Below are 248107 nucleotides of genomic sequence, written 5' to 3' on the forward strand. Positions count from 1 at the left end.
GCTTCTTGACTTCTCCATAGCCCAGATTGCTAAGATAGTAAGAGCTGTGTTGTGTTGTTAATGATATTGTTAGGCTGTCTTGGCCAGAACTTCCTTCCTTCCTTGTTGTTTAGTGGTGTGGGAGCACGCCTGGTGTGTTTTATCTAATGTTGAACTGAAAGGAAGCTCCAGCCATTTGTCAAAGTGGTGGAGAAAACAGCAACAGGAAGCCTCAGGATGGCCTTTTAGCCGCCTACAAATGATGTTAGCCTCATTAGAAAGTGTTCCCCAGAGGAGGGTCACCACCTCAGAATCTGAAGCGATAGCTCTCTCAGTGATACCTTGCCACAAGAGCTGTATCTTGTCAGGCCCGTGATTGTACAATCCCAGACAAAAGAACTACATTACTGTTCATTCATGTCAACATACAATGCAAAATACTGACTCCCAGAAAAGGTACAGTGGTTACCTCGGAGTCCAATAATTAGCAGTATTGGTGCATTACTGTAGATCAGGGGTCTCAAACACGCGACCCGCAGGCCATATGTGGCCCGCAGGACACTAGTTTGAGGCCCCCCGCCTTGATATGAAAGTTTAATGTTAGTGCGGCCCACGCAAGTTTGATATGGATGCTGTATGGTATCATGTACCCAGAAAAATTATTACGGTTGATTAATGTTCATGTTAAAGGTTAAATAACTGTTAATAGTTATCCTCCCTATCCGTGTGGAAGTGGTAAGTTTTTGGCTTTTTAAGTTTAAAGGAAATAACTTGGAGGCTACCGTTTTAGGTTGCTAGCTCTCTCGTTTGCGAGTTAGCATGTGCCTCAAGACCCTGCAGTTGCGCAATACGTTGTAAATAAAAAGAGTATAAATGTGACTATAGTCGTGTTTTGTCATGTCTACAGGGCTCTAATAATGCTTTGTTCATTTTAATCTGAAAAAAATAATTTGTCTACCCACCAACTATATGTGGTTTCTTAATTTTTAATTATTTGCCGTTTTATTATTATTATATTTATTTATTACTGATTGATTGATTTTCTTTATTCTTGATTTTATTTTGTGTAGAAAAATAAAAAGGAAGATATTTGAGAACAGTGGAATGTTTTATCAGAGCTTTTCTTGTAGAAAATCGGAACCAAAGCAAAGTTTATTCATTTTTCTGTTTTTAATAAATGCAGTTTGTTTTTTTGGAAAACCTCATGCGGCCCAGCCTCGCCCAGACCCTATCTCCAGTGGCCCCGAGGTAAATTGAGTTTGAGACCCCTGCTGTAGATTGTGTAGTCAGTTCATGTAGAAAGCGATTGCTCATGTGGGGTTCATTTGGTTTTTCATGTATGACAATATGGTTCACGGTGAACTCTTGTACACAACATGGATTTTGACAATTGAATACGCTTGTATGCTCATTTTGTTGCATTAGTCTTCACAGTACAGATAAATAAATACATAAGATAGATATGATCAGTTTCTCAATAGTATTTCTTATCAAATCGGGAAAACATTTGTCCCCTAGAGGTTGGGAGCATGACAGAAAATAATTGAGAAGCACTGCCTTAGGGGGACAATTAAAGGTGTTTCTTCTTCTTCTGGCTTTGGAATACCTCTGGGTACCCCAGGAAGCAGGAGGGTGTTGCTATGTTGCTATGAAATGTTGTTGAATATAAACAATTTTTATTGCGACCACAAAAGGTTTGGTTAATATACGTAGACTGGATACTGGAAACTGGATGGAATCACCAGCCTTCTTTTCTTTCACTACAAGGTGTTGGAGATGGTGCTGGAGTATATTTTTTCCGTCCTTGGTGGACATGTAAATAGACAAAAAAAAAACAATTTATTCCTGCCGCCTGTTGTGAATCTAGTAAAAGGATGATTTGTGTCAAAGCGCTATAATAATGACATCATTTTTTCAGATGAATCTTCTCCGAGGCACTTTGTGTGTTTTCATCAACTTTTACAACGTTTTGTAATCTTAGTCCAATTTCAGGCTCTGATTACTCTGCAAGTCAAATGCTAATCATTGTCACTGTGTAAATTGTGTCTTAGTTTAACACTCAAGGAAAAACATCACATTTACGGTATCACAATAACAGGTACCATAAAAACTGTATGACATGTATTGTACCTGGAGAATTTGGATTAAATGGGTGTACAAAGCAAGGACAAAGGAAATCAGTGCATTTTTGGGTCCATCTGTGGGAAGAAATGATTGCCTTGCTTATGAGGGTTAGCGTAAGGGCAACAATGAAACTAGAATGTAGACCGGTGATTGTTTGTCTGAAACTTATTTTTGTCTCTTGATACATGCCATGTCTTGGGATCGTTGTGTAACGAGGGATGTAAATGTATGTCTCTTCTTTCGCTCTGACTTTAGTGTCCCTCTGATGTACTCATTCTGATCCTATCTATCCTGGTCACTCCCAATGAGAACGTCAGCATCCTCATTTCTGCTACCTCCAGTTCTGCTTCCTGTCTTTTCCTCAGTTACATGAGGAAACATATATATATGAACAGTAAAAAAAATTATACAAAATACCAGAAAGGAAATAAATATATTTTTTTATAAATAGCTCAACACAAATCATGAGAACCTCGCCTCAGTTGTTCAACAGAAAAAAATAACAGTCCAACAGTCCATTCTACCGTTGTGGCCAAGTGTTGGGAGTGACTTGAACTTCGTGTTTCAATAACTCTGCTTTAACTATAGTTTAAAAAAAAAAGACATTTTTTGCAGGAATCAGAAAAATGAAACAGTAAAGTCATTGAAAGTGAAGTGAAGTTACTCCCAAATATTTTGGCCATGACTGTAATACTGCAATCAGACAACATCAGTCAAAGAAAATTGTTTTAATTCAGCAATTTTATCCCAAATAAATAATATTCACACACACACATCAAAATATTCATTGATAACTACTTTTATCCTTAAAAAAAACTCATAACGTTTGGGTCATAGGTCTGCATGGTTGACATCATGTTGAGTATTTTTAGGTTGCTTTCTAGCAAAACATGACCACCCTTAATTGACTTCAGTTATGATCTTAAAAATACCAGTATTGAGTACTTATATAATATTATTTAATAACAGTGCATTTGCTCTAAGAAAATCAAACAATACAAAAACAGGTACAGACCAATGCAGAAAAACTTGACAAAGTTCTCCTAGTTCTCCTAATGAAATAGCGAATTATATCACACAAGCCTTCCAATATTCAGAGATACGACTGTCCCGGAGTATGGAGTGATATTCCACTTGTCTAGTTGTCTCTAAAGAGGAAATACACACAAACAATTCAAACATCTTGAAAGCACCAACTGGTGTAGTGAGGTTTCCGTTCAATTCATCTAAACTACTAGTTCACAAGTTGGTCAGTAATTTCCAGCAGCTGTTTTCAAAGCATACATCAGTGAGTGGAATTCCATGCAGATCTACAGTATTGAGGAAAAGGGGGAATGCACTACTTGGCTACAACTAGCAGAGGTGCTGTTGATTTAGTGGTCAGAAGGAAACAACATGTCAGCTATGGGAAGTAATCAGCTATTCTGAAGTTCTGGTCCTCCTTTGGGCAGGATTATTCTGTTCATGTTGAAACAGGAGTTGATATTTCTACTCTGTGACCCTGGATGGTTGTTTGTCTAAAAACTACCTTGCTCATTTGATAATTTTTTAACCAGCCACAAACAGAATAACATTTTTTGTGCGATAGACTTTGGGAGTACACACATTTTAATAAACTAATCTGCCTTTAAAAATTGTGAATACGGCATTTTCCAATTGTTTTGACATTAAAAGGGGACCTATTATGCTTTTTCCACTTTCCTGACCTATAATGTAGTTAGAATGTTGTATTTATAGGTTATCACATGGTACTATTTAATCATGAGCTTATTATCACATACTATTTAATCAAAAGACCATTTTGTTTCCAGAAAATTTTCTGTTTATTACATGTATTATATCTACAGAGGGCAGCAAAACAAACGCTGTGTGTTCAAGCTAGTGCGCTGTTCTCTGATTGGTTGTTTGTGGACAGCTACGGGGGCTGATACTAGACATGGTTAAACTCTAAATTTTATCAGTATCACTGCCCTGGGCTTTGACACAGTATCATTTCGGCCTTTTCCCGTATCATTCATGGGCGGTTTCTAGGATACAGGGCCAATTAATACTGTAGTATGTGATAATATCATGTTAAACGATGCCAAAGTTTCAAATAATGAGGTTTGCACATTTGGAAGTGAGGTCTAAAAGAAATTTGGGATGGCTCAAAACGCTTGGTTTCAAAAGGCGTGGTAAAACTGCCCCTTTTGTGATGTCACAGAGGGCAGACTTCCTAATATGGGCGTGGCTGTATGCCAGATAAGCTCTCTGACCTCCCCCAAGCTCTGCTACTCTGTTTACGTTGCTAGCAATGGCTCGTACGGGGACGCCACATTTGTTTACAATTCCTAAAGACACCACCGTCTGGCACAAGTGGTTGGAGTTCCTGATTCCCTACCAGCAAAAGAAATTTATTTTAATCTGTCAACGGCATTTCACACTGGACTGTTTTGTGGAAATGGGCAAGTATGCAGCTGGACTAGCCAACAAACTTACTGAAGCCCGACGCCTTTCTAACGTTACTTGGCCATGTGGAAGAGTCAGAAGAGCAAGCAGTAAGTAACAATTTGTCAGTGTCTTGTATTTTTTTGTGTAAGTCATGGAGTGGGGTTGCTAATAGCCGTTTCCCACCACAATTAGTGGCCACATTAGACGTTACCGATGCTGTAGAAAACCTAGCACTAAAATGCTAAAGCTACATCTTGAAGTAACCACTTTTTCTTGAGACTGTCCAGTCTCTACTTCTGGATCGGATTCGGGATCCAACACATATGGCTGTATGTTAAAAAACATTTTACCGTTTTTGTTACCGTTTATTATCAACTCTTACACCGTTTGCAGCTAGCGGCACACAACCAGAAGTCATTTTAAGCACTTCAGAGTGTGAGCAACCACAGCGGAGTGAAATACATAAAAACAGACCGTTTACGAGGGAACCACAATATCCTAAGAAATACAGCTGAATAGGTGCAGATTCTGGAAGAACCCGAAAACCTTGTGTGGAGTCCACAACTCAATACAAGGGGCCAAAATAACAAGCATAATAGGTCCCTTTTACATAAATAAACTTGTTTGGCTGGAATATGTGTAGTTCTTATTGTAGCTAGTACCTGAAGGTGACATGGGATGTCAATCAAAAATAAAAGCACATAGATCTGAGAAGTCATCACTTGCTTCTCACATTCACGGCATAAGATTTCTGTAGTTAAAAAATAACACCAAAAGTCAAGATACCTAGTTCAATACTTACTTGCCGGCGGTCTGAATGTTAGTATCATCATCTGTATTATGAAAACAAAAGGCCACACAGCAGCTTTTTGTGAGTTGTGGTGAGTTATGACAACTTTAATCCTTTCACAATCGTCAATGTAATTATTACAGCAGATAAACACTTAAAGTTATTACTGTGTTTCATATGTTGTGATCATGCACGTGATCACCTTGAACATGACACCTGTAACCATCCAGCTGGTTCATACGAGGCTTCAGCTGATGAGAGGAAAAAAGACAACTGTCTAAAACACAAAGGACATTCACACAAAAACAAACTAATGTAATCAGAATGTGTTTATAAAATACATTTAGAACACATAAAATACACTGTCATTGGTGAATTGCATGGTCATGGAAGTGTTGTGCTAACGCCAACTTGGAAATGCGTTTAATGTATTTGCACAGACCGAAGAAATAATCAGCTCGGTTTCAAACTTTTCAGTCATATGGCATGGAAAATAAAAGTGTCTGAGAGCAACCAAACACAGCATTGTTGTAAACACTTCAATATTCAAAAGACAAGATCTCCAAAGTGCCTTCATAAGCATCTATAGATGTCGAAGGAAGCAACAGGAAGGCCTCCAAGTAACACTTTACAACAGCAAGAGTGGCGAGCTCACCAACCTCTATTGTCTACAGTAAATAGAAAGTATTAGTCAATGATTTAACTCTCAGATAACGGGTGGACAGGGTGGAGTCTTCACGTTAATTTCGCTGAGTAAACAGTAGATGGCAGCAAAGTACAAACTAAACACAGAGGAATCCACAGTATGAAGAAACGTCACCTAATAATGAAAATAATAAAAAATGAGCAAATTGCACCATGGGTACGATCACACCAAACTTGTCTCCGTTCTTTGGTGCTTCTTTTACTAAATTATTAAGGCAGTTATCTAATAATAAAGTGCATGAAGGCAGTCAGTCACCATGACCTGAGTAAAGCAATTCGAACTGTGCTGTAAGATCCATTATTAAGGATCATTACAAAAAACCTCCAGCAGGTGTCAGTGTTTAGCCGTCTGATCTCGAATGCACCTCATTTACCTACAAAAAGGATTGTTCTAGTACTAATAATTGGTGAGAACTTATTATTAGGGAGACTTTTGGTCAATTCAAACCCAGTCTTTGTTCTTTAAAGTGATTAAAAGAATAAAATATAAAACTTAGTTCCCAGTACAAATGGTTCAGACCTATCTGAGTGTAATTGCTTGACTTGTTCTGCCTATTTGATGCAACCTGAAATTCAACATGTTTCCTGTAAAGGTGTGCAGAGCTGCATTTGAATTAATGAGCACCTTAGTGTTTGCTGTTTGTTAGATTTGGCTGTCCGGATAAGCCTAAACTTCACCAGACATGCTCCTACCGCCACAGCAGCATTGAGCTCTGCCCGCTAGGCAAGGCCTCCATTCGGATCTGCAGCAAAACATCGAGTAAAACGAGCAGCAGAGGCAAGCTCATGCTCAGCAGCTCATACATGAAAGCATAGTCCTGGGCATTGTCCCTTATGTGTCCGGTCAGGGCCTGTGCTGCGCTGCGTACACGGCGGGACACACGCCGCGGGGCACTACACACCGTGTGCGCCACACTCAGCGGCCAGCTCAGCTGCCTCTTCACAAAAGAGCTGAAGGTACCTGCTGCAGGTCGGCTCTGCAGATCTGTCGCCTGGTTGGAGGTGGTGTTGTCTTCATTTGCTGCACATCGGTCCCGAACTCTATTTCCATAATGCTTCTAGAATAGAAGTATTGCATATTTTATAGAACATATTTATTACACAATAACACTGGTATTTGGGCTGGAAGGTACTCACTAAGCGTGTAGACAGATTCCGATGCAAACCATTATTAAGTTGGTCGAAGTGAAGCTTGCAGTATAATTTTCCTGTCAGAGCACATCAATGAATGTTAGTGTTAATACGCACTCATTGGCCACAACCCTAGCATACATAAATACATACGTATGCTCAATCTAATCTGAGGCATTCAGTACAAGAGCTGCATAAGAACTTACATATACAAATATACCATTGCCCACAAACGTACCATGCTGAGAATCAAAGGCATGCGATCCCTGGCGCAGGGTACTGCTGCAGGTGGTGCATCGGAAACACTCTCTGTGGAAGTACAATCCATCCGCACAAATCCTCTCCACCAAGTAAACACGTCGATCACATGAGTGACACTTTTCACTCGACTGAGGGAACGCCCTTTGGACTGAGCTGCCCTGAAGAACACAAAGAAATACCAAGAATTTATGACTGAAGACTTCATTTCAACATTAATCTAACTTTTAACGTGAACTCTGTATCTTATTAATATATATTAACAGTCATAGTAAATGCATGCTCATATGCATACATATTATAGAAGAATCACAAGTTTCAAAACAATTCATTCATTTTCTACCACTTATCCTCTTGAGGGTTGCGGGCGAGAGGCGGGGTACACCCTGGACTGGTCGCCAGCCAATCACAGGGCACATATAGACAAACAACCATTCACACTCACATTCATACCTATGGACAATTTGGAGTCGCCAATTAACCTAGCATGTTTTTGGAATGTGGGAGGAAACCGGAGTACCCCGAGAAAACTCAGGCATGCATGGGAAGAACATGCAAATTCCACACAGAGATGGCCGAGGGTGGAATCGAAGTCGGGTCTCAGCCTGCGTGCTAACCACTCGGCCGCTGTGCAGCCAGTTTCAAAACCAGCCTAGAGTAAATATTTTTTATCATAATAACACATCACAACAATATGCATCATAGCTGCTGTCCATTGCATAGGTACACAAATACTGTTTATGCATTCACAAGAATGCAATTTCTGCATTATTTCTCAATGCAAAAAAAAAAAATACAATGGAACCTCAATGGAACAAGGAAAAATATGCCTTAGATATTGTGATTTGTTAGTAGTATCTAAGTATTAAAAAGTATCTAACGTATTAAAATCAGAATAGCTAACTTTGGTTTACTTTTGTATGACAGTTGAAAGTGTTAATGTTACTTTAATAAAGGTTTTATGATTGACTAATCATTCAGAATATGCTACAGCGTCAATGGGAGTGACCTTTTTTTAATAGTTGTGAAAAGTGACATGTATATCTTTCCAGTTCTGATACAATACAATATAATACAGCCTTGATTATCAGCCGATACCGATATTGCTCCGATATCAGCACAAGTCATACATACTTGTATTACTTGTTAAAATGTCCCATTGTGTTAAGCTCAGCTTCCTTTGACAATCTCTGTTGAAGTTGTTGAGGTTCCACTGTATTCAGTCATTTTGTTCAGTTGGGAAAGAAATTGACATATGACAGTTTCAGCACTTCATTCCAAATTCAAACAGTTTCAATCCTTCCAAATGTTCAACCTTTTCAAACCCTTGTACATTATGCATGCTCTGCACAAGCAGAAGGGGGAGACACATGCAAATAATGATGCACCATAACCATTGGAAGCTTAAAAAAAAATATAGGTGATGTTACATTGGAGCGGCCTGCTTGGAATGGGTGGGGTAGGAGAACCCACAAAGAACCGCCAAGCACATACTCATACATCTCCGCTATGAGGGCTGCTACTGATTGAAAGCACACATGCATACAAAGCAGACAGAGAAAAGTGAAATAAAATGCTGGAACATTTATTAGTCAATGACACATGCCATAAATACGGTATGTATGTGTGAAGTGGACTCTGTGTGACGCCAGTACGATGTAGTCAGCTTGTTTGAGTCCACTATAAGAAATCATACTGTATGTAAATTCCTCATCTTACCAAGACATTCAGGACCACTCTATGCTTCCAACTTTGTGGGATAGGTCTGGAGAAGGCTCCATAAATGCTGTTGTAAAAGAAACCGAGTGCCCTGACCTCAAACATTTTTGGGATGAACTACAACGGAGATGGCAAGTCAAGTCAGGAGGTCCAAAATCAATGACCTCTGACCTCACAAATGAACAAAAACAGCAACATCTTCTAGAAAGCCATCCCAGATACAGTACTCTCAAGTGGTAATATTGAGCAATATTTGATTGACTTTACATATCCTGTGTGTTGAGACACACGGCCATAACAACTGCCACGTGTCCCAAAACTTTTGTCCATGCAGTGTGTAAGTTTCATTGTAACCTTCGTCTAAGCATTAGAGAACTCAAAATCCACTCCGTGTCCAAACGTGCAAGCAAACACAGGCCAGGGAAGGGGGTCAAAGGTAAAGCATACGATATAGTCACCTTGATAACAACATTGCTGTCTGCGGAGATCAAACCGCTGAGGTGAGCTGCTTTTTCCTTTATGCTCTTTGACTGAAACTCTCTAGTTTGCTGTGACTGAGTTTTTTTCTAAAATAACAGAAACAAAACATCAATTTTGCCATTTCCACCCCATGTCATTTTGACAATCACTTTTAATATTTGATACACTATTTGATTCCCGGTTGATTTTGCAAGATTACTCCCTGACATCAACTTAGTTTTGTTAGTAACCAGTAGAGACAAAAAAAAACATAAATAAAGTTATAGTTAGTATTTGATTGTTTATTTATTTGAAAGTTTATTCATTTTTCTGTTTTTAATAAATGCGTTTTGTTTTTTTTGGAAAATCTGATGCGGCCCAGTCTCGCCCAGTCCCTAGCTCCAGTGGCCCCCAAGTAAATTGAGTTTGAGACCCCTGGTTTAGATTATGTTTTATTTCTGTTATTATGCCCATTATATCAGGTAATAGGAAGGAGTGTAAAAGTGACTGTAGGGGTGTTAGTTCATGCCTGGAGGGCTCTAATATTATTAAAATAACATTTAGAAGGTCATAAATAGGATATGCTCAATCTACAAAAAAAAATATTCAGAAATATTTCACCGACTGCAATTGGAGATAAATATATATTGATAAATTACCATTAAAATATAAAATAAATTTACATAAATGTCAGTGTAAATGAATGTAAACTTACCTACTACGTTTACTCTGGCACCAATGAGTTCCCATGCCGCTTTTTTTTGTTATATCTCTTTTTGTTCTTTTTTTTTTTTTTTTAGGAATGCCAAACAGCTCTGGGGAATCTGACACAGCAACTTTAGTGTACTGATTAGCATCCTGTTTACTCACTATTCGAGCAATACTCCTGCCAGGGTGTGCACGATGACACACACAAACAAAAACTTTCACATGCATTAATTTTGCGTGTCGCTTGGCTGGATAGTGACACGTGAAAGTCGCCCTATCGCACGGGTCCCATTGAAAATGAATGGAGTAGATGCACAAATTACTTTCACAATTATTATTCACATAATTCTACCACTGTTTAATACACCTTTGGATAGCAAACTACATCACTACATAATGTTTGGGTTTAAAACAAAATCTAAATGGATATGTTAACTAAATAATTAACAGATGCAGCTTGACTCAAACCAATTCAAAGTTCAAGATATTGTTTTAGCTCGATATTTGAACGATTATACCGGCCAGATTTAAACCTTCGTCAGTGACTTATTCAGGGCCAAGCAAACAAACTCAGAAGAGCCAGTAATCCGCCACAACCTTTGCCAGGTTTGTTGGCCTGCAATGTTCCAGCTGCAGGAATAATCACTGACTTCACTACTAAGTGCACATTACAAAAGGCGCCATATGTAATCAACATTTCTTCATGGGCCATCACAACATGCAACTAGCTGGAAAAGAAGCAGTGAAAGGAGGAGGACCGTTCACCTCACTAATGAGTTCATCCACCTCCCTAAGGCGCTGCAGGACCCTCGACATGACCGCGACTGCTGAGTGGATGGAAGGTGTAGCGCACACAGCGCTCTCTGGTTCATGCGGGGTCTTGGCATGTTCATGCGTCTGAGCCGCATGTCTGAGGTTCACGATAGAGAAGGAGCACTGAGGCTGAGGTGGGAGCTGCTGGTCTTTGCGGCGTACCTCAGCTGGCACACGGACTAAGTTTTGTGCCGCATGTCTGATACGGACTTGAAACTGAAAGTGATGATATACACAGTCAAGGACTCAAGAGGTTAGGGTTGACTTAGGCAAGCATACTGGTGGTTTTACATGCTTCAGCCCGTTTATTGTCCGCCTTGAGCCTGGACTGTTCAACAGTCAATCACAGGGTGAAGGTAAACGAGGCCACAGCAGCTGCATGAATGTCCTTAGTCCTTCTACTTAGCTTGAAACTGAGTCTACAACCGACCATCTTTATTTAAGGATAAAATGATGTCATCAGCTGAACTGTGTGGTTTGTGGGTTCAAGAACTTGATGCCTGATGTGAGATGAGTAAACTCCATGTGTAAACATTTGAAAATTCAAACTTGTGACTCAAAATGCTGCTGATGTTCAACAGATCTTGTTCAAACTTAGCCTCCAGACGCAATGACCCGATAGGAAAAAGGCTTTTGATGCCTCAAATGTCCATCAGGACGAGGACGAAGAGAAAGTTGCAGATCAACAAAATAAGACATCAGAATTTAATGAGTTTGACAACTCTTACAAGGAAGTAAATAATCTGCCAAAAGTCATGTTAAGGAATTTGGAAAAACAAATTGCTGGGCTGGGAGAAAAAGAGAATACATTAAAGATAAGATCATACGGCAACTGATGTGCAGAGTGGTTGAGTTGTAGCAAAGCACACACATGACTGGTGTGATTGTGACTGGGCTCTACATTTGGGTGGAATTAAACTCCGGTTTCCTAGCTCTGAGGCCTGCGCACTAACCACTCATCTACCGTGCAGCCCGATTATTATTATATCAAATAGAATTACAACGTAGTACAAAAACCAAGTTCACCTCACAGATGAGTCCACTTCCACCTCTCTGAAGCAGGGCACAACTCTTGCCATGACCACCCTGTTGAGTGGCAGGGTCTTGCAAGTTCAAAGGTCATGTCCGTTCATTGTCAGTTCAGCCTTTGTCAGTTCTGAGCCAGTTGCCATTTTTTTTTCCTCCTCACTTCTAATCATCTATTACTTTATGGGATCGGTATGCTTCCATCTGTGTAATTACGATTTATAGATGCTAATTACGTAATGAAGATGACACATCTGGATCGGAATGGCGACGTCTCAATGTCACGTGAAGGAATTTGATGTATGCTAATAAGCGAACTGAGTAAGGGCTAAAGAATGTAAAAAATCACCAGTATGAACAGTACACACTAGGAAAATGTGTCTATTATAGCTTAATTCACGATGTACTGGTTGTGTTTCCAGCTTCACCCCAGGTGTCTAACCTGCATTTCAGGTGGAGGTTTGGGCGGAACAGGAGGCGATAGTTTTACGTGCGCACAATCAGCAGGGCCGAGACTATGAAGAGGGAAGGACCTCTCACAGTCTAACTGAGATTTAGCAGAAAGAATGGCAGTTAATGAAAAAAAAACGAAACAAAACTGAGCTGGGTATAAGAGACAAGAAAAGATATTTAACAGCAGCGAAAGGAAGATAGTCCCATGACAGATACGGCAAACTGTACGACATCCTGGAACTACACTGCCAAATCAATTATATTGTTGATTTAGTTCTCACCTGTTTGCGTTGGGTGTAGCTTGTCGTGCTGTCAAACTTGGCTTGTAACTGTGTCGCCATGGAGCGCACTTTGTTCTCTTTGGGGTCCCGTCCGTCTAGCAATGAGGAGCTTTTAGTGGATACATTGGTGGCCTATAAAAGGAAGGAATTACAAATGAATACTACACATACAGTATACACTTTTAATTTGAATCTGTCATCTGTACATGGCCAATGCCGGTTTGCTGGGTGAGAAATATTCACTTATCTATACTATACTAACAGGCGTAATTAAACCCTAATTAAGACACAGGCCACTGTTGTGGCCGTAACCTACGGCAAGCTGAAACTCATAATTTCCTTTCTGCCCCTCAAGCTGCTCCGCTTGGGAAAAAAACATATTTATAGCTCACCCACGAGTGTGAGTCATATTTATGTCTGAAATTGTTTATTTTGTCTATTATATTGTCTAATAAATTGACTATAGGGATGTTATTTCATGTCTAGAGGGCTCTAATAATGTTAAACTTGTATTTAGAAGGTTGTATACAAGTTTTCTATGCTCAAAGTAAAAAAAATATTCCTTTCATAAATAAATAAATGCTAAATTTTACGTAAATTCACAGTGGGAACCAATTAACTGTGATAAAGGGGGGATTATTGTATATTTAAAATGCACTGGCCTCATTGGTGTTCTCCATGGCTGCCACCACCTGCAATAAGGATCTAGTTTCAAATTTACAATGCGGTCACCTGATTAAATTGCTATTACAGTAGTACTGTAGTTGATTTTCAAAAATGTGTAATTTCTACAAACCTCATCCAAGTATGTGCAAAATTTTCTCTTCCTTTTGTAAATTGGATCTGTACCGTCTGACTTTGTCTCATCCTAGAGGTCCAGCAGGGGGGGACAAAACAGAAAGTCAGTAATAAGGATTTACAGTAGCAGTCACACTAACTTTACAACTTAAATGTAAGAATGGTAGTTTCCATCAGTGAATAGTGCAATGTTACCTTCGGAACACGTTTCCTTGGCAGAGCAAGATTACGAACATTATTATTACTTCGACCTTCCTTAGATGGATAATCTTCACTGTTTTCATCCCCTCGTCTGGAGCCTGTGGTACAACATGTGACTGAATTAAAGCTCAGACTTTCCACATCACATAGCCATAGACGTCAAATAATATCAGTGTATAAAACCCATAACAGAGTATAAAACGGGACTTAGTGAATTGATGCTGGGAAAACTTTCCACTTTAAATAATCAGCTATATGTCAGAGGAAGGTAAACGGTTATATAAAAAGTGAAATAATGTTAAGTGGTCTGTTTGTCTGTGGCGTCAGAGAGCGTCGGTCTACAGCGGTTCACAGCGCTGTTACAAATACACATTCCACACATCCCAGCATATTTGACTGGGAGGAATGCACAACACACACAGTTAGGCACAGGAAATCAACTGAAAGGCAATAGCTTCTCTGTCTGGAATAACAGCTCTTTTTCTCTGCAACTTACTGATACAATAAAAAAAGAATGACATGGACAAGAAGAAACACTAAAAGTCAAGTGGGACTATTTGCAACTGGTTCAGGTTTTCAGACAAAAAAAACAGAAGACCACCACCACTGGCTAGTGTATGCTAAAACAACAGTGGTTTATAAGACCAGGTTGAACAAAAATAAGTCTGTATTTTTCACAGTTACAAATTCAATTGCATAAAAAAATCAATATTTGGGCCAAATAAAAATAACTGCCGGTCATGGCTTTCACTCACGGCTGTCACACTAAAGCAGTCTCACAATTTACAATCATTGTATTGTTACAATCGGTTACATGTTCAATAACAGCCAACATTAGTAGCTAAGCTTTGCCGTACCGCTGTTATTATCTGACAACAAACATAACTAACATAACTGCAGCTGATTCAAAAGCTGCAAAAGTTTCAACAGTCCCTCTAAAGAGGAACTATTATGCTCATTTTTGCGTTTTTTGGATCAACTTGTGGACTCCTATAGAACAGCTACACACAATAACCCACACAGAATCTGCCGCTCTTTCTGCAGTGTTTCCATTGACTTCCTGCTTCCGACCCAAACGGTCTGTTTAAATTGCTCCACCCCCAGCCCTCCTCTAGGTACACCCACTACACTGTGATTGGTCACACTCTCAAGAACTTACGGAGGTCTGTGATTATTGACTGCAGGTAATCCAAAGCCCAAATAAGGAAGTCAGAATTGTATTGAAGTCAGTAGAACTGTACAATAACCTCTGCCTCAGCTTGTTTCGTAAAGGAGAGCTTCGGGGAGGGCAGAGAGCCACATCTATATAAGGAAGTCCATCCTCTGTGACATCACAAAGGGGCAGTTTTACCACGCCCTCTGAAACCAAGCGTTTTGAGCCATCCCAAACTTCTTTCAGGGCTCACTTCCAAATGTCTAAACTGATGCTTTGGCATCATTTAACATGAGAATACAACATTATAGCAATATTTATAGGTCAAAAAAGTGGAAAAAGCATAATAGGGCCACCTTAAATAAATACCTTACTTAAATTACATTACAGTGAAAGACAGATGCAGATTCAAAATAACACAGTAGAATTGAATAATATTGAGTGCAGTTGAATTTACTCAATAGGGTTGAGTTGAATGCTGTATAGCACAGCATAGTTCTGTATATTAAAGCATAGCATAACCATGTAGTATTGTATAAGAGGAGTGACTTGAGACAAGCGGTATAGTTTTGCGTTGTGTATAGAAGCGTTATTCAAAGCATGAGCGGAGTACCTGCATCAGGTAAAGGGGTGCCTCTGAAGAGTTCATAGATCTTGGAAAGGTAACTTATCATTTTGGTCTTCTCCAGCTCCAGGGAGCCGCTCAGCTCTTTTACAGATGCGAAGGGTCTGATCCCAAATTCCCGCTCTAAAATATCAAAAGCCAGCTGGAGGTTGGTGGCCTGGTTTTCCTCATTTAGTGACTCAAAGTCTCTGTGGGATAAAGATGATAGGGTCTTGAGTGGAAGGCAGAGTATGTACTGTACAGAGAGAGGAGTTTAACCACACATCTGTCTCCTTGCTACAGTTGATTTGTGAATACTTTCAGCCATTTTGCTTTCGTCCTCCTTATCAGTTGGGAGTTATTGACTATAAAGCCTGCATAGCTAGACAGGAAAGTGACAAATGTATTTACTGCTGATATCAGGGGACTGGAAGAAAGCTGCATGGAAAAAAAGCGCACTGGGATGTAAAAACATTTAACATCACGATAATGCATTTGCTTTGCTTATAAACATTCTTTCCAACTTTTTCTTTTGCTGGGGAAAAAAGTCTGCAAATGACTTGATGAACGGATGACTAGAAACAGCTCTGGCGTCTAAGCCAACACTGACAGTGTGCAGACACCAGCCGAAAATAATGTCAATGAGAGTGCTAGCCTAGCAACAACACAGTACTTAGGCCCCTTTTCCCTTTTTCCCCCCTTTGCTTCTGCAAACCTATTCAATTTGTAGAATTCCACTGTGCCGACAAGCGTACATTAGGAGGAGGGCAGAGGGCGGAATGCCAGTGTCTTCCTGAAAACGTGCACGACCATATGAAATTGCAGTGGCATGTGGGATGGTGGAAAGGCTATAATTTAAGCAGAAGGGGATATCATTTGTTCTGCAAATGGATTAATCTAAAGCCATAATATTCATGCAAAATAGGCACACACATAAAGCACAGAGTATTTGATATCTGAGTTGGTATTATAGGTTATCACATGACCTTCGGTCTCAGGCTGATACTGACACTTGGGGGCATGATACCTGGCCTTTTACCAGACAAACCATGTGATGATCTTATTATCACATGCTATTTAATCATGAGCTTATTATCACGTTCTATTTAATCAAAAGACCATTTTGTTTCCAGAAAATTTTCAGTTTATTACATGTATTATATCTAAACAGTGTAAACTGTGTGTTCACGCTTGTGCGCTGTTCTCTGATTGGTTGTTTCACAGGCACGATATCAGAGCAACGCGCTCTGAGTGGACAGCTACGGGGGCTGATACTGGACATGGTTAAACTCTATATTTTATCAGTATCACTGCCCTGGGCTTTGACACAGTATCATTTCGGCCTTTTCCCGTATCATTCATGGGCGGTTCTAGGGTACAAGGTCCAATTAATACTGCAGTATGTGATAATTTGAGTTATTAGCTTGTTTGTAATGTATAGTTTTGTGAGTGGTTACATACATCAATTGTGGTTTGAACCTATGGATCAGGCCACACAGGGCAAGGCCACTTCTCCAAGAGGATGTGAGGTCAGTGATCTCAACATTTTGGTAGCCCTCAGTCTGTTTTTGGCACCACGTGAGAAGCCTCGCCGGTCTGCTTTCAGAATCTGCGGAGGAGACATCGGCAAGTCGGTTTACATGAAAAAAAAAGTGAATGATGCAGGAGGTTGAAACTGAATAAGCAGAGGTTACGTTCCATCGGGACAGAAGCATTTTAAACTGACTGTTTTCTTAAATTTGAGTTTAAAAGAGGAAGGAAAAAGTATCTCTGAACTTGGCTCTACAAAAAACACGCCTGCTCCCATTTCATAGCTTCCTCTTCTGTGAACCCACATGTAAAAACAAACCACAGTATGACTTCCTCTCGAAGAAAAACTCAAAACCATACTTTCAAAGTAAGAGACAGATGATAGAGCCAACACTGCTGCTCTACCTCGTCTGTAGATATTAACAGGTCGACGGATGGTGGCAGCGCGCTCCAAGGAGCAGGAATTCAGCTCTCCGCTTAAGTACAAGTGACGCACCTGAAGAGGTTAAAAAATGTTTTAAAGAAAAAACATTATTATATAGTTATTTTCGGTGTAAGCAACATAAAAAAACATTTTGTACCTGAAGAGGCCTGACACATGAGGATATGAGGTTGGGGTATCGTGTTGCTGGGTCGATAGTGTACTGTTCCAGGTTTTTGGCAATGTTTTCTGGTGTGGTCTGTGGCAGCAATCTGTAAATGCTTTCCCTAAATATACACAGATGCATAGATCAGTGGTCTCCAATGTTTTTTTCTTGTGAGAGCTACTTGTACTACAAAATATAAATGGTCAAGAAGTACTTATTTTTGCAACAGCTTATATCAACAGCTTATATCAATCCAAACAAGCCGAATATGGTTGTTTTACGAAGACATTAACAGCATGCTGGTATCCACAACTCGGATTTTGTATCTCACATTATTAAAGGAGACCTATTATCCTTATTCCACTTTTCTGATCAATAAATGTAGTTAAAATGTAGTACTCTTATGTTAAACAATGCCAAAGTTTCAGATAATGATGTTTGTGAGCCCTGAAAGAAGTTTGGAATGACTCAAAACGCTCGGTTTCAGAGGGTGTGGTAAAACTGCCCCTTTGTGATGTCACAAAGGATGGAACGCCTTGTATGGGCATGGCTGTATGCCAGATAAGCTCTCTGCCGTCCCGCAAGCTCTGCTACAAAAAATCTCAGGCAGAAATTATTGTATTTGATTTCATCTGTCATTTTACACGGGACTGTTTTTTGGGAACATGAACATGAAATATCCGTCAAACTGTTGCTGGAGCCAGAAGCCGGAAAAGGTGTGTTAATTTCAGAATGCTAAATTTGTTCTCTAAAAATATTTCTTTTTGTTTGTACTTTTCATTTTTTGGAACAAATTAATTATGAAAACGAAGGTTCCATCGTACTGCTATACATAGATTAATCTAAAGCATATCCATGTTTCATTTCTACAGTATTGTCCCTTGAGAAGATATAACAAAACACTTGGAGATATGGTCTATTGTAGTTCTACACCACTGCACACTAAAAGTACTGATAATCAATACTATGGCGCATTTTTCTGTTTATAAAGGCGCTCCTTTTATTCCTTTGGCTCTTATATTGGATCTCATCGGTGCAGGTGTCTCTATTGTTGTTGCTTGTGAGTGTACCGTATCTCATACCTTTCTGCCAGCAGCTCAAGAGCTGTTCGACCTTGAGCCGAGCTCTTTACCATCCAGGCCGTGTCAAAGGCAGCCAGGAAGCCTCTGGCACAACCTGTCCCCATGGGCCAGAAGGGCTGTAACCATACACAGCAAATATATACAATGCATTGTGTGAGCAAACGTATTGTAATGCGATTGGTCAAATAAATCACGACTCATCTTGATCTCTTACTTCCAACAGACTGTCGCCCACGAGAGCAACCAGCAACCGATGTCCAAATCTCTCCCTGACTAAAGCGGCATTCTCAGAGGCGTGCATGCTGGTGAAGTCAAACATGGCCACGTCGGGTTGCCCACAGTGGTTCATGGCGAAGTCCAGCGTGGGAAGCTGGTAGTTGGTGCCGAAGTCAGCAGCCTCTCGGGCGTAGCACAGAAGAGCTTCCTGGTTGACGTTATCACGGCTGAGCAGCCTGTGTGTTTCCATGTAATCCTGTCAAACAACAGCAGGATGACACCAGCGTGAGGTGAGCATTCACACATGTCCGCTGGTATGCTTGCAGGCAAAGCAATATATACATACATAGGTATACATAAAGAGACATTCATTTCTGAACTCACATTGATTACAACTCCTTTATCCAGCAGACTCTGTTTCTTTGCCGTCATGACAAAGTAGTGTGTGTTGTCCTTGTAGTACACAATGTTCTCCAGGTCGATACCTGCAGCATTAGAGGAGCTGTCAAAATTGTCAGATGCTTGTAGGAAACACATCTTGGATCGCGTCCCTGAAGGCATCATTGAAGTTGTAGTTGTGTCTCCCACCTGTTTCATCTTTGAGGTCAAGAAAGAACTTCTGGTTAAAGATGAAGGCCACGCCGCTGATCTCCTCCACCTTGGCCTCCGCCGTGGTGTTCCTGTTGATGAAGTTGGCGGTGATGGCGATTGCAAGCTTCCCCCGAAATTCCTTTCTTTTGAAACCTACAGGAAAAAAAACACATAGAGAAAGAATAAAAAGGTATTAATGGCTATTAAAGTACTCTTAAAAAAACAAGCAGTTATTTCTGGATCATAGGCTGCTTACACAGCTTATATGGACAAGAACAATAACTAAGAACAATGACAACAACAGATACAAATGTTTTTTTGCTATCATTTTGAAAAAAAATTGAAGAAAATACAAAAAAATCATGCAGTTAACAACATTTGTATATGAGTACAATAATTGAGCCCTGCTACAGGTAGTGAATTGGATATCATGTTTAGAAAGTCTAAACAATTGTGTTTACATCTGACAAATGTTTGTCAGATTGTAAAAAGATTGAGTGTAAAATTACTACTGCTTCTGTTTGGATTGCTAGGACCGCTGCAGACGTCTCATCATCTGAGCTAACGAGTGATGCTGGGAACATCGAGTGGAGCTTGGATTGCAAGGTTTATAGTACGTCATAAAATCCACAAGTTTCAAAAGGCTGGACTACTGCGTGATTAAGCGGACGGTTCAAGCTAAAGGGCTGAATTGACTCAAGAAGAAAACGACAACGAAAAGGGGAGACTTCAGCGTGTGCGATATAAGAATTACGATGCTGAAGAAGACGACTTAAGTGGTTTCAGTTCCCAGGAGGAAGATGAAAACAGCCATGAATGACTTTTCTAACTAGCTCTGTTACACACTTTGTTTGGCGCTGTTTGGGGAAAAAAAAGCATTTATTTAATCATAAGTTGAAAAAAAAATCTGTATACTTTCTGTGTACTACATATCCCATCCATACAGTACCATTTTTTCAGATGGAAAAAACACAAACCAAATTAAATGTGTAATAATCATTATATTAATTGCTTAAAAATAATAATGATTCCTAACAATTATTTTAAGATAAGCTGGGATAGGCTCCAGCACCCCCTGTGACCCTTGTGAGGATAAGCGGTAGAAAATGAATGAATGAATTTTAAAATAACATGTTATATTTTAACCTAAACCTGGCTAATTCATTTGAAAAAGAAATATGCCTTGATTTTTTATTATTATTATCATTTTTATTTTATACTGTACCTCCTTCAAGCTGACTTCAGGCGAGAGTCGGGGTACACCATGGACTGGTCAATGACATTATTCACACATTCACACCTATGGACAATTTAAAGTATCCACTTCACCAAACATGCATGGTTTTGTGTTTGGAGTAAACCTGCCCAAGCGTGGATTATTGTATTTTAACAAGGGTGTGTAACCACTGTAACTAACAAAAACAGTAATTAAACATAACTTTTTTGTAACAAGTAACAATATCCCAAGGTCATTACTTTACAATAACCTAATGAGGTACATTTCTAGGTCCTATTTTGCACGTGCCACCTTTTTCGTCATGCATGCATAAGGTTCTCTTTTGATAAACACTGCCGAAGTTGAGATGGCAGAGAAGAAAAATATTCGTCCCCAACTAAAAATAAAGCGGCTTTGCTACATTTAGCCCACAAAAAGCAGACCTGCTGCAGACTGACTCATTACCCCAAGGGTGCTTCATGATGAAAGAATGAGGCAAAAATCTTGTTGTGCACAAAATTGACCTTTTTAGGAATAGACCTCTGGAGTGTATTGGTTGTTGTGTTGACCACAGTAAGCAGAGAGAACTTGGAAACAATGAATGCAAAAACATGGAGAGGCTCCAGCATGCATCAGCTGCTCAACTGTGGTGTATTCTATTTATATATTGTGATCCCTTGGTGCTTTGACGTGACTTCTTCGGGCTCATATGTGTAATATGTTGCTATATTAGGTTGTTATTTTCTTGACCTTATGTGGTAACTTAATAAAAGGCATTGTCCTTATGTTCCTTTCAAGTAAAGTACATCCCCTGGGCGTCAACACTTTTAATCCCTTTTCTTTGGCCACTTCTCACCTTCCAGCGTGTTCCTGCGCCCGTCCGCCCCCACTACAACGTCAAACTCAAAGTCAGCCACGGGGTGATCAGCAGGTCGGATTGCAGCTCTCCACCCTATCCCTGAGAGAAAGACGACCACAGAAAAAACAGGGGCGCGAGGAGGAGGAGGGAGGGAGGGAGGGAAAACACATTATATAAATATTCTCTTTGTGCCTTATTCCTTTAGTGGAGACAGAAAAGGCCACATAGCGTGAGAAACTGATGAAGACTTAAATCATTGGGTACCATTGATATGTTCCGCTCATACTTCTTCCCAGTATGATCCCAATTAAAACTGGAATATACAGCTTCAAATAGCTGACTGTGGCCCACTCTAGGCATTTTGTTGTGTAATACACATACAGTATGTGGAAAAGTCATTCCAACAAATTAAGATCAACAACTAAGCCTCAGCAAAGAGGGGAAAGAAGTATGTCTAAATTTAGTTGGAGGGGTTTGTTATCAGCGTATTGATATTACAGCTGCAAAGTCAAAGAGGGAGGGGCGGGTCAAGTTATTTCTCCTGCTGCCATCACACGTAGGAGCTTATTATTAAGGTGACCGCTTCTCTATCTTCTCCTGTAGCTTTGTTATTGTTCAGATAGAAGGCCTACTTTCATTTTCTTGGTCCTCGGGAGGCTCCAGCAGCTTGACAAACTCCACATTGATGTGAAACTCCACTCCAACCATGAGGGCCACCTTCAACAGGATCAGCTGCAGCTGCCTAATACCTGTTAAGACACAGTACAATACACTTCAGTCTTCAACTAAAATTGATACTGTACGAAGTAATTTGCAAAAACAGGCCTCATGAATACTACAAATTGGGACTGAAAAGCAGCCATTTAGACCACTTTTTTTTCAATGCCATCATGGTGAAAAGGCTCTTTGCGGCACAGAGAGGCATCTATCATTCACAAAAGTACTCACTGATGTGATCTATGGCGCCGGCACAGAATTTGCCGTAAAACTTTTTGGCCCCAAGACCCCTCAAGTCATGAATGGTGAAGGGCCAAAGATGCAGCACATTGTTCCTGGAGAAGGAGTCCCTCTTCTCAATCACCATCACCTTGGCGCCCATCATGGCTAGCTCGATGGCTGTACGCAAACCGCACGGACCTCCTCCGATGATGAGGCACTAGGAGGACAAATTGTTTATGAGTAGGCATCACATATGGGATGGTGTTATGTTTATTTCCTAAAAAGATCACATGTAGAGATGATCATCACATACACCAGACTCACAAGTCTTACGATGACATCATCAGGCCACCTTGATGGAAAAAAAACTGATGAACCAAATTCCTCCATCATCACCGTGGACCGTGATTACAGCCTGTCATTATCAGAGGTGTTCATATGTCAGCCTTGGCGGCAAAGCACATGAAGTCACCTTGATTGAAGTTACAGCATGCCTTGTCTTGCTTTGAAAGAACGCTGCCCAAAGAATGACATCAGCTTTTGGATGATAGATGAAAGAAGTGATGCAAGTGTGCTGCACTCTGGAAATCTTTTTTTTTTTCTTTCCCTCTAAACGTTTAAACATGAGGAAAAACTACATGTGGTTTAACTGTATTGCTGTTTTTTTCTGCTTTTGAAATTCCATACTGAATAAAATGAATGTTGGTCCCACTATGGAGCTAACCATTCTTCTGAAATGTCTGTGGGAATATGTCCATTCACCCAGAAGAACTTTTATCAAGTATAGTTATTTCGATTAAGGCCTATAGACGAAAATATGACAATAGAATCCCTAGCTAAAAACACATGATATTTCATGACTTTTTATACATTAGTGGTGGAATCCAGAGACTAATTTGTGTCACATAGCATTAGCAGGAGCTACAGTAAACATTTACATTGAAATGGAGGCTAATCACATGTAATAAGTCCAATGACTCCAAAGTAGACAGCGAAACAGAGCACAGAAGAGATCCCTATGGTGCAAAATGACTTGTTATAATAATGTTATTGCAGTAATATGTATACCTCGAGCCTGTTTCAGCACAGAACGTGAGAAAAATATATAATTATCTCAATGTGCTTTGTAAATAAAGTACAATTTAAATGTTGGCAGGTACATAAAACACAAATAGCTCATAAAATCATGTTGGTAACAGGTCAAAAAGGCATTACCAAAAAATGGCTTCATCCAACACCCCCGGTACTGGAGGAGTGGCTTTGTGTGATGAACACAATATATGATATGGAACTATTGACACATAGATTGAGGACTGAAGAAGACATTTGTGGAGAAAAATGGGTGAAATGGACACAAATGGACAAAAATCAAGGAAATGACTCAAATTGCACCATGACAGGGAATGAGGGATAGCCAAATTGTGTGATGTGTATGTCCAGTGCCCCTTTTTTGTTTTGAGTGTGTTTGTATTACTGTTGACGTTTTGTTTAAAAAAATATAACAATAAATAAAAATAAAGTATTGAAAAAAAAACAACAACACAAGTAGCTCATCTCTCCTTTCGTTTTGTCAGAGTAGCTTTAATAGTGCTGGAAGTACTGGAAGTTGGGAGGGATACACTCAATTTCTACTGAATTAAGCATATACCATGTATTATTATTACTCTAAAACAGGCATCAAATTAAAGTACTTGAAAAAAAATCCAAAACGGGGTTAGTTGGCCCTGTGAACAAGGTGTCCCTTCTTTATTTTTACAGAAGCTGGCAATCCTACAAGTTAAATTGAAGATTTTATTTTATTATTATTATTGAATATTTTTATGATGCTGACAAACCTGTACCCAAATTGCTGAATTATTCCAGGAGACCTATTATATACTGCAGGCATTCAATGTTAAAGAAATGACTACTTGTGCTTCAATGTTGCAGTTACTGTACCTAATATGAGTTGAGGTTAACCTACATGCAAAGAGAGTCAGCTATGATGATGGAAGTTTGAGGAATCATGAGGTACATTTTCCACAAATCCACATGCTACATCTAATAGGTCCTTTAACTGACATCAAACTTAAGATATAGATAAAATACTGAACCTTCAAACTAAAAACCAGGTGCCAGGGTCTGGAAAATATGCGTGGATGGTAATTATCTCCTTGGCAGCAGTGATGACTGCAGGATGGAGGTGATGAGCAGTGTTTCAGTCAGCATGATGCATTCTTACAAGTCAAAAGACCTGCTGCTGCCAGGACAAAGACTTCTTAGAACCCACAATGACTGATAGTTTATATTAGGGTGACTTTATACCTCTGTGAGCAAATCAAAGCAATATAAACAATCTGTTTCCACTGGCTGAGATATTTTCCTGCACATCAGCTGAGTCAGCGCATCCACACTTCCTGTGCCAGTTGTGACCTCACTGCCATGGAAGAAACCCCACCCACATACTGTAACCTACAGTATGTAGTCCACTGATGAACACTAGCGGTGAACCACTATAATCCTGCTCAAACATGCCGATTTAAATGAACACATTACAGACGTGACATCACAGACACAGCTAATAAAACGTAATGCTGACACTTTATAGGGGGCTGAGATGATAGAAAAGAAGTTTGTGAGGTTTATAGGTTAAGACTACTCTTTTCGATCAAAGGACAGGAAGAAAAATCAATCATATGACCTCACAAAGACACTTCCCTAACCTACTTCCTCCTACCTTGGTGCCAGCACATGCTTGACCTTTGTTGTACTCCTTGTGGGACATCCTCTTGTCCAGCTTGCTCCATAGTGCCTTCGCCTTCCAGGAGGTAACATTGGCCTTCAGACTGCAGTAGAAGGTGCTGTGATCGGCGGGGTCCAAGTCCAGCTGTCCGCACAGGACGTTGAAGGCCTGTAGCGTTCCCTTACAGGTGGATGCCTGGATGAAGTCCTCAAAGAGCTTCCCCGCGTTGTTGTCCCTCTCCTCCTCCGTCTCTCCCATCTCTCCAAGACTGCGGCAGATGCTGGGGTGTGCCGAGGCTCGTGCTTCTTGCAAGCGCTCTGCCAGATGTGGCTACACCCTCTGCTCGGCCCGCAACATCATGCCTGGTCTGAGGAGGCAAGACACAGACTGATGTCATCTTGTGGTGAAGGATACAGAGACGCCTTCATTACATTACTTCACTGAGGGTGACCATATTTGGTTTTTTTTTTATTTTAAAAGGCATGGGTTTTATGTCATAAATGGCTTATTTACTCTGATTATGCGTACTAAATTGGGTAGTACGAGTGTAAAGGTGATTATAGGGGTGTTAGTTCATGTCTACGGGGCTCTAATAATGTTAAAACTCATATTTAAAAACGTCATAAACAGGTTGTCTAGGCTGTGACTCTGAAAATATTAGTATTTTTTATCAAATTTATAAATAAGGACTCCTTTTATATGGAAATTCACATATCACAGTTAGGCCTGAAACCAATTGTCATTGATAAACAAGGGATTACCGTATTTAAATGGCTTGGGTTTCACTTACAGAGAGTACTTAACCCTAGTTGTTGTTTCCCCTGTTCATCCAATGTTTGTTACATGATCAGTCAGCAAGCCTTTGATAACATTACACATTGGGATGGTGCTGGCCGCACGGTGGTGAGTGGTTGGCATGTAGGCCACACAGTCAGGAGATCGGGGAGTTTGCACGTTCTCCCTGTGCGTACTGCCCAAAATCATGCATGTTAGGTTAATTGTCCAAATTGTCAATAGGTGTGTTAATGATTGTTTGTGTATATGTGCCCTGCCATTGACTGGCAACCAATCCAGGGTGTACCCCACCTCTCACCAAAGTCAGCTGGGGTAGGCTCCAGCATACACGCGACCCTAATGAGGATAAGCGCTACAGAAAATGGATGGTGCTGCAATGAAGGATGAAGCAATAATAAAAACAGACACTGTGACAACATGGGGCGCCTCCAAAAACTTCCAACAAGGTTTTATGATTTTCTAGGTACATTCATGATAACATAGAATATTTAAGAGTATTTTGTTATATATTTTGCTCCTTTTAAACATTGCCAGAACTTCCAGCTCCGATATGTATGTAGTGTTACGCTTTAGTAGTCGCCTGAGGCGTTATGACGTGCTGCGGTTGAGTGTGTGTGGTGAAGGTAGTTGCTAGCCAGTGTGGTGTGGCAAGGTGTCAAAATCGGAATCAGACTCAGCTTTTGTCACCATGTTTTTTTTACCACACTAGATGGTGGAGCCTACGAATCTGATGGAGTCCACTGTACATTACAGATAATTAAATAGATATTTAATTTTTCTGGGCGGCACAGCGGTCGAGTGGTTAGCGCGCAGACCTCACAGCTAGGAGACCAGGATTCAATTCCACCCTTGGGCCATCTCTGTGTGGAGTTTGCATGTTCTCCCTTGCATGCTTGGGTTTTCTCCGGGTACTCCGGTTTCCTCCCACATTCCAAAAACATGCTAGGTTAATTGGCGACTCCAAATTGTCCATAGGTATGAATGTTAGTGTGAATGGTTGTTTGTCTATATGTGCCCTGTGATTGGCTGGCGGCCAGTCCAGGGTGTACCCCGCCTCTCGCCCGAAGACAGCTGGGATAGGCTCCGGCACCCCCCGCGAGCCTCATGAGGAAAAGCGGTAGAAAATGAATGAATGAATCAATTTAATTTTTCTCAATAGTATTGGCCCTGTCTTTTTATCTGTTTTTATATCTTTAGAATGCACAGACAAGAGATAATGTGTTCACGTCTCACATAAGGATTGTGTATTATGGGCAAAAGTTTTCCTTTAAACGCCTCCTTTGCTTCTGGAGTCTTATGTAATAGGCATCAGTTACCTAAAGTAAATGGTGTTGACACTTGTTCTGATCCAGTGTGGAGAAACCATGCATATAAAAGTGAATTCCCCCCCACCCCCAACACATTAGCAAGGTTTTAAAATGTTAGAATGTAGTTGTGTGCTCCCAGCAATCAACCATCAAGTGTTTTGAACATTATGCCAGTAAATCGGCGCCAGACCTCCACAACGTTAAAAGTGTCCAATGTGTGCATTCCCAAAAGGTGAAGGAACAGAACCACTTCTGTGATGTTTGAATCCTTTGATATTTCAATCTACTATGGAGGGACATGGGCGGGTCCGCAGGGAGGCCAGGCTGGCTGTGCGGGACACCGACACCCCCCACTTCCTTCCCAAAGTAATCCGCTATTACTGCCACGCCTCGCCCTAGGCTTCAGGTGGCAGTGAAATGAAACTGTTTATAGAGCACTTTCAAGCCACGCCCCGACACGCACGGCACAGCGAAACCTTAGCAGCTACATTCAACGACAAAGCCTACCTCATAGAATTATACTATTGTCCTACTGGACCTCTCCAGCCCCAAACAAGACCTTTCACCTCTCACAGCATACATTCAGACACAGCGAGACCACATTCCTCGACCACGTGCCTCAACCGGCTTTGATCTGCTCCATCAGCAGGAGTGTGACCCCCTACTGTCCCCACAATATCACTCATGTGTAATCTTTTCAACTCTGCTCACTTTTATACTTGTAAATAAACTGTAAATTTAGTTCTCAATTCACAAAAACTCAAAAACTCACAGAAGCAAAAAAAAAAGGACACAAATGAGTGAAACAATGAAAATCTACCATTTTAGTATCGCCACAGCCCAGTCAAAGCACTTGCTCACGCTAGACTGTCTCAAACAGCGTGAACTTCCACCATCTCCACCGTATGCTGACAGCATGGAAAAGTCACTTGCGGGCAGACACAGCGAGGCCGCAGCACGGCTGTAAAAATACGACTTAATGACAGACGAAGGGGAGAGAATACACACGTAGACATACAAACCATACATCACAGATTGAGCGTGAAATGCTTCACAGCAACGGCAAATGTTCTACAAAGTAGATTTTAATGACACCCTTGCGTGTCTGACCTCAGATCAGTTAGAAAGTGAATAGTAAGACTCAAGAATTAACTTTATTGCAATGGGATTGTCACAGTAAACATACTGTGGTATGATTATTATTACGTAATATATTCTAAATAAGGTTATATCATTGTGGTTAGAGAGTGTATAGTTGAGTACACAATGCGCCTGCAGAAATGCAAAAACATGGCACATAACAGAGCCAGCTGCTTCCAATGGAATGTCAAGAATGTACCTGTTACACCTGTACTGCTATAAGGAAGGAATATAGACGAAACATGTGCTCCTCGGTGAATCACCACCTTATCGTGGTGGAGGGAGTTTGACTTCCTGAGTGATCTTAGGATGTTGTCTGGAGCTACTATATGTCCCTGGTGGGGTCTCCCAAGGCAAACAAAATAATAAATTTAATAATAAAATTGATTAATAATGAATTAAACAGACCATTTGGGTCGGAAACAGGAAATCAATGGAAACACTGCACAAAGAGGTGCAGAATCTGGAAGATCTCGAAAGGTTATTGTGTGTAGCTGCTCTATAGGAGTCAGAAAATGAGCAGAATAGGCACTCTTTAAAAGTCAAATTCATTCATTTTCTACCGGGAGCCTATCCCAGCTGTCTTTGGGCGAGAGGCGGGGTACACCCTGGACTGGTCGCCAGCCAATCACAGGGCACATATAAACAAACAACCATTCACACTCACATTCATACCTTTTTTTGGGAATGTGGGAGGAAACTGGAGTACCGGGAGAAAACCCACGCATGCACGGGGAGAACATGCAAACTCCACACAGAGATGCCCGAGGGTGGAATTTAACCCTGGTCTCCTAGCTGTGAGGTCTGTGCGCTAACCACTCGACCGCCGTGCCCCCCCCAAATGAAGAGCTTTTTATTTGAAATAACTTTTGAACTTAAAAAAAAAAAAATAAGTAAGTATCCCCGCACCCCCTACACCCCGTACACACACTTTCAATGTTCAGTAAAGTGTGCTTATCTTAAAAAAATATGTATGCTTACTAAAATCTTACATAATGCCTTAACAACACATGAAAAATATGACTTGCCAAAATTCAATTTCATCAACAATATCTGCTTCCTGGGGTTTCTGCTGCTATCAATACCAATGTCTATAGTACTTTAACAGGTGGCATGCTATTTTTTTGATTTTTTAGAATGAGAAAGTACAAAACCAGGGTAAAAGAGTATACATAATTACCCAACAATCTGACTTAGTGGTTATGGAGTTGAGCAGATTTTGACTAGCAGAGCACCCCTCGCATATGTAAATATAATCAACACAAACTTTGAGTGCTGGAAACCAAAGGAGACGACACAGACCTGATAATCAAGTGAAAAAACAGTGACGCAATGATCCTGGGAGTACAATAGGAAGCTGACAGCACAAAGGAAAACATTGGGAGTGCTGGGAAACACATGCACACAAACACACGCACAGTGCAGCCAGCCAGCCAGCCAGCCACCAAACATAGTTACAGAGGAGGCCAAAGAAAACCAGGAAGGAACCATCCGTTTGCTCTGATAAGCCCGCCTCTTGCGAATTTTAGGCCTGGCGTGCACTGCCCATCACTGTGGAAGTTCTCACCTCATAACTCTCAACAGGATGAACGTGTTACAGAAATGACATGACAAACACTAATGGGCAGAGAAGAACATCTCAAACAAGGTGCAGCTGGTACAGCACTGACAAAAATTACACAAACTCAGTTGACTTTTGAGCCCTCTGATACTCAAGCATCTTGGATATCATATCATCCACAATACTGTCGTGCTGGAACAAAAGTAAATGATAGCTGAAACTCGTCACCTTTTCCGTCAGTACAAACTAGAAATGCAAACGTTCAACAAACCAAAGGCAATAACCAGGTCACCTCAAATTAATCCATAAACTGACAATGACTCACTGGCTTTTTTCTTATTTGGCAGTTGTCAAATGTGCTGTTTTTTACAATAATTATTATGGGTGGATTTGTATAAATAAGATTACTACTATAATAATAATAATAATAATGACTTCAGTGGAGTCGCTTTTCATGATTATTCCGTCACACAAAAACCAAAACTTACAGAAACTGAAGAAAAAGTTCCCATAAAACTAACATAAATGCAAGTAAACTGTACCAGACATCCAAAAATATTAACATAAAATACATTTTATCGAGATGAAAGAAAGGAGACAAATAGAAGTTATTCATTATTCTGTTATCTTCTGTGAACACGGAAATAACCCACATACACACAAACATAGTAAAGATGATGAACGTATTCCATAGCCAGAATCTGTCTATAGTGTCCCAACTGTAAAAAAACACTATAAATTCTTAACCAACATGTGGAAGCTTTGTTTTGGCACTTGATTCCACCAACTAGTTTGTTGGACATATTTTTAGCAATAATTTTCATTGAATTCTATAAAATGTAAAATTATGAAATGTAGATGTACTAAAACCGAGGTTCCGCTGAGTGTTTGCTGAGGATTTTTGCAGTTTAAGAATCCAGTGAAAAACAGAAGGGGCAAAGTTTAGCAACACACAGCATTTGACTCGCTGACAAAAGCTTTGGCCGGTAGAGCACTAACAAGTCTGACCTTTCACCTTAGCAGCATTGGAGGTCCACAAAAGTCATCTTACTCTGAGCAATAATCCCTGAAAGAACATGCAGTCAACATGTACTAACCTAACTTTTGACCTCATCTACTTCAGGCCATTTTGATCTTTCATTTCAGTCTCTGAAAGCTTCAAGAAGCTTGTTTGAACATGTCTGACCTTTGACTTTAGCTTGGTCAGACATTCTAAACAATAATCCCTGGAAGTTTAAAGTGGATTTCGAGCTACAGACTAACGTTAGCACGCGGCCCGTGGGCCAAATGTGGCCCGCAGGACACTAGTTTGAGGCCCCCGCCTTGATATTAAAGTTTAATGTTAGTGCGGCCCGTGCAAGTTTGATATGGATGCTGTATGGTATCATGTACCCAGAAAAAATTATTACGTTTGATTAATGTTCATGTTAAAGGTTAAATAACTGTTAATAGTTATCCTCCCTATCCGTGTGGAAGTGGTAAGTTTTTGGCTATTTAAGTTTAAAGGAAATAACTTGAAGGCTACCGTTTAGGTCGCTAGCTCTCTAGTTTGCGAGTTAGCATGTGTCTCAAGACCCTGCAGTTGCGCAATATGTTGTAAATAAAAAGAGTATAAATGTGACTATAGTCGTGTTTTGTCATGTCTACAGGGCTCTAATAATGCTTTGTTAATTTTAATCTGAAAAAATAATCTGTCTACCCACCAACTATATGTGGTTTCTTAAGTTTTTATTATTTGCCGTTTTATTATTATTATATTTATTTATTACTGATTGATTTTCTTTATTCTTGATTTGTTTATTTATTTTTCATCTTATTTTGTGCAGAAAAATAAAAATTAAAATATTTAATAACAGTGGAATGTTTTATCAGAGCTTTTATTGTAGAAAATCGGAACCAAAGCACTGAAAAAGTTTGTATACTTTTCTGTTTTTAATAAATGCGTTTTTTTTTTGTTTTTTTTTGGAAAAACCTGATGCGGCCCAGCCTTGCCCAGACCCTAGCTCCAGTGGCCCCCAGGTAAATTGAGTTTGAGACCCCTGCTGTAGTATAATGACAATATGGTCATAAGTCAAAGTGCCAGTAATAATCTAAACTACCTTACAGGCAGCCAAATATAGACCGTTTATTGTCACTCAACAATGAGTTGAGGCAGGCTGAGAATAGATTGGTCTTATGTTGCAACTCTTGACCTGTAAAAGATATCAACAAGAGAGCCTGGACACATGACACAAACAGTGGACAAAGTATAACTTGTGGCCACAAAAACACTAATTCCCCTCAATAAAATATTACATTTGGGTGAATGGTGGTTTGTCTATATGTGACATGTGATCGCCTCTCACCCAAAGTCAGATGGGATAGGCCCCAGCATACCCACACACCCTAAAAGGGTTTGTTTATGTTGTTCTGTTATTGTCATTGTAATTGTTGCTGTTCCTGTCTCTCTTTTTGTATTGTTCCTGTACTCCCCCCTGTTTTCTTTTTTCTTCTTTTCTATCGCCTCCTGCTCCTGTAGTTGTATTCCTCAGACACCTCTCATCCTAAGTCTTCCCACTGAAAATGTTTCCTGTCCCGGTCACAACTAAGGAGGGGAGACACCTCTTTAAAATTCCATCTTAGTGACTGTAAAACACGAGAAAAAAAACATCTAGAGGCGATGTGGACTCAGACGACTGTCTAATTCCGTCTGGCCCATTATGTTGTACACAAGTCAATTTCTGTGACCTACAGCGAGGAAGGAAGGAGAAGGTTGCCAACACCTCCCTGGCAGCAACTCCCTCACTGTCACTTTATTGGACTGCATAAAACACGTGCTTAATTTGCAACCGCATGACGTGTGTATTTAATAATCACATTTTATGATTAATTTACTTAATCCTGATTGATGCTAGTAAAAATGACATGACATAACAGGGCAAGTGGTTCCGAGTCGAAAGTTTCACTTGACTTTGTAAATGTAAATGTTGGCATACATGTAAATGTCAAATGATTAGTGTTGTTAGAGCAGTTTCCAGTTCTACAAGTTCTTTGTGGTCTTGTGAATGTCACATACATTAATAGCGCTCCAGGCAAAGTGTGAAAAAGAGGGAGAATGTAAATCAGAGTATCGGCAGTAATCACCGTGGATGTTCAGAACATACGCCCTGAAGCCATTTGGCAGAAATATTCGGTTAAATAATAGCAGAGGTCTGATATAATAACATTTAATGGGCCCTAACTTTAGAGAAACTCTTCTGAATGAACTCAAAGGGAAATTCCATAAATATTGCGGTAGCAGCTGAGCGGTTATGGACACAGAAGTTGATCATCTCCAGGAGTAAATCATAAGGGCCGCCACACAACGTTTGGATTCCAACACTTGTGTTGTGGAATGAATTTAACAGACGATAGAAGCTTGGCAGTGAACAGAAAGTAAGAAGTTTGAGAAAGCAATACGTTGTTCAACACATTGCGTATCGTCCTGCATAACATGTGAGTCATTCCTGACAGTAAATGCGCTCACACTGTGAAGTCATACCATATCTTATCATGGTAAAAAAAGCATCTCAAACATTTAAGCAGGGGTGGGGTAATGGGACATTCTTCTACTTTACTTGGTTAAAAATGCTTTACAATATGCAGATAAGGATTTCCTTTGATTGTACTGTAGGTATTTTTGTAAGTTAACATCTGAGGTTTAATATACTCAACACATCACCCTGTAACTTTAAGATGCTTAGGTAAATCACCACAAAATTTGGTACACACTTTTAAGCGACTGATAAGCACACGTCTGTAAAATCAGAGCAAGATTGGTTAAAAAAAATAGGGCCCAAAACCCTCAATTCTTCAGCATTTTTCCTGACCATGCAAGTTCTGTTGTGATTTATTATGGGTCAAAGGTCAGCTGAATGAATATTGGACAATCTGGTGTCCAACAGTGCTCTGTCCACAAAGCAACTGTTTGTGAAGTAGCAGAGGTAGAAGAGCAGTGACCATGAGGTAGGTCTTTAGCTCCACAGAAAATGAAACATCCTCCAATTGCTGCATTATTCCTGTTCAGATACACAAGATTACACACATAGATTTGTCATAGATTTTCCCTTCCGGACCACGTACCGTAAAACGGCGTTATAAGGGACAGCGGGGTAATAAAGGACAGTGGGAAAATGTTTTTTGACATTTTTGACAATTTGTTCAAGAATGCAGAATTTCATTTAAAACATTTTCCCCAAAAATTGTCCCTTGTTACCCCAAAAATTACCCGCCTCCCTTATAACCCCGTTTTACGGTACGTCGGATTGTATTTCTTGGACTGCGAGCCAACATATCATTGGCACAAGGCGGCTCAATGTGCTTTCCTGCTGAGAGTTGCATCCGGCATCAAATTCTACTTTCCATGCAAACAGTAACTTTATTAGGAGGAAGAAGATAATTTCAATTTCAAAACACGTAAGGATGAAAATGTTTCTAAACATCCACCCTTATTGTGTTGCTTGTGCTATTATTTACACCACATTGTGGCGCTATTATTAAACTCCATCGTTTGGCCCCATAAATTGGATTGACTTTAAGTCAAGTTTCACACTGCTCAATACACAAGATTATTTGTTTATAACTAAATAAGTTTATAACTAAATTTGAAACACTTATGTATATGCTAGGACTACGTTAAAAAGCCATAGCATTTCAGTATGTGGAATCAAACTATGGAATGGATTGAGTAAGGAACTCAAACAATGCACAACGATGAGCCAATTCAAGAAACAATACAAGCAGTTGATGTTTGCTAAATACAAGGATGAAGTCTTGCCATTTTTTTTTAAACGACAAACTACTGAGGAGTGAACATGGATTTCCGAAAGCTGTGATATGAAAAATCCACAAGATCTCATGGAAAATTCTTGTATACTTTACCGTTCACAAGATTTTGGATTGGCATAAAAATGAATCCAGTGGTGAATTAAAATCACGCCAACCTAATGATAGGGCACTTCCATATCATGTTGAACCAAAACATATACATACATAAAGATAGAAAGTCACAACTGTAGGATAAGGCCCATTGAATAAACAACGGATGAAAAATACCATGTTTTTGTACATGTGGCCCTTGGGGAAAAATGCATGCATTAGCTCAAAGTTCAACTCATTTTATATATGACAGCAACAAATATGACAAATATAACTGTTTTGGCAAGATGCCCTTAGATTTTTAACTTCCACATACTTTTGTGGAAGTTACAAAACAGCCCCAACACACTGTAAAAGGCTCAGTTGCTGAAATTTGACCTGTATTTCCTCTCAGAGAAAACATTAACAAGCAGTCACTCAATGTACAGTGAGTGAGCTGACACAGCCGCCTTTCAACACCACACCTTTCTTTGTGCCAACACCACCACCAAAAGACTGGCTGGCCCAGAGCTGCTACTGGGCAGATGTATGGAAAAGGTAGAAATCATGACATTTTGTAGACAGGTGCTGTGGGATTTCAAGCAAAAAACATTCCAAAGTTGAAAAAAAGCTACTTAAAGGTGGCATCAAGAGATAAAAACACAGGTTGTATAAGTGCAGGTAACATTTGCTCTTATCAGGGAGCCAGCAGAGATGCTTTACCTTCAAAAAAAATACCATAAAACTACTTCCTACTTACTTCAAAGCCAAATGCAGTGGAGGTGTTTTCATTCCATGACTTTTCCACAACTTTAACAACACGTTAGATACTATCAAATGAAATAAGTCACTCACATGTCCAGCACTAAAATACACTTCCGTCACAGGTTCTGCCTGGTGGGTGACTGACTGCTGGACGTCAGCCGGTGTGGGAGGGCGGTGCTCGGACGTGGACACATCCCACAGCTGCTGCCTCTGCCCCGGCTGCTGTCAATCCGCAGGAGGAGACACGGATATCTCCAGCTTGTTTTCTTTTTTTTTCTCTCACCACCACCACCACCACGCCTTCATTCGGAGTGCAGATGACTTTCTTTTAAATTACAATTTCATCCTCACCTGAATGTCTTTGAATGCATCATCATGCTAGCATAAATACATAAAGGAAGCCACTGTGATTCAGATTTAAAGTAGTCTTACTTTCATTTCGCACATGGCGCCAGGTGTCTTTTATGAACACCTTTTAAACAATACGTAACATATTCCCAACATTTCAGTAGCAGTAAAAACACACAAAAAAGCAAATAGCTTCTATCTAGTGATCCAATTTTAAAACTGCAGCCTCGGCTAATTTACCCACCGCCTAGTGGTCAGGTTGGAGAACTACAGCCCTGTCTCGTCACTTTCGTTGTACCCTCTTGTGGCCACATGATGATAGTACAACTATGAAACATTTTCGTGACGATAACATCATAAAAGAATGTAAGGTTTCGACTATTATCGTCACATTTACATTACGAATGAATCAATTATGAGTCGTACTGACGTAAATAGCCATTAAATGAGATCAATGAGATCAAAAAGCCTCGAAAAATACGTCTTATTAGAGATCTTGCATTGGATCTGATTGTGCAGGTGTACCTAATGAAGTGTCTGGTGAACATTATATTTGATCCAATATCCGATTATTGTCTGCTGTTATAGGTAGAAAAGTTAACATAATTGAGCAGCAAGTGAAATATGAGAAAAAAACATCACCGTTCACAAAATTGTATTGTTCAGGACGAACTGCATTTAGGGTATCCTACGATGTTTTGTGTTTTTATTAAAATAAAATAATTAAAATTAAAATTAAAAACGACGTTTTTTCTATTAAAAATGTGACTATGTTGGTGAAAAAAAGTTAACAAAATTCACTATATTAAGTTTCCCATTCATTTTAACAGGAAGTGTCACCATGCGCCATGATGGTGTCATTTGACGCAGAGCCCCGCCTACCTCGCCAGTGCAGCAGCAGCGCGATGATGATGATGATGATGATGAAGAAGATGCTGACTGCAACCGTCCCCACGCTGCTACTTTTAACCCTCCTAACCCCTTCCAATGGCATCCTCCCTGATATAGTGGACTCAGGAATTAGCCACATCCTGGATAATTCCATCCCAGAAGATCCCATATTGATGCAGGTGGAGAAACAGGACCAGGATGAGCAGCTCATGCTTGGGCAGCAGGTAGGAACATGACACAGCAGATGTTATGATACTGTATATATAAATAATATAGTTTTTGGATGTCTTATGATGATGCGCTACTTTCATTCAGGAGACAACCATTGCTACGACGGCTGTACAATTCACCGAGCTGGACAATCATATTAACACTGTGAGTACTTCATGTTCACTGCTACAACTTTAGCTACACCTGTACAATATATACTGTAAATAGACCCACTAAAAGAATACATAATACGGTCAGCAAGGTAATCATTTGAGAACATGTTTATTATAGTGTTTGTTTTTTGCAGTGGTGTACAAATATACTACTTCTCATATGCTTTGTTAACCCAAATATAAGACTCCATAGAAAAGACAGGTCGTCTTATACTTAGGATGGAGAGATTCACACATAGTGCCCCCAAGTGGACACAAGGTGAAAAATGATAAAATGGTTAAAAAACAAGGAATGCGTGAACACAAAAGTTTTCGTTGTCTCGCAAAACTTTGTGAAGCTACAGGATGCACTTTCGGTCATTGCTTGCCTTCTCATAGCAAAAATCGAGTGAAAGAATAATGGTAATGGTTTTATTTCATTTGAACATGCATCAGATTACAATTGAATGCATCACATAATCAGTTCACAGTTCCACATATCCAAAAGGAGTAGGAAGAAGCAAAGCTTATTAAATCCTACCCCTCCATCTGGTACTTTTACAATCAGTAACTGTTACATTTGTTCACTTCCTGCTTTCCTAATATAGTTTAAGTTTTTTTTTTTAATTATGTACTAAAGTATGAGGTGATATGACCATACAATGACATAATGGGTACCACAGTAACTGTCAATATAGTGATATGTATAGTACATCATAATGCTATTCGTTTTGTCACAAAAGTTTTGCATTCTCTCGCAAAAATTTTGTATTATCTTGCAAACATTCATCCTTTTTTTTTTGACCCATTTCTTTTTGTCTCCGTGTCCTCATACCTCAACTACTTCTCACCATGCAAGGCATGGTTTTTTTTCTGTCACTCTCACACACTAGTTAAATTAATAATTGAATAAATAATGAGATAATAATCACATTTATAGAAAATATGACTTGAAAATATTTGTTTATATATAAAATATTTTTCGGAAAAGTCTTGAAAAAGGCAGGTCATCTTATTAAAGGGTACCTCTTATGCTTTTTCCACTTTTCTGACCTATAAATGTAGTTAGAATGTTGTATTCTCGTGTTAAACGATGCCAAAGTTTCAGATAATTTAGATAATAGTTTGCGTATTTGGTAGTGAACCCTGGTGAGATTCTGGAAGATCTAGAAAGTTTTCTGTGCGGGTTATTGTGTGTAGCTGCTCTATAGGAGTCCCCAACTCAATACAAACAGTATTGAAATAGTAGGGGACTGGGTACTGAAATAGGCTGTTGATCAGCTGATCAAAAGTTAAAGACTAAGAAGTTAAAGCTAAAGAAAAAAATCAAAAACCAACCTAAAATAGAAATAACATCGAAAAAGGACTCAATAATGAGTAGCTGGTTGTTATAATGTGATCTTTTAAATGTGACGACACAACAAGTCAGATTTTAGAGCCCTAAACTGTAGAGACTGTCCAAATTGAAGGTAAATGTTCCCGTATTATAGGGCTGTGTCACCACTGAGGATTGTGGGAAGGGGAGGTACTGTCTTTTGGAGAAAGACAACTCCAGGTGTCAGGCTTGCAAAGGCATTGATGTGGTGAGTTTCCTTTTCTCACATATATATATATATTATATAATAGTATTTGACACAAAGCAGTGACTTATGCGTCTCCAAATGTATTTATCAATTTAAAAGTTTGTCAGTCTATTTGTGCTTTTACTTCAGGTTGTGTTGAAATGAGCTGGACAGTAAAGGTGCAGACAATATGCCAAACAGTCCTCATACTCTATATATGACACAAGGACAAGACCACTGTATAAGGATACCATAATGATGTGTCAGGAATGTGCACTGTAATAATTAGCTGAAGTATTAATGACTAACACAAGTAAAATGTATTGATTACTGCAGCCTTGCACTAAAGATGAGGAGTGCTGCAACACTGAGTTGTGTGTTTGGGGTCAGTGTAGTCCAAATGCAACCAAAGGACAAGCAGGCAGTACGTGCCAGCATCAGGGCGACTGCAGCCAGGACCTCTGCTGTGCCTTTCACACAGGTGATGTTCAGTCAGTCAAGGTCTTCATCAATCCTAGTGCAGCATAGCAGTGTATTATTACAAGTATAACAGTGCATGTTGTATATTTAGCCCTGCTCTTCCCGGTCTGCTCTGCTATGCCGATTGAACGGGAGCGTTGTGTTCCTGCCTACAAAAAACTGATAGACGATAAAGCACCCAGGAAACACTGCCCCTGTGCAGGGGATCTCCACTGTCAGCATCTGGGGTGAGTACCCATCCATTTGTACTGTTCAAACACCCCCGCATGTTGGGAGTTAAAGCCATCATCATGCAGGGTGCTGATTTTTTCCTGTGATTCCGACACAGAATGCTCTCAGTAATGGGAAGATGGAAAGTGTAAGGATAACTATAGAACCCTAACTCCAAATTATTGTTAGAAAGGGTCTGGCTGCTCAGTACAATATGAGCAATATAGTAATTAAATCTAATTTGCGGTATATACACATATGCATATGGAACATTGCCTTCCTTCCACATGCCCAAGACAAATAGTCCCTCTTTTTCAAAGCTGTCTCAAAAATAAAAATTGTCAAAAAGATTTTTCCATGCTTGTTTGGAATGATTAAAAACTCTGTCCCGACAGGCGAGGGTCCATGTGTCTTAAAGAAGTCGACTCAGTTGAAGAGGACCTGACAGACAGCCTTTACTCATCCATAGACTATATCCTTTAAATGCTAAATTCATATTGCATTATTCTCATTTCCTGTTTGCAAATATATCCCTGAAAAAACATAGCATGACATGTAGACAAGAACACTACTAACAAGTTGTACATGCTTACCTGAGGTTTAGAGGTTTGTGATTGCCCACAGGAAGTTGATGACTGGCCTGGGGAGGTTCATTGTACACTCAGTCAGGTCCATCGGGGGCATGTAACCCCACTACGACTATGCACTCAGCTTTATGCACTGTAGGAGCAATGAATATGTATTGCACAAGTAAAAGTTGTACAATTTCAATGACTGTTGGCTGTTATTTTCTGTCTTTATCTAGTTCTATCCAGTGACCAAATGTCTTGGTTTCATAGGACATTTCCCCATCCGGCATGAGAGAACTCTGCAGTATAGGATGTACAGTGGTATGAAAAAGTATCTGAACCTTTTGGAATTTCTCACATTTCTGCATAAAATCCCCATCAAATGTGATCTGATCTTTGTCATTTATAGGTTTTCATATTTTAATGAGGATAGCATGAAAACAATGACAGAAGGGGGAGGAATAAGTAACTGAACCATCACATTTAATATTTTGTGCCCCCCCTGGCAGCAATAACTTCAACCAGACGCTTCCTGATCAGTCTGGCACATTGATCAGGACAAATCATGGCCCATTCTTCTTTACAAACTGTTCAGTTACTTATTCCTCCCCCTTCTGTCATTGTTTACATGCTATCCTCATTAAAATATGAAAACCTATAAATGTTTGGGTGGTTTTAGTTAAAGCAGACACTGTTTTTTCATCTGTGTGATTTTTACAAAGATCAGATCACATTTGATGGTGATTTTATGCAGAAATGTGAGAAATTCCAAAAGGTTCAGATACTTTTTCATACCACTGTAATCCCTGGGGCTGACATGCAGGTGTTTTGCCAAAAAGACAAAGAAAAATGTGCAAAAAGTTTATCTTCTGACTCTTGCTGAGATGACATCTGGTAAAATTAATAGCATCTGAATTGGAAATTTTAAAGCATATTTTGAGTAAACTTTATGTATCATTCGAGTGAGTGTCCTGGTTTTCGTTAATCAAAATATGGTCACTCTACATACTTACCATGTATAGATCTACACCTGCATAATTGAATGAGATCCAACACAAGAGCCGCATTAAAAACAATTACAAATGAAAAATACTTCAACATACTGAGGTACTGCTATACATATACATTGAAAGTTAATTTAAACCATCTCAGGGGGGTTGTATTGTAATTACATTTTAAAAAAGTCATCCAAATCGGAAAGAAAAAACAAAAACTGAAGTTATGAAATAAAGCATTTTAATTAATTTCTAAAATCATCTTAAACTATTTTCACACAGGATTTGAATCTCAAAAGAAATCAACAACAGAAAACAGAATTTCCTCAGAAATTGGCATTTCTACAGTGAACAGCTGGTGGCAGCATCCATCAGAAGCCCAGCAGACCGAGACACAGGTGGTGTGGCGGCCTTTCTGCACCATCTGGTGTCCATCTTATCAAGCAGCAGTGGGTAGAAGTACCAACTCCACCTCACGCTCCAAGCAAAAACCCCAAAAGAGGAAGCTCCCCTAAGTATGTTGTACACAATGGAGATCATATCACTGATAGATGCAGTAATCCACAAAATATTCATACGGACGACAGGTGATTGTGAGTAGCCTGAAAAGGATGACTGTTTGGAGGTATTATAATTTATCCCCCCCAAAGAAAAAGGCGCAAAATCATCAGACGTCCTTTACTTGGTGTTCTCAAGTGGGAATTAGAAGAGATTGTTCTGACTAAACCTAGTGGAGGTCATGTTGACAAGTTAAGCAGTGATCAAGGAAAGACCACACACCACTGAAGCAATAGCGCAGCTTGCTTGATGCATCATATCCTAAGACTGAAAAATTCCGATTAAATGTGAGAAATGAGGATTTGAGCCAACCAAGAAGAGACAAACTGGTGAGAGAGGATGAATATGTTGGGGTCCAACCGATTAAAACAGTATCATTTTCTTCCAGGAATACCTTCTCAAATTCCCTTTAAACTTTACAGTACTATACAACCAACAGTGCACAATAAGGTTTCAGAGCTCAGAGTGGAGGCCGAGGACATTCCAACCTCACAACGCTGCTTGAGTTCAAGTCTGTTTTTCGGGCAGCTCACCCACACCATGAGTCCCCTTGAGTAGGTCTGCCACTGTGCTACAGCAGCCACAAAATCAGGGAGCCAGAGACGCTGTTGGGACTCAGTCTTGTCCTGTGTCCTTGATGGGGCCCCCGTCCAAGTAGATCTTAAGGGCCTTCTCTTTTCGTGGTGAGTAGCTGACACGGTGTCCGGTCTTCAGCAGGCGGCTACTCTCCTTCTTCATTAGTTCATTGCGCTCATCCTCTGATAGCTCCATATGCTCCTCTGTGCTGTCCCTACACATAACAGTAACAATGTTCTCAGGCCACATACAGCATGAGAAACATCTTGAATAGCATTTAGGTGAAAAGTAGCTTACCTGTAGAAGACAACAGCACCATCATCACAGATGTACAGAGGCCACATATTTAACGTCGACACCTTGGGGTTCCAGTCTAAATCCTGATGGATCTCCAGTACAGAAATATCACAGGGAAATGTTCCTCGACCCTGCGGAGATCAACACGCAAGTTAAAAACAAAACAGAAAGGTCAAGGTAGCAACTTGGGTAAAATAATTATGGGAAGAAATCACATACCTTGGCAAACTCTAGCTTTTCGAGAGGAATTTCGCTGATTTCACTGAGCTGCAATCACAACAAAGTAGAAGCTCACTATCGAGAAGAGCTCAGGGAGAGCGTCAACTGAATACCTTCTCCTTGAGTTCCTCAACATTGCTGCTTTCCAGAATAACTTCCTGGAAGAAACCAAGCTTCATTGTGGCAGGGCTCCACCTCCGCGTCAGAACTGCCAGCTGAGACATTGACTTCATCTTCTCAGGTTCTGCAAGAGCATTCAGAGGACACTTTATAACAGACCTTTAGGTGCAATTTCAGTACAGTACTTTATATCTCTCAGAGGTACCATTAAGGACTTCCAGGAAAACTTCCCAGTTGGAGGAGATGCTGATATCTTCCTCATAAACATGGTAATCCAGGAATACCGTGCCTGGATTCTTCCATGTCTTTTTCCTGAGGCGTACTCTGAAGCCAAAAACCACATCGGTTTAGTTACGAGGTTCGAACTTGTATTTGTCAACTTGTGTTCATGTGTAGGGATACCGGTCAATGCTGAGGTCAAGCTTGCACTGCTCTTTCAAGAGAGGAAGCAGCTCCTCTTTAGACTGTCTGACAGTCATGCCTTTGGCAAACACCGTGTCAACAAGGAACTTGCAGGGCTGTGCAAAACAAGAAAAGACAACATTTCATTCAGCTCTTTCATCACTTGCACCAACAGTTTTTTTTACTTTGCCTCTCACCTCCTGTTCGTTTACTAGCAGTTGATACACTTTCACTCGGTATTCACCCTTTTTTAGTGCTCTTCCAAGGCGAATGGTTATCTGTGGGGTGCGATTAAAATTGTGTAACGTTGCGCCACTGAAATGTAACCAAGTGAAATCAATTTTGATAATAGAGCCAAACCTTGTTATCGTCAGAGAACGATGACAGTGTTTCATTGAGCCTCACACTCTCAAACTCCTGGTTGTTAGCGTACACTCTAAACACTTTGAACTGGGTCGAGGTGACGCCCACGTAGGGTTCCAGGTTCTGTTTGAATGCTGCCAATGTTATCCTCTTGTCCACATGAACCACTAAAACTGAAGATAACAGGAAACAGTTTCAGCACTGGGAACCTTGAGAAGACTAAAACTGAATATTTTCTGCAGGCATTACATTTCTCTTTGCACAATGTATGAATATCCATGTGAAGAAGTTATACTGTATCTGCTCAGAAATATATACAATCAGCATATGGAGTGTTTGATGCACAGCGTTGTGTTGATAGCCTCTCTTTGAAATTTCCACTGTAGTTGTTAATTGTGGAAAGGCCTTCCTGAGATTAGTAGTGCTTAACCTGAGAGTCTGAACCACCATCACCAGTCCATATCAAGCAGTGTGAATAAGAAAGTCAGCAAAGAAACGTAACTTTGCAGCAAAAACCTACAATAAAATAAAGTGTGAGCTACTAAATTCAAACTCCTGACTAACATTTTCTAAAGTTGCAAATATACCATGGCTTGGCTAGATGTATCTCCACAGCATGCATGGACTGATAGAATTGGGCATCAACAAAACAGAAGGCAATCACAAAATGGATTGTTTCCATGGTTAAGCTGAAACAGTTAAGCTTGTCAAAATAGATTACTAGATTTGATATGAATGAATGTTATAAGCTTAAATTAATTTTCATCACGAAGAAGCAAATATAGGTACTCTGAAAACAAAAATGCTGTTACTATTATTGTTAGGTCACTGTCAGTGTTTTTTTTGGTTTGTTTGTTTTTTTTACATATTACATATATTACATATAGCAAACGTCAAAGTAACTAATTTGAACATGAAAAATTATATAATTCTTTAAATTCCATCAAGAATAGAGGGGTCATACATTTTTGTGCGGTGGAGGCAGAGTCATCCTGGGAACAAGGTTCTGCTCTGAAGTAGAAGTACTGGGATTCTGCTTTGTTCTTCCCATTGTCGTCATATTCGCTGTCCGTCCCAGAGTCTTCCTCAGCAGTGTCCCAGGTCTCTTTCTTTCCCTCATGGGCTTTAGAGCGCCTGCTACTGGTGATGCTATGCGAGTCCAAGCCATTGGCCAGCTGAATGGGGCCGCTGTCTGCATTGCACAGTGTGTCACTACTGTGACTGGAGCTCAGGATGTCACTGTCCACTGAGCTGGTGCTGCGGTCATTGTTTACCTCAGAGTCTGAACGTTCCTCGCAGGGAAAATGGTTCTCAGGGTCGGATGAGGCACTAGTGCTCCTGCATGCAGCTGCGCCCCCGATCCGATTCTCTAGTTCTCTGTTGTCTGCGGCCATGCATGTTGAGTTTGAGTCTGCTTCTTGGTTCAGGGATTCGATGTGTTCAAAATCACTGGCGTCAGAACTTTTCTGGCTGTCGCTGGTGCTGGAGCCCTGCTGCTGCAGTGACAGGTTCTTTAACTTTTCTGTGCTCTCCTCAAGGATAGCTTCCACAGATTTCCTGTTGCCCTTTGATGCTTCAAAGGGCACATCAGAGTCACTGCCAACTTTCTGGCAAATAGTTCTGCTGGCCAAAGTACCAGGAGCCTGCTCAGGCAGCAGGACCAGAAGTCGGATAGTATTCCCGTGGCGATCCAACAACTTCCACAGTAGCGAGTCAGTAAAGGCAACTTGATGATCAGTTGACTCTGAGCTCTCCACAAAAATCTAACACAAATATAATAGATGTTCAGACTGCTTAGTATTACAATTCTGATAGATTTGATCTGGTAAGCAACATCTGGTAAATAACATACAAACCTTGTTACTCCTGAAGAACCCTTCTGTTTTCAGTGTTTTGTTTGGAACATACAGAAGCCGCAGGTCATTATAGCAGCGTTCTAGGACCACACGCATGGTTTCTGCAGATAGTCCTGTTGCCTAGGTGAAAGCACATAAGTGTTAACTTGTACTGCTAATTTAAGGTCATTAATCACAGGTTTAATTATGATTATAGCATTTGATTAGGGAAAAGAAAGGGATACAACTGTGCAGTCTAAAACCTGTGCAATAAGCTGTTTGAATTCAGTGATGGTCTGGTTCAAGTAGGCTCGAACACTGATTGGAGGGGCAATGGTTTCAGTTCTCAGGTCCACAACATGAACCTTCACCATGACCTCTGTGGGAAAATACCACACCCACAGAGACATATTTAAGATTGTGGTAATTGTTTTCATTCATTTCAAAACATGCACAAAACACGCACACAGGGTTACAATGGAGTCTCATCTTGACATCTCATGTTTCACATTCACAAGTTAAGTTAAAAGTGGTGGAGATGCGCGAAATATCAGCTCCTCACCTCCAGGTTTGTAAGGCAGGAACGCTTGCTCTGGTCTCCGCGTCTCCAGCAGCAAGTCAAACATGTAAGAGGACTTGACACCTCCCAGCAGAAGACCCATAGGTGTGTCCTCCTCGCCCTCATAGGAGCGCTCCAGGTACTCATGAAACTCATCATACTTCACCAAACGACAGCAGTCCAGGGGGACCGTCCCCTCCAGCTCCATCAGCTGAAATACGGAGCATGGCCTCATCATCATTAATCAATATTTTTTTGCTGCACAGTGGTTAGTAAAGAGCGTAATAAAAATTTTATTGCCAACAAACCTTGTAAGCCATTTCGGTTGCTTCCGTAAGAGTTTTGTCTTTATGCACTTCCAGCTTGCTCTCCATCATCATCTTTGAAGGATGCAAGCAGAACAGCTTGATCTGATGGAGGGGAAAAAAGCAAGCTGTAAAACAACATCAGAAGCTATGTATCACAGGTAGAGGTGCGTGATATCGGCCTTACGGATATCTCTGTAGATCTAACTGTATACAGATATTGGCCAGCACTTCATTACTGATATCAACAGATACCAACTTTGGCAGCAGCTATCTCCTCAAACTAAAGGCATGTAATGAACACATTAAGCTCCTTTGACAGTGATCCCACCAGGTGCAAATAAATACTGTGCAGAATCAAACACATGCTGCAATGTAAACCTTGTAAACTATAACACAAGTTATGGTAAAAGTGCCAGATTTATTTTCAAGACTTTGACAAACTAGCCATTTGAATAAATCAAGACCAATATAGCCAACTATTGTAACATGTCGTCCTGCAACAGAAACAATATAATTGGAAAATTATGCCGATATTGGCTAATATTATCAGACCTATCTAATCACTGCATTTACATACAGAAAAGCAGATAATTAACTGAGATCAAATCACTTTTCACCTTGCAAGTGTTGCGCTCGATCTCTCTCTGTCTCTTCTCCTGTTCTTCAGACTCCTTCTCCTTCTGGACCAAACTCTTTATATGCTCTGGAAAGTCCTCCACCGCTAAATACTCTTTAGACAGGAGACACACATTCACGGTATTAATTAAAATACCATGATGGAAATACACATTATAGCAATAAATACATCGAATGCACTTCTGATAAGAACTACAGGTACTAAGTCCACTCCACTCACTCAGATTGCAAAGGTATTCAACTAGAAATAAAAAGGACAGCTGAAACATTACTTGCCCATCATTTCTAATTTAATGTGATGCTTGACATTTCTTTTTGGTTACAGCCTCATTAACAAATGTTAAACTAACAACACCCTCTTATATCTTCCATGGACTTGGAAAAATCCTCAAACATCAATGATACATTTGCTTTTGCAAGTCGACAATACTAAATCAATAAAACTGTGAGAAGCAGAATTATAAATAACTATAAAGGGAACATCAGAGTGCTGTACTGGTATTTCTAATTATGCATTTTTACAAATGAATAGATTTCTTACTTGCATTCCTTGAGGGATCTTTAAGTCTATAAATCAGCATATAAGCATTTGTAGAGCTGTTGGAGAGAAAATATGCAGGTAAATAAGCAACAATATCCTGTTCATCGGATCCTCAACACTGGAATACCATAAACAAGTTCCTTATATCATGTTCATACGTGTACAGTCAGTTTCCTGTACACATATGAAGTATGTAAAACTAGAAAAAAATCTGAAACAATATCAAAAAGGAGGTAAATAACCTTGCAAAGGCACTGGAATAATATCCCCTGCTCCCTGAGGACCCGCCATAGGTCTTTCTGATGTCCTCCTGGGTTATCTGTCCATAAAAATGCATATGATGTCAACAAATAAGATCTAAGTGCTGGGAATAAGCAGCACAGAAAACTGACACGGTGCATGGTGTTTCAAAATGGTGGTGACTAGTCTTGATGGACATAAACATTAATCAAATATTTTAATGGGTACACTATTATACGATTTTTAAATTGCCGTACCACAGTGTCAAAATACACAATTGTATCTTGGTTTGCAGATATAAATGCTACAGCACTGATTTTATAATGCATTGAAAAGTACATAAAAATGTAATTTAACATTTTATTGCAGGGGATAAGTGTACATTGACAAGAACTGACTCCCACTGTTTGAATGGCTAACCTTGCTAACATGCTGGTCATTGAAACTGTACCACTGGCCATCGGTGAAGGATTTGATACAGGCATAGTAGTGGCCACCTGCTGCACTTCCTGAATGGACCATGACCGAAAACAGCTCAAAGGTCGGCAAACTCTGCCCAAAAAGAGAAAAAATGGCAATGAGCAACAATAACTCAAAGCAAAGATAAGACTTTCTTCCAAAGTTGCTTTTCACATGTAATTATATAGTAACGATTTGTACCCAACTGCATTTGGTTTTCTTACATACTCATTTGCATTTATCAAGTGATTAAATACCTTTGGCTTAAGGACCCTCTCTGCACTGACAGTGCTGTCCAGGCAAATGCCCTCATCAACACAGTCATCAGTGGAGAAATCATTGCTCATCTGGTCGCTGTGGCAACTGCCTTCATTCTCTGCTCCACTGTCAGTGCAGCTTTCTGTCTGAGGGGACTTCTGCGGATGGCATTCAGACAGAGCACAATAAAAACGCTTAATTCATAATAATAGGCAGGGCAAAAGAGCGAGAAGCTGCATGGAAGTGGACTGCTTGATATATTTCAGTTTTCAATATTTCAATGCTTGCCAGGACCTGTAAATCAGCAGTATATGTCATTTCCACGCTTCCTCTCACCTCATCTTCCACATCAATGAATGGACTCATGTCAAGTTCCTCGGGGAAAGTCATGCGATCATTGAGCTTGATGCGATGCATAGTGGTGTAGTCAAAATCAAATCGCTTCAGCTGCAGCGTCAGCAGGTAAGGGAAATGCAAAAACCTCAAACCCTGCAGAGAAATATTTAGAAGGGAAATGAATTTCAGGAATACAGTAGCTATGCATTCTCTTTAGGGCTCTCTTGTATCTTGCACACAGATTGTGCAAACTCATTCAGAGTGAGCTCACCTTCCGGGCATCACATTTCTTTTTGCAGCGTTCGCAGAAGTACTGATTGGGCCCATCTAGAGTTTCTGGTTGTATAAATGCCTGCAAAGCCTCCTCCTGGAAATGGCAAATTAAATGTACTTATAAAATGATATTCAAATCAACATACTTGTGATAACCAAATGTGAAACATCAACAGTAATTCAACGTAAGAGAGAAACACACCACACTTCCATAGGCTTGGCTGGCCCCAAAGGGTCTTATTACAAGAGGGATGTCCAAGTAGGTATCAATTCGCCAACTCTCGTAGCCACACTCCAGACAACGGACATAGTCCTTGAGTTTACCCTGGTACAGCTGGTTGATCAGGTCAGCCTGAGGAGAAGAATGCACAAGAGCCACGGCCTCACAGACGGTTATATTTTGGGCTGAAAGATTATAAGAGTCCAAGAGTACAATCAATGGTAAACTATCATTATTAACTAATCATTGAGACACTGGCCTATAGTGATTATGATTACCTGGCCAATAATGGCAACATTCCGAAGAAAGCAGTGCGCTTCCTTTTCAGTCTATGAGATACCTCTAGTTTCAGTTGCAACACACCATGTTTGCTTTCAAGGTAATGAAACTTGTGACCACAGATTTCGATAAATAAGCCTGATTGTTATCAGAAGGCATTACTAGGTTGCTAGGTCACAGTGAAGTCAAAGTGAGCCTCACTAAAACAGAGCGTTCGGAGCAATCCCAAACTTCATTCAGGGCTCACTTTCGAATGCACAAACCTCAAAATAGGTTCCTTTTAATGTTTTGTTTGAAAACTATTTTTTTCTTTTGAATAGGGATGAAACCATGATCGTTCCCTTCAATATTAGGTCAAATGTACTGCACATTTGCTATATTTAATGTGAGAGATGTAATCACAAGCTCATTTAGTCCCATGTAGACCACATGGCTGCACAGACACAGGCCTAAGTGTTTGCAATCCTGTTGGTCCCGCAAGCTAAAAAAAAGTGGCAAACCTTTCTATGAGTAAAACTGGCACATTTCCCCTTTCTCACAAAAGCCTGTTTTGTTTGTGGTGGAGGGCACATTTTCTTTCCTTGTTTTTTTTTTTACCTGTTCTGTCTGCTTCCACTTTTGCTCCAGTGCATCAAACATGACCCTGCAAAGTTCTTGCACATCATGTTGTTGCCAAGCTGAGATGAAAACAAAGAACATTAAATGCAGAGGTCTGATTCTTCCCCTCAAACATTAACAGAAGTGTGAGACGACTCACCCTCACTGCTGTCCCAGCCAAAGCTCCGCGTCACATCAGTGGTCTCAATGGCACGTTTCTTACTGGTCTGAAGTAGAACAAACAGTCTTTGCAGCTGGTAGGGAATGCTTGTGATCGGGTCCTCTTCCGACTCCTCAAACTCCCAGCTGAAAAAGGTTAGCGTTTGTCAATGTCTTCACGAGTTACCAAAACGCAAACTTCACACTACGGCTTCAAAGAGATACTTACTTGTACAGTGCATTTCTGAACTCTGGGGTCATGAACAGAGTTTGCAACAGACTGTTCAAATAACAGGTCATTGCTTGGTTAACCAAACCCACATAACCTAGAGTTAAGGACAGATGAAGCTAGTAAGCCAGATGTGGTTGTACAAAAAGAACATCATTGTACATTTTAGCGGTAACCAAGCCATACCTGTCTCAGATTTGTTAAGGATGGATGTGTAAGAATAAGAGGGGCCGCTGCAGTCACCACTGCAGCCCACGGTGCCATCTCTGGTCAGGGGTCCGATGAAGCGCTCTTGGGAGCTGTCATCCAGTCCACTGCTATCTACAGTTGCTGCATCCTCCTAAATACATGGACACACACAGTAATAAAAGATGCTGTGGGTAAAAATGCATCCTTTTGAGTTGTGCGTTGTCACTGCAGCAATGTTCACTTGATACTCCCCTTTAGACTTTCCTAAGACGACACAGCTGTTCAATCACCACCCCTCAAGTTTTGTTTCCTAGTCTCCTATTTAATCATATTAAACACAACTGTGGCCTCTGGGGTTGCAATGCATTTAAGATCTAATATAACATTTAAGTCATCATTGGTAACTATTAAGATATTACTAAGATAACAGACCTGCCAGCCTCAAAGAAATTTTACTTCCCCCAGTTTTGTATAACTGGCTTAAAAAAAAAAAAGTATGTTTGATGATTATTTTGTTTGTTAATTGTGTTTAATCTAGAAGGTTTCATTCATATTAGTGTTCAAAACCCGGCACATCACAGTGGTGAAAATCACTGAGAGTGGGGATTCCGCCAAAAAATTATGCTTTATCGTTGGTTGTATGTATTTTTCTACATCAGATACTGCTTTATCATGATTGTTAAAGGGGAACTGCAGTTTTTTTAAATTTTGCCCATCATTCACAAGAAAACAAGTTAATATGAGGTTGCTAACAACGGATGTCATGGGAAGTACCTATTTTGAAAAACAGGAAAAAACCCCACAAAAAACAGTGTACCATTTACATATACATAACTGACTTGTATATCAACCAAGTTTCATTGACATGAAAAACTAGATTTATCTGGTAGACTAACACGACGCCTTGCTAGCCACTCATCCCAATGTCATTCACAGATGGAAGAGTGGGTACCTTGCAGTCAGCATTTTTTAACCTGAGGACTGGAGCACATACATTGTGATGGAACACACAGCCATCCCAATGAGGGCGGACATTGTAAGTGTTGTCACTGTATCTATGCTGGTGTTGTTGACGAACTAGCATATGTATGTGAAATCAATTCAATTAGATTTGCAATAACATTAGTTAGCCAATTAATTACATTTAAAGTTAATTAAGATAAAAAGGTTTGTGTTTTGTGCAGAAGTGGGAGGTACATACTGTAGCTTCAGGCCAAGTCTGAAGGGATACACAACTTTTTTTTTTTTTAATATATAAAATTGTGTATCACTCACCGATGCTACCTGAGGTTGCTCTCCATCTTTGTCTGTAAGCTGGAGAAAATTCCTCTTTCCACCAGGCTCAAAGCCACAATCCAAGAGCGACATTTCCCCGCTGTGGTCCAGAGGTGCCTAAATGTGCAGAAACAGGAGTAAGCCTCAGGCATTAACCTTTTTACTAACTTGCTACTTTCTGCTAAATGGTTAGACCAATTATTTTAGAATATTCACAGTATTCATGTGGACAAGGAAAGTAACTGCACCGGATGCAGCCACACACTTTCTTCCTGCTGCGCATGCTGAGGATGAGCAAGCAGAGAGCTGCAGTGGAAACATACAGTAGCTTAATCCACTGACCTACTCAGTGAGATAACAGGCACAGCACCTAGGCTTTGGCCTGGGTCAGCAGCAGGATTAGCTTGGGCTCGTCTAAGGGGACCAGTATGAACACAAAACAGCATGTACTGTACCTGCACACAGTGGGATTACCTTTCTTCTATATTATTTGAGCACTAGCAAATATGAGCAATCATCTTTGGCAACAACACTCTTTCACACTGTTTACTTTGTACAAGTGAACAATTGTATGTCCAAATCCATTATTGAATAAAAGAAAAGATAGGTGTGAACGAGGAGAGTTCAGATTCAGTACAGCCTCATGGGAACGACTTTAAAAGACTGTAAACGACTTCAAAAACATTTGACTTGTATCACAATTGGGACACTTTTGGTCATATTCAAATTGTGTAGTTCAGTAAATTTCCAAACCATCTCTGGTGTGTTTCCCCAGGCAAGGTCAAAGGAACCGTTCACATATCCTGCTTTGAGGGCAACATCTTCATAAAGTTTGGAGAGAGCCGTGGATGCAGGCAGGTTGAAGGTTAACCTCTCATTGACCGTCTTTGCACTGGTGATGTCCTGGATTATACACAGCACTCTAGGCTCCTCTGCCGCCTTTTGGATCTGAAATACAGGACAGTATGACATGTGTTGATTAAGCACCTGTATTAGTCGGTAAGAAACCTTTTTCTTTAATTTTGCAATGTAACACAACAAGCCAGTACACACCCCTTGCCATGCCGTTTTCACTGATCGGACCTACATAATACAAGTCGAGTGACATTTCTAAAACACATGCAGCAGGTTATCCAACCAGATTCAAATGAGTCTTTGGCACGGCCAGCGACAGATGAAAATGAAATTAAACGCTCAAACTTCCATCCTGTTTACACATGTAGACATTTTACAAAGATTAAATGCTGTCTTTGTTCAGCTCCAAATGACACTATTTTCCACAGGAAATATAACAACACCACCGAACTGAAATAAAATAGTATATTATATTTAAATGAATATAGAAAAAGTTAAATATAATGTTTCAGTGCAATCATGCTGCACTAACAGTAGTCTCTCTGCAGCCGGGTTAGCACTGATAGTGATTCCATCTCACATTCTTCATGACGACAGACTGGGTAAACATGGTTGATACAGTCTTTATACGGCAACCTTTATACTGTCTTTTCTCTGTTCACTCCTGTCCACTAGACAGCCTCTCCTCGGCATTGCTGCAGGGATCTCTGGACGTTCACTGTAGTGGTGTAGGTGTAAACAATGGAGCAAGAGGCAAGCCACAAATGTAACAAGATGAACATCCACAGCTGCACACTTGCTTAAGGTGTCGGTATGGCACAAAAAACAATGAGGAAGTCATAAGTAAGCACTATTAAAGACTAAAAACGCAGCAGAAGACACAGAGCTGCCGTAACTAGCTTGCACTTCGGCAAGCTAGTTTTAGCCACTTCTTCTTCGCTGGTGCTCACCGGCTTCTTCCTCATCATGATGTACAGAGAACGTGAGGAATTTGTCAACATAATGTCGGGTTACTCTCCAGTAAGACAAGGATTGCACACTTTTAGGGAATGTAGTTAGGAAATTATCTAAAACCTTGAAAAAAACTTCATTATATAATTTTCTGTCTGCAAAACCTTCTCAAACAATGTCTTGGAAGATTAGCTCACACTGCAGTAACACGGCTTAACAACAACTTGTTTAATTGTGACTCAGAAGATCAAAAGCCAGAGAAGAGAGTCCTTTTATCACGTCACCCAACAACACAGTTCATTAAACTTCTTAAAGGCCATCCACCAACAGATCATATTTAATTAATAATTTTTTTAAAAAAGCCTAATCTGTACAAAACTGTCCATGAAGAAAATGAAAATGTAAGTAAATTTGGAGTTGGTCCTCTCTTATGAGATATATACAGTATATTTTCATCCAGTCATCTTTCCTCCAAATGAAGAAGGTTCTGATTGTACAGTACTCATGCGACTACATGCAGCTAGCTACCAAGATGCTTGGATGAGAGCTCATTCACACAGCACACACAAACATGAGGCATGGCTACCTGAGAAATCCTCTTCATCTCATCAAAAAGACTCTGTCTGCAACTCCAAAACATACCCTAATAATAACGGATACAGACATGAATCACTATACAAAGCATGCTAAACCCTTGGTTATATATTTAGGATGCTTGTAAAGACGTTGCCTTGTTCAATCAGCTGGGCAGCAACATCATGAGTTTTTTCTTTTTTTATGATTTTGCAACATTTGTGATGTTTGTAATCTTGGCAAAGTAAGAGTGACATGTTCTATAAAGAAGTTGCAGCTGACAACACACAAGTGTATTATGAGATTAAAGGTTATTTTTACCATGGATATAATCACAGCGTGCCGACATGAAGCCACACGTACAGCGACTCTGCACAGGCCTTAATATTTGTATAACTCAACCTGATTCCAAAGGCAGTAAAGATAACATATTACCAAAGGCCAGACGTACCAATAAACACCTTCTGATAACATTCAATTAAAATCCAAAATGAACTAAAAGTGACTAAATTAAAAGCCACCAAAGCATACAATGAAAGCTGGTGTTTTACCGCATACAGTTTATAATTATTTTGCTGGAATATTGGATTAAAGTAAGAGAAGAGCAGCTTTATTTCACACTCAAATTTGTCCAACAAAATGTTTAAATGTGAAAGTGAAAATGTGTGAACTTGGGAGCAAAGTTTCAAGCCAGCTGGTCCGGTTCCTTTGGCGACATAATGCCAAAACCTTTGTGCATGTTCTTGGTAGACATCTGACTTTAGAAGTGGAGTTGTTGTTTCAGTGTCAGCAATGTTGATGTCAAAAGAAACAGAACCCCTCCACAAAACTATTAAATACCTCATACTTTTACAAAGATGTGTAACCCAGCTATTTGTGACAGTCATCTAGACATTTACGTGTAACATGTAGGTAAATGAGTCAAAATGGTGATGCTAATGATAAAAAATGAGATTAAACAGCATGTGAGCTTCAGTAGCTACATTTAAGTTTTTCATTAAATACGAAGAACGAGCTTAGTTTACAAGATGTTGTAATTTCCATTGTAAACACTATCAATAGAAAATATCGAATCAAATGGAGCACAATAAACAAGGATAAATGACAGCTGATTACCAAGTCGATAAAGCGTGCTAGAACGTCGACGGCAAACGCTTTAGAAAAACAAAACGCTTGAAAACGACTGCGTAAAAGCTTCAGTTACATTGTTCTTAAAACTGCTATGACATATTTGCCTAAATGAGGCTTTGACACACCTTCGCTGTCGTGTGTGGTGACGAACTAAAACTTCATTTCAAAACAAACTTGAAAACGACAATAAATATGTTAAAATAAAGGCCCATCAAATATATACAACAACATCCTGGACGGCTGATGTATGCTCTTGTTATAGTAATATAGTAGATGATCAAGCTAGAGTTGTTGCCGACGTTTGAACTTAAAAATCAGACGACGTTAGGTAGCCAAACTGTGCTAGCTGCTGCTACTTGTATGTTGACCAAACAGCATTACAGGATAGCAAAATATCATATACAAATTGTGGTTGTCAAACTGTCGAATTTGCAGTTTGAACAGTTTATTGACAATTACACTGACGCTCCAATTTTGCTACAGGAGCCCACTTTGTATTGACAGTAAGCGCTAACTAATGTTAGCTACAACGCCAATGTTAAGTTAGCTATGTCATGATAGGCCGTCCAAGTCATGTTTAGCTAACTGCTAGCAGCCGAGAGCTAGCTTCTAAACAACACGGAGTCCGTGTGGCAAAGTTCTCAAACCATATACACCATTTCAGCTCCCAATACGCCAAGTGAAGATGACAGCTAACGCCCGAGAGGTCAAGTCCCCAGTTCAGCTCACCTCTTTGGATACGAACTGGTTCTCCTCGCTAGGCACCATTTCCATTTGTGCGACACTTTAGACAAGCCTCTACCCGGACAAGGATGTCAGCGAAAAAACTTTGCAGACGACAACACCAGCATGATTTTGGACCTGTTGTTTAGACTTTGGGTGCGTGGATAATCTGAATGACACTTGTCCAAACTTGTAGGCTTATCAAAGTGATCTCAACACGCTCGTTGACACTCCAAAGAAGCTGTGCTGTAAAGAAAAATGGCCGGTGTGTTCCTGCGTGAGACTTCATTCGGCCACCTCTGACGTCACGCGTGCGTACGTAGTGTGGCGCGGGTACGATGAATAGGTTAGTGCCTGTACATTGAAGTGTACGACAGTGACATTTATTTTGGACATAGTTTTATTTGGGATGTATTTTTATGTTTGAATAATCTCCTCCAAGTGGTTAAAAAAATAATTACTTTTGGAACATAGGCCATTGAGGAAATGTTTCTACCCTCATATGTCTTGTACCATCTTTTCCATTTGGATCCATGCCAGTCTGACCTTTTGCATTCTTGTCCTGTGCTCCTTCTCCAGGTGTTTAGGCCCCTTTCTGAATTGTTTGCCCTGTGGATTCCAGGTTAATGCCTGTTTGCTTATTGCTGTTTTTTTTTTTCTGTGGGTGTGACCAATCTAACTTCACTGGTCCTCCAGCTTTGTGATGCATACAAACATAACATTGGAGTTTAAGATCTTCAGCATGGAACTGAGTAGGATTTTCTCTGAGTTCATCGTTCAGTTCATTTTGCAGTCTCTGTAAGGTAATGTCATTGAGCACTTTGCCTGGTGTTGGGTCGCTGTTAAGCAACTCTTTAAAGTGGTTTGTCCTCCTTTGACTTGCCCCTCTTTAGTGTTAAGGAGTGTTCCCTGTTTATCACACACTGTAAAATTATTTCCTGTAAATTTACTGGCAGCACAATGCCAGTAAATTACTGTAATATTTACTGTATTTATTTTACAGTAATAAAAATTCATTCATTCATTTTCTACCGCTTTTTCCTCACGAGGGTCGCGGGGGTGCTGGAGCCTATCCCAGCTGTCTTTGGGCTAGAGGCGGGGTACACCCTGGACTGGACGCCAGCCAATCACAGGGCACATATAGACAAACAACCATTCACACTCAATCGTACGGACAATTTGGAGTCGCCAATTAACCTAGCATGTTTTTGGAATGTGGGAGGAAACCGGAGTACCCGGAGAAAACCCACACATGCAAACTCCACACAGAGATGGCCGAGGGTGGAACTGAACCTGGGGGCCTTAGTTGTGAGGTCTGCGCGCTAACCACTTCACCCGCCGTGCCGCCAGTAATAAAAATAGTACTGTAAATTACATTTACAGTAATTTACTGGCAGCACAATGCCAGTAAATTACTCTAATATATTTCACAGTATGTTTACTGTGTTTTATTTTACAGTACAAAAACTAGGACTGTAAATTAAATTTACAGTATTTTACTGGCAGCACGATGCCAGTAAAATACTGTAATATATTTCACAGTATTTTTCCTGTGATGTAATTTACAGTAATAAAAAAGTACTGTAAATTAAACCACAGTAAACATACTGTGACAATTCAAACTATACTGTAAACTCAATATATGTATGTTACTGTAATTTTCCTGTTCAATTTTCTTCACTGTAATACAAAACAGTGTATAACTGTAAACATCAATACTGTATTACTGTTATCTGAGTTGTTTTCCAATTACTATGAAGTCAAATTACAGTGAATAAGGGGTTTGCGTACAGGCCACACAGCTAGGAAACCTGTGTTTGATTCCACTATCCGTGGGTGAGTGGGCCACATTCCAAAAACATGCTAGGTTAATTGGCGACTCCAAATTGTCCATAGGTATGAATGTGAGTGTGAATGGTTGTTTGTCTATATGTGCCCTGTGATTGGCTGGCGACCACTCCGGGGTGTTCCTCGCCTCTTTCTCGCCTGCCCGAAGACAGCTGGGATAGGCTCCAGCACGTCCGCGACCCTCGTGAGGATAAGCGGTAGAAAATGAATGAATGAATGTTTTGAATTACTACCAGTACTGTGCTACTACCTCCTGAACAATAGTGCAATGTATAATAGGGAGCCCTCTGCTGGGTACATGATGTAATAACAGTTTATAAACGACGCCACAAATTAAGCTAAAGGCTTAAGTTTAAACAAATTAATTAATTGCACGTGTGAAAGGCCGATAAACTCAAATATATGTGGTATTGGTTTATATTTATTCCCCGTTGAAGTTATTTGTGGGTTTCTTTGGCTGAAGGCAACCAAAAGTAGTTGATCTCAAATGAAACACGACTTCAAACCCGGAAGCTAAAAAAAAGGGACTTCAAACCCGGAAGTTGGATGTTGTAAACTACGGAAGGTAGGTTAGGACATTTTTGTGCAATGGCGATTGATTCACAGATACTACAGGTGAATTTGTATGCATATTTATTGTCCATGCAATACATATTTATTAGACATTTACAGACCAGTTGGTTGATAAAATGTACTGCAAATTGTTGGCGATGAGCGTTAGCATTGCATAATGCAGCATCAGCTGTTGTGAGGTAAAGTCAGTATTCTGCATACATTGATAAAGTTTAGAAACACAACTAGGCTGAATGGAGGACTGTCATAATTAGAAAAATAATGTTAACAATATCAAAAAATGTCACTTATATTCTCATTTTGAGCCCTTTCAAAACGAAGTTTTGTTATCTTGAAGTGAATATATTAAGATAAATGTACTAAACTGTGTGTGTTTGCTGGGCATTACTAACATCACAAGTACTAGAATCTGCCTTTTCCATCACATTTTTGTCACAAGATGCTTTTCCTTTCATCCATGGACCTACACAGGTGCTCAACAAGCCCTTTAGGGAATAATATATTCACAAATGTACTTTTTCAAGCTGCGACACACCTCGTCGTACCACTTGCCCTGTGCAACCACTGAAAGAGCTACACAGCTCTCCCTCTTGGTTCCTGTGGGCTGCTTCTTGGAGCGATCCCAGTTGAGGTAGCCGACGGGCTGGCTGTTGACGTCAACATACTGGCCTTCTTTCACTATGTCGGCCACACCGATCCAGAAGTCCTTGGAGCCTGGAGAACTCCTCTTGGCATAGTCTCGCAGTTCATTATTCTCCATAATATCTCGTGGCGTTGCAAGGGTACCTCCCTGGGCAATGCAGTCTTCATTTGCCTCATGGTAGTGTTTGGGTTCCTCAATTGTAAGATAACACTTCCTGTGAACTTTGATGCCACGGAGGCACACTAAGAACAGATTTAATACGTTTAATACTTACTTTTAATCCAGATCACGTGGAAAGAGAATAGTACCTACCTGTCTGCAAGGCTTGCATCTCTTTCAGTGAATTCACCTCCCGCCACAATTTCTCAAGCTGGCCCTTCACGTCATCATCCTCTGCAAGTCAACACACAAGATAATATTAGGTGAGTCAACATACTGAATGCAATGAAGACCGTCTTATGAATGTGGAAGCTTACCAGTTGCCTTCCTGATGCGAGGTGGCCGTGCAGTGCTGGACTGCAGCAGAGAGAAGAAGCACAGGACGAAGAAGACGGGGAGGCCCAGACGTGCCATGCTGGAGAGCAGTGCACACAGTGGTACACTTTGTACTGTCGTGAAAGGAGTCCAAAAGTCTTGAGGACGGCCCAATATATACTAGCCTTCTGTACGCTGCCACTGCATTGGTCCACAAAATGTTTTTTTTTTTTTCATACGAAGATATTAGGGTGGAGTGACAAATAATGCCTTCCTTGTGTCTGGATTTTTTGAGAAATATTGACTTGGGCTACGGTGCACTGAGCAGTGTGTCCTTTCAAAAACCACAAGTTCATTGACTGTTAGAGTCCCCTCAGCAACATGGATGTGCCTAAAATATTACAGTATACATGTTTGTCAAAAAGTGTTCTCATGCAGGTTAAAATATGTTTGCCTGTTGCTGTATTTATTGCACTTTTGACTGGCAAAGTTTGACTTGAAAGTTTCCATTTAACAATATGTTTATTATTGTGTGTGTAGTTTGCATTGGTTAAAGTGTACTGCTGACTTGTATTCATTCACAATATTTTATAATAAAAATGACAAATCCCTCATTGCTTTGCTGATCGATTTATTCATGTAAGCAAAGTGGACAATGAGAGGCAAAAATAGTGGCCACGGATGTATCCAAAATACAAACAAAACAAATGAATTTTGTTATCCTCTTTTTCAACACAATATGAGTAACACATCAGCACAAAATAGGGATGCTCCAATCCATCAGCCTCCATTCATAAATTACAAATTTTATTCGTAATTACTTATTTTATGTCCAGATTTCCCCACTTTATATGGCTCCCCTGGCCAACAGCACTCATCATAAATAAATAGAAAAATGTATCATCAATCCGTGTGATCGGTATTGATAAGAATCAGCATCATAAAACCCTAATCGGAGCATCCCTAGTACACACACATAAACATGCACTTTTTCCTATTCTGACAAACATACATAAAGTATTTCTATTCAATACTGAGATGCATTTGAAGTGTCTACCTAATATATTGTTCAATCTCGATAATAATCAATATTACTTTCCATGTTAGCTGATTTTAATGACAGAAAATATGTCTTATGATAGTTATGTCAAATTACAACAATGACATACCTGATCTGAATAAGACACCAGGGTGTAATATATAGACAGTCCAGCATTTCTTTTTGACATCTAAGTGCACGGATGTTCATTGTGAAAATAGTCAATCTCTAAGGTCACGCTTGTTTTCAGGCACCATCAAGTAAATAGAGACACTTCAGACAGGTCATAAAAAGTCTTCCCAATTGGCAGTCTGACTGATGAAATCATCCTACTCTTCTCGACACATTCTGATTTGTTCACATTTCTCGTGTTTGTGTTGAAATAGATTACCGTTTCAAATTCTAATTAAGTTGTGCTTGTGCAGGGCTTCCAAACCTTTTTCACTGAACGCCACATATTAAAAAATGAAAAGATGGAAAGGTCACTTTGATATTTTGTAAGCCAGCACATGCAGATATGCTAAGAATGTATATATATTTTAAGAAAAAACTGCATTTCAGCTTTGTGATAACCTATAGGTGAAAACGCATCTGAATTTCCTTCTCTTGCTGTTTCCCCCCCTGCTGTAATCTCGGTCAATTTTTAATTGGGATTAAATCGTGGATTAATATATATATACGTACATATGTATATATATATATATATATATACACACATACATACATACATACATACATACTGTGTGTATATATAGTGAATTTATTCCCAAAATATTCTAACTTTATCCCCAACTTAATATTGCAAAATTAAACCTTTTTCTCTTGTTTGTTTCTTTAATAAGTTTGTTTCTTTAAGAGTTTAATACTTAAACTCAGTGCTACAAAAATGCAGAATATTACAAATTTATTCTTGTAAAATGTTCTTCTTTCCTCTTTAGAATATGACTTTATTCCCATAAAAATACAGCTGTTTTTTTCCATTTTTGCTGTTGTTGGGTTTTTTTTGTTTTCCAACGATTTCAACTTTCTTGTAAATTTTCTGCAAACGACCCCTGTGCTCATGCCATCGTGACAAAGAAACATTGATGTATTTGTATACTGTACATACGTATAACATGTTTATTTTAATTTATTTTCTTCATATTTGATGAATAAATATCTCTTTTTTTTGCTTTGTTCATTGTTCCACCACCCATTAATAAACTGATAATCTATCCATTTTCTATTCTGCTTGACCTCATCAGGGTTGCGGAGGTATGCGGGAGCCTATCCCAGTTGACTTTGGGTGAGAGGCGGGGTACACCCTGGACTGGTTGCCAGCCAATCACAGAAAACTGATTAAAAATCTATTTATTTATCTGTATTGGACAGATTTGACCTTTAATCTGAAAGCAGCAAAGTGTAACAAAATGGAGAGCAGTGAAGCCTACCAGTGTATTCACAAGTCAAATGCCCTCATATGCAGGTCTGCACTCATATTATAAAGTCCCCTTTGCCTCTCATGGCCGCCCTGACAGTTCACCGGGAAAACGTTCAAGTATCAAGCACTTAAAGGCACAAGGTGTCGCGTAATATACCAGGATTGGCAGCTAAGGTTGCTTCCAATTTACAAGCATTATGCATTTACTGAGACAGGGAATGTGTCATATCTCATCAGTCATCATTAAGGACAGGGAGAATTTAACATTTTTGTTATGAAATTGAGCTTTTATGATTAGAGCAGCCTAGTGGGCCTAATTAAATATGAAGTCACTATGAATTGAGGTAATAATTGATGTAGCTCAGTTTCAAATGATTGTGAAACAAAAACTTGATATGTAACAATACAGTTCTCATAGTTGACGCCGCATTTTTATGCATAAAATCCAAAATGTGCAAGTAACAACAAACAACATGAATACATACAAAAGTACATGACATGCACACAGACTGCACTACTCTGTCACCATGATGCTACAAGGTGAACCTCGCAGCTTGCCAGGTTTGGCCTAATGGATAAAAGGCATGCGCTCTTTGCTGTCATTGTCTCCCTCAGGCTCCTCTTCCTCCTCCCCCGCTTCACTGGTCTCAGTACTGTCACTGGCCATCTGATGGAAAAAGGGATTACTGGTCCTTCAGTGACTCTCCATTGAAATGCCGAAGTACTCACTCAACTCAACAATACAGTGAACCACAATGTGATCTGGAACAGATACACAATCTCGACCTAAAATGAACACAATACACACACTGCAAGAAATATCTATTTGTTTATCACGGTTAATTGGTTGCAGACCCAACTGTGATAAAATTTCAATGAAGTAGGACTCCTTATCTATAAATGGGATATTTTGGTAATTAAAACATAGAAAACCTGTTTACGACCTTCTAAATACAGTTTTTAATACTGTTAGAGTCCTCTAAACATTAAATAACACCCCTATAGTCACCTTTCCAATCATATTACCCAACATAGTGGATAACAGAAGATTCATTTTCTATACAGCTTATCCTCACAAGGGTCGCGGGTATGCTGGAGCCTATCCCAGCTGTCTTTGAGCGAGAGGCAGGGTACACCCTGGACTGATCGCCAGCCAATCACAGGGCTCATATAGACAAACAACCATTCACACTCACATTCATACCTATGGACAATTTGGAGTCACCAATTAACCTAGCATGTTTTTGGAATGTGGGAGGAAACCGGAGTACCCGGAGAAAACCCACGCATGCACGGGGAGAACATGCAAACTCCACACAGAGATGGCCGAGCAGAGATTCGAACCCAAGTCAACATGCTAACCACTCGGCTGCGGTGAGGCTGCCTAGAACTATAGTCCATCAAAATACAATTCCTGGCTTCTCCCCAAAAATCACTGCCGGAAACCAAAATGGCCGATTTCATGTTTGTTTTGGAATATGGATTTTTGAGACTTTCACAGGGCACATATAGACAAACAACCATTCACACTCACATTCATACATATGGACAATTTGGAGTCACCAATTAACCTAGCATGTTTTTGGAATGTGGGAGGAAACCGGAGTATCCGGAGAAACTCCTCTCAGAGAGCGGGGAATCAAATCCGGGTCTCCTAGCTGTGTGGCCACCGTGCGCCCAAAGGTAAGACATACTATTAGAAATAAATAAGACATAACGTAGACTCACATGTTAGTATTTGGAATGTTCTTTGTTGTTTTTTTGTGGACAGCGTACTTCATGCGGTGGCTATTGTCTCATCAAAGTAATGTAATGGTTGCTGAATGGCACCACAACCTTTTTATTTGAACTAGACACAGGGGACTATGCCTGACCGGCAGATGCTCAAGACACAGCATGAACACTTCCCATTCTACAGACTTATTTCCTAAAAGCTAGCACAAACACAGCATGTAGAACATCAGCAGCTCGGAACTACACAATACACCCATTGCCACAGTAACATTAAAGACCAGTGTAGAACACTACATACAGTATGATGTCTTTAAATTGACTTTGGGTGACCGGAACTGGTCGCCAGACAATTAGGGGGCATATATTAACAAACAACCATTCACACTTACGGACAACTTAAAGACTACAATTAGCCTTATATGCGTATTTCTGAAATGTGGCGGGGGAAAACACACACACGCCTTAAAACATAAAAAAACATATATTGTTCAAATCAATAGTCCATTAGCTTTGTAATGAGCAGACCTACTCTACAATAAATCAAGTTTAGAACAACACATCAATTTGAAATGATTTCAGGAGGACCTCACAAATGAAGATCACTCATAATATACATATGTAAAATATTACATACATTATATTTATCAGTGTTTATAGTAATATTTAATGTTGCATTGTGCTGTACTTATGTGTACAGGTATTTTTTCAATTATAGCAAATGTTGTTACCAAGGGAGTAGGCGACTTCTCCATATCCAGAATGAGTTTTCCAATATTTCCTCTGTCATGAATTCGCTGCATGGCCTCTTTAACCTGACAATAACAACAACAACAACAACATAAAAAAACAATTAACTCCTTTTTTTAAAGATAAACTGTGTGGCAAAAAATGCTATTGACTTTAGTTATAGGCATGGACTGTGTTGTAGTGTGGAAATTGCATTTGTTCAAAAGCTCGGGAAAACAAACAATCTGTATGGTAAGTGCTGATGGGTAACAAAACGTGTCTGTGTTATACTATGTTATAATAACGTCACTCTTTTGGTCATTACGCATATCCTGTGTGTTCCCCTGATCGAAATCCAAAGTGGATGCTCTGCAGGAAGCCATCTTCACCACCTAGAGCAAATCACCAATTGTGATGCACCACTAAAGTAGGTGATCCTGATTGCCATGGCAACGACAATAACCCAAGACTATGTATGATTACAATAATTTTGAAATTGCGGAGGTAAAATTATGACAACTGTTGCTTATGATGTTAAATAATGTTTGTTGGTGACTTCAAAGAGGAAATAAGGTCATGCAAAATAAGTCTTTTATCTCATTAGAGAAACATTACTGAATGTCCCTCTTTGTCTGGAAGCCATTGTGTCACACACAATCATTGGTTGAACATAACACAGGCCAGAAGTGAAAATAGGTCAGAAACGTTGTCTCATGCTTTGCTGCATAATTGAACATTTACAGAAAAGAAACACTAATTAAAACGGCGAGCAGCGTTGAACGGGCCCTCACACCCTCGCTCGCGCTACTTGGGAGTTCATGCAAGTTGGCAGGCACGCAGAGACAGGAGTCGACGCCAGTATCCTGAGTTGGAAAGAAATTGGGAAATCTCTGGCAGTATTTTGACAGGCATAATATTTATCCAGTAGGGGGCGTCATCTGTGTCGATATTTACACACAATCATAGACTAGAGGGTGACCTCATCCACCATAAAAAGGTCTAAATATGTGCAAAAGAGTTATGACTATTGATTTTTATTTGGTCAGAGTGTCTTTAACTATCCATCCCTCTATCCGTTTTCTATGCCACTTATCCTCACGACGGTTGGGGGTATGCTGGAGCCTATGCCAGCTCTCTTTGGACAAGAGGTCACATGTTGTGACTTAGATAACATTCATTCATTCATTTTCTACCGCTTATTCTCACGAGGGTCGCGGCGGGTGCTGGAGCCTATCCCAGCTGTCTTCGGGCGAGAGGCGGGGTACACCCTGGACTGGTCGCCAGCCAATCACAGGGCACATATAGACAAACAACCATTCACACTCACATTCATACCTATTTGAACATATAATTTGGAGTCGCCAATTAACCTAGCATGTTTTTGGAATGTAGGAGGAAACCAGAGTGCCGGGGAAAACTCACACATACACAGGGAGAACATGCAAACTCCACACAGAGATGGCCGAGCAGAGATTCGAACCCAAGTCAACATGCTAACCACTCGGCTGCGGTGAGGCTGCCTAGAACTATAGTTCATCAAAATACAATTCCTGGTTTCTCCCCAAAAATCACTGCCGGTAACCAAAATGGCCGTTTTCATGTTTGTTTTGGAACATGGATTCTTGAGACTTTTTTGCACGTCTTGTCATGACAAATTTTGGGAGTGTTCGATACCCATGAAATATTATTTTTTTTGCCAGATCAAATGCAAACTTTGGTGAATTTTCATGCACATTAAAGCCGTGGAAAAATAATAAACATAGTGTCAAAAGGGCCTTCACACGGCGATTGCTAGGTGCTTGGGCCTTAATAGATGTTACATTCAAATTTTCAAAATTGTAAACTTCTCAGTGATAAACACATAAGAGAGCACCTAAACTAAAGTATATAAGTTACTTGGCTTCGGGTGCCATGCATTCATGCCCATTATTTCATAAAGACAAGATGCATCAATGCCTGTTCTGAACAAACTGTCTTTTCGGACATGTTGAATCGAAATGAACTTGCTCCTAAAGTGACTTGGAATGAGGAGTAGTCTACGCCGCTGTCAATCAACTTGCAGTGACGTGACTGATGTGTGGTCCATTGGCTTTTGTGTAGGAGTGAGCTAATCGTGCAGCAGAAAGACACACAACCTACCCACCATCTGTGGGAGAATGTCCACAGATGACAGCTTCCAACACAAATAAGGAATTGCATCTGATTATTTGCTATCGAAGACAAGTATATTACTTTTATAAAATATTGTTTTGTGTAGATATTGTTTTTTTGTTTTTTGTGTTTGGATGTACAGTAGCTGACTTTTGTGCAGCTGGTAGGGGATCAATTGCCACTAGTGACCAGTCTCAGAACCCTGAACAGGGTATGTGGTACAGAAGAAAGATGCATACATAGTATGAATGTCACATTTGAATGTCTGATCATCAGCCAACCAATATTATTATTTATTATTATACCAATACCACCCTCCGCCATCTCTGTGTGGAGTTTGCATGTTCTCCCCGTGCATGCGTGGGTTTTCTCCGGGTACTCCGGTTTCCTCCCACATTCCAAAAACATGCTAGGTTAATTGGCGACTCCAAATTGTCCATAGGTATGAATGTGAGTGTGAATGGTTGTTTGTCTATATGTGCCCTGTGATTGGCTGGCGACCAGTCCAGGGTCCAGACAGCTAGGATTGGCTCCAGCAACCCCCCGCGACCCTCGTGAGGAAAAAGCGGTAGAAAATGAATGAATGATACCAATAAATAATTTATCGGTCAATATTGTGTTTTCTGCTGACAATGTTATTGGTTGGCGGGTGATGATGTGATCAAACATATGTCTGCAATGTGGAATTATTATTACTACTGTATGAGTTACAAGAGGTGTCATTCTGTTCACTGTTGTGATATGAAGTGTCTAAGTCAGGGGTGTCAAACACGCGGCCCGCAGGACACTAGTTTGAGGCCCCCGCCTTGATATGAAAGTTTAATGTTAGTGCGGCCCATGCAAGTTTGATATGGATGCTGTATGGTATCATGTACCCAGAAAAAAATATTATGTTTGATTAATGTTCATGTTAAAGGTTAAATAACTGTTAATAGTTATCCTCCCTATCTGTGTGGAAGTGGTAAGTTTTGGGCTTTTTAAGTTTAAAGGAAATAACTTGGAGGCTATCGTTTAGGTCGCTAGCTCTCTAGTTTGCGAGTTAGCATGTGTCTCAAGACCCTGCAGTTGCGCAATATGTTGTAAATAAAAAGAGTATAAATGTGACTATAGTCGTGTTTTGTCATGTCTACAGGGCTCTAATAATGCTTTGTTCATTTTAATCTGAAAAAAATAATTTGTCTACCCACCAACTATATGTGGTTTCTTAAGTTTTTTTTTAATTGTTTGCCGTTTTATTATTATTATATTTATTTATTACTGATTGATTGATTTTCTTTATTCTTGATTTGTTTATTTATTTTTTGCGAAAACCAGATGCGGCCCAGCCTCACCCAGACCCTAGCTCCAGTGGCCCCCAGGTAAATTGAGTTTGAGACCACTGGTCTAAGTGCTGAAGCAATGCACAGAGTGAACTCTCTTCTTGCCTCTTTGGGGGCAAGAGACGTGGAAAACAGACCCACACGTACATGGCAATATGAGGCTGGCAAAAATTATCGAGTTCATTTTCATTCATTGCATGATGTCATTTATTAAACATATTGCCACGCTTTGATCGTGTGAGATCTCATGACACTACTAATTATGATTCTTACCTCCTCCAAAGCCCACAAAGAGTCCACCACTGGCTTTATCTTTTTTTGGTTGTAGAGACACAAAAGTTTGTCCATCACTGATTTCACCAGAGATGGTCTTCCCTGCTTGAAGAGGAGGTTGAGGAGCGAGAATCCTGCCATGACTTTGTTTTCCTCGTACAGTTTAATAGGGTTCACCTTCTCCACCTGCCACCACTTGGAAGAAATGGCAAACATCATGTTTCAGGGAGAGTAATTTTTCATTTGCATAAAATGTCGATGACGTAGAATAACAGGCAAATGAGGATGACACACGGCGCCGCTAACTCACAGATTTTGCAAAGCTGAAGAAACTCTTTGTCTCCCCAGTTACCATGTTTGACGCGCCTGAAAAAACAGGAATAAAAGGATTGCTGTGTGCTACGCAACAAGGCTGGACAGTGGTGAGTGGACAAGAATAAATTGGCACCTTTCGACCTCATCATCCATACAAGCATGCTTCTGCACATATAACTAGCACTAATCATTAATTGGCCTGTAATTGTGTTGCTTGAATCATGAGGGTCGACACGGATGTCAGTGAGGCTAAGCTGTGATGGAGAATATATCTTATGTTATTAAGGATATATTTTTATTACTGTTATCTAAGTAGCTAGGAGACCCGGGTTCAATTCCACCCTCGGCTATCTCTGTGTGGAGTTTGCATGTTCCCCCGTTGCATGCGTGGGTTTCTCCGGTTACTCCGGTTTCCTCCCACATTTCAAAAACATGCTAGGTTAAACGGCGACTCCAAATTGTATGTTCAAATAGGTATGAATGTGAGTGTGAATGGTTGTTTGTCTATATGTGCCCTGTGATTGGCTGGCGACCAGTCCAGGGTGTACCCCGCCTCTCTCTTGCCCGGAGACAGCTGGGATAGGCTCCAGCACCCGCCGCGACCCTCATGAGAATAAGCGGTAGAAAATGAATGAATTAATGTTATCTAAGTCACACCATGTGTAACAGGCTATATGAACTTGTGTAGTTCACAGAATAATGACATGTTCTAAGTATCATCCAACTTATACACAAATATTGTATACTTCCTACCATAGAGGATGTACGTTCCCAAAGGCTTCAGCAGACTGAGACCTTTCCCTGTGTTTTCCCCACACAGACAGTCCAACACTATGTCTACTCCCTCTGGAGATATCCTAAAACAAAGTACAAGTCCATTAAGGGGATAAATGAAATCACATACCCATCATACCCATATGGAATGCCATCCCACAGCAGTGTGTGACCAGGCTGTTGTGACAGTATATGGTTCTTCAATATGCTGCATAAAATTTCAAAACCAATGTAAATTGGCACAACAAAGATACACAATCAACTGTGCTGCAAATTCCACAATTTCATGTTCAAATGGAAAATAAGAGACTGTTTCTCACAGTATATTTCTCATTAAGACTCATTGTTATAACAGGGAAATAATCTAACAAAGAGTTTTTTTAACTATGAATTACTCCAACCTAGCTAGTACACAACCCACACTGCATACTGCATTACAAATATTAATTCCATGACTATCACTGCCACAAGTGATACAGAATCCATAATTAGAATGATTAAGAGCAGACATGCATTTCAGGGACCTCAATTCCCAAGCTTTTTTCTCTGGTGGTCTTGTGATTCCCTTTTGCAAAAAAAAATCTCATTTGATTGTACTTCAGTCTTGATCCCGAGTGGAATGTGTGGTGTAGAGGCATGAAAGGCATATTAATCCACTACCACTCTTGATATGTAAGCAGTAGGTCACTGAAATGTGAAGATTGTAGTAACACTACTCAGCCCCAAAATTGGCTCAATTGCTGACCGTCACTGTGCTGCTGAGATTAGACCTGCGTTGCCATGGAGATCATCACGACAAACGACTCAACAGGTGAACCTGGCTCAGTAAAGTCACCACAGCCTGTCACTTCCTGACAATGGAATCTCATTCCAAAAATACATAAAAAAAGACATAAAAATGCACAACAGCAATGATGAAACTTACTTTTTGACTTCTTGTATGTAATCAGCGTTTCTGTCAAAAAGATGAGTCACCGAGTTCCTGATGGCGGCGTGTTTGAAACTTGAAGCGACCCCAAAGACAGTGACGTTAGGTAGAGTGGAGCACAGCTGAGTCACAGCTTGGCCCTGAAGGTGACAATGACAAATGTAACTGTTAATCAGCAGTTGTCTAAATATTATATAAATATCATTTCTGATGACGTGAAACTTCTATTTGTTAAACAAAACAGGATGTCAACACAAAACTGTTCTCAAACTCGACGGGCTGGTGCATTTAAATTTGCTGAGATTTAATAAAAATGTACACCATAATTTTACCTCGGTTTGCATACGCTTCCCAGTTAGCTTACAATACAGCATGCGTCTTGTCGAAACAGAAACTGGAAGGTCGCTGTGTTGCCCTGATGATGTCATCAATGGTTGATTCTCAAAAATGTTAACACAAAACAAGTTTTTATAGTTTTACATGCATAAAACAATTAGAAATTGAGATGAGAAACACTATTGAATTTTTAGAAATAACATGTCAAAACAGGAAGGTGGTGGTGGTTTATCTCACTGCCACATCGTTTCTATGGCAACAGTCAAGTCAAGAATTACATCTTAACCTTAAACGTTCATCATTTTTATGTTTTTAAATGCATTTTGAATTATTTTCTGCGTGTAAAATGATTATGCAAAACTATAACATTTGTGTTAACATTTTTAGCTTTTCATGATTTGGTTAGCAGCCATTTCAGTTCAGCAATGATGCTAACCAAGGTTCCACTGCATGTGACATATAGCATTATTACAGACAAGTGCAGAGTTGTGTACCAAAAGAGAACAAAACAATGTTATGTCGCGGAGCTTTAAAATAGAAAATAAAAAATAAAAGACTTACAACAGCACCTCCAGCCGAATGCACAAGCACTGACATTCCCTCACGGAGGTTGGCCACCTCAAAGAGCATCATGTAGGCAGCGACAAAGTTCAGAGCGAACGCTGCAGCCTCTGCAAAAGTCATTTCATCTGGCAATTTGTACACAAACTCCTCTGGTGTGCAGACAACTTCTGCCCAGGCATTGTAGTTGACAAATGCCATGACTCTATCACCAATCTGAAATATGGATAACAAACAAGCGGGGCTTAGTTTTTACATATTAAAGCGGGTGGATGCTTTCATTTGACCAACCTCAAATTTCTTTGTCGTTTCACCCACGGACTCCACAATTCCACAGCATTCAAAGCCAGGAATAAGAGGGGGTTTAGGAGGACAGTCAATAGTTCCCTGACGTACCATCAAATCCAGGAAATTTAAACCACTGCAAGACAAAAAATGGGACTATAAAGTGATTTTTTTTCAAATATCACTGTCACTGTTAGAGACATATTTCCATTTAGATGCATTATAGAGGATAAATTCAGTATGATGCACACTAGATCTAGACCATTAGTTACATTAGCTGCATTGGATCTCATTAGATATTGCAGATGGACAATGTTGTGACCAATACCGCCTATATTCATCTTGTGAGGGAAAGTGTAAGTCATCCTGGAGCTATATACAGTATATTTCTTTACCTTGACCATGTTTATGCAATTTTTATGTGCAATGAGTCACAGGCTCTGAATGCAAGGCCACATTCAACAGTCAAGTCTCTCTGCATACAAACATAAAATAAAACAAATGTATTTTCATAAACTTTCAACACCAATCAGTATAAAAAGATGCCAGTTTAAATGAAACAAAAGGGCAGAATGTGCTTAAAACTGCATCAAAAACAGGTTGCTCATTATTTACAATGTAAGGAAGCCCACCTCCTCATTGGAGAGAGAGAAAAAAAAAGACCTGTGGCTTCCAGGCTGTATTTCTCCCTATGTCCATGTGATGTGTGTCAACTGCAGCCGTCTAAACGGTTCTATGAGCAACATAATGAAATGACATGAAATGTTCATATTTACCATGCTTTAACGCGGATCTTGACTTCACCGCGTTGTGGCTCCGGCATTGGCTTCTTTGTCACACGGAGTTTGTTGAGCCCCCCAAAGCCTGACAACACAACCGCCCGCATCTCTTTAACATTCCCGGAAGATTCTACGCCTCCCAGCTTCTTCGCAACGTCTCTGTCTATCATGCACTCGGTTTCCTCCGTCATATCTGCTCCTTCTTGTGCCATGTCGGAACCCGGCTGGTTCTTGGGTGTTGGGTGGTTTTTTGCGTGTCCGCGCCTCTTCGAGGCTCACTGATGTGCGCTGCAGCTTGCAACAGTGGCGCTGTATGCTGAACCGCAGTCTTAGCTCACCGTCTGATGTCGGCATCCACGCAAACCCCAAATAATCACATCATTATTGTCATTTCAGCTCCTTGAACATTTTCCATTTCTATGAACTTGTCGTAATTGCTGCATGTGTTCACAATATCTATATAGGATTGAGTGGGAAGTGCGCCATCTGCTGGTGAAATGCATACATTTGCATTAGACTTTAATGAAACTCATTCATCACCAGTGCAGATTGAGCCATTCAACAAGTGTGGTGCCTTCAGGGACACGTGGAAATGAGGAACGCGACCCTCATCTTTCATCATCACTGACAGCGACACGTACAATCACATTCACACCCCTTAATATATACAGGTGCGTGTCTATAAAAAAAGAATATCTTATAAAAAGTTAATTTATGTTATGTTAAATTCAAAAAGTGAAACTCAGATTATTGTATTCTATATGATTTTCGCTTCAAGCTAATAAAAAATCCCAATTACAGCTGTTCATAAAATTAAAAAAAATGTCAGTTGAATATTGTTATTAATTCACACTCAAATCAGAGGATGATACTGAGTTGCAGTTGCACTTCAAGTCTAAAATGTATATCACCTCACCAGTAATGAATAATAGGATAATAGGACACTGTAATTATATGCTACTGTATATCTACACCACAATAAGCTGTCATACAAATTTTCATCTTGTTTGTGGTTTACATAGTGCATATTATTTGAAAAACTATAACATGTTTTATTAATCAGCGAGTCAGTAAAAGTGGCTTATACGTGATTACATGGTTATCACATAGTGCTGGTATTGCATAAAGCCACTATGTCTATGTGCAGTGTGCTGACTGATTCATGTGCAAATGTTGGGACATTACGGGATACATTTGGCTCATTGCCTCAGGCAATGATACACTGCAGGACCATGTATCATTTTCTGTGTACTTGTATGTGTGCACACATTGTTTGGCAATATTGTATTCATTTCACATTTATTTGCTTAGCTACATAATATCTACTTACACATTGTAGATTTATGGTATATATGATGAACATTAGAATTATTCTTGTCACAGTAGGGGGATTTGTGTATTACTGTTTTGGAACATCTGTGAATATTCTCAGTCCATGCATTCCTTGAATCTCTTCCTTCAGTGCCTGTAGAGAACAAAAATACATATGCATTTCAAAAACCTGTAGAAGTCATCTCTAAAATATAGTAAGTAGTATTAGTGAAAAAGTTCAGTGGAGAACTACTAATGTTCAGTTTTGATTGACACCCCGAAGAGGAATTATATTAACAATATCATTATTATTGCAGTCTGCAGTCGTGTAGAACTACAGTGCATTACACTGAGAACTGTTCATAACATATTGGTTGTCTTATTTCGATACATCAACAACAAAATAAAACAGAAACACAGAATGATGCAGTGCAGTTCAACACCACAACAATAAACTAATGGGAACACTTAGCATAATCAACATAATAGTGTGTTAAAAGCTGATACAGCTGCAGTTTTAGATGTCTGGATGTAAAGTACAGTATTTAATTACAGCTACCTGATTAACAAGCTGGTGTTGTTGAATCGTTCTCTTGCCTTTGAATTCACTGGACTCTATGTAGACCTCATACATGGCCCCACAGCCGCCTGTAGGAGGACATAGGAAAATATATACACAAAATATGATTTAATTGCTGAGCACCTGTAAAAGCACTAATGCAGGACTGAAAAGTAATACTTGCAAAATGCAAAACTAAAACAATCTGAATGTTATTTTTATGTCATTGTTTTTTTTATTGGGCTAGCTTGTTACGCGTCTGGCTGAGATCAGATGCGGCAGCCAAACGCTTCATTACGAGTGATTTCCATGTACCTGATATATCCACAACTTTGAGCGACGACGCTTGGGGGAATTTCTCCTTAAGGACCTTTGTGATGCGAACTTCTCCATCAGTTTGCGTGGAAAAACACCTCCACGACGGCCCAAGGACTAAAGTCTATGAGCACAGAGGAGAAATTAGACAACTGCTATCAGTTAGCATTCGTCAGGTTGTATACTGCGTTTAAAACACCCAAGCTTCTTCCGATTTACCTGATTCCTGAACAGAAACCGAAGTGAAGATATGACATTGCCGGCGCCCTTACCAGCCAACATCATCAACGTGTTATGTATGCATTCATAAGACTAGAACGAAATGTTTATGTATACTGCTAACTTCTTATACAACGTCGTCCCTTGAATATGACGTCAACATCCGGGTACTTATTTTTTTAAACGACTGCGCGCACTGTAAACGTAAACAACTCCTCTGACTTGGTTTGATGAATCAAAAATTACTAAAGAAGTTTTACCTGTTCTTTGTTACTTTTTTTAAATACATAATTTATACATTCGTAAAACTTCAATGGGTCAAACAAATTTGGCTTGTCTGACATATGGGAAGACAACCTAAATAGCTCTTTTTAAAAATTATTCAAACCATTACCTTCCAAATTATAATATTTGTAGTAATTGCAATGTTTGTATTTACGTTTTCACTTTTAATAACATGAGAAGAAAAGGTCAACATGCATTGTATATTTGATGTATTACATTTCTATTATTTGTTTATGTTGTTGAGCACTGCAGTTTGTTGTCCAATTGTTGCTTTACTTACAAAATATTGCCATGAAAAATCTTCTGAGCTTGACGCGATTAAAATACTTGAATCATATTATCCATTAAAGTCAAGTCAAATTTAATTTTACCATTAAACCCTATCAGGCTCAACAACAAAAGACAGATGAATGACCCTGTGTGTCTCGAATGTGTCATAGTAGGTGAAACAGCTCAAGACTGACAAGCGTATCTCTCTCTGCAGGTTGTTGGATCCATTAGTGACTGTTGACAGTTGGCTTTTGTCTCCTTTCAGGGCAGCCCTCGGCTTTTGTTTGTCCACAAGAGTTATATGCACAATACAAAGCTAGGCAGCCATCAAGTAAACTGTCCTTAAGTCAGACATGACCCTAAAGAGCTGGCCTTTTGTGCCAGCCACTGACGTCATTCTCCTTTAAAGTCATGTTGTTACCACATTGAGTGCAGGCAGTGTGGAGGTGTACAGCGACAGTGATGGACCACCTCGTCTTGACTTTAACTGTTCTCCTCCTCAGCTCTTCTTGTTTTGCTGTGGAGGAACCAGATGCTCTGTCCTGCCCAAATCGCCAGGAACATTTTGACGGCTCCTGCTATGAGTTTGTGGGTCTGCAGCGTTCCTTCCTTAGTGCCCAGAAATGGTGCGAAAGGGGAGGAGGACACATAGCTTTCATCCTGAACGACGAGACGCAGCAGTTCCTTCAGAAACACCTAGATTCAGAGAAGGACTGGTGGCTAGGATTGGCACCTGCCGCACCAAACCTCACTCTGGACACCACAGACGGTGAGAGGGCATGTCAAATTAACCTGAACATTAATTGTATACATTTTTATACCATATTTTACTTGTTTAGTGTTGTTAAGAACATAGTAAGGACACTAGAACTGTCAATAAAGTGAAATAATAGAGCAGTAGCCAGCAGTTAATATACAGTAAAGCAAATAGTCAAGTCAGTTACAAAATTACAAAGAGGAACAGGTGTTCTGTGGTGAGACCAGCCATGTTGTTTGGTCTAGAGACAGTGCCACTGAGGAAAAGACAGGAAGCAGAACTGGAGGTAGCAGAAATGAGGAGCATCCTCATTGGGAGTGACCAGGATGGATAGGATCAGGAACGAGTTCATCAGGTATATTGGTAGGAGGTGTAGAGGAAGACCAAAGAGGAGGTTTATGGAAGTAGTGAAGGAGGGCATGAGGATAGTTGGTGTGAGAGAGACAGATGTAGAAGACAGGGTTGGATGGAGGAGATTGATTTGCTGTGGTGACCCCTGAAGGGAAATGCTGAAAGAGAAAGAAGAAGAAAGAGGAATAGGTGACGTTAAAATATATATAGTTGAAATCGATGACACATGGCACTATTTGTATTGTTATGATTTTTTTAATGAGGAATATTTTCTAAGTGTTGTTACTGTACATACACTACAATACTTTTCAAATATTAACAATGACATTAAAAACAAATTTCCACAATGAGCTGAAAAAAGGAATTATCTAACAATGCGACTGTAAAATTCAAAGGATTAACACCTTTTCTTGTTGTTATCACTGGTTCAGCTGGTTAGCTGCCTCAGAATTCTGTGAAGGATTAAGCAAAATGACAGATGTTTCTCATTTACACTGTCTTTTTAATGGGTTTACAATGAGAGATGATCACATTTTAGAGATGAAACACTGATCATTTCAATTAAGATGATGAATGTGTTTTTTTCCCCTTTCATCAATCCTAGTTTCTCTGGCATGGCTGGATGGCTCAGATGTCAGCTACGATAACTGGGCAAAAGCACCCGATGCACAAGCAAGATGTGGACATATCCTGAAACAGTCAAGCTTCCAGTGGGAAGCTTCAGAGAACTGTAGCCAAGAACTTAACTTCATCTGCCAATTTGGTATATAAACACCACTCCAACTAATTGTGTTGTATCCATTTCTCAATCTTGTTTCATTTGTTTTGCAGATACTGGGAGATCTATTGCCTGTGGTGGCCAAAATGCCACATTGCAGTGTGGCTCTGGTCAAGTCATAGAAATTGACGACAGCTTCTACGGTCGAAAAACAATTCACTACTGTCGGCCCAAACCCACTACCCCAGCCTTAACTTCTCAGGAGGAGTGCAGCTGGATTGATGTTGTGGACTCAGTGACAGGTATTTATTTAGACTTAAATGTATTTAAGATACCCATAGTTACCTCTTATTGTCAAAACAACAGCAAGAAATTACTGTTTTGCAACAATACTTTCCCTTTGTGACATAGTGGATAGTACATCAGTTTCCAGGATTTGTTCCAAGCGGTTCCTTAGTATTTTCTTGTATATTGTTGAAAATAATGCAGAAATTAGTAAATCACCATTTCCACAACGTTTGTCTAATTCCAGCCAGTTGCCATGGTCTTCAGGCATGCCAAGCACCAACAGATGTGAAGTCTTACGGTGAACCCTGTCCTCTGTTGGGAAGTTACTTGTCCGTGGAATACCACTGCAAAGATGGTCAGACACACATTTTCCACATAATTTTTTCCCTTGATGGCATATGCAACAGATGCTATATACTTCATGCCTAATTTAACAACGTACCTCTTGTTTCATGTCTCATCTAATGACTACTGGATGTTAGTGATGAAATCCTGTCAATACAAAACACACTAGAACATTGTCTAATGCCAGAGTGTGGTAATTCATTTGGGTATTTATTTATATTCGATAATGTAATTTCATTCCAGGACTCCATCTGCGCATAAGTAAAATGGCGGCAGTGTTTGATAATGTCACAATTACTGTCAAGTGGCTGCTCCATCCTTATGAGGGAAACCTTACATGTGCTCTGAATACTGGAGATGGCCACACTATTGATCCCTATGGCCCGGAAGAGTAAGCAACAATTTGTATTATTAGATATACGTTACATATACCGTAGAGTGGCTCCCTAGGCGAGATTTCACATGGCACGCCCCAACAGTCTTTTCTTCCTCTTTCTCTTTTGGATTTTCCCTTCATGGGTCGCCATAGCAAATCAATCTCCTCCATCCAACCCTGTCTTCTTTATCTGTCTCTCTCACACCAACTACCTTCATGTCCTGCTTCACTACATCCATAAACTTTATCTCCAAGGCCTCTAACATGTAATGTCCTTCTGATGTACTCGTTCCTGATCCTATCCATCCTGGTCACTCCCAATGAGAGCCTCAGCATCCTCATCTCTGCTACCTCCAGTTCTGCTTTCTGTCTTTTCCTCAGTGCCACTGTCTCTAGACCAAACAACATGGCTGCTCTCACATAACATAACATACCTACAGTATATATTATATATATATAATTATCTGCAAAACTATGGACAAAAATCATGATACGTATTTCTTATTATTTAGTAGTAATATTATTATTTTTGTAAAAACAAAATTGTCAATAATTGTCTTGTAGAGGGTGTATAGAAGTAAAGACTGTTGTCTTTACACTTTTTGATAGGACGGAGAGCACAGTAATACACAAGTTCAAAACACCTGGACGTTTTGTGGTCACAGTGGAGTGTTCCACCAGTGACTGGCACGTGACAGCTCAAAAAGCCATCACCGTTCAAGAACCCGTGGGTCAGTTTGGTGACATCAAGTGCTATTGCACCAACACGTCAGAAGATGGCAGTAACTGCACCCTGTTGTATGGCGGTGGGCCTGTTGAAGTTCAGGTCACAGTGGGGGCAGGTGAGTCAGAAGGTTTAAATTGGCTATTACATCATATCTCATTATATAACACACTGAGATCAAGTTGTTCTGTTTTTTTTTCTAAATAGGTACAAATGTAACTTACATACTTCAGTATAAGGACCTTTTACTTGCAAACTCATCGGTCGACCAAGGGATCACACCCCACAACATTACACTGACTGCAAGTACAGTGGAGCAAGTGGGCCTTGGCTGTAAGAACCTGACTTTAACCGCCTCCAACAAGGTCACAATCCAGACGGTTTCTACTGAATTTCAGCTGTGTCTGCTTGAGCCGATCGAAGGGCTGCAGGCCTCGGTGATAGCAGAGCATGGCCAGTGTCCCGACTCTAGTGACCTCAATATTAGTGTCTCGCTAGTGCGGGGAGCTCCTGTGAGGCTTCTGTTCACACTGACTGCAGACAATGTCAGTCACACTGATACCAGAGAGATGCTCAATGGAAGCCTACAAACCTATACCTTCGGCAGTCCAGTGGAAGGTATTCCCAAGTTTATTGCATTAATTTAAGTGCATAATGTACATTCACAAAACTCCTTTTGGTTACAGGATTATTTAAAGTGAACGTGCAAGCCGCAAATGCCTTCTCAGCCTCTGATTTTAATGTGAGTCTGGAGAGCATATTCCTGGCTTGTGGGAACTACTCTGACTTTAGAAACACGGTATGGTCTACGCAACATTGCTATGTTTTGTATTTACTCTTAAAGATATTTGTAGACGAGATGTATAGAATACAGTATTTTGACTAACCATTAATTTTCTATGTCGCTTATCCTCATTAGGGTTGTGGGTATGCTGGAGCCTATCCCAGCGGGTACACCCTGGACTGGTTGCCAGCCAATCACAGGGCACATATAGACAAACAACCATTCACGCTCACATTCATACCTATGGACAATTTGGAGTTGTAAATTAACCTAGCATGTTTTTGGGAGAACATGGAATCGATCCATTGGTATGAATGTGTGTGAATGGTTGTTTGTCTATATGTGCTTTGTGATTGGTTGGCAACCAGTCCAGAGTGTACCCCGCCCCTCTTGCCCAAAGTCAGCTGGGATAGGCTCCCGTATACCCTCCACGACTTTGCTGAGGACATAAGCGACATAGAAATTGACTATAAACCCTGCATATAAAGGCTTCCTTAATCACCTGCTTTTACAACACTTACTTTTCATTGCCAGAGTGTTGATGACTCTTACAACTTCAAAGTCAATGCCACTCCTGCCTTTGTGCTTGACTACACTAACAATGTCACGCTCACGGTTCATGGAAATGCGTCATTGCCCATCAAAGGACTCCAATATATGTGGAAATGTAGTAAGTGCTATTGCTTCATCATTCTGGTTGAGTTTAGTAACAGATTAACTTCAGTGTCATTGTATTTCAAGTCTCTACAGAGATGGTCATGAAGCTACTGTATACGTAAATTATGTCTACATTTTCATGTCTTATTCTTGGCAATAAAAATCACGCTTAAAAGTTGGGACTTCCTGACATTGTGTATGCTACCATTCACCTTTTCCTCATTTCTCTTTCCATTCCTGCAGCAGGGGATTGCAAATGCAGCAACCAAACCCATGATGAAACTCATGTGATTGACAAACAATGCCTTCCGAATCCATTTGAGATGGCTGTGTATACTGTGACTGTGAAAAAAACGGCCTGGTTTAGGAAATGGGTCCAAGTGGCCTCTGCTTCAAGGTGCCTCTCTGTTGTTCCAGAGGAATTCAAAAATGTCACCATCAGGTAAAAAAGGGGTAACGTAGGCTACATTTCCAAATTCATCAGTTAAATATGTGTGAACATTCTGAACTCTTGTTTATTGTGCAGAACAATGCTGCCCAGAGGGTTGCTAAGTAGCTAAAATTATTGAATTATTGATTATTGACTGATTTATGTTTAACCAATGTTGAACCAACCAGCCAAGTATTGCAGACTATTTTGTCTCATATTTCTTCAAGATGCAATCAAACTTAGATGCAGAGTCATTTTTTGAAATTTCTACCATTGACTATAAATCCTGTTAACCTTAATGTTTTGCTATTTGGCTACTTTCCTTTGATCACAGTTGTGATGATTGCACTTCAATTAATGTGAGCCATGGGGTAAAGCTGAGACTGAATTGTCAGACGACATGCCCGGATGTTGACTGGTACCTTGAGGATCCAAAGCCACTGCAGGTCATAGACATTTCTGAATGTAGAAGGTTACTCTGTTGAATGAATGCTGAAATAAAGTTATTTTCTCATTTTCTCAGGATAAACGTGAAACCTGCTACTCACATGAAGGAAGAAGGCCACTAGTGAAGAATCAGGAAGGCAACAAGGAATTTTTTGTGAACAGCCAACAGCTGACATATTCAAGGGACAATTTGCTGAACATCACTGTCATTGCTAAAGGTGTGTTTTTAATGCATATCTGTGGACAATTGTTTTAGAGTGGATTAAATATCATTTACACACAATGAGTGACCACCAGTTTCAGGTGGAAGAAGTTTGGATGTGAGACTTTTTTGTGTCTTTGTTCAACCAGGAAAATCGGAGTTAGGTTATGCCAGGTACTCACTGCCCATACCAGATCAAGAGCCAACAACTCAAGCCCCTGCGGACCCTGTACCCCCAACATGCAACATCTCTCCACCATCAGGCACTGTCCTTGATGCGTTTGATATCACCTGCCAGTCAGGTTCCTTCTGTTCATCAGGTTGTGTTTATTGCTTCAAGACAGACACGGGTGAGAACATGCAACGCCTTATCACATTCGCATTCAACTTCTTTCTCTTTGGGCTTTTCCCTTCAGGGGTCGCCACAGCGAATAAATCTCCTCCATCCAACCCTGTCTTCTGCATCTGTCTCTCTCACACCAACTACCCTCATGTCCTCCTTCACTGCATCCATAAACCTCCTCTTCGGCAGCTCTAAACGCAACATCCTTCTACCAATATATTCACTATCTCTCCTCTGGACATGTCCCAACCATCTCAGTCTGGCCTCTCTGACTTTTTCTCCAAGGCCTCTAACATGTAATGTCCCTCTGATGTACTTGTTCCTGATCCTATCCATCCTGGTCACTCCCAATGAGAACCTCAGCATCCTCATCTCTCTTACCTCCAGTTCTGCTTCCTGTCTTTTCCTCAGTGGCACTGTTTCTCGACCAACATGGCTGGTCTCACCAGTTTTGTATACCTTTCCTGTCATTCACATTCAACTATCACCTTGAAAATGTGACTTTACAAAGTAGAGGAAAGAGGAGTATAATTTTGTTTTACGTAATGGCAAATTAAGTAAGAATTTGACTAGGTGTGTTATTTTCTGGATTCCTACTAGAATACATAAAAAAGTATGCAAGTCAACACTAACTTCTGAACTATCTAATTTGTCTTGAAGGCAAACATCTGCGATGCAGTAATAGTGAAGTTGTGAAATCTCTCTTATTGCCCATTGGGGACGAGAATAATAATTATAATCTGTCCCTTGTGGTGACTGTGAAAAATGAAAACAAGGAAGTTACCACGACTGTCTACGTTCAGGTTTGTCATCCACTTGCTCAGATATGGTCATATTTGAAGCATTCTTAACAAAAAATAAGGATCATCCTCTTAGTCCAAAAAGGTAGAATAAGGTAGAAGCAGAGTGGCTTAAATTGCTTCTACATTTTTCTTTAAGGTAACGAAAAGCAACTCCAGTGTTTCAGTGGATGCACTTCAGTCGGTGCTAGATGATACAGTCTCCCACTTGGAGGAGCAGGGTCTTCTCTCTGGTGAGGCCCTTGGACAAATAGTCAGCTCAGTTGCTGACGTCCTCAACACAGAGACTGATGAGGATCAGAAGGATGCAAGGAAGAAGGTAGGTCCCCCTTTCCCTATAACCGTGAACCCTGTGATATAAAGCCACCATTCTTTGTCTTTTATAGCTTCGAGAGCAAATGCTGACCAAAATGACCACGGTGCTGCTGGATTCCCCCACCAACACCAGTCAGGAGGTGCAAGTCACAGCCAGGGCTGTGGTTGGACTCACGCAGCGTTCAGATGAACTCAGTACCTCTGCCCAGGTACTCTGCATTAAATATATCAGCTTATTATGTCAATTTCTCAAGGAATGTGAACCTAAATGCACAAAATCGGAAGCCATCACCACAGGAATCATGGGAATGACATTTAGCAACCATGACAACTTGACAAAGACTTAACAGGGGAACTTAATACAAACAGAGTAAGGACAAGATATGAACAGATTAACACAGGAGGATTCCATTCAAACCTGAATGCTCTGCTTCAAAACCAGAGGACTGGACTGTGGAAGGTTTAAAAAAAGCTAAATAATTCTGTTTAGTAAAGCATACTATGAATTGAATTATATTAAAACATTCTACATTAAAGAGACCCAACAAATGTCCCACATGACGATGGTGCACTTCCAGTTTTTTTCATTATCATGCCAAAAAACATTTTTCTTTTTCCGAGGATAATGTTCTTGGATAATTTTTTCCACCATAGGAAGAAGCAAGTTCATTGTTGGTTGACCTCAGCTCCTCCCTCAACACTATCAGTGTTCATCAGGAGGGTGATGACGATGGAGAAGTTGTGGAAGGAGCTGCACCAATAGTTGAAGCGGCCAGTAATATTCTGAATGCTTCATCAAATGTAAGAGCAAATCCGCCAATGTTGGTTTCTTTATCACTTTATAAAGTCTGTTCTGTATGTGTTCTATTTAGGAAAAGGTTTCCAATTTTCTTCTTACTGGGATAAACAATGTCCAGAATGCCTTGTTGAATCATAAGACGTTGAATGGAGATCCCATCATCATTGACTCTAATCAGATCAGTGTGTATGTCAATAGGTAAGATGTCTTTAACATATACATTACACCCACAGGCCACAGCATTACGAGTTAATACACAAGATAATATTTATCAAGGTGCGGATCCACTAATTGAAACTGCAATACTTTCTGCAGAGTATCCCCAGAAACCATGCAGTCGCAAGATATAAACATCCAGAGGAGCAGTGCTTCTAGATTTTCTTTCCCTTCTCTACCAGCTGATGTCGTCTCCCCAGATGAACCAGTGGATGTTAGAGTGAGTGTGTGCACTTAACATTTTATTTAAATATTGTAATCTTCATTCATTCATTTTCAATCGCTTATCCTCACGAGGTTCACGGGCGTGCTGGAGCCTATCCAGCTGTCTTCAGGCGAGAGGCGGGGAACACACTGGACTGGTCGCCAGCCAATCACAGGGCACATATAGACAAACAAGCATTCACACTCACATTCATACCTATGGACAATTTGGGGTCACCAATTAAAAGAGAACATGCAAACTCCACACAGAGATAGTTGAGGGTGGAATCGAACTCGGGTCTCCTAGCTGTGAAGCCTGAGCGCTAACCACTCGTGCAGCCAATATTGTAATATGATATAAAAAATTCAGTGTGTCTGCAAGACTTTTGATTGACATTGTTTATTGACAGAATCAGACTATTGGCGACAGATGATACATTCCAAAACAGTAACAGTGTCAATCAAAACTGAGCATTTTTACATGATGACTTTAGGTTAGACCTAATTCACTAATGTACATACATACTGTGTATAATATGTCACAGATGATGAGTTTTGAAAAGAACCCGTATTCGTGGAAAGGGGGAAACATTTCAGGAACCGTGGGATCCGTCTCTCTCACAAGAATGAACGGCACTGTCATCCCTGTTAAGAATTTGCCTGAGGAGATTGAGGTAATATAAATAAACTATAATAAATGTTTCATATCTTTCAATTTCAATTCTATTTTTCAATCTAGATTTTTCAATCTAGACTAATAAATTAGTCAGAGATCACACCATAGTGTATTGAAAGTGTATTGCCCAAAATTTTGCCTTGAAGCCAAATTTATGCCTTTACAAAGCCCACATAACATAAACATTAGTTAGCAACACTAGCATGGCTATGTTAGCTACAATGCTAATATTGTGACATGTTAACAGCATGCTAGGTTAGCCTATTTGCTGATATTTGCTTACCGCTCCCACATCTGTATCTGACTGACTGATAGTTGGCAAAGCTCCAGGCTTTATTTTAAGATGTGTAGTGAAGCCTGTTTTTTTTGTTTTTTTTACAAAGCTATAGCATGGGTAGCACATCTAGCTAGTTGCAGGTCAGTGGCGGGATCATGTTCATGAGGAAGGAGGTGTTTCCTTCCCGATATCTTGAAAACCCAAAACTTTAACAGGAACCGTTAAAACTGGAGCAAACAAGTAACAAAGATGTTGGATGTTCATGACATGTTTTGTCATGGTCCTAAACACGCTATATGGGCACAAATTATAGTTACAGCGTTACAAAGTCAATTTTACACAATAGTTAGCAACAGCTTTATGTTGGACAAAATGTAACATCCTAATGGGTCTTTGTGTGGTTGGGTTTTCAGATTCTCCTTCCCAGGCCGGATGTTGGGCAAGAGAACAGTACAGTTTTGGACCTGGCCAACTTTAGCACGTTACTAATTGACGTTCCTTCCTCTGATGTGACACTGGTGCTGAAAACGGAGCCCTCTGAAGACATCTCCTTTGTGTTACTCCTTGGGTACAAAAAATATCCAACTAGTGAGGACTATGTAGCGAAAACTGAGATGCCACTTGAGAATGCAAAAGAAGGTATGTTAAAAAATATGCTGTCGATATTTTTGCCACTAAATTAGCTCTCCATAGCAGCCAGCATGTGCATCAAATCCATTCATATGGGATAACTAATAACTATCTATTTTTGATGTTGTGTATCATGATGTCATTTACATCAGAGGAAAAATATACCTGGGTTCTCAGTCCTAAAGATAGGACAGGTGATGTTGGGATGCACTTCCTTGTCATGAAGCCAAAAGTAGAGCCAGGCGTCAAATCTGTCAACACCACTGTCAGTATTATAACCATCGCGGCCCAGTGCAAGTACTGGGATGAAATAGAGTCTTCTTGGAGTGAAGATGGCTGCAGGGTAAGTGTTAAACCATCTGTTCCCTCTATGAGAAATAAATGATGAAAAGCATTATTCATGTTTTTTTCCCCATTTATGCTTTCCACAGGTTGGCCCACTCACCACGCCCTTGGTCACGCAGTGTCTGTGTAACCATTTAACTTTCTTTGGCAGCTCTTTCTTTGTCATGCCAAACCTAGTGGACGTGTCACGCACTGCAGAGCTTTTCGCCACATTTTCTAACAATCCAGTGGTGGTGTGTTTTGTCGGGGCCATCTTCTTTGCCTATCTACTGGTTGTTGTATGGGCTCGCAGAAAAGACATCCAGGACACAGCTAAGGTAAAAAAACAACTTCATATATAACCCTTATAAGTATAGTGTATGCTACATTTCCTATTAGCTCCATTTACAGTACAGTACCTGTATGTTGGTTTAGCACACATCGGTTACAATAATCATTTTATGTCCCTTGAGATATAAAACAAGCAAATTGTTGATTTTGCAGAGCTACTCAGTGACAAGCCATTGAACGGTATTTTGATAGCCATACTATGCACTTTCCTTTTAATGTGTATTCATTGTATGTGTGTATTTACAGGTCAAGATTACAGTGCTCGAAGATAATGACCCATTGGCAGAGTACTGCTACATGCTGACAGTCAGCACAGGGCATCGCCACGGTGCAGCCACCTCCTCACAGGTACCGTAAGTCATATCACTGAACATTTAAGATGGGAATCTCTGTGCCTTTTGAGCAACGCATCCGTTTGCAGGTGACACTAACCTTGCTGGGAACGGAAGGAGAAAGCGAGCCCCACCATCTGACTGATCTTGCGAAACCTCTGTTTGAGAGGGGCGCAGAGGACATATTTCTCTTGACCACTCACTTTTCTCTTGGGGAGCTGCAGAGCATTAGGCTGTGGCATGATAACTCCGGCTCACACCCTGCATGGTACAGCATGGAGAGTAGATGATTGTTTGAGTCTGTACTGTTAAAATGATGAACACACTCATTTGAATCCGACATGCAGGTATGTCAACAAAGTAACAGTGCAAGACCTGGATAGCGGCCAGAAGTGGCACTTTCTGTGTAACTCCTGGCTTGCTGTTGATGTGGGAGAGTGCACCCTTGACAAGGTCTTCCCAGTGGCCACAGAAGAGGATCTGAAGAGATTTAGGTACAGTCTCATTCACCACACAATACACACGCCACTCTTATCTTATTACCTCGGATTGGATCTCCATTTTTGTCCTTGTAGCAATCTGTTTTTCATGAAGACAGCTAAGGATTTCCGTGATGGACATCTCTGGTTCTCTGTAATAAATCGACCTCCGTGTAGCACTTTCACTCGTGTGCAACGAGTGTCCTGCTGCTTTTCCCTGCTGCTGTGCACCATGCTGACCAGTATCATGTTTTGGGGCATTCCTACAGATCCCTCCGAGCAGACCATGGACCTGGGTATTGTCTGATTATTCCCTACTTTTGGTGTATAATTATTAAAGACTATCATGTGTCTCTGATTCAACAAGACAAGAGTTTTTTTTGCTAACACAGGTTTCTGTGCTTTGCAGGTCACATTGAGTTCACCTGGCAGCAAGTTATGATTGGCATTCAAAGTTCCATCATCATGTTTCCCGTTAATCTCCTTATTGTGAGCATCTTCAGAAACACTCGTCCTCGGGAAAAGGTTGCCAAATCAGACAAGTCAAAGCAGGGGAAGACAGTTCGAGTGTCCCCATCGCAGGCCTCGTCCCCTCAGAAAGAACAGAAGGACATCACACCAGATACTGTGATGAAGGTGAGCAAAATGTTGACCTTTAAAGAGAACTTTCAAGAACATTAATAAGCATGGTACTTACTTGGCTTGCTACAACTCTATTTGCTATTGCCTATAAAATAAAGGGAAGGTGAACTTTATTATAAATTAACTTCTGAACCTGTTGATTGCTTTCTATGATATGGAAGAAAAACCTCTCCTACACGTTTTAAAACGTCAGACATGGTTTCTCCATCAGGACATAAAGAGAATTGCTCAGTCGCTGTCAAAGGCCATGAAGAGTCCTCTGCCTCATATGGAACTTCGACCTGGCCAACAGACTGATATCAACACCTTGCTGTCTCTGGTGGAAGACATCATCAAGCATCAAAATCGACCCTCCTCTGACTTCTACACTGATACTGCCAAAAGGGAACGCTCCATCCTCAGTCTAGGTGCAGTGGACCTTCAAGGTAATCTAAGCTGTGATCATGTTTTTGGTGTCTTTTGCATTTCAATGCAATCATGCTTGGTAAAGACGAATGCATGATAATACCAACTTTCCAAATGTGCAGAAAAGAGTGTATGGGGCAGTCCGGAGAAGACCTCAGATTCAGGGGTTCAGAAGAAGAGCAACAACAGCAGGTATCTGTACAGGCAACTGCGTCATGTTGAGAAGAAGCTAGGTGTCCTTGGATCTTCTCGATTCCCAAACCCAGACAGCTACAACAAAGCCATGCAGCAAGTTCAGGGGATGAAGAGCTTTCTTGAGTTCCACCTCCCATCACCATGCTTGGATGGAGAACAGTCTGATCGCAGCCCCAGTCCAGAGGAGATAGGAGAGAACGGGGCTGGTGCTAAAAAATGCTGTGCAGGAGGGTTGCCGTGGTGGTTTGTTTTTGTAGGATGGATATTGGTCATCGCAACCAGTGGTGTGTCAGGATACTTCACAATGATGTATGGGCTGACTTATGGGAAAGATCGCTCTATCAGCTGGCTGATCTCCATGTCGGTGTCCTTTTTTGAGAGCTTGTTCATCACGCAACCTCTTAAGGTAAGGACAGTATAATGCAAAATTAAAAATTATCCAGTTTGATCAAGCGTTATTATTAAATGCATCGCTGCCATTATGATATGTGATTCAAACTACCATAACTAGAATTGTAATTAGGACCATCGTCTGCTACAGGTTCTTGGCTTTGCTGCTTTCTTCGCTCTCGTTCTAAAGAAGGTTGACCAGGAAGAATATGGAGACCCTCAGATTGACGAGAGCTTCAAAAATCCTGGTTTGTTACTGATTCTTTGCATTCATGTTGCATGGTTTTGTGTGAGAACATAAAAGCCTACAATGTTATTTTTCATGCTCAGATGATCCCGATGCAGTGAGAACAGCACGAAGAGACAGCACATGCAGTTTCTACCAACCACCGCCTCCAACTGACATCGAGAAGATGAGGAACAACATGATTAAAGAGCAGAAAGTCTTTGCCCTCATTCGGGAGATTCTTGGTAAGAAGAACACAGCGTAGTTGGCTGACAGGCGTACATTGCACACACATGACCAAAATAACCTCACAGGCAGGTTTTTCAATGACAGCAACCACTATTTAATATAACCGTCTGAACCAACTTGTACATTTTTGTATTCATTCTCCCATCACATCTGATGATTGGCTAATGCAAACTCAACCTGACAGAAGCTGAAAGTAGGATGCCAACCTGGGCTGAGCCTACACTTAAATAAATGGCTTGTCCCCCAAATCAACATTTAAGAAGTGAAAATTCCGCCAGAAAAAGCACTCATCTCATCACTCGTTCTCGAGAATATACCATCAAAGGTTCTCCTACTTGGCAACGACAGATCATGAATGCAGGTGGATCACAAAGCACGATGCCTGGATTAGCCTGGTGCTGTGTTTAATGTGACTATAACGAACGGAGGTGGTCTACATGGTGATGCGCATTGTGGCCTCTGATGTGCAGTCCAGTGGGCCTTGCGCATTTTAAGCCAATGAGAGGCGTTCATTCATTCATCATCATCACTAACAAAACGTCTTTGCAATATTTATTTATATGCAATATTTACTCTGTTGCTAAGAATGCACCACATGGATCTCCATCAGACATATTTGTTTTATATTCCTATTACATGGTTCTTTTTTTGTCTTATATGATGCTAGGTCTGTGCAACTTTACTATTTATACTTTTAAGGTGAGGAAAAATGTTGACAATTTCAATAAAATTCAAATGAAAAAAAACAAGGTAATTTTTTAGTTTTGAAAAAGCAGCGACCCGTAACACAAACGTATCGAACTGAGCCGTGAATTTTGTTTATCGTTGCACCCCTACTAATGAGATATTCTTGTCATGCAGCCTATATGGGGTTTATGTGGATGTTGCTCCTGGTGGCATATGGCCAGAGGGATCCCAATGCTTACTTCCTGACCCAGCACATTCGCCAGAGTTTCAGCAAAGGCATTGCCGACACGATGAGTATTCAAGATGTGTTCAACTGGGCAAACACAACCCTGCTGAGCAGCTTGTTTGGAGATCACCCAGGTATCAATATGCTTTTCTATTTCAATGGCAAACACTGGGCTTGTATAAAATGTTGTTGTTGGTATCATTTGTCATATAAAACTGTAACATCACCTCTGATAGATGGGTGTTAAAGCTATTTGCAGTCAAGGTCTTGTCACTTGTTACCCATCATAGGCTTCATCACAGATGGAAACTCAAAGCTGGTGGGTAATGCCCGTCTTCGCCAAGTGAGGGTACAGAAAAATTCCTGTCATGTAGCTCGTGGCATGCAACATGCAGTGCCAAAGTGCCATGCCCTGTACTCATGGGAGATGGAAGACATGGGATCCTATGGTCCAGGTTGGAACTACTCTGAGGCTGATAATACAACAGTGAACCTCCATAGCCCCTGGAAGTACCGATCCCAGGGTAAACTGAGGGCATATCCCATCTGGGGAAGCATGACGCTCTACAGAGGAGGCGGCTTTATGGTGGAACTGGGACCAGATTTACATAACTCTAGCAGGTGACTTATATTTATACCTGTGTATGGTCTGAACCCTTGTGTAATTCACCCATGTACTTCCGTCTTCTAGATGCCTTCAATATCTTTATGAAAAACGTTGGTTTGATGCGTACACTCAAGCCATCTTTGTTGAGTTCACTGTGTACAACGCCAATGTCAACCTCTTCTGCATCGTCACACTCATGCTGGAAACCACAGCCATAGGTAAAGAGGGCATGACAGGATATGCTACCTTTACAGAAACCTCAAAAATGTCTCTAATGGCTGCTTCATAGGGGCTTTCCAGTTTCGTAGTGAGCTCCAAAATGTTCGTCTCTACCAATCAACTGGTGGACTTCACATTTTTGTCATGGCCTCTGAAGCCATCTACTTCCTCTTCATCCTATATTACATGTTTGTTCAGGTATATGTATTGAAATTGCATTTGAATTTTCACCCATTATCAGAAATTCCTACATTAGTATAATTAAAATATCCCAACAGGCAAAGCTAATGAAGCAGCAGAGATGGACCTATTTCAAGAGCAAATGGAACCTGCTTGAGCTGGCGATCATCATTCTCAGCTGGAGCGCACTGTGTGTCTTTATCAAAAGGACTCTGCTGGGGAAGCGTGACATGGAGTACTACCAGAGCCACAAAGACCAGTAGGTTATTGCCATTGAATGATTGTAAAGTTTTGCAACTACTGTGACATTCTCAAAATTGTTACTTGAATAGCATTATGTTTTGCAGAAGATTTAACAAAGACGTTGAAACATGTTATGTCATATTAACACTATTCAGTTAGTGGACTTGAGTTGTTTGATGCAGCTTTTAGTGACTGGTGTTACACTCCTGAACAAAATTCCCTTGTTTATCGCGGTTAATTGGCTTCAAATGAATTGAAGTAGGATTCCTTCTTTATAAATTGAATATTTTTGTATTCACAGCATAGAAACCCCATATATGACCTCCTAAATACATGTGTTGACATTATTGGATCCCCCTAGATATGAAATAAGAGCCATATAGTCACCTTTACACACACATTACTAAATATAGTAGATATAATAAAAAAAAATAAGCCATTTAAGACATAAACGTGTTGCAATAAATGTGTTCCGTAATTGTGGACAGGAAGTCGCATTGGTTGTTCAGAGTTGAGTCTTAACTTGGTTATAGCTGCAACATTAGTCTGTGTTATTATTATTATTATTATTATTATTATTATTATTATTATTATTATTATTATTATTATTATTATTATTATTATTATTATTATTATTATTATTATTGTTATTATTATTATTATTATTATTATTATTATGTTATTATTATTGTGCCTCAAACTTGCACTAAGAACTTTTCAAATGTTGTTCAAATGTGCATCTAGTACAGAAAACTATAGAAACCGAAGCTTTCTGGCAAAACTACAGAAACCTAAGCTTTTCTGCAGTTTAATAATAAATTATATTAACTTAGTTTAAGTCAGACCTCTCGCCCAAAGACAACTGGGATAGGCTCCAGCATACCCCCGCCACCCTAGTGAGGATAAGCGGTATAGAAAATTGATGGATGGATGGAAGTTAAGAACGCAACTGAGCATCATTTTTACTGTAATAGATCTTAGGTCTCCTTAACAGGATGTAAAAACTACAGCAATTTTACAGTGAAAATACAATCATGTTGATGGAAAAATAATGCTCCCTCCAGATACGCCAGTTTTCATGAGACAGCCAAGGCTGATGCAGTGCTGGGCTATCTGATTGCCTTCCTGGTGCTCCTGGCTACAGTCAAACTGTGGCACCTGCTGAGACTCAACCCTAAGCTGCACATGATCACAGCGACGCTCCAGCGAGCCTGGACGGATATCTCCGGCTTCCTGGTGGTCATGACCATCATGTTTCTGGCCTACTCAATTGCTGTGAGTACTTTCCCACAGTCAGCAACAGAGAGAGTTAAAGATGATGTTTTTCTTTCCAGTTTGTTGACATTACAATGTGGAAAATATTTGAAAATGTTGCAACACATTGTAGCCATGCAAGCTAAAATGAATGCGTTCATGATTACAATGATCATACAAAATCAGTCTGTGCTGTGATCTTTTGGCAATGTTATGGCATTGTTGACTCATCTTTGCATTTTTTCCCCATTATTTCACTCTCACATTGTAGCAGAAAAATACAACATTTAAGTCAGCTAATTGAAAATGGCAGTGCTATTAAAATAATTATATAACATGACTTAACATCTTTCAGCAGCCTTTCACACAATGACTAATAGACTTGATTCTGGTTTGTCCAGTCTAATCTCATGTATGGTTGGAAGCTGTACTCTTATCGCACCCTATTTGATGCGGCTCAGACCATGGTCAGCCTGCAGCTGGGCATTTTTAACTATGATGAGGTAAAAGCTTTACCACCATAGATTATGACACCTGATATATAGCTGCTGATTCATGTATTTCCTCCATTGTATATCACAGGTTCTGAATTACAACCCAGTCCTGGGTGCCTTCCTCATCGGCTCCTGTATTGTGTTTATGACATTTGTGGTGCTCAACCTCTTCATCTCTGTCATCCTTGTGGCCTTCAGTCAAGAGCAGATACATCACAAAGTAACTCATTCACACAGTTGATTTCAGTCATTGTCAATCATTTATTCGAATAACAAAATATTGAATATGATTCATTGCAGCCATCAGAGGAGGAGGAGATAGTGGACCTGATGTTGATGAAAGTCTGCAGTTTATTTGGAATCAAATGTAAGAAGCATGGTGGTGACATCCTGACCAACAAGAGTGGAATTTCATCTACTTCAAATAATGGAATCTCAATAATCTCTCCAGAGCGCGTAGACAAGGATTTGTATGTTCCGCTTTAGTCAAGATTATTATAATAATTATTAGAATAATTGTTGCTTGCTTGCTTCATTCTTTCACTTTGCTCTAGATTGCATGAAGGCCTGTATACTGTAATTATGTGCATTGTTAATCAACTGTTCTGTTTTCAGAAATGTCTATATTGTAAAACAAGTTGAATCAGTTAATGTATGTGTTAATATGCATTATTAATATGCATTTTTTTAATGTAAAACAATAACCATACCACATTCATGCAAATAATTATTCATAATTGTAACTATGCATGTATACATTTAGCTAGTATTAGTTAGTATTCTGTCCAAAGTTTATGGAGGTCTTTTGTGTCGACAAAATCAAGTATTTTCTTTGAAAAGTGTTCGTGACATGGCAGTGGAGATCATCCATGCACACCCAGTGGATGGATGATGATGAGGACAGTGGAGACATGCACCAGTCCACATGATGTCCTAGTGACAGACACAAGTCATCTTTGTTGATGGAACACATACGGCAACACCATGCACACTTACAGATATATTTCATGATATATATAATTGCTGTATTTTCATTTATGTCTATGATGATGTTACACCTGTTTTCAATAACTATATGTCACACTGTAAATATGACTTTGATGAACTTCATATTTAATTCTGCTTTACAAATCATTTACTGCATTGAAATACAGTAATAGCAGAATATCCTCCCTTTTCCTCAGTCTTTGCAATTAATACAGTATATAAAAACCATGAGAGCAGTCATATCGGCACAATATTTATTCATTTACATTTGTACATAGTTTTTATAGTTGCTTTACTGTATGTGTTTATGAGCTCATACATTTCCTCAATTGCTGCCCTCAAGACAGAAGCAAGAGAAATGTAAACACAAGATCACATGAACACAAAAGTTGGTTTTGCACCCTAAAGTTGACTTTTTTTAATGTTGGCCATTCCGGCAACCCTAGTGAGGATAAGCGACATAGAAAATAGATGGACGGATGGATGAAATAATATATATTATGTTACAAGTTATTTATTATTTTCTTTCTGTGTTAGAAAATCTAACAATTAAAATCATCAGACATGGATAAGTAATAGGATTAATCTGCTTTACTCTATTTATTTTCAGGCGTGCTGAATTGTGCAGTTTTTTTATTATTAATTATGTTCAAAATAAACTAAACTATTGCACGATTGCACAAGTGTACCTAATGAAGTGTCTGTTGGTGATGTGACGTATTGCGTCACCTGTGTGGGCGTGGCTTCTTAAAGTGTCACACTAACCGACGCGTCCGCGGCTTCCTAGGCAGACCAAGGGGCGGAGGCGAGGGTGTGTTTTTGTGTGGGTGAGTAGCGAGGTGACAGCAGATACAGTTAGCGAGCAAAAACTACACGGTCACGGCGAGTGGACGCAAGTTTGGACATTTCTTTCCTGTTTGAGATACCAACGCAAAGGGGACAGACGGAACTTTGACGTCACGCTTGTGTTTTTACCAGACATTGTCCGGTTTCCGCTGTCGTGAGGGATTGCGATGCCCTCTGACTTTGTCGCACTCTTCAGCGGGGAGCTCGACGTGACTTTTCCCGGTTCCTTGCACTTCACAGGTAACAAAAGTCTCATTTTGACGCTTAATGTTGAATTTACTTGGGCTATGGCACCTGTATGGTCAAAACGACCTCCCCCCACCCCTAAAAAAGCCCCTATCTGCTAGCTCACACCGGTCAGACCAGTTTGGTTTATGTTATTGGAAAGCAGTGCCGTACTTTCTGTGGGTAGTTTGTGCTTCGGTCTCCCTTCGGGGCATCACACTTTCTTGAAGAGGGGCGCTAGTTGGCCAATAAACATAAAGTGAGTGTTCGGCATGGGGGCCTAAACAAGCCCTCAGGTGAGGGTTAGCAGTAGGTGCTAGTAAGAACCCCTGTCTAACAGTTTGTATTCATGAAGTCAGTGTCCAGTTTCATGTTTACATGCATATATACATGCAAACATCCAGTAGTGAGGTGCAGAAGTCAGACCAGATCTAATCTAACAGATACATTTAAACTTAATGTGTGCAGGTTAATATTGGGATACTCCATGAATGCAAATTTTTGTTTTCATGTATTTAGTCAGTTATTTTTAGCTCCAGAATAATTTATATGCTCCTGGTAGCCAAGAAAGGTGTGTCAATTATGCAACCATTTGTGCAGACTTTGTCCATATGAAATTTTTTTTTATACAATAAAGGTAATGCATGTAATGGCTTTCCATGTGTTCTGTGAAGTTTTCTTTCACAATTGCAAAAGCGGACATCTCTAAATAGTTTTCTCCTATTGACACCCAACCTAAGCCTGGTCAATCATTAAAGGGCTGGCTGCCTGGTGTGTAAACCTTGGCTTAAATCGCTGTATTAATATTGACTCTGCTGTGTTAAGCAAACTTGGTGGCATGCGCTTCAAAATACTTGATTGCCTAGAAATGTTGTTGATATCTGATGTTAAAAAGAAAAAACAAAGCGGAGGGAAAACATCAGATTAGGCCTTATGGGGATTTAGTAGTACAATGATCCTGTATTTTCTGCCATGAACTCGTTGGTAGCTAAACAGAAAATATGAAAAGCCGGCTTCTAAATGTAGTTGGTAAGGGAACATTATTTCCATCGCTGTGTTGTCCTTTGCTCTATTAACATGACTTTCTCTAAAGTTCACTTCCTGAATCAACCACGTGAATGTGCCTAAACTTGCTCTATTTTTGTACTTTCTCCTCCTGTCACTCACTCATTTACACTAACAAATCCGTACACACATTTGTTCAACTAATCTGACAAAGATTTGCCTTTTAAGTGAAGTTCTTGTAGTTGTACAAACATTATTTTATGCTGACGTGATGCAAAGAAAGTGGTGTGGATTGTCTGCCATCGCTACCTTCTTTTCAATCTAATTGATTAACCATTAACTTTAAACAAACCCCAGTTAAAAGACAAATCTGTTCAGGTCAAAATATCACCTCCTCTGGTATTTACTGCACACTTGTGACTTTGTTTCAGCCGCAAAATTCAATATATGGTTTGGAGTGGTTTAACCTGTTGTGGAAATCTGATCTCTATGTCGGAACCTTAAAGGCCAAAAACAATCAATTCAAATTTGTTTGGATTACGTGGTGGCATCACAGACCTTTTATGACCTGTGCAGACAATGTTTTACATAACATTTTAACAGAACTCTCATTAAATCTTCCCTTAATTTAAATTGTGTTCAATGCTAATACATGAAACCACATCAAGTATTTCATCGGTACATCATTGCTAGCAATCAGGTTTTTGCGTGACCTTTCAGCCATGTAATTTGACTTGCATATCTTGGTTAGTTTCAACATTTTATGACTTTTTGGTCTCCTGGTCTTTTGTAATGATATAATGATGAGTCTGCACTTGCCCGAAGTCTATAATGACAAAGACAACATCTTGGGTTCATGAGAGGATCTTGCATTGTGCATTATTAGTAGTGTTGTTTATTTTCTGCAGCCTACCAGATGCATCTGTTTGTGAAAAAAGAAACAGACTATTGTCTCCCTGTCTGTTTTTAATTAGCCACATGTGGCTGATGTTTGCACTGTTTGAATTTCTCAAATCACCACATAATCGTATTTGCCTTTGAAATAATTACTTTTTTGGAAAGTGTTGGGAGCAAAATAACTTTTCTGAGCATCTATTTTTTATGTGTAATTATTTATTTTCGTATCATTGCCTTGAGTGGTACAAGTTGTGTTTTATGTACGTAAATCTTAACATAGACATTTTGTACACAAGGTTCTTGTCCAATTCGGAATCAGCTTCCTGTCATATGGCAGTGGAATTGTCAATTATTTGTGAAAAACCCAGAGGACCTGTGAGGTTGAACATCACACCTTCACGTTTCCTTCCACAGCAAGATGCATCTGACGATATTAAATATTAAATGAGCGGATTCTTGGCCCTTTCCATTGGCAGATGAGAAGCTGCAGTGAAGGTGTCAACTCATGTCCCTGCTGCAATCCAATGCAATTGTCCATTTTTGAAAGAAACCCTTGCCTTAGGGGTGCTGTTTGTGTTATTGTTGTTGATGTTGACCAACAATTCTCAGAGGGTTATTTTGTCATTGGTTGGTGATCCCAGCTGGGAGACGTCAAGAGAGTTGGGTTTTGATTAGGGATGTCTCTATCCACATTTTTGGCTTCCAACCTGATTTTTTTCTTAGTCTTCGGATCTGATTCCATTTTGTACCAATCCTTTTTTTATATTAAGTTTTTGTTACAAACATAAATTTGTGGAATTGAATATGGTCATGAAAATAGCTCTTCAAAGCATTGAAAATAATGTGCGTAAGTATTTCTGAATTTACTTTTGTATTACACAGCATGACAAGCAATATTGTTTGGCTTTTGCACAAATCTTTGCAAGTCAGGTCCCTAATTCAATAAGAAGTCCATCCAATAAAAGATAAAATGGGTGTGTGAAATTGTTTTAGGGTATGACTAATCATTTGACATTTGTGATTTAGAATGACGGGAGTCAGTGGAGAGATAAACAAGCTTGGATAAACGTGCCTCCTGCAGTTTTGTCCCTGTCCTTTTGTTTATTCTGCACTCCCATAACATTAGTGTGAATCCTCACCTGCTTGGTTACACTCTCTTCAACGCAACAGTAATTTATTGACGGTCCCTACTATTAACAACCAGCGGATAGAGCGGCACTTCCCGTGTGAGCTCACCGCGCCATGACGTAACAGCTCGGGCACAGTGAGGAGGAACTACCACTGTAGCTAGGACCCTAATATCCAACGTCCAAAGTGAAACTAACTTTACCACAGTACACCATGGTGGCGGGTGTCCATTGGCAACAAGCTTTGAAGCCTATTAACGAACCTACCATAAAACCGGATCGGCCCGATCTTGTGGCAGGAACCGATATTATCCAATCATCAAAATCGGGACTTCTGTATAGTTTTGGAATACGATGGCAGTCATACACGTCTTGGTCCACTGTCTCATCATTGAGGCCACACTTCCTGCAGATGGTGTCCATCACCTGCTTTACCTTGGTGAGCGAATAGTTATGGTGATTGCTGCTTTGAAATTGACTGACACTCATCTGTTTCTTGCATGTTAGTTCTGTCTTGTTCCTTCAATCAATTGTCTCCCCTCATTGCCATAGACTTGTCGAAGAAGGTCATGGGGCAGTAGGATGGCCAAAAGTCACCCTCCATATCTCCGCCATCGATGATACCAATTGGTGGTAGGTTAGCTTTGACTCCTTCTCGCGCTTGCAAAAACCCGTACTCTGTTTTAATCGTCACTGTCACATTGATATTGGTTTACAAAGACAACACTACAACAGATCCTCTCAGTTACATTTATAAATTGTTTTTCCGATCGGAAATCAGTGTGTCCCTGAGGTGTACAGCTTTGGGAAGGTCTGGTCACCGTGAGGATAAGGCTGCAACATTTTGACAACAGGAAAAAAAAAACAAAAAAACAAGAGCATGCGTGCGGCATAGCCAAGTCACAGAATAACTGGCATATGATTGCTCCTCACGTATATATATGATATCTGTTACATTTTATAATGTAAAATCAATAGAAATACCCCAACACCCACAGCACGTTTGCTCAAATTGATGTGTCATATGCAGTGGTATGAAAATATTTTGGCACCCCTGATAATTTTCAATATTTTCCTTTTATAAATCACTGGTTGTTGGGCTCAGCAATTTTAGTTAAATATATCAAATAGCAAACCAAAACAGTGATAGGTGAGAAGTGAAATGAAGTTTATAGGATTTACAGAAAGTATGCAATAATTAAACAAAAGTAGGCAGGTGCCCAAATCTGGGCACCCTTGTTCTATTGATAGGAATACATTTAGCACTAATTATTGGAGCAAAAAAAATTGTTTGGTAAGCTCATTGACCCTACATACACAAGTGAAGCCAATCAGTAGAAAGGGTATTTAAGGCAATTGCAAGTTGTTCTCCTCTTTCTATCTTCTCTGAAGAGTAGCATCATGGTAGCCTCAAAACAATTGTCAAGTTACCTGAGAGCACAGCTTGTTCGACATCATCGTGGGGAGGATACAAAAGCTAGGCCAGAGATTTCAGTTGTCAGCTACCCTGTGGAGGTGTTAATTTATTTTCCAGTTGAAAAAGCATAATTTGGAAGTAAAGAGGGACAGCATCTTTTACTTTAAAATGTGCATGTTTTTGCTGGACTTTTTGACAATTTGAGTCACATTTTTCCCTTTAACACCCTCTGTTGGGACTGCTTCTTTTGTAATAAGTGGCAAAACAAAGAAAAAGTAGAATTAATCCTTTGACGCTTGCTTTGTTTAACACATTTTTTTTGTTTATCTTAAGATTTTGAAGATTTAGAATTAAATACAAAAATGAATAAAAGTCACCACCATATTGTCATGAAAAGACTGTCATGTCAACATTTCCAAACACACAACTAACATTGTTTTAACTTCTTAATTTTGGTAGAAAACTGTGGTACACTATCAGCGCAAAATAAGGTGTGAGTTGCTTGTGGTGTTTTTATCTGCTTTGGGTGAACAGCAGAGACCTTGGTCACAGTGGTGTGTTTTGTCGGTGTACTGTAGTACTTATCAGTGTGAGTGTGATAAATGAGCTACACCGACTTTGAGCATCAAATTTCTTTAAAAAACAAAACAAAACAAGTTACACAATAAAGTTACTGTTGGCCAAGAGATTCCTCTGTTTTTATTACTAGAAATGCAAGTTGTACAACATTAACCAACACAGTCTTGAAAAATCTCAGTCATGCATATGCAGCCCGCTATCTGCCCGTAGGCATATTCCTTCATGTTGAACACCATTTCAGCAACTCGATGTTCATTTGAGATGTCTCTTGTGAGCCAAGTCATTTTGGACAAAAATCTGGGATGCAAAAATCTTTCATTATCTTCTGTCTTTGTCTTTCTTTTTTTCTGTGTCAGCTTGAAAAACCTTGGCAGAAGGACAAAGGTGTTTTAATGTGTGATCTGTGCGACCTTGAAGGCGCCACAGTAGCCCGGTAGTAAAATCATAGCAGTTAAAAGTAGAGAGCTGTTGAGTGTGTTATTGTCGACTTGTAAGGTGATAACCATCATCAAGACAATCCTGTTTCTGTTTTGAAAGGGATGGGGGTGTTTATGGGGGCATTGACCCATTTTATGTGCACAAAAAAATACAGTAGCTATACTAACTTTAAAGGCATTTCTCAGAATCAACCTGATTATTAACAAATAAATAGGAAAATAAACCTTAGCATTACCGGAACTTCTTTCCTGGGGAAAGCTCATAGCAATGATTGCTGCTTCCGTCCAGAACAACAGCACAGAGAGAGGTTTGATACCACTAATCATGACAGACTTGGTGACAGCTGACACCACCAACTACATTTTACTTTTACTCCTCTGAGTAAGAGAATAATGTTGCTGTGTGCTACGCAGATCCGGCTAGAGTGAAATACGATGACAGTTTTGTAGCATTATAATGTAGCACTGATGCTAAAGGTTTCATTGATAAAATGAGAACATAGAAGTCACGTACATTGTCTGCCCAAACTGTGATGCCGACTGATGAGATGGCTGTATCTTTCAGCACAAGATTTGGTGATTTTAAATTTTTGTGTCCTTTCTCTTTAAAGTGGTTTGATACCGCTGTGTTGTTTGTTTTTAAAGCTGTGATTGTTTTGAGATGTTGACTGGCATTCTCGCTGTTCTCTTATGACTTCCCGAGTGCTCTAGGACTGAATATGATCATACCTCTGTGAGCTAAACTTTCACACATTCACTTACCACCTTTACAATCTTTTTTTTTCATTTAGGTCACTTTTGCACACAACGTTTTGTAACAAATCCACGTCGGTGTTGACTCAATTAAACAGTTTGCATAGTCACTTGATGATGTCATGCTGTTGGTGAATGTGTCTTTGTTGCTAAAGGCTTTTCCTGTTGCTTCAGCACCACCGTCCTCTGAATCAGACAGAAATGGCTCATCTGACACAAGACACGCACGTATGCGTGCATTTGTGTGCGTTTGTGTTTGAATAGAATTTAATTCCACAGTCCAGCATTCATGTTGGGCTTGATATTTCGTCCCTCCTTCTTCCAGAAGGCGCCAGCATTCAAATGAGTTCTGACGTTAGCTATAATTGCGTTTTTTTATAGGTAATGTTTTAAGTAACATATATTCAGTAACTACGAATGTGAATAAATTAACTGTTATATCGGCTTTTGATTTTTGTTTCTGCTAATCTAATGTACAATTTGTAATTCCTCCAGCACATCACTCAGTATAAAAACAGTCACACAGCAAACCTTTTTCACTGCAGCCCCATCTGCTACATCTGGCTTTTCACTGTCCAATTTTATGGAATGTAATTATAAAAGATCTCTACTCCAAAAATGAGGGGTAGATTCCAGTTTCGAGAAAATCAACATGGAAGAAAAAGGAATGTTTCGTAATCTATACTTTGTTTGACCAAAATGTGTAATAACATTAATCATTTTAATACCAACTAGATGATGTCACTAGACATTGTGTGTGAATTCTGAAAAGCTGAAGCAAAAGTGAAATGCTTTTAAAAAGTATAAAAGTTGAAATGGAGAATGATTGTAGGAGTTGTTTGGAACCTGAAGAGCTGAAGCTAGACTGAAATACTGTGGAAATATGCTGAAAAGTAAGACTCTTACTTTCTTACGACTGTAAGACTAGTGTGGAAGTTGAGCTTGACACAGGAACTTAACTGGCAACCTCTGCAATGGGAACCAGGCACTCTTCCGCCTGAGCCATGTCACACGTGTGCAATCACCAGAATGGAGGTAGTAGTAGGTGTCGCCAAATAATACCCATTCACTTTCAATGCAAACATTTTCAACAGAAAACATGAACTTACACTGGGGAATATTTTGTGTAGTCTGAATGAGATGAGAGTCCACTCTGGCCGTTCATTCGACGTATAGAACCAATACTCACAGACAGAGTGAACCCTCTTTTCATTCAGCCTGTGTCACAGAGTGAACTGACACGCAAACAGGCATACACACTGTTCAAGCATATCAATTTAACAAGGATGTCATAATCATCCATCTGTTTGGTTTTTTTTATAGTTTAAGTTAATTTATCCATTATCATTACAGGCCTAAACTTGAATGAAAACCTGACCCATACACAAGTTAACCTTGAACATCGTATCGATGCTGTGGCCATTGTTTTCACCCTGTGGTACTATCCCTAAAAGATAATCTATAGTGAAATTTTACAAAGAAGATACCGCATCTTATGTTTTTTAGTTAAATTGGATTATTCGCTTTTGTTTGCTCACGAAAATCAAGCTGACTTGTGTGTTGAGCTGTGTTGCTATAGAGCCCTTGGCAGTCTTTGTGTAGGCTTGGCTGTAAACATTTTAGGGTTGTTGTACAAGGTTTGCTGCAGAAGTCTTACTATCCTCAGGTATTATGACGTAGTGATCCATATTATGCTAGGTTTGAGGTACTTTCTTTTAGCTCATTTAAAAATGCATAATGGGTCATTCTAAATTCCACACATTGGATAACACAAACCTGCTCTACAAGTTAAAATACATATATATGTCTATGATACTGCAAAACAAGACAGTAAGAGTGGGAAGTTTGTGGACTGGAGAAGGGGTTTAATCAGTCACTCATCCAAAAAACGTGCCACGCCCCAGGTGTCGGGACTAGTAAGAGCAAGCAGCAGGAATGTGAGCGAAATGAATGGCAGTATAAGTCCTGCCATTCATTTGGTGAGTGCCTCTCTCTTGTTTTTGTGTGTTTTTTTTTACATCAATCCTGCACCACTTACCAGAACACAACATATCAAGGATGTGATGATGAAATTAATAATGAATGCATAGTGCTCATGTAAAGCAGTAATAGTGCTCAGTAAAGCAGAAGTGTCAAACACAATTCAATTCAATTTTGAAAGAAAAAAAAAAAAAAATCTTAAAACATGCACTTGGGGCAGCACTGTATTAGCCAGAGCAGAGGGGTGTATTGTTTTAATCAGAACAGATGAAGAGGCACAAAGGACTGTTCATTCACAGAAATAAACGAGAAACCTGAATATAATACAGTAGTTGGTGCCACTATGAGATGGTGAAAAATACAATATTTTACAAGGACAACTGAGGAGAGAGAAGCTAATTTTTCACTTGGAGCCAAGAGATCAGCGAAGTATCAAAGCATGAAAGTCGTATTCTGACAGTGACTTTGTTACATCATGCATGATGACATCATGCATGATGAAGGCTGCAGAACATGTGTGTTCTAAGAAGTGACAAACATTTGACAACATTTGTCAGATGAAGAATACTATTGCAGAGAGGATATACTGAACTACTGTATGAACAGATTTAAACAGGTAGTGGAAATACAGAGTTAAGTAATTTCTTGCATTTTCTGTTGCAATTGATGAGCTCACTGACATGACAGATATTGCTCAACTGGCTATATGTATTTGTCTCCTCCTTCAGACCAAAAGATGGTTCAAAAAAACAGTCTACATACAGATTGCACTCAAAGAATGCAGTTCTGTGAAAATTAATTGTTGTTGTCGAAATAGTAACAAAATGTGCAATTCAATGGAAAGAATTTTATTGTTCAAGTTTTTAAACATGTAATTTTAAAGTATTTTTCAGTTCCAGTTGAAGTTTTTTTGTACTTGTGCACATTGTCGTGAGAAATCTGACACTATTAATGATGTTTTGTGAAAGGATATTTCATTAAATATGACATTTTTCTAATGTATTTATGCTTTTTTGCATGTATACAGAGGGGAAAATTGGTTATGTATGGGTAATTATATCATGACTGTATTGCGCCAGCCCACTTGACATCTAATTTGGCTGTATGTGGTCCCTAAACCAAAATGAGTATGAGTACCCCAGCTTTAAAGCAAAGGGAAAGAGTAAAAAAAATACCCACGTGAGCAACATACCCGAGTGTGTATCTTTTAAGTTAGACTGCAATCCCTTATGATATATGAGCCTGTGTGCGTCAGTGCGTCCATGCTAAGGTGCCATGCCAAACATTAGAAGATGTGGTTTGTTGTTTATATACTTGGTGGGAAAAGGAGAGAGGTTTGTCACGTGGGAATGAAGAATTGCACTCTGTCTGCTTACAAAGAAACAAACCAAGTTTTTACTATTTCAAAACATCCACGGCTTGTGGAAACACTTTGAACAGTCCAGCCAGTGATGCGAGACCACTGAGTGGAGGGAAGTGTACATATTTTCTGCCAGTGCGGTTGGCAATGTGTTTACAGGAAAGGCTGCCCACTTGGAGCACATGTTTCTGCATGTGCTCTCTACGAATGAGCCCCCCCAAAAACTGTCTCTTTAAGTGGAGATGGAGATATAGGGAGTGTTTTTTGTACAGGTGGTGGTTGACATGTATGAGAATTTGGGAAATGGGCAGCATAGCCGCACTCAAACCTCGACTCCTGAGTTCATTGCTAAGTAAAGAATTAAGCCTCCTTTCTGGGAACCAGCATTCCCTGCTCATCTGCTTTGAGCTGTAAGAGACTACAGAGCTTTGGGAATCATGAGACATTGGCTGCTTTCAGTATATCCCAGGTTTGAGTTTTGGACGCAGTGAGAGGTAACAATGGGAGGGTTTAAGTGTCTGATATACACACCAAACCCCTAGGGCTCAGCTGCAAGTAATTAAAGCTGGCAGTTGGTAAGGGGGAGAGTCGGGCAACTGTAATGGCTGCTCTAGCGCCGTACCATAATATTTGGATGATGAATCAGGCTGCTAGTAAACCGTCTGTCATGCTGTTGACCCAAGGCTTTCTCTTCTCCATGTGAGAGGCATGGAGAGGACAGGGAAAAGCGTTGTGCAACCCTGCTGGCTGTTTGTAATAAGATCTGTTTTTGTTCACACGCTTCAGTTGCTATGCTATTTTGATTTGAGTTTGATCTTGTTAGACTGGACCCCAGAGGACATCTCTAAAGATATTGTTATCTTAGCTTTCTAACAAAAGTTTTGTTCCTTTATAGATCAGAAATTTTATCTGGTAACATTTGAAGGATGTATTACATACACACTCAATGAGGTGGTTCTCCATCTCATGTCACCATTATTTGTTGGCTACAATTGCATCTCCTTCAGTGACTTCGCCTCCCGTCGTTATAGGTTTATTTTTTCTCTTCTCCCCCAGAATCAGTATATGACCTTCTGCCCAGAGAGCTGGAGTTTCCTTCAACTATCCAGCAGAACCTAAAAACGATGAGCCAAACCAGTGGTGGAGAGGCTGGACTTCCTTCAGCTGCTTTAGATTCTGGTAAGATCCTAATTTCTCCCCTTTTGATTCAGATCGATTTTGTTCATTCCCCAACACAAAACAACATATTTCTTCTATGGAATATCTGCACATGGGAAGAAAAAAATATTGCCTGCGAATATATATGTAAGTGATCCCACTTTGTAGGCCTGCTATCTACAACTTCCTTCTGCATTATGAAAAAAAATACATTTGCATACCATTCTAGTGATGATTTTAGGAGATATCTGTCAAAGTAACGAGAGTAGTTCTAAATAATAGGCAGGTGGATAATATCACTCTGACGGCAATGTTTCATTTTGTTTGTTTACGGTTTGTTTCTTAAGTTTGTTTCCTGTGGATGAAGTGACTTACCTCTGGTCTGGTGGACTTGGGTGAAAAGTTATGTTGAACTCGTGATTAAACAGTTGTTCCATTAGTCAGATGTTTTATGGTTATCATCAGATTCACTCATCATTAGTGTGTGACTTGTCAGATTTGAAATTTTTAATTCTTGTATCTAGTTATATCTAATAATCACTGTTGCATTCCAGCGTGATAGTTTCACAAGGGAAAACATCTATGGCTGCGGAACAACAATAGTGGTTGGAGAATGAAAAAATTGTGCTTCACTCCCCACATTCTTGTCTTTATTCTTCCACTCATGCATATATGGGTTCCACAAAAACATGTCACATGTCGTCAGAAGTAATTACACAACAGGTTAGGGTTTTGCTGGAGAAAATATGCACAAAAAAAACCCATATTACAGCTTTTACTCTTTATCTACCATGTTTTACCTAATGGATGTGTGCTAGTTGTTTACTCACTGTGGCTGCACTTTAATTTGATTTTCAAATAATAATTAAAAATATAGCTTTGATTTTAATGTGAAGGGCGGATCACTGTTGCACAAATGCACATTGAGTTTGCATTGTGTTAAAAAGGCTGATGGTTTGTTTGATAACATTTGTGAGCACAGTGCCGTGAAGCTGACCATCCCTGTGATGGGTGAGTGTATATACTGTATTTTGTGAAAACAATAAGTTGTTTAAAAGTCTTTTAAACCTATTAGTCCACTTAACACTATTTCCAAGACTATTCCATGCAAGTAAATGGTCATGGCCAGGTAACAATAATAAGTGTATGTGCTTCCTTTCAAAGAACAAAGCAGCTACCTGGACCACCAAAACCACTTACACAGAAAGATACAGTACACAAACAAATATGAGGACAACTACAAGAAAATAGATGACTCTCAACTTGCAAAGATTCAGTCCCTGTGCCACCATTGAAAAGATGACTTTGAAATGGAATTTTTTATAGGTAGAGTTGCCAAGAAAGACTAATAAAAGGAAAAGCAAGAACAATAGACAACATTCCTTAGTCTAGCCTGATACTCCAGTGAATATGATTGCCACATTAAAACAACAGTATTTGACTGAATGGATGTATTTGATGAGTTTAGTACATTCTTTCTTGTGCTCATGAACGGGATGAATGCTAAAAAGTGGATGGTTGCGTTTTAACCCATCTGACAGTTGTTGCTGTTTGACACTTGTCCCTATTTTCTAGTTTAAGTGATGCTTTGTTGACATTTCTAATGTCTTTGTTGACATTTTTGGCTGTGATGTTTTTTTTTTTACTGTGCCTGTCTCTGACTTTGTCTCTCCATTAACAGTTTGCTACGTTTGCAAAGTAATGAATCCCAAAACAGCCCATAATGCCAGGTCCAATTTGACTTTGTTTATAGTCTGCAAGTTAACCCCACTCTTCCCCACTATGCATACATCTCATTGTGCTTTCTAAATTACAGTGTGCCGGCATGCTGGAGCAACATTTTTTTTGTATAAACAAAACCATTGTTTTATTTTTCCATAAAAAAATCTGACAACAATTTTACTGTTCAGCCCCTATTGCTCATTCGCTGTCTCATTTTTATTCCAGGAAGTTCCCTCTGAAGCAGGGAGTGTCTGCATATAAAATGGTCTGCAGTTCTCTGCTTCATAGGTCAGAAGCTTGTTTATTTTGTCTCTGTGGCTCCAATCCCAACCAGTTTTTGACCTTAACAGCAAAACACAAAAATTAACCAAAATATAAGCTCCCATAACTTGGCATGCACCACTGTGCACATTTTGACTGCATTTATTTTACGCTGTCAACTTTTAGAGATTTTATTCTATGTTACTTTTTCACCCTTTTTTAGTAAAAAAACAAAACAAAACCCAATGCTTTAATTTTTTGTACACACCTAAATATCATCAGCACTGCTGATACTGCGTTGTATGATGGTTTGCAATTTTCATGCCCTTCACTTCACAAAAACCCGGATGGTGATACTGTCACTGGGGTGGCAGAGTTGGAGGGGATGCAAGCGTAATTGCATACTATCATGCTCAGTTGTAGTACTCTAGCAAAGTAGAAAGATTTTTAAACTTGGAATGCAATTACAATTTTAGAAAATAGAACATATTATGCTCCATTTACTATTTTTATCTAAAATCTCCTAAACCAAATCACTACAATAACAAGACTTCTACATGAACAGAGAGAAAATAGTTATTTTATGCAGGCACTTCTTATGGGTACTGCAGGTGGACATGCTTCTCTAATCATTCATGACACTGTAGAGTTGGGCTTGTGATTTGAGAACAACTCAGTACTCAGTTCAGTTATCGCCCCAAACACAAGTGCAAGTCGTTCTTAAAATTAATGACGTCATCCAGTTGATGAAGCATTCGCCATGCACATAGCACAAGAGCCATGAAAATGGGAAACATTTCAAGGTGTTGAACAAAAGATACAAACAAAAGTTTACGACTCCACAAGTATTAACATCTGTAGGATTTGAATTTCACAATTTGAGATATTGACTTTTCAATTATTTGCACTGTAGATGGCATGTCCTCCTCTATGACCATGGATGGCCCCCGCAGTGCTTTTTCCACCTCTTCTAGCTCTACCAAGCATTGCAGTTCTTCAACCCCTGATCAGGACCCAGTTCACAGTGGCAATGCTGACACAGAGGACAGCAGGAGATGCAGGACAATATCAGAGGTTCTTGGTGCCGAAGGCGGGAGTAGTAACAGCAACGGCGGTGGTCATTGCTTGGCCACGAATGAGGCTGGAGGAGAGAGAGGAGCGGCAACCCAGGAGGACCAGCCATATCTGCATATGATGCCACCGAAGCGTCGCACTGAATTGAACATCTCTCCGCCTCCGCAAGACCTACTTAGTGATAGTCGCATGTCCTGTCAAGCAGAATCAACATTGGACCCCGAGCACAGCAACAACATCTGGATGGATGACTCTCTCTCCAACTTCAGTATCATGAGCACAACCTCTTACAATGACAACACAGAAGTGCCACGAAAGTCACGTAAACGTACCCCAAGACAAAGGCCGGGGCCCAAGTCTATACCTGCCAGCGAAGCTAGCATGGATATTTTTGATGCTGACAGCGCCAAAGGCCCACACTTCGTTCTTTCCCAGCTAGGCACTGACAACAAGTCTGGACAAAAAGGAAGGTTTGTAAAGCTGTACAAATAATATATGTGTATAAATATATAGATTTGTGAAAAATGGCATTGACAGTCGGTTTGCACAACTTGTTCTAAACACATTACAAGATCACACATACAATATCTTTACTTCTAAGAATAGTACAATGAAATCAATCTTAAAATATAAACAACAATATTTTGCAATCGACTAATATAAGTTTTAATATGTTACGCTTTTCTGCACTGTGTATGCTACTGGCCCCGCCTCCACCAACAGAGACAAAGACACTTTATGACTGACAAAAGGGCTCACTCCGTTTGTGTTGTTGTTCAATGGAACAAAGGCGCCAAGGTGCTGAAACCAATGCACAGAGTGAACTCTCCTCCTGCCTGTTTGGAAGAAAGAGATGAGGAAAACAGACATGCACGCACATGGCGATATATTGAGGCCGGCAAAATGATCAAGTTCATTTTACTTTATTGTGTCATTGTGACTGTTAACTTATTATCATCCCAGGGCTAGTGCCCCCAATACATTTTTTTTTCTGAAGGAGATATCACATTTTAATCTTGCGAGCTGTTTAGAGAGCGCTTGCGCTGCAACAAACTTCCTGCTGTAATCAGTAACCAGTAAGCTATGCGCATGTACGCAACAAGGGATTAGTTGAGGCACAGAAGCAGTGCTTGGAAAAGCATATCATTTCACTCACTGGTTCAACAGGAATATTCATTCATTCATTTATTCATTTTCTACCGCTCATCCTCACGAGGGTCGTGGGGGTGCTGGAATATTTTTTTTGCAATTTAAATCCAACTGTTTAAATGCATCTGTTTAAATTTGTTCGAGAATGCACTGTTTTCATTCTCATGGACATTCGCGCAAGACATCCTGAACACCAATCATCTTATTCGGCCTTAACTGTTTGATTTCTAATTGTGACAAATAAGAGTTTTATTTATCAAATATGTTCTCTTAAACCACTATTGGTAACGTGGTAGACATGGGTGGTGTTCTCATATTTTAATAATAAGGTCATTCAAACAAGAGGCAGCCACAGACAATAAAATATGCAAGAAGGTCTTTGTTGTGACTTTTCTCTGTCTGCTCTTCAGTTCACAAGAAGCTCTTCAGACACCTCGTCAGAAAGCAGGAGTTCTGTCAATGCAGTACCCACCCAAGAGTGAAGGGAAGGAGCTGAAGATCCTCATTCAGCCTGAGTCTCAGCACCGGGCTCGCTATCTGACTGAAGGCAGTAGAGGGTCTGTGAAGGACCGCACGCAGCAGGGCTTCCCTACCATAAAGGTATGATGGACAGACAGACAGCCTGGTGAGAAACTACATTCAGAGGTAGACATGATGTATGGACAGCAAGAAACGTTAATGTGTCTCTCTTGGAAACTAGGTGTGAAACAGATGATCAACCAACTTAATGTAGTTCAGCTAAAATTCAGGTTTTACAAAGGAATAGATGCCAGATACTGTTTGATCCAGGTTTAAATATTTCATTTCAAACATTACAAGTTCTTTCCTTGATGAAATTATGCCAGCACTTGCAGAAGTCTCTTATTATCTTCATGTAACATTTACTTACCGAGGAAGCAAGTTGAAAAGCGTACAGCATTTGTTATTGTTTTACAGCTGGAGGGTGTGAATGACCATGTGGTTTTGCAAGTGTTTGTGGGAAATGATGCTGGACGTGTGAAACCTCATGGATTTTACCAAGCTTGCCGCGTGACTGGCCGCAACACCACAGCCTGCAAGGAGGTGGATATTGGGGGAACGACTGTCATTGAAGTCCCCTTGGATCCAAGTACCAACATGACCTTAGCGTATGTACTTTGTTGTTTGGATGCGTATTTGTGTGCACACTTTATGGCTTCAAAGGGTTTTAATGTTAAACGACAAACGGAGACCACATGTTTTTTGGCGTGTTAACTTTACATGCGTTTCTCTCTGCTAGTAGTTAACTTACATAACTTCAGAACATAAAAACATTGTATTGGATGAAAATTGAATGCAGAAAGTGTAATGATTTGCTGTCTCTTAAGTTTAAAACCTAGTTTTACCTTTTTATTCCTTGTATCAGTTAAAGCACAACTTTAAAAGTGTAATTTGATAGTTTGATATATTGATAGTACTATGCAGGCAAACAAGTGATCAACAATTTATTAACATTTTTATGTTGACAAAATTGTATATTTGTACATTTTTTGTGCAGTGTGGATTGTGTTGGAATCTTGAAGCTCAGAAATGCTGATGTGGAGGCTCGCATTGGGGTGGCTGGGTCTAAAAAGAAAAGTACACGTGCGAGGCTAGTGTTTCGGGTCAACATCCCACGTCAAGACGGCTCAGTGCTCACACTTCAAACACCATCGTCTTCAATCCTTTGCAGTAAGTGAAACTTTTTGTTTTGTAATATTTATTCATGGAGCCAAAGACAGTGGATATAAGGTGAGACACGAATATATACAGTGGGGCAAAAAAGTATTTAGTCAGCCACCAATTGTGCAAGTTCTCCCACTTAAAAAGATGAGAGAGGCCTGTAATTTTCATCATAGGTACGCTTCAACTATGAGAGACAAAATGAGAAAAAAAAATCCAGATAATCATATTGTTTGATTTTTAAAGAATTTATTTGCAAATCATGGTGGAAAATAAGTATTTGGTCAAAAACAAAAGTTCATCTCAATACTTTGTGATATACCCTTTGTTGGCAATGACAGAGATCAAACGTTTTCTGTAACTCTTCACAAGATTTTCACACACTGTTGTAGGTATTTTGGCCCATTCCTCCATGCAGATCGCCTCTAGAGCAGTGATGTTTAGGGGCTGTCGCTGGGCAACACGGATTTTCAACTCCCTCCAAAGATTTTCTATGGGGTTGAGATCTGGAGACTGGCTAGGCCACTCCAGGACCTTGAAATGCTTCTTATGAAGCCACTCCTTCGTTGCCCGGGCGGTGTGTTTGGGATCGTTGTCATGCTGAAAGACCCAGCCACGTTTCATCTTCAGTGCCCTTGCTGATGGAAGAAGGTTTTCATTCAGAATCTCACGATACATGGCCCCATTCATTCTCCCATTTACACGGATCAGTTGTCCTGGTCCCTTTGCAGAAAAACAGCCCCAGAGCATGATGTTTCCACCCCCATGCTTCACAGTAGGTGTGGTGTTGTTTGGATGCAACTCAGCATTCTTTCTCCTCCAAACACGACGAGTTGAGTTGATACCAAAAAGTTCTATTTTGGTTTCATCTGACCATATTACATTCTCCCAATCCTCTTCTGGATCATCCAAATGCTCTCTAGCAAACTTCAGACGGGCTTGGACATGTACTGGCTTCAGCAGGGGGACACGTCTGGCACTGCAGGATTTGAGTCCCTGGCGGCGGAGTGTGTTACTTATGGTAGCCTTCGTTAATATGGTCCCAGCTCTCTGCAGGTCTTTCACTAGGTCCCCCCGTGTGGTTCTGGGATTTTTGCTCACCGTTCTTGTTATCATTTTGACCCCACGGGGTGAGATCTTGCGTGGAGCCCCAGATCGAGGGAGATTATCGGTGGTCTTGTAGGTCTTCCATTTTCTCACAATTGCTCCCACAGTTGATTTCTTCACACCAAGCTGCTTAACTATTGCAGATTCAGTCTTCCCAGCCTGGTGCAGGTCTACAATTTTGTTTCTGATGTCCTTTGACAGCTCTTTGGTCTTGGCCATAGTGGAGTTTGGAGTGTGACTGTCTGAGGTTGTGGACAGGTGTCTTTTATACTGATAACCAGTTCAAACAGGTGCCATCAATACAGGTAACGAGTGGAGGACAGAGGAGCTTCTTAAAGAAGAACTTACAGGTCTGTGAGAGCCACAAATCTTGCTTGTTTGTAGGTGACCAAATACTTATTTTCCACCATGATTTGCAAATAAATTCTTTAAAAATCAAACAATATGATTATCTGGATTTTTTTTTCTCATTTTGTCTCTCATAGTTGAAGCGTACCTATGATGAAAATTACAGGCCTCTCTCATCTTTTTAAGTGGGAGAACTTGCACAATTGGTGGCTGACTAAATACTTTTTTGCCCCACTGTATATGTTATACAAAATACTGAAGGTGAGCAGTTAACCGATTTTCTTCTGGAAAGGAAAGTTTAATATAGCCTTGGGTCAGAAGACTTATTAGTATTTGGAGGTATTGTGTTTAAATTTCCTTATATTCATGTGATATGTGATAATACAAACAGTGGGAGGGTGTGGTGAGTTTTATAAACAGGAAAGAGGCTTCCAGCCATAATGTTTCTGTGCGAGTTGATTGAGGAGCAATAAGGAAATTACAAAACAGTAGAGGCTATCTATTGTTAATACTGAGAGAACATGCAATTCAGTTGTATGTTTCCACAAGCTTGTGTGTTTGAGTGGTGTATTTTGGTCATAAAAATGGTTTATGAAATACAAACACACACACATATTTAACTGAAATTGCTGATCCAAACAACCAGTGATTACCAGGGGTGCCCAAACTTTGCTCTTGTTAACAGCCCAGCCAGCAGGCGTCCCTGAGATTCTGAAGAAGTCACTGCACAGCTGTTCAGTGAGGGGTGGAGAGGAGGTCTTCATCATTGGCAAAAACTTTCTCAAAGATGCCAAAGTCATATTTCAAGAAAATATCTCTGGTAAGAAATACCTTTTATAATGTGATATTTTCCAGTCCAGGACACCTGTGACACAATCTTCTCTTTTAGATGAAAAATCCTGGAAGGAAGAGGCCGAAATTGACATGGAGTTGTTTCACCAGGTTTGAACTGATTGTTGTTTTTTATTATCTCAATCACCACACAAATCGGTGATTGAGAAGTAATCATCTTAAATGGCTGCTAGTTCAAAGGTTTCAGTCGTCATTTTGTATTCTGACCTAAATATTCCACCTCGGAGGTGTGTTCATTATGTGTTAACAGTTTTGACCTTTGCTTTTGTAAACAAAATGATATGAAGGCTATGTACAGCTTTCGTTTAAATAGGTATTCCCTCTAAGATCAGCACATGGTTTGAAAGTCAACAAACATTGAATTAAAGGACAAATTCAAAGTCACAATTTTAAAATAAATCAGTCTATATTATTATTTTTTTAAGGTGCCTGTGACAAGTGATGAATAAGAGCTCCTGAGTGGCATGAATGGCAAGGATATCCTCAGAGTTGGTGACTGACCTTAAAATGATTTCCCGGTCCTTAAGTTAAAATCTTTGTTCCCGGACAGGAAACTTATTTTGTCTGAGGGTATTGTGCAGATTTCACCATGTGCTGCCTAGTGTGACTCAATACTGTGTTGTGTTCAGAGTTTGTTGTACTATACTCCTGAGAGTAATAAATATGTGTAGTTCTTTGCTAAAAATATTTTTTTTTTTTACAATTTGAAAGCTCTCTCTAGAACAGTACTTCTCAATTATTTTCTGTCATGCCAAAAATGTTTTCATGACCACCTGATTTGAAATACTATTGAGAAACTGATAATACCTATTTATTTATCTGTACTGTACAGACTGAACTCAAAACTGAAACCGGTGAAATGCAACAAAATTTTATATTCAAGAGTAGGGCTGCAGATATCGAATAATTTAGTAATCGAGTATTGTACTGTCATTTGTGGTGATTAATCGAGTAAAAAAAAAATTATTGGTTAGAGAGAAATAATGTATTCACAAGTAAAAATAAAACATTTTTAGAGCTATATATACTATATTCAATTTGACTGCATGCACAAAAAACACTAGAGGGAGTCTAACTGGTGTGAATGAATCCGGCAAACAAAGATTAAATTCAAATGAAATGGTATATTATACATCTTTTGGAAAAGGGGTAGGTGGGTAGCAATTAAATTGCCAGTCAAAAAATAAACAGAAAAACACAGCTTTTATTTAAGTTGCTGGGTATAATTTGTTAGTAAAGTAGTAAAAAATAGTAAATAATAAAAAGTACTTGAATTATTCGAATAACCTTTGCAGCCCTATCAAATTGCATGCTGAGTACGATACATTCATACATGTTGGCACGTCTGCACTAATAATTAATGTCCTCCCTAAATCTCACGCCCCCCACAGTTTGAGAAGTACTGTTCTTGACATAAAGGAGTAAAATGCATTCTGTTCAAAAATGTTTCACTCATCGACTACTCTGTATAATGTTATTTGTTTGTCTTGTCTGAATTCCATGCAACATCACAAGAATCATTTGATAGTGAAGGTTCCACCATACCAAAACCAAGCCATCACATCTGCGGTGTGCGTGGGTATATACGTGGTCACCAATGCTGGAAGATCCCATGATGTTCAGCCATTTACGTACAACCCAGATTCAGGTTTGTTCCTGTCTGTTTCATTTAACCAACATTAACGTGCAACATTTTTTTTTGTGTCTTTACTCTATATTGTATATTGTAGTCTACATTCAGCACTCAAGTTCATTACACTTCACTTTTGCCAGGATTTCACCCCCTCTCTCAGGTTAATAATGTAACCAAAACCGAACTTTATTTTCTTACAGCAAACATACAGCAAACAAAATGTGATTTTGCATGTTGTTACTTTCCAGATTGCTTGACCTTGTCTGCTTTGCTATGCTGTCCAGGCATGTGCATCTATCACTGATGGTGCAGACACAAACAGGGACCAATTACTTCGCCTCCAATTGCACTACATTATTAATACAGTAGGAAGTAAAAATAAAAACACTTTATTGTTGTTTAAATTAGTACCGTTGTTTTGTTGGCTACTCCATTAATCTCTGAGAAGAAATTTTATATATTACATATTTTATATAAGAATACATTTGGGATTCTTGTGTGTTTATTGATGTTATTTTGGGAAAGATTTAATTCATTTTCTGTTCAAGGCACTACTTTTTGCTCTACAGCTGACGTAATGTGAATTATTACTACACCGAGGTGGGGAGAACCACAGTCAACAGTTCAAGGAGTGCGTTCGCCCGCTGTGGCGTGTACAGCCAATGTACACAATGTACTTTTAAACTTCCAACACACTAGCTCCTTTCCTACTTTACCTGTGCAAACTCGCAAGGTTTTTCTCTGTGCATGCAGAAAATAATTAGTTTTCTTGTCACAGGCTTTGCGTTCTGTCTGCCGGTTTGAATATGTGGAATATTAACCCGCCCGCAATTTCAATGAAGCTTATTGTGAGCTCTGATGTTGCTCTGCTTGCTAAGCAGAGTGTTATTTCTTGCCAATAGAATGTTTAAGCGGCTCAGTACTACCGTAACTGCATTTTGCATTCAATTTGAATTTTGGGGAACTATGCAGAGGAAACGCATCTCTGACCCTGTCTGACAGCACCAGGAGTGTAGCAACAAATTCTGGGCCCCCATACATAAGCCTCCTAAAGGGTTAAGCTGATTTATTCCCCCCACTTCCACGTCCCTGGACAGCATAGCCATGAGTTTGAAAATTGGAAAACTGTTCATTGAATATTGACAATAAATTTCTGCTGCGTACTATTTGTTATTTGGTTTTGTTGAGATTTTAGCTGAGCTGTGATATTCTTCTGTTGCAGCAAATCCTGAAATTTTTGTGAAGAAAGAGATTCCCTCTCCAGTGAAGTGTTCCTTTGATGACCAAGGTAATGTTTTTGTATCTTCTTTCTCAAATGTTCTATATTTATGATTAGAGCTTGGGCTGTGTTTTTTGTGTGTGTTTTTTTAAACATTTTATTCAGATAAACAAAATGGCAGTTAAGATATATTTATGAGCTACTATATATCGTTATGCTCTCATGAATGAATGAATGAATTTGACTGCCAAGATGGAGGATTATACTATTTTCCCAAGCTCACCAAGAGGTGATGAGACTTTTACAACAAAGTATCAAACTTTTTCATCAAGAAGAATAAAGTGCTTCATATACAGATAAAAATGTACTTCATATACAGTTAACAAAAGGTAAGAACACAAATGGTTTTCAGTTAATAAAAAGACAATTAACCAAATAATTTTGAGCCTATAGGATGTCACATCTTATACTGAACAGCCAATGAAGTCTGCATACTGCTTTTGTTGTTATATTACCTCTGTGTTACAATATGTTTTTATTGTCGTCATAATATTTCTATTTTACATGTTGCAGTTCTAAATACTACCTTGATGCCTCCGCTGTTGCCTCAAGTAAAGAAAGAAGATGTGACTCCAATGGAGGTCACCAACAACCTGCAATCCTCTGGGGTGTTCAAGGTGAAGAATTATAACCCGAAATCCCTGTTTTAGGCTCACACTAGCTCCGTGTGGTGCAGCTCCGTCTTCGGCGGAAAGAATCCGTTTGGGGTCTAATTTTCTGGTCAAGCTGTGGGTTTCTGCAGCCGGAGCGGAGCTCACCATTGCGTTTTCCGGAGTCAGTGTGGGTGGCTCTTTGCGGCAAGCCGGACTAGATCTGGACCGGAGCCGCAAAAATATTGCATAACAAAGAAAAGCTATTTGACTTGAAATGCTTTTGTTTTTCTTAATTGTTCCAGCGGCAGACTCTAGACCTGTGTCCAGTGCAGCAGAACCCAGATAGGCCTCCCGGCCATCAGAATAAGAACAGAGAATTTACCAACACAATGATCCAGCCTGCAGGCGATTCTGACAAAAGCCAGGCCCCTGTTTTTTCCAATACAGAGCCCTTAAATGCAATCCAGAAGCAGGAGCAGGCCACCAGCTCTTTCTCTGTGCCTGCAGACTCGATACTCCTGCAAGGATCCCCGCAGTTCCTCATAGAGCCAATAGTAGGTCTTGGGCCGGAGAGCCAAGTCAGCAGTTCAGGGTCTGTGGGGGGGCTATGTGGTGATCCAGCGCCTCAACAGCAGCAAATGTCTATGTTCCCTTCAGATAGAGTGGCGCAGTTAGGGGAAGCGGTTAGGCAGCTTAAGCCTCAAGGATTTTGTAATTTGCCACTTCAGAAGAACAACTCAATGACCAACCAACAACAACACATTCAGCATCAACAGATACAAAACCAGCAAATTCAACAGCAACGGCAGCAAATTCAGCATCAACAACAGCATATTCAGCAGCAGCAGCAGGCTCTGGAGACTCTACAACAGCAGATAATTCAGATCCAGCAAATGAGTGTGGAACAGCAGAGCTCCTCGCCAGGTGTTGTGCCAAACCAAGGATCTCTTTTCCAGCAGACACAGCAGCAGCAGCAGCAGCAGCAGCAACAACAACATGCAACTCTCTTTCAGCAGACCAATGAACTACTTCCTATTCAGACTAACTTCCTCCAGCAGACACCCTCACAGCCCTCACCTCCAGCGTTCCACAATCCCAATCCTTTGGCTAAAACCCAAGATTCACAGGGGGGTCTGTTTCACAGCCAGAAAACCTCTCACACCCAAGAGCAGGTGCAGGCTGCACTTTTCCAAAACAACATGACAGTGCTACAGTCCCCAGACCAGCAGCCTTCACCCCCAAGTCTTTTCCTTCCCCAGTCATCTCTTTCATCTCAGCTTACAAATAGTGGCAGCCAGCAGCAGCAGCAGCAGCAGCAGCAGCAACTGGCCTTCCTCAACGCTTTGCAGACGCCTGCACCCGAGCAACAAACAGTATTTCAGGCTCCAAGCCAGCTCTCTCCCATTCAGCAAGGTGTGCCAATGGACCAACAGCAGCCTTCCCGGACGCAACCCCTCTCCCAAACAACTCAGCAGCAATCTTTGTTTCAGAACATCTCTCAGCATCCAGCTGCAAACACACTGTCTGCAGGTCCGCAGCAACAACCCCAGGCTGGTCTACTATTCTGCAACCCGCTGTCCACTACAGACCAGGCATCCAGTATCCTGTTCAGCAGTCAGGGGCAGATTCCTCCATTGACTAGCAGCAGTGTAGTTTCCCCAGAGCCCCAGAACACTTCCCTGCTTTTCTCTCAAGCCGGCATGGTGACAGGAAATCAGCAGAACCGCTCTGAGCCCATGGCCTTAAGTAACCCTAATGATACACGCCAGCAAGTGCTGTTTCAGGATCAGCAACCAATGCAGCTTGGACCAACCATCAGCAATAGGCAAGAGCAATCTGTGGGACTCTTCATGGCTCAGCCAAACATGGCTTCCCTGCAGGGCGGACTGGTTGTTCAGGAGCTCACACAGTCAGGAATGTATGGCTCGCAGAATGGTGTGGCAAACCTCCAGACGACCACCTCTTCACCTGTCCAGCAGCCAGGGACGCTGTTTCAGTCTACAGTCAGTGGGACCATCAACCAGCCCAGCCAACCTACACAACCTGAACTCTTCCTTTTTGGGATTCCAAACGGTGAGTTATTTTGCTGTTCAAGCTGTTGTGATAACCGTGATATAATCTGAATGAAAATGAACTAATTAAGTTACTAAAGCTTGGTTGGTGCTGCCAAAGTGGTCACTGTTGATGCAGGCGCTCTAGTTTCTCAAATCTCATTTCAGTGTGTCTGCCTCAAGGCCTGCCCATGGTCGGGAATGCAAGGAAAACCGTGCCAGTCAGACCTGTAGTAGGCATCCGACATAGATTTTTAGCAAATTGTTAGCCTTTGAAAATATTCAAACATATATAGATTGGTTACTGTGACTTTTTATATCAATTCCAAAACATAGTATATAGATAGTCTTGTGTGTTAAGTCTGAAAGCAAGTCTGACCATCCTCATCTCTTCTTCACTTTTCAGAATGTGGTCATCTGATGAATGCATCAGGAAACACGTTGTCGGATCAGATCATAGCCATCAGCCAGTCTGGCCAGAACCAAAGAGAGAGCGAGGCCCGGCTTCAGTCGCTCCTCAGCCAGTCGTTGTCACAGTCGGTGACGGGGCAGAGCAGCATGAACACCTCCCAGAACATGGAGAAGATTGATGACCTGCTGGTCAGCTGCTTGCAAGAGCCGGGCAGCAGCTTAACTCGTTCATACTAATTATATATTTCATTATTATTATATTATCAAATGTAAATGAAGAGTCAAATTGTTTTTATATATAAAGATTTATTGGAAGCTTTTTTTGTCTGAGCAATGGAATGGTCTTCTGACCAATTAACATTGGATTTGGTTTTTGAAGAAACACTGACTTTAAAGCATTATTTGCCCAACAGAAACGTCTCCTTGTTAGCACCTTAAGGTGAACTACATCTGAGTGTTCTGAGTTGGATTTTGTAATGGAAGTATTGCTTAAAAGGGGTGTCACGAGACACCCGGTTCACATGACAAGATGATACCCATGATTAGGTCTACAAGACGATACAACATTTACTTGTAAGAAAAGTTTACTTTTAAGAAAAGTACAATGAAAACATAAAAAAAAATAAATCACAATCTACTAATATTTCTACTCCGTTACACTCTTCTGCACATAGACTGTATGACTGACAAAGAGCATACTCCGTTCTTGCTGTTGTTCGATGGAACAAACACGCCAAAGGTGCTGAAACCAGAATGAACTCTTTTCCTGCCTGTTTGGGGGCGGATTAGGAAAACACACACATGCGCATGGCAATGTACAGTATGTTCATTTTCATTTATCCTGTGATGAATTCACTTATTTATTATCATACCAGGCCTAGTGCCAACAAGACATTTTTTTTCTGAACGTGAAATCTTGTCATGTTTTAATATCGTGAGATCTTGTGACACCCCTATTGCTTAATGAACTAATTGTGTCCTTGAAGGTGTGTAGATGTGACCCTAAAATCATCCTATACTCCTCTCTTTGTTTCCAGGAGTTATGGGAGTGTATGGCAGTAAAAGACTGGAGAATGACGAACGTGTTGGTAGTATGGTTTGAAAATAGCACAGAAAGTTTACCAAGAGAAGGAGAAGAGCAAAGAATACATGATATAGATTCTATATAGATAGAATGGTGAGTTCAGAGCATGACTTGAGACAAAAATGCGTTTTTAAAATGTGTTATTTTGGCACAGATTTGTGATATACTATAACAAACTATAATTTAACTTTCCCCACTTGGTTTTGTCTCATTCATTTGCTAGCCAAACTATCCCAAAATGTAGCGTCATGAGTTCAACTAACTGAGGAATATTTTAAACGAATGTGTTTCAAAGTAGTAACATTTTTATGAGATTGCATATACTACAAATAATAGAACGTCAAGTACATTAATATCGTGTCAAACTGTAATAGTGATAGAATCACTCAGCGTCAGGTACGCATAACCTAGAATTGTAGTATTCCTATGGTTCAGAAACTTGCCTATTCCAGGAAGGAATGTTTTCCGTGCTGTTTCTGCTCACAAGATTTTGAGAATGTATGCTTTTAAGAATTTTGACTGTGGGTGCAGCTTTTTGTATTCCGAGATATCTTTGCAATTTGCATTGGAATCGCACAAGCTTGTGCCTGAGATGAGACCCACTTAACCAACGATGGGTGGCCTGTTTTCCGGCCAGATATACTAAAGTATATAAAGCTGTCCTTGTGCCAGCCAATTTATTTTACTTTATTACTTTAGGACTCAATCATGGCTCCTTCACACCACAGGAATAGAGCTGGATCTATGCATGTTCAGGTGCTCACATACAGTATAGGCTCCCTTTCATATTTCCAATTGGTCAGAGGTCTGTTTATTAATCCTTTATTAATGTACTGTAACTAGCCAATGTTAACACTAAACAGTCTACTTCATTCATTCTTGGAGAATCGACTAGTGTTGGCTTGTTTTGTGTAAATCCTGATGATGGGCCAGTTTTATGGCTTTCTTTTTTTCTATCGTGCCATTTAATACATATAAAAAATATCTCCCATCAAATACCAAGGTCCTTCTCTCTTTTTATTCCTGCTCCAATGTTTTTTTTTCATATTTTGTGAACAATGAAGGGGCTGGTCTCTGACAAAATACTTATGGCAGTACAGTATCTCAAATTTCTTGTTTTTGTGTGCACTGTTTGTAAGAAATGCAGCCAAGCGTGGGTTACAAGTACTCACTTTGTGTGATGTATATGTGTAACTTTGACTACTGTGACTCATGGTGTGTTATATTCATTTGGGCAGAGTTGAGTGTTCAGTGGAACACCTGACAGCTACAGTATGTACAGTATGTCATTGGCTCTTGTGAATGTGAAGAACTAAGGTTGCCAGTGTTGAATATTTATGATTGTGTTTGTTTTTGTTTCTCCAGAAAGTCTGAGTCTTCTGAAGCATACAGTATATAATTTATTTGTGTCACTCTCAATACTCTCTGTAGTTGTGTTTGTATTTGTGACCGGTCCCTTTGGTGTGTATTAGTGATGCAATATGACAGAGAAAAGTGCCTTTTCTTCCAAATATTAACACATACTGTACATTGCTGCATCCAAGTAAATTCTGGTGATTTAAGTCGGTAATTTAATGTAAAACTTTTTCAATCAATTATAACTGGACTTGCTGGCACTGTGATGTCTTTTCAAAGAGGAACTTTCAGTATTATAACTTTTACACAGATGGGGTCAGTGTAGCAAGAGTATTCAATGTGATTGGTTTCTTTCAATAGAACAAGGTGTTTAATAGGAATGGACAGATTTCTCTTTGTTTTGTCTAACAGCGAACTTTCTCTGCTAGTAAAAATGAGTTCTCAATAACTAAGTTGCAAGCCAAGTGATGTTTAATGTGCTAATAATGTTCTACCGCAAAGATCAGATAAATATGGTCATTGTGTTGTGCAATTTTCATCCTGAATCTAACCTATTTGTACTCATGTATACGGTGCATTTATGTCAAACCTCATGGATGCACATATTTTCTGAAACTGCTATGCAGCTACATATACTGTAAATGTAGATTCGTTAGTTTTTGACGATGTATTTTTCTATATAGCCGCTTTTAATATTACAAGGTAACCAAAGTTTTTCATTCCATTATTTATGCTTGATGTCTGAACTGGGAAATTTCCAACACATTTCTATTCTCTTCTTGCGTGTATGTTTTTATGTGCATGTTTGCATTCTATCTAGGCTCTGTGTTTACCAGACTAGTGGTGTTTGATCTCTTTTGATTCCTCTCAGGGCTTTAGGTAATGGGACCAGGAAAATAAATCAGTGCACACTGGATTCAATCGCATTTCATTTTTAATTCTTAGCGGGCAAAGCAGGATATGTTGTTTGGTAATTAACAAAGTCTTTTTCTTCACATATCTTTGACAAATTGAAAGTCTCCCAACACAATGTAAGCACTCCTGCCCCCCCAGTTCACCAACGTGTTTTAAGGAAATTGATTTTGTTTTCAAACTATGTGAACAACTATTAAATGACGGCTTAAAAATTGTTCAGCTTTTGTTGGGATCATTTTTACTGTAAATTTATCTAATCTATATTAAACATATATACTTTTATTATATTGTTTCTTGGCCTTCATTTTATAATGTTTTTTGTGTATTGCATTGGTTGAGTTTCGTAGCTGTCTCAGGCAATGCCTGTTATGACAAGGGGAAATTCCAGGTTTACAGCAGCAAAAGTACAGTAGAATAAAAATGTAGTCTTTCTATTCTTTTTATAGTTGTAATTGCATATGATTCAGTATATTGCAGGTAAGTTTCACGTAAGTGTGAATTAGCAATGAAGAATGTTTTTACAGTATTTTTTTTCTTTAGTGTGTTATGCATTACTATTGACAGTACGTTTAATTAACTGAATTATACTGAAATCTGTCAAATTTAAAGACTAGAAGTGTTATACTGTATCTGCCAGCTGCCGTCCTTCGTTTAGTAGCAAACATTGTTTTCAAAAATTCCCGACAGACTCTGAATGCATCACCTAATTATTGCATTTCTTCATGTTGTGATGGGTATTGGGTTGTTGGTGGGTTATTGATGGGTATTTCGGCTCTTTTACGGGAGTCGACGGTTTGGCACGGTTCTCTAAGAACAATCGGTTCCCAAATGGCAACTGAGATATATTTTTTGTGTGTTTGTGTTACCAAAATATTTCAAATGTAAAAATCACGTTTTCAGCATTTAGTCTCTGATTATATAGCATCATTCTCCCTCTCCTCCTCTTTGTGTGCTCACTGCTGAAGTGTGTGTAAGCCTTCTTCCCCCTTGCTCTGAGTGTTGATATCCCATGGGACCAATTCCATGGGACTTTCACAGAAAAGGGGGAGTGAAAACTGACGTTACTATATGCTACGACACGGATCGTTCGCGAAAGACCCATCACTAGTGAGCACTGAGCAGTCGCAGATCTGTTGGAGTGCAGCAACAGCACCATCATGGCTGACGTAACAGCGGTGGACGGCGATAAACTCAGCAAAAAGTGAGTTATACATCTCTTCCTTGTACTTCTATCATCTTTTAAACTCGGTCCATTTATTTGTAGTCAAACGATTAAATATAGTCGCAACGTAACGATAGCCGATATGTCAGTGCTACGGACGATAGCGAAAATTCCTACACCAAGGCATGCTACTAGCCTGCACTTCCTATAAGCCCAACAGAGGGGCTCATGGGGGAATGTAGTTTTTAGGATCATGAGTGGCACATAGTCATGGTTAATATCTGGATATGGTAGAACTACAAGCCCCATAAAGCGTGGTCAAAGGAAGCTTGTCCACACTCCGACTTTGTAAAATTGTGACACTGCTGTGTTAAAACATTGTATATAGAATTTATAAATGTATACGCTATATAAATAGCATTTTTAGTGGTCAGAGACAAAAAAGTATGGAAGTATTACTTCCATTAGGGGTTTTACTATTCTTTTCTGACCTTCCTCTTGAATGCTAATATAGGCTCCTGCACGTGCTTGCGGTGTAAAATCAAAATGCTGTTTGACAGTTACACAGTTTTTATTAATTTGTACTTTTTTTATTTGGAATAGATTTGTCCTGTAGTTCTCTTTCAGATGTGGGGCACATCGTTCTTATGTACGTGGACGCTAGTGGCTGGGACTCATGTTAGACGTTAGGAGCGTGTTTTCCCGATGGGTTTTATAGCTCTTTCAAGGGATATTTAGCAATATTACAAAACACATATAAACTGAATTCAGACAATACTATTGTATTTCAGCGGCTGTTTTTACATAGCAAGATTGTTTACATTTTAATAAAACTTTACACGCATATAAGGCTTTGACTTTTGTCTAAACTCGCTTTGTTGTCAAAATATCGGAATATATATTGTATTTCGATATTCAATCTAAATACATCGGGATATGAGTTTTGGTCCATATTGTCCATATCACCGAGGGCTGTGTTGAAGAGAGTTAACTATAGAGGCTATATTTAGTAGTTCAGTACCTAATATATCGTCCGCCATGATACAGAGGTAATTCTGGCTGTAGTCCAGTCAGTTGGACATGGGCAGCGCCCTCTACTTTATCACCTCCTCCCTGATAGAGCGGCAAAAAAAGTCTTTAGTCAACTTGGGTTACTAACATTGCCTCCCTTTTAGTTACCTACACATGTATACAGTAGCTGCACATGACAGTCAGACAGGCACACAGAAGGTGACACATGAAAGGCTCACAACTGCAAATTGGTTATCCTTCACCTAAAAAAGAAGTTCAAAAGACTTGACTAGTTTGTCTACAACACATGTTTAGCATGTGCCCAGTCGGCTTAACCCAACAAGCTCTTGTTCTATTTGTTTGTTTTACGTATTATTTGCATTTCCTATGTATATTTCTTTCCTGCAGATTACCCTGCTGATTGTGGTGGCTCAGCATGCTGTGCCTTGTCAGGGCAGCCAGGCAGCAGCTGTGCCAGGCCCGTGGGGTCAGGGGGCAGTGGTATAAACATGCACTTCCGTGCACAGCTGCCGTCCCAGCCCATATTTACGGGAACCGTTGGAGAGGTGACAAAAGGTTGGTGGCTTTTCCTTTCGAGAGAAAAACAACCAACCTTTTGTCACCACCATAAATGTAGGTTCGGTTTTATTGTTTAAAGCGGTCAGTAGCATTTTGTGTTATAAACCCTTCAAGCGCATCTTAGACATGATGAATGGCATGAGGAGCTGTATCAAAAGTAACTTTTCACATACAGCATTTCATTAAGTATTGTCACTTAACCACTTATATCAATGTGATTATCATGTCCTAGTGAGCTGAAGAGAAGATTAAAAGCAGAGAAGAAAGCTATTGAGAAAGAAGCCAAAGCCAAGGAGCAGCTCGAGCAAAAGAGGGAATCTAATAACTGTGGACCATCGGACACTGCTGCTTTGGACGAGGAGACACTCGACCCAAACGTGAGATTCTTCTGCTGAAGTGGCACTTTGTCGTTCACATGTTTAAGGCTGTTTACACTGGTTTCATTTGATTGTAGCAATACTTCAAGATCCGCTCCCAGGCCATCCAGGAGCTCAAGGGGACCGCTGAGGACCCATATCCCCACAAGTACCATGTTGATTTGTCACTCACAGAGTTCATTGAGCGGTACAACCATCTACAAGCAGGAGACCAGCTAACAGATGTTGTTCTCAATTTGTCAGGTACTTTAATTCCAATTCATTATTGGATGACGAGTCAAACTGTGTGAATAAGTTGTGATTTTGTATGTCTTGTCATTGGTAGGTCGCATCCATGCCAAGAGAGCTTCTGGTGCCAAGCTGCTGTTCTATGACCTGAGAGGCGAGGGCACCAAATTGCAAGTTATGGCAAACTCAAGGTACCCCAAAAAATATTTGTGCATTTAGGTTTGGCACATGAAGGTACATTTAGCACTGCTGTAGTGCATTTTATTATTTAAGCAAGGCTGCACATAGACTGAATCCCTGAGCCCTACTCCTTTGTTTTACCCCTTCCCTTACCCCTTAAAACCTAGGGCCAAGGGGAAGAAGCCACTAAGAAATGAGAAACCACTTGATTATCATTACATCATCACCCCTCACTGCTTGCTGGCGATGAGATATAATGAAATTGTTCATAATAAATGTTTCCTTCCATAAAGTAAGGTGCATACATTTCTACATTATTTCAATGTTCTATAGTCCAACTATAGCACACAGCTGTGATAGCAACCCTCCATGGCCAGTTTAGTAATGTAGATTTACTTCGTTAGTGAGCGATTTTAAAGTCACAATTAAAACGCTAATGTGGTCAGTATCTCCTTCTAGTCATTGTTTAATCATTTATGAAATGTGGAACATTGCAGTGAATTATATCGCTAGATGCAACAATTCAATACATGGAGAATATTTACGTGGAGTAGCAACTTATTGAATATATAATGAAACATGAATGATGTCACTGTGACATTCAATAATTGTGCGTAATTACTTACATTTTTATGTTTCTCCACCTTCCCCTTCGTTTCAAGTGTGGTTCTTGAGCTCACTTGGTATCAAGGGGTCTATAGCCCTTAGCACTTGCCCCTTACTTCTCGATTTAAGGAGAATTGGGACACCACTTGATTTTTTGTGAACGTGCAAAACTTAGGGGTAAGACAAGGGCCAAGGGGTAGAATTGGGATTCAACCATAGTGATCAAATGAAACAAACCCCTGTCAAAAAGATGCTTGTTTTACATCCTGAAGCAAAGGCAGTAATATTTACAATTAACATGTATTTTTTTCTCTCAGGAGCTACAAGTCTGAGGAAGAGTTTGTGGCCATCAACAACAAACTCAGGCGTGGCGACATCATCGGCGTTCGTGGAAACCCAGGAAAGACTAAAAAAGGGGAGCTGTCCATCATTCCCCTGGAGATGACGCTGCTGTCGCCTTGTCTACACATGCTACCTCACCTCCATTTTGGGCTCAAAGACAAGGTAAAGCCAACAACGATCACACTGAGATATTAACGCATTCTGTTTTAGTGTCACAAGGATCCAAGTAGGCAATGGCTGGATATCGCTTTCAAGGAATACCACAGTATGAAAAAGTCACATTTTCAAAACCACAAAAATGTTTTGTATATACTATTTCTACCACAAGCGTGTGCTGTGTTGCAATGCATCAGACAAGGATAGCACAGGTGTGGTTACCTACCTTGTTAGCATTTAGCTGCACCGGTACAGCCATGCTGTAGTTGCTGTGCTGTTGTCGGTCGACATGTTACTCATGTTGAGGAACACCAAATGTGAAGGAGACAGGAGTGGAGGATAAGTGATATAAACTGTTTACTCTCCAGTGAACAATAAGCAACAAACACTTAACATCTCAGTTGCTAAATAAAAAAATCACATGACCTGGAAATGCAAGTTTGTGGAAAAAGGGACCTGCCATGGTCGACTGCATTGAGTACTGCATTCTTCAACAAGATTGGCACATTTCCTGACCTTAATCCCTGTTTGGATTAAACAGTAATGATTAAATTGGGCACTGGTTCCCAGACTTTTTACAGTCACGTTCCCCTTCAGACATTTGACCTGAAGCCATGTACCACCTTTTCCTTCACACTTAAAAAAACTCATTATTTACTTAATATATTGAAGATAATTCAGTAGCTCTTTCATTGTGTAGTAATTCTGGGGGGAAAATTTGTATTTTGAAGCCCTCTAAAAAAACCAACATTGCATGGTTTGATATACATGCTGTGATCATGCATTGACACGTACACTGATAACATGTAATAGTTGCAGCATCTTGCCGTATTTTGATGATTTAAATTTAACAGTACTGAAACGTCTTTTCAAGGCGCATTAATACGCAAATTATTGCTTCTTGAGTGACAATGTAACAATAACGAACCACACTAAAGCTGTTTTTTGTGCCACTGTCATGTTTGTCTCAAAGGAAACCAGATTCCGTCAGCGCTACTTGGATCTCATCCTCAATGACTATGTGAGGCAGAAGTTCGTAACTCGAGCCAAAATCATCACATATTTACGCAGCTTCCTGGACCAACTAGGATTTTTAGAGGTAAGGACTACACAAGCTTTCCTATACCTTCACAAATGTATAAAATATACTGTGATGAATTTTAATTTTTCAATTGTGTGATCAGATTGAGACACCAATGATGAACCTAATTCCTGGGGGAGCAGTGGCCCGTCCATTTGTAACTTACCACAATGAGCTGGATATGAGCCTGTACATGAGGATTGCTCCTGAGCTCTACCACAAGGTCATATACTTTGCAGCCTTTTCAATTGAATACATCATCTTTATTTTCTCTTGGATGTACTTACTCTTATAGCTTTACACATTCTTTAATGCTGACACTATTCACTGTGCCCCCCCCCCCCAATAGATGCTTGTAGTTGGTGGGATGGATCGGGTGTATGAGATCGGCCGTCAGTTCAGGAATGAGGGCATTGATCTCACTCACAACCCAGAGTTCACCACCTGTGAATTCTACATGGCATATGCAGACTACCACGACTTAATGGAGATCACCGAGAAACTTCTGTCTGGTATGTGGGAACAAATTGATTCACTGTCGTAGTACTGTATGCCATGTATGTACTAGGGGTGTGGAAAAGAATTGATATTAATCGATGCGAGTGCATCAGCTCATTCACTAGGTGTGGATGCAATTGACAGGTGAAATATAGATTCATCTCGATGTGTTTGTGGGTATCTGTAAAATCTGATGCAAGCACCGTTTTATTAATGTTAAACTTCACACCATATGGTGTTCCCCAGGTGCAATGGATGCACCATTATTATTTCGCGTTTTGTATTGAATACCGACGGAAGCCGCGAGGCACATACGACTACTAGTAAAACAGCATGGACGCTCACGCGCAAACAGCAGTGAGGAAGTTTCTATATTTAACATACCTACAACATTTAAATCGTATGTTTGGAAACACTATGGATTCGCAAAGAACAATGTAAAAGCTCGACAAAACATCCGTCATTTGCAAACAATGCCGCGTTAAGAAGCCGTACAACAGCAGCATGACAAACATGCAGACCCCCTTTTAAAAAGGGTACACCACATCACCGACAAGTCTACCGCCGCCTCCCCCGCCTGCCCATTTTCAAAATTGGCCAGGAGCTATTTGTCCGTCCTGCAACAAGTGTCCCCTCCAAACGAGTGTTCAGCACAGCAGGTGACATGACAGCAGAGCGCAGTTGGCTTCTTCCTGAATTTTGACACAATTTTGAAAGGGTATAAGTTGTTTTACACTTTCTGCTCCTCACTACTGTATTAGCCTACCTGCTAGTGCATTCAAAGTAGTGTGTTTTGCAGACAGGAATATAAACAAACATTGATTGCACTGTTGAAAGTGTCACTTTAATTTTGCTGTTGCTGCATACTGTATTTTGTACAGCAGTAATTGTTGTTTAATTGTTTTATTTATATTGCATAGCCGCATGTCAAAGTGTGAGGAAAGTTGTTTTTGAAAAGTCATTGCTGTTTTAAGATGGCAAGAAGTGGCGCATAGTAAAAAAGACAAACAGCGCTTTTGTTGAATTTACTGCCTGTCAGGTCTTTCTGTCGCCGTTGTGGGTGAACTCCAAATTGCAGACGTCTCATATGGTTAAATAAGAAAGTTTATTGAAGGAGAAGAAGGGAAAATCCTCAGAGGCTTGACTAGGACGGCAGGGTAGCGAGCATAGCAGCAGGCCAAAGATGCATCCCACTGCGAAGATGCACAAAAAACATATGATCAAAAACAGGAGTCTCTGTCATGAACAGAGGTTGTTAACTATCAAAGCTTCCAAGGCATCAAGGATGAAGAAATGAAAGGTGGGGGAGGGGGATCCTGACACTGCCAAGTGCCTATAAGGAATAAAGTCAAATCCTTTTTGGAGGACCATACTGAATTCCATTTTTTTCCTTTGCATATTTGCATCATGTTGAATTGCATCATATCGCAAGAAATTGCACCACATTGTATCGGATCGCATTGATTTCAATTAAATGATTATTGCATCATATCGCACTATGAAGAGGGTGAATCTTATCGCATCGTATTGCCAGAATTGGCAATTGGATTTTATACATATAAAATATATAGCACATTTTAACATGTAATAATCATAATTTGTGGCGAAAAGGTGACTTGCAAAATGCTTATATTTTTATGCAGCCTTGGTCTATGCAGTACACAGTCATACAAATGTGATTGTTTTTAGACTCTCACTTTCTGGTCAGGTCTCATACTGCATACAGTATTGTAGAATAATATATTGTTGCTTTCTTTTAGGGGCAGTATTCACCCAACATATACACTTGTATTAGTACATACTGGAGACAAATAGAAAACACATTACAGCAGGAATTAAGGAAATGTAATTTTAACCTAAAACTGTTCCATGTTATAACATGAATACATTTATAAAAGACTTGTTGTGGTTTACTCACAGGCATGGTGAAGCACATCACAGGAGGGTACAAGGTGACTTATCACCCTGAGGGTCCAGAAGGACAAGCCTATGAGATCGACTTCACACCGCCGTTTCGAAGAGTGAGCATGACACACGACCTTGAGAAGTTAATGGGAGTCAAATTTCCTCCCACTGACAGCTACGACAGTGAGGGTAAGTTGAAGAAAAAGTTAGCACAATACTGACAGTCATAGTTTTTTGACAAAGGGCTATAAAGGTAAGGCAAATGTCCTCTTTCCAAATTTGCCTTCAGAGACGCGTAAATTCTTTGATGACCTGTGTGCCCAGAAGGGAGTTGAATGTCCTCCTCCCAGAACCACTGCCCGCCTCCTGGACAAGGTGCTTTATTTATACATTGTTTTGTACAGTGCTAGCCACACTTACATCTCACTTAAACCAATCTGTTTTTTCTCTCAGCTTGTTGGAGATTTCCTGGAGGTCACCTGTGTCAACCCTACATTCATCTGTGATCACCCCCAAATCATGAGCCCCTTAGCAAAATGGTGATTAACATCTGATCTCGTCTCAAGTCTTGTCAGTGATCCATTTTGAGCTGTTCCAATGTGACAATTTAAATGCCAACTTGTTATAGGCATCGATCACAGAAAGGCCTAACGGAGCGCTTTGAGCTCTTTGTGATGAAGAAGGAAATCTGCAATGCCTACACGGAGTTGAATGACCCCATCAGACAAAGGGAGCTTTTTGAGCAGCAAGCCAAGGTGTGTTAAAATTTGATAAATGCTAACATGATCACATTGCACATGGTACAGTTACAATTACAATTGACTGGATGGAGACACTATCACAGGGGTCTCCAACAGGTAGCTCGTATGCTCGAAGTAGCTCACCAGTTGATGTTGAGTCGTTCACCAAAGAATGTTTGCTTCATCTTACAATTTTTACAAGTGTTTTATTCAAACACGACACCTGCATTTAATGACAAATGAACACAGTGAGTGGAGATGTTTTTTGTAAATAAAAGTGTAATTTAAACGTTAGCAATCACATAAAACCTCTTCTTTCTGTCAAAGTAGTTTTAATAGGGCTGCAACTTGGATACACTTGTGCTATTATAAGCCTGGTAGTAACCATCATAACCATTTATGCTGTTTATAGAGGACACATTTATATAACAATTAATTTCCTGTGTATTTGTATTACTTTAAACAAGCATCAAATAAAATTTAGGTTTCTGTCAAATAGGATACAATTTTGTTCTAGGCATTTCATTTAGTTATTGCACTAAATAAGGCAGGTAATTAATACACGAATAAGAATCCAGTTAATTAATGCAAGAGGTGATAGAGGAGGGGGTTATCAGCATTGTTTTTAACAATGAGTTGCATTTTTAATGTATGAAAAGTGCTTCATAAATGAAGTTTGATTTGATTTTAAGATATGAGACATCCCATAATCAATCCCTAACAACATGTCCGCAATATAATGTTTTTCAGGCCAAGGCCGAGGGTGATGACGAGGCCATGTTTATTGATGAGACCTTCTGCACAGCGCTGGAATATGGTCTTCCACCAACAGCTGGCTGGGGAATGGGCATTGACCGTCTCGCCATGTTTCTCACCAATTCCAATAATATCAAGGTAAAGTCTTTATAAATGCAGAGTGACATCACCACTGTCACATTGATGTTTTTCAGCTGAACATGGATGCTTTAAAAACTGATCTGGTCATTTTGATGTAAGTTTCCGTAACTGTGTGTGTGTTCTTTCTCAGGAGGTGTTGCTCTTCCCAGCCATGAAGCCTGATGACAACAAGTCAACAGTTCCCGCTGAGGGTACCTCTGTGTAATGTAGTGACCTCTGACCTTTCCCATGTTTGGGGAAGGAATCTTTGTGGTCATTGGTGGAATGGGTTTGGTTTTTTTTTATCTGTCAAAAGCTCGGTTGCTCAATTACTGAAGGAGACCATCCTTTATTGTAAGGCTAAATTTTTAAATCATGACAATTACTGTTTGTATTTTCTACAAGGTTTGTGATCATACATATTAGGGCCCTGCTTGTTTGACAGTAAGTCGACATTTAAATCATCATTGTCCAGCAGACACGAAATGTACTCATCCACTATGAGCCCACCCATTGTCAGTTATTCTGTCCATTATTCTGAAATGCTTTAACCTCAAAAATACTACAAATTAGCTTGTTGACAAAGATCTGGAGTTGGTTGAGTATAAAACTTAAGCACCTGTAATGTCAATCTTCACAGTACTGCCACTCAAATGATATTTACTTCAATTCAGTCATTTATGGACTCCAAAAGATTCTGTCCTGTACGTCTAAATAAATGTCATACATCTGCATTATTTAATCTTTTCTTGTATATTGTTTGAATTTCTTATGTTGATATATGAAACACACACACACACACTGCCTTAGCTTGTGCAGTTTGGATATTACTGTACTTCAGGTCTTGACCTTAATTGACCAGTTGTTTCATACAAAACATTGCCCCTTGCCTGTGGTGCAAGCGCAGTGTTTTGTATGAAACAACTTGTCGAGAAACCATAATGCCGGTCAACTATTTTACGGTACCTGTTACTCCCAGATAGCCATTGTACAACAAAAGTCTCAGCAGAGCGTGGAATTCCTATAACAACTCAGGAAGTTCAATCTACCCCAAGAGATGCAAACCCAGTTTTGTTCTGCAACCATTCAGTCTACAGGTCACTGTCTGGTTTGGCTCTGCAACCAAACAGGACAGGAACAGACTACAAATGATCATCAAATCTACAGGAAAAATAAGTAGAGCTGACCTTCGCACCCCTCGCACCCTGGACACAGACTGTGCGGTGGGTTTTAATTTGGTGGAAACCAGCCCGTGTGGCCTTGACAGACCAAATCAACATGAGTTAAGCACAGATAGTGGTTTTGTCTGCAACAAAGCAGAAAGAGGCAAAAATGTTAACCACTGTTTCCCAAACTGTGAATTTCTTGTTTTGCATAAAACACAAAGAAAATATACCTGTGAGTAATGTCATTCATCCAGGTTGTATTCCCAGGGCATTGAATTAATCGCAACTTGACTGTTGAGGTTGTCGCCTCCTACTCCATGAGTAGGTGGGCAGCCCCTGTCTGATACAAATATGATCACTCTGCTTTCATAGATGACAAAAAAAATTCACATTTGAGAGGCTGAGATCAGAGGGTATTTATATTTACATTTTTACAATAAAAACAATAGTGTCGGTCTAATGATACAGGTCTAGAAAAAGTATGGAATGGAGTTTTGAAATGTATAATCTGTTGGAACATTGAATATACTTTGGTGCATTTTACCAACTATTTTTTGTACAGTACTTCTTAATTCTAAAGGTGATGCACTTTCTTACAAACTGTTAGTTATGCCATTAAGGTTTTTAAAACTATTATTCTGTGGCCCAAGGGGAAATTCTAGCGGTGTACAGTGGAGCCAAAAAGTTACTACCAACTTTTACTCAAGTATAGTAAGTATAACTTGACTGTAATTTTACTTGTACTGTCACAATTGTTTAAAATACAGACCAAAGCCTTTTTTGTGTGTGTGTGGCGAAGACATGAAGAGTTAAGGGTTCGCTGTAATGTAAAGGTTTGCCGCTAGATGTCACTAAGCACCTATCCCTTTAATTTTCAGCAAGTTCTAGGTACAAATTCCGGTCAGGTTTATTTCGCCATATATTAGCAAAACATAAAACATGCGCTTTTGCTAATTAATTTTTCTTTCATTCATTTAGACCCTGCCCCTTTCTGACGATGCCACGCCCCCCAAACCGGCGGGGAGGTAGATGATGCGCGTTCCCGCGGTCAAGTGTATGCGCGCAGTGCGAAAGAGGAACCGCACACTGAAGTGAAGATGGCGATGAGAGCAGCTGTCTTACGATGCTTGTCTGTGAACTTGCCCTCCGGACTCTGTCAGCTTTCACCGACAGCAGCTCATCCGGTCACACGTCTGCTATGGTCGAAGAGCTGTCTGCGGTTGCTGGCCACCACTGCGGCCCGGTCCACAGGTACAAACTTTATAATTCCAAGTGGACCTCATATTTGTGGAACAAAGTTTGAACGTGAAGATTAGCAGCAGCGTGTTAGCTCCATTCACAACAAAGCTTCATTTATTCATAATTCTAGCCTTTTTTTTTATAATTTAGTCGAGACATTAACTCAGAACTTGAGGCTTAATTAGCAACAGCTAATCTCGTGTTTTGCTGCATGTCGCAATGTATTAAACAAATGTCATGTGATGCTGTGCCAACAGCTAAACCTGTATTTCATGTTAGCAAAAACAGAAAAATGTCGATGGTGTTAAATATAGTTTTTAAATGCAGTTATCCAGGCCTTCACACAGGGGGACTTTCAGCCCTGATTGTGCTCTCCTCGTCATGCGTGTTGACAAACTGTTCAAGCCATATTTTCATTTGTTTGCTCATGTGTTTTTATATTTGCTCAACCTAAGTGATTAGACTCCTCTCCTTGTTAACATTAGCCCTGAAATAAACCTGCACCTCTTTAAAATTAGCTTTAATATCAGTTTTAAGGGAGTGGTCAAAGGTGAAGTTCACTGTGACATCCAAAAACCTACTTAAATTAAGTATAAATAGTCACACTTTTTTTTTCCAACATAAGTTCTAAGATGCTGGTCAACTTCCAATTTGTTTGGATTTAGTCGATAAACCTTTTTTCCCCACAGAGTGCACATAAAATTATAAGAATGTGGGGGTCACTTTAATATGTACTTTATTTATTAAACATCCTAAAGGCAATCTGATGTCAGTCAAGATATGCTAAGCAGTTCAATTAATTTAAATAAACATGTCAGATTTATGTTAAATATGATATTGTACAGTCATTTTTTTTCTTTTTAGTGTGTCTCTATAACTCCTTACGTTCGGATGTGGGCCATTTTATTTTTTTATACAAGTCACACATTCATCTGCTAATCTTCTTTCTTTGTTGTCCGTGCAGCTTTGAAGTTCACAGATAAGCATGAGTGGGTGCGAGTAGAAGGTGACATTGGCACCGTTGGTATCAGCAACTACGCTCAGGTAGGCCCTTGTCTTTGTCTTCTCACTAATCATTCATTTATGATGATTTATGACACATTTGGTCCACCGCTTTGGCGAGGATTGGGGTGCTGGTTCAGATAATCTGCACAGTCTACTTCAGATACTCTGCACTTTGTCCTCACCTGCAGAAACGTTTTTTTTGTGTTTTTTTACGGCTATTGCCTCAATGCCATGCCATGTCTCCTAGGGTGGCCCTTATTTTCGAAAGTTTGAAAATTCAGTCTCCAAACCCAGATTCTTGTTCCACTCCATGAGAAAACCACGCGAGTAATTTTTTTTTTTAAATCGAATAATATTTACCCGGTGCTCAACGACCTTAAAGTTTTACTATATAAGATCATTTTCACGTTCAACGATACAGGGGCTTTGTCGGTGACAAATGCCGCGGCTCTGTTCTCAGGTGCTCTCGTTGGTGGACTATGGACCAAGGACTGTGTGTGGCAACTCTCGTCTAGTGCTCCTTTTCCTCTGTCTAGGATTTGTCTAGTGCTTGGCAGTACTTTTTCAACGTGTTTGCATGTTTCTGGAGTGCGTTCTGATCCAACACGGGTCGCCACACCGGGGCGTGTACCCTGATTGAGCGGCAGCTGAAGAGCGACCTCCTCTACCTCGCCTGCCGGCATCACATTCTCGAGCTCGTGATCGAGGCGGTCTTCACGTCGGTGATGGGGCCAACTACAGGGCCTGCTGTCCTGCTGTTCAAGCGTTTCCAGGAGAGGTGGCCCTTCATCAACCAAGGCGAGTTCCAGCCGATCGAGGATGGAGCAGGAGAGGTCGACATCGAGTGGTTCCTTCAGGCCCTGAAAGAGCGGACAGACCTTCGGGACGACTACCGGGAACTTCTGGAACTAACCGTCATCTTTCTCGGCGGCGTACCTCCCCGTGGAATCCGCTTCCGTGCCCCTGGCCCCATGCACCACGCTCGGTGGATGAGCAAGGTGCTGTACTCGCTCAAGGTGTGGCTGTTCAGGGGACAGTTCAAACTGACGCCGAAGGAGGAGCGCGGACTGTTGAGGGTGGCCATGTTCTCCGCCCGCCTCTACAGCAAAGCCTGGACGCAAGCCCCACTTGCTGTCGCGGCTCCGCTCAACGATCTTCAGCTGCTTCAGGCACTGGACGGGTACGAGGACGCGGAGGTCTCCAAGGCCGCGACAAACAAGCTCCTCGGCCACCTCTGGTACCTCTCGGAAGAGCTGGTAGCCCTGGCGTTCTTCGACGACCGGGTTTCATCAGAAACAAAGAAGAAGATGGTAGCGGCGATTGAGGAGAAGGATGGCAACGACACAGCCCAGAAGCAAGTGACCATTCCCGCTTCAGCGATCAGCGGCTGCAGCCTTGAGGACTTCGTGACCTCCAATACGTCCTCGTTCTTCGACAAGATGTCCATCGACAAGGGATTCCTGGCGTTGGAACCGGCAGACTGGAAGAAGGATGAGGCGTACGGCAAGGCGTGCAAAGCGCTGGGGAAGCTGTCGGTCACCAATGACCATGCGGAACGAGGCGTCGCCCTGATTCAGGAATATAACCGGCTCCTGACGAAGGACGAAGAACAACTGCAGTTCCTCGTCCAGGTCGTCGCGGACCATCGGCGCCAGTTCCCGGACACCAGGAAGGGAACGCTTGCACGGACCGGGCGACAATGAGTGGCTAGCAGCCACATAACCCCCGCCAGGAGAGGAAAGCGGCTAATACTCCCACGAGAGCAACGTGGGAGGGGGACCCGGAGTGCTTGTGACTAGTGTTCGCTGAGTAAAATTTCAGAGTCGTTGAGCACCGGTTAAATATATTCCGATTTCAACGAAACTTTGCACAGCACGTTTCTGGGTCAAAAGGAACAAGAATCCGGGTTTGGAGCATAGACATTATTCGTTTGAAATTTCACCCCCTTACAGAGGGCCACCCTAATGTCTCCCTACTGTGTGTGATTATGGGTGTGTGTGTGTGTGTGTCTAGTATGGAGGGTGGGAGGGAGGGGCTTTCTTTGTAATTGTTTTCTTTTTAATTGTGGTAATTGTTTTTAATTCTGTAAAGCACTTTGTGTTGCATGTCCTTGCAGGAAAAGTGCTCTACGAATAAAGTTGATTTGATTTTGATATTGCAGGAAAATATTACAAAGATAATCTTGCACAATAACATGCACTCATTGGACACTCAATTAGGCACTACATTACAATATGTGCCTTAGAGGCACATATTATTTAGAAGTGCACCCTATTATACAGAGAAGTGTTACTGATGAGTATGACACCCTTTTAAGGTACTTTTAAGTAATGTCCGCCAAATCGTCACATTAGTACATACAATTCACGTGGTGAATTTGATGTACTGTGTTCATTTTCAGGCTTCATTTGAGCAAATTTTCAAGCTTGTCGTCTTTGGCAGCTTGCACATTGCTGCTCTTTGTTTCAGAGAACACTGATTTATAGACTGCAGTAAAACCTGTCAGTTCACACTCAAACTTGACACTATGTTCTTTGAGCATGGCAGCAACCTTGCTGCAATGGAGGTCCTGTAAACTGAGTGTATGTTCACACAAGTTATTTTCTCTGCATATTTAAACGTTTCATGTAGGGAGGCTCCAATCAGGATTTTATTCTGCGATTCCGATACCAATCATCCAGAACTGACATGCCCAATCACATGGATAAATTAGAAATTTTGGGTCTTGCTCTTGGTGCTCCGCTCCATTTTAAATGTGCACAAATGTGATGGAAGACTAGACGGTAATTGTCACCTTGAGAAAATTAAAAAATCCTTATGTTTGATATAACAAGTCTGAGTTTTATCCATTTTCTTTTAGCATGCCATACTTCAACACGTCACTACAGGTAAAAAAAAAAAAAAAGAGGGCCTGTGCATTGTTTTCGCTGATGATGGTCTTCATCCGTGCACCTGACCGAGCTGCCACTTGTTGCTTATAGTCCGCACTCCTTGACCTTTGCCCTCAGGTGCAGATAGGAACGCAGTGTCGAGGCCAGGTCATCAATGATGGATGAAGCTGTGCTTTTCAAATCACTGAATAAAGACAAACGTGTGCTCTCACACCTCTTCTTATTTAATAGGAGATACAACTTTTGTCTAACCAAACACTGACTTTAAATATGGTGTTATAGAAATGCTAATAATATATAATCTTTAATGCTGGTGTGCCCTATTTTAAGAAAATAATCTGGATAATCTATGATTTTTTAATCTACATGGGATTTTGTAATGACTACCATGAGTACGTTCTGTAAATATCACATTTTGTACCTACAGTAAATGAGATGGAAAACGGCTGTTTTAATACATTGCAGGGCACTGTTCCTGCGCCTGCTAGTCTGGTGCGGTAATCCCTCCTTTATTATCTGCATTGAGTGACCCTGAATGGAGATCAGTCCACATGGGTACCAGCATTTTCTTCAGTCCAGCTGCATCACCAGCTTTGTGAACTTGTAGTCATATAAAGTGTAGAAGGTCCCCATCTAGTGGCTAAAGGGAGAAAAACAAGGTGCTGGTAAGTAACAATAATAGTAATTCATAGCAATTTACAACACCGTTAAGTTAAATATGGTTAAAGGATCATCTGGTGTAGTTGCTGTGTGAATGTATCGGACTGTTGATCTGATCTTTCTGCTGGTGCTTTGTTTACATGTATTAACATGTTGTACAAGGGTGTTGATTGTGTTGATTGATTTAATGGATTAGAATTGCTGGATATATTTTAACACAGCCGTCATTTTGCCCTTACTCAGGGACAACTATCAGGATATAAGCTTGTAGCTATCTTTGGTTTTTATGGAATAAAGTTAAAATGTGTTCAGAATTGTTTTCCTGTAACTACCATGCACATACATGAAAAAGAAATTAACTTCCGTTTTTTGCCAAAATGTCCCATGTTTGACTGTTCCATTTCTGTTCAATCATCTATTAGTGTTTTGAACACTAAAACACAATCGTGAATTTGTCAAACTTTTATATTTTGGTCGTTTTGGACGTTTCAACACTTTATAATCGAAAATCCAAACAGTCGCAGCCAGGTATTATTTGGACGTGATATACACTCTTTGGTTACATAGCTGTCGCTGATTGGCTAGTTGACGCCCACATGGACACACATATCCCACAATCCACCGCTTCTCTCCTTCCTTTTTCCTTTCGGCCATTTTCCTCCCTTGTAGGTACGAATGTTGTCTTCTACTGATTTCAGGATAATCTATCGCAATCCTTACCCTAGATGTACCGTTTATGCGTCTAGTTAGTGGGATTTAGTAGTACATTTGGTCAATTATGAATTTAGGTGAACATTGACTTGAATTTTCATGTTAAAGTCCCTTAAAACCTCTGTTTTGAAAGTGATGTCTGCTAGCAGTAGCGTGCCTGGTAGCATTCCTGCAAACATTTATCAAAGCAAAAGGGTTACCATACCGTAACTACCATAAGAATTTGAAGCCGAGAAGGCTTCCCACGATTACTTACTCTAATGGTGTCATGAAGTTGACAAATGTCTGGTTGAATCGCTGCTTGCGAGGCTAACTGTCAGCCATTGCTCAGCGAAGATGCATGATGATGCCGGCATGGAAGCTAGCTCATGTCGGTGAATCGTGTGTTCCAGGGAAGTAGGCAACCATGGCCCCCAGCCGGAATGGAATGATCTTGAACCCCCACTTCCACAAAGACTGGCAGAAAAGAGTACGCACCTGGTTCAACCAGCCAGCCAGGAAGCTCCGCAGGTTAGTGTAGATGCCACGTTTAGTTGTCATGATATTCTGCATGTATCACAATACGTTCTATATGGGTTTACAAAATTGCTGTAATTTATCAAAGGTAGGCTACATGTGCATGTACGTTTACGTGTAGTATAATTAACGGTCAGCAATGACGAGAATCTGTTGAAACCTAAAATAAAATCGTTAAATGGATGGCATATAAATCCTTTTGGTGGTTTGCCTGAATGTGTGAATACAGTGATTTAATGTGATTAGTGACGCAGTATCTTTATTGAAAAGTTGAATGTTGATCGTGTTTGTGGCAAATGTCAGCAAGGTTTAGGACAACACAAATGCATTTCTGTTGCCTGTTAGTACTAGACTATTTGGTTTACTGCAGGTTGATACAGTGGTTTCTTTCCTCAGACGAAAGGCTCGCCAGGCCAAGGCACGCCGCATCGCTCCACGTCCTGTCGCCGGACCACTGAGGCCGCAGGTCAGGTGTCCCACCATAAGGTACCACACCAAGGTCCGTGCTGGACGTGGTTTCACCCTGGAGGAACTGAAGGTAAATCTTTCAAATTATGTATATTTACTCCTACAACCAATATTGTAGGAGTAGGACATTTTATCCAATTAAGTATCCAATAATTTATTCACATGCACAGACAGGAATTACAGTTTGCTTATTTAGTAGCAATGTGTGCTAAGGCTCACATCCCATTAGAAAAGTTAGCCAGTTTGTTACCAATAAATGTGCTTTAAAAGTGTATTTCATTTTATGGCTTATGGTGTGTAGCTTTTATACAATTTGTTCAATTTACAATTTATATCATGATACGCCCTAAAATATTGTGATTTATGCCAAGGTCCACATCACCCAACCCTTTTAGATTACCATATTTTATTATTTGACTGATTTCCCTGTGATTGGTGATACATGGGTGCTTGTACAGTTGGTGCTCACTCAAATGTAGCCAAGAGAAATAGAACAGATTGTCGATTTAAGGTTCAGACAACTTCAAACATCCACGCCAAAACACCATATGGAGCAGTTGGCAAGTAATTTATACAACATGGTTAAGTACAATGGATCTAATCACCAGGGAAGTCAATTTCTCCTCAGATAGCCATTGTGTATGTAACATGTCTGTTGAGCGATGTGGCTCTGATCAGCCGATCATAGGACGGAACAATGCAGACATTAGTGTGCCAGCAAGCTGGTACTGAGATGAATCTGAAATGTTAAAGAAACTGCCCCATTGCTAATAGTGTGACATGGGGCAGCGCTCCATATTGTCAAGGCCCTGAGCAGATTAGATTAACATGGCAACACACAGAAGCTGAAATCTAAATTCAAGAGAAAGTACAATAAAAAAAAATGGACAGAAGAATCTAATACAATGTCTTTCATAAAATCTTGTCTAAGCAGGAATTGGTCATTAACACTCTTGTTTTACATCTGGGAAAGAAGGCCTAATTAATATGAATTCTATCCAGACTGTATAACTGCACACATGTTAAAGGATTGCATTGAATGTCTTTGTATTTCAACAGTCAAATGATGATGATCTCTGCAATTGCTGTATTTATGTTGATGAATGCATTGAACCCTTCTCTCTGATGACTGTTTTCTAAATTAAACACACCTTTTCCGTAAACATTTTTCAACTGTAGCAAAAATAAATCTTAATGCACCTTGCTCTTCCCTGCAGGCCGCCGGTATCCACAAAAAGACGGCCCGCACCATCGGAATCTCTGTGGACCCTTGCCGCCGTAACAGGTCTAAAGAATCTCTTCAGGCCAATGTGCAGCGCCTGAAGGAGTACCGGTCCACGCTCATCCTGTTCCCCAGGAAGGCTTCTGCTCCTAGGAAGGGAGACAGCACTGTAAGTTTTATGCTAAATGACTGAGGTCAAACATTGAGGTCAAAATGTTTAATAGTTGCACATATTTGCAAATGTTTTTCTCCAAACATGGCAACACTTGGTGAGTGGTGTGTTTAATCTTTTCAGGAGGAGGAAGTGAAGATGGCCACTCAGCTCACAGGACCTGTCATGCCCATCAAAACTGTAAGTTGCATTTCTATTACATCCACCCTCCAGACCATAACCAAACCAGCAGTTGAGTATTATGGCCTGTCTGGACTTCAGTCAGATGATGACTGATGTGATTCAGAGAACACTGATTTATAGACTGCAGTAAAACCTGTCAGTTCACACTCAAACTTGACACTATGTTCTTTGAGCATGGCAGCAACCTTGCTGCAATGGAGGTCCTGTAAACTGAGTGTATGTTCACACAAGTTGTTTTCTCTGCATATTTAAACGTTTCATGTAGGGAGGCTCCAATCAGGATTTTATTCTGCGATTCCGATACCAATCATCCAGAACTGACATGCCCAATCACATGGATAAATTAGAAATTTTTACATTTATTTATGATATTGGCTAACAATATAATGCTAATCATGCTATTAGGGATGAGCGAGTACACCACTATCTGTATCTGTTCCCCCATCTAAATTCTGTATTCGTATCTGTACTCGGAGTGGGCGGGGTATAAACTGGAAGTGAGTTGGGTTTAACCGGAAATGGGCGGAGCTTAAAGACATGACATGTCAGCAGTTTTGTTTTGAATGTTCTCTTACTGTGCTGTGAAACAAACCGTCACATTAAAATCGATTTGTCATATGCAAATAAAGACTTTTGCTGTCAGTACTAGAAACAGTAGAGTAGAGAGCAAAGCTGTGCACTGAGATAAGGCGTGTCACGTTGCTTCCATGTTTGCGTTGCAGACGAGTTTGGTGCCCTGGAAAGTGTGAAGGCCGCCAGTGAGTTGTACTCACCACTGACGGGGGAAGTGAAGGAAATTAACACAAAGCTGGCGGACAGGAACGGACTACAAATGATCATCAAATCTACAGGAAAAATAAGTAGAGCTGACCTTCGCACCCTGGACACAGAACTGTGTGGTGGGTTTTAATTTGGTGGAAACCAGCCCGTGTGGCCTTGACAGACCAAATCAACATGAGTCAAGCACAGATAGTGGTTTTGTCTGCAACAAAGCAGAAAGAGGCAAAAATGTTAACCACTGTTTCCCAAACTGTGAATTTCTTGTTTTGCATAAAACACAAAGAAAATATACCTGTGAGTAATGTCATTCATCCAGGTTGTATTCCCAGGGCATTGAATTAATCGCAACTTGACTGTTCAGGTTGTCGCTTCCTACTCCATGAGTAGGTGGGCAGCCCCTGTCTGATACAAATAAGATCACTCTGCTTTCATAGATGACAAAAGAAAGATTCACATTTGAGAGGCTGAGATCAGAGGGTGTTTATATTTACATTTTTACAATAAAAACAATAGTGTCGGTCTAATGATACTGGTCTAGAAAAAGTATGGAATGGAGTTTTGAAATGTAAAATCTGTAGGAACCGTGAATATACTTTGGTACATTTTACCAACAATTGTTATACAGTACTTTAGTTCTAAAGGTGATGCACTTTCTTACAAACTGTTTAAAAGTTATGGCATTGTTAATTTTTTTAAACTATTGTTCTGTGGCCCAAGGGGAAATTCTAGCAGTGTACAGTGGACCCAAAAAGTTACTACCAACTTTTACTCAAGTATAGTAAGTATAACTTGACTGTAATTTTACTTGTACTGTCACAATTGTTTAAAATACAGACCAAAGCCTGTGTGTGTGTGTGTGTGTGTGTGTGTGTGTGTGTGTGTGTGTGTGGAGTATGTAGAGTTAAGGGTTCGCTGTAATGTAAAGGTTTGCCGCTAGATGTCACTTTAATTTTCAGCAAGTTCTAGGTACAAATTCAGGTCAGGTTTATTTCGCCATATATTAGCAAAACATAAAACATGCGCTTTTGCTAATTAATTTTTCTTTCATTCCTTTCGACCCTGCCCCTTTCTGACGATGCCACGCCCCCCAAACCGGCGGGGAGGTAGATGATGCGCGTTCCCGCGGTCAAGTGTATGCGCGCAGTGCGAAAGAGGAACCGCACACTGAAGTGAAGATGGCGATGAGAGCAGCTGTCTTACGATGCTTGTCTGTGAACTTGCCCTCCGGACTCTGTCAGCTTTCACCGACAGCAGCTCATCCGGTCACACGTCTGCTATGGTCGAAGAGCTGTCTGCGGTTGCTGGCCACCACTGCGGCCCGGTCCACAGGTACAAACTTTATAATTCCAAGTGCACCTCATATTTGTGGAACAAAGTTTGAACGTGAAGATTAGCAGCAGCGTGTTAGCTCCATTCACAACAAAGCTTCATTTATTCATAATTCTAGCCTTTTTTTTTATAATTTAGTCGAGACATTAACTCAGAACTTGAGGCTTAATTAGCAACAGCTAATCTCGTGTTTTGCTGCATGTCGCAATGTATTAAACAAATGTCATGTGATGCTGTGCCAACAGCTAAACCTGTATTTCATGTTAGCAAAAACAGATAAATGTCGATGGTGTTAAATATAGTTTTTAAATGCAATTATCCAGGCCTTCACACGGGGGGACTTTCAGCCCTGATTGTGCTCTCCTCGTCATGCGTGTTGACAAACTTCAAGCCATATTTTCATTTGTTTGCTCATGTGTTTTTATATTTGCTCAACCTAAGTGATTAGACTCCTCTCCTTGTTAACATTAGCCCTGAAATAAACCTGCACCTCTTTAAAATTAGCTTTAATATCAGGTTTTAAGGGAGTGGTCAAAGGTGAAGTTCACTGTGACATCCAAAAACCTACTTAAAGTATAAATAGTCACACTTTTTTTTTCCCAACATAAGTTCTAAGATGCTGGTCAACTTCCAATTTGTTTGGATTTAGTCGATAAACCTTTTTTCCCCACAGAGTGCACATAAAATTATAAGAATGTGGGGGTCACTTTAATATGTACTTTATTTATTAAACATCCTAAAGGCAATCTGATGTCAGTCAAGATATGCTAAGCAGTTCAATTAATTTAAATAAACATGTCAGATTTATGTTAAATATGATATTGTACAGTCATTTTTTTCTTTTTAGTGTGTCTCTATAACTCCTTACGTTCGGATGTGGGCCATTTTATTTTTTTATACAAGTCACACATTCATCTGCTAATCTTCTTTCTTTGTTGTCCGTGCAGCTTTGAAGTTCACAGATAAGCATGAGTGGGTGCGAGTAGAAGGTGACATTGGCACCGTTGGTATCAGCAACTACGCTCAGGTAGGCCCTTGTCTTTGTCTTCTCACTAATCATTCATTTATGATGATTTATGACACATTTGGTCCACCGCTTTGGCGAGGATTGGGGTGCTGGTTCAGATAATCTGCACAGTCTACTTCAGATACTCTGCACTTTGTCCTCACCTGCAGAAACGTTTTTTTACGGCTCTTGCCTCAGTGCCATGCCATGTCTCCCTACTGTGTGTGATTATGGGTGTGTGTGTGTGTGTCTAGTATGGAGGGTGGGAGGGAGGGGCTTTCTTTGTAATTGTTTTCTTTTTAATTGTGGTAATTGTTTTTAATTCTGTAAAGCACTTTGTGTTGCATGTCCTTGCAGGAAAAGTGCTCTACGAATAAAGTTGATTTGATTTTGATATTGCAGGAAAATATTACAAAGATAATCTTGCACAATAACATGCACTCATTGGACACTCAATTAGGCACTACATTACAATATGTGCCTTAGAGGCACATATTATTTAGAAGTGCACCCTATTATACAGAGAAGTGTTACTGATGAGTATGACACCCTTTTAAGGTACTTTTAAGTAATGTCCGCCAAATCGTCACATTAGTACATACAATTCACGTGGTGAATTTGATGTACTGTGTTCATTTTCAGGCTTCATTTGAGCAAATTTTCAAGCTTGTCGTCTTTGGCAGCTTGCACATTGCTGCTCTTTGTTTCAGAGAACACTGATTTATAGACTGCAGTAAAACCTGTCAGTTCACACTCAAACTTGACACTATGTTCTTTGAGCATGGCAGCAACCTTGCTGCAATGGAGGTCCTGTAAACTGAGTGTATGTTCACACAAGTTATTTTCTCTGCATATTTAAACGTTTCATGTAGGGAGGCTCCAATCAGGATTTTATTCTGCGATTCCGATACCAATCATCCAGAACTGACATGCCCAATCACATGGATAAATTAGAAATTTTGGGTCTTGCTCTTGGTGCTCCGCTCCATTTTAAATGTGCACAAATGTGATGGAAGACTAGACGGTAATTGTCACCTTGAGAAAATTAAAAAATCCTTATGTTTGATATAACAAGTCTGAGTTTTATTCATTTTCTTTTAGCATGCCATACTTCAACACGTCACTACAGGTAAAAAAAAAAAAAAAGAGGGCCTGTGCATTGTTTTCGCTGATGATGGTCTTCATCCGTGCACCTGACCGAGCTGCCACTTGTTGCTTATAGTCCGCACTCCTTGACCTTTGCCCTCAGGTGCAGATAGGAACGCAGTGTCGAGGCCAGGTCATCAATGATGGATGAAGCTGTGCTTTTCAAATCACTGAATAAAGACAAACGTGTGCTCTCACACCTCTTCTTATTTAATAGGAGATACAACTTTTGTCTAACCAAACACTGACTTTAAATATGGTGTTATAGAAATGCTAATAATATATAATCTTTAATGCTGGTGTGCCCTATTTTAAGAAAATAATCTGGATAATCTATGATTTTTTAATCTACATGGGATTTTGTAATGACTACCATGAGTACGTTCTGTAAATATCACATTTTGTACCTACAGTAAATGAGATGGAAAACGGCTGTTTTAATACATTGCAGGGCACTGTTCCTGCGCCTGCTAGTCTGGTGCGGTAATCCCTCCTTTATTATCTGCATTGAGTGACCCTGAATGGAGATCAGTCCACATGGGTACCAGCATTTTCTTCAGTCCAGCTGCATCACCAGCTTTGTGAACTTGTAGTCATATAAAGTGTAGAAGGTCCCCATCTAGTGGCTAAAGGGAGAAAAACAAGGTGCTGGTAAGTAACAATAATAGTAATTCATAGCAATTTACAACACCGTTAAGTTAAATATGGTTAAAGGATCATCTGGTGTAGTTGCTGTGTGAATGTATCGGACTGTTGATCTGATCTTTCTGCTGGTGCTTTGTTTACATGTATTAACATGTTGTACAAGGGTGTTGATTGATTTAATGGATTAGAATTGCTGGATATATTTTAACACAGCCGTCATTTTGCCCTTACTCAGGGACAACTATCAGGATATAAGCTTGTAGCTATCTTTGGTTTTTATGGAATAAAGTTAAAATGTGTTCAGAATTGTTTTCCTGTAACTACCATGCACATACATGAAAAAGAAATTAACTTCCGTTTTTTGCCAAAATGTCCCATGTTTGACTGTTCCATTTCTGTTCAATCATCTATTAGTGTTTTGAACACTAAAACACAATCGTGAATTTGTCAAACTTTTATATTTTGGTCGTTTTGGACGTTTCAACACTTTATAATCGAAAATCCAAACAGTCGCAGCCAGGTATTATTTGGACGTGATATACACTCTTTGGTTACATAGCTGTCGCTGATTGGCTAGTTGACGCCCACATGGACACACATATCCCACAATCCACCGCTTCTCTCCTTCCTTTTTCCTTTCGGCCATTTTCCTCCCTTGTAGGTACGAATGTTGTCTTCTACTGATTTCAGGATAATCTATCGCAATCCTTACCCTAGATGTACCGTTTATGCGTCTAGTTAGTGGGATTTAGTAGTACATTTGGTCAATTATGAATTTAGGTGAACATTGACTTGAATTTTCATGTTAAAGTCCCTTAAAACCTCTGTTTTGAAAGTGATGTCTGCTAGCAGTAGCGTGCCTGGTAGCATTCCTGCAAACATTTATCAAAGCAAAAGGGTTACCATACCGTAACTACCATAAGAATTTGAAGCCGAGAAGGCTTCCCACGATTACTTACTCTAATGGTGTCATGAAGTTGACAAATGTCTGGTTGAATCGCTGCTTGCGAGGCTAACTGTCAGCCATTGCTCAGCGAAGATGCATGATGATGCCGGCATGGAAGCTAGCTCATGTCGGTGAATCGTGTGTTCCAGGGAAGTAGGCAACCATGGCCCCCAGCCGGAATGGAATGATCTTGAACCCCCACTTCCACAAAGACTGGCAGAAAAGAGTACGCACCTGGTTCAACCAGCCAGCCAGGAAGCTCCGCAGGTTAGTGTAGATGCCACGTTTAGTTGTCATGATATTCTGCATGTATCACAATACGTTCTATATGGGTTTACAAAATTGCTGTAATTTATCAAAGGTAGGCTACATGTGCATGTACGTTTACGTGTAGTATAATTAACGGTCAGCAATGACGAGAATCTGTTGAAACCTAAAATAAAATCGTTAAATGGATGGCATATAAATCCTTTTGGTGGTTTGCCTGAATGTGTGAATACAGTGATTTAATGTGATTAGTGACGCAGTATCTTTATTGAAAAGTTGAATGTTGATCGTGTTTGTGGCAAATGTCAGCAAGGTTTAGGACAACACAAATGCATTTCTGTTGCCTGTTAGTACTAGACTATTTGGTTTACTGCAGGTTGATACAGTGGTTTCTTTCCTCAGACGAAAGGCTCGCCAGGCCAAGGCACGCCGCATCGCTCCACGTCCTGTCGCCGGACCACTGAGGCCGCAGGTCAGGTGTCCCACCATAAGGTACCACACCAAGGTCCGTGCTGGACGTGGTTTCACCCTGGAGGAACTGAAGGTAAATCTTTCAAATTATGTATATTTACTCCTACAACCAATATTGTAGGAGTAGGACATTTTATCCAATTAAGTATCCAATAATTTATTCACATGCACAGACAGGAATTACAGTTTGCTTATTTAGTAGCAATGTGTGCTAAGGCTCACATCCCATTAGAAAAGTTAGCCAGTTTGTTACCAATAAATGTGCTTTAAAAGTGTATTTCATTTTATGGCTTATGGTGTGTAGCTTTTATACAATTTGTTCAATTTACAATTTATATCATGATACGCCCTAAAATATTGTGATTTATGCCAAGGTCCACATCACCCAACCCTTTTAGATTACCATATTTTATTATTTGACTGATTTCCCTGTGATTGGTGATACATGGGTGCTTGTACAGTTGGTGCTCACTCAAATGTAGCCAAGAGAAATAGAACAGATTGTCGATTTAAGGTTCAGACAACTTCAAACATCCACGCCAAAACACCATATGGAGCAGTTGGCAAGTAATTTATACAACATGGTTAAGTACAATGGATCTAATCACCAGGGAAGTCAATTTCTCCTCAGATAGCCATTGTGTATGTAACATGTCTGTTGAGCGATGTGGCTCTGATCAGCCGATCATAGGACGGAACAATGCAGACATTAGTGTGCCAGCAAGCTGGTACTGAGATGAATCTGAAATGTTAAAGAAACTGCCCCATTGCTAATAGTGTGACATGGGGCAGCGCTCCATATTGTCAAGGCCCTGAGCAGATTAGATTAACATGGCAACACACAGAAGCTGAAATCTAAATTCAAGAGAAAGTACAATAAAAAAAAATGGACAGAAGAATCTAATACAATGTCTTTCATAAAATCTTGTCTAAGCAGGAATTGGTCATTAACACTCTTGTTTTACATCTGGGAAAGAAGGCCTAATTAATATGAATTCTATCCAGACTGTATAACTGCACACATGTTAAAGGATTGCATTGAATGTCTTTGTATTTCAACAGTCAAATGATGATGATCTCTGCAATTGCTGTATTTATGTTGATGAATGCATTGAACCCTTCTCTCTGATGACTGTTTTCTAAATTAAACACACCTTTTCCGTAAACATTTTTCAACTGTAGCAAAAATAAATCTTAATGCACCTTGCTCTTCCCTGCAGGCCGCCGGTATCCACAAAAAGACGGCCCGCACCATCGGAATCTCTGTGGACCCTTGCCGCCGTAACAGGTCTAAAGAATCTCTTCAGGCCAATGTGCAGCGCCTGAAGGAGTACCGGTCCACGCTCATCCTGTTCCCCAGGAAGGCTTCTGCTCCTAGGAAGGGAGACAGCACTGTAAGTTTTATGCTAAATGACTGAGGTCAAACATTGAGGTCAAAATGTTTAATAGTTGCACATATTTGCAAATGTTTTTCTCCAAACATGGCAACACTTGGTGAGTGGTGTGTTTAATCTTTTCAGGAGGAGGAAGTGAAGATGGCCACTCAGCTCACAGGACCTGTCATGCCCATCAAAACTGTAAGTTGCATTTCTATTACATCCACCCTCCAGACCATAACCAAACCAGCAGTTGAGTATTATGGCCTGTCTGGACTTCAGTCAGATGATGACTGATGTGATTCAGAGAACACTGATTTATAGACTGCAGTAAAACCTGTCAGTTCACACTCAAACTTGACACTATGTTCTTTGAGCATGGCAGCAACCTTGCTGCAATGGAGGTCCTGTAAACTGAGTGTATGTTCACACAAGTTGTTTTCTCTGCATATTTAAACGTTTCATGTAGGGAGGCTCCAATCAGGATTTTATTCTGCGATTCCGATACCAATCATCCAGAACTGACATGCCCAATCACATGGATAAATTAGAAATTTTTACATTTATTTATGATATTGGCTAACAATATAATGCTAATCATGCTATTAGGGATGAGCGAGTACACCACTATCTGTATCTGTTCCCCCATCTAAATTCTGTATTCGTATCTGTACTCGGAGTGGGCGGGGTATAAACTGGAAGTGAGTTGGGTTTAACCGGAAATGGGCGGAGCTTAAAGACATGACATGTCAGCAGTTTTGTTTTGAATGTTCTCTTACTGTGCTGTGAAACAAACCGTCACATTAAAATCGATTTGTCATATGCAAATAAAGACTTTTGCTGTCAGTACTAGAAACAGTAGAGTAGAGAGCAAAGCTGTGCACTGAGATAAGGCGTGTCACGTTGCTTCCATGTTTGCGTTGCAGACGAGTTTGGTGCCCTGGAAAGTGTGAAGGCCGCCAGTGAGTTGTACTCACCACTGACGGGGGAAGTGAAGGAAATTAACACAAAGCTGGCGGACAGGAACGGACTACAAATGATCATCAAATCTACAGGAAAAATAAGTAGAGCTGACCTTCGCACCCTGGACACAGAACTGTGTGGTGGGTTTTAATTTGGTGGAAACCAGCCCGTGTGGCCTTGACAGACCAAATCAACATGAGTCAAGCACAGATAGTGGTTTTGTCTGCAACAAAGCAGAAAGAGGCAAAAATGTTAACCACTGTTTCCCAAACTGTGAATTTCTTGTTTTGCATAAAACACAAAGAAAATATACCTGTGAGTAATGTCATTCATCCAGGTTGTATTCCCAGGGCATTGAATTAATCGCAACTTGACTGTTCAGGTTGTCGCTTCCTACTCCATGAGTAGGTGGGCAGCCCCTGTCTGATACAAATAAGATCACTCTGCTTTCATAGATGACAAAAGAAAGATTCACATTTGAGAGGCTGAGATCAGAGGGTGTTTATATTTACATTTTTACAATAAAAACAATAGTGTCGGTCTAATGATACTGGTCTAGAAAAAGTATGGAATGGAGTTTTGAAATGTAAAATCTGTAGGAACCGTGAATATACTTTGGTACATTTTACCAACAATTGTTATACAGTACTTTAGTTCTAAAGGTGATGCACTTTCTTACAAACTGTTTAAAAGTTATGGCATTGTTAATTTTTTTAAACTATTGTTCTGTGGCCCAAGGGGAAATTCTAGCAGTGTACAGTGGACCCAAAAAGTTACTACCAACTTTTACTCAAGTATAGTAAGTATAACTTGACTGTAATTTTACTTGTACTGTCACAATTGTTTAAAATACAGACCAAAGCCTGTGTGTGTGTGTGTGTGTGTGTGTGTGTGTGTGTGTGTGTGGAGTATGTAGAGTTAAGGGTTCGCTGTAATGTAAAGGTTTGCCGCTAGATGTCACTTTAATTTTCAGCAAGTTCTAGGTACAAATTCAGGTCAGGTTTATTTCGCCATATATTAGCAAAACATAAAACATGCGCTTTTGCTAATTAATTTTTCTTTCATTCCTTTCGACCCTGCCCCTTTCTGACGATGCCACGCCCCCCAAACCGGCGGGGAGGTAGATGATGCGCGTTCCCGCGGTCAAGTGTATGCGCGCAGTGCGAAAGAGGAACCGCACACTGAAGTGAAGATGGCGATGAGAGCAGCTGTCTTACGATGCTTGTCTGTGAACTTGCCCTCCGGACTCTGTCAGCTTTCACCGACAGCAGCTCATCCGGTCACACGTCTGCTATGGTCGAAGAGCTGTCTGCGGTTGCTGGCCACCACTGCGGCCCGGTCCACAGGTACAAACTTTATAATTCCAAGTGCACCTCATATTTGTGGAACAAAGTTTGAACGTGAAGATTAGCAGCAGCGTGTTAGCTCCATTCACAACAAAGCTTCATTTATTCATAATTCTAGCCTTTTTTTTTATAATTTAGTCGAGACATTAACTCAGAACTTGAGGCTTAATTAGCAACAGCTAATCTCGTGTTTTGCTGCATGTCGCAATGTATTAAACAAATGTCATGTGATGCTGTGCCAACAGCTAAACCTGTATTTCATGTTAGCAAAAACAGATAAATGTCGATGGTGTTAAATATAGTTTTTAAATGCAATTATCCAGGCCTTCACACGGGGGGACTTTCAGCCCTGATTGTGCTCTCCTCGTCATGCGTGTTGACAAACTTCAAGCCATATTTTCATTTGTTTGCTCATGTGTTTTTATATTTGCTCAACCTAAGTGATTAGACTCCTCTCCTTGTTAACATTAGCCCTGAAATAAACCTGCACCTCTTTAAAATTAGCTTTAATATCAGGTTTTAAGGGAGTGGTCAAAGGTGAAGTTCACTGTGACATCCAAAAACCTACTTAAAGTATAAATAGTCACACTTTTTTTTTCCCAACATAAGTTCTAAGATGCTGGTCAACTTCCAATTTGTTTGGATTTAGTCGATAAACCTTTTTTCCCCACAGAGTGCACATAAAATTATAAGAATGTGGGGGTCACTTTAATATGTACTTTATTTATTAAACATCCTAAAGGCAATCTGATGTCAGTCAAGATATGCTAAGCAGTTCAATTAATTTAAATAAACATGTCAGATTTATGTTAAATATGATATTGTACAGTCATTTTTTTCTTTTTAGTGTGTCTCTATAACTCCTTACGTTCGGATGTGGGCCATTTTATTTTTTTATACAAGTCACACATTCATCTGCTAATCTTCTTTCTTTGTTGTCCGTGCAGCTTTGAAGTTCACAGATAAGCATGAGTGGGTGCGAGTAGAAGGTGACATTGGCACCGTTGGTATCAGCAACTACGCTCAGGTAGGCCCTTGTCTTTGTCTTCTCACTAATCATTCATTTATGATGATTTATGACACATTTGGTCCACCGCTTTGGCGAGGATTGGGGTGCTGGTTCAGATAATCTGCACAGTCTACTTCAGATACTCTGCACTTTGTCCTCACCTGCAGAAACGTTTTTTTACGGCTCTTGCCTCAGTGCCATGCCATGTCTCCCTACTGTGTGTGATTATGGGTGTGTGTGTGTGTGTCTAGTATGGAGGGTGGGAGGGAGGGGCTTTCTTTGTAATTGTTTTCTTTTTAATTGTGGTAATTGTTTTTAATTCTGTAAAGCACTTTGTGTTGCATGTCCTTGCAGGAAAAGTGCTCTACGAATAAAGTTGATTTGATTTTGATATTGCAGGAAAATATTACAAAGATAATCTTGCACAATAACATGCACTCATTGGACACTCAATTAGGCACTACATTACAATATGTGCCTTAGAGGCACATATTATTTAGAAGTGCACCCTATTATACAGAGAAGTGTTACTGATGAGTATGACACCCTTTTAAGGTACTTTTAAGTAATGTCCGCCAAATCGTCACATTAGTACATACAATTCACGTGGTGAATTTGATGTACTGTGTTCATTTTCAGGCTTCATTTGAGCAAATTTTCAAGCTTGTCGTCTTTGGCAGCTTGCACATTGCTGCTCTTTGTTTCAGAGAACACTGATTTATAGACTGCAGTAAAACCTGTCAGTTCACACTCAAACTTGACACTATGTTCTTTGAGCATGGCAGCAACCTTGCTGCAATGGAGGTCCTGTAAACTGAGTGTATGTTCACACAAGTTATTTTCTCTGCATATTTAAACGTTTCATGTAGGGAGGCTCCAATCAGGATTTTATTCTGCGATTCCGATACCAATCATCCAGAACTGACATGCCCAATCACATGGATAAATTAGAAATTTTGGGTCTTGCTCTTGGTGCTCCGCTCCATTTTAAATGTGCACAAATGTGATGGAAGACTAGACGGTAATTGTCACCTTGAGAAAATTAAAAAATCCTTATGTTTGATATAACAAGTCTGAGTTTTATTCATTTTCTTTTAGCATGCCATACTTCAACACGTCACTACAGGTAAAAAAAAAAAAAAAGAGGGCCTGTGCATTGTTTTCGCTGATGATGGTCTTCATCCGTGCACCTGACCGAGCTGCCACTTGTTGCTTATAGTCCGCACTCCTTGACCTTTGCCCTCAGGTGCAGATAGGAACGCAGTGTCGAGGCCAGGTCATCAATGATGGATGAAGCTGTGCTTTTCAAATCACTGAATAAAGACAAACGTGTGCTCTCACACCTCTTCTTATTTAATAGGAGATACAACTTTTGTCTAACCAAACACTGACTTTAAATATGGTGTTATAGAAATGCTAATAATATATAATCTTTAATGCTGGTGTGCCCTATTTTAAGAAAATAATCTGGATAATCTATGATTTTTTAATCTACATGGGATTTTGTAATGACTACCATGAGTACGTTCTGTAAATATCACATTTTGTACCTACAGTAAATGAGATGGAAAACGGCTGTTTTAATACATTGCAGGGCACTGTTCCTGCGCCTGCTAGTCTGGTGCGGTAATCCCTCCTTTATTATCTGCATTGAGTGACCCTGAATGGAGATCAGTCCACATGGGTACCAGCATTTTCTTCAGTCCAGCTGCATCACCAGCTTTGTGAACTTGTAGTCATATAAAGTGTAGAAGGTCCCCATCTAGTGGCTAAAGGGAGAAAAACAAGGTGCTGGTAAGTAACAATAGTAATTCATAGCAATTTACAACACCCGTTATGTTAAATATGGTTAAAGGATCATCTGGTGTAGTTGCTGTGTGAATGTATCGGACTGTTGATCTGATCTTTCTGCTGGTGCTTTGTTTACATGTATTAACATGTTGTACAAGGGTGTTTTTGATTGATTTAATGGATTAGAATTGCTGGATATATTTTAACACAGCCGTCATTTTGCCCTTACTCAGGGACAACTATCAGGATATAAGCTTGTAGCTATCTTTGGTTTTTATGGAATAAAGTTAAAATGTGTTCAGAATTGTTTTCCTGTAACTACCATGCACATACATGAAAAAGAAATTAACTTCCGTTTTTTGCCAAAATGTCCCATGTTTGACTGTTCCATTTCTGTTCAATCATCTATTAGTGTTTTGAACACTAAAACACAATCGTGAATTTGTCAAACTTTTATATTTTGGTCGTTTTGGACGTTTCAACACTTTATAATCGAAAATCCAAACAGTCGCAGCCAGGTATTATTTGGACGTGATATACACTCTTTGGTTACATAGCTGTCGCTGATTGGCTAGTTGACGCCCACATGGACACACATATCCCACAATCCACCGCTTCTCTCCTTCCTTTTTCCTTTCGGCCATTTTCCTCCCTTGTAGGTACGAATGTTGTCTTCTACTGATTTCAGGATACTCTATCGCAATCCTTACCCTAGATGTACCGTGTATGCGTCTAGTTAGTGGGATTTAGTAGTACATTTGGTCAATTATGAATTTAGGTGAACATTGACTTGAATTTTCATGTTAAAGTCCCTTAAAACCTCTGTTTTGAAAGTGATGTCTGCTAGCAGTAGCGTGCCTGCTAGCATTCCTGCAAACATTTATCAAATCAAAAGGGTTACCATACCGTAACTACCATAAGAATTTGAAGCCGAGAAGGCTTCCCACGATTACTTACTCTAATGGTGTCATGAAGTTGTTGACAAATGTCTGGTTGAATCGCTGCTTGCGAGGCTAACTGCCAGCCATTGCTCAGCGAAGATGCATGATGATGCCGGCATGGAAGCTAGCTCATGTCGGTGAATCGTGTGTTCCAGGGAAGTAGGCAACCATGGCCCCCAGCCGGAATGGAATGATCTTGAACCCCCACTTCCACAAAGACTGGCAGAAAAGAGTACGCACCTGGTTCAACCAGCCAGCCAGGAAGCTCCGCAGGTTAGTGTAGATGCCACGTTTAGTTGTCATGATATTCTGCATGTATCACAATACGTTCTATATGGGTTTACAAAATTGCTGTAATTTATCAAAGGTAGGCTACATGTGCATGTACGTTTACGTGTAGTATAATTAACGGTCAGCAATGACGAGAATCTGTTGAAACCTAAAATAAAATCGTTAAATGGATGGCATATAAATCCTTTTGGTGGTTTGCCTGAATGTGTGAATACAGTGATTTAATGTGATTAGTGACGCAGTATCTTTATTGAAAAGTTGAATGTTGATCGTGTTTGTGGCAAATGTCAGCAAGGTTTAGGACAACACCAATGCATTTCTGTTGCCTGTTAGTATTATTGTAAAATGAGTACTTTCTTGCGCATTGCACATGACTTTTCTTTCTGGTAAACTCTAGTTGAACTTAAGAGGGCTACGTGACTTGGGGAGGCCAACGTGACCTGATTGTTATACAAGATGTTTTGCCAAAACACTTAGGTCCAGTCAAGAAACATGACCAGGTAAGGACTGAATTCTGGAAATCCACGTCATTGCTGGTGTTCATGAGGTCTATATAAGCGCTGTGTTGAATAAACAAGGGACCCCCCTTTTCCTACAACTGCAGAGATGGTTCGTGTTGCATTATTTGCCAACAGTACTAGACTATTTGGTTTACTGCAGGTTGATACAGTGGTTTCTTTCCTCAGACGAAAGGCTCACCAGGCCAAGGCACGCCGCATCGCTCCACGTCCTGTCGCCGGACCACTGAGGCCGCAGGTCAGGTGTCCCACCATCAGATACCACACCAAGGTCCGTGCTGGACGTGGTTTCACCATGGAGGAACTGAAGGTAAATCTTTCAAATTATGTATATTTACTCCTACAACAAATATTGTAGGAGTAGGACATTTTATCCAATTAAGTATCCAATAATTTATCCACATGCACAGACAGGAATTAGTTTGCTTATTTAGTAGCAATGTGTGCTAAGGCTCACATCCCATTAGAAAAGTTAGCCAGTTTGTTACCAATAAATGTGCTTTAAAAGTGTATTTCATTTTATGGCTTATGGTGTGTAGCTTTTATACAATTTGTTCAATTTATATCATGATACGCCCTAAAATATTGTGAATTATGCCAAGGTCCACATCACCCAACCCTTTTAGATTACCATATTTTATTATTTGACTGATTTCCCTGTGATTGGTGATACATGGGTGCTTGTACAGTTGGTGCTCACTCAAATGTAACCAAGAGAAATAGAACAGATTGTCGATTTAAGGTTCAGACAACTTCAAACACAAGGGACCCCCCTTTTCCTACAACTGCAGAGATGGTTCGTGTTGCATTATTTGCCAACATTTGGCGTCACGAACAGGATTGGAACGAAAGACGTTGATGCCTGTGGCTCCGGAACTGCACAGCACTGCAAGCCAACGGCCGTAAAAATAGGTAAGATTTCCTACCATTTGGCTTGACAGTGTGATGCAGTTGTGGAGGTACTTAATGAGCAATAATGTTTAAATTTCTCCAAATAAAAGAGCCTGTTATTATTGCATGAGTAATACAAATGCAGATTGTTGGTGGGGTACACTCACACAGTGTAGCCCTCACTTGAGAGTGGGAAAAACCTTTGTGTGTTTTAACTAAAAATGACTCGAGTCCGGCTGTATTACAGCATGATTGGCTTGTTGTAGAAGTGTTAAGTGTAAGAAAAAGAGCAAGAGGCTCTTGCCGGCTGTGTGTTTTAAGACTTATGCTGCAGCAGCTCTGAGTCCCGGAGTGTGTTCAAGAGGAACTGTCAGGCTAAAGATGAAGCCGACTGCAAATGGTACAGAGGGATACCTTCATTAACGCAGAGTTCGTGAGTTGCGCGCCAAGTCTGGGTAGTTACGACCTCCAAACGCGCAAAGGAGGTGACGAACTATAGAGCAAAAAGGTTGCGCCTAATAAAATACACGTGAATCATTTCACGTCTAGTGAGAAGAGAAGCATACTCAAACTACACATGGTAGATTTGCAATAAAGCAAGACTTCTTGTGTACTTTGTGATGTAACTCGAATACAGTTTTGCAGTCCTATGAGGTGGACCGAATAATTTATGAGTATATTAATGTATACCTAATCTAGAAAACTGGAGGAAAGTAAGGCGTGAAGCAATCAATCGAATTGCTCAAATTATGTGATTGTTTTCGTGCATGTAAATAAAACTCCAGAGTTCGATTGGCTTATTCCAGACTTCTAGTGTGTGTTTGGCTGACTGTCTCGTCTTATACTGTAAATCTTCCAGCTGTTTTCTATTCAGTGTCTTGAGTGTGTGTGTGTGTGTGTTTATATGAATGAGGGTCAGCTGAGGGTAAAAGTGTGGCTTGGCATTGTGACCGGCCAAGAGAATAGCTGTAAACGTATTCACGCTAATCACAGTACAGCAACATAAGCCAGTATAAATAGCTAAATAGTGCCAAACAACCAAGTGAGAAGTGTGGTTAAGTGTATTGTCACCATAGTTCCTATATTAAACTGTGTTTGAATGATCTCTTCTGGAACAACAAAAAGGTCAACTCGAAACATAGCTTAAGTGCAAGCAGTTTGTGTGTCATCTCTGTGTTTGTCGCAGGAGTTGCTAAGTTAGGACACTGTGTTTAACTGTGTTAGTCAGCCTCATGTGTTGTGAAGGAGAAATTTGAAGTGCGTCATAGTGTGGTAAAGGTGGTAGGCTTGTTGAAAGGACATGATTGTTACAGTTGAATGGACAATAGAACGTGTCTCTTCCGCATAGTGATTAAACTCTGTTGCACATTATTTTAAAAGTGTTTTAAATTTAGTCAAGCTGTGTGGTTGTGCCATTGACCGGATGTGAACTGATTCATTGGAGGAGGTGTTGAGCGAGGTGTTACAAGGGGAGTGGCTACAACCCTCCCTCAGAGTGTTGAAGTGGAAGTGCGCCAGTGCAAGACTTTTTATTTTACAGTGGTTTTTGTGTTCAGAGTTAGTGTGTCTAGAATATTCTAATGCGTCACGTTAGTGTACATCATTTGGAAAATACTTAATTTTGGACCTGGATAAACACAATTGTCATTAAATTAAAGTATAGTTACAGTCCAAGTTCAAGGTATTTTTGTAAAAATATTTCATTTTGTTATAAACAAATAGTAACAGTTATTTTTTCTGAACGAAAAACATTAAAAATGGCTATTCTGTCAACAATGATTTTAGGGCTAAAATACCCAAAAAAGGAAGGATGACATAGAGAAGATCTCCAAAAAGTGGACAAAACGTACTAAAAGCTTAAATCCAAGTTGGCCCAAAGGTGGAACATTCGATGTGAGTTTGTGTAATGACATGGAAGTCAGAATTAAAGACTATAAAGCTAAAGACAAAAGTAAGAAGAGGCAGCAGAAAAGGGAAAAGGAGTTGGAAATCATACAATTGTTTAAAAAGGAAGGTGAATTGTTCAGGAAAACAATTAAAAAGAATCGCGAAATGCTGAAAGCTAAAGGCGATGATGGATTTAAAACAAAAAACAAAAACATGGAGGCTAATACTCAGTTCTCTGCAGTGGCTTCATCTGGCATCCTTTTATCTCAGGAAATGTCCAACTTGCAGGAGAGATTGACATTGATGACAACAAGCAAGAAGTTATCTCACCAGTTGAAAGGTTGAAAAATCCACCCCAATACTGCAGCACGGAAAGAAAGGGTGCAAAACCAAAGAAGCCAAAAGTTTGATTGTTATGCTGACAAAGATCATGCTCTTAAAGAGATGACAAGAAAGGATGGACACTCATATTGGTTAAACCTGGAGCACTTGGACTCGGATAGAGAAAAGGAAAGAACTATGATTCAAGAACTTGATGAGATAGATGAGGTTAATGGAAAAATATGTTCAAAGTAATGTTGCAAAAGAAAAACGAGAGGAATAGAGGAGTAGGAGGAGGATTACGTAGTGCTCTAGCAGGAAAAAGAAGGGCAAGTTATCCAGTGAAAATACGCGCGGCAGAAGAAAGAGAAGTGTTAGGGGGAAGTCTTACCTTTGCTGCAACTGGTAAAGACAATGGAAAGTATGATCTCAGATACAGGCCTGGCATACACCCTCCAGAGAGGTATACTGACCCAGCTAATCAATTACCAATATTAATAAAAGGAACACAGGGACAGTACATTCCTTGGCAGACACTTGATCTTGAGGGGTTGATCGCTAGGCTGCCTGGTATCCATGAGGGGGGCAGCAAATGGATAAGAGCGTTTGAAGAAGAAACGGTGGGCAAAATACTGGCACTTTGAGATATCAAGGCTGTGTGGGCACGAGTGTTGGGGATACCAACAATGGAAAACATGCTATATCTAAGTGGCCATCAGTGGATGCGAACTCCAGAAGCGGATGGAATTGAGTTCAATCCCTATCGCAGAGACTTATGGGGGACACTGCGAAGGGAGTATCCAATCAAGATTGATCCCAAGGCCCTGAAGGGACAGCCACTCACTGAAACAGAGAACCCTGCTGAATATATCAGCCGCCAGCTGAAGAGGTGGAAGCAAGAGACTGAGGAGGAAGTTGACAACAGTCCCCTGATGACCACGCTATTCAGAACGGCAGTAGTTGAAGCCATGCCAATTCCAGTAAGAAGTAGACTGGAAGATGTTGTGGGACTGGCATCAAAGTCACACAGAGAATTCTGTGAGCATGTGGTACATGCTATTGAGAAGCACCGACGAGATGAACAAAGGGTGCAAGAGCAAGACAGACAAGTTCAAAGAAAGGTTGCCCAATTGCAACTTGGGGAACTGTCAAACAAAAAGAAAGCTCAAGCCTCAGCTGGGATGCAAGGCCAAGTGTGGAGGCACCCGTAATACCAGCTGCAGCCCCACCTCCAGTACCATCAGTCCAAGCGTCACCTGTCATCAATGTATATGCTTAACCAAGAGCAAATCGAACGCCACAAAAGACCAACCCATGGCCGGCACCCAATTGGGTCGAAGGAGGCTATGGGGATCGACAACCTCAAGGCCAAGGACCAAATTCACAACGGCAATTTTCAGGTCCAGTTGACCTATGGCGAGGTCCAAATTATGGTTATTAGGGGGCCCAGAGAATCTTGCAAGGAAAGGTCAGCTGCCAATAGTAACACTAATAACTAAAAAGAACCAGTAGTACAAATTTGTCAAAACAGTAGGATTTTCAGAAAGCGTCAAACAATACCAATGACAGCTCCAGTTCAGCTAACCTATTTTTGCTAGGGTTAGAGTTAGGAAGGGAATGTTCCAGTGGAGGTGGCGCCAACCAAGGGAACCCGCCAACTGAGACGAGCCATTCCGGAGGACCGCATCAACCGGGACAAGCCATTCCTGAGGGCCACAGTCGAGGAAAGTGCCAGACCGAGCAGAAGGACATCCATCCAGGAGGCTGGCATTGAGGAAGGGGTGAGATGAGCGCCCTCCTCCTAAATGTGACGTGCCAAGTCACCACCTCATCTCGACGAAAGAAGCCAAAGGGTCCCTCCAGATCACATCGTGCTGACCATCGGCGGGTGGTCGAAGAAAGGGACTGAAGATGGCTAACACCGTTTGTACAGAGGCACAATAATCCTCTGGGCGATGATAATGGGAGCCGAAACATTGCTCTTAACCAATTCTGCCCTGGGCCCCGAATCCCAGCCCACAACACTTCCCCTTCCCCATGTTCCAGGACAAGAAGGCAGCGAGATCCCCTTGAACGCCATATGTGAATTCTTTTCGGAAAAGGGTACTGTGCCAACGGGCCAAGACTGGACCAAGCGACATTGGTTGTTGTTTTGGGGGTTTAGTACCCCCAAAAGGGGGGAATATATTGTAAAATGAGTACTTTCTTGCGCATTGCACATGACTTGTCTTTCTGGTAAACTCTAGTTGAACTTAAGAGGGCTACGTGACTTGGGGAGGCCAACGTGACCTGATTGTTATACAAGATGTTTTCGGATGGGTGGGGAGTCCAAGATGTTTTGCCAAAACACTTAGGTCCAGTCAAGAAACATGACCAGATAAGGACTGAATTCTGGAAATCCACGTCATTGCTGGTGTTCATGAGGTCTATATAAGCGCTGTGTTGAATAAACAAGGGACCCCCCCTTTTCCTACAACTGCAGAGATGGTTCGTGTTGCATTATTTGCCAACAGTACTAGACTATTTGGTTTACTGCAGGTTGATACAGTGGTTTCTTTCCTCAGACGAAAGGCTCGCCAGGCCAAGGCACGCCGCATCGCTCCACGTCCTGTCGCCGGACCACTGAGGCCGCAGGTCAGGTGTCCCACCATAAGATACCACACCAAGGTCCGTGCTGGACGTCGTTTCACCCTGGAGGAACTGAAGGTAAATCTTTCAAATTATGTATATTTACTCCTACAACCAATATTGTAGGAGTAGGACATTTTATCCAATTAAGTATCCAATAATTTATTCACATGCACAGACAGGAATTACAGTTTGCTTATTTAGTAGCAATGTGTGCTAAGGCTCACATCCCATTAGAAAAGTTAGCCAGTTTGTTACCAATAAATGTGCTTTAAAAGTGTATTTCATTTTATGGCTTATGGTGTGTAGCCTTTATACAATTTGTTCAATTTACAATTTATATCATGATACGCCCTAAAATATTGTGATTTATGCCAAGGTCCACATCACCCAACCCTTTTAGATTACCATATTTTATTATTTGACTGATTTCCCTGTGATTGGTGATACATGGGTGCTTGTACAGTTGGTGCTCACTCAAATGTAACCAAGAGAAATAGAACAGATTGTCGATTTAAGGTTCAGACAACTTCAAACATCCACACCAAAACACCATATGGAGCAGTTGGCAAGTAATTTATACAACATGGTTAAGTACAATGGATCTAATCACCAGGGAAGTCAATTTCTCCTCAGATAGCCATTGTGTATGTAACATGTCTGTTGAGCGATGTGGCTCTGATCAGCCGATCATAGGACGGAACAATGCTGACATTAGTGTGCCAGCAAGCTGGTACTGAGATGAATCTGAAATGTTAAAGAAACTGCCCCATTGCTAATAGTGTGACATGGGGCAGCGCTCCATATTGTCAAGGCCCTGAGCAGATTAGATTAACATGGCAACACACAGAAGCTGAAATCTAAATTCAAGAGAAAGTACAATAAAAAAATGGAGACAGAAGAAACTAATACAATGTCTTTCATAAAATCTCGTCTAAGCAGGAATTGGTCATTAACACTCTTGTTTTACATCTGGGAAAGAAGGCCTAATTAATATGAATTCTATCCAGACTGTATAACTGCACACATGTTAAAGGATTGCATTGAATGTCTTTGTATTTCAACAGTCAAATGATGATCTCTGCAATTGCTGTATTTATGTTGATGAATGCATTGAACCCTTCTCTCTGACCGTTTTCTAAATTAAACACACCTTTTCTGTAAACATTTTTCAACTGTAGCAAAAATAAATCTTAATGTACCTTGCTGTTCCCTGCAGGCCGCCGGCATCCACAAAAAGACGGCCCGCACCATCGGAATCTCCGTGGACCCTCGCCGCCGTAACAGGTCTACAGAATCTCTTCAGGCCAATGTGCAGCGACTGAAGGAGTACCGATCCAAGCTCATCCTGTTCCCCAGGAAGGCTTCTGCTCCTAGGAAGGGAGACAGCACTGTAAGTTTTATGCTAAATGACTGAGGTCAAACATTGAGGTCAAAATGTTTAATAGTTGCACATATTTGCAAATGTTTTTCTCCAAACATGGCAACACTTGGTGAGTGGTGTGTTTAATCTTTTCAGGAGGAGGAAGTGAAGATGGCCACTCAGCTCACAGGACCTGTCATGCCCATCAAAACTGTAAGTTGCATTTCTATTACATCCACCCTCCAGACCATAACCAAACCAGCAGTTGAGTATTATGGCCTGTCTGGACTTCAGTCAGATGATGACAATTTCTCCGGAATCTCTGTATTGCATTGATGAAACTTCTGAACCCCTTGTCTGATGACAGCCGCGTACAACTCAAGCTTTAGCTTCACCATCATTGGTAACCAGCCTTTGCAGGTGTTAGATGAAATAACTGTTTTGTTGTCGTCGAGGCATGATGGATTTAAAACAAAAAACAAAAACATGAAGGCTAATACTCAGTTCTTTGCAGTGGCTTCATCTGGCATTTATCCTTTTATCTCAGGAAATGTCCAACTTGCAGGAGAGATTGACATTGATGACAACAAGCAAGAAGTTATCTCACCAGTTGAAAGGTTGAAAAATCCACCCCAATACTGCAGCACGGAAAGAAAGGGTGCAAAACCAAAGAAGCCAAAAGTTTTGGATTGTTATGCTGACAAAGATCATGCTCTTAAAGAGATGACAAGAAAGGATGGACACTCATATTGGTTAAACCTGGAGCACTTGGACTCGGATAGAGAAAAGGAAAGAACTATGATTCAAGAACTTGATGAGATAGATGAGGTTAATGAAAAATATGTTCAAAGTAATGTTGCAAAAGAAAAACAAGAAGAGAGGAATAGAGGAGGAGTAGGAGGAGGATTACGTAGTGCTCTATCAGGAAAAAGAAGGGCAAGTTATCCAGTGAAAATACGCGCGGCAGAAGAAAGAGAAGTGTTAGGGGGAAGTCTTACCTTTGCTGCAACTGGTAAAGACAATGGAAAGTATGATCTCAAGATACAGGCCTGGCATACACCCTCCAGAGAGGTATACTGACCCAGCTAATCAATTACCAATATTAATAAAAGGAACACAGGGACAGTACATTCCTTGGCAGACACTTGATCTTGAGGGGTTGATCGCTAGGCTGCCTGGTATCCATGAGGGGGCCAGCAAATGGATAAGAGCGTTTGAAGAAGAAACGGTGGGCAAAATACTGGCACTTGGAGATATCAAGGCTGTGTGGGCACGAGTGTTGGGGATACCAACAATGGAAAACATGCTATATCTAAGTGGCCATCAGTGGATGCGAACTCCAGAAGCGGATGGAATTGAGTTCAATCCCTATCGCAGAGACTTATGGGGGACACTGCGAAGGGAGTATCCAATCAAGATTGATCCCAAGGCCCTGAAGGGACAGCCACTCACTGAAACAGAGAACCCTGCTGAATATATCAGCCGCCAGCTGAAGAGGTGGAAGCAAGAGACTGAGGAGGAAGTTGACAACAGTCCCCTGATGACCACGCTATTCAGAACGGCAGTAGTTGAAGCCATGCCAATTCCAGTAAGAAGTAGACTGGAAGATGTTGTGGGACTGGCATCAAAGTCACACAGAGAATTCTGTGAGCATGTGGTACATGCTATTGAGAAGCACCGACGAGATGAACAAAGGGTGCAAGAGCAAGACAGACAAGTTCAAAGAAAGGTTGCCCAATTGCAACTTGGGGAACTGTCAAACAAAAAGAAAGCTCAAGCCTCAGCTGGGATGCAAGGCCAAGTGTGGAGGCACCCGTAATACCAGCTGCAGCCCCACCTCCAGTACCATCAGTCCAAGCGTCACCTGTCATCAATGTATATGCTTAACCAAGAGCAAATCGAACGCCACAAAAGACCAACCCATGGCAGGCACCCAATTGGGTCGAAGGAGGCTATGGGGATCGACAACCTCAAGGCCAAGGACCAAATTCACAACGGCAATTTTCAGGTCCAGTTGACCTATGGCGAGGTCCAAATTATGGTTATTAGGGGGCCCAGAGAATCTTGCAAGGAAAGGTCAGCTGCCAATAGTAACACTAATAACTAAAAAGAACCAGTAGTACAAATTTGTCAAAACAGTAGGATTTTCAGAAAGCGTCAAACAATACCAATGACAGCTCCAGTTCAGCTAACCTATATTTGCTAGGAAGAGATGCCTTATGTAAACTGAATGTAAATATTTCATGTATGTCTGAGGAAGTGAAATTAGATAGAGCTTAGGAAAATTTCCAAATGACTGCTCAGACAGCACGAGCAAAAGTGTACTGGTTAGGAGATATATCAAAACCAGTGCTCCTGGCTTTCCAAAAGTGGGAAAAGTACATCCTTGCACAAATTCCAAAAGCAACAAAACCACAGTCTGAGTACCACTGCACAGTCTACTATGATCCATCATGTAGCAACACCAAAAGAAGTGATCATTACTCCATTTGATGTTCCACAGACGTCACAAATCAGTGAAGGTGAGAGTGACTTAAAACAAGACATGCTGAAACATGTCCCAGAAAATTTGTGGTCAAAACACGAAACAGACATAGGGTTAGTGAAATCTGCCAACCCGGTTAGAATAGAGCTCGAACCCAACGTGAAAATTTCGAGATGCGATCAGAACCCTCTGAAATTAGAGGCAGACAAAGGTATAAATCAAACGATTGAAGGGCTTGTGAGAAAGATGAAAAAGGTTTGTGGAGATCACATGAAGGATTGCTTGTTGCACCAGTCTCGTTACTTACATTGCTTGTATCAGATGTGCACAGTTCAGATAACTGTGCAAAGGGGGAAGTTGTAAGGAAGATAAAACAACAAGGATATTGGTCACAATATTTACAGTCAATGGTTGATGAAGTCTTGGGACAACGTGAAACAGAACAATGTCAGAAAGGGTATATAACCACACCCATTGGACACATGCCAGTTCCAGAAGGACCATTCAAATATCCTGTGCTAGGTTATGTAGATATGATTAGATCGGTGCATGGAAAGCGGTACAGGTTAGTAGTGATTGACCAATTTAGTCGTTGGGGTGAAGCGACGCCATCAAAATATCAAAGTTCGGAAACTGTTGTTAAATTCTTGTTAAGTGAAGTAATCCGAGGTTTGGAATACCATCAGAAATAAGGTCAGACAATGGTCTGGCGTTCGTGAATTGGGTAGCCAAAGGAATTCTACAACAACTGCGAATAAAACAAAGGTTAGGGTGTGTCTATCATCCCCAGTCCCAGGGAATGGTAGAAAGAGTAAATGGGACACTCAAAGCCAAGTTCAATAAAATCTGTGCTAGCACAAAGTTAAATTGGGTGGATGCACTACCACTTGCATTAATGAGCTTTCGCATGCAAACTAACAGAATTACACATCTAACACTGCGTGAGATGCTTACGGGTCGACCCATGCCAGCACCGCATTTGAGAGGGCCTTATAAAGGGCCCCCACTTGAGCAGTTGCAAAATGAATTGAAAAGTATATAAAATATGTTAACTGCAATACATGGCGCTATCTATGTGCAGGAGAAAAACATGGTTCCTGGTCGACAAAGGTCACAGACGGTTTGGTGTGCCAGGCGACCAGGTGTACATCAAAGTGTACAGGCGAAAGTGGCATGAGCCAAGACGAGAGGGACCCTATAAGGTGGTTGAGCAGCCTGATTTCCCAATCCGGACGATCGTGAGGATGATGGCAGTGACTCAGAGGACTCAATGAGCCATGAGGTATGATTGTTGACACAATTGGGACGGGAGCCGGATTGTGAGCTGAACACCACCATCTGTATGTCACTATGCACCAAGTCCTCTCCACGAACTGTGCAAATATTGGTTGGGAAACCGCCATCCCATGGACAGGACTGATATAGAAGGGCAAGGGACTTGACAAAACTGAACAACAATGCACTCACTTACAGTTAAATCAGTGTTGATAATACCAGTCAGTCAGTAGTAACACATGTACTAGGTACACTTACTATATTAGGAGTATATCAGTCGCTCACCATTCTAGTTGCCTTATAGCGTTATAGTTTGAGTGAATGTACACGTACGCAGTTGCTCAACGAGGTATCTACACAGTACTTTAGAGCATTAAGGATTTTACACAGTTACCATAGACTACAGGTAGTCAACGATGTCAATACTCACTACATTACAGCGGTTAGATTACATTTATATATTGAAGGGTGTAGTGGATATGTTAGTTAGGTAACTCATGAATTGCAATAGTCATCAGACACTCAAATAACAAGCATAGGGTTAGAGTTAGGAAGGGAATGTTCCAGTGGAGGTGGCGGCAACCAAGGGAACCCGCCAACTGAGACGAGCCATTCCGGAGGACCGCATCAACCGGGACAAGCCATTCCTGAGGGCCACAGTCGAGGAAAGAGCCAGACCGAGCAGAAGGACATCCATCCAGGAGGCTGGCATTGAGGAAGGGGTGAGATGAGCGCCCTCCTCCTAAATGTGACGTGCCAAGTCACCACCTCATCTCGACGAAAGAAGCCAAAGGGTCCCTCCAGATCACATCGTGCTGACCATCGGCGGGTGGTCGAAGAAAGGGACTGAAGATGGCTAACACCGTTTGTACAGAGGCACAATAATCCTCTGGGCGATGATAATGGGAGCAGAAACATTGCTCTTAACCAATTCTGCCCTGGGCCCCGAATCCCAGCCCACAACACTTCCCCTTCCCCATGTTCCAGGACAAGAAGGCAGCGAGATCCCCTTGAACGCCATATGTGAATTCTTTTCGGAAAAGGGTACTGTGCCAAGGGGCCAAGACTGGACCAAGCGACATTGGTTGTTGTTTTGGGGGTTTAGTACCCCCAAAAGGGGGGAATATATTGTAAAATGAGTACTTTCTGGCGCATTGCACATGACTTGTCTTTCTGGTAAACTCTAGTTGAACTTAAGAGGGCTACGTGACTTGGGGAGGCCAACGTGACCTGATTGTTATACACGATGTTTTCGGATGGGTGGGGAGTCCAAGATGTTTTGCCAAAACACTTAGGTCCAGTCAAGAAACATGACCAGATAAGGACTGAATTCTGGAAATCCACGTCATTGCTGGTGTTCATGAGGTCTATATAAGCGCTGTGTTGAATAAACAAGGGACCCCCCTTTTCCTACAACTGCAGAGATGGTTCGTGTTGCATTATTTGCCAACAGTACTAGACTATTTGGTTTACTGCAGGTTGATACAGTGGTTTCTTTCCTCAGACGAAAGGCTCACCAGGCCAAGGCTCGCCGCATCGCTCCACGTCCTGTCGCCGGACCACTGAGGCCGCAGGTCAGGTGTCCCACCATCAGATACCACACCAAGGTCCGTGCTGGACGTGGTTTCACCCTGGAGGAACTGAAGGTAAATCTTTCAAATTATGTATATTTACTCCTACAACCAATATTGTAGGAGTAGGACATTTTATCCAATTAAGTATCCAATAATTTATTCACATGCACAGACAGGAATTACAGTTTGCTTATTTAGTAGCAATGTGTGCTAAGGCTCACATCCCATTAGAAAAGTTAGCCAGTTTGTTACCAATAAATGTGCTTTAAAAGTGTATTTCATTTTATGGCTTATGGTGTGTAGCCTTTATACAATTTGTTCAATTTACAATTTATATCATGATACGCCCTAAAATATTGTGATTTATGCCAAGGTCCACATCACCCAACCCTTTTAGATTACCATATTTTATTATTTGACTGATTTCCCTGTGATTGGTGATACATGGGTGCTTGTACAGTTGGTGCTCACTCAAATGTAACCAAGAGAAATAGAACAGATTGTCGATTTAAGGTTCAGACAACTTCAAACATCCACACCAAAACACCATATGGAGCAGTTGGCAAGTAATTTATACAACATGGTTAAGTACAATGGATCTAATCACCAGGGAAGTCAATTTCTCCTCAGATAGCCATTGTGTATGTAACATGTCTGTTGAGCGATGTGGCTCTGATCAGCCGATCATAGGACGGAACAATGCTGACATTAGTGTGCCAGCAAGCTGGTACTGAGATGAATCTGAAATGTTAAAGAAACTGCCCCATTGCTAATAGTGTGACATGGGGCAGCGCTCCATATTGTCAAGGCCCTGAGCAGATTAGATTAACATGGCAACACACAGAAGCTGAAATCTAAATTCAAGAGAAAGTACAATAAAAAAATGGAGACAGAAGAAACTAATACAATGTCTTTCATAAAATCTTGTCTAAGCAGGAATTGGTCATTAACACTCTTGTTTTACATCTGGGAAAGAAGGCCTAATTAATATGAATTCTATCCAGACTGTATAACTGCACACATGTTAAAGGATTGCATTGAATGTCTTTGTATTTCAACAGTCAAATGATGATGATCTCTGCAATTGCTGTATTTATGTTGATGAATGCATTGAACCCTTCTCTCTGACTGTTTTCTAAATTAAACACACCTTTTCTGTAAACATTTTTCAACTGTAGCAAAAATAAATCTTAATGTACCTTGCTGTTCCCTGCAGGCCGCCGGCATCCACAAAAAGACGGCCCGCACCATCGGAATCTCCGTGGACCCTCGCCGCCGTAACAGGTCTACAGAATGTCTTCAGGCCAATGTGCAGCGCCTCAAGGAGTACCGATCCAAGTACCCATCCTGGACTTCAGTCAGATGATGACAATTTCTCCGGAATCTCTGTATTGCATTGATGAAACTTCTGAACCCCTTGTCTGATGACAGCCGCGTACAACTCAAGCTTTAGCTTCACCATCATTAGTAACCAGCCTTTGCAGGTGTTAGATGAAATAACTGTTTTGTTGTCGTCCTCCCAGGTGTACAAGAAGGAAAAGCCCAGGGTTATCTCTGAGGACGAGAAGAAATTCAAGGCTTTCGCCAGCTTGCGTATGGCCAGGGCCAATGCTCGCCTCTTTGGAATCCGTGCCAAGAGAGCTAAAGAGGCTGCTGAGCAGGATGTTGAAAAGAAAAAGTAATTTCTTTGGAACTTTGCAAAATAAAGTGTTTAAAAGATTACACGGAGACTGTCATGATTGAGGTCCTTTCAGATAACAGATGGTGTCTTTCATGGGTTGGTCTGTGACAAACGCAACACAAGAAGAGTAATTAAAATCTAAACTCACTCCTGCTACATCATGGGTGTCCAAAGTGCCGTCTCTGAGCCATTTTTTCCCCACAGCTCATTTTTACTGGCCCTCTGTGTATTGTAAATTTAATTGAAATGGCCGTTCATTTATTGTGATTAATTGGCTTCAGACCTGACCACAAGTGACACCCAACCCACCTCCAGCCCACATGGCAGTGGGAAAAGAATCAAAGAATCGTATTATGATTCTGTGACTGGTTCCTATTGCATCACTATAATCACTCGCTGAATTTGAGCAACCCACAATGCTCCAGCCGAGATCTGTTCGCTGAGCATATGGATAGTTTTCTTTGCTGGATAGGACCTCTCTTGGAAGAAGGGCTTGCTGGCAGTTATAGCCGATCAAGAGGCCTACTTCACAGTCCAGTGGTGGTGGTATCTTGTCTGCCAGTTCATGCAGGTGAGGCCATTTTTGAGCTGTCTCTGATGTGGGTATGTGCGTTCCATCGGCAGGAATGAATTCTCGAGTAAAGAGCGGTGGCAATGAAATCCTTTTCTGTAAGTTGTATCCTCTTACTTGTAGGTTTGTCAGTTTCTGACAGGGGATAACTGTTGACCTCGTTGACATTGTAGATAGCCGCAAACTGACATTTTCCTTGTTTGTGTTTAGATCCTGGGCCACTTCATCTAGGATGAAAGTCGTGTCACTCTGAGTGTCCAAGAGCGCATAGACCAGGACTTCATGATCTGGTTCCTTTGTTGATGAAACCCAGACTGGAACTATGGAGGATGTTTGCGTGCTTCTGGCCCTTTGTATGACTCTATTAGTGGTCGCTGTTGCATCTATTTCTTTGGGGTCTGTTTCATCCTTTGAGTTGTCGTTTCCCTTAGGTGTCGACCTTTGTCTTCCATTGAAGTTGTCATCGTGCAAACACGTTGGGTGTCTCTTCTGACACTTTTCGCATTTGTCCTTGTCACACTTTCTTGAGTGGTGACCTGTCTTTAAACATCCAAAGCAAAGCTTTTCTGCTTGCACAAACTTGACGCGGTCTTGGACAGTCCTTACACTAAACTTTCTGCACTTAGCAAGGGCATGACCTGTTCTTTTGCAGAAGACACATAATGGACTGTCGTTCTGTGTCATGTTTGTAGACAATGTCTTTGCTTGAATGGCTCGACCTTTGGTGTATTTTGGTTTCTCACCCTGTACGCTCTTAAGTGCATATATGGAGGATATAGGATCACAAGCCAGCTCTGCTTCCTTTGATAGGAAGTTTACGAACTCTTTGAATGGTGGGTAAACAGCATTGGCTTGTCTGACTTTCATGACTGTACGATTCCACCTTGACACTAGCCACTCGGGTAATTTCATCAGAATTTTTTGACTCTCATTGCAGTCGTTGAGAACTTCAAGTGTCTTAATGTGAGGCATTGCAGCTTCACAGCTCTGGAGGAAGTCTGCGAGTTCTCTTAGCTCACATCCATCCCGAGAGCTTATTTTCGGCCATCCGTGCACCCGATAATGAATGGGTCTCCGAAGCGTTTTTCTAGCAGCTGCCAAGCAGAGTCGTATGCTGCTTCAGTGCCTACTAGGAAAAATCCTTCTACAGCTTTCCTTGCAGCACCACCTAGGTACTTTCTCAGGTAATACAGTTTTTCGTTCTTCGGAATGTTTTTTCTGTCTATTAATGTCTTGAAAGACAGTCGCCAGTCTTTGAACTTCAAAGGATCTCCATCAAATGTTGCAGGCTCTGGTATCGGAAGGCGATTAGCACTTATAGCTTCTGCTAGCACATTAACCAAATCAGAGTTGTTCTGCCCTTGACACATGGATGATAGAGCTGGTGAAGCTTGAGGCACAAACTGAAAGCCTTGGGAAATAGGAACTTGGTTTGTGACTGATTGAGACTGGGGAATGAATGGTGGACTTGAGGGGTCGAGATCTTGCGCTGTGGCTGGCAGAGGCTGGGGAATGAGTGGTGGACTTGAGGAATGGAGGCTGTGAGGTTCTTTAGTTTGTATAACGTCATGCAGCAGGTCAATTGTATCTGAATTTTCTTCAGCTTGGTGATAGACCTTTGCTCGAGCTCTTGCAGCATTCAACTTCTTAAGTTCTTCAAGACGTTCAAGCTTTCTACGCTTACCTTGCATTACTTGTCTGGCTAGGTTCTCAGCTTCCAACCGTTGTAGTTCTGTTGCCTCCTTTTCCTGTTCTTCCAACACTGCTAACGCTTCCTGAGCTGCGGCAGCTTCAGCCACGGCCTCAGTTTTCTTGAATGAGTGGATGCTTGAGAGAGCAGAGCCGCATTTTGATCGATGTGATGGTAGCATTGATAATGAACCTGTTGAGTCCATAATTGATCCAACGTCGGGCCAAGGTTCTTCTTCTTCACCTGCTGTGTGCCCTCTGAGTTGCCTTTCTGCTCTTTGAACCATGAACTCTGAAAGTGCTATGCAAGCATCAACTCTGCGTCGCAAGTCTGGCTCTGGAGTTTGTATGCGACGTAAATCTTCATATGCAGCTCTTACACTCGAGCAAGTACGTTGCATATTTTCAATCATCTCCATTAATTCATCTTCAGAGGCCATCTTCAGAGACATCCTTCAACCTTTCCTCTTGAAATTCCTTTCCCTTTTTAGTCAGGGTTCGAGCTCTTTCACTTCTTCGCAACTCTTCCCTTTCTTCAGCAGCTTGAATGTCAGCGGCATGGGGTTGAGCTGTTCCTTCCGTGTTTTCGTGGTGGGTCTTTGTGTTTGTGTCAGACATTTTAAGTGAATTGAATCACTATGTGTAATGGTAGTTACAATATTTCTTCAATGAGTTGTTATTAACTATGTGGAGGCTGTGTCGAGACTGTTTACGTGTGAACCTCAATTTATAGTGTATAAACTGCTCTAAACTTAAATTACCTCAGTCCCTTTAAGCAAATGAGAAACTTGCTTTAGCACAAATATGCAAACATCAACCTTAACTGCTGACCAAATGTGCTAAGAAATGTGTTAAATCACCTTATCTTGATGAAATAAATGTTTTTAGTGACTCTAAATTTCACTGGTGTTACCCTTTAAATAAAAAAATACCTTCCTTTTACCATTAACCTTAAAATCACAAATCTTAGTTTCAACCTAAAACGTTTCTTTCACCTTTAAACCTTAACTTATTAGTTTGCTTATGGTTAAATTACCGTTTAGACCTTATGACATGTAGCTACGAACATCTGCATACAAAATGAATCCCAAACGTATATGCTTAGCCCAGTAAATAATCAGTAAGTAGACCTGAGTTCTTGGCTGCAACTTCCGGGTTTAAGCCCTTCTCACACCACTTCAACTTTAAGACTTTGGTAGAGCACTTCTGGCCTCGTCCCGTTGGATTGCAGCTTTAACGCAGTCTATGATCACCGTTACTTGGAGTCGCTATGCCGATAATGCGCCGTGGGCTTGGTCATCTGACATGGTGGATGTTCGTTGCGTCGTCATCCGCTGTATGCTCCGGTCTCTCCTACCCGCGATGAGCAGGCGAGTTCTCACTGTAGCTCTCTCCACGACAACAGACACAGGTCGGTTCTTTGAAACGGGCGTTTAATATATGAGCTTGTTTCTCATACATCCTTGCCTTCACGCCGTGAGAAATGCATTCAACCAGATACAAACGGTACATGTCACAAAAATGATCTCGTCATATCAAACATATTCAAATGAAACTTAATATCATAAAACTGATTAACAACTTAAAATATACCTCGTTGGCTGCTGGTCGTGAAAAGAGGTCCTTAAAGTCTTGGAAATCCGGATGACTGTTAGCTTCCCACTTAGACAGTACGTGCAAAATACGTGCTGTGCGTTTATAACTTCCTTTTTTGTCCTTCACTTAATGCTGCCACTTAGCAGCACAAACAAGAATATTTAGTTCCGCCATGGGAACAACGAAAACACACAATAAATTCATTAACATAATTGTCATTTCATGACAATAATGTACAATATTTTAACCCGTTTTAAGCTTCAATGAAATAAATTGTTAATTAACTAAATTCATGAACTGATTTAATAATTATGCTTAGTGCATTTCTGTAACAGCACTTACAGTACCTGTTACTCCCAGATAGACATTGTACAACAAAAGTCTCTGCAGAGCTTGTAATTCCTATAACAACTCAGGAAGTTCAATCAACCCCAGGAGATGCAGACCCAGTTTTATACTGCAATCATTCAGCCTACAGGTCACTGTCTGGTTTGGCTCTGCAACCAAAGAGGACAGGAACAGACTACAAATGATCATCAAATCTACAGGAAAAATAAGTAGAGCTGACCTTCGCACCCCTCGCACCCTGGACACAGACTGTGTGGTGGGTTTTAATTTGGTGGAAACCAGCCCGTGTGGCCTTGACAGACCAAATCAACATGAGTCAAGCACAGATAGTGGTTTTGTCTGCAACAAAGCAGAAAGAGGCAAAAATGTTAACCACTGTTTCCCAAACTGTGAATTTCTTGTTTTGCATAAAACACAAAGAAAATATACCTGTGAGTAATGTCATTCATCCAGGTTGTATTCCCAGGGCATTGAATTAATCGCAACTTGACTGTTGAGGTTGTCGCCTCCTACTCCATGAGTAGGTGGGCAGCCCCAGTCTGATACAAATATGATCACTCTGCTTTCATAGATGACAAAAAAAATTCACATTTGAGAGGCTGAGATCAGAGGGTATTTATATTTACATTTTTACAATAAAAACAATAGTGTCGGTCTAATGATACAGGTCTAGAAAAAGTATGGAATAGAGTTTTGAAATGTAAAATCTGTAGGAACATTGAATATACTTTGGTACATTTTACCAACTATTTTTTGTACAGTACTTCTTAATTCTAAAGGTGATGCACTTTCTTACAAACTGTTAGTTATGCCATTAAGTTTTTTAAAACTATTATTCTGTGGCCCAAGGGGAAATTCTAGCAGTGTACAGTGGAGCCAAAAAGTTACTACCAACTTTTACTCAAGTATAGTAAGTATAACTTGACTGTAATTTTACTTGTACTGTCACAATTGTTTAAAATACAGACCAAAGCCTTTTTTGTGTGTGTGGCGAAGACATGAAGAGTTAAGGGTTCGCTGTAATGTAAAGGTTTGCCGCTAGATGTCACTAAGCACCTATCCCTTTAATTTTCAGCAAGTTCTAGGTACAAATTCCGGTCAGGTTTATTTCGCCATATATTAGCAAAACATAAAACATGCGCTTTTGCTAATTAATTTTTCTTTCATTCATTTAGACCCTGCCCCTTTCTGACGATGCCACGCCCCCCAAACCGGCGGGGAGGTAGATGATGCGCGTTCCCGCGGTCAAGTGTATGCGCGCAGTGCGAAAGAGGAACCGCACACTGAAGTGAAGATGGCGATGAGAGCAGCGTTACGGTGCTTGTCTGTGAACTTGCCCTCCGGACTCTGTCAGCTTTCACCGACAGCAGCTCATCCGGTCACACGTCTGCTATGGTCGAAGAGCTGTCTGCGGTTGCTGGCCACCACTGCGGCCCGGTCCACAGGTACAAACTTTATAATTCCAAGTGCACCTCATATTTGTGGAACAAAGTTTGAACGTGAAGATTAGCAGCAGCGTGTTAGCTCCATTCACAACAAAGCTTCATTTATTCATAATTCTAGCCTTTTTTTTTATAATTTAGTCGAGACATTAACTCAGAACTTGAGGCTTAATTAGCAACAGCTAATCTCGTGTTTTGCTGCATGTCGCAATGTATTAAACAAATGTCATGTGATGCTGTGCCAACAGCTAAACCTGTATTTCATGTTAGCAAAAACAGATAAATGTCGATGGTGTTAAATATAGTTTTTAATTGCAGTTATCCAGGCCTTCACACAGGGGGACTTTCAGCCCTGATTGTGCTCTCCTAGTCATACGTCAACATTTTATAATGTTGACAAACTGTTCATGCCATATTTTCATTTGTTTGCTCATGTGTTTTATATTTGTTCAACCTAAGTGATCATAGTTATCTCCTTGTTAACACTAGCCCTGAAATAAACCTGAACCTCTTTAAAATTAGCTCTAATATCAGTTTTAAGGGAGCGGTCAAAGGTGAAGTTCACTGTGACATCCAAAAACCTACTTAAAGTATAAATAGTCACACTTTTTTTCCAACATAAATTCTAAGATGCTGGTCAACTTCCAATTTGTTTGGATTTAGTCGATAAACTTTTTTTCCCCCACAGAGTGCACATAACATTGTAAGAATGTGGGGGTCACTTTAATATGTACTTTATTTATTAAACATTCTAAAGGCAATCTGATGTCAGTCAAGATACGCTAAGCAGTTCAATTAATTTAAATAAACATGTCAGATTTGTGTTAAATACAGTCATTTTTTTCTTTTTAGTGTGTCTCTATAACTCCTTATGTTCCGATGTGGGCCATGTTTATTTTATTTTTTTATACAAGTCACACATTCATCTGCTAATCTTCTTTCTTTGTTGTCCGTGCAGCTTTGAAGTTCACAGATAAGCATGAGTGGGTGCGAGTAGAAGGTGACATTGGCACAGTTGGTATCAGCAACTACGCTCAGGTAGGCCCTTGTCTTTGTCTTCTCACTAATCATTCATTTATGATGATTTATGACACATTTGGTCCACCGCTTTGGCGAGGATTGGGGTGCTGGGTTCAGATAATCTGCACAGTCTACTTCAGATACTCTGCACTTTGTCCTCACCTGCAGAAACATTTTTTTTGTGTTTTTTTTACGGCTATTGCCTCAGTGCCATGCCATGTCTCCCTACTGTGTGTGATTGTGGGTGGGTGTGTGTGTGTCTAGTATGGAGGGAGGGGCTTTCTTTGTAATTGTTTTCTTTTTAATTGTGGTAATTGTTTTTAATTCTGTTGCATGTCCTTGCAGGAAAAGTGCTCTACAAATAAAGTTGATTTGATTTTGATATTGCAGGAAAATATTACAAAGATAATCTTGAACGATAACATGCACTCATTGGACACTCAATTAGGCACTGCATTACAATATGTGACTTAGAGGCACATATTTAAGGTTGCAGTACATAATTTCCCACTCCTTTCCTGCAGGGGGTGGTAATGTACACGGCACATTCGTAGTCAACTTCCAAACGATGTGGATCATTGGCTTTGTCTCGTTTAGCAGTTTTCATAATGACAATGTGGGATGGTTTCATACTTCAACCACACCATACCCTTCGACAAACTAAACACTTACAAATTCAGGCACAAACATAACCTCCATTGGTGTGTATCATTGTACTTTGCAGTGGTGTAGAAGTGCACCCTATTATACATTGAAGTGTTACTGATGAGTATGACACCTTTTTAAGGTACTTTTAAGTAATGTCCGCCAAATCGTCACATTAGTACATACAATTCACGTGGTGCATTTGATGTACTGTGTTCATTTTCAGGCTTGATTTTAGCAAATTTTCAAGCTTGTCATCTTTGGCAGCTTGCACATTGCTGCTCTTTGTTTCAGTGAACACTGATTTATAGACTGCAGTAAAACCTGTCAGTTCACACTCAAACTTGACACTATGTTCTTTGAGCATGGCGGCAACCTAGCTGCAATGGAGCTCCTGTAAACTGACTGTATGTTCACACAGGTTATTTTCTCTGTGTATTTAGATGTTTCATGTAGGGAGGCTCCGATCAGGATTTTATGCTGCGATTCCGATACCAATCATCCAGGACTGACATGCCCAATAAATAAATAAATTATACATTTTTACATTTATTTATGATATTGGCTAACAATATAATGCAAAATCATGCTATTAGGGATCTGTTCCCCCATCTAAATTCTGTATTCGTATCTGTACTCGGAGTGGGCGGGGTATAAACTGGCAGTGAGTTGGGTTTAACCGGAAATGGGCGGAGCTTAAAGACATGACATGTCAGCAGTTTTATGTTTTGAATGTTCTCTTACTGTACTGTGAAACAAACCGTCACATTAAAATTGATAGGTCATATGCAAATAAAGACTTTTACTGTCAGTACTAGAAACAGTAGAGTAGTAAACAGTAGTAAAGAATTCTAAAAGATATGTCTTTTTTTAGGAAGCTTTGGGCGACGTTGTGTACTGTGGGCTTCCTGAAGTTGGCCAATCCTTTGCTCAAATGGGTATGACTCTCACTGTGCAGTTCCGCAAAGCTGTGCACTGAGATAAGGCGTGTCACGTTGCTTCCATGTTTGCGTTGCAGACGAGTTTGGTGCCCTGGAAAGTGTGAAGGCCGCCAGTGAGTTGTACTCACCACTGACGGGGGAAGTGAAGGAAATTAACACAAAGCTGGCAGACAATCCTGGACTGGTGAATAAAGCCTGTTATTCAGATGGTAAGTATCAACAGTATAGTATATGCACCATTAATGCATGTACTGTGTGCTGTAATATGACCTTTTACCTATTCAGGGTGGCTCATCAAGATGACGATCCAACAACCAGACGAGCTGGAAGGCCTCATGGACCAAGCTGCATATGATAAATTTGTCAAATCGCTTGAAGATTAAAAAAAAGTTGCTATGCTTTTTTGTACTGTCACGTCAAAGATCATTAGGCAGGGATACTAACAGCCCTCATCATCTCTGATATTTATTTTCATACTGAAACGGTGCCATGGGATTAGTTGGAATCTGGTCATAGCTTCTGGTAGCTACTAAAACCTTACAAGGTCTCCTAGTAATGTTGGGTCTTGCTCTTGGTGCTCCGCTCCATTTTAAATGTGCACAAATGTGATGGAAGACTAGACGGTAATTGTCACCTTGATAAAATTAAAAAAATCCTTATGTTTGATATAACAAGTCTGAGTTTTATTCATTTTTTTTAGCATGCCATACTTCAACATGTCTAACACGTCACTACAAGAAAAAAAAAAAAAAGAGGGCCTGTGCACTGATGATGGTCTTCATCCGTGCACCTGACCGAGCTGCCACTTGTTGCTTATAGTCCGCACTCCTTGACCTTTGCCCTCAGGTGCAGATAGGAACGCAGTGTCGAGGCCAGGTCATCAATGATTGATGAAGCTGTGCTTTTCAAATCACTGAATAAAGACAAACGTGTGCTCTCACACCTCTTCTTATTTAATAGGAGATACAACTTTTGTCTAACCAAACACTGACTTTAAATATGGTGTTATAGAAATTCTAATAATATATAATCTTTAATGCTGATGTGCCCTATTTTAAGAAAATAATCTATGATTTTATAATCTACATGGGATTTTGTAATGACTACCATGAGTACGTTCTGTAAATATCACATTTTGTACCTACAGTAAATGAGATGGAAAACGGCTGTTTTAATACATTGCAGGGCACTGTTCCTGCGCCTGCTAGTCTGGTGCGGTAATCCCTCCTTTATTATCTGCATTGAGTGACCCTGAATGGAGATCAGTCCACATGGGTACCAGCATTTTCTTCAGTCCAGCTGCATCACCAGCTTTGTGAACTTGTAGTCATATAAAGTGTAGAAGGTCCCCATCTAGTGGCTAAAGGGAGGAAAAACAAGCAATGTATATTTAAGGTGCCGGTAAGTAACAATAATAGTAATTCATAGCAATTTACAACACTGTTATGTGTTAAAGGATCATCTGGTGTAGTTGCTGTGTAAATGTATGGGACTGTTGATCTGATCTTTCTGCTGGTGCTGCTTTGTTTATACGTATTTACATGTTGCACAAGGGTGTTTTTTATTTATTTAATGGATTAGAATTGCTGGATATACTTTAACACAGCTGTCATTTTGGAGATAAGCCTGTAGCTATCTTTGGTTTATATGGAATAAAGGTAAAATGTGTTCAGAATCGTTTTCCTGTAACTACCATGCACATACATGAAAAAGAAATTAACTTCCGTTTTTTGCCAAAATGCCCCATGTTTGACTGTTCCATTTCGGTTCAATCATTTATTAGTGTTAAAAACACAATCGTGAATTTGTCAAAATTTGATATTTTTGTCGTTTTTGACGTTTCAACACTTTATAATCGAAAATCCAAACAGTCGCAGCCGGGTATTATTTGGACGTTATATACGCTCTTTGGTCGCTGTCGCTGATTGGCTAGTTGACGCCCACATGGACACACATATCCCACAATCCACCGCTTCTCTCCTTCCTTTTTCCTTTCGGCCATTTTCCTCCCTTGTAGGTACGAATGTTGTCTTCTACTGGTTTCAGGATAATCTATCGCAATCCTTACCCTAGATGTACCGTTTATGCGTCTCGTTAGTGGGATTTAGTAGTACATTTTGTCAATTATGAATTTAGGTGAACATTGACTTGAATTTTCATGTTAAAGTCCCTTAAAACCTCTGTTTTGAAAGTGATGTCTGCTAGCAGTAGCGTGCCTGGTAGCATTCCTGCAAACATTTATCAAAGCAAAAGGGTTACCTTACCGTAACTACCATAAGAATTTGAAGCCGAGAAGGCTTCCCACGATTACTTACTCTAATGGTGTCATGAAGTTGTTGACAAATGTCTGGTTGAATCGCTGCTTGCGAGGCTAACTGTCAGCCATTGCTCAGCGAAGGTGCATGATGATGCCGGCATGGAAGCTAGCTCATGTCGGTGAATCGTGTGTTCCAGGGAAGTAGGCAACCATGGCCCCCAGCCGGAATGGAATGATCTTGAACCCCCACTTCCACAAAGACTGGCAGAAAAGAGTACGCACCTGGTTCAACCAGCCAGCCAGGAAGCTCCGCAGGTTAGTGTAGATGCCACGTTTAGTTGTCATGATATTCTGCATGTATCACAATACGTTCTATATGGGTTTACAAAATTGCTGTAATTTATCAAAGGTAGGCTACATGTGCATGTACGTTTACGTGTAGTATAATTAACGGTCAGCAATGACGAGAATCTGTTGAAACCTAAAATAAAATCGTTAAATGGATGGCATATAAATCCTTTTGGTGGTTTGCCTGAATGTGTGAATACAGTGATTTAATGTGATTAGTGACGCAGTATCTTTATTGAAAAGTTGAATGTTGATCGTGTTTGTGGCAAATGTCAACAAGGTTTAGGACAACAGAAATGCATTTCTGTTGCCTGTTCGTACTAGACTATTTGGTTTACTGCAGGTTGATACAGTGGTTTCTTTCCTCAGACGAAAGGCTCGCCAGGCCAAGGCACGCCGCATCGCTCCACGTCCTGTCGCCGGACCACTGAGGCCGCAGGTCAGGTGTCCCACAATCAGATACCACACCAAGGTCCGTGCTGGACGTGGTTTCACCCTGGAGGAACTGAAGGTAAATCTTTCAAATTATGTATGTTTCTTTACGCCTACAACCAATATTGTAGGAGTAGGACATTTTATTCAATTAAGTATCCAATAATTTATTCACATGCACAGACAGGAATTAGTTTGCTTATTTAGTAGCAATGTGTGCTAAGGCTCACATCCCATTAGAAAAGTTAGCCAGTTTGTTACCAATAAATGTGCTTTAAAAGTGTATTTCATTTTATGGCTTATGGTGTGTAGCTTTTATACAATTTGTTCAATTTACAATTTATATCATGATACGCCCTAAAATATTGTGATGTATGCCAAGGTCCACATCACCCAACCGTTTTAGATTACCATATTTTATTATTTGACTGATTTCCCTGTGATTGGTGATACATGGGTGCTTGTACAGTTGGTGCTCACTCAAATGTAACCAAGAGAAATAGAACAGATTGTCGATTTAAGGTTCGGACAACTTCAAACATCCACACCAAAACACCATATGGAGCAGTTTGCAAGTAATTTATACAACATGGTTAAGTACAATGGATCTAATCACCAGGGAAGTCAATTTCTCCTCAGATAGCCATTGTGTATGTAACATGTCTGTTGAGCGATGTGGCTCTGATCAGCCGATCATAGGACGGAACAATGCAGACATTAGTGTGCCAGCAAGCTGGTACTGAGATGAATCTGAAATGTTAAAGAAACTGCCCCATTGCTAATAGTGTGACATGGAGCAGCGCTCCATATTGTCAAGGCCCTGAGCAGATTAGATTAACATGGCAACACACAGAAGCTGAAATCTAAAGAGAAAGTACAATAAAAAAAAATGGAGACAGAAGAAACTAATACAATGTCTTTCATAAAATCTTGTCTAAGCAGGAATTGGTCATTAACACTCTTGTTTTACATCTGGGAAAGAAGGCCTAATTAATATGAATTCTATCCAGACTGTATAACTGCACACATGTTAAAGGATTGCATTGAATGTCTTTGTATTTCAACAGTCAAATGATGATGATCTCTGCAATTGCTGTATTTATGTTGATGAATGCATTGAACCCTTCTCTCTGATGACTGTTTTCTAAATTAAACGCACCTTTTCTGTAAACATTTTTCAACTGTAGCAAAAATAAATCTTAATGCACCTTGCTGTTCCCTGCAGGCCGCCGGCATCCACAAAAAGACGGCCCGCACCATCGGAATCTCCGTGGACCCTCGCCGCCGTAACAGGTCGACAGAATCTCTTCAGGCCAATGTGCAGCGCCTGAAGGAGTACCGATCAAAGCTCATCCTGTTCCCCAGGAAGGCTTCTGCTCCTAGGAAGGGAGACAGCACTGTAAGTTTTATGCTAAATGACTGAGGTCAAACATTGAGGTCAAAATGTTTAATAGTTGCACATATTTGCAAATGTTTTTCTCCAAACATGGCAACACTTGGTGAGTGGTGTGTTTAATCTTTTCAGGAGGAGGAAGTGAAGATGGCCACTCAGCTCACAGGACCTGTCATGCCCATCAAAACTGTAAGTTGCATTTCTATTACAGCCACCCTCCAGACCATAACCAAACCAGCAGTTGAGTATTATGGCCTGTCTGGACTTCAGTCAGATGATGACAATTTCTCCGGAATCTCTGTATTGCATTGATGAAACTTCTGAACCCCTTGTCTGATGACAGCCGCGTACAACTCAAGCTTTAGCTTCACCATCATTGGTAACCAGCCTTTGCAGGTGTTAGATGAAATAACTGTTTTGTTGTCGTCCTCCCAGGTGTACAAGAAGGAAAAGCCCAGGGTTATCTCTGAGGACGAGAAGAAATTCAAGGCTTTCGCCAGCTTGCGTATGGCCAGGGCCAATGCTCGCCTCTTTGGAATCCGTGCCAAGAGAGCTAAAGAGGCTGCTGAGCAGGATGTTGAAAAGAAAAAGTAATTTCTTTAAAACTCTGCAAAATAAAGTGTTTAAAAGATTACACGGAGACTGTCATGATTGAGGTCCTTTCAGATAACAGATGGTGTCTTTCATGGGTTAGTCTGTGACAAACGCAACACAAGAAGAGTAATTAAAATCTAAACTCACTCCTGCTACATCATGGGTGTCCAAAGTGCCGTCTCTGAGCCATTTTTTGCCCACAGCTCATTTTTACTGGCCCTCTGCATATTGTAAATTTAATTGAAATGGCCGTTCATTTATTGTGATTAATTGGCTTCAGACCTGACCACAAGTGACACCCAACCCACCTCCCACCCCGTGGTGCCCACATGGCAGTGGGAAAAGAATCAAGCAAACAAAAGTTAGCCATTTACTGTAAATATCAGTATGGATGTTGTGCATGTGCCCGCCCCCCCACCAGATTTCACTAATGGATGATTGGGATCAGTATCTGCCGCATAAAACCCTGATCAGTAACATCACACCGCATCGAACAAAATAACAGTCTTGGAAGAATAGTTTCCATTCGCAATGAAAGGTGTCTTCCATTTAATTGGGCAGGATTTTGTGATTTTTACAAAGACACAATATTAAGTACTATTTATATTAAATTAATATTAAATATTTCCGTTTTGTATTACATAGGCCTATTGAAGTGGTTATTTTCTGTCATGCCCCAGCTGGGGGATGGAACATTTTTTGCACCCTCCTGATTTGAAATATTAAACTGATTATTTTTCTGTACTATACAGACTAAGCTCGAAACTGAAACCAGATAAATGATAAATATAACACATTCAAAAGTCAAATTGCCTGCTGTGAATGACATTCACACATGCTGGCTTGTCTGCACTAATATTGACAGTCCCCCCTGCCAGTTCACAATGTGCCCCCAAGAGGGCCCGTCCCACTGTTTGAGAAGCACTGGCCTATTGCAAATATATTTGTCTTTGCACTTATTTTGTGAAATGCATTCAGAAGAAGCATAATATGTTCATTCATACTCAAGATCTGACCTGACCTTTGAGGGAAGGTTTGCTTCCAGTATCAGAATGGGTTGGTATTGGCAATAAAGTGCCTGAGAATATTGGTACTATATATCAGATATTGGTTAAAATCTCTACATGCCATTTAGCATTATTAACAAACAAAAATACACCCAATTGGTCCTCTGCATCTTTTCATTAACCGTTTATAAAGTTTGGATATCCCTGTGATGCACGCTTTCACAGCATCAACAACCAGTCTACTGTGGTCCATTGCATTGGATCTTTGGAAGTTCCACAATTATTCACATGTACACCACTGTGGTTTGAGACTACACCTGCAGAAGTCTAATCATTGTAGCATTTATTTTATGGCAGTAGGTGGTGCAAGAGCCACAGTGCTCCTTTATGCCACTGAACGGAATATGTCAGCTCCCTTAAACCAGGGGTGTCAAACAAACTCATGCCTTGGAGGGCCGAGACATTGCAGGTGATTTTGCAAGACAGGTGATTTCAGTGATTAACCCTCATTTGGTTTGAGGGAAGGAGCTCGTCAATTAAATCACCTGCTGGTGAAACTGGTTGGAAAGATAACCTGAAGTGTTTTGTCCCTCTGTTGACATATATGCCTTAAACCAATGAAAGTAACAAAATGTACAAGACAATTTAATTAATGGAAGCTTTAATGTTGTAATTTTTTGCCTTGACATCAGTGATGGCTGAAATTAAATTCAACAATTCATGGCATGTGTACAACCACTGCAAAGTACCAATGCCAATCAAAATATAGGTTAAGTTCTTGTGTTGGATCTCATGAAATTGTGCATGTATACCTAAAGAAGTGTCTTGTGTGAGCTACTGTATAACCTCATTTGATTTGTTAGAACGTAGAGCCATGCACCTTCTCTTTGCTCTTGTCACATAATGTGGAATCAATGCGGTGTTGTGTTCAGGTCGATCCCTTCTTGTGTGTCTCATACTGGGAGCCCAAAACCAGTGTCAGTAAAGTCAGTAGGCCATGTGATGATGACTTCAGGGGAAAAAAAAATGAGAGAGATAATGTTACCTCCCTATGAGTCTGGTGAAACACAAGCCTAGTGATTGATTAGCATTAATTACATCTTCTTGACACTGGGGGCACACAGTGGTGCCAATAGAGTCATTTAATTACTTAAAAAACCCTCATGTTCATAAATACTCTCATACCCGTGGGGGCCACTGGTGGGTGCTGTCACTAAAATGCGCCATTAGGCACTCGGGGTTGCTAAACAGACAACAAGGATGTGAGGCTGCCAGCATCATGCTGTGTAATGTGAATGGAGGGCAGAATGTGCATTGATAATCCACGTGTAAGGGAAGAGAACTCCTGTGAGGGGCCTCAGATGGCCCGAATTCTGCAGCCGTGGCCTTGCTGGGCTCAGGTGTGCGCCTCAAAGCAGATACTTACTTGACTACGATGGGAGGGATGGTATCTGTTTGTGTCCATTTTTAACTCACTGCAGTGAAATCATCACTCTCTTAATGATATCAGCATGGCTTGATGGATTCATAAACTAAATGCTTTATTTGACTAATTGCTGCATACAACCCCCCTGTCTGCAGCACTCAAGCTGAATGCTGAATGGAGAAATCAAAGAAAACAAACATATTTGTTCACACAAGGCCACTGAAAATCTTTTTTTCTTTCATCCCAAACAGCAGAAAGTGTTTTCAATTAAGCCCCCACTCTCTCGTCAGCACCATACGCCGTGACTGACACTCTTCCAAATTGTGGTTTGTCTCAATTTTGCAGCTGCTCTAGTTTGTTTTGGGTGACCTTCCGCCCCCCTGCCTCGCAGCAGCTCTGAAAAACTGCTGCTTTGTCGGTGCTGTCTAAAAAAATTGTTACGCAACGGTGTGCAGCTACATTCATGAAAAGAATACATTTGTGGGTGGATTGCAGAGCATACATCAACGCCGGCTGCGTGGAAACAATGTGTTGCATAACGTATGTAGCTGTTGAATGATGGAACAGCACACACTGTGGCTCATGTCATAAACGCGGTAATGTGTCTCATATATCGTGTGAATGTGTGAATTGGATACAAAAAAAGTGATGCCACCGGTCCTCAAAATGTACAGCTTCTGATGGGAAGTGCATATAGTTTGCTTGAAAAAGCCAGAACTGCAATATTACTGTTAATTTGATGCAGTTGCACAACTACAATAACAAGCACATTATCTATCTGCAAGTGTCAATCAAAACACACAGGAGTGATAATGTAATAATCCACCACTGCAGATATGTATACTGTGGAAGTCAGTTGTATTTGGTGCTTCTCTGTGTGTGGGAAATTGAATAAAGACTCACACAACTTAATGCAAACCAATGCAAGAGCTGTTATTATATTATAATCATATAAGGGCATGAATCTCGCGGGGGGGGGGGGGGGGTGCTGGAGCCTATCCCAGCTGTCTCCGGGCGAGAGGCAGGGTACACCCTGGACTGGTCGCCAGCCAATCACAGGGCACATATAGACAAACAACCATTCACACTCACATTCATACCTATGGACAATTTGGAGTCACCAATTAACCTAGCATGTTTTTGGAATGTGGGAGGAAACCGGAGTACCTGGAGAAAACCCACGCATGCACGGGGAGAACATGCAAACTCCACACAGAGATGGCCGAGGGTGGAATTGAACCCTGGTCTCCTAGCTGTGAGGTCTGCGCGCTAACCACTCATCCACCGTGCCGCCTCTTGATTGACATATGACTTTAAAACTATTAACCCTACACAGTCTTTGCCAGTTTTTGTCAATATGAATAGCCCCTTTTTTAAAATATACTTCACCTTCAGCAAGTTAGCATCGCTATGTTGCTTGATGATGCATTTTAACAAGCATATGGTGATCTATTCGGCTTGCTTTCAAACTCAATGACTGGAGGAGAACAAGCCCAGCCTCTCTCTCTCCGTCTCTCTCTCTCTGTCTCTCTCCATGTGTCCACACACCGAGGCGACCAATGAGGGAGGCAAATGAAGCTGCTGCCTTGCGGGAGAACATCCAAAAGTGTTGCGCTACAAAAGAGTGAATCAAGGGCAAGGAGTGACTTGAATGCATCTCACTGAAGGAATGAGGAGGAGCCTACGTCTTTGAGCTCCTGTACAAGTAAGTATTGGCTACTTAAATATTTGAAGCAGAGTTCATTGTTGTAAATGTCCAACTTTTAGTGTGTGTCACTTTGGTTACTGTGTTGCATGTTTGAATCTGTGTTTTATTAAGCTCTCTTATGAGTTTGTGGGTCACATTTTCTTTGTTGGTGCTGTCTGTGGTGCTGAAATCAGAGCAGCTCAAATGTCAAGCATGCCTCTTTCATACCTCTACCTGGTACATGCAGTTTCATGTGAAAATGATGTTTTTTTTTAATTAGTGACCAGTCCATCACATGCAGCCTATGTCACTGTGGTTGAAAGATAGGTATTTTTAAAATTTATTTAAATGTGAATTTCATATTTAATACACGGAAAAAAAACTAAAAATAAATATTATAGGTATATTGGAGAATCTCAGCACTCCACTGGTGTAAATATGAGTGTTTCTATGGTTTACCACGCCTCCCCACTATAAATCAGCCTGAAGGGGTACTGTATAGACCAATTGATTCCCAAACTGTTGTTCAAGTACCATCCGCAGGCTACATTAAGTGGTACTCAGGAACAGCAGAGATGGTTAAAATAATAATAAAATTATATAAAGACATACGTGACACATTCTCCTTACCCGCGGACTAAAACCTGATAAGGGAATCAAAATTTAAATATGAGGTGCACTCAAAACCTGCTTTTTTTTGCATCTTAACAATGTGTTTTATAGTTTGAGTTATGTGTGTTAATTATATGGCTTAAGGTTTGTAGCTTTTTATACAAGACTGAATACAAATTGTGTATATATATTATATAACCACATTTATATTATATAATTTAAATGCTGAATTTTTTTTTCATATCATCAAATAGTGATACATCCCAAAAAATATTGGGTGGAGTAATTTGGCCCCATAACTATAGCCTAGATTATTGCTGAGCACAGAAGGCGTTCAAGGTGCTTCCCACGCGAATCAATGCATGTGACGGCAGCAGAATACAAAAGATAAATGTTGTTATTGGATTTCCAAATATTGGCTTCATCAGTGTTATCTGTACAGCAGAAATTGTGTCCGTGTTTTTCACGTCAGGTTTTTGTGTCCTTTTTTTCCCTTCCTCCCCATATCCAGGATGAAATTATCAATCAAAAAATGTCCATAAAAATATGAAATATTGCGAGAATTTACATTTTGAACTGTTGGATCTTTGGAGTAAAAAAAAACATTTTTGAGGAATGTATTTTATTGCAGACAACTATTTAACTGAAATGGGCTGTGTATGTATGTTTGGATGAATGTATGTATGTATGTATGTATGTATATAAGTGTGCCACCTTGTTATATGTTGTTCGATACACATGCGTACTGAATATATATATATATATATATATATATATATATATGGGGTGCAACAATATATTTATATATAAATATGTTATATTCAGACAGACAGTTATATTGTATGTTATTTATATTATGATATATGATCTGCCATGTGCTACAGTGTGGCCCTTTGTATCTATGTTCCAATGAACAATTAAGAGTTTAGACAAATTGTGCAGAGTAACATGTGGCTGCACAATTGTATGTGTCCTTCGAGACCCTGAATGATTATGGTTCAGTTTTTATTGGGCTGCTGTTTTTGTGACTCAGGAAAATCACACAAGGGTTTTATTTTATTGCTTATCAAGCAGGCACACACTGTTTATATTTGTTGCATTAAATAAAAGTTTGGTTATTATTAATTTACACATATATCTTATCCTGTACAGTATCTTTTGTTGGCAGTTTCCAAATGTAAATTTTGTCTTTTCACATCCACAAAACATGGATGCAGTATAGAAAATGGATTGATGGATGGAGGCTTTATAAAGATGCATATCTGTCACTGCTGCCTGTGAGATAAATTGCTCATCTAGCAGCAAAATACAGTAGTGTTTAGCTGGTAGCCTATACCTATTTTGACACTATATATAACTGTCGTCTGTCCATCCAGAGGATCCAATCTAGAGTCTGCAAAAGCCCACCTCAAGCCATCCCTCATAAGAAGTGAAATAGTATCCCCTTCAAGAGAATACATGCCTTGCTTCCTTCCCTTGGGACGATATGGGGAGTCTCTGCTTGGCCGTCTCCTGTCAGCATCTTTACTGAGATTCTTTCCCTAACCACTTCCTGTTGCCATCCCTCACAGTTACAGACTACACCATCTCTTCTACTTCTTGTTTGCTGCTTGGCTGATCCGCTTATCCGTGAGCCAGGATGAATGACATTCAGGAGGCCACCTCTCCTGCCACCAGCCTTGGCGGTCCGGCAACCTGTGTCTCCAAAGTAGAGCTGCGAGTGTCTTGTAAAGCTCTACTGGACCGAGACACTCTCAATAAGTCCGACCCTTGTGTGATCCTCATGGTACAGACCAACGGACAGTGGACGGAGGTGAGGGACTTCTTTTTTTCCCATCAATGAATGATTCATTCATGTCGGGGCTTTTCACCGTACGACTATAATAATGTGATTTTAGCAGCAGTTTAAAAAGTCATTTCAAGGTTTAAGTCAGAAGAACAATCCAGGGTGTGGTCTGCCTCTCACCATAAGTAATCTGGGATAAGCTCCAGCTGTTGGCAAAGACAGAATGTGGCACGGACACCACCTTTGTGTTTTGCCATGAGTTATTTCTTAAATTCAATAGTGTTTCTCACCGTTTATATCAAATGCTGGTACTTAGGTTCTTTTTGTAGCCGTGATCAAAAGACAAGCAATTACTTGAGGTGAGAAACACTGCTGAATTGAAGAAATAACTAATGTCAAAACACCAAGGTGGTGTCTGTGTTGATCTTGTTTTGACAACAATTACACTTTCAATTAAGGTAAATGTAGTCTTTTGTGTCTGTTTCATTTATTGTCTCTTTCCTTTATGGTCATTTAAAACTGTTTTATGTATGTAAAGCTGTCAGAATCGGGCTTCACCCCCTCGTGACAGCTCGTTGAGTTCCTTTTTTGCCTCTGTTCCTAGTTCATACCCTTATTTTGTATTATTTCCTGTGTTGGTCTGTCCTGTGTTCCGTCACTTTTACTTTCTCCTCGACGTGCACCTGTTTGTAATTTGTTGATTGTATTTAGTTCAGCCGGTGCGTCTTCCTTTTGTCGGTTCATTGCCATGTTTTGAGTGAGTCATGCTAGTGCGTTGCTCTGCTGCATAGCATAAATAAATATACTTTTACCTGCATTTGGGGTCCTTATCGCTGCATCCAGGGGTCAAACCGTAAAACTCACAAGCCGGACTGTGACAAAAACTGTCATTCTAAAACTATAAAAACATATTTTGTGTTAAGACATTTGGTTTTCTGGAACAGATTAATTTGATTTACATAATTTCTTAGGGGTTAGAGCAGGGGTCTGCAACCTTTCCTATCAAAAGAGCCATTTTACCCCCACGCTCACTAAAGGAAAATAGACATAGTAATTCAAAAACAATATCTTTTAAACTTTCATAAGTTTGAATCTTTCTTCATTTTACCAGTTTTAACAGCAGAATCCAACAAATAGAAGTGCAGTGTGAATATGTAATGGATGCCAACTTTAGGGTAACGACAGTATCATCTTAGCTAAACCTCAATACCTGACGCCTGAAGATTGAATTGCGAGTCCCCCATGATCTTCGTTGACTGCCAGATTTAGAGGAAATTTTGAGGTATCAAAGTAGTTCAGATGAGGAAAAAGTGGAGATGATCGAGTACTCTTTCTAGTATCGGATCTTGCTAATATATAAGATAAATGTACATAAATATCTGTGTAAATTAAATGTAAACTTACCTGGTATGTTTACTCTGGCGCCAACAAGTTCGGGTGTTAAATACTTAAGCATTGGGAAGGGAGCTACAACAAGAGGCTGAAGAGCCACATACTGCTCTGGAGCCATGGGTTGCTAACCCCTGGGTTAGAGTTTGTTTCGATGAGAGTCAAACCTTCTGGAACAAATTTATGATGCTAACCAAGGTTCCACTGTACTACAAAAACAACAATCTAAGGATTTTTCTCAAGCTCTTTGGCCTTTTCCTCCTTCCTTTGCAATCTCAAGAAAGAAAAAGAAAATCGTGATTCACATTTTTTGCCGAATTGTGCAATTCTATTACAAATACTAAATCACTACTGCAAAATATAATACAGAAAATAGATGATGTTGTTCCCTGAATATCATGTTCTTATGTAATATTTAGCTATTCATTTCCTGCTAAATTCTTGTCCGCCCATGTTAGTTTTGAATAAAAGGTGTTGCTGTCGTGCAAGTGTGATTGAGTTGTGCACCAGCATAAAACGTTTATTTTCTTGGACTGCTCCCAGGCTGATTTGGAGTGTGGGAGGCAAGTCTGTCATTTGCTTGTTAAGTCATGGGCAAGAGCCAAAAAACAATGAGGAGATTCATTCAGTTAGAATGTATTTTTTCCTGTAACTTGTCATTTAAAAAGTCAAACATCCTTTTGAAGGGAAATGAAACATAATAACCGTAACTTTACCTCTCTCTATATGAATGTGGGATGTTGATATACTATTTTTGGTAGTGATGATAAAAAAAAACAAACACTTGATAGGAAGCCTTGAGGAGTTATGGATTTTCCTGGTTGTAATTTGAGTTCTGACCTGACCTGAGTTCAGTTTGGCACTCTATTTATCTATCTATGTTTATAGATAATATTCCTAGCTGAACTGAATAAAAGCAGCTTTAGTTTGCCACAGCAGAGATGTGTCTGTATTTGAGGTTTCACACCTACAACAACAGCAGCATCCAAGTCTCTGGCACAACAAACTATCCTCTGTTGCCTAGATTAAGTCTCATCAACAAACAGACGCATCACACTCATCCCAAATCTGTCCATCCAGATGGCACAAAGAGAGGGGGAGGAAAGAAATGATAAAGAAATAGAAATGACACGAATTGGATGATTAAGGAAGAGGATGCCAAGGCTTTGCTGTTTTTTTTTTTTTTGCTTTGTCAGTTTATTGAAAAGAAATGATAGGGAGATCCACAGGTTGCATTTGACAATTATTTATATTATGATGAGCAGCATAGTGTTTAGGATGTCTGCCTGCTGATTGGTTCTGGGTTCAAATTTCAAATTGGACATTAGATGGAGACTCATAATTGTCCATATTTGTAAATAGTCGTTCTTTGCCACCTTGCGGTTTGAATTCTACCACAGGTTTTTCAAAATTCATGCCGTTCTGTGGCAGGATATGACCTAGTCTTAGTTTAAAATTAGGACTACTGTGTTCCCTCGTTTAGCAGGGGATTTTATAGGGGATAGGTACCCAAAATAGCCCACAATAAGTGAACACTGCAAAGAAATGATGAAGTGACTTGCGTATTTCACTCCCCTAACCGTGCCTCTTTGTCATACTGGCACATTCTATTGTGCTGTAGCATTTTTGTATCCTTGATAAATCAAATTTCTCCTGTCGTAGTATTTTCCCTAAATGTATTTCCCTCCTCCTTCCTCAATGTTGCCTTACAGCCACAACTTCTTCTTTTCATTTTTGGGTGCGACCGCAGGTGCCTTTACTGTGGTACAGACAGTTTTGTCGACATTGTGGGTTTTGTCCAGGATAAAACTTGCAAGCATTCAAACATTTACATAAATTGGTACTGTGCAAGAAGCCACGGAAAGATTGTTCTACAGTCCCTTAGCCAGTCAGGATGCAGACAATAATACATGGCCATATGCTCTAAAGCAGGGGTCGGCAACCTTTACTATGCAAAGAGCCATTTTACCCCCCTTAACCGCCTTACCCACTAAAGACGAAAAGCCTGGAGCCGCAAAACATACGTTTACAACAAGGTCTTTTAAAGTCTGACAAGAGAATACAACAAATAGAAGTGTAGTGAGTGTGCATGTGTAAGGGATGCCAATTAGTAGGTATCACTAGTAGTATCATGGTATCATCTTGGTTAAAACTCACTACCTGATGCCTAAAGAAATTAATTGGCAGCCTTTTTCTTTTAGCTGACCAAGCTGAGTCTCCCACGGTTTTGGCCATCAGATTTGGAGGGAATTTTGGGGTATCAAAGTAGTTCAGATAAGAAAAGATGAGTTGATGGAGTACTCTTGCTAATATTGAAGATATGTGTAAATTACTGTAAATGTACCTGATTTGTTTATTCTGGTGCAAACAAGTTCCCATGCCGCTGTTTTTAAAATGATCTCATTTTTATTTTTTAGACAAATAGTCAAATAGCTCTGGGAAAGTATGACTTTTTTTCCTCCATGTTTACCTGTGTGAGAGAGAACTGAATAGCATCCTGTCTGCTCATCCTTGTGCTCATCTAATCACTCATCTAATCTTTTGTGACAATATATTGTTCTTTTCCAAACCAAAAGCGTTCAGATTGTGGTGATTCATGAAAATAAAATGAATGTATTTCCTCTCAGTTGGACAGGACAGAAGTGATCAAGAGCAACTTGCACCCGGTCTTCGCCAAGGTTTTCTCATTGGACTACTACTTTGAAGAAGTACAGAAGCTGCGTTTTGAAGTGTACGACATCCACGGTACTCATAGCATCGGGACGCGTGATGATGACTTTCTGGGTGGTGTGGAGTGTACGCTTGGCCAGGTACGTGTACACGTTATTACCTCCATCCATCCATTCATTCATCGAAGTTGGGGTACACCTTGGAATGCACATACAGACAAACGACCATTCACACTCACATTCAATTTGGAGTAGTCAATTAACCTAGCATGTTTTTGGAATGTGGGAGGAACTGGAGTACCCGGAGAAAACCCACACATGCACGGGGAGAACATGCACACAGAGATGCCCAAGCGGGGAATCAAACCTGGCTTAGCTGTGTGGCCTGCGCACTAATCACTCCAACACCGTGCAGCGTTACAACATGATATTTATTATTGTAGTCTGCAGTGGCATAGCTGAAAAGGGTAATAAAAATGATGTAGGTGTATTTATTGTGTCTGGTAACATTTACTCATAAATCTTCCTGCTACCAAAGGTTAGGGTAGCGGCCCGCAGCTTGATTTTTATTGGCCCTCAGCACATTCTAAGAATAAAATTAATAAAGAAGATAAAAACATATATCAAAACCTGCCAAAACAGAAAAATGTATAATGTCAAAAGGGAAAACATTGAACCTTTTTTTTTTATAATATTATTTTGTAGTGTTTCCTGTGTTGCCCAGTCATTTGTGCTGCGTTTACTCCCCTGATTACACACACCTGCCGCTAATTTAGTTTCATTTTTTTCGTTCATCATTCTTTAAATATTGTTTGGTTTTCTGCTTGCTGTCGGTTTCATTCAAGCTTCCTTTTTTCTGCTTTGCTTCCAAGAATAAATCCAAACCCTACCTGCATCTGATCTCGTTTCTGCATTCTGGGGTTGTCGCCACAAAACCACAATGCCAAGACGTGACAGTTATTCCTTTAAATATTTATAACCTTTGAGCATATCTGCATGGCTTGGTTTGGTCAGGGTAAAATATTATAATATCAAAATGGCCCCCGAATCCTTTGATATTTCGGTATGAGTGGTGTTTTGACAGACATCACTAATTTTTCTTCCTGTGCTTCATACAGATTGTGGCCCAAAAGAAGATGGTGAAGCCTTTACTTCTCAAGTATGGAAAGTATGCGGGCAAGTCCACTATCACGGTAGGTTTTACTTTTTTTTTACTGCTCACATGGGACACTTTACCTGGAATAATACATTAGAGATATGTTTTAGAGTCATGTTTTAGCTGCTACCAATAACTAAGTTAAGAAAGAAGCCAGGTAAGATATCCTGAAGCTAAATTAGGTTATGTTTAAGGCAAAATAAATTGACCTTTAGTTCCTACAGTGAAAGACTGAACTGAGCAGACATTTCCATAAAATATGCACCAGAATATCAGTTTTTCAGGGCGCAGGGGAGGCCTTAACTGTGTTACGTATATTCCCTCAGAGGATGCCCACTGTACCACACTTATCCCTGACTGATGATAAGCAAATTGGTCTAACATAGTAGGAAAAAATACAATTTACTGTAATACAAATTAATTATTTTGATTAATTGGTTTCAGATTCGACCTCCATAAGTGAATTACCACAAAGTAGTATTCAATATTAAAGGGGACCTATCATTATCATTTTCTGCCCTTTGTATTGAGTTGTGGACTCCTATCGAGCAGCGACACATGATAAGCCGCACAGGAAGCTTTCTAGATCTTCCAGATTGTGCACCTCTTTCTGCACTTTTTTAGTGGACTTCGGAAAACGGTCTGTAATTTACTCCAATCCACGGCCCACACCCAGGCACGGGCACTCCGCTGTGATTGGTCACATTCTCAAGCCCTCCCAAGGACTTCCGGATTCGTAGGTCTACTGAGTGCAGAAATTGACAGCAGTACAACATACTTATCTGGTGCCTTTGCATCGTTTAACATGAGAATACAATATTAAGAGCATTCATAGGTCAGAAAAATGGAGAAACGTAATAGGTTCCCTTAGGTTCCCTTATAATATTTTCATAGTTAGAGCATAGAACGCCTGCTTAACATTTTAAATACAGGTTTTATCATTATTAGAGCCATGTAGACATGCAATATTTTATGTTTACACCACAACACAAATATGCAGGCTACAGCATCACTGCAGGGAGTATCCATTTACATTGTTTTGATTCATCAAAAAATCCTACATTTCATGTACGCCTCACTACACATGCCACACTACAAATTGCATGTACACAGTAATTCCGGGGTAAGATTTTAATATTTCAAATTACATCTGCAGATAGACATTAATGTGAATTTATATCCTTCATAGCTTTTATCTTGTCCTGAAGCTCCGATCCAGAACTTTGAAAGGCTGTTGTTTATTAGGCGTATTGATTTGGTCACAAAAATATGTTGAATTTAGCGTCTATATGCAGGACGATACATTTTCAAACGCACCTGCATTCTTTTGTCATGCAGTTCAATAAATAAGTTTGTCAAGTCATATTTTGCCATTGTATACACCGAATAAACAAGCAACCTTGTGAAATATTCCCTTAGGATCAGCAGAATGTGTGTGTGTGTGTGTGTATGGTAAGTTGTCTATCCTTTTAAAAAACATTACATTTATAAATTGAGCCCTCCGGTGCTCTTTCACGTCTTGTTTTAAATGTACAGTAGCAGCTGTTTTAATTTTAAAGTTTAATTAAAGGACTCCGTATCAGCAGTCGACCAAAGGACAACCTTTAGATTAGCACTTTTAAAACATTTAAATCATGTATTGGATTCACATATATATTCATTCATTTTCTATGCCGCTTATCCTCACGACGGTCTTGGCCATGCTGGAGCCTATTCCAGCTGTCTTAGGGCGAAAGGCGGGGTACATCCTGGACTGGTCACCAGCCAATCACAGGGCACATATAGACAAACAACCATTCACACTCACATTCATACCTATGGACAATTTGGAGTCACCAATTAACCTAGCATGTTTTCGGAATGTGGGAGGAAACCGGAGTACCCGGAGAAAACCCACGCATGCACGGGGAGAACATGCAAACTCCACACAAAAACGTGGCCAGTTTAATTTTCTAGGTTCTTATCTTCCACACTAAACATTATTTATACATCACGTGTCTGTTTACACTTTTATAAGCTGAGATAAATTTCTTTTCATGAATGGCTGAAGGTCATGAGTACCAAATTCTATTGAAAAAACCCTATCTCCTGTCAGGTGCACGCAGAGGAAATTTCTGGCAACAATGGCTACGTAGAGCTTGCATTCTGTGCCAAGAAACTTGATGATAAGGTGAGTGGAGCACACATTTTTGATGACAAAAAACCCACACTACATAATGTGATCCAATCCAGGTACCTTCATAGATAACATACATACATACAGTCACATACAGTGACGTGTGGGAAGGGAAGGCACATGAGGCAGAGCCTGTCATCATGAAAAGAAAACCTTAACATTTTGGATAATAAATGTATTTTCTGTATTATACAAATTTGAACATTTTATTGAGTAAAAAAACACTGAATTTGCACATTTCCTGTTTAAATACAGGACAGAAATATGAGAAGAGGTTGTGCTGAGTCTCAAGTTGAGTCTACTGCCTACTGAGTTGGGTGGTGATTATTATTATTATTATGATAAATTATAATAATGTATTTCTTAATTTATTATGTATTTATTTATTGAATAATAATAATATTTTGTTTAGTGTGACATTATTTTTGCTAATCAGACTACTATCAGAGCCTACTGCCTACTGAGTTGGATGGTGATTATTATTATTATTATTATTATAAATTAAAATAATTTATTCATTTAATTAATTATTATTATTTATTTATTTAATAATAATAATAATAATAACACTGAATTTGCACATTTCCTGTTTAAATACAGGACAGAAATATGAGCAGAATTGGATGGTGATTATTATTATTATTATAAATTAAAATAATTTATTTATTATTTAATAATAATATTTTGTTTAGTGTGACATTATTTTTGCTAATCAGACCGAGAAGCGTCATATCTAGAGGTGCTGCAAAACTCCACCTCACCATGAAGGGTGGGGGCGTACATGAGCTGCAAGGTGCCTGAAGTCAGCCTTAAAAAAAAAAGAAAACTTTATTGAAATACATAAACAGCACCGTCAGCTCGATGGAGATTTAGCAACAAGTCAAACACAGTAAAGATATTTTATACTCTCCTGAATGAATGAATTTGTCAAAGCTCAACAGAAGGCGACACACCCAACATATCTGCAGTGTGAAACATACATACCATTTGTGAGATTGACGTAAAGTTTGCATCATGAAACACATGCCATGAAAAATATCTTGGCAGGGTAGCACATCAAAAAGCTTTGATTTAATATGGCATTTGGAGAACAAACGCTGAGTATGGTGAGTTTTCGAGGCGAGTCAAATGGCAGATAACGCAGCGAAAACACTCTGCAACACTCATCAGTGTGTGCGTGACAGTCAAAAGGCTAAGTAAATAATCCCCAAAATAATTGGATTCATTGGACTAGATGACCAACCTTTCTCAGCGGTGAAAGGGACCGGGTTCCGTTGACTGCTGTCTCACTTGAAGCGCCTACGGGCTACCTGAAAGTCCTGGTATGAAGAGCTGCATCAGATAATGTGCTCACATCTAAAGGCTCCTTAATGGACCGCTATTATGCTCATTTTTTGGCCCTTTGTATTGAGTTCTACAGAGCAGCTACACACAATAACTCACACAGAATGCTACACACAATAACACAGAATGCTTTCTAGATCTTCCAGAATCTGCACCTATTCCAGATGTATTTGGATTTCCAAAACGGTCCACTTCTGGGCATGCATACTCCCAAAAAGCGCACCCGAGGACTTAAGGACTACTGATAAGATAAGAACAAAATAGAACTTTTTGGTGTTAATTCCACTAGCCCAGGGGTCAGCAACCTGCGGCTCCAGAGCCGCATGTGGCTCTTCAGCCTCTTTATTGTGGCTCCCTTTGCGATGCTTGAATATTTTTAACACCCGAGTGGGGAAAATGCACGTCTTTTGTAATGAGTTTTAAAAAATCCAACTTTGTCTGAGACCATGAATGCATCCTGAGTGAGTTCTGACTGCTATGCAGTTCAGTACATGAAGAAAAACAAGTAATACTTACCTACAAATCTAAAAAATAAATTCGAGATAATTTAAAAACAGCGGCATGGGAACTTGTTTTTACGTTTACAGTAGTTTACACATACATTTATGTAAGTTTATCTCCAAAACTAGCAAGAGTACTCCAACTCGTCTTTTCTTATCTGAACTACTTTGATACCCCCAAATTCCCTCCAATGTTGTTTTAAACATACTATATGTTTTGCGGCTCCAGGCTATTTTTCTTCAGTGGGCATTGGGTAAAATGGCTCTTTTCATAGTAAAGGTTGCCGACCCCTGCACTAGCCGAATGAGAAATCAGTATCGTTCAATCTCACCCATGGATGATCGACATTGGAATCGGCAGCATAAAACCATGATCGCCACATCCCTGTGAAGAAATATTTGAAAACTAAATTTTTAACAAAAGCGAATTATTCTCATAATGAGCAATCTGTATTAACATGTAAGAACCTCCAAAGGAGTCTCACCAGCCTCACCGGCCATGAACCTCAACTGCATGTTATTGGTATACTGACTGATACATGTGACACATAAAGTGTTAATACAGATCATATCAGCATTTTGTATCAACATACAGGTAGATTCACAAGAAGGATGGCTATTGCGGTTCCTCATTATAATTTTTTATTTTTTGCCGAAGGCATATTCCATTCAAGAAGGTAGCAGGAGCATATAGCCAATTTAACTGTGATGCTGTGAAAGTGCTTTGTGTTCTCAGGAGGAGTGTCAGTGCGCCCGGCTCTGAGCATCCCAGGAGTACAGGAAGGAGGGAAATAATCCTACATATTTAATTTTTTTTTTTAAATTACACTTTTGCAATTTACAACCAGTCTGAGAGTGAAATGGAAGCTGACACGTATACGAGGGCAATGATTGAGCTCCTCGATAAGCAATCGTCCAAGAGAGCATCCTTACCGCATGTGATATTTGCTCCATATATCCTTTTGCTACTAAAACTAATTCTGCTGGAATTTGAAAGAATCCACTTGCTTAACTTCTTTGAAAAACAATGAGCTTTCAAAAGCTGTGAGTTGTTGAGATCTTTCAGTCGGGGGTTGTGGGTTGAACTCCGAATTGCATACACGTTGTATGGGTTAAGAAGAAGGTTTATTAAAGCTCTGACAACAAAGATAAGAAGGAGGGGAAAATCCTCTGAAGGCTTGACTTGGACGGTAGATGTATCCCACTGGAAAGTTGCACAAAAAACAGATGATCAAAAACAGGAGAGTCTGTCTTACATGAACATAGAAGTGAAGCAGCTTTGCCACTCGAAGGTTGTTAACAACCCGGTGAAGTCTTTTCCTCTCGGTGGGCTTTCAAGGGATGATGCGATGATGATTCCACACCATCAAGGATGATAGGATGATGTGTACCACGGGGTGCTGCCATAAAGGAATGAAAGGTAGGGAAGGGGACGAGGGGAAGGATGGGTCCGGGGGGGATACTGACAGCACCCCCTCCTGCGCTTCTGGGCGACCCACCGGGCTTCTCCGGATAGGAAGTCACGGACCAGAGCAGGGTATGCAACAACCCTATTCCGGGTCGTAACTCTCCCAATCCAGGTACTGGTAGCCCCTCCCTCTCTGATGAACATTCAGGATACATTGGACGGTGAAGTCCGGACGGTCATCAATGATGTGGACAGGAGGGGGTTTCGACAGAGGTCTGGTGGAAACAGGATCGATCTAGAAGACATGAAATACTGAGTGTTCCCGTAGAGTTGATGCACACCGCTGAGGAATTGACAATCTTCTCGATGGCAAATGGTCGCAGATGGCAACCATCCAGAGCCTTCGACACAACGGTAGTTCCTAGCGATTTGAGTGGCACTTTAAGATCAGCTGCTAGATCAGCATCCATGATTACCAAACAAGGAGTTGGGAAACCAATGTCAGGCATTTAATGGGAACCTTCTTTGAGCTCGATTCCTTCGTCAGTGCTCCCACCTTCACATGGGTGTGAAGGTTTACGGTACTTAGGACAGTCTTGTTGAAAATGATTGGGACTGGAACAATCCAAGTACTCCCCAGCCTGTAGTCTGCGGCTCCGTTTTTCAGGGGTTAATCTTACTCGTCCAACTTATTGCATGAGCATTTTCTTTAAACATGAATGCGGATAATGGCGAAATGTACTCATTTCATACTCATACTCGTATCTGGCAAAAATGCATTATCCGTAATCATCCCTAATTATCATCATAAGTAATGTTATTTCTATAGCACTTCTAAAACATACTCAACAAAATTAGACAAAAACAAATGAGCAATTTACAGTCAGTGTGTATTCAAATGAAAATAGACAAAATGGAAAAAGATCATACAGAATTAAGAATTAGTATTAAAAGTATTAACAGTATTAAAAGCAGTTTTAAAAAGTAGGGTTTTTAGCATTCTTTTGAAGGTTGTAGTGTTCTGACATGTGTGGATGAAAGGGGGAAGATGATTACAGAGGGACGGGGCAGAAAGGCTCGGTCCCCCCAGGTTTGCTGTTGGCTTCTGTGATGATGGTACAGCCACTCATTGTGTCTGACAAGAGTGTGAGGGGTGGGGAGGTCAGAGTGGTAGGAGGGGGCAGGATTGTGGAGAGCTTGTGGGTGATGAGACGGGTTTTAAACTGGATGCAGATGAAGGATGAAGATACAAAGTCAATAGATGTTATTGATGGATAGTGATTTGATCCAGGGGAATGCAGTGCCAGTGATCTTGAGGGAGTTTTCGAGGGAGAAGAAAAGGATGGAGGGATCTACTTTTAAAAGCTGTGTTGACATCCGGTATTTGCAGTAGGTGGCTGGAGTTGGAGGTCATTTGTGACTTTAATGAGGGATGTTTGGGTGCTGGGGTGGGAACAGGAACTGGACTGAAATAGATCGGAGAGGTTGTTGTTATTGAGTCGAGCTATTTATTAATTGTGCAACTGTGCATCAGTAATTCTGACAGAAATGGGAGGTTGGCGATAGACCAGGAATTACAGATAATTTCTCTTTATCTGAAAATTTGCATCATAACTCTTCCTCTGTTGTTTGCTAACTTGCCCAACATTTGAGACCATCAAGTTTCTGGATAACAGCTGCATGTCTCCAGGTCACTGGTGTGCGTGTGAGATAGGAAGAAAAGCTGTGACTCACTTGGGAAGAAGTCGTTTGGCCCCATCTGTTGGATTGCATGTGGGTGATTCTCCTGAAAGGGGTACTAGCGAAGGGTGCCGTCACTTTGAAGGGCGTGGCACATAGACTGCAGTCATTTGAACGTAGTAGCCACGTTCTTTGTGTTCTTTGTGTCTTTTGTTCTTTGTGTCTGTTGTGCATAAAACACCCATCTGACGTCAATTTCACCATTTTGTGACATGCAAAATTTGGTAATGGTTTTATTTCATTTGAACATGCATGAGATTACAATTGAGTGCATCAAATAATCAGTTCATAGTTCCACATGTCCAAAAGGAGTAGGAAGAAGCAAAGCTTATTAAATTCTACCCCTCCATCTGGTACTTTTACAATCAGTAACTGTTAGGTTTGTTCACTTCCTGCTTTCCATAATACAGTTTAAGGTTTTTGGATTGTCGCAAAGATGATTAAATAAAACCTCATCCTGCACCAAATGCATTTTTCTTCATCCAAAACCATGGAGGGGTGTGTATATTTACCAAACTCTAACAAAATGGTACAACCTGTTAAATGTAAACAGCATACTCCGATGTGACTTGAAGTGAATCGAAGAAGACTATATGCAAATGAGTTGATTTACGCACAATGTGAACTTTAGATTATTTACGTGTTAATGAATACAAACCCACCATCCACCAGTACGAGCCTGGACTTTTTCAGAGAGGTTGTGTACCAACAGATTAGCACTCGCGAAGCTCATCCAGTCTTACCCATAGTATCGCATTTGGGACCAAAAATTAGGAGGAAAAAAACATGGGAAAAATACAGGATAGTTATCTATCTGGGACAAAGTTAGAATGTATGTTCAAGGACCATCAAACAAAGTGGGACAAAAAAGCTACTCACATTAAATGTAACCTATTATATGTTTTCCTCTTATCTGACCTATAAATGTTGTTACAATGTTGTATTCTCATGTTAAACAATGCCCATATGCCGGATAATGTAGTTTGCCCATTTGAATGTGAGCCCTGTGTCACGACGTGGTATGATGGTAATTCAGGCGTTGACCCCGATATGCAGATATGAAGACCAAGGGCAAGTAAAGCGTATTTTAAACTCTACCAATACAAGTAGCAACAGGGATTCGGCAACTGACTGGCATACAACACACATGGACACATGTGATGCAGATCCAAGCAACTAAGCAGCTTTTAAACCTTGGCAGAAAGATTAGCTTTTTACAGAAAACCCAAATGCATCCAGTTATAATTGCAAAGAGTAGATAAATTAGGCAGACACATTATGTTCTCTTAACTGGCAATTTCAGTGCTGCAAATGAGATGTAAATGCTACCTTCCGACATAGTTTGCATGACAATGCCACGCGGTTCCTATCAATACAGGCGACTAGAAGAATGTTTGACTGAATAGCTCTTATCACAGGTATCAATAAAAAACAAGTCAATAAGATGATATTTTTAGCTGATTGAAAAGAAAGAGGCGGCACGGCGGTTGAGTGGTTAGCGCGCAGACCTCACAGCTAGGAGACCAGGGTTCAGTTCCACCCTCTGCCATCTCTGTGTGGAGTTTGCATGTTCTCCCCGTGCATGCGTAGGTTTTCTCCGGGTACTCCGGTTTCCTCCCACATTCCAAAAACATGCTAGGTTAATTGGCGACTCCAAATTGTCCATAGGTATGAATGTGAGTGTGAATGGTTGTTTGTCTATATGTGCCCTGTGATTGGCTGGTGACCAGTCCAGGGTGTACCCCACCTCTCTCGCCCGAAGACAGCTGGGATAGGCTCCAGCACCCCCGCGATCCTTGTGAGGAAAAAGCGGTAGAAAATGAATGAATGGAAAGAAACAAGTAAAGTTTTATCACCTGAATCTGAATTGACTTCTGCGAAGAATAATATAGTTTTTTGGCACCAAAGAATGACTGATGATATTGCTAATTAGGTGTGAGTCATCATTATCACCTCAACCTGTTGTTGCTACACAGAAGAGTTCATTATGAAATATTCTATTTTACACATAATGGCTTCTGTCCGCTGATCATTCATTCTGCTCTTGTAATTAGCTGGAGATTAAATTTTGACTTGTCTGATGGTTCCGTGCTGCCGGTGCCACTGCCTGGCCGTTGCCATGACAGCATAGAGAGGATGCTGCGGCTGATTGTGTGCTCTCGTCCCTCAGGAGATGTATCGGGCTAATGTGGCGGGAAATGCAGCCTTAACTGTCTCATTCAGAGGACAAGATCACACGCACCCACACCCACATGATATAGAGCATGACCAAAAAAAAAAAAAGCCTTCATTATACTCATGTATCATTTACTCACACTGCTTCTGTCAGTGAAGGCAGCACACATTAATAACTGTCTTTTCAGGCTGTTTTAAAAATAAATTCACTTTGGAAGCTTCCCGTATTGAAAATGCAAATGTAGGCGAGCAATTCAGTGACGTGTTAGGCATTGTGTGTTATTTGCTGCTGTATTAAACAATGATAGCCGCCATCATTTAGCATCACTTCTCCAAATAAGGAGGCACCTTGCGGCACAGCCAATGTTTCCGCTTTTTTTTTTTCCCTCTGACCTTTAATCACAGACACAATTACATCTGTCGCCGCAATCAGCGACCATAAATCAGCCTCAACAAGTCTTCTTATGAAATTTGGTGGGGATGAGTTCTGTAATAAGCCATCATCATTTCAACCGTGTGAGGAGTATTGGAAATAATGTTTTAGTTCAGAGAAGAATGATGAATGGGCAATATTAGAGGAATGAACAAGTGTTACATTTTGTCATCTTGTCTGTCGAGCTTCATGTTCTCCTTCAGAACAGAAGGCGAGTCATCTTCATTTTTTTTTCTCCTTCTGCAGGACCTCTTCAGCAAGTCAGACCCCTTCTTGGAAATATATCGTATCAATGATGATGAAACCGAGCAGCTTGTTCACAGAACGGAGGTAAATCCATTACCTTCATGGTTCATCCTCAACGATCACTTTGCTTCATGTGATATGTTCCTAATCAATCAGGTGATTAAGAACAACCTGAATCCTGTTTGGGAGCCATTCAAGGTGTCTCTCATATCCCTGTGCAGCTGTGATGAGGAACGGAAGCTGAAGGTAAAGGAATAAAAAACAAAAATCAACAATGGGCTCTAATTTCATGGCAAATCGGAAATGTGATGCAGGGTCGTGCCGCACCCCACGCTGTGGTAATTTGGTCCAGCGCACCACTGTGCGCAGCCAATTTGGTCATTTTGGTACACTGGGCTGCGCCAAGATGGCTGTGGCGGTGCACCAAAGGGAGGTGTCTATATTTTCAGTGAAAATTTTGTGACAAAACATCGAGCCAAATGTGCCCTGAAAGATCCTTCTTGTTGGAGGCGAAGCGCACCCTGCGCAGCGGTAAATTGGCTGGCAGGCGCACAGTGCACATACTACATCACCAAAACCTCACAGGCAGGTTTTTCAACGCAATAAACAACAGCAACCACTCTTGGATTTGAACACAAACACACACACAGGAGACAACATGACAATCGAACATGACAAACACATGACAATCGAATGACATCCAGTAAAACGGCTGTATGAACAAAACTGGGTGATGAAGCATAATAAAGTTAAGATATGATTGACACTTAGACACCATATGCTTACTATTATGGTTGTACTTTACTGTGGTGTAGAACGGCTAAAGGTCATATTGCCGTAATCGGAGGAGAATGTCAACAAGGGGAAGGTGACGTGAGTGTCAGGAATGGGCATTTTTATTTTTATTGAAAAGCGTAAGGAAGGCCAAAAACGACAACAAAATGGTTCTTCCTACTACCTGAACTGTTTGTGTGGCAACACCTTCAACTTTAATAGTAATAATGGTGAATTATTGTATGTAGCAACCCCTAGCACTACACAGTCTACAAAAAAAAAGAAAGGCAACGGAAGCAAAAAAGTTTAACTTTATTCTACTATTTAACAATACAGTCACCGTATTTTTTAAATTAATCTTCTCCCACAAGTCCTCATCTTATGTATGTGAATTGATTGGACAACTGGGCAATTTTACCAACACACATGGCTAATGCAAATGTAACCTGTCAGTGTACAAATACTATATAAATATTCATTCATTCATTTTCTACCGCTTATCCTCACGTGGGTTGCGGGGGGTGCTGGAGCCTATCCCAACTGTCTTTGGGCGAGAGGTACACCCTGGACTGGTCGCCAGCCAATCACAGGGCAAATATAGACAAACAACCATTCACACTCACATTCATACCTATGGATAATTTGGAGTCACCAATTAATCTAGTACTATATAAATATATCATTCATATATCACCTTTTGATTGTGTACATAATAAAGAATTCCAATGTGTGCTCTACAGTGCCTCGTGTGGGATTATGACTCCAGAGGGAAGCACGACTTCATTGGCGAGTTCTACGCTACTTTCAGGGAAATGCAGAAAATCTCCAGTGGAAATAAGGTCAGTCTAGCAGAGGCGGAGAACAGACAGTTATGTCACATCTTTATACATTTGCATCTGACTGAAAAAAGCAAGTGCCCCAACAAGAGACATTCATCCATATGTGTAGTTGTGTTAGATGCTGACATACTGTATACTCATCACGACTTCATGATTGGGTTGATATACTCTATGTATTTATACAGGATCAAAATTCATTCATTCACATATACGTAGACAAACAACCATTCACACTCACATTCATACCTATGGACAATTTGGAGTTGCCAATTAACCTAGCATGCAATTGATATGTCTACAATTGATATGACATTCATATCCATTATGAGTGTCTATACCAGGGGTCTCAAACATGCGGCTCGTGGGCCGAATGTGGCCCGCAGGACGCTAGTTTGAGGCCCCCGCCTTGATATGAAAGTTTAATGTTAGTGCGGCTCGCGCAAGTTTGATATGGATGCTGTATGGTATCATGTACCCAGAAAAAATTGTTAAGTTTGATTAATGTTCATGTTAAAGGTTAAATAACTGTTGATACTGTAAATATTAATCTGAAAAAATTAATTTGTCTACCCACCAACTATATGTGGTTTCTTAAGTTTTTATTATTTGCCGTTTTATTATTATTATTATTATATTTATTTATTACTAATTGATTGATATTTGAAGCTATTGAGAACAGTGGAATGTTTTATCAGAGCTTTTCTTGTAGTCATTTTTTTGTTTTTAATAAATGCATTTTTTTTTTTTTTTTTGGAAAACCTGATGCGGCCCAGTCTCACCCAGACCCTAGCTCCAGTGGCCCCCACGTAAATTGAGTTTGAGACCCCTGGTCTATACCAAGTGTTCTTATGTCACCTCGCTATATTTCTTTTGTTTCAGGTGACGTGGGATTGTGTGAATCCCAAGTACAAACAGAAAAAAAGGAATTATAAAAACTCAGGAGTAGTCATCCTAAGTGACCTCAAGGTAGGATGCATGCTTGACTCCCTTGCCTAATCATTAGGTACACCATCTATTCAGCTCCAAGACAGATCCTGGAGTGATATCAAAAATTTGTCTTTTATAAAATATTCTCTGGAGTTTGTCACTCCTTCCTCCAGTTTTTTTCTCTACTTTTTCTACTCACCATCCTACATATTGCTGATTTTTCGTCATCATGGTAGTTCTGCAAGGTGGCTTGTATGAAGAGTCACTTTGTTAATGTTGCTTGGCCTGCGGTTCATCCCTATCCACTCGGCAAGAACACTTATCTGTTGGTCGCAGACTTGCTCATACGCGGAGTGTTCTCTTTGAGTTTAGTTTGGTTCAGAGCTTTGCTCTGACTCGCTAAATTGCTAATGCCTTTGCTACAAACGTTAGTTGTGGCTGCACTCATTATGGAGTGCTTTGCATTAATGTAGTGGGCTGAACTTGCTAAACAAGCACAAACACAATGACAGTCAGTCAATGTCTACTTCACTTCTCTTGCGGCTGACCATTACTTTTTCACCACCACCAACAAAGTACTAGAAGCCCAACACATGCAGGGCACCTATTACAGTGGAGGCCATTGAGAAAAAAATATTATCCCAACACAGTATTTGTTATTGAGGAAAACAGTGCCACATCATAGTATTTCTTATATATGGTATCATGATTTAAAATGCACTTTTTACTGCAATGAAATAATGTATAGTACTAATATGTATGTGTGCGTTAACGTTTCCTTATAACCAGATGGTGAGCACATACTCCCACCCGGTGATTTGTTTTTCAGAAATTAATATTCTTCCCCTCACAGCTCCACAGAGTTTACTCCTTCTTGGATTACATCATGGGAGGATGCCAGATTCACTTTACGGTAAATAAAGATGTTTTCTTGCATGTCTGTTTTTTAATTGGCTTCTGTTGTGTATACCGTATACCAGTGATTTTCAACAACTGTGCCGTGGCACACAAGTGTGTCATGAGAAATCGTCAGGTGTGCCGTGAGGAATTATTCAATATCACTTTTTTTTAAATTAACATGTATTAATAATTTTCTGCAAATATTATGTCATTGTCGCGTGTCATTGGTGTAAAGACATATTCGTCCATGTGGCAACACGTAGCTGATTGCCTCGTTCCTCTAATAGACTTAGATGCACGTGAGAGGTAGTGGTGACATGTTGTAACATTGTTGGTTAAATTAGTATGCGGATCAAAAAGATCTGCTGTGGCGAGTCCGTAATCGGGAAAAAACTGAAAGAAGCAAATAATGTTGGTTATTGGTGTGCCGCAAAATTTTTCCAACGTAAAAAACGTGCCGTGGCTCAAAAAAGGTTGAAAAACACTGCCGTATACCTACCGAAGCATGCGTACAGCACACAGAAGGTTCTTCTTTTAAAACTGATCATAGATAAACTGCGATGTGTAAGAGCCGGCATCATGTAATAATCTCTGCTATCTAATAGTTCAACTTTGACATTATGCACACTCACTCAGATGTGTTTTTTTCCCTTGCTAGTTCTTACTGTAGGCAGCAACACGGATTGAGTTGAGCCTCCTTCAACTCGTGTCCTCTCTAGTTTGCCTTTTCAATCACCAGTTGGACTGCTGAAGCTATGAATATTAATGCTGACCACCGCTGCAGAAGATAAAATTTATCAGAATCAGAACGGCGCGGGCACTTGTTCTCAATCTGCGGGGGCGTATAAAGAGCAACTTCTTGGCGCTGAACACATAATTTATTCGGTATATTTCTGGATCACTGACACTAACTGACACGTTCGTTAAAGAAGAATAATTGTGTTTGACTTGTATGTTTTTTTTAAATGGGACCCTCTTTTACAGGTCGCCATCGACTTCACAGCTTCTAATGGAGACCCCAGGAACAGCTGTTCTTTGCATTACATCAACCCCTACCAGCCCAACGAGTACCTGAAGGCTCTGATAGCTGTGGGGGAGATCTGCCAAGACTATGACAGGTTTCTAACTCTTTTTCGTGTCACAGCAAAGATGCTTTGGTGCAGGGTTTGTGTGCCATTTTGGCTCGGGACATTAAAGCCGGGCGGTGTGGGTAGATTACTTCCAAAAGACAATACCAGTGGATTCTGTCAAGTGTCTCCAAAGTCTGGACTGAGGGACATTTGTGGCTCAGTGACATTTTGTTTTGCCAGTGGAATATTCTAAAAATAATGTATTTGCTTTGTCATCTTCTATGCGAAGTTGATAAATACATAATAGGCTATTTTTTTCTCAAATTGTAGTGTTTACTAGGGATGAGTGAGTACACCACTATCTGTATCTGTATCTGTATCTGTATCTGCTCACCATCCGTATCTGTACACTGAATGGGTGGGGCATAAACCGGGGGTAGGCCTGGGCTTAAATGTGTACATTATTTTTAATCGGAAATTAACATGGATTGATTAGAAGTTGCTACGTGTATTGTTTGTTATTCAGATATATGTGTAGTGTGTGTGTGTGTGTGAGCTGTGTGAAGTTGTTGATTCATGCAAAAAGTCAAATCATTTTATTGACAGCATTTTTCTCAAAAGCATTCAGTACTACAAGCAGTTTTCCAACTGACTTTATAACCAGCAAACAAGCAGACGAAAAAACCCCACCATCAGTGACTGATGCACGATCGTTCCTGCTGTCTTGTTAAAAACACCATGTATTTGATGAAAATAAAATTGCAAGGTGCTTACTGCAACATATTGAGAGGGGAGTAATATTTGAGCCCATTTACGCCAGCCAGATGCACTGTTGTGGCAATTCAATGCAGGTCTGCACAGCGTGTTACGGAGCAAGTTTACCCAGTAATTTTAGATATAAACCAAAATAGAGGCCAGCTGAAAGAAAACTTAATAAAGTGGAGGCATTGTGACGAATGCTATGCCGTTTTAAACTTCCCAATTGCAACTTGCACGTGAATGAGACACCGCTGAGGTCCAATGTAGAGTTGGTCTCAAGAGAGGCGGTTGACTGGCCAATCATGGAGTGAATACATCGTTTGTTAAATGCATTATCCGTAACGGATACTCATTTATAACTGAGTATCCTGCTCAATCTTAATAAATATTTATTTTAGATGCCGAGGTGTTCCCAGGCCAGTTATGAGACATAGTCTCCTTCCAATTTGTTCCGGGTCTTCTCCGAGGCCTCCTACCCCCTACCTGGGTGAACATCCTGAACAGATGCCCAAGCCACTTCATCTGACTCCTCTCAATGTGGAGGAGCAGCAGTTCTACTCTGAATTCTCCCGGGTGACAGTGCTTCTCATGTTTCCTCTAAATGAGAATCCAGCCACCATATGGAGAAAACTAATTTTGGCCACTTGTATCTACGATCTTGTCCTTTCTGTCACTTTGCAAAGTTCATGACCATAGGTGAGGATAGGAACATATCGCCTGGTAAATGGAGAGTTTGCCTTTTGCCTGAGCTCCCTCATCGCTGCAGAGGTCGCACCAATTTGCCTGTCAATCTCATATTCCAACCTTCCCTCACTCAGATATGTGGAACTGTCAACCAAGTCTAGACTCTTTATTTTGGTTCCCTGTGCAACACTAAAGCAAATAGTTGTGTCAAAAAGGACAGTGCAGTTTAAGTACACAGCAACAAGAACTCCTTATTGTTAAATTTGTGCTCACCAGTTTTTCTAATTTCTAACACTATAATGACTTGCTTAGCACAATTCCTTTTCGGCAAATCCTTTTCTGGGGTCTCCAAAATTCCACACACATTTTCTTCTTTACACACATCCATCCATCTATCAGGGCATGGTTGTAAAAGGTATACTATACATCCGCATTTCACAGAGTTTTGTCATGTCAATGTGATGCACACTTCCTTATATGGGCTGCAGATTTCCAGCACTCAGTAAATGTGGACCTTAATATCCGGAAGTCCTCAGGAGTGCTTGGGAATGTAACCGGGGGGAGTGGCCATGCCTGAAAAAAGGCTGTAAGTGGACTAAATTAAACAGACCGTTTGGGTCAGAAGCAGGAAATCCATGGAAATGCTGCTTACAGAGGTGCAGAATCTGGAAAATTAGCATAATAGGTCACCTTCTATTTGAGTTTATTGCTTTTTAGAATTTCACTCCAATGTAAATATATCTGCCGTGTATATGTTGCACTGATTTGTTTGGTGAAATATTATATGTGTAATATGTTTCTAAATGTGCGTGGCTCTGCAAAAATGTTTATGCATGTGAACAATGTGAAAAATGTTCTAAAATGTGAACTATTTTAGTATTATGGCAAAGCATGCTAAAGATAAGAGTGCTTTTTATAATGCCCAACAGCATGTCGTTGGTTAGACAGAGATCTGGTAATATGGATGGAAGTGTTTGCTGTTTGATTTGGATTAGGATGGATGTAGTTTTGGATACAGCGCTTTATTTTGCAGGATATATGAGGTATTTTGTAGTTTTTGTTGTGGTGTCCCTTTGAATGTTACTCTTATTGTTAGTACGGTACCGCTAGTATAATTGGAGATCTGGGCAGCTGAAGTCAAGACTGCTGATATAAATATTCTGGACATGCTTCTTTCGTGATTCCATTTGGATTTTGGTCATTCCATTTTGAGAAACGATGTGAGAAAGAAGACATTTTGACCTTTAGATCAGCCACTGGCATTTAAATCCAGTTTTATTGGTACCTGCTTTGAAATGATTTCTCTGACATTTAGTGGTTCATTGTAGCATAACTATTATACTATATTGGAAACAAGTGCAATTTTTTCTGTAATGTGAGCTCACTTCTTGTCAGATTTTTATTGGTCCACAAAAGACATTATGCTGGGAGGGAGTGGGGGCATATGGCAGATCAACAACCTGTGTGATTATTAAATATATCAAACGGGTGGACGGTTACCATATAGTAAAATGTGGCTGAGCAGTGTAGCCAATGTTCAGTACAAATAAATGCATTTATTATATTTGGAGCCATTGAACACTGAATGTTTCACTTCAGTGTCCTTGACAGCTGAAAGGAATAACACTTTAAACCAAATGAAAATGGACTACTTTCACTAGTGCAGAGTGACTCTTTATAATACAGCAACCAAAACTGTATGTCAGTGTCACTTACAATAAATTGGTAATATGGGAGGATACAGTACGTGGTGTCTTTGAATGCATCAGACTCATAATGGCCCGGTTAAAGTGTGATGCAAATGTTGTGCTACTAGTGTTGGGTAAATAGTGTGCTATTTTTTTGATTTACTTTCAGTTCATTTGGAGCCATCAATACATACAAATATTTATAGTTCTGTCCTGTCTTATATTTCATCTATTTTCTATACAGCTTATCCTCACTAGGATTGTATGGGTATGCTGGAGCCTATCCCAGCTGTCTGTCTGGCGAGAGGCGGGGTACACCCTGGACTGATCGCCAGCCAATCACAGGGCACATATAGACAAACAACCATTCACACTCACATTCATACCTATGGATAATTTGGAGTCGCCAATTAACCTAGCATGTTTTTGGAATGTGGGAGGAAACCCACGCACACACGGGGAGATACCCGAGCGGAGAATCAAACCCAGGTTTTCTAGCTTTGTGCTAACCACTCGTTCACCATGCAGCCCTGTCTTATATTTCTTTCAATAAAATACAGTAAAATGTGCATTTCAGATATAGTTGCAAAATGTGATTAATCGTGATTAATTACAATGACAATAGTGATTAATCTGATTAAACATTTTAATCCATTCACAGCTCTACTTATTTTGTATTTTCTACTTTGGGCGAGAGGCGGGGTAAACCCTGGACTGGTCGCCAGCCAATCACAGGGCACATATAGACAAACAACCATTCACACTCACATTCATACCTATGGACAATTTGGAGTCACCAATTAACCTAGCATGTTTTTGGAATGTGGGAGGAAACCCACGCACACACAGGGAGATACCCGAGCGGAGAATCAAACCCAGGTTTCCTAGCTGTGTGCTAACCACTCATTCACCGTGCAGCCCTGTCTTATATTTCTTTCAATAAAATACAGTAAAATGTGCATTTCAGATATAGTTGCAAATTGTGATTAATCGTGATTAATTATGGTGAAAACAGTGATTAATCCGATTAAAATTTTTAATCATTTCACAGCTCTACTTATTTTGTATTTTCTACTGTGGGAGAGAGGTGGGGTAGACATAGACATAGACTCCCTTTATTGTCATTGCACAAAAACACAGTAGTGAAATTGCCAACGAAATGTCGTTGCCTGGCTCCCATATAATAACAGACACAAAAGAAGATAAGTAATAATAAATAATAATAATAATAATAATAATGTGGAGAATAAATAGATAGAATAGACACCAAATATGAACAACATAATGTAAAGTGCAGCGTGAACACTAAATTGCCCAAATAATTTAAATAATTTAAATAAATAATAATAATGTAAGTAAAGGTAGAGGGGCTTATTTGGCATTCAGCAGTCTGATGGCCAGGGGGAAGTAGCTGTCTCTGAACCTGGACCAGCCGAGGTTGTCTGTGATATGCACCCCCAAGTACTTGGTTGTGTTCACAGCTTCTACGGCTGTGCCGTTGATGCTGAGTGGAGTGTGGCTGGGTCTGGATCTCCTGAAGTCGACGATGATCTCCTTTGTTTTGTCAACATTCAGGATCAGGTTGTTCGCCTTGCACCAATCCACAAGGTGTCGCACTTCCTCCCTGTAAGCCAGTTTGTTGTCCTGAATGAGGCCCACAACTGTCGTGTCGTCCGCGTACTTCAGAATATGGTTGCTGCTGTACTTGGGGCGACAGTCATGGGTCATTAGGGTAAACAACCGGGGGCTCAAAACACATCCCTGGGGTGAGCCGGTGTTCAGGGAGATGACACTGGATGTGTTGTTGCCCACTCTGACATACTGGGTTCTATCTGTGAGGGAGTCAAGCAGCCAGTTGCACAGGGAGGTCTTGAGGCCCAGTGGCTCCAACTTGCGTACCAGGTCCTGGGGGATGATCGTGTTGAATGCTGAGCTGAAGTCTAGGAACAGCATCCGTACATGGGTGTTTTTCATCTCCAGGCTCAGGTGGAGAGCAGTGGAGATGGCGTCTTCAGTGGAGCGGTTTGGCTGGTATGGGGGGAGTATGGAGGTGATATGGTCCTTAACCACCCTCTCGAAACATTTCATAATGGTTGATGTGAGTGCAACGGGCCGAAAGTCGTTCAGACATGTAATAGATGGTTTCTTGGGCACTGGAATTATTGTGGCGGTCTTGAAACACGGGGGGACTACAGCTTGGGCCAGTGAGGTGTTGAAGATACACCCTGGACTGGTCATTAGCCAATCACAGGGCACATATAGACAAACAACCATTCACACTCACATTTTATGGACAATTTGGAGTCACCAATTCACACCCATCCATCCATCCATGAGGGTCATGGGTTTATGATGCAGCCTTGTTTAGTCTTTATCTGGACGTCTTAAGCCGTGAGTGAGTAAATCTGTAAATACATTGTTTTTGGGTTGTTACCTGGTCTCTGAAAGCTGTGTGAATGCAAACTATGAGTTGTTGTGACAATGTGTCCAGTATACAGTATATACGTACGTAGTACGTTCCCATCAGTGTGGTGTGCTATGTATGCGTTACTGTTTTTCATGAACTGCACAGATGTGACTCCATGTGTTTCCTCGTGTATCTATAAGGTTTGTTTCCCAGCATCTGTTGCTGCAATGCTTTCTCAGCTTTGCTTGGATACTAGACTCATTACCCTGCATAACACACACACACAACACATGCTGAAATGTAACACAACAGGAAGTGGAATCTGTAAACTGTGAACTTCTGTTTTAGCTTCAAATAAGATTTTGAACTGCATGTTGCAAATAATGATTGAAATATAAACAAATATCAGCTATCAGCAGCTTGTCATTTAAAGGGAAATAATTCATCACATGACCTGTTTTAGAAGAAGACCTCCTCATCTGTTGAAACTAAGCCAGCTGAGGATTAACATCATCTTGTGATTTATGCAGATCCTCCTATTGAATATCAGGGTAGGACTGTCTGGCTAATTATAGCAAGCCAGAGATAAGACTGGAGACAGTGACTACTTTCCCCATTTAGCTTCAACTTAGTGTGTTTACATGGAAACACGGGCATCGTACACGCTGTGAAGAGTGTAGGCAGCCCTTCCTTGCAAAATTGAAATTGTTAGTCAGGTACAAAACGTGGGCAAGCAAACCTTTTAGCCTTTAGTGAATAGAGGTGATGTGGGTTTTTCGAGTCCTTACAGAGGAGTGCATGATGGAGCTAACATGACAAGCTTTTGTCTGTGTGGGCAAATGCTCCTTTACCTCGCTGAGAGTGCTATTATGCTCCACGTGCTGACAAAGTGGGATAAAAAAGACTGGCGTGCACATCACAGCAAAAGCCCCTATACTGTATAATGGAAATGATTTGTCAGAAGTGGTCACACACACATACAGTATACAGTAGATGGAGTACATAGACATCTGTAGAACATGTTAGATCATTAGATCTGTTTGGAACATTGTTAGTAGAGATATGTGATATAGTGAATCGGAAGACTGGTGAGAATCCCTTATCTTAGATTAACACAGTCATTATAGAAAACATCGCGTCCTTATCAGTGATGCTCATTCATGTTGTTGCTATTAGCAGCCGATATAATACGAGTTATGATATAGGGAACAGCCACTTTTTTGTTTTACTCCCTTGCCTCTCACGCTACCCGACACCTCCCCATGAGTTATTAATTTAAGTGTGTTGCTAGGTGTGAAATACCGAGGTATGAAAATTTCTTCCATTTATTTAGGATAACCCCTTGAGATGCAGCATTTTGCTCTTTGATTGTGGTACCCACACAGATACAGAACATACATGCATACATAATATAAACATTAGCATACATAATAGACACAATAAACACGGAAAGACATTGCTCTACTGCTTCCACAGCCCCTCCACTCCACCCATCCATTACCAGCTCAGACACAAACACATTATCCATTTCAGTACAACACAGCATCAGGAGACAAAGCTACAACAGCAATTTGAAGTCAGATAACAAAATAAAACAATATAAAAAGCAGGAACATCCACATAAGTGGGGAAATAAATTTAATCTAAAGATCTAAAAAGAGGTACTAGGCTTTAAAGCGAAAGGAAGATTATTCCAACCAAATGCGACCTATTTCTTTATAGATTTTAGGGACTTTGAAAGATGAATTGGTCAATATACCTAAATATGACATATATTATATACCTCCTTGACTGATTACAGGATACCCATTTTCCATGAATAGCACAACATCTAAAGCGTACACACAAGGAAAAGAGTAGAGGATAAAGACTTAAAAGCTGGTCTCAGAAAAGAAGGTGCAGCTGCAGCCTGGGGGGACTGTGGGAGAAATTTCAAATTGTAATTCAGGCGTTTAACATTTATGAAATGCAAACAAGCAGGAGGTTTGACCTTGAAAATGTGAACAGATGGATAGTGAATATTTGAATTGAATAGTTGACATTACTGTCCAAATATTGTACAGTGTACTCACTATATGATACTGTATGTGACTGATTGATGACAATTTTTTTTTATATTGTTTACAGTGATAAACGGTTTTCAGCTTTGGGGTTTGGTGCCAGAATCCCTCCAAATTATGAGGTGAGTTGTCTTCTTATACCGCTTTTCTTCTTCTGTATTTCTTTGACCTTGGCTTCACACAGCATTATGCAAGCTTTGTATTCTTCTGCATTTTCAAGTATCCAAGAAGTGCACATGTTGATTTCCATTTAAAAAAACCTTCATAAGCCCACACTTAAAAATAAGTGTGTTGTTGATTTTCATTCATTAGACCCTTACCTTGAAAAAACAACCAATCCCGAGAAAGTAATGTATTCAGCTCAAATAATAGACCTGAGCGGTGATGCTCAATTTACATTCATTACATTCCAGAACTCTTAAAGTGCACTTTGACAACTGTAGGCCAGATCTTTTTATTTTGTGTGAGGACCAACGTGTTCACCACTTCTTGCCTAAAGTCAGCTGTGATAGGCTCCATCATAAACCTGTGACCGATAAGCAGCATAGAAAATTGATGGAAACGGATGGAAACTTAGTGACTAGTGTAGAAAACTACATATTCATAGAGTCTTTGAATGAGTTTTTTGATTTATTACACTCAGCTTTCTGTATTATTTATTTTACAAATAAAAATAAAGTTTTCTATATTTATTCTTATGCTTGACAATGCTTGATTTATGTAAAAAAATTTGCTTCAAAATGCATATTTTTTTAACTAACAATACGCCGTAAAACAAGTTAAAATGAGCTAGCTCACAATGCACGTCATTGGGACACACCTATTTCGACTATAAAGCCCTCAAACACCCTCTAACAATGCTGCATCATTTGATATACATGCAGTGATCATGCATTAAGACATACACTAATGATAACATGTAATAGTTGCAGTATCTTGTCATATTTTGATTATTTAAAACACTACCGAAACTTCTTTCCTAGCTCGCATTGATACACATACTTATGCTAGTTCCATCAACAACAGCGGCATCGATATAGTGACAACACTTAGTATGTCTGCTCTCATTGGGATGGCTGTGTCTTCCAGCACAAGACGTGTGCTCCAGTCCTCAGGTAAAAAATGCTGATGACAAACCAGCATTTTGTTGGGTCTTTGTAGCGAAATTATTATTATTGTCTATGAATGATGCTGAGACAAGTGCTTAGCGAGGTGTGTTCATGTTAGCTGCTACAATAACTATATTGCTATAGCTTGGTTAATACACAAGTCAGTTATGTAAATGATCTCATGTCAGAAATCATTTAAGCTAATACACATTCACTGTGCTTGTACGTGTAATTAAGACAATTAAGTCACTTTCCTTCCAAAGGACAATGGTTTTCTCCTTGCATTATTTTCCCTCAGCTTAAATTCTACTTTTTAATATTATTACCAGTATATCATCTCTTTTTTGTATATTCCAATGACTAAAAACAGGATTATGAGATTACACTCCCAAATGATTACCTCAGCATTGCAAGAAAAGCTCCAGTGAGACTAATTACTTTAATGATGCTGAGAGTCGGTCAGATTGAGGTAGTGTGCAATAATGCAGCGCTGTGGAACACCTGAACAAGCGACCATTACTGATGTCATTTGTCACACTTCTGCACTACTGATGCTATTAGTCACATCTGTGCACCGCTTGAAAAAAGGACTGCAGATACTAAATGAAGCTATGCAGGATTTATTATAATAGTTTCCTCTACTATCTGTGTATACATCTTACATTCATCGTTTTCATCAGTTAAGGCAAGAGAGGAGAGGAGTTAGTGTTCTGTGTTGACATGGGGGGGCAGTTTCTCATTACTATTTCAAAAGGTTGTAGCTTGAAATGGTAATATATAAATGCATACTGTAAATGGGGAAAAAATTGGCATTTATTAAATTGTCAACGCCCTGTCTTCACAATACCTAACAAGCTCATCAAAATTATCCACTTTTCATACTGCACGGACATCATCATCATCATTTACAGTGAGATACTAAACACCCCTGCTACTTTTTACGCTATTAGAAGCGTATTTCCTTCAACATTTTTCAAAAGTATTAAACTGGTATTGGTAAATATTTGTATATTTGCCAGTTTTAGCATTATATACTGACTTGCAATTTCCAGTGGGATGACAAGCTCGTTGTGTGTGCACTGATAGCTCGTAATTGGCTCAGGTTCTCAATTATTTCCTGTCCCCACTGGGAGATAGAAATACAACCAACTACGGAGCAGTCACGCACACAAGCGTATTCATGAGTCAACCTGCATGCTGAGTATGACAGATTTATACAAGTTGCCAGGTCACCACTATTATTGAAAGTCTTCCATGCCTTCCACGCACCCCTTAATAGTTCACCGCAACCCCCCCAGGAAGGGGGTCCACTCCACTATTTCAGAAGCACTGCAGGATGTTTGTCACTTGCAACGCCTTTGTGGAGTATTTTTTGGATGGAACACTATGATTCACATTTTACCAGCAAATTGTTCAGTCATAATCCCAATAGAGTTTTTACGTTTCTAACTAGATTCTCATGAGGACCGGTAGTATTATTTCCTCATTAAACTGCAAATTGCTCTTGTAAGCAGCCTAAAAGAATTCATTAAGCCAAACGTTTGCTTGAATTGAAGTAAAACTGGCAACATTGTAATCTTGTTAAAGACATATGGAATTACTCCATTTATATAAATATTATTATTTCTCCACAGGTGTCTCATGACTTTGCCATCAATTTCAATCCAGAAGATGATGAATGCGAAGGTACGAATAAATTGTTATGTAAATAATTTTCCGCTACTGTTTGAAAGGACCAGGGTTCAATTCCACCCTCGGCCATCTCTGTGTGGAGTTTGCATGTTCTCCCCGTGCATGCGTGGGTTTTCTCCGGGTACTCCGGTTTCCTCCCACATTCCAAAAACATGCTAGGTTAATTGGCCACTCCAAATTGTCCATAGGTATGAATGTGAGTGTGAATGGTTGTTTGTCTACATGTGCCCTGTGATTGGCTGGCGACCAGTCCAGGGTGTACCCCGCCTCTTGCCCAAAGACAGCTGGGATAGGCCCCAGCACCCCGCGACCCTCGTGAGGAAAAAGCGGTAGAAAATGAATGAATGTTTGAAAAATGAAAAGCTGTGGCTGAGGTTGTTCAATCACATCAATTACTCAATTATTATTTTTTTAATTGAATGGTGTACTAAACTCCTATTTTCATGGTAGTGTCTATTTAGCCAAATAATACTGGATTATCTCTCGAATTTTGACTTATATGAGTGAGTATACAACAAGCGGTGAAGATATTGTGTTTGCATGTGTTCTCCCTCTACTGCAACGGGTAAGTCACCATTACGTTTAACTTCTTTCATTAAATGTCATTATTGTATGCGGGTTTGCGTCTCTTGTGGGTTTTGCCCTTGTATGATTGAAAAACACTGTGTTCCCTTTGAAACCTTGTGACAATACAGTGAATACGTCACGCGACAACCCCCACTTTTCACCTTCTTGTTGGCAGTGACAGTTGCGGGAAAGTGTGTGGATGTTTTGTCTAAGCATTGCACGTGTCGCTGTGTTTGATCAGAGATCCAAGGAGTCGTTGAGGCATACCAGAACTGCCTACCTAAAATCCAGCTGTATGGCCCCACCAATGTTTCCCCCATCATTAACAGGATAGCCAAGCTGTCAGCCGGTGATGGCAACATTAAAGACGCCTCTGTGAGTTTCTCTCTCTCTCTCTGTACATATGGATGGATATTATTCAGCCTTTGTTGTTTTTGCCTCCCACTGAGTCCCTCAAGTATACAGCCTCTGGTTTAACTCACCGTTTCGTTAATGACGCCTAAGAAGAAACATTTTATTTTTTTAAAGCAGGAAATTACTCATATACAATAATGCTATAATTTTTTTGCTGCGCAAACTACTGTATTTAAGGTGTATTTTGCAAGTCCAACAATGAAAATGAATACTTTTTAGTCTAATCTCCATAGATGTTTCAATCTCTGTGGAATTCTCTCTGTTTGTAGTCTGCTCTTTTCAGTCTATTTCAGATACCACTTAGTTAAGAGGACCCTTCACCTCGTAACCGTGCATAACCACATGCTGCTGTGTAATGAGGCTGATGGCAACGCTAATAGAAACACTCTCCATCTTCTCACAGCGCTACCACATCCTGCTTATCCTCACGGATGGCGTGGTGACGGATATGGCGGACACACGAGAAGCCATCGTGCGAGCCTCCTATCAGCCTCTCTCCATAATTATTGTCGGCGTAGGCAACGCAGATTTTACAGACATGCAGATCTTGGACGGTGATGACGGTGTCCTACGCTCACCGAAGGGCGAGCCGGTCCTGAGGGATATTGTGCAGTTTGTGCCCTTCAGGGACTTCAAGACGGTTAGTTAACTCAGCCAAGGACTTAATGTTTTCTTGGACGTGGATTTATCTATTCATGAATATATGAGCTATTCTACACTATTTTCCTTCTCTCCACCATGGGAGAGTCTGACAGCTTATCTCATCATGGTCTAAACCTGGAAAACTCTCCAGGTCAGTTTACACATTTTCAGCCTGCAAGCTACAGGGTGGGTACTTTTAAAATGAAAAGTCCCAAAGATCTCCCTCCTACTATAAACACTGAAAATATATTTATAAAGTGTAATATATTTACTATATTTATAAATATTATGGACGTTCTACATGCACAGTAAGTTTTCAGCATGCAAGTTACAAGTCGACATGACCTATTTCTATATAACATATTTACAAAATCAATCTACAAAAGGGGGGGCGGCACGGTGGTCTAGTGGTTAGCGTGCAGACCTCACAGCTAGGAGACCAGGGTTCAATTCGGCCATCTGTGTGTGGAGTTTGCATGTTCTCCCCGTGCATGCGTGGGTTTTCTCCGGGTACTCCGGTTTCCTCCCACATTCCAAAAACATGCTAGGTTAATTGGCGACTCCAAATTGTCCATAGGTATGAATGTGAGTGTGAATGGTTGTTTGTCTATATGTGCCCTGTGATTGGCTGGCCCAAAGACAGCTGGGAATAGGCTCCAGCACCCCTGTGACCCTCGTGAGGAAAAAGCGGTAGAAAATGAGTGAATTAATTTACAAAAGGTAAAAGTGTAAAAACACATTTCTCCAGGACGCAAAAGCAAATCCATCAAACCGTTTTTTTTTTACATAACTAGCTGCTACAAATGAACAGATAACTTTTGTTATATATAGGCATCTTACCATTGAGTTAGTCTATCCATAATCAGAATCATAAATATGAAAGTCGCATCTGTGGAGCTTGAGACGTCTATTCTTGGCTGTGAGGGAGCACCAGGAAATCAGGAGGGGAGCTTGCGATCGACGTAATGAGCACCTCTGTTCTAGGTTATTGGGACACTGCTCATTAGGTTTGGGTATCTTTTAGCTCAGGGGTGTCCATGTTTTTTCCACATACTGAAATCCATCCATGCCAAACATACAGCAAATAGTGAAGATTAATAATATGTTGATGTGAGATTGATAGTGTGTTTGTCTGAGCTTTATAGCAAGATGGCCGTCATCTGTGCAAGTGAAAAACTAACCCCAAGGATAAAACCTTCCCAACAGTTGACTTTGGTATCAGCAGTAGTTACTATACCCCATTTTTGCCATGTTTTATTTCCACTAAAGTAATAATAATGACTACTTCAGCATGAAAATGAGGCACTGATATCTCATTTGTGTTTTGGTGTGGTTACCAGCGTTTACATTGGCAATGAGTCCTGATATTTATCCCTACTGCTCAGCAGTAGAATAAATGAACAGATGTCTCACGATTATTCAATACCTGTGTTGCAGGCTTCACCGGCAGCCTTAGCCAAATGTGTCCTGGCAGAGGTGCCCAAGCAGGTGGTGGAGTACTACAGTCATAAGGCCATCCCACCCATGTGTCCAGTGAGGGACTTGTCCACACCCATCCTCAGCCCGGTTGCCACCAGCCCAACAGAGTAACGTCACTAAACCCATTCCCGGGGACCCAGCTGTAACCGCGGCTTCTGTTCTACAAACTGACATCCAGCTTGGAGGATGAGTTGAGAGAAAAGTCCTAAACATCTTCTTAGCCGTCTATTCCAATTCTACAAAAAAAGATTCTGGAAAATTCATCAGGAAGTGCTCTGTTCAGTGTGGATTCAGCACATCTCCCTGGCTTTACAAATGAACCATCCCAGCTGCATCAGCATCTGAAGGATTATATATCTTTGCCTTGACTGTGTGCATGCCAGCCAATCTGTCGCCCATTAATCACAGACGGAGAGGACTGATATTCCTTCACTGACTGGAAAATTCAGACTCTTATTTTGTCTCATTTGTTTTCATTCCTGCAAGTGTCTGTTTAACGATGTATTGCAAAGAGTAACACAGGCAACCGGTCCCTGATAAATTCATCACATGGGTCTAAATGAAAGGTGATACATTTTCAATTTGGGGTGTGCTGCATTGAATTGTTATCACATGGTTGGTGTGCAGGGTTAGACCCGTTTAAGGATACGTTGTATTGCTCAAATCAAGATGACATGGGGTGCGGTTTTACGGTTGCTCTGCTTCATGGCATCTGGAAAACAGGATGATTAGACACTTTGTTTGTTGTTACTGTTTACACATGGATTATTAGCTATGATCCATAACTGAGCACCAGAGATAAATGTTTGTATGAGCGGAGGATCACATTTACGAAGAAATGTATTTCATAGTATTGGCAATGCAAGGGATTTGCACCACCATCAGACATTAACAAACTGTTTACGCTAGATATTCTTGATTGAGGCGGCACGGCGGTCGAGTGGTTAGCGTGCAGACCAGGGTTCAATTCCACCCTCGGCCATCTCAGAGTTTGCATGTTCTCCCCGTGCATGCGTGGGTTTTCTCCGGGTACTCCGGTTTCCTCCCACATTCCAAAAACATGCTAGGTTAATTGGTGACTCCAAATTGTCCATAGGTATGAATGTGAGTGTGAATGGTTGTTTGTCTATATGTGCCCTGTGATTGGCTGGCGACCAGTCCAGGGTGTACCCCGCCTCTCGCCCGAAAACAGCTGGGATAGGCTCCAGCACCCCCGTGACCCTCGTGAGGAAAAACAGTAGAAAATTAATGAATGAATGAATGAATTAAATTCTTGATTGAATGATTTTCCTTAGTCAACAGACATTAAGAAGTAAATAGTGACAGATGAATTCGATATTTTGGGAAGCTTGACTGGTTTGATGGCTGATACACGCCACTTTAGAGGCGACATATCATAAACATGTCAATGGAGTGACTGCCTAAACATCAAGTCATTTTATTTGACTTGAGATGTGGGAAAAAGTATCTTTCAACAAGACATTGAGGCCAATTGAAAGTGCTGCCTTCCTTGCCTTTCCTAACATAGAACCACTATCAATATCATCACCATAAGCAAGGCAGAGCGCTGTTGTTGGATGCACAGCTTGTCACATATCATGACGTCACTTCCAAGCCACAGAAGACATAAGAACAAAATCGATTCTTATTATTAACCATTATTCACCATTCTTATGGGTCTCCAGACCTTGATCGGGAGTGCAGGGGCGCTAGCTTCCTCTGCCGCTCCAAGGCCGAGTGGGGTTTGTAATGTCTTGCCTTCAGGGATAATGCATTTATTCCCTTTCCTTACTGTCTTGTGTGGTTTTATGGGTGAGATCTTTATTTCATCATATGACATACACCAAGCTGTTCCCTGTACCACTCCATCACAACTTGGTGCCTAGTCATGGACGGAAGTCAAGGCAGTTTATAGGGAGATTTAAGTGAAACATGTCACAGATATGTCATTAAGAAACCTGTGAAAAAATTAAATCCATCACCTTTAAATTGTGTTTTTAGGTGATAAAACACAAACCATTTTTAGAGTCGGAAAAACAATGATAGCATCCAGTTTATGATGTTTTTCAAGCATCTCCGATAAGATGTGATATTACTTCATGTTAAAGGGATAGTTTGGATTTTTTGACATGAAGTTGTATGACATCCCCATCAGCAGTGTAGTCCATCAATAGTTACTTACCTCATACTTGGTCTTGTGAACCCAGTTCTGTTAAAATTTTGGTGATGAGAAATGTAGTTCCTGTAAAGAGTTTGGCTTTTTAAAACAATATATTTTAGAAAGGGTAATACATTTGCCTCTTCAAAAAAATCAGACTTCTCAAATCGCTTGGTTTTACTTTCGCAGCCATCTTGTTTACATATGTATGTGTTCCATTGCGGATGAAGATGTGTGGGTCACAGCTATTTTCATCACATACACTACAATGGACAGCCGATAGCATGAATTAATATGACATCAGCAAAAATAAAGCCGAGTGATTTGTATGAGGTCTGATTTTGTTTTTGTCAGTTAAATGTATTACTCTTTCAAACATAATTTTTTGAAACTTTTTACTTAAGTTACTCGTTTCTCTTCACCAAAATCCAACGGGGTAAGTAACCGTTGATGGACTACACTGCTGATGGGGATGTCATACAACTTCATGTCAAAAAAATAAAAACTATCCCTTTAAGTTAATCCTTCGGAACTCTCCAAAATTGTTCCTCCGTAACAGCTACCATTAATGTCTTTATTTTTCAGCAACTTTCTATAATGTTTCACAGATTAGATTAATTGACAGCACACAGCTGTGCTGCAGCACAAACACAATTGGAGCTTCCATCTTAATTTGTTGTAATGTATTATTCAAATGACAATCTTATACTGTAAGAAAGACAACAAAAAATTGGAGTACTTTGTCAAATATTATATCTTAGTATTTTGCACGACATTCACTCAGACCTTGACAGCATATGCTACCAAGCAGCACCTCTGGGATTGAACCAGAAACTCTGATTACAATATGACATGTATACCTCTTCAAGTGTGACGCACAAAAATTCAAATGTACTTGAATCATCCAAACTTTTTCAGTGTCATTAAGACTGATCTTGTGAAATGAACTAATTTTCCATCCAAATTGAAATTCTGTTTGCAGTGAAATACGCTATTAATACTATTTTTTGCCATTCCACTATTGAGCATTCTGGTTTTAAATTGAAGTCTAACAACATACTGTCATGAAGATATAATATTTCATCGAAAAAGCAAAGCACATATTTGTATAAAACTGACTTATTTGTGGGTGGAGATTTTTTGGCAGCCATTTGTCATGCAACGGATATGCGTATTTGTAGTGGGCATTGTGTATATAATACAGTATGTTCCACATACACATAACTTAATTATAAATAATCATAATGTATTGTTTATGTATCATCGATAATAAATATTTTTATTAATTAATAACAATATTAATAGTATTAATATGTATTTTAAAGTAAACTTTGGAAATGTACAATATATTGGTCTTGGGTTGTTGAAGCACAACACGTTTTGGTGGAAAATAGCTCAGTTCCGAAGTAAGATAATACTTAATTTTTGGTATGATTTCCCAATATATTCTGAAGAAACAGGTTGCCAGCGGTGGCTGCACACACACACACACACACAAACACACAAACAAATGAAGCCTAACGTTGTGTGGTCTGGCTGGATAGCTTATATTTATTTTATTCACAAAGTGTTCTGGTAATTGCTTTCCATACCTGCTGGGTGCTTGCACTTTTTCTTTTGTTTATACGGTGCATGTTTGCTTAAAAAGTCAACTTGGCCGGAAACCAAGCTACCACTGTATTTACAGCAATTGCTCTCAAACACACACATCTTGGAGGCACAAATATTACCGCGACTTTGATTTGTCCTCTGGCTAGCTCCCCCAGCTCTCCCACTATTGACTGATGGATGCTCGTCACACACACACACACACACACACAACCATGCAGCATGGTTGGAATGTCTGAACTGCTTTGAACAAGCAAAGTGGTAGAGGAAAGGACTGTCACTGTGGATCACACAGCGAGGACTATTGATCCAGTGGACCAAGATATGGACTTGTACCAATGTAAATGATCCTGGAGGGAGTTTGGACCTTGTAACACAAAAAAAAAACACCTTCATGTAACTGCAACGGGATGCAAAAAAAAAATGGAAAGAAAACAGCACAGCTGGAGTACACAGCAATCACAATTTAGGGAAAGAGCTTGTCTTGTGTGCATCATGAATAATCATCTCAGCATGTCAGCTGCCCTTGTGCAAAAACTGTCATTCATTTCCACAGTGTGTCACTTCCAAATGATAGCTATAATCGCAGAGAGATGAAGACTATTTTAAAGCATTTTATCTCAAAAAGCAGCTTGTGCTTTCCCATAAACACATAGAGTCGACTCAATGGTGAAGAATTGCAAACATTCACAAATATTCTGTATCTTTTGTGGCTAAATCGGTGGAGTACAGTGAAATCAAAGACAATCCTGTTCAACCAGGATACTGTTCAACCTCTGATTTGGTCAGACTTGGAAACATTTTTTGTCAGTGGGAAATGATGAATAATAAAAATGTCAGATAATGTGAATAATCAATAATGGGATGATCAATGTTTTATGCAGATAACGATATCTGCACGGTAAATGCACGGTACGCTACAGAGCAACAAGCTCAGTATGTCTGCAGTCTGGAATTATTTCCAAGTTTCACCTTTAGATTGAAAATATGCAATTTTCAATGACTATAAAATTGAGTCACACAGTTTCATCAAAATGCTCCTCAGTGGCAAAGCTCCAGGGGTGGACGAGTTTTGCCCTGAATTTCTCAAGGCTCTGGATGTTGAGGGACTGTCTTGGCTGACACGTCTCTTCAACATTGCGCGGAAGTCGGAAACAGAACTTTTGGATTGGCAGGTCCCCCTTTTTAAGAAGGGTGTGTTCCAACTACAGGGTGATCACACTCCTTGACCTCCCTGGGAAAGTCTTTTCCAGGGTGCTGGAGAGAAGTGTACAACCATTGGTCGAACCTATGCTCCAAGAGGTTCAATGTGGTTTTCGTCCCGCAACACTGGACCAGCTCTATAACCTTGCGAGGGTGTAGGAGGGTGCATGGGAGTTTGCCCAATCGGTCTACGTACATGTGCTTTGTGGACTTGGAAAAGGCATTCAACCGTGTCCCTCATGGCAATCTTTGGGGGGTGCTCCAGGAGTACGGGATTGGTCTCGAGTTACTATGTGCCATTCGGTTCTTGTACAAACGGGGCAGGAGCTTGGTTCACATGGCCAGCAGTAAGTCAAGCCGTTTGTCACCAATTCTGTTCACAATTATCATGGACAGAATTTGTAGGTGCAGCCAAAGCCTTCGAGGGACTCTGGTTCAGGGGCCTTAGGATCTCATCTCTGCTATTTGCGGACAATGTGGTCCTGATGGCCTCTTCGGGCTGTGACCTTCAGCGTTTACTAGAGTGGTTTGCATCTGAGTGTGAAGCTTCTGGGATGAGACTCAGCACCTCCAAATCCGAGGGCATGGTTCTCAGTCGGAAAAGGGTGGAGTGGTCCCTTCGGGTTTTGAATGAGATCCTGCCCCAGGTGGAGGAGTTTAAGTATCTCTGGGTCTTGTTCACGACTGAAGGAAGGTGGGTGAGGTTGACAGACGGATTGACGCGACGCCTGCAGTAATGTGGTCGCTGGACTGGACTGTCGTGGTGAAAAGAGAGCTAAGCCAGAAGGCAAAGCGCTCAATTTATCGGTCGATCTACGTATGTTGCGACCCTCACCTTTGGTCATGAGCTGTGGGTCATGACCAAAAGAACGAGATCACGGATCAAAGCGGCTGAAATTAGGTTCCTCTGTAGGGTAGCTGGACTCAACTCATTCAGAAGGGGTTCAGAGTAGAGGAGCCAGTTGAGGTGGCTTGGCCATCTAGTCCGGATACCTCCCGGACGCCACCCTGGTGAGGTGTTCTGGGATTATGTCTCACAGCTGGCCTGGGAATGTCTTGGTGTCCTCCCGGTGAAGCTGGAGATGACCGGAGATGACCGGGGACCAGGAAGTCTGGTCTTCTGTACTGAGTTCTTCATTTCTAAACACCCCTTTGATGTGGCTCCTTCTCTGAATACACACAAAAAACCCAAAGAAAAATCCAAAAGCACAGAGGTACTTCTTTGATGCTTGCTGAACTGCTCTTGTGAGTTACAGTGAACTGCAAAATATTACAGCACATTATATTCGTCAGAATTGTATTTGAATACAATTTTGTCATTTCAAACATCAATACAAAAACCTGCACTGTGGGTATTGTATGAAATATAACTTATATTTATATTTGTGCTACACAAGATGCTCTGGACTTTATTGCCTCACCAGAATGGTCCTAATTTTAGATTTCTGGATGCATTCTCTGGCTTACTTATTATCAAAAATGGCAATTTAAAGCCACAAACTATGAAGTTGTGTGTCATTTTGTGCCACAGTAGAGCAAAGAAGGGTAAGGTGAAACAGAGACAGAGGCAATAAAACGACATTGCACAACTGTGGATTAAAAGAAAGCTGGAGTGATTCCGATGAGCTGCTTAGTTGCTCTTATCTAGCCCTCCATACGTGTTAGAGTAAATGAGCAAGTCATAGGTTCTTAACCATTTGGAAGCATTTCTCATTATGACCTTTCATTCTCCTCCACCCCCACCTACTATTACCCAGAACAAGGTTTACAGCCCATTGCAGTAATATGCTACATTCCATGTGGCTAAGAAGGGACTCATGTGTTATTAGTGAAAACATCTTTTCTTAAGAAAAATGGTAAAAAAGGGACTTAGTGCATGCTTGCTTGGTTTGTTGACCTGTGCTCTGTTGTCTCTTCTTTTGACAAGATGAAATGTGTGTGTGATTGGCAAAGCCTACATTTACACAAATGATGTTATTGTAGTTCCTTTATCTTGCAGTTATGTAAATAAACTTGACACTTTGGAAAGAACTGCGACTCATCATATGGACTACTAATTCATATCCAGTGGTGGGTGGCTCATTTTGTACCAGGGCCTTCATTCGGACTTATAGGGGACCTACTAGTTTTTCCACCCTTTGTATTGAATTGTGGACTTCTAGAGAGCAGCTACACATGATAACCAGCAAGGAAAGCTTTAGAGATCTTCCAGAATTTGCACCTATTCCTCGTGTATTTCTTTGGATTTTGTGATCCTGTGAAAATGGTCTGTTTTAATTTATTCTTTAACTTTATAATGCCTATAACTTTATAGGCATTGATAAACGGTATAGGAGTTGACAACAAACAGCGATTTTTCTTTTTAAAATTTTTACTTTTAACATACAGCCATATGTGTTGGATCCCAAAATTGATATGGAAGTCGAGATTGGACAGTCTGAAGATTCTCAAGAAAAGAGGTTACGTTAAGACATCTCTCAATGGTAAGTAGCTTTAGAAACTAGAAATCGCAGGAGGTTATTACTCCATATAACAGTCTGACACACAGTAACTTCATTTAACTTCACACACTGGTGACTTTGAGTGTTAGGGAATAGGCTCCAAAGATCAGCTGAACGAAAATACTGACCCGATTAAAACCTGGTTAAACAAAAAACAAAAAAAAGAGCCATTGCTAGTAGTGGGTATGTGACATGGGCCAGCACTGCAGTTTCTGAAGGCACTGGGTAGATTAGATTGGCATGGCAACGCATAGAAGCTGAATTCTGATTGGATGAAAACATGGAACATACACATGAATGTACGAAGACAAACAACTAAATGAAGATAATAGATTGTCATGGAACAAATACTAGAATTTAAGCTGTAAATGTAGGTCAGTGTTTGTGAACGACCTTACTGGCCCTGAGTGCACATACCTAAGTCCATACCTAAGAGTGAATGTATACATACAGTATATGCTAGGTATTTCCTTTTTTTTAAGATTCAGATGCTACTGATGTGGTACACTGATGAGATGTGAACAAAGATGATGTGAAGTTTCTGCTCTCAGGTGAACAATGGCCGTTTTTGCTTTGTTCTGGTGATGATGATGTGAACACTTAGTGGATGGCATGAAGGACTGAGCCTCGTCTTTAATTCCTTCAGACAGCTCCTTTCATTTAACAACTATTGTTGAGGGCACTGAAAAATGGTTGTTTCCATGGTGACACCTACTTGTGGAGAGGCTGTCATTTTGTCAGATTCAGGGACACAAATATGGGATGCGGTGTGGAGCACAGGGGAACTGAAAATGTAGGTTTTAAATGTGATGGCTTCAGAGGTTTGCGAGGCCACTGATTTTCCGCAAGGCTACGTGACACAGGTGAGCGCCTGGATCAATTTGAACCCCCTCACCCTCAGCCTGTCTGTTATTGTGCTGTTTGTGTCTGCTTGGACTGATTAATGGACACAATTAAGCACGGCTTAGGGATTGTTACGTGCAGTAAAACCCAACATACGTAGGTGTGCTCTCTTACTCACGGCTACTACACAGGAAAATGGCCAACATCAGAATCAGAATCAGAATCAGAATCAGAAAAAGTTTATTGCCATGTATGATCAAACATGCGCTCCGACGTACATAAACATGCAATCTCACCTTTTCTTATGTATGTGAGTGTTACTTACAGGTATGTGGGGGTGTGGCTTGCATGCTCTGAGCATCTCTTTTGTGTTGTTTATGCAGTGGCTCAAATTGCTTCCCAACTGGCTCATGGTGGCCCGTAACGGCGGCAAAAATGTTTAAAATCCTCAATCGGCGAGAAGTGTCCACCAAGTGGAACCAAATGTCGCCTATTGGAATCCACTGGAATGTAATGGCGCGAGCCAAGTTGCACCAATGATGCCAAGAGTCCAGTGCCAGTTCGCACCAAAGATTATGTGATTGGCGCGTGGTGGCTCGCTGTGGTGCCGAATTAATGTTCGCTCAGCATGTTGCCATGTTGCCGTTATTCGGCACCACAGTGAGCCACTACGTGCCAATCACATAATCTTTGGTACGAACTGGCACCAACTGGTGCCAGCCCAGTGGACTCCTGGCATCATTGGTGGAACTTGGCTCACACCATTACATTCCAGTGGATTCCAATAGGCCACATTTGGTTCTACTTGGTGGACACTTCTCGCCGATTGAGGATTTTAAACATTTTGAAATTTTCTTGCCGCCAAACTAAATTTTTGCCGCCGTTACGGGCCACCATGAGCCAGTTGGGAGGCAATTTGAGCCACTGCATGTCACTAGGCACCTTATTGGCGACACTAGGTGCCACAGCAAATTGCATTGGCGCGAACTGGCACCAACTGGCGCCGACCCAGTGGACTCCTAGCATTAACAGTCAACCACTTTGTAATGCTCATTACTGCCACCTCCACGACTGCAGTCAAATTCCCAGTTGATGCTTTTCAAAGGGAACAAAACCACACTTGTCGCCGTTAACTTACTGAGTTCATAATTTTTTTACATCTTGCATGCTGATTTCTCATAAATCCAAACAAAAACAGGAGGTGTATGTAAATGAGAAATGTGCTCCTAAGTCGATGCTTGCCTCTGTGTAATGAGGAAATGACTTATAGAAGGCGGAGAGTGGAATATCTCATCTGTAATTAGCTGTCTCCTCCTTCTCCCGAGGGAGCACAACACACCTTTGAAAAAACTTCCAGCTAAGCTCCTCTGATGTCTTTCACATGCTCCCTATCCTCAACTCTTTGTGAATGCTCCCCACTGCACTACAACTACCCACAAACACACTATGAGGTGAGATTACTATGGATGATAGTACTGTGTCACCGTTGTAGTGTATATTAAGAATATTAAACAGCTGCATTAAACCTCACAGTCAAGCCTGTAGCTCATACAAGTGATACTTAGTTTTTTGCATTTATACCTGACAATTTTCACTGAGGAGAAGCACATTTAAGTTACATTGGGTCCTCCAAAAAAAACCTCTTTCTTGATTCACTTTCCCAAGGTTTGTATATTTTCTTTGAGTCAACAATTTGTTTTTCCAAATATGGGACATTGAAAGGTGCAAGAACGTTTTATTCTCTAATGACAAAAAAATGTAACCTTGGCAGTCCTGATGGTAGGGAATCGGGAACTGAAGCTTGTGGGAGGGCATGGAGTCTATCTGGCCTACTGCACAAACCCATATAAGGAAGCCAGCCAATCTGTGACATCAGAAATCGCCCTCTGAAACACAGCGTTTTGAGCCATCCCATAGTTCTTTCAGGGCTCACTTCCAAATGTGCAAACCTCATTATCCGAAACTTTGGCATTATTTAACTTGAGAATACAACATTCTAACTACAGTTATACAGTGCATCTGGAAAGTATTCACAGTGCTTCGGGTCGTTGTCCTGCTGAAAAATGAACCTTCGCCCCAGCCTGAGGTCAAGAGCGCTCTGGAGCAGGTTTTCATCCAGGATATCTCTATATATTGCTGCATTCATTTTCCTTCTATCCTGACTAGTCTGCCAGTTCCTGCTGCTGAAAAACATCCCCACAGCATGATGCTGCCACCACCATGCTTCACTGTAGGGATGGTATTGGCCTGGTGATGAGCAGTGCCTGGTTTCCTCCAAACATGGCGCCTGGCATTCACACCAAAGAGTTCAATCTTTGTCTCATCAGACCAGAGAATTTTGTTTCTCATGGTCTGAGAGTCATTCAGGTGCTTTTTGGCAAATTCCAGACGGGCTGCCATGTTCCTTTTACTAAGGAGTGGCTTTCGTCTGGCCACTCTACCATACAGGCCTGATTGGTGGATTGCTGCAGAGATGGTTGTCCTTCTGGAAGGCTCTTCTCTCTCCACAGAGGAACGCTGGAGCTCTGACAGAGTGACCATCGGGGCCTTGGTCACCTCCCTGACTAAGGCCCTTCTTCCCCGATCGCTCAGTTTAGAAGGCCGGCCAGCTCTAGGAAGAGTCCTGGTGGTTCCAAACGTCTTCCATTTACGAATAATGGAGGCCACTGTGCTCATTGGGACCTTCAAAGCAGCAGACATTTTTCTGTATCCTTCCCCAGATTTGTGCCTCAAGACAATCCTGTCTCGCAGGTCTACAGACAGTTCTTTTGACTTCATGCTTGGTGTTTGTGCTCTGACATGCACAGTCAACTGTGGGACCTTATATAGACAGTTATTATATTTCCAAATCATGTCCAATCAACTGAATTTACTGCAGGTGGACTCTAATTAAGCTGTAGAAAGATCTCAAGGATGATCAGTGGAAAAAAGATGCACCTGAGCTCAATTTTGAGCTTCATGGCAAAGGCTGTGAATACTTATGTAAATGTGATTTCTTAGTTTTCTATTTTTAATAAATTAAAAAAAAGTCAAAAAAAAAACTTTTTCACATTGTCATAATGGAGTATTTTGTGTAGAATTTTGAGGTAAGAGATTAAATTAATACAGTTTGGAATGAGGCTGTAACATGACAAAATGTGGAAAAAGTGAAGCGCTGTGAATACTTTCCGGATGCACTGTATGTCAGAAAAGTGGAAAAAGCATAATAGTGCCCCTGTAAATTCTTGAAATTTTTCAACTGATCATAAAATTTTGATCGGGAGTGTATATAAAAAATCACAAAATGACCATTATGTCTGAGATTAAAAAGCTCAACTCAGTCAGTTCATGTTATCTCTCTTATAAACTGCGAGGAATTATTACAAGGAGTCCATAGATTTTCAATGACAAAAGATGGCCGAGGTAACTGTGTTGAAAAGGTCAACTCAGAGGATTATTGTTCCATGTCAAAGCAGGAACTCTATTGATTTTAAACATATCGAGCTGAACATCTGTTAGGAAGTTGAAGTCACATTGGTCAATGTTTTTTTTTTGTCTGCAGAGAAAATCGTTTTCACACTGTCAAAACAGGAACTCTATTGAATTTAAATGAGTTGCAGTGAGATTTTAATAAGACGAGAGATGACCAGCTAGTACATTTTAAAAATCACCCTTTGCTGCATGTCCGAAAAGACTTTATTTATTAAAAAATAATTTAAAGTTTTGCAGTTCCTCATCGATAGTTACTCAGTCATGACTTCAGGTCAAGTCGACTGAGGTCATTGATTTTCTGTCAAGTTTGAATTAATTAAACCAATAACACAAGCTCAATCCATTAATTAATGTACTTATATACTTCTAATGTCTGAAGTAAAAATAAGCGTTAAAGGTGATGTCTGTCATGGCTGGGTATTGCAATGGGGTGTTAGCGTTCTAAAGTATTATATCCCACCTTCTTCCTGCTCCAGAACATGCAGGCCACACCCTACATGACACACATGCAGGAAAAGGTGACGTGAGTGTATGTATATATATATGTATATAGTACATTTGAGGAGCTTCAACTGATTGAGGTTCTCTTGAAAGAAATAAAATAAAAATAGTGAATAAGACACAATAACATGCAAGACAATAAAACCACAGGCAATCACAATTGTACATAGTAAAAAAGTCCAATAGATAGGGAAATGAAAATATTAAAATGAAATAAGTAAAACCATCAAACCCTATTATGAAAAAAGAAATTAATATATCTGCTTTGTATGTGCTCATAACACAAGCATTCTTCTTGTCCAATATTAATAAGCAGATAACAGTCTATGGAGCTGTTTATATCACAACAATGGTTTTTCATAAACCCAGTACAGTGAGATTAGTTTAGGGTGAAATAAGGTCTCTTCTTCTGGTTCTGGTTAAAGCTGGTACGGCAGTCTTTTTGACCAGTTGAAGTGTCATTGAAGATTTCTTATGGCAACCTATTAACTGTTAGTTAAAGTTATAATATTACAATATTCCAAGGTGGAAGTTATAAAAATATGGACAAGTTTTTTGGCACCTGGAAGTGCAGAAAATTTGCTATTTTTTTAAGGTTTCATAGATGAAAAAATGCTGTTCTCGACAGATCCTGATCAAAGATGACGCCAAGGGTCCTCACTGTACTGTTGGGGGCGACAGCAATTTTACCTCAGTCTCTGAGGTGCTGGGAACCAAAGACTATGATTTCAGTTTTATCTGAATTTAATAGTAAAAAAGGCCATACAGCTCATAATGTCTTTAAGACACTGGAGTTTGGACTGGTGACGAGTTTCATGAGATTTCATTGATAATAGAGTTGTGTGTCATCTGCATAACATTGAAGGTCGGAGCATGGAGCCCTGTAGGATTCCATGACTGACCTTCATGTGTATAGAGTCTTTTTTTTTTTACCAATCGACAGAAACTTCAGTAAAATCTGACAAATACGACTTAAATACCCTTTAATACTGAGGGCATGTTCTTATCTCTGTATGTGGTGGTCAATTGAGGTCGTAAGTTTGGCACATCCTAAATCCTGATTGAAAGTCCTGAAATAGATGATTGTTTTTCGAAGGGAATCTTGTAAGTGTTTGGAAAATGTTTTCTCTACGATCTCGGACAAATGGAAGGTTGGATATTGGTTTGTCCACAAAGACGTGTGGATCAAGGTTAGGGTTCTTTGGAAGCGGTTTGATTACAGCCACTTTGACTGATTGTGGTACATAGCCTGTCTGTGGTGACGTATTGATTACCAGTGCTGGTGTTAACCAGTGAAAGAGCAGAATAAACTGTAGAGGCTAACTTAGAAGAGTTGGTGGGGTAAAAACTGTTGAGATGTGTGTCAGTCACGACCATTTCCTCTATGGCCACTGACATAAAAATCAGTTATGGGTCAAAATCCCATTTAGGTGCACGTCCTTGTATCGCAAGTGCTCTCTGCACTGTGAAAATTGCATTCACAGGATATTGTGTCCAACTTTTTTTCAGACTGTAAGGACATCCACTGGGCCTCAGAAGCAGAAGACGCTTAGTCCAAAGCTTAAATGTTTCATTTCATGCTAGGGATGTCCTGATCAGGTATTTTTGCACCTGAATCCGAGTCATTTGATTTTGAGTATCGGCTGATACGAGGCCCGATTCAATACTTCTATAATACGTAAAAAAAAAAACTAGATGTCCATTATTTGTAATTGTATTCACCTTATTATAACATTTAACACTTTAACGCAGTATTGTGAGATAGCTTTAACAAAGAAGTAAGAAATCAAATAAATTCTTTGGACTTAAGTGCAACATTCATTCATTCATTCATTTTCTACTGCTTTTTCCTCACGAGGGTCGCAGCTGTCTTCGGTCGAGAGGCGGGGTACACCCTGGACTGGTCGCTAGCCAATCACCGGGCACATATAGACAAACAACCATTCACACTCACATTCATACCTACGTATGGACAATTTGGAGTCGCCAATTAACCTAGCATGTTTTTGGAATGTGGGAGGAAACCGGAGTACCCGGAGAAAACCCACGCATGCACGAGGAGAACATGCAAACTCCACACAGAGATGGTCGAGGGTGGAATTGAACCCTGGTCTCCTAGCTGTGAGGTCTGTGCGCTAACCACTAGAAGTGCAACAGTGAATATAAAATTAAAGTGTAATGTGGAAACAAATGGCACCTCAACTTAAAATACAATGCATGTAAGCAAAAAAGAATAAAAGTAACTCAGTATTTTCTTATGAAGCGCTGGCGGCGCTTTCTAGGGCATGTCATATCGGGGTTCTAAGTGCGCCATAAGCCAGAGAAATCCAGGATTTTCTACAAAGGCGAATGGCAGGTCACTCTGCTCCTTTGCCTTGTCGCTGGGCATTTTTTCTCTCCTCTTCAAAATGTCCTGCTGGGTTGCCTGGATAAACTCGCTGTATTATGGCGGGTGTTTGTTTTTGAGGTGTCATATCAGGTTTGTCGTGTGAAATGCAGCCTTTTCCTTCCCACCTCTTGAAATGCAAGTTTGCATATTTCACACTTTGCAATTGCAAGGTTTTTGTCATCTACTTTAAAATACCTCCCCACCTTAGACAAGCTGCTTGATGGCATTAAACAAATAGTGTCACTGCAGCAAATTAATTATGAAAATGCTGATTATGTATTCACTCATCATGCTCTGTGATTGGCCAGTCACACACAGCGATACGAGACGCGCTGCAGCCACAGCAGCCACAGGAGTTCAGGGTTGCTTCACATGGTGCAATTGGGAAGTTTGAAGCGGCTTGAAGCATTTTCTTCAGCTCGCCACTATTTTGGTTTGTAGCTAAAGTTATATAAACATTAAATTAATTATAATAAATATTTACAAAATGTTTGTTTAGCGCGCAGACCTCACAGCTAGGAGACCAGGGTCCAAGTCCACCCTCGGCCATCTCTGTATGGAGTTTGCATGTTCTCCCCGTGCATGCGTGGGTTTTCTCCGGGTACTCCTGTTTCCTCCCACATTCCAAAAACATGCTAGGTTAATTGGCGACTCCAAATTATCCATAAGTATGAATGTGCTTGTGAATGGTTGTTTGTCTATTTGTGCCCTGCTGGCGACCAGTCTAGCGACCCTCTCGCCCGAAGACAGCTGGGATAGGCTCCAGCACCCCCGCGGCCCTCGTGAGGAAAAAGCGGTAGAAAATGAATGAATGAATGAATTAACAAAATTTTTGTATCCGCATTTTATATTTTGTATTACTTATTTCTAGTGTTAATTAACTAAATATAACGTTATTAACTGAATATCTGAATGAAAAGCAGGGTCCAGGTAACCCCATGTGGTCTTGGAGGGCTAGCTGTTGCACGTAGGCATTGTGTTGGTGATCCTTGGTGTAGGCCAATGGTTTTCAAACTGGTGGGCACGCCTCCTAAGGGTTGAAGCTTGAAAATGGTAATAGATAAATGCCTACTGTAAATAAGAAAAATCATCAGTATGACCCAAAGTTTGTGATGGGAGTAAATTCACTCATCTAATTTGCATTATGATGTCACCAGGCTGAGAAATGGTCAGCGCCCTGTCTCTACAAGCTCATCAAAATGATCGATCCACTTTTCATATTCTTCCTCATCTCTCATGCAAACACGGGCATCATCATCATCATTTACATATGATACTGAACACCACCACTGCTTTCTTTGCTATGAGAAGTGTATTTCTTTCAGAACATTCTACCACCGCAACTGTAGTTGTTTTTTTACATTCCCACTACCCCTCCCCCCATCACAGCAGTGTTTTGATCACCTGTACTACATGCAACATACATGGTGAATCCTCTGGGATGTACATTCCTTCGACCCACAACATGGTGAAGCTCCAAAAATGCGCTTCTTTGTGGACTGTCATAGTGTGCAGCAGAAAGAAATGTAGGTTTTTATTTATTCTTGGTGCCTTGGAAACTTTCATTCATTCATTCATTTTTTACCGCTGATGCACGTGGGGGGTGCTGGAGCCTCGCTGTCTTTGGTCGAGAGGCAGGGTACACCCTGGACTGGTCGCTAGCCAAGCACAGGGCACATATAGACAAACAACCATTCCCACGTCAATTAACCTAGCATGTTTTTGGAATGTGGGAGGAAACCGGAGTACCCGGAGAAAACCCACACATGCACGGGGAGAACATGCAAACTCCACAGAGATGGCCGAGGGTGGAATTGAACTCGAGTCTCCTAGCTGTGAGGTCTACGCGCTGACCACTCAACCGCCATGCAGCCTCCATGAAACTTACCAGGGTAATTTTTCAACTGTAAAAGTGCAGTGATTATTGGAGTTATGTTTGTGGTGTGTATTTATTGAAAACTGTGTGTGTGTGTGTGTGTGGTGCGAGGGGGGTGGGGGGGAGTGCTGTTGCTGAAAGTAATATCATCACCAAAAAAAGTTTGGGAATCACTACTCAAATTGTCAGTTATTGTCAAATTACACAACACTGTGCAAAAAGGCCTTTCATACACACCATGAATAAAATAGCAGTGGTGCTTGTGATACACTCCCTGCATTGGGGGGGACGCAGCTCATACAAGTCTTCAGAGACTGCTGGATAATACCGATTAGGAAATTATGTGTTAAGCAGTTCCAATGGGGTTGTGTGCATGTGCTGATCACAGACATCAGCCTGCATGTGCACATTGTGTATTCAATGGCTCACTAAGCTCAAGTGGTTATGTTTCATTAGTAGAGCACACTGGATCATAGCATTTGTTTCACTGGATAAAATGAAATGATCTCCCAGCTTGGCTGAAAGTACTTCAAATCAGTTCAAACTGTTAAAGGGGACCGATAGAGCAGCTACACACAATAACCCGCACAGAAAGCTTTCTAGATCTTCCAGAATCTGCTGTGTTTCCTTTAATTTGTGCATGCCCACTCCACTGTGATTGGTCACATGGCCAAAGTACTTCGGAACCGTGAACCATATAACAAAGTCTGCCCCTCTGTGACATCACAAATGGTCAGTTTTACCATGCCTTTTGAAATTGTTGTTGATTGTTTTGAGCCAAATTTCTTTCAGGGCTCACTTCCAAATAGGCAAACCTCATTATCTGAAACTTTGGCAGAATTTAACATGAGAATACAACATTCTAACTACATTTATAGGTCAGAAAAGTGGAAAAAGCATAACAGGTCCCCTTTAAGTATATTGAATCATTTACCGAGCGGTCTTAGTTCATTGATCTTCCTAATTCAGGTTTCTGTGGCAACGTGACACTCTCCCCATCAGTAGTCTCACCCTGATTGGTCCATAAAACCAAACGTGCGTGTTAAGCCAAAGCAAATTAGAAGCCGAAAGTAAACAGGTGAAAGGTCATAAAACACTTGCATATGTCACCTTTTTCAATCATTTTCAATCATGACTGTGTGTGGGCTGTCTTATCAGAAAATGACATCTTTTTTGGACTAAGTCAAATGCTATTATGGGATGCACAAAGATAAAAGGCTGCGTTCGTCAACAGTGTTTTTCTACAAAACAACCACACATCAAAACAAAAATGCTTTGCCTTTTAACTGAAGTGAAGGCATTTGATGCAGTTGCTATGTAGCATTAATGATGTTGAATGCACATTTTAATGATTTATAACAGTAGAATGTCTTCCTAGGCTGTTTATGAGTCCCAAACGTGAGAAAAACCTGCATCACTTGTTTGCTCCACTTCTGAGGGATGTTCACTTTTCAAGTTCCAGGTTTTCATTGTCTTGAAGGAAAATTCTCCTCTGAGCAGACCATCACTATCAGATGTGAGAGTTGCAAGGTTGATCACAGAGGCGGAGCTATAGTTGTGTTCAAAATAATAGCAGAACAATCACTGTTTTGTACTTTCTTCTGTGCAAAAAACAGGTGTCAATCAGGTGGTCCTTATTTAAGGATGAAGCCAGTACATGTTGTACATGCATTTCTCTCAGAAAAGCTGAGAAAAATCGGTTGTTCCTGACATTGTTCTCGAGAAAAGCGTACTTTGATGAAAACATTGATCAATGAAGGGACAGAATAAAAGAAGTGCAGAAAAGCAAAGGCTGCTGGGCTAAAATAATTGCCGGTGCTTTAAAATGGAAAGCAAAACCAGAGAGACATAGAAGATACCGGAAGACTATCATTGGAATTGAAGGAAGCATAGCCAGAATGGCAAAGGATCAGCCGATGACCAGCTGCAGTGTGATCAAAGACAGTCTGATGTTACCTGTGAGTAATGGGACTATTAGAAGACTGTGCAAAGTACTCTTAAAAAATGTGCTGAAAAAAATGTGCTACAATTTGCCAAATAACACATCAACTGGCCGGAGGAGAAATAGAGAAACATTTTGTGGACTGATGAAAGAAAAAGAAAAGATTGTTTTTTTGGGGGGGGTCCAAGGTCTGCAGACAGTTTGTCAGATGACCCCCTGGTACTGAATTCAAGCAACTGTAGACTCTGAAGACAGTAATGCATGGTGCATGGCATGTTTCTCTTACTATTCATCTCATACCAGGGATCATGAAGAGGTCATGTTGCATTATGCTGAAGAGGAAATACCCTTGAAATGGGTGTATGAACAATACAACAACCCCGAACACACCAGTAAACGAGCATCTTGGTTCGAGACCAACAAAATGAAAGTTTTGGAGTGGCCATCACAATGCCTGGAACTTAATCTGATAAAAGATTTGTGAGGTGACGTCACTAATGCTGTTTCTGAGGCAAAACCAAGAAATGCAGAGGAGTTGTCAAGTTGTTGCCAGAAGTTACAACACAGATGTGTGAAGCTTTTCTTAGAGACAGTGGTTATACAACATTGTTAGTTTATTGATTCATACTACTGTACATAGTACTACTGTTTTAGTCTTAATTCACATGCTGAAAACAACATCAAAATGTATAATCTTTCATAAGTGATCCTCCCTTCTCATGCAATGGACTGTTCCATGTTAGTTTCCAGAAAGACAGGCGCAAAGCAAGCAAACATGTTGGCGTGGATTTACCCCAGTAGCATGGAGAAGAGGCGAAGGCAGTGGATTTATTTTAAAATCAAAACTACCAAAGGTGTCACACAGGGTCAAAAATGCACAAAGTGGTGTAGATATGGTTGGACTCACCTCAACGCGCAGCAAGGGCTCTGGAACCAGTTCTCTTGAGAGGGGCTGGACATTATTCCATCCACTTTAACCACATTTAACCCAGTGAACAAGAGGGTAGTTTCCCTTCGTCTTCGGGGGGGGGGGGGGGGTTCTGACTGTTGTTTGTGCTTGTGTGCCAAACAGCAGTTCAGTCCTGAGGGACTTCAACGCTCCCCTCGGCAGTGATAGTGAGTGATCTGAACCCGACCGATGTTTTGTTGTTCGACTTCTGTGCCCGTCATGGATTGTCGATAACAAACACCATGTTCAAGCATAAGGGTGTCCATATGTTCACTTGGCACCAGGACACCCTGGGTTACAGTTCCATGATTGACTTTGTCGTCGTGTCTTGACTTGCGGCCATATGTAATGGACTCTGGTGAAGACAGGGGTGCAGTTGTCAACTGATCACCACCTGTGTGGAGTTTGCATGTTCTCTCTGTGTGTGCGTGGGTTTTCTCCGGGTACTCCGGTTTCCTCCCACATTCCAAAAACATGCTAGGTTAATTGGTGACTCCAAATTGTCCATAGGTATGAATGTGAGTGTGAATGGTTGTTTGTCTATATGTGCCCTGTGATTGGCTGGCAACCACTCCAGGGTGTACCCCGCCTCCCGCCACCTCAGTTCCCTTAATCCATCCATGCTTGTCTTTGGCGATGGCATGGCGAGAAAAGATGTTGGCTGCTTCTTTGTCGCTGACTTTTATTAATGAGAATCAGAGATAGATAATCATGTGACATTGTCGTTTTGGCTTTTAGTTCTCAGTGAGATGTGAATAAAGGATGGACTTGTTTACAACCTCCACTAACTGGCGGCCACTGTCTAAGATGGATGGTCTTAATTTTGTTTGGTGCTTCAGCTTTGACTGGCCAAAGTAGGCTAGTAACAAAACAATGTATTAATTGTATTGTCTACAATCAACATTAGCACGATTGTTCGCTCACCTAATGAATACAGTGTTTATTCACAATCCCTTTAGTAGCAAGGTGAAATACATGTTGGAGAATCCTTTATTGATCCGCAGATTGCTGGCTGTCTTGAAAATATTGAGGAGAAGAAGTGGAAATAGGAGTACTGTGGAGTGGTCAGTTTTCCATCAAAAGCTTAAGATGGTGTTGCTATCGACATTTTAAGTTGTCCTTTAAATAATTCAGTTTCTTACTTTTTATACAAAATGAAATGAAACATTAAGGTAGAGCATTAGGGAGTGTCAGTATGACAGATATAGGGAATGTGCATACTTTTTTATGATACAATCAAGGGCTATTCAAAGTTCTTTGATCAATTACATCGATACACTAAACTAAGAAAAAAAAGTCCTGACGATAAAGTAATTAACTATCTGTCCAGGGTATATAAAAGAAAAGTCTATGAAATAGAGGCCACGATCCTGGTCTTAATATTCAAAATGGAATTGAAGATTAATATGAGCTTACTTCTTTGTCCAACTGACCTTTTCTCATTCAAATGAAAACTGCTTTCTCTTTTACTGTCATTTTTAACTGGCTATGATTAAGCTTTATCCCTCTCTTGCCAACCAGGATGTGAAGGAGATTTATCTCGGAGACATTTACATGCAAAAAGCTGATCTGTAACAGCAAGATCAAAAAAGGAGAGGAAAATACTGTATACACTATAAAAATACAAAGTACTATACATTCATCAATTTCCTCTGCCGCTGGAGCCTATCCCATCTGACTTTGGGTGAGAGGCAGGGTACTGGTCTGGTCTGGTCGCCAGCCAATCACAGGGCACATATAAATAAACAACCATTCACACTCACATTCATACCTATGGACAATTTGGAATCGCCAATTAACCTAGCATGTTTTTGGAATGTGGGAGGAAACCGGAGTACCCGGAGAAAACCCACACGTATGGGGAGAACATGCAAACTCCACACAGAGATGCAGTAACACGAAATTGAACCCAGATCTTGACAATCTTCTGACTGTGTGGCCAACATGCCAACCACATGGCTACTCTGATGTACTCGTTCCTGATCCTATCCATCCTGGTCACTCCCAATGAGAACCTAAGCATACTCATGCTCTGCTACCTCCAGTTCTGCTTCCTGTCTTTTCTGTCTTCCTGAGCAAATGCCTGTCCCTATTGACACCAACTGAGCTTGCCCGCAGTCTTTTGGGCCTCAGTCATGTCCAGGTGGACAGCATTCAATGACTCCAATTCCAATGACATCGGTGCTTTGTCTGCCCATTCTCTAAGCTTTGCAGTATTGTCTCATTAAATGTAAATGACTGAAACTAGAGAGGCAATATTGCTCTATAGCTTGTGTTCTTTCGATCTTCACTTGAGGCAAAATCCAGAATATGGCTACATTGATTTCTGCCTTTGTTTACTGCAAATGTGTGCAACGTTTAAGGTCAAATAATGCACTTTTGTACTGTTAATTTGAGAAAATAAAAGAAGCGGTTCAGCAATGGTTGTGATGTCTTTATGCCTTCATTAATCTCATTTTTAATGAATGGAGATGAAAAATATGCCTTAAAGAGGTTAAAACCTGGTACTACAGGTTGATGCTTGCTTAATTAACCCGCATACAAAAGGTTTGCTATCAGGCTGGATCATTTTTCTAAGTCAGACCTAACCCTTCTTCATTTGTTGTAAACAAACAGAAGCTAATAGGCCTAAATTACCTGAGGAGGAGTAGTTATTAACACAAGAAGACCCCATTAGGATCTTCATCATGCATTTAGACCACACTAAATGTGTACATGCAAGAAGCAGTTAATAGTTCCGATGGGAATAAATGCATTTGATGCCATATTAATCCCATATTAACAGACATTGCCACGTTCATGCTGGAACTGCTTCAATGGTTTGCAAGTACATAGTGGCCCAATGGGAGTAAAGAGGTCGGAGTAGCCATTTTAATTAAATATTCATTTCAGGGCTTGAGGTTGAATAGGATATGCTCTAAGTCAACAAACACAATTTTTAACCATGGAGCAGTGCATTCCGCAAATGAGAATTGCAATTGCCGCTTCCACTGCACAATAAAACTGATAATAACATTAATGTCCAAGCCTTACTGTTGTAGTACACGCAAAAACACATTCA

At 40.4% G+C, this 248107-nt stretch overlaps 19 protein-coding genes and 3 non-coding genes across 37 annotated transcripts; 17 read left to right on the plus strand and 5 right to left on the minus strand.

Moving 5' to 3' along the window:
* Positions 1–2764: 2764 nt before the first annotated feature.
* mical2a (microtubule associated monooxygenase, calponin and LIM domain containing 2a) lies at positions 2765–36337 on the minus strand. 5 transcript variants are annotated; one of them, XM_078795644.1, is made up of 25 exons: positions 35908–36337; positions 25369–25741; positions 22662–22869; positions 22346–22462; positions 21711–21812; positions 19636–19791; positions 19432–19532; positions 19046–19303; positions 18832–18947; positions 17744–17870; positions 17568–17658; positions 17094–17241; positions 15642–15841; positions 13870–13973; positions 13673–13744; positions 13539–13568; positions 12877–13008; positions 12585–12689; positions 11069–11332; positions 9595–9702; positions 7398–7578; positions 7166–7236; positions 6990–7086; positions 5526–5574; positions 2765–3251 (listed from the first exon to the last, which is right to left on the minus strand). In XM_078795644.1, the coding sequence occupies exons 2-25, from the start codon at positions 25630–25632 to the stop codon at positions 3242–3244; spliced, it is 3111 nt and encodes a 1036-aa protein (XP_078651770.1). In that variant the 5' UTR covers positions 25633–25741; positions 35908–36337; the 3' UTR covers positions 2765–3241. The 5 variants fall into 5 exon arrangements, with proteins under 5 accessions (XP_078651770.1, XP_057945263.2, XP_057945262.2 ...); XM_058089280.2 differs by lacking the exon at positions 2765–3251 and having other exon boundaries at positions 5364–7086; XM_058089279.2 differs by lacking the exon at positions 2765–3251 and having other exon boundaries at positions 5364–7086; positions 35813–36337.
* Positions 36338–37068: 731 nt separating this feature from the next.
* On the plus strand, positions 37069–40574 carry dkk3a (dickkopf WNT signaling pathway inhibitor 3a). The gene is made up of 6 exons (XM_058089144.2): positions 37069–37280; positions 37372–37431; positions 38909–39001; positions 39317–39461; positions 39552–39687; positions 40066–40574. Exons 1-6 carry the CDS (start codon positions 37071–37073, stop codon positions 40151–40153), a joined length of 732 nt encoding a protein of 243 aa, XP_057945127.2. The 5' UTR covers positions 37069–37070; the 3' UTR covers positions 40154–40574.
* An 884-nt stretch (positions 40575–41458) lies between these two features.
* On the minus strand, positions 41459–56684 carry usp47 (ubiquitin specific peptidase 47). Of its 2 annotated transcripts, XM_058089143.2 has the most exons (28): positions 56402–56684; positions 52916–53110; positions 52163–52279; positions 50885–51038; positions 50699–50795; positions 50471–50616; positions 50311–50390; positions 49417–49566; positions 49213–49308; positions 48942–49094; positions 48605–48763; positions 48309–48440; positions 47891–47967; positions 47649–47704; positions 47089–47201; positions 46472–46573; positions 46167–46374; positions 45868–45983; positions 45626–45745; positions 44734–45532; positions 43767–43942; positions 43604–43684; positions 43407–43522; positions 43210–43328; positions 42998–43128; positions 42885–42932; positions 42666–42796; positions 41459–42582 (listed from the first exon to the last, which is right to left on the minus strand). In XM_058089143.2, exons 1-28 carry the CDS (start codon positions 56444–56446, stop codon positions 42408–42410), a joined length of 4092 nt encoding a protein of 1363 aa, XP_057945126.2. In that variant the 5' UTR covers positions 56447–56684; the 3' UTR covers positions 41459–42407. The 2 variants fall into 2 exon arrangements, with proteins under 2 accessions (XP_057945126.2, XP_078651632.1); XM_078795506.1 differs by lacking the exons at positions 52916–53110; positions 56402–56684 and adding an exon at positions 52379–52823.
* Positions 56685–58713: 2029 nt separating this feature from the next.
* Positions 58714–60094, minus strand: clec3a (C-type lectin domain family 3, member A). The gene is made up of 3 exons (XM_058089213.2): positions 59936–60094; positions 59772–59852; positions 58714–59701 (listed from the first exon to the last, which is right to left on the minus strand). The coding sequence occupies exons 1-3, from the start codon at positions 60030–60032 to the stop codon at positions 59304–59306; spliced, it is 576 nt and encodes a 191-aa protein (XP_057945196.2). The 5' UTR covers positions 60033–60094; the 3' UTR covers positions 58714–59303.
* A 482-nt stretch (positions 60095–60576) lies between these two features.
* vat1l (vesicle amine transport 1-like) lies at positions 60577–73014 on the minus strand. The gene is made up of 9 exons (XM_058089050.2): positions 72571–73014; positions 71801–71930; positions 71510–71725; positions 70610–70752; positions 69664–69767; positions 68906–68961; positions 68596–68790; positions 64855–64938; positions 60577–63059 (listed from the first exon to the last, which is right to left on the minus strand). The coding sequence occupies exons 1-9, from the start codon at positions 72783–72785 to the stop codon at positions 62961–62963; spliced, it is 1242 nt and encodes a 413-aa protein (XP_057945033.2). The 5' UTR covers positions 72786–73014; the 3' UTR covers positions 60577–62960.
* An 841-nt stretch (positions 73015–73855) lies between these two features.
* On the minus strand, positions 73856–75146 carry bola3 (bolA family member 3). Its single transcript, XM_058089546.2, has 4 exons — positions 74978–75146; positions 74759–74882; positions 74444–74532; positions 73856–74038 (listed from the first exon to the last, which is right to left on the minus strand). Exons 1-4 carry the CDS (start codon positions 75041–75043, stop codon positions 73973–73975), a joined length of 345 nt encoding a protein of 114 aa, XP_057945529.2. The 5' UTR covers positions 75044–75146; the 3' UTR covers positions 73856–73972.
* Positions 74715–94471, plus strand: pkd1l2a (polycystic kidney disease 1 like 2a). 3 transcript variants are annotated; one of them, XM_078795632.1, is made up of 42 exons: positions 74715–75144; positions 76036–76301; positions 77245–77403; positions 77472–77660; positions 77891–78001; positions 78235–78382; positions 78977–79209; positions 79299–79709; positions 79778–79890; positions 80410–80545; positions 80776–80974; positions 81297–81408; positions 81486–81627; positions 81761–81961; positions 82615–82757; positions 82894–83073; positions 83141–83278; positions 83724–83870; positions 83942–84066; positions 84184–84304; positions 84834–84962; positions 85655–85880; positions 86024–86214; positions 86303–86533; positions 86793–86894; positions 86968–87146; positions 87226–87372; positions 87454–87653; positions 87767–87993; positions 88211–88424; positions 88527–89005; positions 89141–89237; positions 89320–89460; positions 90326–90511; positions 90668–90998; positions 91069–91202; positions 91274–91401; positions 91482–91642; positions 92691–92901; positions 93282–93383; positions 93463–93594; positions 93675–94471. In XM_078795632.1, the coding sequence occupies exons 1-42, from the start codon at positions 75128–75130 to the stop codon at positions 93858–93860; spliced, it is 7425 nt and encodes a 2474-aa protein (XP_078651758.1). In that variant the 5' UTR covers positions 74715–75127; the 3' UTR covers positions 93861–94471. The 3 variants fall into 3 exon arrangements, with proteins under 3 accessions (XP_078651758.1, XP_057945528.2, XP_078651759.1); XM_058089545.2 differs by lacking the exon at positions 74715–75144 and having other exon boundaries at positions 75333–76301; XM_078795633.1 differs by lacking the exons at positions 74715–75144; positions 93282–93383 and having other exon boundaries at positions 75333–76301.
* A 646-nt stretch (positions 94472–95117) lies between these two features.
* On the plus strand, positions 95118–123945 carry nfat5b (nuclear factor of activated T cells 5b). Of its 3 annotated transcripts, none has more exons than XM_058089216.2 (14): positions 95118–95188; positions 95340–95447; positions 106044–106166; positions 109042–109672; positions 110762–110951; positions 111288–111478; positions 111868–112040; positions 114172–114306; positions 114376–114428; positions 115854–115986; positions 117194–117259; positions 117764–117867; positions 118146–119916; positions 120301–123945. In XM_058089216.2, exons 2-14 carry the CDS (start codon positions 95375–95377, stop codon positions 120540–120542), a joined length of 3885 nt encoding a protein of 1294 aa, XP_057945199.2. In that variant the 5' UTR covers positions 95118–95188; positions 95340–95374; the 3' UTR covers positions 120543–123945. The 3 variants fall into 3 exon arrangements, with proteins under 3 accessions (XP_057945199.2, XP_057945200.2, XP_057945201.2); XM_058089217.2 differs by lacking the exon at positions 95118–95188 and adding an exon at positions 99014–99094 and having other exon boundaries at positions 95195–95447; XM_058089218.2 differs by lacking the exons at positions 95118–95188; positions 95340–95447 and adding an exon at positions 108093–108155 and having other exon boundaries at positions 106083–106166.
* A 749-nt stretch (positions 123946–124694) lies between these two features.
* Positions 124695–134143, plus strand: kars1 (lysyl-tRNA synthetase 1). 2 transcript variants are annotated; one of them, XM_058088671.2, is made up of 15 exons: positions 124722–124861; positions 126242–126409; positions 126645–126789; positions 126867–127032; positions 127115–127208; positions 128121–128307; positions 129275–129400; positions 129486–129605; positions 129732–129894; positions 131801–131974; positions 132075–132160; positions 132239–132324; positions 132414–132540; positions 133276–133419; positions 133553–134143. In XM_058088671.2, exons 2-15 carry the CDS (start codon positions 126270–126272, stop codon positions 133625–133627), a joined length of 1833 nt encoding a protein of 610 aa, XP_057944654.2. In that variant the 5' UTR covers positions 124722–124861; positions 126242–126269; the 3' UTR covers positions 133628–134143. The 2 variants fall into 2 exon arrangements, with proteins under 2 accessions (XP_057944655.2, XP_057944654.2); XM_058088672.2 differs by lacking the exon at positions 126242–126409 and having other exon boundaries at positions 124695–124861.
* Positions 134144–135324: 1181 nt separating this feature from the next.
* LOC144901604 (glycine cleavage system H protein, mitochondrial-like) lies at positions 135325–140364 on the plus strand. Its single transcript, XM_078795630.1, has 3 exons — positions 135325–135818; positions 136771–136850; positions 140168–140364. The coding sequence occupies exons 1-3, from the start codon at positions 135665–135667 to the stop codon at positions 140201–140203; spliced, it is 270 nt and encodes an 89-aa protein (XP_078651756.1). The 5' UTR covers positions 135325–135664; the 3' UTR covers positions 140204–140364.
* Positions 140365–140897: 533 nt separating this feature from the next.
* Positions 140898–144532, plus strand: LOC144901601 (large ribosomal subunit protein eL13-like). 2 transcript variants are annotated; one of them, XM_078795626.1, is made up of 6 exons: positions 140898–141031; positions 141466–141583; positions 141986–142127; positions 143275–143448; positions 143575–143631; positions 144357–144532. In XM_078795626.1, the coding sequence occupies exons 2-6, from the start codon at positions 141480–141482 to the stop codon at positions 144381–144383; spliced, it is 504 nt and encodes a 167-aa protein (XP_078651752.1). In that variant the 5' UTR covers positions 140898–141031; positions 141466–141479; the 3' UTR covers positions 144384–144532. The 2 variants fall into 2 exon arrangements, with proteins under 2 accessions (XP_078651752.1, XP_078651753.1); XM_078795627.1 differs by having other exon boundaries at positions 140998–141027.
* Positions 144533–144543: 11 nt separating this feature from the next.
* On the plus strand, positions 144544–148701 carry LOC144901602 (glycine cleavage system H protein, mitochondrial-like). The gene is made up of 3 exons (XM_078795628.1): positions 144544–145743; positions 146691–146770; positions 148347–148701. The coding sequence occupies exons 1-3, from the start codon at positions 145590–145592 to the stop codon at positions 148380–148382; spliced, it is 270 nt and encodes an 89-aa protein (XP_078651754.1). The 5' UTR covers positions 144544–145589; the 3' UTR covers positions 148383–148701.
* Positions 148702–149067: 366 nt separating this feature from the next.
* Positions 149068–152702, plus strand: LOC144901600 (large ribosomal subunit protein eL13-like). 2 transcript variants are annotated; one of them, XM_078795624.1, is made up of 6 exons: positions 149068–149201; positions 149636–149753; positions 150156–150297; positions 151445–151618; positions 151745–151801; positions 152527–152702. In XM_078795624.1, the coding sequence occupies exons 2-6, from the start codon at positions 149650–149652 to the stop codon at positions 152551–152553; spliced, it is 504 nt and encodes a 167-aa protein (XP_078651750.1). In that variant the 5' UTR covers positions 149068–149201; positions 149636–149649; the 3' UTR covers positions 152554–152702. The 2 variants fall into 2 exon arrangements, with proteins under 2 accessions (XP_078651750.1, XP_078651751.1); XM_078795625.1 differs by having other exon boundaries at positions 149170–149197.
* Positions 152703–152713: 11 nt separating this feature from the next.
* LOC144901603 (glycine cleavage system H protein, mitochondrial-like) lies at positions 152714–156708 on the plus strand. Its single transcript, XM_078795629.1, has 3 exons — positions 152714–153909; positions 154857–154936; positions 156513–156708. The coding sequence occupies exons 1-3, from the start codon at positions 153756–153758 to the stop codon at positions 156546–156548; spliced, it is 270 nt and encodes an 89-aa protein (XP_078651755.1). The 5' UTR covers positions 152714–153755; the 3' UTR covers positions 156549–156708.
* Positions 156709–157252: 544 nt separating this feature from the next.
* LOC144901599 (large ribosomal subunit protein eL13-like) lies at positions 157253–172605 on the plus strand. 3 transcript variants are annotated; one of them, XR_013629650.1, is made up of 7 exons: positions 157253–157368; positions 157806–157923; positions 164123–164264; positions 165406–165579; positions 165706–165762; positions 169116–169316; positions 170814–170955. XR_013629650.1 is itself a non-coding variant. In XM_078795622.1 (6 exons), exons 2-6 carry the CDS (start codon positions 157820–157822, stop codon positions 172563–172565), a joined length of 636 nt encoding a protein of 211 aa, XP_078651748.1. In that variant the 5' UTR covers positions 157253–157368; positions 157806–157819; the 3' UTR covers positions 172566–172605. The 3 variants fall into 3 exon arrangements, 2 of the variants coding, with proteins under 2 accessions (XP_078651748.1, XP_078651747.1); XM_078795622.1 differs by lacking the exons at positions 164123–164264; positions 169116–169316; positions 170814–170955 and adding exons at positions 158628–158769; positions 172407–172605; XM_078795621.1 differs by lacking the exons at positions 169116–169316; positions 170814–170955 and adding an exon at positions 172407–172605.
* On the plus strand, positions 165849–165927 carry LOC144901644 (small nucleolar RNA MBII-202). The gene has a single exon (XR_013629705.1). It is a non-coding gene; the product is annotated as a small nucleolar RNA MBII-202 (small nucleolar RNA).
* Positions 170734–172400, plus strand: LOC144901636 (large ribosomal subunit protein eL13-like). The gene is made up of 2 exons (XM_078795821.1): positions 170734–170955; positions 172100–172400. Exons 1-2 carry the CDS (start codon positions 170734–170736, stop codon positions 172247–172249), a joined length of 372 nt encoding a protein of 123 aa, XP_078651947.1. The 3' UTR covers positions 172250–172400.
* On the plus strand, positions 172247–172325 carry LOC144901642 (small nucleolar RNA MBII-202). The gene has a single exon (XR_013629703.1). It is a non-coding gene; the product is annotated as a small nucleolar RNA MBII-202 (small nucleolar RNA).
* A 5389-nt stretch (positions 172606–177994) lies between the features above and the next one.
* Positions 177995–181746, plus strand: LOC131139265 (glycine cleavage system H protein, mitochondrial). Its single transcript, XM_058088679.2, is given in 6 exon segments — positions 177995–178024; positions 178027–178213; positions 179169–179248; positions 180750–180813; positions 180894–181025; positions 181102–181746. Coding segments are annotated over 6 exon segments (591 nt in total). The 3' UTR covers positions 181200–181746.
* Positions 181747–182735: 989 nt separating this feature from the next.
* Positions 182736–185880, plus strand: LOC131139264 (large ribosomal subunit protein eL13). 2 transcript variants are annotated; one of them, XM_058088677.2, is made up of 6 exons: positions 182736–182833; positions 183271–183388; positions 183791–183932; positions 185079–185252; positions 185379–185435; positions 185682–185880. In XM_058088677.2, the coding sequence occupies exons 2-6, from the start codon at positions 183285–183287 to the stop codon at positions 185838–185840; spliced, it is 636 nt and encodes a 211-aa protein (XP_057944660.1). In that variant the 5' UTR covers positions 182736–182833; positions 183271–183284; the 3' UTR covers positions 185841–185880. The 2 variants fall into 2 exon arrangements, with proteins under 2 accessions (XP_057944660.1, XP_057944661.1); XM_058088678.2 differs by having other exon boundaries at positions 182805–182829.
* On the plus strand, positions 185522–185600 carry LOC131139892 (small nucleolar RNA MBII-202). The gene has a single exon (XR_009132319.2). It is a non-coding gene; the product is annotated as a small nucleolar RNA MBII-202 (small nucleolar RNA).
* Positions 185881–189832: 3952 nt separating the features above from the next.
* cpne7 (copine VII) lies at positions 189833–232621 on the plus strand. Its single transcript, XM_058088673.2, has 16 exons — positions 189833–189978; positions 192144–192385; positions 196375–196557; positions 197535–197609; positions 199668–199742; positions 207595–207678; positions 207751–207840; positions 209109–209207; positions 210087–210173; positions 210988–211047; positions 212019–212152; positions 219770–219824; positions 222446–222497; positions 223312–223445; positions 223888–224124; positions 225564–232621. Exons 2-16 carry the CDS (start codon positions 192212–192214, stop codon positions 225714–225716), a joined length of 1692 nt encoding a protein of 563 aa, XP_057944656.1. The 5' UTR covers positions 189833–189978; positions 192144–192211; the 3' UTR covers positions 225717–232621.
* Positions 232622–248107: the final 15486 nt, after the last annotated feature.

This window comes from Doryrhamphus excisus, linkage group LG13 (assembly GCF_037039965.1).
Source record: "Doryrhamphus excisus strain RoL-2023G ecotype Guam linkage group LG13, RoL_Dexc_Guam_v1.1, whole genome shotgun sequence".
Classification (NCBI taxonomy): Eukaryota; Metazoa; Chordata; class Actinopteri; order Syngnathiformes; family Syngnathidae; genus Doryrhamphus; species Doryrhamphus excisus.

Bases quoted from the DNA above. Each gene is read 5' to 3' on its own strand.
- mical2a (XM_058089280.2), bottom strand. From the start codon at position 25,632: ATGGGAGAGACGGAGGAGGAGAGGGACAACAACGCGGGGAAGCTCTTT. The intron at 19,792-21,710 runs GTGAGAAGTGGC...TTTTTCCTGTAG, and splicing joins GCGCAGGAACACGCTGGAAG to GTTTCAAAAGAAAGGAATTT. The intron at 7,087-7,165 runs GTGAGTACCTTC...CTTCTATTCTAG, and splicing joins GGAATCTGTCTACACGCTTA to AAGCATTATGGAAATAGAGT.
- dkk3a (XM_058089144.2), top strand. From the start codon at position 37,071: ATGATGATGATGATGATGATGAAGAAGATGCTGACTGCAACCGTCCCC. The intron at 39,462-39,551 runs GTGATGTTCAGT...TTGTATATTTAG, and splicing joins CTGCTGTGCCTTTCACACAG to CCCTGCTCTTCCCGGTCTGC. The intron at 39,688-40,065 runs GTGAGTACCCAT...CTGTCCCGACAG, and splicing joins CTCCACTGTCAGCATCTGGG to GCGAGGGTCCATGTGTCTTA.
- usp47 (XM_058089143.2), bottom strand. From the start codon at position 56,446: ATGGAAATGGTGCCTAGCGAGGAGAACCAGTTCGTATCCAAAGAG. The intron at 48,764-48,941 runs GTGAGAGGAAGC...TGCCATCCGCAG, and splicing joins TCATTGATGTGGAAGATGAG to AAGTCCCCTCAGACAGAAAG. The intron at 43,129-43,209 runs GTACCTCTGAGA...ATGCTCTTGCAG, and splicing joins TTTCCTGGAAGTCCTTAATG to AACCTGAGAAGATGAAGTCA.
- clec3a (XM_058089213.2), bottom strand. From the start codon at position 60,032: ATGGCACGTCTGGGCCTCCCCGTCTTCTTCGTCCTGTGCTTCTTCTCT. The intron at 59,853-59,935 runs GTAAGCTTCCAC...GTTGACTTGCAG, and splicing joins TCGCATCAGGAAGGCAACTG to AGGATGATGACGTGAAGGGC. The intron at 59,702-59,771 runs GTAGGTACTATT...ATCTGTTCTTAG, and splicing joins GATGCAAGCCTTGCAGACAG to TGTGCCTCCGTGGCATCAAA.
- vat1l (XM_058089050.2), bottom strand. From the start codon at position 72,785: ATGGCACAAGAAGGAGCAGATATGACGGAGGAAACCGAGTGCATGATA. The intron at 71,931-72,570 runs GTAAATATGAAC...TTTGTCTTGCAG, and splicing joins AAGATCCGCGTTAAAGCATG to TGGTTTAAATTTCCTGGATT. The intron at 70,753-71,509 runs GTAAGTCTTTTA...TGTCACCTTCAG, and splicing joins ATTCGGCTGGAGGTGCTGTT to GGCCAAGCTGTGACTCAGCT.
- bola3 (XM_058089546.2), bottom strand. From the start codon at position 75,043: ATGATGTTGGCTGGTAAGGGCGCCGGCAATGTCATATCTTCACTTCGG. The intron at 74,883-74,977 runs GTAAATCGGAAG...CTGTGCTCATAG, and splicing joins GGTTTCTGTTCAGGAATCAG to ACTTTAGTCCTTGGGCCGTC. The intron at 74,533-74,758 runs GTACATGGAAAT...GTCCTCCTACAG, and splicing joins CAAAGTTGTGGATATATCAG to GCGGCTGTGGGGCCATGTAT.
- pkd1l2a (XM_058089545.2), top strand. From the start codon at position 75,995: ATGGACCACCTCGTCTTGACTTTAACTGTTCTCCTCCTCAGCTCTTCT. The intron at 81,962-82,614 runs GTGAGAACATGC...TTTGTCTTGAAG, and splicing joins TTGCTTCAAGACAGACACGG to GCAAACATCTGCGATGCAGT. The intron at 89,006-89,140 runs GTAAGGACAGTA...CGTCTGCTACAG, and splicing joins TCATCACGCAACCTCTTAAG to GTTCTTGGCTTTGCTGCTTT.
- nfat5b (XM_058089216.2), top strand. From the start codon at position 95,375: ATGCCCTCTGACTTTGTCGCACTCTTCAGCGGGGAGCTCGACGTGACT. The intron at 95,448-106,043 runs GTAACAAAAGTC...CTTCTCCCCCAG, and splicing joins CGGTTCCTTGCACTTCACAG to AATCAGTATATGACCTTCTG. The intron at 111,479-111,867 runs GTATGTACTTTG...TTTTTTGTGCAG, and splicing joins AGTACCAACATGACCTTAGC to TGTGGATTGTGTTGGAATCT.
- kars1 (XM_058088671.2), top strand. From the start codon at position 126,270: ATGCTGTGCCTTGTCAGGGCAGCCAGGCAGCAGCTGTGCCAGGCCCGT. The intron at 128,308-129,274 runs GTAAAGCCAACA...TTTGTCTCAAAG, and splicing joins ATTTTGGGCTCAAAGACAAG to GAAACCAGATTCCGTCAGCG. The intron at 132,541-133,275 runs GTGTGTTAAAAT...AATGTTTTTCAG, and splicing joins TTTTTGAGCAGCAAGCCAAG to GCCAAGGCCGAGGGTGATGA.
- LOC144901604 (XM_078795630.1), top strand. From the start codon at position 135,665: ATGGCGATGAGAGCAGCTGTCTTACGATGCTTGTCTGTGAACTTGCCC. The intron at 135,819-136,770 runs GTACAAACTTTA...TTGTCCGTGCAG, and splicing joins CACTGCGGCCCGGTCCACAG to CTTTGAAGTTCACAGATAAG. The intron at 136,851-140,167 runs GTAGGCCCTTGT...AATACATTGCAG, and splicing joins GTATCAGCAACTACGCTCAG to GGCACTGTTCCTGCGCCTGC.
- LOC144901601 (XM_078795626.1), top strand. From the start codon at position 141,480: ATGGCCCCCAGCCGGAATGGAATGATCTTGAACCCCCACTTCCACAAA. The intron at 142,128-143,274 runs GTAAATCTTTCA...TCTTCCCTGCAG, and splicing joins TCACCCTGGAGGAACTGAAG to GCCGCCGGTATCCACAAAAA. The intron at 143,632-144,356 runs GTAAGTTGCATT...TTTGCGTTGCAG, and splicing joins CTGTCATGCCCATCAAAACT to ACGAGTTTGGTGCCCTGGAA.
- LOC144901602 (XM_078795628.1), top strand. From the start codon at position 145,590: ATGGCGATGAGAGCAGCTGTCTTACGATGCTTGTCTGTGAACTTGCCC. The intron at 145,744-146,690 runs GTACAAACTTTA...TTGTCCGTGCAG, and splicing joins CACTGCGGCCCGGTCCACAG to CTTTGAAGTTCACAGATAAG. The intron at 146,771-148,346 runs GTAGGCCCTTGT...AATACATTGCAG, and splicing joins GTATCAGCAACTACGCTCAG to GGCACTGTTCCTGCGCCTGC.
- LOC144901600 (XM_078795624.1), top strand. From the start codon at position 149,650: ATGGCCCCCAGCCGGAATGGAATGATCTTGAACCCCCACTTCCACAAA. The intron at 149,754-150,155 runs GTTAGTGTAGAT...TTCTTTCCTCAG, and splicing joins CCAGCCAGGAAGCTCCGCAG to ACGAAAGGCTCGCCAGGCCA. The intron at 150,298-151,444 runs GTAAATCTTTCA...TCTTCCCTGCAG, and splicing joins TCACCCTGGAGGAACTGAAG to GCCGCCGGTATCCACAAAAA.
- LOC144901603 (XM_078795629.1), top strand. From the start codon at position 153,756: ATGGCGATGAGAGCAGCTGTCTTACGATGCTTGTCTGTGAACTTGCCC. The intron at 153,910-154,856 runs GTACAAACTTTA...TTGTCCGTGCAG, and splicing joins CACTGCGGCCCGGTCCACAG to CTTTGAAGTTCACAGATAAG. The intron at 154,937-156,512 runs GTAGGCCCTTGT...AATACATTGCAG, and splicing joins GTATCAGCAACTACGCTCAG to GGCACTGTTCCTGCGCCTGC.
- LOC144901599 (XM_078795622.1), top strand. From the start codon at position 157,820: ATGGCCCCCAGCCGGAATGGAATGATCTTGAACCCCCACTTCCACAAA. The intron at 158,770-165,405 runs GTAAATCTTTCA...TGTTCCCTGCAG, and splicing joins TCACCATGGAGGAACTGAAG to GCCGCCGGCATCCACAAAAA. The intron at 165,580-165,705 runs GTAAGTTTTATG...TAATCTTTTCAG, and splicing joins CTAGGAAGGGAGACAGCACT to GAGGAGGAAGTGAAGATGGC.
- LOC144901636 (XM_078795821.1), top strand. From the start codon at position 170,734: ATGGTTCGTGTTGCATTATTTGCCAACAGTACTAGACTATTTGGTTTA. The intron at 170,956-172,099 runs GTAAATCTTTCA...TGTTCCCTGCAG, and splicing joins TCACCCTGGAGGAACTGAAG to GCCGCCGGCATCCACAAAAA.
- LOC131139264 (XM_058088677.2), top strand. From the start codon at position 183,285: ATGGCCCCCAGCCGGAATGGAATGATCTTGAACCCCCACTTCCACAAA. The intron at 183,933-185,078 runs GTAAATCTTTCA...TGTTCCCTGCAG, and splicing joins TCACCCTGGAGGAACTGAAG to GCCGCCGGCATCCACAAAAA. The intron at 185,253-185,378 runs GTAAGTTTTATG...TAATCTTTTCAG, and splicing joins CTAGGAAGGGAGACAGCACT to GAGGAGGAAGTGAAGATGGC.
- cpne7 (XM_058088673.2), top strand. From the start codon at position 192,212: ATGAATGACATTCAGGAGGCCACCTCTCCTGCCACCAGCCTTGGCGGT. The intron at 197,610-199,667 runs GTAGGTTTTACT...ATCTCCTGTCAG, and splicing joins CGGGCAAGTCCACTATCACG to GTGCACGCAGAGGAAATTTC. The intron at 212,153-219,769 runs GTTTCTAACTCT...TATTGTTTACAG, and splicing joins ATCTGCCAAGACTATGACAG to TGATAAACGGTTTTCAGCTT.